The sequence below is a fragment of the Acanthaster planci genome, linkage group LG04, assembly GCF_054643075.1.
Source record: "Acanthaster planci isolate LZ-2023a linkage group LG04, COTS_SCS, whole genome shotgun sequence".
NCBI classification, from domain to species: domain Eukaryota; kingdom Metazoa; phylum Echinodermata; class Asteroidea; order Valvatida; family Acanthasteridae; genus Acanthaster; species Acanthaster planci.
Genome location: NC_141780.1, coordinates 6002152 through 6206897, shown reverse-complemented (window position 1 = coordinate 6206897; position 204746 = coordinate 6002152). Strand labels below are relative to the sequence as shown.

Sequence of the window (204746 nt, the reverse complement as noted above, 5' to 3'; positions counted from 1 at the left end):
GTTTCTTCTTCTTTTGGGCCTAAAGCCCATAGACTTTGCACACGTTTTTCTGTGCAGGACTTTTGCCATTAATCTTTGTCGCACAGCATTCAAAGTTTGCATAGGCATAGTCATTATTGCATAAATGTATGCCGAAGTATAACGACATGATTACGTCATCAAGTGATTTATTATTGATTTTTAAATTTTTTTTTCAACCCATTCACTCTGCACACGTTTTGGAGGCACTATTTTGGTACTTTAGTAATCGTTGATAGTCGTCAAAGTTACAGCAAGCACTAACTATAAAATGAAGATAACACTTAAATATTCACAACATGATGACGTCATCACGGAATTTATTATTAAATTTTGAATATTTAAATTATCCGTTAATTAAATTTATAGAAATCCATATAAGATCAACCGTGGCCTCCCGCAACACACTGTTTGCAGCAAGTGCAAGATAAAATGTGGTCTTGAATTCATCTCGTGTGGGTCAAATCACGCGACCCTTCCTTCCGGTCGAAACCGGAAGTGTTAAATTGTTTAAGACAATGGTAATAGGTATCAAGTTGTTTTCAACGGTGTTAGTCTGTCGGGGTATTGTATTCTTCAAGTCATCTACTGATGACGTCACCTAATTATCGAGCGCCCTCTAGCGAAAGGTTAAAAATTCCGAAAAATGAATTTTGAATAAATGTCTGTGGCGAAGTTTGTTCGAATCGCCTGAAAGTTAATGTAAATGATCATCTTTACCCTGTCAACATGTGTGTAAAATTTGGGGCTGATGACGTCATCAGACCGAAAGTTACAATAAAAAAACTTCTTTTATTCTTCAAAATTCGGTAAAAAATCAACCGTAAGAGATATCAACGTGAATTGCGCATGAGATGACATCTAAAACATAGGAGTCAGCTGTATGAAGTGCATAACTGCATCATTTAAAGCCCTATATCTCCAAAAGTACCTGTCTTAGCGTGTTGAAAGTTAACAGATGTCTGGAGATAGATGCATGATAGACAAAAATTGACCTTAGGGGCTGATGATGTCATCAGTAGAAAAGTCAAGTGACATTAAAGGAACATCTTTTCAAGCCGTATATCTCCTAAAGTGATTGTCCCAGAAGGTTGTAACTTTGAAGATATGCAATCACGACTATTACATTTTCATTAAAAGCCTCGTTATTTTCCCTTTTTTTTCTTTTTCCGCTGTTTTATTCTGAGGGGCACTTTGGTAATTATTTTAAGTCCGATCAATTTCAAACTTGGTATAGTAATTAACCATCATCCGAAAAAGTGCCCGAAAACTTTTTTTTAATCGTAACGACATCAGGGGTCACTTGACCTCAATTCAAAAATTCATTCTTTACAGTCTAATAACTAGTTAACTATTTGACCGATTTAACACAAATTTCGTATGCACATAGTCAGGGGCGTGTTATAGATGAAAATTGATATCTTGATCTCGTGTGACCTCTACTTCCGGTTGACGGGAACTTGTATTTTAACACACAAATCGTCATATCTCATGCACAATACGTTCAATTGCAGGGATATTTGGTTTTTCGTTATACATGCCACTTGGGAAATTTTTGTAATCCAATTCATTACAAAGTTATGATACTCGTTGACAGTCATCAAAAGACAATAAAAAACATTTTGGGAACAGCTATGTGCTTTTTCCAAAACATCACATCTAGTTTAATACTTGGTCTGCTCGAAAATCTTTGAAATCACTTGCGCACGTTTATCTGCATACAATTTGTGCTGGAATTCGGAGGACGCATGTAGGGAAATATGTTGGTGTGTGTGGGGGCTTCCTTAACCCCCCCCCCCCGGTGTGTGTGTGGAGTGTAAATCCCTCATCGCCCCGGGATTTACGCCCATAGTACCTTTCTAAGTGAGCACAGAGCTAGGCTTACCTTTGCCAGAGCCGACCCCAATGACACGAACCACCTCGGCCGTGCTGACGGGCCACCGCACGGCCTTGAGCAGGGACGGCATCTTGGCCCGGATCCAAGCTAAAGTAACTTGCTCTTGGTCACACCTTTCGATGAACGCCTCAAGAGTTTGGACGTAGTAAGTTTCGTCCAACGTCTTCATGGTGGTGACAACCAAAAACAATTATTGATCGGCCCAGGAGTCAGTATGACTAAAAAATAAAGAGAGATAAAAAGCCACAATTTAGATTTGTAAAAATGCCGGTTTTTGTAACTAACAGAGTGGTTTTGTGAGTAACATATTTTTTTTTTAGTTCTTGCCTTGACACCTTAGTACCTTATGCAAATGAGGTTGCGGGGGGTCCGACTCTCCAATATTAGTTTTGAGGCTGGTAAGAGTTACGCAATACTGTCCGTGCAAACGGGTTGCGCTGCTCAACCCACAGGCAAACATCTGCGTGGTCAATAGCACTTGAGGTAAACCACTACCCTCGAGTGGGTTTGAAGAATGATCGAGCACTATTTGCTACAGTAAAACTAACACTGTTCCGTACTGTTATTTACATGCATTAATCTGAGAAAAAGCCGGCTTTTCCGGCTAATCTCACTGCCGGGGGAGGGATTCGGTCCCAATATCATCTCGGCCAAGAGTGCAGCCACGAGGTTTATGCAATCCGGCATGGATTCACTTTGTTATTGTGGCGACCCGCTTGCTATGAACACCTGAATGGGCGTTTCACGGGAACAGTGTGTCTGATACTCGTCGGAACGGTTTTAAAATGATTTCAAGACTTTGCTGGAAATACCTCAGATACATTGAGACAAAATTGGAGGAAACTGTAGGGAGGGGGTGGCAAGAAATATGCCCCGACTCTTTTAGAAGTCAGTGCACAGCATGTCCGAAAGCGCTTTCGTTTATTTGCAGTGTATGCACGAACCGGCTCACTCAAAAAGTGAATTTCATGAGCTTGGAGATTGAATGTTCGAATATTTCATAGTAATAGTCCCCTTGAATGGCTGAGGTAGTCAGGATCACAGAAAAATGATGTATATTCCGAGCGTCCAGGTCACGGAAATGGCCCGCTGTGAAAGCTCCTTAAAGACATGTGTACGTTATCGTCATTGGTCAAATCCCCAAGTGACCTTGCATTTTGACTAATCACGCACCGTAACACTCAGCTCTAGGGCGGTTTGTTTTGTCATGTACCATGCTCCACACACGCTTATAGAGTATTAAGTAAAAGCGGGGGCTCAGTTGCCTGACTGTTAAATAAACTGGTTGCCTGTCCTTACGTAGCAGGAATTAAAACGATGTTTTATGTACATCGCAAAGGCAGGCGTCCCTTTTTGTTTTTTCCAACCATAAAGCAGTTTCAACTGTTGTCTGATTTTCATTTTTGTTGGATTGAAAGTGACAAATAAAAGTGGAAGGGGCCTAACTTTTTTCATGTCGCTTTTATTCTTTGATAAGTTTGTCCAGAAAAGTTTTTATAATATGCCAGTAATACTTTTACTAAAGTCAGAAATGGAAGGGTAGGTGGGTGTAAATTATTCTCAATTTGGGTTTTTCAGTACCAGATTCCTTTTGGTCATTTTCATTAAAATTGTGGATGAAATTGATTAACAATAATAAAAAAGGACATCTCAATGAAAACAAAAGAAATCCATGCATTAATTCCCTGTAGTTCTGGAAAATTGTTTATTTTTTTAAACAACCAGCTGCATTGATCTCTTTAAACGTTAAACAATTGTTTCTTTATTGTTAAATCATATGTAAATATTTGCAAAATGTTTCAAAGACCTGGTATAAAAGACAAAATTTAACAATGGCACAATACGAAATTAAGTATAAAAAGGTAACCATGAAAACTAAAGTATGGAGATGTTTATGTCAGTGGTTCATCTCCATTTTATTTAAAGTACTTCCCTGCTTTTTAAAAAAATGTGCTATGATTTCAAAAACAATAAATTTTGAAATACAAGTCTGGCAAGGTTTAAATTTTATAAGCGCCAAGTCCTACACACTCATTGGAGTTTGGTTTACAGTTTGATGAAATGTCAATTATAGCACACAGTTACTATGATAACAAACATTTGTACATGTGCAGAAATATGTGCGAACACTTGTCTAGCAATAAAGAAAAAGCCTGGATTTTTAGGCAACTAGAGTGGAATGATCAATTACAAAAATGTACATGGAAATAGACCTGAGATATTATTGAAACGTCATGAGGTACTCCCCGGCTTCGTAACAAGCTCTGAGACAAACCAGCCGCTGTCGAAAAACCTGGCAGAGATCTCGTGATGGAATCCCCAAAATTTTCACTCGAAAATACGGCAGATCACTCTGAGTGTTGGGCCTGTAAAAGGGGAAAGAATGACAGAGAAATTGCAAAGAAATGTACCGGTATGTGGACACCTAAATGTATGTATATGTATACAATTTTTTTCAGCCAGAACAAAGAAATTGTGAACTCCAGTTGTGCCATCAAGTGTCGCTGTCACCAAGAGTCAACAAAAACGATACACGTCAACAAAGCATCAAAAGGCAAGATGCGCTCTTAAGCTTATTCAATAGACTGGCATAACTTCAAGCACTTGCAATTACATTGAGCTATAAAAAAGGAGCTACGTGTAGTTATGTAAAAAAAAAGGGAAAATTGCATTCACAATCCCAGACATATAAAAACATTTTCTTTTTGTTCAACAATTCACTTACACAAATTATTAGGTCTAAACTCCCTGTAAAAAGTTTAGAACCAATGATTAAATGCTACTTAATCTTTTTTAACCAACATCCGAAGTCTAATGCACCTTTGATAATTAAATATCATGGGTAGGGAATCTATTGTCGACACCGCGAGTAATCTCGCAGCAATCAAGCTGTCACGGTATGCACATAAAAATCTCCCACGTGATGACATTGGGGTCACTGACATAGCATATTACCGACTGTGACTTTGCAATATTTGGAATCGAAATAAAAATCGCAAACGGAACCTGCAGAGATGAAAATAGTACGGTTCGAAAGCATAACTTTCAGAGAGTCCAGCGAACGACAAATTTTGTCCAAATATTTCCCGAAGTAGTCAAGATCACTCAATATGTTGAGGTCATGTTAAAAAAACTGTGTTTATACATCACTTTACAAGCCTCATTTATAACTTTTCCAACGGTATAATTATTTTAAAAATGGTATTAAACGACGCCTAAAAAAATAAGCTTATACTCACCACTCCATGTTTACTCGCACTGCAGATTCTCGTGAATTCTCGAAGGTCCGAGACCGTCCTACTCGCTGCAAATAAACTTCGCCGTGTGTCTCATTATTGGGCACGCTGCGCGCTGACTGTAAAGGTTTAATCATTGTTGTCAATCAAGAAAGAAAAAGTGACAAAAAAGTGACAAGATAAAAATGTGGTCAATGCTCATTCGTTTTGTAAATGTAAATAAATACCTTTTGTTCAAATCAATATCTCATATTTTTCCGAGGACGGGTAAATTTTTCAATATCCTAAGACGTAAGTTTACTAAGCAAACAATACAGGCCTATGACCTTTCCGGCCAAAGTAGCCAATGTTTAAAACAGCACTATTAATCACTTTACATGAGATTCACTGACACTAAATTCGGCACTTAATTAACTTATTGAAACGTCAAATCAAATTCAGCAAGCATGGAGCGTACAAAAGCTCAAATCCATTCAGTTTCAGCAGGGCAGTTCCACCAAGCATCTTCAGTACTTCCAGTTATTCAATCGTGGGCAATTTTTTGTTTCATTTGTGCAGGAAAATTTGAACTGCACATTATGTGTTTTTAGAAATGGGAATGATTTTTAAAAAATAATTAGTAATGGCGCGAGCATGAAAGATATAGGTACTAAGGAGCAACAGGGAAAAGGTAATATGAACACTTAATTATTAATGACAGTTGAACTTACTGAGTATCAGAACGTAGGAACTCGAGGGCACGATTTATCACCATTACTGACAAATTTAAAAATCCTACATAATAACACAGCATCATAGATCTGATTCACGGCATTGAACTGACCGTATTGTTAATGGTATGCCCATCATATGCGCCCACATGTTATCTCTGCTACAGTAGCACAACCGAACTTTCCTCCATCATGGTATCGTCATTGAGATCAATGCTTTCCTCACGCGCAACGCAGCACGCGCCTTATGTCCGCGTGAATCGCGCGTTTCTCGCTCGTCTCGCGTACGCCCTCGCGCCCGCACATAATGCGTCCATTACTCGTAACGGAAACGGTCGTTTTGCTTCCGACCAAGGACACACTACGAGCATGTTCGTGCATAGTGCACACTTGGCTAAGTCGTATTACTGTATTGTGAAGTTCCACTGCTGCTGTTGCGTTGATACGATGGGAAATCGCGCTGATCTGTGTTTATTAGAGCGACGGTAATAAGGCGCAGTGCTGGCACAATGTTACATTCTTTGAAGTCTGTTGTTCTATTGTTGACACTGATAACAATATCAGTTGTCGTGTCATTGTACCAAGCCCTGTTTACCTTGAACTTGTTCCGTGACCACAGTGAGACCTTCACTTCAAGACAGATAGCCGGGGCTCTGCCAAAGATCTCGGGTAAGTAAATGTCAAAGTGATGTGAAGTGTAGTCTCTTTCTTACCCAAATTGTGTGATTCTGGAAAACCAGTGTTACATGCCAAAGTGGCATTTGGTGAATCAAAACGATACAAATGAAACAGGAAATTCAACACGGTCAGCTTAAACAATATCCCACGTGACCCCCTGTGTTATCTAGGAATAATAATTTATCATTGTTGGGTGGTTGTTATCTTGTGGCCGGTTGGCTGAAGTCTACCCTTTTCTCAGTCATGAATGTATTCGCTGACTTATTATGGGATCCCCTGAACTCTGGTTCAAACAACGGCAGGAGCAATGCATCCTACCAAAAGTATAATGTGAAGCCTATTCTTTATTTAATAATGAAAAGTGTTCATGAATTATTATGAACCAGTGATAATTTCTGGACGGCTTTCATATACTTCGAGGTTAAAATGACAAGAATTACTTCTCTTTAAATAGTTTATCTTTGACGTGAAGTATTTAGACCTACATTCTGTTATTTTTCACCACATTAGGTTTAGGGATTTTAATTTCCCCAAAACTATTCAGGAATCACCGATAAATTTGTCTCAATACTTTCCACAATCCGCCCATTTGACTGCTCTTCCAGAATTCCCTTTAACTAAAAAACCTACCATGAAAATGCTGGCTTTCTTTTTCTATAAGCACGTACACGCCGCACCTGAAACCCCATTAATGTCAAGTTTCCTTCAAACGTCTAGAATGATTTTCCATTACTGTCTACTAGGGTACAGTGTGCATTTCAACTTCTCCCTGCTAACATTCCGACCTCCCTTCTGAAGTTGAAACTTGCACCGGAGGAGAGATTAACATTAATTGCTCAAACTTTTTTTAAGCGTGGTCGTACATAAACAGCTCAAGGCAGGTCGTCAGCATGGGGCCTGTCGATAATTATGGAAATACTATGAAGACCAGCCGGTATATACGCCGACCAAATTCTTGCTTAATTTGAAATGCGTTACGCGAGTGTGCAGCTCAACATTGCACGCTACATGAAAACGAGTGTAAGGACGGCTTCAATATTATTTACGGTGGCGAGTGCAATTCAAAAACAATTATCTGTTCTGTCTAGGATTATGAGTCTGATGTATAAACTTGTGCCGATTATGGGTTGATAAGTTAATTCAACTTGAGAATACTTTAGGAGATTTCTGTCATTTTAATAGTTCGGACATCAGGAACACATATTTCAAAGAAAGCCTGAAGTAATTGAAATTTTGATTTCTTCGGTAATTCATTGCGAAGTACTTGCTCTGTTTCCAAGCTTGTTTGCTTCTACTCGTAGTCAAAAACTTACAAAAGCAAACACACCTGACATATCTCCAAGGCGGTTCACAGCGTTGAATCATTAAATTACAAGAAATTGAAGGAGTTTTATTTCTTATGCCATTTTATTTCTGTATCTTGCTAGTCAAAAACTTGGTGTTGATTTCCTTTTCTCCACGTGACAGGCAAAGGAACACATTCCACAGAACGCCGGCGAGGGGAAAACGGAGAGTTGGAAGCGGTGAGTAAAGTAGTGTTACACAACGAAAAAAGTCAGCGTTATGGCAGCACGTGCTTTATTGAACACACGTACATGTACATGTACATTTGTCGATGAAACACCTCCGGCTCACTACAGCAAAACAGGGCGCCTTTAGAGAAAGGGTTCATTGTGAAAACGCTTCAAAATTTGAGGGTTCTGTGCCTTTTGCCGTGTATGCCCTTGTCAGGTTGCAAATTACATTAAAAACTTAAAAGTGCGGAGTTGGATTGGCACTCTGTGATGTTGGATTAACACCGAGTCTATCTATATACAGAACCAGGGTATATAGGGCCTCTTGCATAAACCGCACACGGTGTTGTATTAACAATGCAATATTTTGCATTATTCAACCTTGGCCCCGTGTGACCGGCTTGATTTACGGTGAATAGAGGAGTGCTCTTAATATATAAGAACAATTTCAAAAACTACACGATGCCTTATTTTATAATCTGATTTTTTTATATAATGAATTAGAAACTCGGAGAAGTTTTGAGGAAAAGCCAATAATGATGACGGAGTGAATACCCCCTAAAGATCGCTATTAGTGTCGCTCTTCAAATTTGCCCGTCTACAGTGATGACGTAAAACCACGTACACGTGGACACACAAACACACACCTACAAATAAGGAGAGGTTGTGTTCCACCATTGATTAATTCCTGAAATCAAATCAATTTTAGCTCTCAAAAAAAAAGAAAAAAAAAAGGGCAATCGAATGGACGGCGATGCCACCTTAATTTGACAGGTCAATATTTTTTGATGTGGGGTAAAACCGCCAAGATAATTAACTTGAAGACATAAAGTTATTTTTATAAAGAATGCAGAAGAGCTTCGGGTATTCCCTGCCCCCGCAACAAAATGTTATCGATCGAAGAATTTCGCCGGTCGCTTCCCAGCTGTTGTTTGTAATGACACTGATCACGCGGACCCTCTTATTTATACGGGCTTATGTCCATCAATTATACCCCCCTCCAATTTGCAATCTATTACTCATGTCGTTGGTTTTGAACAAAAATTCTAATAAGGTGTCTACATATCGACCACGGAGAACTCTCATCTACGCCCAGTCCTGAATAAACAGTCTCGATTCACAAAAATCGTTTAACATTTTAAACTTGGATCTGATGGAATTGACATTCCTGTCGCAATATAAATCCTCAGTGGGTTTGGTCAAGGCTAATTTCTAGGCTTCATCTTTGCCTGCATCCTCGTTTAATTCGCGTTCTCAGATGCTCTAATAGATTCAAACAGAACCATTGACAATAAATATGACAAAAATAGTGATATGAAATTGACCCAGATTATTTTGGTAATTATATATAACCCCAGCCATTCCATCCAATCCAACCCCCCCCCTTTTTTTGAGAAGTACAATTGAATTTATTGTCGAGAGGCTCATCTCTTCACCTCGGTACTTCACTGGATAAAGCTCTCAGGTGGGCAGTTCGACGGGACTTAGAAGGAAATGAGATTACTTGGTTCTGTTCAAATTTCTTTTCGAGCACCTGTTCGGAAGCCAGGCACCACGCCATCAAAAAGAGGGTTACCCCCAAACGTGAACTTTTCTTGGGCAGTAAAACCCCAAACTTTGTCGGTCGTCCAAGGCCAGTGCCTTAAACAAGAGCAGGCAATTGCTGGTGACCTCCCTCGTGTTTCCTTCCATCCCTCCTCCCCCGAGACTTCCCCGCCATAATCTCGGTAGATAACTCTTTTCGGCCTGCTTGCATTCCAGGAGCGATCATTGTCAACTTTAAGGGACAACAGTTGGCGGATTGTTTTCGAACTTTAGTGCGCGTGTGATGTTATCCTTAGATAGGTGAATGAGTTAACATGCTTTAGTAGGGCAAACCTTAACCCCAAACGTAACAGCAAGGAACCTATGGAAGCAATTTTGGACAGGAGATACACACAGTCTATGCAATCCACTTGCCCATCTCTATCGAGCCCCACAGTTGCTCTGACCTTCCAGAAATTATTAGAAACTATACTGCTAAATTACCAACTTCATCAGAACAAATGTGTATAATAAGTAAAACTTTCGCTTTATGACTCCGCAGTGGCCACATGCATATCGTACGGAAGTGATGTCTGTAATTAAATAATCTGCCTTTAGAATAGATTCACGTTGCGACAGCATTTTATGCCGAAAACAGTTCAGCAGTTTGGGAAAGGTGACATTTAGATCACTTAAGCAAGATTTAGAACGTTGCATTGGCAGTGGTAGTCAGTGCAAAACAATCGTGCTCAAGAAATTTGAACAAGATTTTACTTAAACTCCTCAGATTTTGTGAGCGAGACCGTTCCGTTTATCCTCAAAGTTTACAGTGGTGGGCGTAAAGGTTAAGAACTTGCCATGTGTCCCAAAACCCAAGCTTAAAACCACTTTTCAATTCTCAGGTTTGAAAAAAGAGCCATTCCATTAAATCCACGTCTTTCGACGATCCTATTAAGGACTGCACCTGTCCAACCCCAACACCTTCGCCAAACATCGTCCGGTCCGGTGGGCTTGCTATCTTGCAACGAAAAGGGATCGAGGCACAAAAGTATACAGTGCACTTACTGCTTGCAGATATCGATAGCAAAAAAGCATCCTCACTTCACTGCAAACATGGAGCGGCTTACGAACCCCACTGAACACGCACTTTATTTGTAAAGGCCTTGGGCTGTTCCAAGGCCACCTTACTAAACTCTTATCACTTTCAGTATTGTCTCTTCATAGTACCGTAACCGTGTACTCGACTAAGAACTGTTTGCACCCGTTGTAGATATCCGGCAAACATAATGCTGTGACGGGGCACGAAATTGCTGTCGTTTGATGAGTCAAATATGAAAAAGATACATACACAGTACATGTAATGTAATTAGCCAGTCTAATTGGTATAAAGTGGATTTTTAATTTAGGCCTACTGCCAGGTAATGATTTCAAATAGCAGGAAGTGGAAAAAATCATGGATGAATATCAGCGATTCTTAATTGTGAAAGAGGTTTTCATGTTTTAGAGGCAAAGTTTCGAATTCGAGGACTTGATAAAGCATGCAGTTATTATAAAGGTGTTTGTTTCGTTGCATTGGGCGGTGGAGGTAGAAACATAGGCCTACACTTACCGGTAGTGATTGTGCGATTCTGCAGGTGCGGTGTCTAAAAAACACAATCCGTCTAAACAAGGTGAAATGGCTGATGATAGATGTCTTCAGCTCCTCCTAGTAAACAAAAACAACCTCTTCGACCGGTGCACATAGGACTGGGAAGGCGAGGAGTGGCCACATTCAAAGCTCTCCTGGAGGTGCTCTCGTTCCCTGTAGGATTCGGCGGAGTTGTGCCCAATGTATAGCGTACGAAAAGAGTAATATTAGCCCAACGGTATCTTGCATCCCGTAGCCACCCAGGTTCGTTCGGCGTTTGCCCGTATTGTCCGTGCTGGCCGTATGTCTTGAGTTCCACTCGTCCTTTGTGGTCAAAATGCCTGAAAGCGACAACACCGTCAAGTGCGCGCGCCTTTATAGGTTTGAATATCACACTAAGTTCGACGACTGTTGCATGACGAGTCCTTTCAAAGGTCGCGCTACGATTGGGAGCAACTGTTGTGGTAGTCTAATGCATGCGCGGGTCTGGAGCCATTTTTCGGTGGGGTAGACCCTTCGCCTTTCAACTTAAAATAAAATTGAAATTCAGAATCTCGAATCCAATATTTTCCGCTGCTTTTGTTTCCTTTTTGTATGGGGGCTAGACAAGGGGGAGGGCCGTAGGGTTGGTTTTGTCGTTGGATCTTTGGCCAGAGCGTGAAATAGGCTCACAGACTTTGAGTGATTCATTGAATATTGGGAATATTAGACGCAATCAGGCTTCATGCCTAATCGAACGTTCGAATGTATGTTCAAGTTAATTTGTGCACTCCAAAACAGGAGAGATACCTAATACTACATGATCCTCCAAATAATAATAGAAATCCTGAACTATTTCCCTGCATCACACTAATGGCAAATGTGCACTTGAGGTAAATGCATGCAGAAGCTTTTGTCAATCAACAGGGAAATTTCTGCATTAGCTGCCCATACCAATTTGTATTACAGTGGAAGGTATTTTCCTCAGTGGTATTGACAATGTTTATAAAAGTCATGTAAGTAAAAGCGAGGCCTATTTATGAATACATGTATGTTGGATGAGCGTATGTAGAAAGGTTATTAACGTCGCAAAATCGGTATCACGGAAACAGTAATGGTCACGTTACGTATGTCTGCTCCGTCAAATTGAAAAAATCAGTTACATGCAGAAAATGCGAGTCCCAAATTATGAATACCAGTTGGTGATCTTGCGCATAAAGAAAGACAGGTCTTTCTCGAGTTTTTGCATGTTTTTGCATGTTTTTGCATGGCCCCCGGCAGTGAGGGGTAGGGGTATTGTTTTCAAGTAATAAAAAGCTCATTGTGTCAAAACGGCCAATGCCATATTTAAATAAACATTGATGGACGACCATTCACTGTGTGGTACAATTATGGAGCTGCATTGATATTGCCCAACGTGAAATCTGCAAAATATTCAAATGAAATTGTTAGGAATTGTTAGGTTAGAAAGTGTTACCTGAATGCCACATTTTCTTCCTGAAATGACTTAGAACATATCGCCGTGACAATTCTTAGCTGCTTTCAACCTTTTAAAAGGGTCATCGTTTTTGCCTTCTCGCACCAAGGCGAATACCCTACCTACGTAAGCTAAGCTTCAATATGCGCGATGATAGATACTACTGTAATTTGTAATATAAGAAGTTTACGCACATCAGCGCTTCAGTGCAGTATTAGAAGCCATTACTGTGGTAGCATAACGCTCGCAGGCAGGTGGTACGCGTGCGTTAACCGTCTCTTCGACCAACAGGGTGTCGTGACTTGCCAAGTGCACGCGCGCGTCAAGCAGAAGAATGTGCGTGTGAGTGCGGTGCCACCGCAGTTCTGGCGTCTAATGGGATTAGTCTGTGTGCAACATTTCATACTTGGTACATTTAGTCATTAAGTATCTCAGGCAACCTTTTGTGAACTGCCATTCCCTCCTGTGATGTGGACGCTTCAGAAGCCACCTGAAGATTTCGACGCAAATAATACTTTGAAATGACCTTGAAAAGCGGTGACGTCCAAATTTACACAATGTTGGCTTCGACTCTAGAAAGTTGAAAAGCTTCGACATCCCAAAAAAGAGTGTGGTCATGCTGGAATTTTTTTTTTTTTGGGGGGGGGCAGTTTCCGCCAATTGTGCCATTTCAGCTGGCCCTCTTCCCCCGTCTCACCAGAATGTAGCTAGGGTGCAGGCCAACTACGGAGACAATTATGAAGTCTGCATAACGTGGGCCTGATAGGCCTACAATGTGCCTGCTCAACAATGCTTCAATATCTCCACGAAAACAGTGCTTTTAACGTGAAAGGCGTTCTCACAACAGCCGTTTTTTCATTGGTATTGTCTTTCGTTGTTTAGACAATCAATATCAATGTATTGACTGCCCTGATTATTTCGATGACGTCGACCCCAAACAGACGTAATGCCGTTTGGAACGTGCATCGAGTCATGCGCTATGTGGCAGGTCGGCATACTGACGTCTCCGGGCATATTGCGTCATTAGCTCGTTCGTCGTGCGTGGGAAAGTCATTTTTAGCAAAACATACCAGTAGGTCAGCATAGTATGGGTTAAATCCACCTTAAGAACAGAAACAACACCAAAAACAACAGGAAAAGCGAAAACAAAAAGCAGCAACAAAGAAACCACACAGCCTCAATGAAGGATAGCTTCATAAGTTATATCAGCATTTTGTTATGATTAGATGTGTGGCTTCCGACCTCACAATAGAGGGTTTGCATGGATGTCATCTTACAAGCCAGTGCTTTTGTTCCACAGGGTATGCACGAAGAGGGTATCCCTGTGGAACTAAGAAATTACCCTGCAAGATGGCTACTACGCAAAACCTCTACTAAAGAAATGATACAGCTTGCGAAAGACATTGGTTTGATGTATCTTTTCAGACAACAAACTATCGTGATGCCTCCTGGATAGATAACAAGGCAGAAAAGTCTAAATCCTGGCCTGAAGACCGCACTGCACTAGAGTTGGACAGCTATCGGTACCTGCATCATCCAGAGACCGTCAATAGAACCTATGATGTGTGGCAGACTCAGCAGTTACGGAGAAAGGTTCTGCGGGAAACCTGTGACAGCCTACGGGACAAACACCGGCTGAGGAAAGCTGAAGTCCCGCCGAGCCACCTGCTCGTAGACGATCGGCATCGGTTCGTCTTCTGCGAGGTTCGAAAGGTGTCGTCGATCGCCTGGCGCCGCGTCCTTGACGCCCTAGCGTCCGCCTACCCAGCCGGCCATAGCGTGGGTGGGATGGGGTTGCGGCGACTGGGCACGTACTCGGCACACCAGCGGGAACGCCGGCTGAGCGAGTACACCAAGTTTTTGTTCGTTCGGGATCCCATGTTGCGACTGGTGTCAGGATGGCGCGACAAGTTCCTAGTGGGGCCCCAAAGGCACAATTACCAGAGTTCCTGGGGAGCCAAAATAAGGGGTTACTCGAAGCACCGAGCACGCAACAACTCCTCATCAGATTCAGTCCACGGTGCACAGCAACTTGTGCTATCTTCATCAGCAGTTGAGGATCAGTCGGTCAGCTTCACTGAATTCGTCAAGTACTTGACTGCTGGGCCACCCAGGTCCCCCCTAGTGCGAGACATGCACTGGGAAACCTACAACTCCCGATGTCGTCCTTGCCTCGTCCGCTACGATTTCGTTGGGCATTACGAGACCCTGGGCCCCGACGCAGCAGCTATCCTGAACGCCCTCGACGGCCGCCGGCAAGGGAATGGCAACCTCCGTTTTCCAGCCGGCCGTTCGGACTCATTATCGGTCGCTCGGCAGGAGTTCCCAAAACTCGCACCGGAAGACGTCGTAGCATTGGCCAAACTTTACGACGTTGATTATGAGCTTTTTGGGTATTCAATGAGCAGATTTAGGAATTGGTTGCAGAATGCCTCAACGACTAAGTGAGTCTATGAGCTCATTAATTCTCCCCGGTACGCTTCATATTGTATTTGCATGCACGGAATAGACCCAATGACAGATACACGGGAAATAATTGGCCATTTTTTTTTCTGTGACATGTCTGACTACATGTGTGTAGATTGCCTCTTTATACTACTAATTGTACAAGGCGCGTATGGGGTTTTTCTTTCCCAGGAGCAAAATAGAGTACCATTCAGATTAAATTCAGTTACAAAATTCAACTAAGATAACATTAATAAATGATTTTGACACAAATTAGGTTATGCTCTTTGGTCATTTTTTCCATGGTTTTTCGTTTATAATCTATTTCTTTGGGGAGGGGGTTGGCTATCCACTTGGCTAACTTGTATTTGTCTGTTCGAAAATTTCTACAGCTAACAGATTAGTTTTTTTTAATTAAGGATACCAGCGATTCACAATAGTGCGCCTCCAAGAGTTTATAACACGTTGATCAATCACAGTGGGAGGAATCTGTCGGCCCAATGCGCGTTTGGAAAGAGTCGACAAGTTTCGCGCGTTGTGATTGGCCAACATTTATCAGACGATAAACCTCCTTAGTAAAGTGTCCACAGAGTACGCTTTTTAAAATGATAATACATACGACACCTGTATGGCCGGTCGTCGAATTTGAACCGTTCTGCCAGACGAAATATTGTTTGACATTATGGTTTTAAAACTACGTTGAAGTATATGCACACCGGGCGCGCGCGGTATATCCGCGTTGAGCTGAAGCACTCCATCGGTTGAAGTTGAGCCATGTTGGTGGAAGAGTTCACTTTGTTGGTAGCTACGCGACCGTTACGCGTGCATTTCATTGTCGTTTGTGAACCATCCCCACTCGGGACGGATAGAGATGGTCGCAGCTTGTCACATAGTTTTCCAAACATATCTCTGTCATGAACTGAGACAAATGAGTAGATATAACTTAAACAAAATTACTTTAATTTCAAAATAACAGGTAAATTAAATTTAAAAATGACAGAAATTTGGACGAGTCTTTCCACAAATTATGGAACTCAATCAACACAGTTTTGTGAATGGAATTCAACTTAATTTGGATCTAAATTCAGAAAATCCGTAGTTCAGAAGCAGGTTAATTGGTTAGTCTATGAACACAGTCAAGGATTTAACACAACTTTGAGGGAGTCCCTGTCGTTCGTGAAAATCAGAAATATCAAAAGACCAATAATAACGACAATCCAGTTGTGTCGTAATGTTACACATCGTCTTCGAGATATTAAGAGGATATTAGGTTTATCATGTGGTGGTGCACGGGAGCATGCCCATCACTACGGCTTTTGACTGCTAAGCAGGCCTGTCACGAGATGACATGACATGACATGGTATGACATGACATATCAGAGTCTATATTTCATGTGCAAGGCAGTTGAGAACTTTAAAGGAGGTTTAACATGTAGCAGGCCTCAACAGCAGGTCTGTTAATACATGAAAGGGAGTTAGCTATCATTACATATGTTATGAGGTGACACGGCAGTGTCTTTATATATGCCCAAGAATGGGGTCCTTATTCTTGCGTGCGTGGACAGTTGTGAACGTAAAACCAAGGGGTCCAACGTGTAATGTTAAGCAGGTCTGTTAAACGACAGAATGACTTGACTTTACATGGCATTATGGCATGACATGGTCAAGACATAGTCCTTCCCCTTGCGCAAGGACAGCTGTGAACTTCCAAGGAGACACATTGGAGTTAATATCAGTATTGCTAATGCATGACACTCTCAGGATAACTTCATCAGGTCTAGACATACATGCAACCTTGAGGAACCATTCTTCATTGGTATGGGAGGGTATTATGCACTAAATCGTCAAGTTCTCTTGTCACGCACAGGCAAACCTTATATCCATTTCTTTTTGGAGGGACAGGGTTGGAAGTGGGTTCGGAGAAATATTATTTAAACACCTTGCATCCTGAGCAATTAATCTTGGGACATTAGCGATAGTGATGACTTTAAAAGAATTGCGAGTTGCCCGTGGATTTTGTTGCGTTTTAGGGCCTGCAGTGGAGAATGGTCTATGGCTCTGGTTTTGTTTCAGTTGTTTGATAAGCGATAGGTATCAGACAGGTAACAAAACAATAAGTCAAACAGGTGCGAGAACACTGAACTGTGGTATTAAAGGGAAAACGTGTCATGGAACGAATTTTAACTTTTAAAACCGCCTAAGTGCTCGACTCAGTCCGTTGTCAGAGCCAGGTTCTGAACCGATTTTGACTGTACTTGTTTAAAATCGCTCGATCACACTTTTTTCCCTGTCATAAAAGTCTGGAAATGCTTCAGCCCAGAAAAAATTTGGATAAATAATTGAAAACTGCCCAGTAATTTCGTTTCATTTTGCGATTTATTGTGGCTACAGTATATGTGTTCAGCCCCGGGGCTGTTACAGTTTAAACGACGGGCAAACTAGTATCTTAGTGTTTGTGCTTACTTCATCAGCACCGGTTATGCATGGGGAAACTTCATTAAAACTGTCAGTGCAAATTCGTTTATTCATGTAACCCTCCAAAAAGGTTGCTGTGTATGCACCAGACGACTGTTCGACAGTAAGTTATAGCATCCGTGAAAGCGTGTTTCGGAAATCTGTTAAAATGCGCCTTTTTCAATAGCAGTTCCAAGGTACGCCACCTCATTATATCGGTAATTTTCTTCAGCATTAAATACTGCCTACTTCAAGAGACTTTTTAAAGAATTATTTCTTAAAGTAATACCGACAACAGATGCAGCTTTTTATGTCCTATGTCAGGGACCATCATGTTTCATTACTGGAGGGTTTAAACATGTATCTGACTCGGACGTTTTTGTCATCTGAAAAAAACAGTCACCTACTTTACCGTCTACCGTGGAGACCACGTGAAGGTTTCTAGACCAATCAAAATGTTCCAAGGTAAATGTGTCTCAGGTATTCATGAGTTCCTAATAATAAAACCTAGTCTGGTCTTTTTTACCAAATTAGTAAATGATCATTCGAATCCTTAGAACAACTCCATTTTAAAGAACCTCCCAATTACATTGCACTGCACTTCCTGCATCCCCTTAACTTTTGTGTGTTGAACCCATTTGATGCAAACACATAAACGAAATGGGTATGATTCCCGTATGATTATCTCTTTGACGTCTGTTTCAAAACTATCTTCAGCCAATCTTATCGAGTGGCATTCCTTTGCGGTTGTTTCATAACAAACGTTGCAATGTACCTTGGAACCTTAAGATACCAGAGTTCACGGCCATCGCACGACCATGCACTGACGTAGTTGTGTAGATGTGCCACCGCGTGTAAGAGGTCATTTTTGCACACGGCGTAATTATTGTACACGCACGATGGGGACCCTAAATGATTCGAGTATGAGATAACAGATATATTGCTCGGAAAAACCGAGTGGTTATATCGCCGTTTTGTGCGGTTACTTCACAAACCTAGGGGTGAAAATTTGAGCATATACAGTATATTGATGTGGAATGTGCACTGCTCATAGTGCGGGGTTCAAATTAACCATTTTTTCTCAGTCGCATACGTATGCTTTGCGTGAACCAATTCTAATTGTCTCTAATGTACTAAGACCCCACTGCATGTTGTTTATTGGCAGTTATACGCGAGACAGTGGAGCCAAGACGATGCATTTCTTAAAAATCTGTAGGACCATACGCAGTGGGCCGTGGTTTGTTTGTGTTGTTTGCTGCTAATTGTCGTTCATGTTATTTTTTTAGGGGGTTCATAGATTGTACATCTGCACTTTCTCTTTTATTTTGAAACCAGTGAATTATAAATAGAAAAGTCATTTGTCTTTTCTCTTTGAAACATGGCTCGTTAATCAGAGTATTTTAATGCAAAAGTCCGAAAGTTCGACAGTTCGAATTTATAATGCGATTTGTTCAGACGTCCGCGGAATAATTGTCCCATCATGATTCGAGGGTTCATTGATTCATCACTCAAGTTCCAGACGTCCTGGTTTGGCTTTTACTTCCCTTGTTTCACTTGCAGACAACATTGAGCCTTGTTGTCGATGCGGACTGTCGAATCCCATCGTCTTAAGGTTTGGATTATTCAACCATAATTAAATAATCCTACGGTGGGAATAATGACGAAGCAGTGCTTAGAGAACCGATGCTGATGGACCTGCATGACTTGTGTGCGTTATAACTACCGTGACTCTCACAACCAGGTTTGGGTCTTTGGGAGACAAACATGGTGTCATTAAGCCCGCTTTTCGAAATATTGCCTCATGGAGCCTTTTTAAGCCTTGAGAGTAAAGCAATGCTTCGATTTAAGTGAAACGATTGTCGCCCTATTCCGCCAATGTTATGCAGCACAGCCAAGTTCCACTGTTCATGGCAACGGTGATAATTTTTTTAACACATTTCTTATTATATGCATGGATTTATGCGGTATTATTGCAAAAGTGAGAAAAAAATATCAATTCAGTTTCGTGCATTATACTCAAGCACTTTAAAAGGTTCACTTTGGTTCGTTTTTTATAAATTAAATTAATCTTATTAATATGGTTTCCTAATTTCTTCCACCCTACGCGTGACCAGGTGTAAAGCTATCCTTTGTAGTAGAAGACTTATTTTTATCCAGATTTGGAACGTTTCCTTTGAATTCCTGCTGAGGAAAAGAACTGGCAAAATCCAAAGCAGATGTTCCTTACTTAATTCAGAACGGTAAGAATCCTGTGTAGTGACTTGCCTTTTCCTTAGGCCTAATAGCTGAACACACACACACGTAGGGCACGGCCCGGACGATGAACACAAAATTATTTCCCGCTACGCCTGACCTTGAGTCCGGCCCACCGCTAAATATTACTAATTCAATTAACCGTCCATGACGACCACAACAGAACGAAAATGACAGTAGCTTGAGGGGTAGTTAACCTCTACGATGCTGTGGCAGTGTAGCCCCACAAACGCTGACGAGATTGTTGAGCATGACTGAAGTCGACGTGCGCCTCGGTAAAGCATCCGACGCCCAACCGTGGATTCCCCCGTGGGAGCGCTCCGTGGCCCCCCGCCGCTGCTGTGACATCTCGCTAGCAGGTGCCGCTGCTGGCCATCTTTAAGTTGTACTTCATTTGCACCGCAAGTCGTGGATCGGGCTTGGCGTTTGGCATGTGACATAGCCTCAAGGTCTTTGACCTGCACCCTTGCAATTTTTATAATACATATTTTGTGCCTTCATTTTAGGTTTGCATGGATGGCATTGAGGGTTGATTTTGGAAGTAATTTGTATCGCCTAAAAGCGGAATGCAATGTATGTAATGTCAAGACCAACTACCTTGTTAAGGCTTTACTCGTGCAAGGACTCGATGACACACCTTTAATAAGCTTTCCCAGTAAGGAGGCAGAATTCTGATAGCGAGGTATCAGAATAAATACTCCTTTCTTTTAGACGACAAGTGATAAGATGGCCTTCGGTGTGGTTGAGGGTGTACCACAATAGAAAATACAGGCGTGTGGTTTGTAACTCTACCAGCCAAATCTCAAAACATTGACTGGGGGCATGGGCATTCGCAGGGGGCACACCCCCCGCCCTCCCCCGGGTAACTATGCCATTGCTCAAGGTTATGGTCTGTGCAACTTAAGGAGGGTGTGGCTATTGACACTTGCCTTAACAATTTGGCCAGGATCATAGAACATCATTATTCTGATCTACGGTGAGGACCGTTGATCAAGTCTCTGAGAATGTTGAACTCGGGAAATTTCCCCACTTTCCACGCCGTGATCTTGAACACGTCATGCAGTTCTCATTGTACTTATCACCTCTCACAGATTTTATATCACTGTAATAAAAATACGAATAGGCTGGCATTGGAACTATCTGCCAATTCGACGATAAGTAAGTCATGATTAGTTATGATGTGACAGCTTTTATCTTTTCACTGCAGGGCGTGAGACTTCAGGGCTAAGCCTCTGCCTTGGTCTTAAGGCTTGCGGGTCAAAACTTGGCCTTGAGAATCAAAACTTTTGCTCCAACACTTGCTTGTACTCAGACTGGCATATGTGAAATGACATAAAGGGTGACGGATAAAGAAAGTTGGAAAATTCATCTTCCATCTTTTTCCGAGTTAGATTTTGACAATCTGAATTTGCAAGTTTTATGGAAAGGATACATCGATTCGTTAATACAAACCTTCAAAATGCACCTTTCTGTCTCGGTTAACCTTACTTCCAACTTTTGTTTCACCATTTTCAAAGGGTGATTCATTGCCTTTTTTGCTTTCATGCTAACGAGTATTTCCATATTCATGAGCGCAACTGTGATGCTGTGCCGGAAGAAAGCCTCAATGTAGCACGTAAGTGTAAAACAAAGTGACTCATAACAAAATGAGATACGAAGAAGCACATCAACATTGCCCACAACTGAAAATACAACTTAAGGTCTACATGAATTATAACACGACAGAAAAAGTGTTTGTTCAACCATATCTTCATAGAGAAGGAGTTTGATGTAAAGAGATTCTAGTCACAAGACAATGTGTCTGAAGAGCTATACACCACACATCAGATCCAGCGCACGAAATAAAATTGTAATTTAGCATAAGTATTGGGTTCCTGATTCTAGCTTCGGCTGTCATTTTGTATTAATAAAGAAAACGAAAGAAAGCCCCCCCCCAAAAAAAAAACCCCGAAAAATGGCGTTTCATTCACATAATACTAGTAAAAAATCAGATATATAAAGAGAAGGAGTTTGATGTAAAGAGATTCTCGTCACAGGACAATGTGTCTGAAGAGCTATACACCACACATCAGATCCAGCGCACGAAATAAAATTGTAATTTAGCATAAGTATTGGGTTCCTGATTCTAGCTTCGGCTGTCATTTTGTATTAATAAAGAAAACGAAAGAAAGCCCCCCCCAAAAAAACCCAAAAAAATGGCGTTTCATTCACATAATACTAGTAAAAAATCAGACATGTAGACAGGTAAACAGACGTGATCCAGGGACTTGCCCATATTGATGCGCGCTCATTTGAAAATACTAAGGAGCAGTCATGGAGAACATGTTTTTGTGAATGAGTATTTTGCTACGTGATGCACTATAGTAACGTCTCAATCACTCAGTCTTTACACGGAAACATTCTGCGCAGTATAAGGTTGATGGATTTGTTATATGCTTAATATGAACATCGAAAAGTAGTACCTCTGAAATGGCCGAGTGGTTAAGCTCGTTGTGATCAGATCGTAAGATGGTGGGTTCGAATCCCACTGGTGGCCTTTTATTTTCCCAACGCTGGCTGTCAGTCAGTAGCTATAAGAGACTCTAATTCACCCCCGTCAAATACCAACAGTACCTTAGCCTACCGGGTAAGCTCTTCTGCTGGGACTGTCTGCGAAGTCCAGGTGAGCGCCTTAGTACAGGTTCGAGACGTATGGCCGACTCGGCGGCCAGGGCTTAGGGGCCTGTCTCGTTCCTCCCTTGCATGGTCGCTCGAACCCTTTTTGGGTTAAATGGATGGGCAGGGAAGGAAGTGCGGTGGGCCGGGAACCCGAGACCCAGAAGAGTCCTATATGGAAGCCGGTAACTGCGATTCGTAGCGAATTTCAGGAGTCCGTGCGCCTGAATGCTTGGTCAACACCGCATAACTTTTGCATTTTTCCCTCACTACGCCTTTTTTTCCCCTCATCTCCCTGGGCGCAGAACCCACAAGACAATTTTCTAGGATTGAATAGAGTGAGCTAAAGGATTGATGCTGATTTATTTTCATTTATTATCTTAATTTCCTACGTTTCTAGAATTTACAATCAGTAAATCTTTTGGTTTTACCAATTCTCGCTGGAAAAGCTGAAGATAACCTCCGTATATTGGAAAGCACGGCCCACTCAGGTTCCCCCACGGTAACCCACGTTACATTTAATTTTGAAGGATTGATGCTGGTTTAGTTTCATTTTTTATCTTAAATTCCTACGTTTCAAAAATGAAACCGATACCAACTGTATTTGGGTCCATTTCTTCTAAGTGATCTCGATATACATGTAAAAGCTGTGAGGTGTACATTGAATGTTTATCATGGACAATTAAACAGTATCACATCAACGGGTGACACGTCTCAAAGTTGTGCCAGTACTAAAACTAACATACGTGACTTTAAGTACCCCCTCACTGTTGAAGAAGTGACTAGGCAGAGCAGTATTTTCAACGGGGTTTGTGCAAGCGCCTGGCGCATGGGTAAAGACCATGCATGGCCAACCTCGTTCAAACGGGTACGACCTTGCCGTGCCATGTTGGTTCCCACTATGCCTTGCGCGATCTAACCCATGATGTTGTATAATTTAAAAATCCCACTTTTTGGAATATAAAATTTAGGACTTTTTCAGTGTGATTATGCGCAACGCAGATTCACGCGTGCGTGACCATACGTGCAATAGAATACGTGGGCGCGAGCGTGCAGCATTTGAAATACGCACGAGATTGACCTTATGTTTGTGTAGCCAGTCAGCGTAATTTTTGTATGGGCTAATGAACGAACGCACACGGAAACCAGGGAGTCGAGGTTTGTGCAAAATTATGACTAGATCAGTGCGTGCATTTCGCGAAGTTGTCCCCTTTAAATGAAATTTACAGTCCATTGGTAGGAACTCACCGCAAAGGCGCGCAAGTTTATGCGGGTTTTGCGCGGGGGCACGCTAAATAAACCATTTTGTCCTTTTCCAGTAGTATACTTGAATGTGTGGAATGAAAAGGTCTGAATTGCAAAATGTCGTGTTAAGAGAAGAAGCTTAGTGCTGTTAAATCAAGTGAACCACGAGTTTCAAAAAGGGGAAAAATAGAGAAAGTAAAAATGGTAAACAGTAAAACGCAACTTGAACTTGCTGAATTAATGTTGACACCCCACAAATTCCAAAACACGTATTCAGCCAATAATTCCTATCACAAAAACGGATAGCCATGACGAAAATCAATCTTTCAGCCAGTACACCAGTCTGTCAGTCTCTGACATGACATCAAAGATTTAATTTAATATTTATCATTCAAATCTCTGTTCAATCATCAATACAAGTGAGCAGTCATGGTGGAGGCCTGGGTCATTAATATGAAAACAAAAGTTTCAAGTGACGTCCCAGAGCAGTCATGACATACGTGTACTGTGAAATGCATGGATGGTGGATTGTATAACAAATCTTATATCTGAATTAAAAAAAAAAAATTGGTCGTTCAATTTTGGCACTCTGAGTAACTTTAACTTTACTCAGTTCATAATTTTCGCCAATCCTCGACATCTTATTTTCAATAATTTCCTTTAAAATAATACTCCCCTCCGATAAATCCCATGAAATTCACATCCTTGACGTGAAGAAGGTCCAATCTTTTTCACAAAATCGGCTAAATGGAAATACAAGTTGCATGAAAAATCAGCAAGGGGATGTCCAAATGACGCCTGATGCCCGTCAACAGACGGCTCCAGACGTTTCCAGTACTACTACAAAGGACCGTCACTCTGGCAGCCACTTCACAACTTTTTTTTTCAAGGTCGGGTGATGCCAATCTTCCCAACACCGTTCCATTTTAACTTAGGGAGAAAAGCTTTTTAGTTGTCCAAGTTGTTAAAGTAAAATCCAAATGTCTCCTAGTGGAAAGTTGCGATTTTTAAAAAATACTTTAGGCAAAGTCCAAAATCCCGAAAATCTACGAGCAGAAAATGAGAATATGGGGTTGTCCACTTTTGACGCTCCACATACCGTAATTACCTATATCTTATGGAATTTATCCAAAGAAACGAGCTCTAAATTTCAGAAGACAGGCCTACTGTGAAAGTGTACAAATAATGCAGACGTATAAAAGGATTTACAGGTACTACATAATCACACTCAGGGTAAGACCATGGAGCAGGGACACGGAAGGAGTCACAACTCTTGCACTTCAAAGTGCTCGATGATCACCGCCGCCCGCTCAGACGAACAATGGAAAACATTCCAAAGATGCCCAGTTACTGCCCGCACCTTAGCCGGACAATTGTCCCTGGTAACATCCTTGCAATATTATGGTGTTTTGTTGCAATTAACTATGTACAACTGCATCACAGTGACCAGGAAATAGAGAAAAATCTCTAACATTAGATCTGTACTTTTGCCATCGTAATTTTTTTTTTATTTTGGTCTATTATCCATGCAATGCTTGTAATATTTTTGTCTCTCTATAACATCAGTTTTCAAAGCCTGTTTACGAATTTGGCTAAGACTGGCCACCAACATGTTGACCACCACATAACAGTTAATTTCATGGAAAACAAAATGCGCTGTTACATCACAAGGCATGATAATAAAATCTCCTAAAATAACTGTTTTTATCAATACCGTAATAAAAATGATTCAAACAAAACACAAAATCTTATAAACAACTTGGCTATTTATTCCCAAAAATAACCCCAGAAGAAAGCGTTTGATAAGGGCAAAAACTGTACATGAAAACTTAGGGCCCACAGCCTAATATAAGCAACTGCGCAAGCATTAAATTTGGTGGTGTTGTCAGATCACACGAGGCACCAACGATAGCATGAGTATTACATTTCCTATACTTTAGTACACAAAGGTTTAAGGATGTAGATCACCAACGGAAAATTGCGGCGATGAACAATAGGGTACGAAGGAGTCTTATGGTTGCGAAACGGGTGGTACGTAGCAAGCACTCACTACGTTCTGCTGGCTATGGGATATACCGGACATGTCAGAAAGCGGTAATTGGCCAGATGCGATAGCCTGGGTAGTTCAAACTCCTTCTGTGTCCTTCCTCCATGATATATCGCCCTGGAATGTGATCGTTCTGGGCCAGTGAACAGACAGTATCCAAGACAGAGAAATGACAGCTATATCCGCTTTGAGAGGAAACAAGACAGAGCGTGTTTTTCCCACGGCATCGACCATGGCATCGACGGTCCTTTGGTGGGAACTGAAAACATTCCCTCAATTTTTTTTGCGCCTTTGACGCGGGTCGCGCTGAGCACAGCAACCAACTCATTACTTTGAATATTATTTTAGTCTTTGCGTGTGCGATTACACAAGCCCAGTTGGATAACTTCCCACCAGCCTTGGATTGCAAAGGTTCCTTTTAGAGTTCCAGGAGAGCATTTCCAATTAAATCATCATTAAAATTGCCCCTATACTTACGATTCGAAAGTCTGAGAAAGGTTGATAGCTTAGTGGTAACACACAAATGCTCCCTTCCTGCGATTCAGTCCAGTTTTATCTCAGTCTCTTAAGCCGAGTTTTGGGAATAAGTGTATTGGTGACAATCTTTAAAGCGGATACTAAGATAGGAGCATGCATCAGCGAGAGCCCAGAGTCCGAGTTTGGAGTCCCTGGGGAACACTGGTGAGAAACAACCCGCGTTAGAACCGTCGGTACTGAATGTGTTGGAAACTGCCGGTCTAATATTACGTGGGGTATAGCGTAATTCGACGACCAGAATTGGAACCCACTACTGCTGTGGCACAACGCCCGTGGACAGGTGGTACGCGCGTTACATGCCTTTTCAACCAATAGGGTGTCGTGATTTGCTAACTGCGCGCGCGCGTCAAGCTGAGGAATGTGCGTGTGAGTGCGGTGCCACCGCATTATGTCGTCTAATCGAGTTGGTCAAGAGGTCCTGTCACACGAACGATGGAAACACACATTTGCGATATTTGGCGCCGAGTATGAGGACAAGTTGACGCTGTTAAAATGTGATGTGGAGTCCCCTGGAGGCCCATCAAAGCTATGTTGCTGAGCTTGAAAAATTCTTGATAGATCCTAAGTTCCCCTAAACTACCTAGCTCCTAAAGCCTTACGAGACCAGCCTATTTTATATCGCTCTATTTGGAAGGTACTCATTTTTGTTGCAGCTGAATAAATCACAATTTTAAGAACCAGTTTTGATCCGCTCATTATAAGCAGTACATTACACATGAATTTGATGCTCATGTGGGCCATGCATAACACATTTCCCTGTGTACACACTCCCTTAACTAGATTGTCCCATTGGGGTCACAAAGATGAAGCAAGGTCACATTCAATACGCCACATTGTGGTTTATAACTCTCCCAGCCAAATCTCAAAACATTGACTGGACCTGCCTTCCCTGGCCAATGTCTTGTCTTGTGGGCAGTGGCGTAAGTAGGGCTATTATGTCAGAGGGGCACCCGGGGATGCACTAGACTTTTTTCAAGGGAGCACCCAATGAGCTGCATCAGCGGTTATTCGCAGGGGGCACGTTCCCCCCCTCCCCCGGTAAATATGCCACTGCTCATGGGTCGTGATCTGTGCAACCTGAGGAGGGTGTAGCTATTGCCACTTGTCTTAACAATTTTTGCCAGGACTGTATTAAAAACATCATCATTCTGATCTACGGTGTGGACCTGTGATCAGGTCTCTCAGAATACTGCGCTCACGAACGTCATGCAGTACTACAGCACTGCAGTTATCACTGTATTAAAAAATACGAGTAGGCTGGCATTGGAACTATCTGCCAATTCGACGATAATTAAGTCACGATTAGTTATGATGTGACAGCTTTCATCTTTTAGCCTTGAGGGTTAAGCCTTGGCCTTGGTCTTAAGGCTTGTGGGTCAAAGCTTGGCCCTGATAATTAAAAAACCTTTGCTCCAACACTGGCTTCTACTTGGACTGACGTTTGTGAAACGGCATAAAGGATGACGGACAACTAAAGTCGGAAAATTCATTTCCCCTCTTTTTCTGAGTAGGATTTTGGCAGTCTGAATTTGTAAGTTTTCATGGAAAGTATAGATGCAATCGATTTGTTTTAATGCAAACCTTCAAAATGCACCTTTCTGTCTTAGTTATCCTTACTTCCACTTTTTTTTCACTATTTTCAAAGAGTGTGTCATTGCCTTTTGTGCTTTCATACTAACGAGTATTTCCATATTCATGAGCGCAACTGTGATGCTATCCCGGGAAGAAAGCCTCGATGTAACATTTAACTGTAAAACAAAGTGACTGATAAGAAAATGCGAGTATTAACACTAACATTTTGAGCAAAATGAGATTGGAATATCACCTTCACTGAGTATTGGTTATTGACGCCATCTTTTTCAAAAGTTGAAAAATATTTATAATGTCAAATAGTCAATTCGGGGAGGAATCCAGTGAAAGGTTTCAAAATTAAAAACAAAACATTTTGATGTGTCCTCAAGAGGGCGCTCGCACAATATGACGGCGTGCTCATTCCTACATGTGCACTCTCATATACTCGATACATTCAGTACGTGTAAGCTATTTGGGTACCTTTTTGGATCTTATGGCAGACCACTTTAAATTTACATCTTCCAGAAAGAAAAGCTACATGTTACATTGATTTGTACACAAACAACCGCTGGTTTTATATTTTGCTGTTCTCAATGTCATGTTCTTTGGTTATTGATCGTTGATACGTGGCAATAAGCCATTGAGCAACCTTTTCGATAAGCATGTTTTGGGTTCATAGTTCATAACACAACTTCAGAGAAACTTATAAACTTAGTAAAGCGTTCCCGAATGATATCACAGAAACAACGACCTCTGTTGTCCAGAAAAGCATGAGCAATTCAAATGGTTTAAACGTGCGCTTCTAAATGCACTAACTGAAAAAGGATGTAATTTTTTTTACATAATAGACAAGCATAAAGTTGCGCAAAAAGTGTGGTCAAAAAAATTTTATCTTCTAAACGTTGAAATTTCCGCGAATCAAACAGGATTGGTTTCTGCAATGGTCAAAGTATCAGACTTCACGAAGAGGTCGCGTTCTCTAAAGATGTGCATTTCCAATCTGAATCATAATTGTGTTCAGCTCGGATGAGAGGGGATATGGTTAAAAGTCGGATTTGGGTCGGATTCAGATTGCTACTGTAGGTTATCGGGTCAGATCGGACTAATTATCTTATCCATAGTCCGACAAAATCTGACTTTGTTTTCGACACGTTTAAACTCACCGACTTGTCTACCCGGTTTTGTTTGGATCATTTACAAGTTTTTCTCCACTGATCCGGTAAATGAAACCCTGCATCGGTTGACACGCTCCCTTGTATTTATCGTCTTTTACTTCTCTGCAAGAAGAGTGCTTGACAAGATGTTGTCAAAATCCAAAATAATTGTTTATATTCCCAAATATTCCCAATTCCCCAAGTCTGTGCAAGAAACATTTAAAAATTAATTGGTTGATAAAAAAATACCTTTTAGGATTATTCCAAAGGAGTTGTCGTCGTGCCTTAAGGTTTATAAAAGAGAGGGGAAATGAGATTTGTCACGAGCATCGATAGGGCCACATCTCATTTCCTCTTATACTGTTTGATTTTTAATATACAACTTCACGGAAGAGGTCTCTGCTCGCTGATGTGTTTCAATACATTCTGTAATTTTTTATGACCCGCACAGAGGGAATATTTTGGTTGATGGGCAGACTAAAGTATTCAATAAACGTCATTTTCAAAATTCCCCATCCCTTAGGCCTATGCCCTTTCACACATGCCAGTCTGAGTACAAGCCAGTTTTGGAACAAGATTTTGATTCTCAAGGCGAAGACTTTGACCCGCAAGCCTTAAGACCAAGACCAAGGCTTAAACCTCAAGGTCAAGGCCCTGCAGTGTAAAGATAAAAGCTGTCACGTCATAACTAATCATGACATAATTATTGTCGAATTGGCAGATAGTTCCAATGCCAGCCCATTCGTATTTTGATTACAGTGATATAAAATCTGTGAGAGGTGATAAGTACAATGAGAACTGCGTGACGTGTTCAAGATCACGGCGTGGAAAGTGAGGTAATTTCCCGAGCGCAGTATTCTCAGAGACTTCATCACCGGTCCTCACCATAGATTAGAATCATGATGTTCTACGATCCTGGCCGAAATTGTTGGGACACTTATCAATAGACATACATGTGTGGCTACCCTTCCCAGATCCCTCCATCCCCCACTCAACATGTCATTTCATTCCCATCGAGACCCAACACTGAGAGGAGGGCCGGGTCCAATGAGATTTGGCCAGAATTGCTTTAATTGGTTCACGGTTCTGTATGCCGTGCCGTTTGCCTTGTATTTTATGGCATTTTCTGTGGATAAAAATGGCACTTAACAACCGTTAAGTATATACTTTGCAGCCACAACTGTTTTGCAGGAGTGCATCGTAGACGATGCACCATGCCATTTCTGCCCATGTGCAAAATACATGTAATTAGTTACTGTGAAGGTCCCATTTTGCTACTGAAATAACTTACAATACCTTTGAATTTGCCGAGAAATGCAACGGTCATCCACCAAGAACCCTAAAAAAGAAAGGAAGTGAGAAACTCAAGTTCTTTAGCGATGTGGCGCACCGTTGTCATGGCATCCTAAAGGCCTTAAGCATCGCTCGTGAAGCCGTTTTTATTTGAGGACGTGTATCGCTCTGTTCAGCAAAGGAGAGGTAATGCATTTTTTTTCTTTTTGCACAGGGTCACAAAAATGGTATGCATTATCTGTTCAGTGTCCCGAATACTTCAGCTTGTTGGCACTGTTCGTTACGTCAAATGATTTTTGCTTTGTTTGGCGAAGTTATACGGCCACTTCAAAGACGTTGTTTTCATTAGGCCTTTTTCATGCACAGGAACTCGAATTCCGATATTAAATTGGATGCCCACGAGGCACGGATTAATTGTATACAAATGGCAACATTAAGTTTCAGTCGGATCAAAATTAAATGTAACGTGGGTTACCTTGGGGGAAACCTGAATGGGCCGTGCTTTCCAATATACGGAGGTTATCTTCAGCTTTTCCGGCAAGAATGTGGTAAAACCAAAAGCTTTACTGATTGGGATCGGTTTCATTCTCGAAACGTAGGAAATTAAGATCATAAATGAAAATAAATCAGCATCAATCCTTTAGCTCACTCTATTCAATCCCAGAAAATTGTCTTGTGGGTTCTGCGCCCAGGGACATGGGGGGGGGGGAAAGCGTAGTGAGGGAAAAATGCAAAAGTTATGCGGTGTTGACCAAGCATTCAGGCGCACGGACTCCTGAAATTCGCAAGGAATCGCAGTTACCGGCTTCCATATAGGACTCTTCTGGGTCTCGGGTTCCCGGCCCACCGCACTTCCTCCCTGCCCATCCATTTAACCCAAAAGGGTTCGAGCGACCATGCAAGGGAGGAACGAGACAGGCCCCTAAGCCCTGGCCGCCGAGTCGGCCATACGTCTCGAACCTGTACTAAGGCGCTCACCTGGACTTCGCGGACAGTCCCAGCAGAAGAGCTTACCCGGTAGGCTAAGGTACTGTTGGTATTTGACGGGGTGAATTAGAGTCTCTTATAGCTACTTACTGACCCAAGCGTTGGAAAAATAAAAAGCCACCACTGGGATTCGAACCCACCATGTAACGATCTGATAACCGCAAACTTAACCGCTAGGCCATTTCAGAGATGCTACTTTTCGCTGTTCATATTAAGCAGATAACAAAACCATTAACCTTACTGCGCAGAATGTTTCCGTGTAAAGACTGAGTGATTAAGACGTTACTATAGTGCATCACGTAACAAACATACACATCAACACACAAAAATTTTCGTCAATGACAGCTCCTTGGTAGTTTTAAATGAGCGCGCATCAATATGGTCAAGTCACCGGCTCACGTCTGTTGACCTGTCTACATGTCTGATTTCTTTGCTAGTGTTATGTGAATGACACGCCATTTTCCCCTTTTTTGGGGGGGGGGTATTTCTTTCGTTTTCTTTGTCAGCATAAAATGACAGCCGAAGCTTGAATCAGGAACCTAATTCTTCTTCTAAATTACACTGTTATTTTATGCGCTGGATCTAATCTGTGATGTATAGCTCTTCAGATATGGTTGAACAAACACTTTTCCAGTCATGCTTAGTTCATTTTCAACATGTAGACCACAAAGTGTATTTTCAATTATGTGCAATGTTGATTTGATGTGCTTCTTCGTATTATTACTCACATTTTCTTATCAGTCACTTTGTTTTACATTTTAATGCTATGCTTTAATGCATCGAGGCTTTTTTCCCGGGAGAGCATCACAGTTGCGCTCATGAATATGGATATACTCGTTAGAATGAACACAAAAAGGCAATGAAACACTCTTTGAAAATAGTGAAACAAAAGTTGGAAGTGAAGGTAAATGAGACAGAAAGGTGCATTTTGAAGGTTTGTATTAAAACAAATTGATTGCAGCTATCCTCTCCATAAAAAATTTCAAATTCAGTTTGAAAATCTAACTCGAATAAAGATGGAAGATGAATTTCCAAACTTTCATTATCCGTCATCCTTTACTCCATTTCACAAATTTCAGTCTGAGTACAAGCCAATGCTGGAGCAAAGCCTTCGATTCTCAAGGCCAAGCTTTGACCCGCAAGCCTTAAGACCAAGTTCCAAGGCCAGCTTATTCATATTTTTATTACAGTGATATTAAATCTATGAGAGGTGATAAGTACAATGAGAACTGCATGACGTGTTCAAGATCACGGCGTGGAAAGTGGGGTAATTTCCCGAGCGCAGTATTCTCAGAGACTTCATCACCGGTCCACAACATAGATTAGAATCATGATGTTCTACGATCCTGGCCGAAATTGTTGGGACACATATCAATAGACATACATGTGTAGTTACCCTCCCCAGATCCCTCGATCAAACGCTCAAAGTATTTACTTATTTTCGCTTCCAGAATAATTCTGTCGCTTAGTATTGAAAGAGCAGTTGAATTCATCCAATGTGTGCCTGTCTCCGTCCATGGATGAAATTAGATGGGTCCACATATTGGTAGTGTAGGTATTTCGATTCCTCCAGCCCTGGGTTTCTGGACTAGAACGGCAAAGCCGCCATGGCTCGCTGCTTGTTATGAATTTGAAAGAGAAATCCACGTTATACGAATATGGTTACTAAATTAACTCTCGGTAGAGGGGGTGGCCTCTCAAGAAAATACTAACCAAGCTTCATCAAAATTTGTTACAAGATTGGTTGACATACGACTGCAATACAGATGTCCAAGATATTTATCGACCTTAGCAATAAAATCTATTGTACTCTAGGAGAAAAAAAACCTAGGAGTTAGTGCTGCATGTAGGCTGTGTGTTGAAAGGCGCATGTCGTTTTAAAGTAGATCAACAAAGACCACCAACAAGGGAGATACAGGTACAAAGGCTTCACAGTTCTTTACAGGAGAGAGGAATGCCTACAGAACGTGGCTTCAGTACAGTCAGACTAGACCTGGATGATTTTTATAAGCAGTGTATTTGTGAGTTCGATGGATGGTGCACAATTAAAATTCCTTTAAAGTACAGTTCTGCACTTTGTATCCAACCCAATCATGCTATCTTCTACAATTCTACCCCATCATCTACCCCCATCATCCCATATCTACCATGTCTACTTTGACTCCATGCACCCCTAATTCCATCTATCTCCAATCCCACATCGATCTTATCTTTCAGCGTAGATAAGAACACCTTCCCTTGGGTGAGAATAAACAATAAAATACTGGTTGCAGAATTTCGCCTCATGTAAAGACTGCCTGATCTAGGCTACAAAATTAGGTTAGAAGCATATGGTAGCCGCTTGCCAAATTTTAAGTCGGATGGGGGGAGTGAAACATTAACTGCTTCAGGGAAAGACTGATTTGTTGTTGGGACATCGGCACCGGATCATGAATCGTAACACCGGCCGGAAGTGTGGATGCTTCGCAGCATAGATGACTGGACTGATGCAGCCATGCGAGAAAAGAACGAGTGTGCTATAGAGATGGACACGGTGGCTGTTGGTAATCGCTGTGATGGTGATGGGAGTGAAGCAACCCACAAAGGCAATCACTACGACAAGGAGGTTCTTGGTGACTTTCAGCTGGTCGCTCACAGTACGGCTATGTTGGCAGGAGCTCTTGGTGCGTCGAGAAGACACTGCAGGGCTGCTAGAAGCACTGAGTTCGTGATCACCATTACTGTCGAGTCTTGACGCGAACGACGGGTCAATGCTGACTGAAGGATTCCCTGCAGCCGACTGCAGGCAGATACCGGGTTGTCGGCGCACCTTGAAATGCCGTCTGACGTGACGCCAGATAAGACCGTACGAAACAATTATCATGAAGAGAGGTACCGGGTAGAAAAAAGCAATTTGAATCTTTTCGTAATCCTCAGCTCTTAGGTGAGTTTCAACGTCGGCGCATGTGCGGGTATCTGGGTTGAAACCGAGGCCTCCGATACCGCATGCTGGCGGCAATATAATGCAGCACACGGGAACGAGCCAAGAGCTCATGACGAATAGGGCAACCTTCTTTGGTGTGTACAGCCAATGGTAGATTGCCTTGGGTCTGGTGATCAATATGTACCGGTTCAACGCGATATTTGCAAGGGTGAACACGCTGCAGCCTTTGGCGATAAAGACAAGACCAGCCGCTGCCATACACGGGACGTTGGACTGCAGCGGGTAGTCCGACGTTTTACTCACCAGACCCGGCACGCTCCACAGGACAGCAAAACCAGCCAGGCAGTCAGCCACGCTCAGGTTGACCACAAACACGTTGGTAATGTTCTGGAGCTTTTTGGTTCGCGCCACCGCAACCAACACCAGGCTGTTACCCATGATTGTCAGGGCTGCCAAGATTAAGAGCCCGACGGCACAGAAGACCAGCTCTGGGTAGGTGTATAAAGCTTTTGGCAGTTCTGAGGAAGGGTATGGGGTTGTGAGAAGCGCCATTGTTCTTCGAGCTTCTGTTTCTCCGGATTTCCAATGTTATCCTGTTTGCTCAAGGCCAAGGTAGAAATTGCTCTGGATGTTATCACAAATCCGAGTTGACTGTGTCATTCCCCGTCAAAATCAGCACCCAGCACTTGGGAATCAATCCTATTTGAGAAAGCAGCTTTACTATGAATAATCACTGACATTTATTTCACTTTCAATTTAAATTCATTTGAGCTTCCTTCTTTCATTTTTTAAAGCAGTTTATGGAATTGACCCAAGTGTACAGGCATGAAACTGGGAAGTTAAATTGAGAGGAAATTCCCATCCACACTACCAATGTACAGCAGTGTGTTAGAAGTACAAAATGAGGATATTTTCTCAGCCAACTAAAAGATCCAACTCTGAATGAAATTCGTCTTGTAAAAATCGACGTAAAATGGTTCACGGGAACTATATATTTAATACCAAATTTAAGCATTTTGCAAATTTATATTCAACCGGAGCTTTCGTGCACCTGTCATGAAAACGTGAGTATCAGTCCAGCTCTAACGCTTACCGCATACAGGGAAATTTATGTATTTATCACTGACATGAGTGCTAGCTTGTGAGTTGTTACTTTCCGTGTCTTGTATCCGTGAACGCTCGGCCGTCTCTTGAGGCCTCGGTTTGACTTGTCCGGATGGAGTTTTCCTGGCAGCGCCCCGTCCAGCTTGGTCCGTTACGATGCCAGCAGAAATAAGATTTGAAGAAGTTTGGTTGTAGAAATAAATTTAAAAACCACTGGGAAACTTCAACTAGACTCGTGCAAGGCAAAGAAGAATCGCAGATTGAGCATGAGTACATTATCTATACTCCATCCTGTCTCGACTCAGTATTCCAACAGCGCATGCCCAGACTGAAACTTGTCCCAGGTCATTCGGGAACCGTGGCAAGCAGGCGCCAATGTTTGCCCTGTCAGCGCAGCCACACGCGCACTTTGTTCCTGGAAACCTTTTCTTTTTGAACTGGCTCATTACTCTACACATTTAAATACACTTCTACGTAAGGGGGCTGCAGAAGGCTACTTCTTTTTTGGAGCTGAAAAACACGTCTTTCAAAGTCAGACGTTGCACATTTAACTATTAAATATTGTTCAGGTTTTGTTTTTAACCGAGATAGTGTACGATGTCCTGATATAAACCATAATAAACATCTACATTGAAGTTGTTGCTGTGATGAGAATGTTATCTTTGATAATTTGTATAGAGGTGGGTGATGAAATCATTAGAATTTAGGAAGAAAGAAATAATCGCTTTGCGCTAGGCTATATGCAGTTGAACACCGCAGACGCCATGCTAACGCTGCATGCCTGCTGTTCCCTGATGGCCAGTACAGCTTTTAACATAGCGGATAATCGCAAAACAGATTACACAACTCTGATTTATTTTTCCCATGTAAAATCAGCTGCGCGATTAACATGGACACTTGCATTTAGTTTGTGCACGTCCATCTGCAGAAATGGCAATCAACACACCCACACTTACCTTACATACCTATTGTGGACATTCCTTTCTTTTCGTGCAGTTAAGAAAACTCAGTGAAAATACTCGTTTTTCTTGAACTGGGAACACGATTTTCAGCTGGCTTTTTGTACTTTACTTCCTTGACTATTCTTCTTCCTTTTAAAAAAATACTTACGAAACCATACAAATTTGAAGTTTTGAAAGTGATGAGTTGTTGTTTATTCACTTTAATGAGCTGTTCAAATCGTTTTAAATTGTACTGGTAATTGCTGAAAACATCAGTTGTAGTAAAAAAAGTAAAATTTCACACGAAAAGATTCTCAGTTACATAGTTTTTTAACACAATGATGCACATGACTCTAGAAAATGACTCTATTCTTAAAACTACAGTAACTGCTAACTAACAACTCATATGTGGAACTCTCTCGAAGATTACATTTACACTACTTGGCTTTTGGAACATCGACACCAGATCATGGATTGTAACACCGCTTGACGCTTGACTTTATTCGAAATTCTGGGCTTAAAGGCTGACTGCCCGATTGATTAAAGGAGCGGGTATAATTCTACAGTTTGACTGATTCGGAAAAAGATTCGGAACTCCGGGTACCATCGGGCCGAACACCGTCAAAAAGATCGGATGCTTTCGAAATTCGGAAGCTATCTGAATTCGGTGAAATGCGGGTGCGGCACTCGAAACCTTCGGCTGTTTGTTGTCGGGGAAAATGCATTCGAATGTGGAAAACGTTAAGTCTGTCAAATTTCATTCGGATTTCGAAAACATGTTAGGTCTGAAAAAAATTTACTCGAATCTTGAAAAGATATTAGGTCCAAAAAATTTAATTCGTATCTTAAAAACTTGTCAGGTCTGCAAAATTTTATTCGAATCTTAAAAACATATTGGGTCAGAATAATTCATTCGAATCTTAAAAACATGTTAGGTCCGTAAAATTTCATCATAAAAAGATACATCAGCTACGAAAGATTTCATTCAGTTTTGAAAAATTAACTCGAAAATTCAAAGTACGGTCTGTTTAAAAAAAACATTACATTAAATAAATCGATTTTTAAAAAAGCATTACATTTATCGGAAAACATGTTCTGATCTTTTTGACTGTAATTCTGCTCGTAACCCGGCACGCTCCACTCGACAGCGAAACTCGTCAGGCAGTCAGCCACGCTCTGGTTGGCCACAAACACGTTGGTAGCATTCTGGAGTTTTTTGGTCCATGCTACCGCCACACCAGGCTGTTACCCATGATTGTCAGGGCTCCCAAGATGGAGAACCCGACGGCACAGAAGACCAGCTCTGGGTAGGTGTGTAAAGCTTTTTGCAGTTGTGAGGAAGGGTATGAGGTTGTGAGAAGCTCCATTGTTCTCCGAGCTTCTCTTTCTCTGGATTTCCAATGTTATCCTGTTTGCTCAAGGCCAAAGTAGAAATTGCTCTGGATGTTATCACAAACCCGAGTTGACTGTGTCACAACGCGTCAAAATCAAGAACACTGAGCTTACGTTATCAATCCAACATGGGGAAGCAATTTCTTTCTCAACAAAACAATAGCTGATTTTTTTTTCACTTTCAGTGCCTAAAATTATTGTAAACTTCCCGATCTCTAGGTTAAACATTGGAACTTTTAAGACCACTTCTTGGCCTCGATTCAAATACCCATGCATGAAACTAAGAAGCCAAAAATGAGGAAAGTCCCACCTGCACAATACTGCGCGGTGAAGCGCGTTAAAAATACAAAACGAGGAAATCAACTCATCCGGGGAAATTGGTTTTGGTTTATTGGTTTGGATATTGGTGTATTACTTTTGACTTTTTGAAAAATTTATATCCAGTAGGAGCCTTTTCGTGAACTTTCTCCTAAAATTAGCTAGATTAACCTTTTCTCTGATGCTCATCGCACAGGGACGTTTGTGGGTATGGTATGGTTTGTGGTCAATGGTATGAGCGTTAGGATACCAGTTACTCAAGCTGCTTCTAAGATACAAACTTATACGCCTTAATCAAAACAATGTAACACTCTATATAATCAACGACCTTTGCAACGACATTTGTTTACTACACGACTTACTGTTCAAACTTTCAACTTAATAACATAAGGAAATATGTTGCGTGACTCGTAAATCTCCCGCTCAATGACTAAACACAACAATCTGCAGTGCTAACTTCGAGGAGTGCTTAGAGCAGGAACTATTTCAAGAAGAACAGGATACGAGGGAAAGCTAAGACAAAGAAAAAGAAAGTCCAATGCACAGACCACGTTGTGTAATTTTACTTCGTTTGTTTCTTTTGAGCAAACAGTGCACTCATAATCCTATGAAGCACAACACTGCTAATTTTAATCACTTTCAGTTTTCAGTGTTTCTATAAATATATTGAACTATATTAAGTACTTAGCCGCAGCTTACTTTCCTGTTGTCATTCTAGGATCGGTTGTTAAATGCAATACAGCAAAATGTTTTTAATATCTACTTTCTCATTTCGTATTCAACAGTGTGTATTCTCCATATGGAATGCATTTCATTTACTGACAGATTATAACGAAGCCTGATTATCAAACTCAAAATGCTACCAATTCAACAAAGAAAGACAAGAATCACGCATGTCTCTGAATTCCAAAGAGTGAAAATTCAGATCAACAAATTCAACATACACAGCCTCTAATAATATGACCACGAATTCGAGTGAAATTTCGACTCTCCAAAATCGAGATTTCCCTCAAGTTCCCACTGAAAGTGGTATTTTTTTCCAAACTTTGAAAATCTAAATTCAGAGAAATTTCCACGGTAAATATGGTGTAGTCCTTAGCTTCAAACTTTGAAGAAAAAAGAGTTCCTCGTTTCCATGATGTGATATGACATACCTCAACTGGGTTAGTTGTAACTTAGGCCTACAGTGAAATAACGTACGCGTGCAATACTTTATAGTGGTAGCTGTTTACATAAAAATTTGCTCCCAAGAAAAACTATACTCCGTTCCATCAAAGCAATCCTCCAACCAGGATTAGCAACCGTCACTAAAATGGCACAACGCTTGTGAACAGGTGATATACCACGTCACGTGCCTTATCGATAAATAGGATGTCGTGATTTGCCAAAATGCACGCGCGCCTTATAAGTTGAACAATACACACGTGGCGCCACCGCAGCAACGGTGTATACTCGAATGTAGAGTTCCCATTGTTTTAACTTTACCTCTTTTATAGAGGTTGTAATAATTAATTAATTGAGAAGGACAGCAACTCTGAAATTGAGATTTTTTTTTTTCTTAAGGCCTAACAAATACTTATTTCTTGCTTGGACATCAAGACGCGATGTCAATGGCAAGTAGTGTGAAGGGGAAATCATCCTCGCTGGTACTGTTTTTTTCTGGAAGACGGATCACTGCATGCCCTTGTCTTATATTTAACCTACGCGTAATAAAAGTGGCGCGCCTTTAAATGTTGGCCGATAAGAAGATATATAGTCTGAACCAAATACCGGGAACGTTATTGAACCGCTACATATTTGCATTAGGATCGCATTTCAAAATCATCGACGTTTCTTGTGAACTATGATTTGAAGTCGGCCATAATGGTAAAGAATTCTTTATAATTAGAAGCAGCGAAAACGCAACTTTGAAGGTTAGTTATCACCAAAACTTCAGGATACATGTTCACTCTGTCAGCATGAGGTGAATAAAATTGTGGGCGTGCACTGGGCCACAGTCTGTCCTTTTCTGTTAGAGTTGCGGTGGGTCATTATTTCGCTGAGGAAAAATAATGTTATCAATCAATTTTTTTAATGAAAACTCCAAACGCGGGTTTCCGCTCTGAAATGAAGTTGAACTTACTGGCATATAATAAGCAATTCTGTTATTAACATTAATTTCATCGCTTCTGTGTTACTATTTATACTCTTCAATTTCTGTTTAATCCGTGCTGAACAAACGTTTCTTTGCACGGGCTACGGCAACCGGCACCGGTGTGGAGTAGACATTGTTAACTATCGTCGTTTATTGACGACGGTGGCCAACATGAATTTTTACCGAATCATTTAAATTAAGGAGCCATGCAATGTGCGTTTTAGGTTGTTTTTGCAATATTCCTCTGCGTTCAAAGCTGCCTGCCATTTCAAGGTATTGGTGCCCACCTTTTTGTATATATATGCCTGTTTACGAGCGAACGTGTAACTTCATCCAAGGTAAAGACCACAGAGTTCCTGCTGTCTTTGACTAATTAAATTTGGACATTTTTCCGTCATGTTGCATATTTTGTTTACTTTTTATACACGGGAAAACAAAACCGGTAATGTGGATGCGTGAGGACCGAGCCTGTCTCAATGCAGACAATGGTATTTATTAAAGTAATTACAGTTTAAACTTCATTGCTATGAGTTTGCTCCTTACAACATTATTCAAGATAAAAATGTTAATGGCGCAATTATTTCAACAACCAACTGGCTTAGTTCTGCCTGGCCATGGGGTGAGGGTATAAATCAAACGTTTTGGGTGTTTGGTTTTGGATAAGGTGCAGGTTCATACTTCCTGGCGTTCGGAACATAGGCAACGGGTCATGGACCGCAGGGTGGGTTTGAAGTATGGATGCTTGGCGGCGTAGATGAAGGGAGTGATGCAGCCATGGACGAGCAGGATTAGTGCACCGTACAAGTAGTAACGTTTGCTGCCGGTAAACGCCATGATCGCGATAGGGGTGAAGCAAATTATGAACGCAACCACTACGACGAGGAGGTTCTTGGTGATTGCCAGGTGGTCTCTCTTGACGCTGTTCAAATGACGACACCTTTTGGCGCGTCGGGAAGACATCGAAGGGCCGGAAATGCTACTGAAGTCAGGTTCATCAACACCGCCAAGCCTTAATGACGTGGACCACGGGACAGTGCTGACAGCCGACTCTGCCGTTGGCTGTAAGCTGATGCCAGGTTGTTGGCGCTTCTTGAAATGACGTCTGACATGACGCCAGATAAGAGCGTACGAAACAATGATCACAATAAAAGGTACGGGGTAAAACACAGCAGTGCGTATCTTCGTGTACACTGCAGCTTTAGGAAGAGTTGTCAACTGTTGGCAGCCGCGGCTCTCCAGGTCGAAACCGAGGCCCCCGATACCGAATAAAGGTGGGATAACCACAGCGCACATGGGAACGAGCCAGGAGGCTAGGACCATCAGTGCAATCTTCCTGGGTGTGTACAACCTCTGGTAGGTGGTCCTGCGCCGAGTGATCAGTATAAACCGATTCACGGCGATGTTTGCCAGGGTGAACACGCTGCAGCCTGTGGCGATGAACAGAAGACCGGCCGCTGTCACACACGGAATGTCGGATTCCAGCGGGTAGCCTGGCGTTTTGCTCACCAGACCCGGTACGCTCCACAGCATAGCGAAACTCAGCAGGCAGTCAGCCACACTCAGGTTGACCAAGAAGACGTTGGTAACGTTTTGGAGTGTCTTGGTTCGGGCCACAGCAACCAACACCAGGCTGTTACCGACGAGTGTCACCGTGATTAGGATGGAGGCGCCGACGGTTACGAAGACTAACTCGGGGTAGGTGTATAAAGTCTCGGCTACCGACGCAAAAGTTGAGTTCGCCGAAAAAGCCATTGTTCCCCTAGTTTATCTACTTGGTTTCTGACTCAAGTTGTATCTTACAACGTCTTTAAATAAGTGGAACGTGGTTTCATAGATCTATAAAATGATCTCATTGCCGGCCATCAGCACTTGACATGAATAAATCATTCTTCGGGAGAAGGTATCGCTGTAAATTAGTGCATTTCGAAATATCGAGATATATGCACAATTCTTTCACTTTCAACAACTGACATTTATGCAAACAAGTGTGGCTTTTTCCAAACTTCCTTCGCTCCAAAGAAACACGGGTGTAAATCGACTGCAAGAGGGGAATAGAGGGTGTCTATTGCCCCCCCCCCACGTTTCTGAACTGAGGATGTGTGCATTTACGACCTCACCCCCAACACACTCATACTTTGTTTTGCGATTGGAAACCTGAATTGTGGATTTTGGGGTATTTGTAACTTTCCAAACAGAAACCGTTTTTAATAGCAACGAAATCAGACAACAAAGAGGAGAAATTGTAACGTTTTCCTTGTAAAATGTTTGGCTCATTTCGGGCTTTAAAAGGCACGTTAAGTCTTCTCCGGCCTTATTCTTCAAGAACCTAACCGGCATTACAAAGTAGCTTAAATAGTAGAATAAACATATTGTCACATGGTAGTAAAATAAAAAAGAATGACATGTGCATGTCAATGTTAAAATTTTATTCCATCGTTCATCAAACCGCTACGGAGCCTGGAATCAAGCGGCCGGGTGGAGATCTTCAAGAGTACTTACCTAAAGGTATAACGAAATATTTCAATGGGCTTCAAAATTCTAACAACTAATATTGGGGAGACTGATTTATATTATTACCTTGGAAATGTCAAGAAACACTCCATTTTGAAGTCCTTGTTATGCAGGTAAACGTGTGGTTTGCGTCATTGCGCCATCCTTTTCACAAGCATGAACACGAGTATGTCAATACGTGTGAATGGTGCTGTTTCCGTGGTTAGTACCTGCACTAACAAAGGATGGGTACTAGACTTTAGTAGAATTAAACTATAAACTAGTCTTTGACTTACACCTTAATTTGAGCTTTTGCAGTGTTGCTAAAGGGCCGAGGGGCATTCAGAAATAATCCCAAACCGGAATTAATAATTTGTTTCCACCATTTGACATTACTTGTGTGTGCTCAAAATCAGTATGTTCGTTTGGAACCCAGGGGACCAATGAAAAGTATTTCACGTACCGGTATACTCTTGGAATTAATTCCGGTCACGAAGAAATATTTTGAGTTCCCGACGTACTTTCGAACACATGAACATCCACTCTACTCAGTGTCCAATTACACTGTAACGACGTTGGGCATTTTGTTGTTTGTTCTTGTTGTTGTTTTTTTTTTGGCCATACAGATAAGACAACGGCGTTAATTCTCTCCTGATGTGTGAGCAAACGCGTTTCATTTTACCCAACGGGAAAAGCACCTTTACAGTGTACATACGTTCGAACCTGCTGCCCTCAGCAGAAGCTCCTCTTTATGCATTGGTTGGAAAGGGCCATGCTGTTCGGGAGTTTTCATTTTGCTGGTAACTACGCTGGTAGCGACCTGTAACGCGTGCATTTCACAGTCGTTGGTGAACCAGCGAAGTGCAGTTCCGACCAACGGAGCCTCCGTTGCTAAGGAAAAAGCGCCCTCTCTTGGTCCGGCTCGAGGCCCATAATGCTTGGGAATAACAACTTCAGCTATGGAATTAGCCACTTGCACATATGCAGCCACACACCCGTACGCGTGCGTGTTGTTTCTGGCCACAGCCATGCAGTTAATGTCCATAATGCTTAGAAGCATTTTTGTTCAGGCCATTTCGATTGGCGATTTTCTGATAGTGACGCCCTTACTGATCCCGAAATGACTGAAATAACTACGACTTTTTGTAGAAGCATTACTTCTCCTATTGAAGGGTTCTGGAAGTGTGCGGCCAGAACTAGAGGTCAACTTTCTGGCTTCTTTTTCTCTGTCAGCCGTGAGAGTTTATCAGTTAAATAAAATAAATACAAAGAAAAGAATATTGTAAGCGTTCACTTGATTTTTTTTGGGGGGGGGGCACTGGCTCAAATAAAGAACTTGGAATAACTTTTTTCTTGAAAATGTTCTGGAGCAAGTCCTTTAAACGGCCGTACTTTTTTCCGACACTATTAGAAGGAATTTTATGAATTCTTGCTATGGCATACATGACCTGTGACAAAAACCTTTCATTTTGTCAATTCTCGGGTTGGCTTTACCAAAGTGAAGGTTTCCAAGAAGTGTAGAATTTCCAAATATGGAAATTTTATTTGTTCAGAGTGAAATGTGTCTTTTGAAACCTCTTTTCAAAAGCAAACAATCACATGTATTTCGACACATTATTTTCACAGAAAGTTTTGTGTATGCCTGCAGTTAATTTCAGTTCCGGGGTAGTATAAACCAACTTGGGCTTGCAAAAATATGGAACTTGTAGCGGCAGCGCTTGCGCGCCCGCTGGGGGCGGACCCTGACGATCCGGAGGGGGGAGACTGATCTCCCGGTAAGGGATGGATTGGATCAGCTTGTAACACAGGTCGTCAAATAATCACCTCCAATTTATTCGTCAATGGAAAGAAAACCCTATAAATTAATACAAAAAGCACGAACCCTAATTAATTACATAAGTGCTTTAGTTGATTCATGGACAATAATTAAACAACAATGACATCAATTGCAATGGTGTACCGCAATGGCATGAGTGCGTACTGCTTATACATATTACACATAATACATAGAAGCGAATATGCTATTTAAGCTAACAGCACAACCCAAATTTCTATTCACGGTGGCTTTGGGGCTTTATGCAAATGCACTGACCACGTGACGGTACAGCGCGAAGACGATGTACATGTCGAACGTTTATAAGTGACCATAAATGGCAACGTATAATGGATGAAATTACAAAATACCGGCGCTAGGATATGCCAAATACCCCCCAAACCCCGACTCACCCAGACACCACGGGTTGCGAGACCTACAGTGGTCTGCAGGGCCCAGCAACTCCAAGGGAACAGGCTGAAAACTGTCCGAAATGGTCCCGAAATGTTGCGCTGTCTCCACCGAGATGGCCACGGAAAGAAAAAGGACTAGACGTGGTCGAAGGGTCGGTAACGCACACTGGGCAGACCGGCATATCCAAGCGCGGTATAAATAGTAAAAATGTTGACAATGCCCGTAATTACAATAAAAACGAATCCAAGCGTTTTAAAACAGATAATGAAGTCGGTGGAAGGTATTCCGGCTAAATCTTATGTTGTCATGATAGAAATTAAATGGAGCTAATTCCAATAGAGGCGCAAGGCCACGTCAACGTGAAGGGTGAGGGGACCCTCTCAGTTGCTATGCAACAACGTAAACATTGAAAGGATCTTAAAGGCGTATTCCATGTGCATGTAGATTATACATGATAAATATACGGGCAACTCCCCACAAGTTCCCTACTTTGACACCATACGCCCCAGGATGGTGATGTTAACAGCATAACGCCGGGAATAGCCTCACATAATATATCACTGATGTAAGATAAAGTTTGGAGACATAATACCAAAATGGGATTCCCCTATCAAGGGTAAACTTGTCTAAAATGATTTATCCTCAAAAGACACTCATTGGTGATCACTTAACGGCTGTCAATCACTTTTTTTTTTTTTTAGTACAAAAGTATAAAACATGTTAACAACATCCGATAAAAGTGATGCAAAAGAATGCGTGATCATCGGTGAGGCACAGCCTGTCTCTTTTTCAAGAGTGGACACCTTTGATCTTCTTCGATATAGCCTAGCTAAAAATCGTAGTTGCAAGGGAAAAATATATGTATTAGTTCTACAAACTAGTGAAAGCCATAGCGAACAATGGCCGCTCGGAGACCCTTGCAATACTTGTTCATACCCTCTATATTGAGGTGACAACCATCACTCAAATACTTAGGGTAGTTCACACGCTTCTGCGTGAACAGATACACGTTCTGACGTTCCGACCTAAGTCTCCTACTGAAGAGTGAGTTGAACCTTCTCGTTCTATGATTGAAAGTCGTCACCGCGACCTGTCCAGATCTAGTGATTTTAGATCGTTGTATTATAGATAGGAATACCACCTTTCGGGGTGATATCCCTCTACTTTCCAAAAAATCTAGGAACTCAAAACTCTTCCCAACTAGAACCTCTGGCGTAATCTCAGGGAGACAGAGATCATTTGTACCAATATCAAGTACCAAAACGTCAATGGAATTCAACAACCGCATCTTTTGGCAGTAATAATCAACATGATTAAATAGACGGTCATAACTCAAACCTGGATGACCCTCGACAGTCAAGTTAATTTCTGCAGCAAGCCCAAGTAATTCTTCCACGGACTGGTGTTCCTGACGGGCCATTCTATCAAGTCTTTTCACAAAAGAGTGTCCGAACAAATATACATTGAGCGGTTCAGACATTGCAAAGCCGTCGAAAAACAAACGAGGGCAAAATAACAAAGTAACAAGGGTACTTCAGAACTTGGTCTTAGGTGCTTAGTCTAACTCTAAACTACATGTACCAATATATTACATGTATAACAAACTGAATGCAAAAATATACGTACAGGCAAAATACATGTACTTTGGGCATACAATGTGCACCACCTAGATCAAATTACATAATGTACATGATCGAAACAGCACAAGCCCACTACAGCTCGACCAAGCTGACAAGCATGAATAAGGAGGTGGCAAAATGCCACTGTCCTGCTACACACAGGCGACCCCTCCTCTCAGCTTGCTAGAAGGCTTTGCAATGAAACTACAGGAACTAATTTAGGTGACTCCAGTAGGCAGGGTGCTGGATTGGCATTTCTGCCTCAGACGTTCAGAACGTCGCGGTCCAGTCGTTTCTTTGAGCTGGGGAACAGCTTCTTCACCAGAAGGCAACTCCGCAACGGACTTGTCAGCACGATCAGACAACCGCCCTGGAACAGCGATCAGCAGCTCATCCTCAGAGTCACCTGAAGTTGATCCTGTATCAGAATCAGAACAATCTTTTATGGTTGGCAACTTCTGAAATGGATCCCCTGACTGGGTGAGTTCCCCTCTAGGGTCAAGAACCAACATTTTCCGGTTCAGCCATCTTTCCGGACCTCCCAGAGCAGGCCTAACCGCATACAAGTCCTTCGCAGAATTGCGCTTCACGACTATGTACTGTTCCTCACAGAAGTGGTTGCTTAGCTTATGGCGATCTGTGAATGCACACCGCTTCACTAATACCCTGCTCCCAATCGGAAGAGGGCTCGCCTGGGCTAGCTTGTCATAGCGCTGCTTATTAGCCGCTGCTGCGCTGATCATACGATCCTTAACCAACTTGTGCGCACGCTTTAGGAATGTTGCTTGCTGCTGAGCAACATTCTCGCTCCAACTCTTGCCCGTATTGCTAATGAGCTGATCAAGAGGTACGAGAGGTTCCCTACCGAACATTAGTGTATATGGCGCAAAGCCCGTTACACAATGGGGTGTACTGTTGTACATAAAGACAAGGTACGGAAGCAGTTCTGGCCACTTGCTCCTACTGTGACTATCCAGCGACTTTATAAGACCACACAAAGTCTTATTGAACCTTTCGGTCTGCCCATTTCCTTGCGCATGGTAAGGGGACGTTCTGGTCTTCTTGATACCATACAAGTCACAAATCTCCTGTACCAGGTGACTCTCGAAATTCCTCCCTCTATCTGAATGGATTTGTGCAGGGACCCCATAACGTGTGAACCATTCGTCCCGCAGGACTCGAGCAACCGTAGGTGCCGTCTGGTCCTTGCAAGCTACAGCCAACGCAAACTTGGTGAAGGAATCGGTCATCACCAAGACGTCCTCGTAATTACCATGACCGCGGTCAAGCTTTAGGAAATCAATCGCCAACCTCTCGAGTGGGCGAAACGCAAGCAGATGTCTCATCGGTGGACGTACTGTTGGTGTTGGAGCCTTAGAGACTGTGCAGTGATAACAGTTACGGATGTGCTCCCGCACATGGCAACTCATCCCCGGCCAGAAGCAACGCCTTCTAATGAAATTAAGGGTCCTGCCAACCCCTTGGTGGCCCCACTGATCGTGTGACGCCTCAAGAATAACCCTTCGCAACCTCTTTGGAACTAAGAGCTGAGTCACCTGACCAAGTCCGGGGTCCTCAACAGACCTATATAGCACACCCTTACACTCTATCAAGCGTGACCACTCTCGGACCCATCCTTTTACCTCTGCATTAGAGCTATCAGCATCAGCGTGACCTTGCCCAGGGTCCCAGCGGCGATTCCAAAGACCCCACACAACTCCAAGGGCCTCATCTTGTTTCTGCATTGTCGCCAAGTCAGAGTGGGAATATGATGGGAACACCGAAGGTGTCACCAAGGGAGCGTCATCATCAGATGCGCTCACACCTCCTGCACAATCGGAATGGCCTGCTGAGGCAGGCCTCAGCTCTACGGGGACAGAGGTACTTTCCGCTGAAGTTTGAAACACACACGCCGCCCCAACATCAGTCACCTCAGGGGGATTCCGACTGAGTGCATCAGCACATTTATTACTTCGACCTGATCGATATCTTATCTCTAAGTCGAACGGGGCCAACTGAGCAGCCCAACGTTGCTCAGTTGCGCCTAGTTTGGCTGTCTGCAAGTGGGCAACCGGACTGTTATCAGTCAAAACCAGTGTATGCCTACCCCAAAGATACTCTCTGAATTTCTCTGACACAGCCCACTTTAGGGCAAGAAGCTCTAGCTTAAAGCTAGAGAGGTCGGAATAATTTCTTTCCGCTCCCCTGAGCCCTCTGCTGGCATATGCTACGGGGTGAAGACAACCCGAATCGTCGCGTTGGGATAGACATGCCCCGAGTCCCTTAAGGGACGCGTCAACTTCAAGCACAAAGTCCCTGTCAAACTGAGGGTAGGCCAAAACTGGTGTACTGCAAAGCGCGCTCTTCAAGGTCTGAAAGGCTTCATCAGCTTCCTCTGACCAAGGCAGGGTCCCCCTAGAGTTCCCTACTTTTTCTGGGGCCTTGCCGCTCAGTGCATGCAGGGGTGCTGCAATTTTTGCAAACCCCTGCACATAGCGCCTATAGTAGGACGCTAGTCCCACAAATGAACGAAGCTGATCAAGGTTAGTTGGAGTCGGCCAGTCTCTGACTCTCTCGATCTTGGTAGGATCTACAGCAATACCCTGGTCACTGACAATGTGACCAAGGTGGGTAACGGATGTGCGGAACAACTGACATTTAGTGCCTTTTAACTTCAGGCCATGGGTCTCAAGCCTACTGAACACTTTGTCCAACCTCCTTAAATGTTCCTCGAAAGTATCCGAGAAGACGAGCAAATCATCCAAGTACAATACACATTCTGAAAGGTTCATGTCGCCAAAGATCAGCTCCATGATCCTTTGAAAAGTACTTGGACTGTTGCAGAGCCCCTGGGGAAGACGAAGGAATTCGTACAACCCCCAAGGCACTCTAAACGCAGTCTTGGCTACCGAGTCAGGATGCATGGCTACTTGAAAGTAGCCATGCGCCTAGGTCGAGAGAAGAGAACAGCTTGGCCCCTCCGAGTGATTCTAGGGTCTCATCGATCCTAGGTAGCGGAAAAGCGTCCTCTATGCGTTTTAGCATTAAGACACCTATAGTCGACGCACAGTCCCAACTGTCCATCTCTTTTCCTAACCAGCACTATTGGGCTAGCATACGGACTCGCTGATCGCCGGATTATCTTACGGTCAAGCAGATCCTGCAACAATTTCTTCACCTCTGATATCTGACTTGGTATTACTCGGCGGTAAGGCAAGTTAATCAGCCTCTCATCTGAAAGGTGAATCTCATGCGGGGATCAAATTACAGTAGCCGAGATCAAATTGACCCTTTGAGAAAACATTCTGGTGCTTCCGAATCAACTCGGCCGCCGACAGTGCATCTGTGGCATTTAGACTCCTAAGACTAATACCAGGAGGCAACAAGAATTCTGTACCATCATGGAACACAAACAACTCCCCTTGCTGATCACAAGAACCCTGCACACCACCATGCCCAGGGGATTCCGAACCCACCGGCCCAGAACTTTCAGCATCAACATCCGTCACGTCTGGCACACCTGCCACAACATTGTGCACGGACACATGGAAGCAGTTATCAACAGAATCAACCACAACTTGCTCTGTCAAACATAGCATCACTCACAGTCCCTATATTAGTGGAAGGTGGAACTACCAATGGATTGGGGCTTGTATTCGCGACCAACAATGACAAATGAGGTCCATCCACCTGCTGCAGACCCTCAACAATGTGGCACGCACCCTCTAGATCACGTACTCCACAATGAATTTCATCCAAGGATGAACTAATTGGGTAAGGGTTGGACTAACATAAGTCTACCTTGCGGGTCGACTACAGACCCACCTAGTACACAGTGAATTTCTCTCACGGTCCGTGGTTGGATTGTCTCTTCACCACGTGTCAAGACATCAAATATGGTGGTCACAGGTTCCCTTACCCCTCCATCTGCACCAGCAGACGTCATGGATCGGAACCAACGAATGGCCAAATCCCAGTCCGAGTTTGGCCGACAGACCTCCAGAAACTTTGCATTGGATGCGACCTTCCTAAGAATGTTACACCCCAGCAAAACTGGATATTTACTACTCTTGTCCCCAGGATCGGGACAGAGTTTACTACTAGAGACTACAAAACTGGCACAGAACCTCTGGCCTAAAATCTCAACTTGTGTCTCCAAGTAACCCTCAAGTGGTATTTCGAGGTGATTCGCACCCATCAATTTGAAGAACCCACCCACATCATCCACCCACCCGACTACCTTAGCCAAATGGCCATGGTAGAACTGTGATGATATCATCGAAGTCTCGGCTCCAGTGTCCAAAATACACCTTGCCGGAACTCCATTGATCAAAATCACAGCAGTAGGACTGCTGGCAAAAAGCTTACGCCTGTCAGCTTCTACACAAACCCTACTTGTATCAGAAGTAATGGGACTGAATGTGGGCTCTTCATTAACACTTTCCTCCGACGTCTCGCCCTCTACGACGGAGGCGACATGTTTTCCTGAACATGTCTGTCAGATGCTTTTGCCTGGCTACCAGTTTGCTCTTTCTCTGCGCTAGCCTTCAAGTCGTACTCTTTCTTGAAGCACTTTTCAACTGAATGCCCGCTCTTCTTACAATAAGTACACTGCACAGGGGTTTTCCGATTCTTCGGAATTTGTTTCTGGTTTGCTTGGTCAGCAGTACTCTGACAAGCAATTGTGTTTGTCAACTTCTGTATCTGCTTTAAGGTTTCCGATTGCTGCTGCGTGAGGCACTCCACTGCTTCGCGCAGATGCTTCTGGCCCTCGATCAATGCAGTAAGTAACTCGTGATCGCCCCCTATACGCGCAGTCTTCGAAGAAGAGGTCACGGCATCCACATGCGGAGCCGCACCATTCATGTCAGGCACAGAACATGTCGGTGGGCATGTTCTTGCTGGTTCACCATCAACATCGCGCAAGATGTTCAAAGCAAGCTCCCTAAACTTGTAGAAAGGGAGCTCAGGGTTCTCATGTATAAGTCGACGAAGCTCGCGCTTCGTTAACACATCACGCGCACCACGCGTGAGTTGTTCCTTAAGAGCACTTTGTTTGAGTTTACCCAGTGCCTCTTTCTCACTTTGGTCTGTGGAAGCCGCTTCCATGCGGTCATATAGTCGCATGAGTACCCTACTATAGTCCTCCAGGCTCTCTCCCTCTAGTTGATTTCGGGAGTAAAATGTGCAGTTCAGTGACTGCACTGTCTCCTTGGTGCCAAATCTAGACCTAAGAAGAGCCCGAAGTTTGCTAAACTGGTCTTTTTCGGTCTTTGGACAGCAGCGAACTTCTTCTTTTGCGTCACCACCGAGGTGATCTATTGCTACCAACAACTTCTCGTCCTCAGACAAGCCCAATTGACGGGAATAAGTTTCAAGATCGTCAAGCCACTCAGTCAGGGTCGGGTCCCCAGATTTCCTTGGGCGCCCGTTAAATTTCGAGAGCTTAACCGTCGAGGCCCTCTGGTATTTGAGCCCTTTAAAAGCATTGGCCAGAGTTTCTGCCAATGCCTGGTTCGACTTTGTTATTACATCAGCCAAACCCTCAGGTGTCGCCATGGTTCTAGTCTGAAGTCAACTAAAGTCAAAACGTCAGAGTGACAAACAAACCACGTACGGGCCACCAAAAATAACAAGAGAGGCAAAACCTCTTAAAATGCAATCACCAACAGAGCTACGTACTAATACAAGCACTATGGTATCAAAATACATGTGCTGACAAACTGCTGGGCACCCCGGGCAGTTACAAGAAAAATGAGATATACAAGTACTCCAATAAACATGTAACATGTAACAAAAATGACAATTAAATCAGGAAATTGCCTTAAGAACACGCATAGGATTAAAAAAAAAGGCAGGCACTCACATGTGATTACCTTTACAGTAGAAAGTGCATTTAAGCAAAAAGGTGTTATTACACAATAATAATAACAAACTATAACCACAGCGTGTCTTAACAAAAAGCAGTCTCGTCCCTCATCACACGACGGTATCTGGGGTACAGTAACATCAAGCTCCACATTCATCCAATCCTGTCTACGACGCCAAGAACTTGTAGCGGCAGCGCTTGCGCGCCCGCTGGGGGCGGACCCTGACGATCCGGAGGGGGGAGACTGATCTCCCGGTAAGGGATGGATTGGATCAGCTTGTAACACAGGTCGTCAAATAATCACCTCCAATTTATTCGTCAATGGAAAGAAAACCCTATAAATTAATACAAAAAGCACGAACCCTAATTAATTACATAAGTGCTTTAGTTGATTCATGGACAATAATTAAACAACAATGACATCAATTGCAATGGTGTACCGCAATGGCATGAGTGCGTACTGCTTATACATATTACACATAATACATAGAAGCGAATATGCTATTTAAGCTAACAGCACAACCCAAATTTCTATTCACGGTGGCTTTGGGGCTTTATGCAAATGCACTGACCACGTGACGGTACAGCGCGAAGACGATGTACATGTCGAACGTTTATAAGTGACCATAAATGGCAACGTATAATGGATGAAATTACAAAATACCGGCGCTAGGATATGCCAAATACCCCCCAAACCCCGACTCACCCAGACACCACGGGTTGCGAGACCTACAGTGGTCTGCAGGGCCCAGCAACTCCAAGGGAACAGGCTGAAAACTGTCCGAAATGGTCCCGAAATGTTGCGCTGTCTCCACCGAGATGGCCACGGAAAGAAAAAGGACTAGACGTGGTCGAAGGGTCGGTAACGCACACTGGGCAGACCGGCATATCCAAGCGCGGTATAAATAGTAAAAATGTTGACAATGCCCGTAATTACAATAAAAACGAATCCAAGCGTTTTAAAACAGATAATGAAGTCGGTGGAAGGTATTCCGGCTAAATCTTATGTTGTCATGATAGAAATTAAATGGAGCTAATTCCAATAGAGGCGCAAGGCCACGTCAACGTGAAGGGTGAGGGGACCCTCTCAGTTGCTATGCAACAACGTAAACATTGAAAGGATCTTAAAGGCGTATTCCATGTGCATGTAGATTATACATGATAAATATACGGGCAACTCCCCACAGTACGATCTCTTAACATAATTAAGCAACAAGAACCATAGCATCTTCCGCGAACTCAGCTCTTCTGTTGGTTCAGGCCGTATTTTTGAATTTCGGTTTCATTTTTACAAACTGGAAGTTCGGAGAAGGGTACATTTTTAGACAAATTTCATTCGTTGAATGTGAACAATGCTGTTTTGATACCTATTTCAAAACAGATTGATGTTGATTTTAGTTAATAAATGGTAATATAGATCAACTTGGATTTGTAAAAACATGTCGGGTTATTTAAGACTTCTGTAGAGTAGCAGAAAGATCTTCTTATGAGCGTACAGCCGCTGGTAGCTATGCTGCCTCGGGCTTGGTGATCAGTAAGTACGGGTTGCGTGCGATCCTGCATCCTGCGGCGATAAAGACAAGACCAGCCGCTCCCGCGCAAGCGACGTTGGACTGTAGCGGGTACCCTGGCGTTTTGGTCACCAGATCCGGCGCGCTCCAAAGGACAGCGAAACTCGCAAGGCAGTCAGCCACGCTCAGTTTGACCAAGAATACGTTGGTCACATTCTGGAGATTTGCTGCTGCGGCAACCATCACCAGGCTGTTACCCATGATTGTCAGGGCTGCCAAGATGGAGAACCCGACGGCACAGAAGACCAGCTGTGGGTTGGTGCATAAAACCTCTGTTTGTGGGGAAAGGTTTTGAGGTCGTGAAAAGCGCCATTGTTCTTCGAGCTTCTGTTTCTCCGGACTCCAATCGATTATCCTGTTGTACCATTCCTAAATAAAATATAACGGTTTCCTTGAATGATTTGACAAATCAGACATGACTGTGTCACCAAGCGTCAATGTCAACATCGAGTTTCAGTGCACGGAAAAGCAGGTTCTTATTCAATAAACCATAGCTGAAAGTTATTTCTCACTTTCAGTTCATGAAGTAAATTAAACTTCCTGATCTCCAAGTTAAACATTGTAGCTTTGAAAAGCAGTGCTTGGACTCACAGAACGAGGAAATAAACTGATCTGGGGGAAAGTTTCATGTGGTGTATTGCATTTGAATTTTTGGAAAGTTTTCAATCAGCCACAGCTTTTCGTAAACTTTCTCCTGATCATAGCTTGAGTAATTCTCGGTCTAATGCTTGTGGCAATTCGGGAAATGAGTTGGTTTCTCAATGGCATGAGAGTTAGGGTTGCGGGTCACAGATACAATATTATAGGCCCTAATAAAAGAATCAATGCAATGTAACAATCTCTGACACACCGAGCCTTGTAAAGTCATTCCCTTATTATACGCTTTACTGTACAAACAGTCAAATTATGACATACGAAAATAAAATGCTGGGCTCAGACCTCGCGATGACTATAGTGGATTGTCCGGGGGGCAGGGGGCAACTTACTTTATAGATCAGTAAGAAAGAATGTAATCTGTATATTTATGTATTAAATATTTGTATTAAATATTAGCATTAAACTCCAAGAAAAACAACACCAGTAAATAAAAGCAAGGATGTCGGGAGTATAAGTTACTAAAAACAACTCTGGAAATATTCTCGTTAAATCCTAGCATACATGAACTTTCACTCGGACATAAAGATGCGATATCAATAGCAAGTCATGTGATTGGGGTGAACTTAGCATCCTCGTTTATTTTTCCCCCGATAGGAAAAGCACTGTAAAAGTATGCCCTGTCTTGTATTCAGTGGCGTAGCTAGGATTTTACTAGTGGGAGGGGGTCACAAAGGGGGCACCAGCTTCTTATGGGAGCACCAGCTTTCTGTGGGGTGGTTTTTGAGGGGACTAGTGGGCCTTTGGGGTGGCACTAGGAATGAGGGGGCTTGCCCCCAGGCTCCCCCACGGCTACGCCACTGCTATATTACCTATACGCTTGACAAAAGTATTAAACTTGCCTCCAAAGTTGGCCAATATGCACATTCGAACCAAATACGTTTCCTCGGGTAAAGTATTGGACCGCTGAATTTTTACATCTGGGTTGCATTTCAAAAGTCATCGACTTTACGTGTGAAAATGAATGTGGTTTGAAATCAATGATAATGGTAAAAAGCTCTTTATTATGAGAAGCAGCGAAACTAAATTTTAAAGGTGAGTTATCACCAACAATTCTGGAGACATGAAGGACTGGTTATTCCAAGGACCTCAACCATCTTTTCACTTTCAACCCATGTATTTCTTCTGTTGGTTCACGCCGTATTTCTGAATTCCCGGTTTCACTTTCACCAACTTGAAGTTTCGAGAAGGTACATTTTTGAAAGTGAACAATGTTCTTTTAATACCTGTTTCAAAACAGATTGATATGGATTTTAGTTTATGGTAATATAAATCAACTTGGATTCGAAGCAACACGTCAAGTTACTCGAGACGTCTGTAGAATAAGCAACCAACAGAACTTCACTATATCAGCAGCGAGAGCAATGGCATTTCCCACGAACCTAACTCTCGTATCAATGAAGGCTATATACACGTACCCTGAATTGGTGTTCTGTGCCGTTGCCATCTCCATCCTGATTACCGTGACACTTGTCGGTAACAGCCTGGTGTTGGTTGCTGTAGCCCGGTCCAAGGAGCTTCAGAATGCCACCAACGTGTTCGTGGTCAACTTGAGCGTGTCTGACTGCCTGGCGAGTTTCGCTATGCTGTGGAGCGTGCCGGGTCTGGTGAGCAAAACGCCAGGCTACCCGCTGCAGTCCAACGTCCCGTGCGTGGCAGCGGCTGGTCTTGTCTTTATCGCTAATGGATGCAGCGTGTTGACCCTAGTAAACATCGCATTGAACCGGTGCATCCTGATCACCAGGTCCAAGGAAACCTACCAATGGCTGTACACACCTAAGAAGATTGTCATGGTGGTCTTATGCTCTTGGCTCGTCACAGTGTGCGGCTTAATCTTGCCGCCAGTATGTGGTATAGGGGACCTCGGTTTCGACCCAGAGAGCCGCGTTTGTGCCGATGTCGAAACCCATCCTCGAGCAACAGAGTACAAAAAGATTCGATTTGGTATTTTTTACCCGCTACCTTTCATGGCGATCATTGCTTTGTACCTTCTGATTTGGTGCCATGTCAGACGCCATTTCAAAAAGCGCCGACAGTATGACATCTGCATGCAGTCAGTAGGGGACGATGACAGTGGCACTCGAAGCCATATTGTTTCTTTTAGACGAGCCCAAAGCTCTCGGCATCTTAGCCGCGCCAAGAGCGACCAGCTGGCTATTACCAAGAACCTCTTCATCGTAGTGTTTGCCTTCTCGGTTTGCTTCACTCCTATTGCAGTTATGGCGCTTACCACTGGCCGGCGTTATAGCCTCTACGCTGCACTTCTCTGGTATGTCCACAGCTGCATCACTCCAATCATCTATGCCGCTAAGCATCCACACTTCAAGCCGGTATTGCGATCCATGATCCGCTGTCGATGTTCGAACGGCCAAGAAGTGCGAACCTGAACTTTATCCAAAGCAAAGCACCATTTTCCAATCAGGGAGAAAGTGACTTGTTCCAAATGCTCTACCAACATGTACGTTTGAATATACCTTGGAGGAATAAGAACACGACTGACGCAGAGTAAGCTAATAAATAAATCATGATCCGATGTCGAGAAGATTTTCAAGTCCCAACATTCATTACCCGACGCCCCCTGTACGTTTACCTGCTTGTCCACAGTTTAGAGTATAAAAAAGAGACAACAGAAACTTCTGCTGTTTCTAACTGTGACGACATTCACTGACTGCTCGGAAACAAGGTCTCAATACCCTGATCATCCCATGGTAAAATGAACCCATTGCACCACCGGACATCCAACCTTCCCCAACTATTAATTGTTAGAATGTTTGTGCCTCAAATAAGTCAGAGCTGTTTTCAGTGAGAGAAGCGCAAACTTCAGACTTTGGAATCGAAACGGCTGATCGTCATGCCTACAGTACAGCATCCAGCTAAAATACAGTGTGTGCTAGTTGCCCATGTGCACTGATGCATCATCCACCATTTTGGTTCCAACAATAAATTGAGATGCTCATGTCGCAACTCTCTGAACAACAGCTCTGAAATAAATGACACTTGAGAGTGATTCGAATTGGTGGGAAGTGTAGCTTTCGTGTTGAAGTTGTTCCGTTTACACTGAGATTATCATGACCTGGGGACTTTGCATAACACTCCATAGTTTCCATCGTTGCTAAGATATCTCCCTGTCGACTCGGCCCGGCCTCGTAGAGTGTAAAACTCATTGTTTTTTATAACTAGGACCTCCATGATTATTGTTATCGTCAGCTTATTACATATGCTTAAATTACCATATCTCAAATTTTGTTTACACAAGCATCCTGAATGACTTTCGAAACGTACTCAGATGTTAACAAATTTTATATCCAAACTCTGTATTTCCGTGGAAAAGATAGTTGAACACTTTTGTATAATTAGACTCACAGACTAAGTCGGCCTTAGAAATACAAGCCATTAATATACGTCATACTATACGTCATGCACATACGCACGTTTTGCCGATTACGAACACTACATGGGAAACTACACTCAAACTTAGCACCAATATACAAATGGAAGGGTTGGATTCAACGCTCGAGCTTTTAGCGTTATAACCCGTATGTGAGGGATGTCATGCATGTTGTACATATACTTGTGAGTATGCTGGTGTGTAGTAACAGCGCTGTCATGCGGTGGCCGGGGCATTCCTCATGTTTGCCGTCGCCTCCGTTGTTGGCCTGTCTACCACTGAAATTAAATAGGTAAATTTCACTTTTCTTGGGCTTGTAAATTTCTTGTAAATCATCAAATGGGTTTCCAGGGAGTAGAGAAATTGTTAGATATCGTGGGAAGGGTATAAATACATTATTTTATGGGTAAATTGGGCAAATGGTTTTGTTACTTTCGAGCGGTAAAATAATGGCGGCCTTATAGCTGTGTGCTCAGACAAGTCTGGTTTGCATATACATGTATACATAAATATATCTGTATCGACGTCAATGGTGCCGAGACCAAAACTTTGAGTAGGATCTATGGTGGAGTAATTATGTGGGTTATGTAGTTTAGATCATTTGATTGAACGAAGTTACTGGTTTCGCATTACTTGCATGTACATGTACATGCACATGTTGGGCAAATTGTGACGGGCACATGTACTTGACGATTAAGTGACATGTAAATCCCTTGCTTTTTGGAGATGATTATTGCTTTAATTTTGAAATTGTTTGTAATGAATGGACTTCAATTATATTAGATTCTATATCTAGGCTACAAAGTAATAAGAGAGTAATTTTCCCAGTACTTGAGGGATATTGATTTATCATCTTTATTCCAATGTGCATGTAATTTTAGGATTGGATAATGACAATAAGGTGAACTCTTTGTTATTTCCATCAGGAGGAAGTCCACAGTGTGAATTTCAATTTTCTTGGCAATTAATCAATTTGGAAGGATGAATAAATAAACTGTTTTTCCTGACATTTCCAATTTCATCATTTTAGGGTCAAACTGTGCCATTTCAATACATTCAGATTTTACATGTATAATTCCTGCCATTCACCTAGAAGGAACAATTAACTTAAGTTGTGTTTCTTTTTCTTTATATTCCTCATGTTTGCCGTCGCCTCCGCTGTTGGCCAGTCTACTACTGAAATTAAATAGCAATAACACCAGCAGAGATCCGAGCCCAGGGTGTTCTGGTGTGTCTGTTCATGCGCACCCTCCACCAGATAGCGCCCCTCCCACACGTAGGTAACATGGTTTAAGTTACAACGACGTCACACTAACGAACTCGATTAAGAAGTTGCAATGCTCTGTCACCGGCGGGCGTACTGGTTCTCTACACTCACATTCTTGCCCTTTTTTTGCTCGACCGCCTATCCTCCAAAATTTGTTGTTTTCGTATAGCTTTAGACAACGCTTGAGATTCGCCATTCTGTGGAGGGCATAGGATTGAATTCCATAAGTTCTATCAACCCATACCCAAAACTGCCTGATCACTCGTTGTTCTTCAATCCTCAACTTCAATGTTGACCAGGATCATGATCTTCTCGCTGAACCTTCTCGATGTCTGCCTCTCGGCTAGGACTTTCATCACTAAATTTGCCTTCCGATTTGACAAGAAAAAGTGACGCCTTCGAACAAAATTGTAAAACCCAAGAACGTTTGACGTGTTTCTAAAATAAATATATGGTAAACACGTGGAGGTTTTTAACATATAAAGTGTTTATCATCGGGACATTGAACGCCTGTTCATAGCAGCTTAAAACACTAATTTCATTATTTTCCGATAATAAGTGGTTACTTTGAACTGATAATAGACGGATGCACAGTAGATTATCACTTAATAAATACCTCAATCTCCCTATTCAACAACGTGCGACTTTGACCGTGTATTAACATTTGATAATGCCCGCTGAGAAGTGATAATGCCCGCTGCGTTAAGCACGCGTTGGCACCTGGATACAAGACAGTTTAATTGATCGTGATTGGTCAAGAGTCTGTGTGCGCGCGGCTTTGCGCGCGTGCGCAAAGTCCACATAAGGAGATTTTATTGGATAACTTGCATAAGGAATATACTGTGGCGCCGACCGACTTTCCCCAATGTCGCCCCGGCCTCCCGACCAACGCTTCGGTGAGTCCAGACGAGCGGCCATCCAGGTAAACCTAGGTGGTGAGTCCGTTTGGAGTGCCTTATGCCGCCAACACGGGCTATTCAGTCTCTCTTCAGGACGGACACTTCAGGGGCGGACATTAAGGGACTGACCGGACAGACAGATGGAGAAGTAATGGACACTAACACCTTTAATTATCGGCTTTAAATAGCAATCACAAGGTTTTTAATCACTGATCTCTCTTATTGGCAAGAAACTCTCTAATCGAATCACTAATCAAAGGGCGGCACCTTCGTAGAGGGTAAGGGCTTTTCAAGATGTATTTTTGCGTTGGGGAGATGTTAATTATATATAACGGGTTTGCCCTTACCCAACGTATATTAATAAGCACTGTATGCTCAGTGCTTGTCCGAGAGCTTGCGAAAAAACCTCGGTGGTCGGTGGTCGAGTGGTTAAGACATCTGCACTAGTAAGCAGGAGGTCGTGGGTTCGAGTCCCACCCGAGTGAGATAATTAACATCTCCCCAACGCAAAAATACATCTTGAAAATAGTTAGCGGTACCCGCTGCTTCATTTGACTCGGACCGGCCGGCCGACCCCGGCAAGCTCGGTGGTCGAGTGGTTAAGACATCTGCACTAGTAAGCAGGAGGTCGTGGGTTCGAGTCCCACCCGAGTGAGCTTGTGAGGGTTTTTTTTGCAAGCTCTCGGACAAGCACTGAGCATACAGTGCTTATTAATATACGTTGGGTAAGGGCAAACCCGTTATATATAATTAGGGTAAGGGCTGTAAAACACAGCCAGAACTCCTGGCCCACAGCGCAACTACAAGAACTCCCGGGATCCCCAGCCCGCACAAAGACCAAATTCCCCCAGGGAATAACCAACAGGTCCCCAGTGCGTCCCCAGCTTCCGATCCCCTATCGTTCCTACACAGTAGTTCAGCACTTAAGTCCGGTTCGTCTCCGTTCACTCTAAGCGCAGAGCAGCGATCCAGACACACGTCTTTCCTCCACGACGCCCCGCATTCATCTCTTTTGTGCTCATGGGCTGAGTTCGGTCGGCTTGTTCTCATTTGTTCACGAACAGCTCGATTTGTTGTTTGTGGGTCGGCCGCTCGAACGCCGCGAACATATCGCTGGTAGTTAGTGACAAGCAGCATGCAACATGGCGGCATTCGTGTGCATGTAGGCCTACGTTATTTTGGAGTTTGGATAACTGGGCTGAATTCTTTTCTGTTTAAACAGGAACATTCATTTCTGTTGTCTGTGTTATGGAAAACAATTGATGTAAATTTTGCAAAACTTCTTATTGTCTCCGGCTTTGTAAGCCATCTGTATATTTTTTACAGCTTTTCAAAAATCAAAATCTCACGAGTTTTTCTGTGTGTTCCTGTAAACCCTGACGAGGAAGTGGTGTGCGATCGTGTTCCTATAAGAGTGTTCTTGAGTCGTGTTCCCACCGTTCGAAGCCCGAGAGAACAAGAAACCCGTGTTAAGAACAGGCCGCCCGAACTCGACCACATAGTCCACCGACTGGGGGCGCTGCGTAACAGCAACTAGCTCTGCTAACTCTCTGCAGCACGCTTTTGCGCTACAGCACAATAAAATGGACGGGGTGTTTGGGAAAAATGAGAGTAAAATCGTAAGGAAAAATCGTTGAAAATCCATTATATATTGACTCCTTTTGACCTTTTGACTAAAAATGTATTTATGAACGGGAATAAATATTTGTGCCTTGGCGGTCCCTCGCCTGCGGCTCGGGCACTAGTCTTGTCCAGTCTCCTGAGTCAGCATTTATGACCAGTCAAGTGCATATTTATTCCCTTTTTATAACACTAAACATAAACACCGTGTTTAGATAATCCAGTTCGTAAGTGTCCTCGTCATACACGCGGACGCACCGCGATTTGCAGCCTCCAATTGGATGATCGCTGAAGTTGTGCGCTAGCTTCCTGTTCCAGGGTTCTATGTAAACGGCAATCATTGCATATAACTCTATGTGCAGTGCATGTTCAGTGGGCGGGGTTTAAAGTGAAGGGACTTCACACTTACGAACCGGATAGACCTTTTCACTAATAAATTCCTAATTATGCACGCATGCACACGAATGGCCTTGGCGGCAAAAGTGTGAGCGGGCTTTGTTCGTTTTTTTCTTCAGAAAATTCCATTAAATCATTTTTGCTTTTATTCGAATTTAAGTGTAATTTTTAGTGCTCTGTAAAAAGACTTTATAATCGTAATTTTTCCTGTATTAGTGTGGCCCCCTTCCATCATAGGTAGCATAAATTACATTGTTAGTGTTCTTGGAGCCAACCTGTGCATTTGTAAAAACACGTACCGATGTTCAATGTACATGTACAGTACGTACATAGCCTACCTTTGAACTTGGTTAAAGCTTGGAGTACTGCCAAAAGAAATGGTATCCAGTTGTTGTGTTTGGGGTTGCACAAGACAAAGTGCAGATTCTACAGAGAAAGGGATCTGGTTCTTCAGATTTCCTAAGTGCAGAAAGCAGCGAATCGAATGGGTACAGTACATCTACATTGAACATCAGTACGTGTTTACAAAAGTACATTTTTCCACTTCTTCATTTTAATATTTAATTAGCAAATTTGTATTTTAATATTTATGTATGAAATATTAGCATCAAGTTCCTAAGAAAACAACACCATTAAATAAACGCTAGGATTTCGGGACCGTGAATAAGGCTTTTGATTCTTTTTCTTCCGCTTTTGAATTCCCCCACACCAAAAGCTGTATAGGCTACTGGCGGCAATATGATGCAGCACATGGGAACGAGCAAGGACACCAACACCATCAGAAAGATCTTCTTATGAGCGTACAGCCGCTGGTAGCTATGTTGCCTTGGGCTTTGTGATCAGTATGTACCGGTTCAGTGCGATGTTTGCTCCGCTGACCGAGCTGCATCCTGCGGCGATAAAGACATGACCAGGCGCTGCCGCGCAAGCGACGTTGGGCTGTAGCGGGTACCCTGATGTTTTGCTCACCAGATCCGGCGCGCTCCAAAGGACAGCGAAACTCGCAAGGCAGTCAGCCACGCTCAGTTTGGCCACGAACACGTTGGTCACATTCTGTCAGGGCTGCCAAGATGGAGAACCCGACGGCACAGAAGACCAGCTCTGGGTTGGTGCATAAAACCTCTGTTTGTGGGGAAAGGTTTTGAGGTCGTGAAAAGCGCCATTGTTCTTTGAGCTTCTGTTTCTCCGGATTCCAATGGATTATCCTGTTGTACCATTCCTAAATAGAATAGAACGGTTTCCTTGAATGATTTGACAAATCAGACATGACTGTGTCACCAAGCGTCAATGTCAACATTGAGTTTCAGTGCACGGAAAAGCAGGTTCTTATTCAATAAACAATAGCTGAAAGTTATTTCTCACTTTCAGTTCATGACGTACATTAAACTTCCTGATCTCTAAGTTAAACATTGTAGCTTTGAAAAGCAGTGCTTGGACTCACAGAACGAGGAAATAAACTGATCTGGGGGAAAGTTTCATGTGGTGTATTGCATTTGAATTTTTGGAAAGTTTTCAATCAGCCACAGCTTTTCGTAAACTTTCTTCTGATCATAGCTTGAGTAATTCTCGGTTTAATGCTTGTGGCAATGCGGGAAATGAGTTGGTTTCTCAATGGCATGAGAGTTAGGGTTGCGGGTCACAGATACAATATTATAGGCCCTAATAAAAGAATCAATACAATGTAACAATCTCTGACACACCGAGCCTTGTAAAGTCATTCCCTTATTATACGCTTTACTGTACAAACAGTCAAATTATGACATACGAAAATAAAATGCTGGGCTCAAACATCGCGATGACTATAGTGGATTGTCCGGGGGGCAGGGGGCAACTTACTTTATAGATTAGTAAGAAAGAATGTAATCTGTATATTTATGTATTAAATATTTGTATTAAATATTAGCATTAAACTCCAAGAAAAACAACACCAGTAAATAAAAGCAAGGATGTCGGGAGTATAAGTTACTAAAAACAACTCTGGAAATATTCTCGTTAAATCCTAGCATACATGAACTTTCACTCGGACATAAAGATGCGATATCAATAGCAAGTCATGTGATTGGGGTGAACTTAGCATCCTCGTTTGTTTTTCCCCCTATAGGAAAAGCACTGTAAAAGTATGCCCTGTCTTGTATTCAGTGGCGTAGCTAGGATTTTACTAGTGGGAGGGGGTCACAAAGGGGGCACCAGCTTCTTATGGGAGCACCAGCTTTCTGTGGGGTGGTTTTTGAGGGGACTATAGTGGGCCTTTGGGATGGCACTAGGAATGAGGGGGCTTGCCCCCAGGCTCCCCCGCGGCTACGCCACTGCTATTTTACCTATACGCTTGACAAAAGTATTAAACTTGCCTCCAAAGTTGGCCAATATGCACATTCGAACCAAATACGTTTCCTCGGGTAAAGTATTGGACCGCTGAATTTTTACATCTGGGTTGCATTTCAAAAGTCATCGACTTTACGTGTGAAAATATGAATGTGGTTTGAAATCAATGATAATGGTAAAAAGTTCTCTATTATGAGAAGCAACGAAAACAAAATTTTAAAGGTGAGTTATCACCAACAATTCTGGACACATGAATGACAGGTTATTCCAAGGACCTCAACCATCTTTTCACTTTCAAACCATGTATTTCTTCTGTTGGTTCACGCCGTATTTCTGAATTCCCGGTTTCACTTTCACCAACTTGAAGTTTCGAGAAGGTACATTTTTGAAAGTGAACAATATTCTTTTGATACCTGTTTCAAAACAGATTGATATGGATTTTAGTTTATGGTAATATAAATCAGATTGGATTCGAAGAAACATGTCGAGTTACTCGAGACGTCTGTAGAATAAGCAACCAACAGAACTTCACTATATCAGCAGCGAGAGCAATGGCATTTCCCACGAACCTAACTCTCGTATCAATGAAGGCTATATACACGTACCCTGAATTGGTGTTCTGCGCCGTTGCCATCTCCATCCTGATTACCGTGACACTTGTCGGTAACAGCCTGGTGTTGGTTGCTGTAGCCCGGTCCAAGGAGCTTCAGAATGCCACCAACGTGTTCGTGGTCAACTTGAGCGTGTCTGACTGCCTGGCGAGTTTCGCTATGCTGTGGAGCGTGCCGGGTCTGGTGAGCAAAACGCCAGGCTATCCGCTGCAGTCCAACGTCCCGTGCGTGGCAGCGGCTGGTCTTGTCTTTATCGCTAATGGATGCAGCGTGTTGACCCTAGCAAACATCGCATTGAACCGGTGCATCCTGATCACCAGGTCCAAGGAAACCTACCAATGGCTGTACACACCTAAGAAGATTGTCATGATGGTCTTATGCTCTTGGCTCGTCACAGTGTGCGGCTTCATCTTGCCGCCAATATGTAGTATAGGGGACCTCGGTTTCGACCCAGAGAGCCGCATTTGTGCCGATGTCGAAACCCATCCTCGAGCTACAGAGTACAAAAAGATTCGATTTGCTATTTTTTACCCGCTACCTTTCATGGCGATCATTGCTTCGTACCTTCTGATTTGGTGCCATGTCAGACGCCATTTCAAGAAGCGCCGACAGTATGGCATCTGCATGCAGTCAGTAGGGGACGAAGTTACTGTCCCCTCATCTGCGTCAAGACTCGACGATGACAATGCCCCCGATGACAGTGGCACTCAAAGCCATATTGTTTCTTTTAGACGAGCCCAAAGCTCTCGGCATCTTAGCCGCGCCAAGAGCGACCAGCTGGCTATCACCAAGAACCTCTTCATCGTAGTGTTTGCCTTCTCGGTTTGCTTCACTCCTATTGCAGTTATGGCGCTTACCACTAGTCGACGTTATCGCCTCTACGCTGCACTTCTCTGGTATGTCCACAGTTGCATCACTCCAATCATCTACGCCGCTAAGCATCCACACTTCAAGTCGGTATTGCGATCCATGATCCGCTGTCGATGTTCGAACGGCCAAGAAGTGCGAACCTGAACTTTATCCAAAGCAAAGCACCATTTTCCAATCAGGGAGAAAGTGAGTTGTTCCAAATGCTCTACCAACACGTACGTTTGAATATACCTTGGATGAATAAGAACACGACTGACGCAGAGTAAGCTAATAAATAAATCATGATCCGATGTCGAGAAGATTTTCAAGTCCCAACATTCATTACCCGACGCCCCCTGTACGTTTACCTGCTTGTTCACAGTTTAGAGTATAAAAAAGAGACAACAGAAACTTCTGCTGTTTCTAACTGTGACGACATTCACTGACTGCTCGGACACAAGGCCTCAAAACCCTGATCATCCCATGGTAAAATGAACCCATTGCACCACCGGACATCCAACCTTCCGCAACTATTAATTGTTAGAATGTTTGTGCCTCAAATAAGTCAGAGCTGTTTTTAGTGAAAGAAGCGCAAACTTCAGACTTTGGAATCGAAACGGCTGATCGTCATGCCTACAGTACAGCATCCAGCTAAAATATAGTGTGTGCTAGTTGCCCATGTGCACTGATGCATCATCCACCATTTTGGTTCCAACAATAAATTGAAATACTCATGTCGCAACTCTCTGAACAACAGCTCTGAAATAAACGACACCTGAGAGTGATTCGAATTGGTGGGAAGTGTAGCTTTCGTGTTAAAGTTTTCCGTTTACACTGAGATTATCATGACATGGTGACTTTGCATAACACTCCATAGTTTCCACCGTTGCTAAGATATCTCCCTGTCGACTCGGCCCGGCTTCGTAAAGTGTAAAACTCATTGTTTTTTATAACTAGAACTTCCATAATTATTGTTACTTTCAGCTTATTACATATGCTTAAATTATCATATCTCAAATGTTGTTTACACAAGGATCCTGAATGACTTTCAAGACATACTCAGATGTTAACAAATTTTATATCCAGACTCTGTATTTCCGTGGAAAAGATAGTTGAACACTTTTGTATAATTAGACTCACAGACTAAGTCGGCCCTTAGAAATAGAAGCCATTAATATACGTCATACTACACGTCATGCATATACACACATTCTGCTGATTACGAACACTGTATGGTTAACTACACTTCAGCTTTGCACTAATGTACAAATGGAAGGGTTGGATTCAACGCTTGAGCTTTTAGCGTTATAACCCGTAGGTAACATTGTTTAAGTTACAACGACGTCACACTAACGAACTCGATTAAGAAGTTGCAATGCTCTGTCACCGGCGGGCGTACTGGTTCTCTACACTCACATTCACGCGCGCGCTGCGTACAGTGGCGGCACCAGCGGGGAACAACGACGGATTGGGAGCACATCAAATCAAAATTACTCAAAATGTGGGGTTTTTTTATGCGTTGTGATTTGATTTATCATTTCTATTCGTGTTTGAAAGGTTGCACAGGCTTCTTGCTATACTTGAGCAAGTAATGAATGACTTTATGCCATGTTATTTTTGTAACACGAGTGTTGAAACGGCCAATAAGGCGCAGAGTAACTTTGTTGATTTTTTTCATAAATTACCACTAGTTGAGTACAGATATCAAAATAAGAGCAAAAAGTTTAAGAAAGATCACGATTCAACGTAAAGCGAGTTACCGTGGCATTCCCCATACAAAAAGAACTAAGCGACCAATGCGCTGTGGTGTAAGCAGCTTTTGACGAGGGGGGCTGTCAAAAGCTTTACTGATTTGACATCGACACTATTGTCGACATTTTGACACATTGCCTGTTTGTTTTGAGTTTGTTTCCACATTTTCCAACTGAATTTTGTTTAAGCATTCAGTACCAGGGATGTAATCATCACGCCTTTGGAGAAGGGGAAAACTAAAATGGGTAACCCAAACATACAAACGGGGCATATTTTTAGAGAGGATCTCAGTTTTAGAATTAAAAATAACTATTGGGTAAACGAAGATGTAATCAGGAAAAGGAAAATGTACCTCCTTCACATAATTGAGGAGGCGAGTGCGCCACCCCTGGATCTGCTACTGACCATCATTATAATCATGAAAGATTCAAATTCAGTATATTAGCTAATGCTGTGATATTGAGTCAACTTATGGTACATCCAGAAGGCTTCCTCATACGCCACCAAACCGAAAACTATGTGGACCAAGTTTTTAAGGAGCACATTGGTATCACAAAGGATGACTGGTGGCAGATGTAGATTCTGTTTTTGGTGGTCACTCCTGTACCAACTTAGGCTACAGTATGTGTTAACCTCCACTCTGGAGCATACATTGTCAAATTTACATAATTTTGCTCCTACGGAATATAGGCAGTTAGAGTTGCCACTGCATTTTCTGGTGAGAATGTAAGGACCTAATCCTTTGAGTCGATTTTACTGATTTAAGTATAGCATGGTGTACACGTAGATTCTTCGTACAATTACATGACGTTGTGCTCAGTTCAAAAGTATGCTTACGCAGTGCACTGAAGTTCGTTGAAATTGTTGAACCAGACTTGTAGACTATAGTCGATATGCCGGGGAAACAATGTACGCACCTACAGCAGTATAATAATAGGAAATATTCATGGGAAATAAACCAATCAACGACTGGAAGCAAGCATGATTCTATGGGTGGCTACATGTTTATAATTGTGTGTTATCCTTTCCAACAAAGGAAGTGTTCATTGTGCATGGGAAGAGTTTAAGGTATTGTTTCACATTCGCGTGTATTTGTTTTGTAACCGAAAGAGACCAGTAGATTTTGTACAAATACTCGAACTAAATTTCTGTGCTGTTGTTGAAGTGCTTTTGGTTTGTCACTGAGGTTTGTTTACTTGAGTCACTTTTTCTTGTAGTAAACTACACTTCTTTTGCCGGCCCTTCACGAAAGTTTGTAAAAGTTTTATCATTTATTGATGAAAGTTTCCATATTCATGAGCAAAGCAGTGACGTCATTCTACGCGGGTTTACGTGTACTTCACCAATTTTACACACAGTATTAGAGTATCAGTTTTGCACGTTTCACAAATTAAAAGCAAGAATAATAAGGTGCATTTAAACACACGTGATGTCCAGCACGGGCAAACTCACACCACATTTGGATTTACAGTCATGCAAATGTGCGTTTGCTTTTAGCGTAAAAACAGCGCAATGCGTTGAGTTAGAGCGCATTGCGCAGGGTTTGATATGAACCGTGCAATACCGTTACTTGTCATACCTCTGTCTTGGATAATGTCCGTTTATCAGCCCAGAACGATCACATGACATGCAGGGCGACATATCCGCATATCACACACACCGTGAGACACTTTCATTCTACCGATGGTGCGTGCGTGCGCACACACGTACGCGTAAGCGCGCAAAACAGAAGAGCTTCGGGGAGTTTGAGAACGAACATTTGCAATCTTTCAGACGGTTTTGCGTGGTACCCATGATGCGTTTTGTGCATAGACCAGCAGGGAATTCGATCGATGATTGCGCTCGTATAAGAGACTCGTTCTTATCCCCGCATCGTATAAGGTAATACGGAGAACGCTAACTAGACTATATAAATTTACTCACTGGTACCCGCACTGGTTTCACTTTATAGAGTTTACCCATTTGTTTGCAAACAATATCGTTTACGTCTGTTACGTTAATTGTACAGTTTTACAGTAAGCCCACCGTCTTCTGAAATACAGAACTTGTTTCTTTTGATAAATTCCTGAAGACAGAGGTATGACAAAACAATTGTTGACCACTGTGGTGTGGGATATGACGTCTTGAACACCCGAGGGACGGAAAGCGCCCCGAGGCGAATAGTTAAATATCAGTTCTAAGTTGCAACACAACATTTATCTAATCATGATGAATTTGAAAATGCTTACAGTCTGATAGGACGAAGTGTTTAGAAGAGCGTTTCGCGCACTTTTTGCTGTGTTCAAAAATAACCTCCTCAGGAACTGCAAGGAATTTATCCACTCAAGTGGAATTTTCCTCTTGATCAGGACTGGATCGAAACGCAGCGAATGTATTCCTTTTTGCCAATAGTGCTTGAGGACGGTGGTCAAGTTGAGAGGGGAACAGAAACCGTTAGGCTCCCTTCGGCACATGTGTCACTGATGACATGCGGGGCGAAAGTTTGACAGAAATCAATGCGCTGTGGCTTGGCGGCTGGGCAACCGCTCCTGTGAAAACACGGTGATTCAAGTATTTGTTGCAGGGAAGAAGCCTGCGAATCGCCCGCAACATGGATTCCTGATTCACGACAGAGTGACGAATGAAAACAGTAAGCACCGAAGAGAATGGGTCTCACCGTCGTGACTGCTCCTGCTTTTACGAAATGTGACTACTCCCGTATGTGACACCAACGATGATATTGCACTTTTATATGAGCGGTTAGGGCTTTTTGTTCCTTTGTGTTTTTGAAATGCTATACAGCACATTGAGGCCGTATGGCAGGCACCCTTTGTTTTGTAATCAGGCCGTGTAGGTAGGAAAGGGGATCTCGCGTCTCCGTCAGCATGCATTGTCTAGATCGATCGTTGTTGGCTTAAAATATCTAATGGAAGTTGTGTTAAATGTGTCATTTAGAGAAAAGAATGTAGTTTCCTCTGTATTAATTAAAAAAAAAACGGTCTAAATATCACAAAACGGGTCTACGGTAATGGCATTCCACTATGCTCTTTCATTATGCGCGTTTGCAAATTGTGTATGCGCGTTTTCGCACACTTCCGCCCTCTAATGATCTCCATGGGCGATCCTTACAACGGAAGTTCAAAAGTGATAATTAAGGAACTCCCTTTGAATAACTGATTGGATCACTCGAGCAACAGGCTCTGGACTCAAGTTTCAATCATAGCTACTCTTTGGGAAAATTTTATACAGTGACTCCATTTAGTTGAGTGTTATCGGTGGAACATCCGCCCACAGATAAAATGCTCGCGCGTGCCTGTCGCGCCAAGATGAAAAGTCACCACAGAACAATCTTACACGTTTCCCCAGCATCTTATTGGGAGCACCAGCTTTCAGTGTTGTGGCTTTGGGGGAGAAGTTTGATAGCCTTGTTCAATATCCATACATCCGTTAACACTGACCCCAACCCTATCCCCTACCATACTATCTCTAAACCCTAACCCCAAACCCAACCCCAACACAATACCTAACCCTACTATCCCTAGCCCTATCACCAACCCTAACCCTATCCTTCAGTTACTTACCCTAAAACTAACCCCAACCCTATCCTTCACCTTACTATTTCTAACCTTAACCCTAACCTTATTCCTAACTTCAGCCCTATCCCTAACCTCAACCCTATCCCTAACTCTAACCCTAACCCCTACACCTAACACTACTATCCTAACCCTAAACCCCAACCCTAACCCTACTATCTTAACCTTAACCCCAAGCCTAACCCCATCACAATACCTAACCCTACAATCCCTAGCCCTATCACCAACCCTAACCCTATCCTTCAGGCTACTAACCCTAACACTAACCCCAACCCTATCCTTCACCAAACTATCTCTACTATCTCTACTAAGAGTTATGAGTAGAAATCCCAATGACTGATCTTGAGTTTTGCTATGTTTCCACAGAATGTCTTGCGAAGTTTTAAGACCACTTGAAGAAGGTGTTGAATCATGCCGTTTTCATGCACAGCGCTAGCACCTTGGGAAATGGTCAATACTTGTTTTGATTTTTTGGAACCTTTTGAGAAATGGTAGGTACATTTTGGCGGTATTCTATTTGAGTTCGAAAAGGGACACACTTGATTAAGTAACTTGGGCGACTTTTTCCCGTGTCATTTTTGTAACTCGCATACTGATATGAAATTCAGGGCCAACGAGGCACGGATTAACTAGACATAAATGACAACATTAAGTTTCAGTCGGACCAAAATTAAATGTAACGTGGGTTACCTGGGGATAAAAAACTGCATGAACTCTGCGCCGTGATTTAGAGGCGAGAAAAGGGTAAAACCAAAAGCTTTACTGATTTGGCATCCATTGGATTATCTCTCAATCATTTCCTGTTGTTGAAATTTTAACAACTATACGGATTGTCTGTTTGTTTTGCTTTTGTTTTATCAGTTTTGTGCTTGTATTTTTGGGGCAGATCTGTCTAGCCAGTTGGCGTGACGCTAGAAGACTAATCCAATATATAAGTGGGAGAATTTCTGAAAATATCAAATGATTCTGCAGTTGAAAGCAAGCGAAATTTGTAATAAATTTTTTTCCATCAATGAAATAAGGCGGCGAGTGTCGCCAGACTGTGCCACTTCTTGATCTGTTGCTCTCAAACCATCAATAATAAAGATTCACTAGATACGCCATGGCTTTTATATTGAGATCAGTACCGGTATGTAATAATAGACCCGAACACGGTTGAGATTGGTTTTTATTGTCCAACATTTAAGAAATTAAGATCATACATTAAAAAAAATAGGTATCAATCCTTCAGCGCCATATATATTCAACCTAGAAAATTACCTCAGGTTTTTGCCTCGGGGGTTTTGCGCTCAGGGATTTTTTAAAAAATTAGGTGAATGGAAAAATCTAAAAGTTATGCGGTGTTGACCAAGCATTCAGGCGCACGGACTCCTGAAATTCGCAAGGAATCGCAGTTACCGGCTTCCATATAGGACTCTTCTGGGTCTCGGGTTCCCGGCCCACCGCACTTCCTTCCCTGCCCATCCATTTAACCCAAAAAGGGTCGAGCGACCATGCAAGGGAGGAACGAGACAGGCCCCTAAGCCCTGGCCGCCGAGTCAGCCATACGTCTCGAACCTGTACTAAGGCGCTCACCTGGACTTCGCAGACAGTCCCAGCAGAAGAGCTTACCCGGTAGGCTAAGGTACTGTTGGTATTTGACGGGGTGAATTAGAGTCTCTTATACCTACAGCAAGCGTTGGGAAAATAAAAGGCCACCAGTGGGATTCGAACTCACCGTTTAACGATCTGCTTATTGCAAGCGTTAACCACTCGGCCATTTCAGAGATATTAAGTAGATAACAAAATCAATAACCTTACACTGTATGTACAGATGTTTGCTCTGCAAAGAATGAGTGATTATAACGCTACAATGGTGTATCGTGTAGCAAAAATACACAAGGATTCTCATTTTCTGCAAGTAGATTTTCGGCATTTTGGACTTAGTGCATAGCATTTTCAAAAAACGCAATTTTCCGTTAGCAAAAATTTGGCTTTTACTTCAACAACTCTCGTGGCGCTTCAAAAGTGGACAACTAGAAAGTTCAAATTTCCACTAGCAAATTTTATTTCATACTCCGAAAGAGGACAACCCCATTTTCTCATTTTCTGACAATACATTTTAGGGTTTTTTTGAAGTTGCACCATCCATTTTCATAAAACCCAGTTTTCTGCTAGCAGAAATTTGGATTTTACTTTGACGACGGCGGGGTGGTCCAAAACTGGACAAGTTGAAAACTGCTCCCCACATTCAGAATGGAACGGTCTTGGGAAGGTGGGCAGCCGACATTAACGGTACGGTTTGACGGATGGCGTCACAGCTTGGAAAAAAAGTGGATGATTCCTATTGAGAATCATGCAAATAGAAAAGGGACCACCCAAAGCCTGACAGTCCTTTAAGGAACCGCAAACTCCCGACTTCCCAGCGCACCGTGTAATTAGAATGACGGTGGCGACTTGCCGTCGGACAGTTCCATTTTTAATAACTGAGCGCATGGTGATATGTCTCTCCTAAACGCTGCTAGCTGTAATAAACCATTGTATTCATGTCCAGTAGTATAAGTGAATTTGTTGTGGAACGATAAAAGGTTGGAATTGAAAAAGGTCATGTCTAGAGAAGAAGCTAAGTGCTGTTTTTAAATTAATCAAGTGAACCAAGAGTTTAAGGGGAAAATATAGAAGGTAAGACGGTAAACATTAAAATGCAACTTGAACTTGCTGAATTAATTTTGACACCCCACTAATCCCAAAACACGTATTCAGCCAATAATTCCAATCACAAAAAAGCATAGCACGACGAAAATAAATCTTTCAGCCAGTACACTAGTTCGTCACTGATATGACATCAAAGATTAATAGACCTATTTATCATTCAAATCTTTGTTCAAGTCATCAAATACAAGTGAGCAGTCATGGTGGAGGCCTGGGTCATTAATATGAAGACAAATGATTCAAAGTGACAATGTGAAGAGATATTAACGCAATGAAAACACAAAGTTTCAAGTGACATCCCAGAGCAGTCATCAGGTATACGTGCACTGTGAAAGGCGTGGATGGTGGATTGTAAACAAATCTTATATCTGAATATAACAAAATTTGGTTGTTCAATTTTGGCACTCCGAGTAACTTCCACTATAATCAGTTCATAAATGAACTACAGAAATACATTTACAACCATTTGGTGGAATGCACCCTGCATAGTATCATGTGAACAACAGGCCATCTTTTCCGGGGGAGGGTGAATCAGGAACCCAATAGTTCTGCTGAATAACATGTTATGCTCTGAGATGGATATGACGTGGTTTGGTTCTTCAGATACCCTGCGCTGTGAAGCGAGCATCTTCACAGCAAATTCCTTATGTACTTGAAAAGTGAGCACTATTTCTATCCTTTTTATAATTTATTTTTCATTTAGTTGTTGTATTTTCAGTTGTGTCAAATGTTGATGTGAATACACAGCAAAAACTATCCCTTTCTCCAACACTAACCCCAACACTAACCACTATACCTAACCCTACTATCCCGAACCCAACCCCCAACCCTATCCCTCACCATACGATCTCTAACCCTATACCTAACCCTATATCCCTAACTTTAAGTTAGCAGGCCTTCCCCGCATAGACATAAGCACGGGCACGTATGAACCCGGATAATCCTGGCCAAAATTGTAGGAACACATACACTAGCCACACCCTCCCAAGGTTGCACAGACCATGACCCATGAGACACAACATTGACCGGAAATGGGGGTGGGAGGTTCGGTCAATGTTTTAAATTTGGCTGGGATAGTTAAAATTTAATCCACGGCTTTGAATAGACACCCGTTTATTCTCGGGCTTGTATTCATAATTGTGCATGAATAACCCCCTATACGCTGGTTATGAGTAGAAATCCCAATGACTGATCTTGAGTTTTGCTCTGTTTCCACGGACGTTCTTGCAAAGTTTTACGACCACTTCAGAGACGGTGTTGAATCAGGCCGTTTTCATGCACAGCACCTTGGGAAATGGTCAATACTTGCATTTGATTTGTTGGAACCTATTGAGAAATGGCAGGTACATTTTGGCGGTATTCTATTTTAATACGAAAAGGGGCATACTTGATTAAGAAGTTGCAATGATCTGTCACCGGCGGGCATACTGGTTCTCTACACTCACATTCACGCGCGCGCTGCGTACAGTGGCGGCACCAGCGGGGAACAACGACGGATTGGGGGAACATAAAATCAAAATTACTCAGAATGTGGGTTTTTTATGTGTTGTGCTTTGATTTGGCACTGAGGTTTACTCACTCGAGTCACTTTCTCCTGCAGTTAAATAAACTTGCTTTGCCGGCCATTCACGAAAGTCTTTCAGTCTTTGAGCCGGCCAGTCTTTAAGGTTGTGTCAAGGCATCTTTAAAAGAATTTTGTGTAGATGAAAGTTTCCATATTATGAAATAAACATGCATTTGATAGGAGAGGAATATAAATACATGGAACTGTAAAAATCCGCTACAGCATTGAACAAAATGTATAAACGGCTGCATGCACAGTACAAGTACAATAAAAAAAATTGGCGTGTCCTGTCTCTAGTTTTACAAGCATGGAAGATCAAAGTTTGATACCAGTATAAGTTTTGCACGTTTCACAAATTAATTAAAAGCACGAATAATAAATAACTCACAACTAACACTACTGCACACTGGCATCCGTTAAATGGTTTAGCCTTCCGGGTTCCATATGCATTTCGTGCGGTGGTAACATATGCAGCATACGTGTATTTATGATATCGAGATAATGTGTCCTTTCCCTGATTTGGGGGAGCCTTTTTGCACACAGTTTCTGCTCACCCTGTAACTAATCAAATACAAAAACGGCTCTCCGGCTTAATTTGGGGAGCATTATGAAAGTCAATACTGACACATTTTCAGGCGAAAATCTACCTTTACTTTGCACAATGCCTGCCCCTACTACACGTATAGACAGAGTATTGCACGCATTATTACACAATTCTCCAAACCAGAAATAAATCAAACCTTTAAAATGTGCAGTAAATGGAAAGAAGTCTCGCATCAAGTCCACCATACTCAAGTGAATTAGCAAAAACCACGTGTAGGATCAACAGGGCGAAAGCACAAGAACGAATTAACACTATCGCACTGGACACTTTTTAGGGATTTAATGTTACTGTGCGTCACCCTTGATGACCTTCATTATTATTTTAAAGTACGGAGTCCCATGTGTAACAATCCTAGAGGGATGAATTCTACATCTGTGGTACAGTCTGAGGCCAGTTTAATCTCCTTCAGCCCTGTTCCAAGGGTATCACCGGATATATGTTTGTTTCCTTTAAACCCTTGTATCTAGGAAATCTCTGGCAATATGGACATGCTGAAGGATTCAGGACCAGCAAAACTGTAGTGTTCTTTATTCATTAACAAACAAGCACACAATGGTGGACAGTGACACCGCCCGAGATAAACTGAAGCTCTTCCAACAATTGCAGTCAAAAATACATCAAGTACGGAAGAGGCCATTGCGCTTTGCATTTTAAGATGAATTTAAGCAGAAGGCAACCCAACAATACAACCAAAATCAAGCACGACAAATACGTATACTATTAAGTATCACACGAGTGCTCGTGGAACAAGGAATAAAGTAGGCCTAGTGCGTCTGTGTCCCGTATACCCCGTGGCCAAAGGCCGAGTGGTATACAGGACACAGATGCAGCCACGTGGTAAACGGGACACAGATGCACTGCATTATTTCGTGTTCCACGAGTGCAAGCGTTATAACAAATTTATCTTCAAGCAAACTTGACACGCAGTAAAGAAAGTTAAGAGGCCTATGCGCGCTGTAAATAAAAAAGAGGTCACAAGATATCATACGGCGCACAGCAAAAAACAGTAACACCGATGTACCACAATTCGGCAATTTTATCTAGGGAGCATTCGAATTATCTGTGTTTCAACTTATTTCAATAACAACAATAACAGCAGGGCTTACACTAAGAAAGGAAATTGTTGGCATTGTACGTGCATTTAAACATGCAAGGAGCAGCATGGACAATCACGCCACTTTTGAATTTACAGTCAAGCAGACGTGCATTTGCTTTTTGCGTAAAAATAGCACAATGCGTTGAATTAGAACAACGCATTGCACAGGGTTTGCAATACCGTTATATATCACACTGTCTGTTGCCATGGATAGACCAATCAGAACTGAGAATTCAAGTTTGCCTGAAGATAAATGTATATATCGATTGTGGGTAATCATGCATACACGTTCATCAAGGACTACGCGACAGACAATCAAAGCTATAACAGCATATTAATTTAAGACTTGCAAAGGAGACAGGCTATACTGTGTGAGTTAGGGTTGTACTGAATGTCAACACAAGAGGATCGTTACTAATATCTGGCCTGACAACAAGCCACAGAAAGTCCCCACCGTCCCTGTCACACTCTAGATCTGAAGGCTGCCAGATGTGGCAGAGGGAAAGCTTCTTCATCCTTTTCTGTTGGACAGAAAGAGAGCAGAGAGTGGGAGTGAACGGCAGCAGAGGAATGACAGCCATGGCGACAGTTATCAAGGAAAGCTCTCGCAAGATGAGAACATTCTCTCCAATGCACTAGTTAACTGATGAGAACTGGATTCTTGGCCCTTCAGGGTCCATTTACACAGGTGAGTGGTCGCACAGGTCCATCTGGTGAAACTATCTATCGCAGCGGTTTCCTGCTGAGTGTTACACTGAAAGACGGCGCCGTTGGCCGTAGGATAATCAACCGCTGCACTTAGAAACATGGGTACGTTTTCAAAGGAGCTGCACTGATACTTCACATTCTGGCCAATCAGCAGTCTCGTTCTGTGTGATGTCACACACTAGCAAGGACACGGAGCGAGAGTGGGCGTCCCTTTGCCCTACCTTGGAATCCTCCCTTGTGGCACCACTTACGTCATGATTCCAGCTGGTTTGTCCGTGTGTGTACATATCACCTAGCATAACACGCTCACTTTACGGCATTCCATAACTACTCGTAGACGCAGATGAGCCCAAACGGAAGATAAGTACATGAATCCATGTGCCGTGCAGAGAATCTTCTCAAAAAGCAACCAATCCGACTCCTGTTGCTTTGCACAAGAAGGGTGCTTAATATAAGAACTCACAAGTAGTCCAAAGCAGGTGACATGGCGTCCATCCATTGGTTTGTGCACAAATGGCACAGGGTTTGCATGCAACTTATTTTCATCTGAATGTGTAACAAACCTGAACCTTCTTCACACAGACGAAAGCTCAAAGCAGTAATCCGCCCCGACGGGAAGCACCCCTTCAACGGCAAAAGAGAGATGAGGTTGGTGGGAATTATTTCATGTGGGCACCGGCGCATGCGGGGACCATAAATTCCGACAGAAATTTGCTGCCCCTGCTTAGCAGCGTGTTCCGTGGCAACCAAGCATTTAACCGTGGGCGAACGCAGCGTGTTCCCAACAAAGTGCAATCTTTGCCATGCAAGAACACGCCATCTCTTGTTCCGGCACGGATCTGATTGTGTTCACCCATCTGTCATATCCCTCTTTGTTGAACGTTTTGAAATTTCTTTGACAGAGACTCCACTGAGACAAAAATTACAAAACCTCAAAGTGCTTCCTCCTCTTGTTCGAGCTAAGGCACTTCAATTTTTTTTCTTTTCAGAATGTGATGGTGAAGTTAAACTTGCACTCCTTGCGGATGTCCATGAGTATCTGCTTGTCGGGTTTGCTCTCGGCCTCCTCCTCCTTGGCAATCTTCTCCAGGCTCCTCTTCAGGTCGGCCAACCGGTGCTTGTTCTCCCAGTAGACCGCCATCTTCAGGATGCTGTGGATTAGGGACAGGTACTCCGTCCTTAGCTGTGGGATTGAAAGAAAAGAAAATCCAAGAAAAACAAAAGGTTAGGATTTCAGGAACATCAATGGGGCAATGCGGACATCTGGGAGTTTCACAAAAATACGGGTAGCAACTACACCTCGGCCGGTGAAAACAACTTCACCGAGCGCGCGCGTACGTTCAGATCAAAGAAAAGATTGTATAACTCGATCCTCAGACTGGCTGGCGCGTGCGTCACCAAGGTCGCTGTTTTCACCAGTGCAATACCTGTCATTTTGCGAGAATCCCGGATGTCCGCGCTGCCCCATACTGCCGACTGGCTCCCTGGTTGTTTAACCATGTTCTCTTACAGTACATGTAATTTTGGGCCAGTCAGCTAAACATGCCAGTACCCTCCAGACAACATTACTTTGGATGCCACGCCTTACCAGCGAAGACTCCAAATGGAGTGAACTGCAGGGTGCTGTTTGTACATCACATAATTCATTGGGCATTCCTTGGAGTGTGTACACTGACCTCCACTGTAGAAGCCGTATTCACAGCAAGGCACGGGGTAGTTAAGCCAAGTTAATATTGATGTGATTTGGAAGACATGAACAGAGTCAGGGTTGAGGCCAGTTGATACTTAGGGGCAAATTTGAGGTCACGAAAACAATCGCAGCCAAATTCGCACAAATTTAAATGTGTTCAACCATGTCAACTTTTGTGAATTCCCAGCACAAATATTTGATCAAATGTCATAATTTTGTATTTGTGTTCACTTGTGAGCCAAGTATGAAAAAGGCCTTTAAAAAGAATGTCTCAACTCAATCTTTTTATTCGAGTAAATACATTCTGAGTACAACACATTTGAGTGCTGTTGTTAACAAGTGTTGCATCTTTGCTTGTGAAGTTGTCAACAGCACGGACAACAGAAAGTGGTGTCCCCATGATTGTGGAGGGAACTGAGCATGGGCAGATTGTGAAAATGTGCGGAAATGCACCATCAACGTTTAGCATTTCAGGGTTGACGGAGTAATTATGCACCAGTCCACGATTCAGTGGCCAAAAAACCTTTGTAATGAGCTGTAACTTTACATCCTGTAATGAATATCAAGTTCTACCTTGTCACCCGGGCTCCTGTCCGTCAACTGCCTGACGATGATGTCGATCAGGACGTTCATGTCGTTGGTGTAGAACAGCGAGGACGTGTCAGCGCTGGCAAAGATGTCGCAGAGGAACTTGAGTAGTGAGTTGGGTGGCTTGGGGTCATACTCAAACATCCGCACAGGGTCAACTGGCAAAGAGCACAATGCCAATGCATGCTTTTTTCTTTATAAGTAATGTTTTTATTAGTTCAACAATGCAATTTCTTTACTAATGAATAAAAAATATGACCTGCGTTCAACTCAATTTGAATTAAATAGATTTTTGTGCTCATGTCTGTGGAAACTTCCTACGACAATAAATGATGTGCAAAATGTTGAGGAGCAAAACTACGGCTAAGCAAAGAGATGTAAAGACTTCTGGGAAAAAAGGGCTTGAGAGGGCACTATCACTCTGACGCAAGGGAGTGAAATACTTTGGTATTCATCATTAATTAGTTTAACTTCAGTTTAGTTGATTTTTTTCCTTTTGTTTGCTCGACCGCCTATCCTCCAAAGTTTGTTGTTTTCGCGTAACTTTAGACAACGCTTGAGATTCGCCATTCTGTGGAGGGCATAGGATTGATTTCCGTAAGTTTTATTAACCCATACCCAAAACTGCCTGATCACTCGTTGTTCTTCAATCCTCACCTTCCCTGTTGACTAGGATCATGATCTTCTCGCTGAACCTTCTCGATGTCTGCCTCTCGGCTAGGACTTTCATCACCAAATTTGCCTTGCGATCTGACAAGATGAAAGTATTGCTTTCAAACAACCCAAGTTCATTTGAAATTGCCGCATAGGCTCAACAGATTCAATGAATGGGTGGCTCCCTGCTTTGAGTAGAAATTGTGAACAATTTGGCCCAGACCATACAATGTGAGCAGTTTGCCCAAGTGGAGGACGGACACAGTGTATGGTTGCATTGATTCACATAGCCGATTGTGAATTCAAGCGGGGTACCTCTGACTGATATCAGTTTAACCCACACTCTCCAGGGTGGGTGAAAAATTATCTTATAATCGGAGGTTTAAGGATTACTTTGGTAACATTCACAAACCCACACTTTCTTAGCTTCATGATGGCCAAATTCAGGCACGTCCATGGGCTCTCATGAAAACTTAGCAGGAAATCTGATCAGATTTTAACATACATGTATTTGTGCACTGCCAATTGTGTTGAGCTACATGTAATAGGGTGGACTTTCGCCATGACAAGTCCATCACAAGTCCCTTCAAGCTATTCACGAGTCCACCACAAGTCTTCAGTCTTAAGTCACAAGCTATTCAAATAGACTATTATAAAAGACAAAAAGCATTCCTGTGTCATTCTTTGTCCTGTTGCATTTGCACTTGCGAAAGGGCTTGTGACTGGACTTGTGAAAGGTTCGACTACATATACATGCCTAGAGAGCACAAGCATCCCTCCAAAGTGTCTCTCAGTAACAACTGTGCACTCTACGTTAACAAACCATGGATGTCGTGACCAAATGGCTTATACACAGTGTCTGTTAGGCAATGGAGAAGTCCTGAAGGATTTCAAGCCTTAGCAACTTGGCTGGTGCTATCAAGGGGCTAGAAAAACTTCTAGAGAAAAAGATTCGGAGGAGTAGCTGACCTGTAAAGTGGAGATTGAAGGCTAGCACGAGATTAACAAACAGGTCTGGCACCTGTTCCGATTCGTCTTCGGGTGGTGGGTCCTCGATGTTGTTGAGTAAGTAGCTGACAAATTCCTCATTCAGCTGATCTAGATCGATTTCACAACAAAGAGGTGATACATGTAGATGCTTTTAAATAGTCCATCCTGACAATTCAGACAAAATACCACAGTAACAGGCCAGACATTCAATTATCCAAATACACGATTGCGTGGAAAACCTAATATTAAAATTGGGAATTATTCAATTTCATTAAGCCTTGAAATGATACCATCTAAATTCATTCCAATTTGCATCCTTAAGCTATAAAAATAGCAGCAATTGTCCATTGGGTCAAGAGCAAACGAACATTTTCACACATGCACCGATGTCTGAAACAAACCCTACAAATTTTTGTAAGACAGGAACAATCGGAAGAGAGATCCAAGCATCTGCCCACAATTCCGGAGTTCAAGTCTACGAAAGCCCACCATATGCTGCTGAATGGGATTTTCCAGTACTGTGGAAAATAATCTCAAAAACTACTTTTTGTTGAGTGTACAATTCAAGACATGGTCATCGTTTGTTTCTCATCTTCTTACTGCCTCAAGGACACCAACAGAGATTTCTTTTGAAGTCACGTATCTCTGCCGTACACTAACACAGTAACCAACACTGCCTCAAGGACACCAACAGAGATTTCTTTTGAAGTCACCTATCTCTGCCGTACACTAACACAGTAACCAACACTGCCTCAAGGACACCAACAGAGATTTCTTTTGAAGTCACCTTTCTCTGCCGTACGCTAACACAGTAACCAACACTGCCTAAAGGACATCAACTGAGATTTCTTTTGAAGTCACCTTTCTCTGCCGTACGCTAACACAGTAACCAACACTGCCTCAAGGACATCAACTGAGATTTCTTTTGAAGTCACCTATCTCTGCCGTACACTAACACAGTAACCAACACTGCCTCAAGGACATCAACTGAGATTTCTTTTGAAGTCGCCTTTCTCTGCCGTACGCTAACACAGTAACCAACACTGCCTCAAGGACATCAATTGAGATTTCTTTTGAAGTCACCTATCTCTGCCGTACACTAACACAGTAACCAACACTGCCTCAAGGACATCAACTGAGATTTCTTTTGAAGTCACCTTTCTCTGCCGTACGCTAACACAGTAACCAACACTGCCTAAAGGACATCAACTGAGATTTCTTTTGAAGTCGCCTTTCTCTGCCGTACGCTAACACAGTAACCAACACTGCCTCAAGGACATCAACTGAGATTTCTTTTGAAGTCGCCTTTCTCTGCCGTACGCTAACACAGTGACCAACACTGCCTCAAGGACAAACACGTTCAATTTCGGTTCACACTTGGTGTGAAAGGAAACATAAATGCAAAATTGTCAGAAAAAATACTGGTAATGTGATTTTGCAGATGTCTTGTGTCATCAAATTTGTTCCCCTTTGGCAATCGCCTGAAGTTTGAATCCGCAAGCTGTACCTGTGTTGACAATCCAGCCCTGGTCTCGTCTGATAAGGTGTATCTATAGCCTAACCCAATGAGATGCCATAACTACAGGGCACTGCACTCAGACATACATTCTTCGGCACGACACACGTGTGCATTTGGTTAGTCGCGACGCCCTATTGGTGAAAGAGGCATATAACATGCACATACCATCTATCCGCGAGTGTTGTGCCAAATGGCTTCTAATGTCGATTGCAAAATCACAGTACTTGGCCCCTGTTCCACAAAGTCCCCCCACCCACTCACCGTAGTGCGTGTAGGGCAGCGGCATCCCACTGGACAGCAGCATGGTGGCCACCAGGGAGGAGAAGTAGACCTTCTGCAGGCAGTTGGCGTCCGCCTGCATGTCGCGGGCGATCTCCACCAGGAGCACCGAGCTGAGCAGCTGGCCGAGGATGGCCGACTCCAGGCCGCACAGCACGCCGAACGTCTTGAGGAGGAGGAGGCGAAGGGAGGTGCGATGCTCCTGGTGGACGATAAAGCAGAATCATTTAGAACTGCTCAACCCCTTCAAGGGTTCGAATTTGTCACTGGATCACCAGTCCAGCAGTTCATAATAGTTAGAAGAGGCTCATTACCACAGAAACGGCCAAAGGGGTGTTTCATAAAACACAGGGTAAACTGATGAACAAAGTCTTCGGGAAAATATAAATTTCCAAATTAGTTTCACTTTTTCCCCCAAGGCCTTTGGCTCGGTCCATTAGGACAACTTTTTATTTATCAGTTGGATTACACACTGCAAATAATGCAGTTTTAGTGGGGAAAAAGTGACAAAACTGACATTATTTTATTCCTGACAGTGCGTTTTAGTGTTTTGAAAAACAAAAAAAGGGACTAAATTTAATTCATTTCACCTATCACCCTAGATATTTCATTGTTGGAGAAAAATGGAACTGAAAAGTTTTATCTAAAGTTTTTTCCATCCTCCGACCCTGCAAAATTTCAAGCTATGTCCGTAATCTAACAAATAAAAAAAGTGCCGACCTCATCACACCCTAGATAAAGCTTTAAATGTACAAGATTTGACAAGTCCAACCGAAATTCTACTTCCTTCTAAAAAGACTGAACCAATTCTCACAGGAGTACAATTTCTTACCATTTGGTAATACGAGACGAGTGAGTTGATGATCTCATAGTTGTCTTTCTGTATGACTGCTTTGCACACATCCGGGTTTGCGTCGCTCTGAAAGATCAGAACAGATATCAACATGGCTTATCCTTTTGGCATGCAACTCAAACCCAGACAGTGAAACATCAAGTGAGCAAATGACTGGTTTTAAGGTGCACTGGTGCAGGTGTGTTTGACAAGACGCCACATTATATCCTTTGACGAATTTTGGAATTATACTTGAAGACTATGGACCTGAGACTCAGGACTTGACTAGGAAAAAACATGACGGTGACCTGAATTGAAAAAATAAGCCGTGATTTGGCTTGATTTGTTGGAAAATAACTTAGTTACAGCACTGGTGGAATGGTTATGTTTGTTACCAAGATTGCGATAAGCTCCTCCAGATATTCAGTGATGACGGCCTCGTCTTCGTGCAGGGCCCAACTCCTCTGTTGAGAGTCGTTCTTGCAGTCCGTCAGCTCTGCAAAAATGACCTCTAACCTCTCCTTGTCCTTGCTGCCCTCCAGGGTCACCCTGCCGTCAGAGACCGAAGAATTCTGCTCAAGGAAGAGACAAAAAATTAATGCATAACGGCGTCGTTGAATGTGACCCCGCCCAGCCAAAGGAGTCGGAAGTCAGTGGAGCCACTTTTTAGTTTGAGGGCCTTGAAACATTGTTAACTATAATTCAGTGGCAACCCTGACTATCTTTCCCAAACAAAAATATCCCTTTTCTTCAGAATGGAAAAGAAAGTGATGTATCAAAAACTGAGAGCAAGTTTAGCCTTGAGAAGGCATAATTACTGAAAACACAGTCTGCTTTTGAGATCCAATCACAAACAGGGTTGTAGCTACGCTGGCCAGCATCGGCTGGTGCTAGCCACCACTCAACATTGCCGGCTGGCACTAGGAATGAAAATGAAGCTTGCCAACCAGCACAAATTAAAATGTATAACACATTATTGCAATTTTTTAGCGTTGACAGAGGAAATGGTCTGTTTTGATTTTTTTTTAAATTGTCAAAAACAGCCAGCACTAAAAATTTCCTACAGTAGCTACAACCCTTCAGTGTCTTTCACGAGCGTCTTGGTCTTGTAAATCCTCCTGAAAAGAACATGATTGCTTGATGTACCCTTTACAGGAAGTAACCTTATTAACCTTAGCTCCAATGTGGGAAATACATTGCACATACCTGCAGCGTTCACATATCCGCGCTTTTAACAACAACTTGTTGCCATCTTAGTGTAGGCAAATAAGAATTGTTTGGTGACTTCAAAGCACTGACGTTCTGTCAGATCTCTGTCACAGTTTGGAGGTACTTAGTGGTGGAGGCCCTAAGATTTAAAGGAAAATGAATCGTGATCCTTGGCAGTAAAATCTAACAATTGCACTTACTGACATCTGCTGTAGAGACTGCAGGAGCTCATCCATTGGCCCAGCGATGGAGGGGACAGCATCTCTCACACGACTAAACACGGCGCTGAGCGCCATGGTGCATTTTGTAAAGCTAAGACCAGTCTCAACGCGCACGACCTCCACCAACTCCTCTCCGAGTTTGTCGGGCACCGGCGAAGACGGACTCCGCACCGGGGAAGACACTTTGATGGCCGAGCCCACTGTCTCCTCATGTTTCGTGTGCCCCCGTTCGCTGTCGCTGCTGTCAGATGCAGGCAACGAGACTCGGCCATTTGGTGGGGCCGTCTGGGAGGGGCCTGTGGCCGGCGGGCTTGTGGATGCTGGTCTGGCGTCGCCGGCTCGCATGGGCGGGGGAGGGGCCGACCGATGCTTCCCTGAGGATCGGGACGTAGAACGAGTTGGCGGTTGCTTTTTGGCCGAGCTGTCGGCGGACTTGGTCTGCCAGGTGTTTAATACTGTCTGTCGATGCTCAATGAGTTTTCTTTCATCATAACAAAAACCAAGAGGAAATATTTTATGTGCATAAAATAAAGCAAAGGATAAATGTCCAATTTTGTCATCTTTTCATAATTTTATCCTGAAAAAGTCGGGGGCCGTTCATTTTCTCCAATATTGCACTACATCAAGATTTTCAAATGAAGCCTTGTGGTCATTTTGACCACTCTCCTTAAATGCCATTTTACCAAGACGAGTCAGCCAGAAATGCTAACTTTCCCCAATAACATATGCTCAGTGCACTCAATGCCAAAATAAGTGACAGACAATAAATTAAAGACCACAGAAAGAGAACCCTACGTCCAATTAGATTAAATCTTTAAAGATATACTCATGACGAATGTCTTTACACACATGTTAAGCTCTAATAAGGTAAGCCACGGAACAGCCGAGCTCTTTTAGGATCGAGGGAGAAAAGGATTGTAGTGGTTTTCAATTCTTCCAAAGGAAACCAACACAGGCTCTTTCAGACAGCTTAAAGGAATGATTTTCACATATCCTTAGCTCATCTAAAATGTAGCTCAAGTTTTGCCAAAACCCTCTCCAGCTTGGAACAGTGCCAGACAATGATATTGCCAGCTGATCATGCTGATACGAAGGATCTAAGAATGTTTAATGGATATAACTCAGGCCAGCTTGGCAACTCTGATAATACTTCTGATTCCTTTCCAAATGTTCCAAGGTTGGGACCTTTGTCTTAAGGCAAAGCGCTGATGTAGCTTACTGTAATGTCTTTCTCTGTTCAGATGTGAACGTTCCCCCCTTCTCGGTTCCAGACAGGTGGATGAACTCGATGGCTCTGTCGATGGAGGATATGACATCGTCCAGTTTCTGGGAAAATTAAAATGACAAGAAACAAATGTCAAAATGGCAGGATGTCCAAAACAGGTGTTAACCTCAAGGTTTTCCAGACATTTATACTCACCTGTGAATGCCTACACCCAGTTAACATATCTGAACTACAACATTTAGGCATCAACTCTGTCTGACTTTGCTTCCCCAACAGATGTTACATGCTAATCCTCCAGCTGTAGTTGGTTCAACAGTGAGTGGAAATGATAGTATCACTAAAACCCAGTAAAGTTTTCAGTACTTACCATTAGCCCTAAAACCCCAGGCCCTTTTTGCTAGGGACCCTCCTCAATCCTCCAGAATCCTCCAATAAATTGGGGGGGGGGTTAAAAATTGGATTTTCCCTCAATCCTCTGAAATCTTTCAAAATTTATTGAACATGTTACTTGGAGGCGTGCCTACTGCCTCAGTCCTTCAAAATCCTCTGGCAAATTCCTGTCATTATGTTGAGGCATTGGGAATGGCATTCTTGAGCAGTACGGTTGATTTAAAAGAAATATCGGGCTGAATTTTATGCACGACTAAGCAAAAACAACACAAGGTCTAACCCACGACTTTCATGCATGGCATCCTTTGCAATAAGCACTTTTGCCATTCACCCTCAATCCTCCAAAATCCTCCAAAACCGCCCAAAGGATTTTGGAGGAATGAGGAGGGTTAGGGTAGCCAGTGCAGTGAATTTCTACGGTCTGTAAGTGCATACGGCTACATCAGGATTTGCCAATGTTTCTTTCAGGACAGAATGACAGTGACGAGTGACTTTAATTTTTCCAGGCAATCAAAGCGACAGAGAGAAATGTACGCTGTTTGCACAAAAGTCGGTTCTTAACAAGCACCCTAAAGTATGGTACAATGCTAACATTTGAAATTTTGTATTTCGTACAGAGCACGAACCTTTCAAATCGGTTTTGATGGTACCCCTTACATATCTTAAACATTGGGCAGACAGAATTGGGAATTCTTCAATATTTCTTCAAAACTTGCTTTTGCACGTAATAAGAAGGTGTTCTGTACTTACATCGCCTCTGACTTCCTCAATGTAATTGGCCGGCACAAAGCCCACATGTCCTTGGACATCTGCCACTTGCCACCAGTGGGGGTCAACACTGCTGTCCAGCAACGTGAATCTGTCCCCCTCTTCAAAGCACAGTGCGTTTGGTTCGCTGGAACGGTACTTGTACAGCGCCCTGTAGCTCATGACTGCTCTGGATCTGTGCGGGACTCAAATAGCCACATGCAAGAATGTATCCAAACTGAAAACGAAAGGAAAGAAGGGAGGTGTGTTTGGAGAAAATGAGGGCAGCCCTTCTTCGCACGACCCTGTTCTGCCCCAACTACATACAATACATGTAGAGTACCGAAGCGTGAGGCCATACTTGGCTATGAAGCGAAGTGTATATATGAATGGAGAACATGCATGTTGGTTCACGCACGGTCTCTCGCTTACTGCCTTCTGCACTTCATTGTGTCCGTGTTGTATTCACTCGGAGACTCTATAGAGTACCAAAGTCATAAAAGTGAATACGTCACAATCACATGCATGTGGGCAAAAGGCATTAGTGTGAGAACCAACGTGTCAACCTACATGTGCGTATACTCCATTCATCTGCATTGCATTCCTTTATGCTTTTACACAGTCAGATCATGTCTATTGATCCTGATGCCTACATGTACCTCTCAATCCTTTGGACATGTTGGAGGAATTACCGGTCTCAGTCTTTACTTCTGCGAGAAGTTCTCTTTTTAAAAAAAACTCTAGCAAACCTGGGAATTCAACAGAAATGGTGATTGGCTGATGGAACAAAGACTGAGAGATTGTGCCCCAGGATCTACCAATTGCATAAAATCCAGCGATTAGTTGAGTAGATCGACAAATCCCATCTGACATGCGTAGCAGCATTAACAGATCAAAGATCTGTTTGCTCTCGCTGCCAGTGTCACATATGCTGGGGTAAAAATGACAACTTACAGTACATGTAGTCTGGAAAACCCGGCTTTGCACGCCATAACTCATGACATGAGGATATTCTCATCACAAGACTGATGCATCTTCTGACATGTTCGAAGTTCTCATCGACATGAAAACTGATCAACATGACCACTGATGATCAATGCCACTGCCGCATATCATGCCATATGTTCACCATGATAGTCTAGGTTTTCTAGCCAAACTTACGATACGTCCTGACACTGACAATGACCAAAATACAGTGTTGTGAGCATACAATAATTCTCCCCGGCACAGATGAAACAATCAGTACATAAGCGCAGACCTAGACTAGTCATGCCAGCAAACAAATGCATGAAATGGGGATTGTTGCCCAATGAAATTAAAAACAGTCTCAGTGTTTTGAATTGGCATCAAGTTTTATCAACACTAGATAATCTTTTGGCGTTAATTCTAATTTACCTTCCTTATAAAGGGATGGGGATACACACTTGCTTCCTTGTAAGTTGTCCCTGAGCCAACGCCAAGTTGAAAAGATAACGGGAGGTGACAAGTTCACCACCCAGCCCAGGACCATCGAACGTGACTGGTGATATGATGTGGAGCATATCATCTGAGCTGATCATGTCACCCATAATTAATCTAGCTCGGCCAATGATAATGAAGTGAGCCCTCTCGTGGTAGTTTTGAGACGTTCACCCATTCTACGAGAACGTGCTTGTGCACATTGTACTGCTGAGCATTTTTCCCTTTTCAAGAGTGAGATAAAGATTTAGTTTAGTACGCAGCTAGCGCAAGTGACCACAGCGAGTTCCATCTGATAGTTGGTGGTGGGCGCTGTCACTGGCTGTGGGTGCGTCTGAAACTGTTGGCAGAACTAGAAACACATTTAAGGGTGTCTTTCATGAGCCTCCGTCACTTCCTCAGCCATTTCCACTCTGGACAATTCCCAATTTGGCATGTGACAGCTTTTTGAGAATCTGCAATGTAAACTTGTTCCAAGTCCAAACAGCAACGGAAGTACTACGATCATTTCCCCTTTTCAAAAGTTAGATTTGGAAGTAAAGTACCTGCCAAAAAAAAAAAAAAAAAAAAAAAAAAGGGAAAAGAAATGTAAACTCTAGTCTTGCACAGCCCCTACAATGGCCTCCATTTGTATTTAAACGGACCTCATGTGTAGTTTGCCACCCTGCAACTCGATGCATTTGGTTTTGGCGTTGATTCAACATCACCGGCTTCACAGAACAAACCGGCGACGAAAAGATTTTCAAGGGGGGTGAGACTGTCAGGCATCACCTAGACTGATCCATAAAGCCGAACCTGCCAAAAGTGCCCCATAGTCAAAAAGGGGGGAGGGGGATGCGGAAGTCCCCTTCCCTCCTTACGCAGGAAAAAGTGTGATATACATACTACTTCAAATCGCCGTGGAGTTGGATACAAACCATGTTTCTAATGGCTTCCTTGATGATCCAAAAATTCAGTTTTCCCGCCCGAGGCAAAGCTGTAACTTTATTACATCACTCGAAGTAGTCAATGTTTGTATCGTAATTATTTACAACAAGTTTGCAATAACTCCAATCAACACCCTTATTGCTCAACTTGAAGACTATTTTAGGGGGAAAACACCTCAGGCTAATAACACAACTGTTTGGTAGAGTTGTACGACACAGCAAATGTCACATAACCCCCCCGTCCCGGTCCTCACACCGATTATCAGAGTTTATGTAGTTAGGGGCCGTCCATAAAGTACGTACGCAGGAAGGGGGAGGGGCGGGTACCCTTACATCATGATACGTACGGGGGGGTTCAAGCCAATGCGTACAGTACACAAACCGAAAATTTGCTCTTAATGAATCTTCATCATATCAATACACTTTCTCGTACAAACAAATACCAGATTCTGCTTTTGTGAGTTTTTTCAGTGTGTGTCGGGGGGACCTGGAATTTGTAGGGGGAGAGACGTGCCCCCGGGCCCCCGTGACTGCGCCACTGGAGGGGGTTGGAGCCACTGCGTACGCCATAAGGGTCTGAATAGTCCGACATTTCCGACGTATGTACGTACTTTATGGACGGCCCCTTATGGTGCATCACACACAAGGGGCGACTTGTAAAAGTTTACTCAAAACGGGCGAGGTTCCTGATTCGATCAGATTCTTAGTTGGGTTTTCCCCTTGCATAACAGACAACACAAAGGACATCGATGTGCGCGTTGTGTCCGGCTGACGACGGAATCGGAATTGAAAGCGTTTAATTTGTCATGTTCGCGGCTGATTTGTGACCTTTCGTTTACGTAAATCGCCGCCTCAGAACTCAACTAGAGATGACTGGGCTTCATGTGACTGCTTGAAACAGCACATACCAAGTTCCTGTTTCTGAGGAATTTCGGGTAGGTAGGGCCTACATATAAGTCAAAGGGACGGATTATTTTTACATGTTTTAATTTCCATTTTAAATTTTAACATGAACACCCTGAACACTGGCATAACTGATCAATATGAATGACCGTGTAGTGTCATGACTGTTATTGTTAACAGCACTTCCAGTGACTGAACTGGAAGCTACATACTAAAACGTAGGCCTTGGCCTACTACATGTACATGGAGCAGAGTAGTCTTGACTGTCAGTATCCTTTCCAATGTAGGCCTAGGCCTACATTCTCGCGGTCGGAGGTTCCATTTAATGATTTATTGCACCTGTGGTTTTTTTTATTCCATGATTCTATAATTGCACTCACGTCTGGGTAAAGCACAAAGGGGCAACTCTCCATTCACTTTGTACAGGAATTTGCATGATTTCTTCTTTTCTTGCAGCAACATGATGAAAATGACTGAACCTTTTCGGTACAGTGTGGGATATGCATGTATTCACAGCACATAGTACATAATAATGTTATGCGGTCATGCTATTTAGCGTCAACAAGCGTCCACACACACAAGTAATGTCAACAACTTGAAAATAGGGTCGTACCCTCTACAAATTTTTAAGTGGTTTTATTATATTTTAGAGACTTTAACACTTGCCACTGTATACAGGTTGGTATAAGAGAAACTTCAAATTTGCTTCCAAATTCCAGCAGGAAAACAAAAATTTTTCGTGATTGTATAGGGGCCACCATCTTTCTTTTCTCTGCCGTCCATGCAAAAACAAGATGGCAGCCGGTCGGACTATACAAACAGGCCTGACTTTGCCACTCAAATTTCAACACTCAAATATCTTTTGAGATTGATACTTGTACAATACATGTACATATAGTTTAATATTTAGGATCCTTATTAACATTTTAGATAAAAATCTTTGCATAAATATGCTTGAATAACTTGTTGACGCTTGTTGATGCTAAATAGCATGACCCATGTTATGCATACATTAGGCTGAATCCATAATGTTGCTCATCTAAATTTTAAAGTGATTTTGCTGTAGTCAGGAAAGTGTATGCTACGCTGTCATCACTAACAGTTAATAGCTGATCATCAGCAGATCATCACGCATGATCAAGATCACTGAACTTGTTTACATCTACATCATCGGCCTTACAAAGTACCATGCTCACAGGGACAGACATGACCAAGAGGTGACCAATTAACCAATGACACAAGAGGTCGTATCCAAGACTGGAACCCAGTTGTACGTATATGTAAATTTGGAAAGAGTTCTACATGTATATTATACAATCATGTATTGACAACACTTGATGCCCCTGTGCACAAACCTATGAGACTTGTCTGAAAAAACCAAAGTGTTTTCAAAGTAAATGCTTAGGAATTTTTTCTTTGCTAAATTTCACTTTTTACTTGGGACATGATATCACTTTCTGATGGCTGTTGTAACATTTTAAAGGAAAAGTGGTGGTGTCCGCATATGGAACTCTTACCAAAAATTTTCCTTTGTACACTGGGTTTGTGGTTAAGTCCTTTGAACATGTTTAAGCAAGACTAGATAAGACATGCAAGATCAGGCCATCTCAACATTTGCCCTCCCAAGAACTCTGCTGTGTCATGTCCAATTTGTTTAAAATTTGGTACATTCAAAAATACATTTCTTTGTAATTCATACCCGGTGCGTTTATGTTTTTTTTGTTAGAGTTATTTAAAGTTGAAGGCCACATGTGTGCCGTCCTTTGCATGGAGTATGCCTGTGGAAAAGTTTACATTTTTTGGACTGACCTGTCTCTGAAAAATGAGTGGTGCGCGAGAAGGGTTCATTCGATTTTTACAGACTTGGTGTAAAAATGACCACAAAGGTCTACTGAAAAAACTCCTAAAGGCTTGGCACATGGGAAAATGCACCGCAGCGGGTCATTCCACCCCCTGGTGACTGATTGTGAATTTGTGTAAGATGGATTTCAGACCGGGTGCAATTTTGGAAATTTTACCTCAAGATATTCTTCCCGAATCACAAATCACAAAAAGAAAATGAGCTACCCTGCTTTGTATTTAATTTATAAAAAAAACAATGATTGTGAAACTTATTTTGGAGGAAACAAATTCCAAAATGACCGTGATGGGTCTTGCCCAAGTCTCTGGGTCTGCAGGTGCGTCAGTTGTGAATTTAGCAAAACCAATGGCAGCGAAGTGATTTCCAAAAAAAAAAAGCCATCACCCCCAAGTCGAAAAAGTAGGAGCCAAAATACACATTTCATTCAATTTGTGTCCACAGTATAGACCCCTGTAGATTGGGGCTCCCCACAGTGCTGTAGAACTTTGATTGAGATTGAAGCAAGACTAGACACAAGACTATTCATAAGACCAGTCGCAAGGCCGTTCACAAGATCAGTCCCAAGTACATGTACATGTGCTTGTTAGAGGATGGACATTGACAAATGAATCCTTTTGTTGTAGTTCTTCAGAATAGCTTGTGACTGTAATGTGGTGGTTGTAACAGACATGCACACTCTCATACCACTCACAAAAACAGCCAACACACCACTAGCAAATAATACGATCGCTCAGTACAGTACGTGAACACGTATAACACTATACATGTACATTACCCATTGTTTTTGCCCATGAAAGTAATAAGCCACTTGCGAGTTAAATTTGAATAAAATCTGGTACACTGTGTTATCTGATTGTACAGAAACGTAACAATTTGAATTTCCCAGACTAAAGACACTGTTGCTATGCCTCGTGATTCGGGGCAAGCTTTTGCATAGCGACCACTATCTCTGGAATGGACTGGCTCCTTTGTGCCGTTCTTATCCATTGAGAACAGTGTATTGTTGCGAGGCGTCTCTTATGTAACTAAGCAAAAGCTTGCCCCGAATCACAAGGTATAGCAACAGTGGTTTTAGTATGGAGAAGTCAAGTTGTTATGTACACGTGAATTTAAAGAACTCAGTGTACCAGATTTTATTCAAATTTAACTTGCAAATGACTTATTGATAAGGTCACTCAAAGACTACTAGATGTACATGTATATACACACGTACACGTACATGTATGTGTAGCATTTTTCCTTCAGCCATCCCTGTACAGTGGACCAGTATTTCTGTGCTCCCTTTTTTCCCCTTTGTTCCCCCTTCTCTCCGGAGGAAGGTGTGGCTGCCTTTTGATGTGTTTGTGGGAGATTTCCTGGAATATGGGAGGCCATGGCTGTACTGTAGGCCTGAGTCCGGAATTAGATGCCCATGAGTGGTTGGTTAAGCCAGTATTTCCTTGCATACATGTACATATGTACAGCACAGTTTACCTATTTTGACTGGTTGACTCTAAACTTCTTGGGGGGGAGGATTTGGGGAAAATGTGAAATTGGAAGTAAAGAAAAAAGAATGTGTTTCTTGTACAGGCATGACAGGTACACGTGTACTGATAGTTTGAATGTGGTACAAAACAGTTCCACAAACTTGCATGCATGCATCTGGTACCCTTTGAAATGATGTTCACTCCTTATCATATTGCATGTATGCAACTGGTACCCTTTGAAGTGGTGTTCATTCCTTATCATGTTGCATGCATGCAACTGGTATCCTCTGAAGTGGTGTTCATTCCTTGTGATGTTGCATGCATGCAACTGGTACCCTCTGAAGTGGTGTTCATTCCTTGTGATGTTGCATGCATGCAGCTTGTACCCATTGAAGTGGTGTTCAGTCCTTGTGATGCAAATGCCTTTGAAACTCTCTCGGTGTAATTTTTAATCAGTTAACAACATGCAGCCGCACATGACCCACCCCCCCAAAAAATCCCCCCCCCCCAATTCTTAACCACATGTAAATGTATGTTCAGTTACATTCTGTTTCCAGAAGCCATGTAATTAAAGTAGTGGTACATTACGTACATACACGTACATGGTCTTGGTTGCTCAGTATATTAGATGTGCATTCATGTACGTACATATTACTAGTACATGTACATGTAGTCTGACTTTGCACTGCATTTTTCTCTAAACCCTTCTCTGTTGGGAGGGGCTTGTGTTTTCCCCTTCAGATTTTGACTGATCTTTGAAATTGAATACATGTACATGTACGTGTACTGCAGTTCAAATTATACGTACATGTCGCGATGCATGGGTGCACGCTGCACATGTACACTGTACTATATACCGTGCAATAAAACTTGATTGATTATTACAGTGTGCAGTCAAATTCACAGTGAAGTGTACTGGGTACTTACAAACATGTACATGTATAACATGCATGTATGCACCGGGCATTGTATGCTTGGATGGCAGTGTAATTATGGTACGTGTGCATTGGTTGAGAGCGACCATACATGTACATGTAAGTCTTTTAAATGCATATATCCTGTAATGTACCTGACAATGGTTGACCCAGTACAACGCCCAGGTCCAGGTATCCATGCTTATGGTGCTCACATGAAGAGTTACGACTGAGAACCAGATATGAAGCCATTCATTCTCGCGTATTTTCTGGCAAGAAAGGAAAGGCTTGCTATAATCAAAGTTTTTTTTTTTTCACGGTTGTAAACCTTACATGTACACGTGTACATTGTTCACTACTAAGATGTGGAATCGCTTTGTGTCATGGAAGGGAAGGGGAGGAGAGGGGGGGCTAGGGGATGGGAGGAGGTAAAAGACCCGCTATCCCACCTCACCGCTGCAGTTTGCTGTTGTTAATTTCACCAATACTGAATGAGCACATTTTCTAAGCACGGTCTGTCACAAAGATAAATTGTCCAGGTGGCATGCTGCATCTGAAATGTAACAAGAAATGATGTGCATGTATGCTTATGAATCACCTAGCAAACTCACTGACGTCAGAGTACCGATACATATATGCGTATGTATGTACATGTATTGAGAAGCATATGTACAGTGTACCAGGTACATGTAAGTCCTGTTACGGGTAATTCCCAAAGGATGTTACTGCTCGTGAAAAAAGAGTGATACTGCTATGCATGCTTTCATTTTCGTCGTGGCCAGGAAAATGTATAGTACATTTACTGTACATGTGAAGTGTAAGTTAATGGGCTCATTTTAATAGCACTACTTACATGTAATGTAGCAGCAGTGTTTGTGCTTATTAACATCCGCAGAGAACAACAAAAGCAGCTTAAAGGAGCAGTGCAGTGAATTTTTCACTTTTGTGCATGTTTTAAAGTCTTCTTTTAACAGGGTATGAAAAGAGTTTGCAATCCTTTTGGAGTTACATGTACATGTACATGTACGTGAACTGTAAAGTGCACATTTTAATTAGACATTCAGAATTGAAAATTGACCAAGCTTTCTTCCGACAAATGAGGGTGCTGTCGTGTTAGTGTGATGTAATTCCAGGAAGACACTCTTCAGTTTGAGTGGTTTCGTGTTCAAATTTTGAACCCCAAATGTGATCCTTGAAAACATCTCTGAGAGAAGTTTGCTGACAGGCTCGTTTCCATGTACACTGTGCAACTGGTAATAATTTGCATACACGTACAGTGTACTGTACATGTGCACATGCAATTGTACACATGTATCAGCTCAAATCCCTCTGTGAGCATTTGTTGCTTTTATATGCAGTTGCTTGTTCAAACGTGTCAAGATGCATTGTGTGACCTTTTACGTTCCTCCTACCGTGCTAATTCAAAAAGCACCAGCCAGCCAGTGGCTAATATTTCAGTGTGCGTGCAGGCTTCAGCATGTTCAGTGAAGAAAGAGAGCCCATCCACAGCTCTGCGGCATTGTAACCGGGAGGTTTAATGTTCATCACTTCCAGGAGTGAAATAAAATGACAAGGTTGTGAGATAAACATCATCATGATAGACAGCAATGTACATGTACGAGATACTTTACAAAGGTACAGTGTATAATGCGCCTGTTCATATGATGTCCAAGCACATGTACATGTACGTACATGTTTATGTACACAATCACGATGGTGCACTGTAATAAAATTTTTTAACAAAAACCTTTTTTTGTTTATTTATATCCGATCATCCAACAGCGTATTTAGCACCAATTACTGGATGATAAAGAGTCAGTGAAGAAATGTTCAGTTTTTAGAGGTGGGAGGAAAACCCCGGATACATGTTTTGGGGAAACCCACACACTCGGGTAGGGACTGAAAACCCAATCCACATGTGGACCCAATCCCCCTGAGGTGGAAGACGAGGAAAGAAACACTACATATACGCCAACTTGACTCCCCAAATTCCCACAAAAATATGTTCATACATGTGCATTACACAATGTACATTATATAAGTACCGCGCCCGTCTTGTGTTATTTTTTTCACGTCCTTCCCGCCTACATGTACCTTATTCCCTACCCTTACATTCCTGCACCAGCACCGACAGAAAGGGATGCACGACATCAGTAACTTTGACAAGGAATTCACTCACGAGGAACCCACGCTGACCCCGAACAAGAAACTCTTCATCATGAATCTAGACCAGACTGAGTTCGACGACTTCACTTGCACTAACCCCAACTTCGTCACATGTTAAGTCAAGATTTGTACAGTATGTGTACATGTTCTGAAGGCCAAAGATGCTCTTGCACAAGTGCGTAGTAATGAGTTTATTCATGTGCATGTGTGTACATGTAAATGTGAACCCATGGACGAATAACAGGTGCACATTATGTATACATGTACATTTGAGGGGGTCTTAAGTGAGGTCCACACAAGGTTTCCCCCTCTAAAGAAAGGTAGCTTTACCACTCTGATCTGTACTGTGGCTTTACCACTCTGTACGGGTACTTAAGAACTTGTTAACACGATATATGGCTGTGTAAAGTGTAACTACATGTACATGTACTATCTGTAAGGACGGTCGACAGGTTAAACCACCACACATACATGTACATGCATACTCCCAACCACGTCAGGTGTACATGTACTCTACGTTTACAAGCATGTATGCAGATCCTCCCTTTGTTTTGTACACACACATCTAAGTTGGCAAATATGGCAAAGGGCTGGGATTTGAACCACTTGACCAAGTGTTGTACATGTACCGGTACTGTTCACTACATGTACCTGTTGTAATATTATTCATTAGTGGATTTCCTGAGTGCTGCAAAATGTTGCGGGAAAGCAATATTGTACACATTTTGTTTGAAGTACTCTACTGGACATGTGCAAGTACATGTAGTTGGCATGGTACACATGTATCTGTGACCAGGGGCTTTTTATCATAAGTTGGCTAGTACATCATACATGTACATGTACACATGTGCAGCAGTGCTGGTGCCTGTCTCTTTTCATTTTGGAAACAATTTCCCAATTAATTTTGTTCAATTCACATTGTGTAGGGCCCACCTTTTTACCTTTCAAATTATAGCATTTGGGATTTACATTGTACATGTACATATACACGTGGAAAGGCTTTAATGCAACATGAATATATTCAAATGCTTTTTGCCTTGGCAGTAGTTACCGGTATGTGAGGATTTTTTTTTTTGTACATGTGCTAGATACACGTAAATATTCATTGTATGTCATATCCCACTGAATTACCGGTACATGTAGGGTAAAGGGGGGGGTGTTCGACCGCATCAGAAAAGCAAGAAGTTCGACCAGCTGTGTAGTTTTTGAATGCAGTTGGTCGAATTTTCCTCCTGGTCAAAATTCCCGCACATACATGTACATGTACATGTACACTATACAGTGTGTTCATTTTATAATACTAAGCAGTTAACATGTACATGTATATTATGCAAGTCATTAACCCTGTCAGTGTATCTGTACATTTACATGTGCACTGCATGATGTATACACGTCTACATGTACATAGGGTACTGTTGGTTACATAAGTCTAAATTTGCCTACCTGTATATATGTTCATTTTATGTAACACTGCTTGCATTGAGTAAATAGGGTAGCTTGTCATAAATTAATGTACACATACATGTACATGTATGTGATGTGCAAGGTGGCTAGTACGAATATCAGATCACTGATCAGCTGATTGCAATCTGGATCTGCGTGCAACAAACAGGCCGTACATGTACAAGTTCACATGCAAGGATTTAAGTGTAACACTCAGCTTGAGGCAGTTTACTCACGTAAAAATGGATGTGTACATGTACACGTACATGTACACGGGATAACATTCGCAGAACATCCATATACACGTACCGGATGGACCAATCGCTGGTCCGGAAGATACTGTAAAGCTTCAAGCAGATCTCAACACACTCACTGCATGGCAAAACAAATGGCAAAAAATGGAACTCAACGCCCAGAAATGTCACATGCTCAGAATTTCACAAGCTAGATCTCCACTCAAGTACAGCACTCTTATACAGGTTAATCGATATTCAATTACAAGAAACCACAAACCACACCTACATGTACCTGGGTGTCAACATCACACCGGACCTTACATGGAACTCACACATTAAGAGAGTAACAGCCGAAGCTAATAGAACTTTGGGTTTTCTACGTCGCAAATTGTACTCATCCTCCAAAAATATCAAGGACATAGCGTAGAAGACACTTGTATGACCAGTACTCGACTACTGCTCTTCCGTATGGAACCCACACACAAAACTTCTCATCGACAAGATTGAAGCAGTTCAAAATAGAGCAGCCCGCTTCGTCACAGGCTCATACAGCAGAAGGAGCAGTGTCACTGCCATGACACAGGAAATCCAGTGGGAGGACCTAGTTATAAGATGAAAAGTAGCGAGGCTCATCAACTTCCATCACGCACTAAGGGGGTCACCTTGCTGTTCCAGTGAGAAACATCCTGCGTCCGGTCCAAAGACCCACCAGACATACTTCACCAACCACAAATAATTTCATACTGATTGCAGCAAACAAGAACTGCTACAAGTGCTCTTTTCTCCCACACACGCTAGTAGACTGGAACTCTTTGCCCAAAAAGATCACAACAATCCCGGACAAAAAAAGTTGCCAAAATGCCCTCAATACACACTTCAATATCACCCGAAAGGTGGAGCAACAACGTAAGTAACTATATCACAGATCCATGCGCGCAACCAATCCTGCCCATGTGACCCCTGAAAAGGGGTTTTGGCACAGTATCTATCAAGACAAAACCCTTCCTTTACTTCAAATGTTTAGGTTTTCTGAACACGGTGCCTTTTTTACCCCCAACAGATCTGATTCTAAAGGAGGGAGGATCCACACAAGATGGATTCGGAAGTCATCAGCGATGGCAACGATTCCTCCAACTCCAATGACTTCCTTCCGGAAGGCATTGGCAGCGACGTCTCTCTCTCTCCTGCCTCTGGCTCAAGCAGTTTGCCCGACTTCAATTTTGATGACAGCAACTCCACCCCAGGTACATATGTGTACTTGTACATGTATAAGAGTAAAAGGTGCATATGCATGTGCATGTACATGTATGTACATGTACAGTGTGTGGAATTTTAATATGAGACAGATCTTCATAGTACCTGTACATGCACATTGTACTTTTATATACCAAACGTGTTCTTGTGATGCCTCTTGGCAAGTCAACATGGTCAAGACTGCTCCCAGACTCAGTAAAGCAGCTTTCACTGATTCAAAAGCCGTCAAAGAACTCTGTCAAAATGCCAAGTCGTATTCAGGTTTTGCTCCCTTTTTTTTTGTATTGATTACGTGTCTTCGAGGGAGAAAAAAATTATGGGAAATTTTTTCGGCAAGAAATTGCCTCTGGTTTGTGGCCATGCGTTAGTGTAAATCGTAACGTGTTGACCAAACTTTGGAATTCTTTGGAAAAAAGTCCTGAAAAAACTATTGTCGATGGTGCACGCAGTCAGTCTCAGTAATGTCCTTTCCGATTTGCCAGATGATGATGATAGCAATGACCAGATGTCAACAGACAGTGGCAGTGGGGACAAAGACGAAGATGGCAATGACAATAATGGCACTGGTGATGGTGTCACTGAGGACAGCACCACTGTGAAGGCTGGGAGTACACCCCCGCTAGCTGAGGGTGCAGAGGGCGACGCCAACCTCACCCTGTCCTTCCTGAGTGTGCCTGATGACATCAAGGTCGGTCCTAAACCCTTCACTCTTCAGAATTCCATACCAAGAGTTTGCAGGAATGAGGAAGTGTAATCCAGCCACGTTTGCTTTACGGGGGGAGTTTGTGCCCCTTGAAAATTTAAGCTCAGAGAATATGTCACAGGTTTACTGCACGGTGGAGAATCGAAGGGACCAAGTGAGGTTCCAAACATGGTACCAAGTAAGTTCTTGGCAAGGTTCCCAGGTTTCAAGCAAGGTTCCAAGCAAGGTTCCAAGCAAGGTTCCAAGCTGCATGCAATTTCCAAGCAAGATTCTCAGCAGAGTTCCAAACGAGGTTCTAAGCAACATTCTAGGCAGGGTTCTGAGGGAGGTTCTAAACAAGTTGCCAAGCAGGATTCCTGGCAAGGTTCCAAGCAAGGCTCCAGGTATAGGTGCCAAGCATGATACCAATCTAGGTTCCGAGCATGTTGCCTAACCAGACATACTTTGGGGGTAGGAATTTAAATTGTAAGGCACCAAACCAGATGAGTTTTTTTCCTTTTCATTTAGCCTGCTGGGCCACAGCCGAAAGGGAAGAGGAAAAATGTGCCCAGGGACAAGAGCAAACTCCCAGCAGGGCCAAAGAGGAAGAGACGGAAGAGAGGGCAAGCGGAAGGCGAGGAAGGGAGCAATGGAGGAGACGAGGCAGAAGCGACGGAGGAGAAGCAGAAAAGAAAGAGCAAACCATTTCACCGGAGGAGAAATATTAAGTACGTGTGCTGTGGCATTTCAAGCAAAATACCATGTTTGCATGTCCTCTGTGCATCAGACATCATGCATGGGATTTTCGTAGACAGTACCGGAGAACTTGATATCAGGCTCATTTTTTGAGAAGTAACTTGACAATTCCCAAACTCTTGAATTGTAACGTTTCAGAGGCTCTTGCTGGCCACTCCAACTTCTGTGTGAACTCTTTCCATCTGCCTTTGTAGACTGCACTGAAAACATGCAAATTTGGTTGCCGTTGCTCTCAGTGACTTATGCAGTGGGCAAATGCCAGCTTGTTGGCTTTATGTAGCCACGGTTTGGGACATGCAAAGCATGCATACACATATGCGATTTACATACACATAAGAGCTAAGTGATGCATCTGCTGACTCATGTAAACCAAGGCTCAGTGGCTCTTAGCTGCTTGTCTGAAAGTACTGCTCGGTAAAATAGTCTTGCTTAGCCGAATTTCAGCTGGCTAACGGTCGTAAACAGTGTAAGAGGCACACGATTTGGCTGGTACCTTGTTGATTTGTGCTTAGGGAACTCGCATTCTTTAGAGCTCCTTGGCTCTCAGCTTAAGGAATTGTGTTTAAATTCTCACAAGGTAATCCATTTTGGTATTTGCAGGAAATTTTTGACACATGGGGAGCTGACGGCAGACACATTGACAGCCCAGCAAGAAGAGGAAGAGAGACGTAAACGACTGGAGGAACAGAAAAATGCTGCAGCTCTGAACGGAGGTATGATGGCACTTAGAGCGGTTATTTCTTGTTTGCCAGAGAGAAGAAAGCTCATCTCATTATGAATTGTTACATGATGGAAGCACTCAAATTTCCCAAGCCAAGAAACAAATGGACTTAACTTTTGCAACATACTTGCAAGAATTTCTGAGGGTATTTCTTGCTTGCCAGAGAGAAGAAAGTTCATCTCATTATGAATTGTTACGTGATGGAAGCACTCAAATTTCCCAAGCCAAGAAACAAATGGACTTAACTTTTGCAACATACTTGTAAGAATTTCTGAGGGTATTTATTGCTTGAAACTGTTTTTCCGCTGAATGCATGTAGTCAGCAATACTTTCTTCAGTGATGTAGTCGAATCCATCGCATGTCTGTTCACAAGTCCCATCAGAAGATGAGTCACAAATAACAGGCTCGACATGACAGGAATGCTTTTGCCACAATGAAAGTGAGTAGCTTGTGGCTTGGCTTAGGATTGGATGACTCGTTGTGGACGTGTGATGGATTTGCAGGGACTTGTGATAGGCCACATCGCTGGCCTTCTGCTCAGCAGCCTGGTGAAGTTGATGTTGTAACAATAATGCTGACTGCCATTTTATAAAATGCTGTTGTACTTCGCAGCATTCGCAATTCCCCCGGAGCTGATGGAGATCTTGAGCCCACAACCGGCCCTGGACGGCAGTGAGGCGGTGCCCGCACCAGTGGGAGAAGCCAAGGCAGCCGCCGATGTCAGAGCGACATCGACCACGGCTGCACCGGTGGCTGACCAGAGTGAGGAGGAGTGCATCATCTTAGGAAGCAGTAGCGAGGGAGAGGAGGAGTTGGCTAGGAAGAAGCCCGGACTGAGCTGCGACGTAGCGGCACAGAAAAAGGGTGAGAGACACCCTCAACTTGTGATCTTGAGGGTCCTTGAACCTTTCATCCTTCAATCTGCTATTCTTGTTCCATTTCTTGATTCAGAATTTTGTATTGGATTTGTTTGGGCTTCATGCCTTCAGATGGGAAATTCAAACACACCCAGATGTTAAATGGAGTTATTTTCGTGACTCGGGAAGAAACAAACTGGGAAGTCTCAGATTCAGAATCATGGTGGTATTCTCTACATAGAAAATTTTGTCCTGACTGTTCTGATTTTGAGAATGAGAAAGGCGGCACTCTTGTAAGGACCTTATTGACAAATTCTAAGTACTGTTCAGCTACGTCGGGGCAGCACGTGCATCATTTCCCACAGGCACACTAACTCTGGGCTGGTAGCTATTGGTTTGTCGGACAGACTTTGATATATAATCATTTGGCTGCTTATCACCACTGAAGAGGTACATGTACCTAGCTTGTCTTTGGACATTTGTTAAGGCTATCCACCTTGGAGCAGAAGCACCTCCTCACCAGTTGAAAAGAGCCTTGTTGGTCGGGAGTGTTCATTTTGCTGGTAGGGCTGTGCCCTTAATGCGTACATTTCATAGTCATTTATGAACTAGTGAAATGCAAAGGGACCTCCGTTGCCGGGGAAATTGCACCCTCTCCTGGTCCAGCTCAGGACTCATTATTGAAGTAATTTTGAACAAGGTTGCGTAGCACAAAGATAAAAATTGGGCCCACTTTTGGTAGCCTTAGTGTATGTACAGATGGATAGATGTGGTCAGCTGAGCTTGGGTCTTGGGATTTGGGGCAAAAGTTACAGGATGGCCCTCCTATGAATCGCCTTTCTCCTCTGTGTAGACGTGATTGAGATTTCCAGCGATGACGATGCGGTGACCATTTTGAGCGATGACGACGAGGCCGAGGAGGGGGAGGAGATGGAAGAGGTGGGCGGGATGCACACCGATGATGCCCTGAACCAGCCGGACATCTTCGGCCGGGTGCTAGTCAACGTCAACAGGCCGCAGGATGAGGAGGAGATCTTCCTGCCACCGCAGATTGCCAAAAACATCAAGCCCCATCAGGTGGGTTAGAGTAAACGGGGGGACAACTTACGGTAAAGGGAGCAGTGAGCCAGCTTGGTACTTCAACAGCACGTGCCCAGTGTGTGTGCAAGATCAACTATTATGCGATTATAATGCTGAAGGATGTTACGAAAAGTAAAGATATTTGCTGCAAAGTTATGTAGCAAATGCAAAATAAAAATTCAATTCGGAAATGTTGCGGTACCTGTGGCCCTGAGCGCCCGTGATACTGTCTGAGAACACACACTCAGCTACAGCTGTGCACATGCCGATGCCTGACACATTTAGCTCCTCTTCATTTATTAATTTTTTTTTAATCTTGTTTCAGATTGGAGGCCTCCGTTTCCTGTACGACAACCTGGTGGAGACCCTGGCCAGGTTCCGCACGACCCCGGGCTTTGGCTGCATCCTGGCCCACAGCATGGGCCTGGGCAAGACGCTCCAGATGATCGCCTTCATCGACGTCTTCCTGCGACACACCGAGGCCAAGACGGTGAGTGGTGACAGGACGGCCCCCTGTGAAGGGCTCCTAAAGGAATGATGCCGTGTCTGATGCGTTGGCCACGTTCAGAGCTTTCCACGATGACAGCACTGTCAACTTTGTTTAAGACCAGAATCTCCAAAAAACGTAGGACCAACAGACAATGAGACTGTGACCAATGACAGACGAGTAACCTTATCATTGCTGCAAAGAGAACTTTGTAACATTCACTCAGCTTGCCTAACTGCCTTTGTGAGGATTCCTTAGGCTGCGTTCAATCTACACTTCAGGCTAAGGCTTTGATATTGTTACTGTGGACAGTCTGCTTCAAAGAGCTTTAGCCATTTACAGAATAGAGCCATGTGGGCTCAGCCTGATGCTCGTATGCTTAGTAGCTTAGTACTTCCAGACATTGAAATTGTGCACAGGCCTACTACTTTGGGAACTGGATGTAAACACTTCCATCTCTTGGTACAGTATACAAGATGTATTGTGCGTCGGGAAAATGTTAATTTTAATGACAGGTTTTGCCCCTACACCGATGTATATTTATAACACTGGATACTCAGTGTTTGTACGAGAGCTTGCAAAACAATTGACAAACTTAAGTGAGTGGGACTCGAACCCACAATCTCCCGCTCACTAGTGCAGGCGCCTTAATAAGCACTCGACCACCGAGCTTAGCAGGGTCGGCTGATCTTAACTGATCAAAAACATGTTCTGTGCAGTGCTCCTACATTACCAACGTCTCCATCTCTTTGCAGGTTTTGTGTATTGTTCCCATCAACACAATACAAAACTGGGTGGCAGAATTCGACATGTGGTTGCCAGAACGCCATTCCAATGGTGTGGCAGTGGAAGATGAGATGAAGAGCAAGAAGAGAGGTTCCGTCCGGAGGTCCAAAGCGGACGAGGGCGCTTCAAACAGTGGCTTGAAATTGCCACAAGATGCCGAATTGGGCGAGAGCATGCCCTGGCCAGGGGATGGCAACAGTCGGGGAGACCCATCGACTCCACCGGACAAGTTGCTGGAGAATGAAGACGCTTTGTCCTGCAATGGTCAAGCGTCATCATCGTCCACATCAAAATCTTCCCCACCAGTTGATGGGGACGAGATAACAGAGGACACCATGTACAGACAGTTTTCGCTGTATCTCATGAACGACAGCTATCGAACGATGAACGCACGACACCAAATCATTAGTGAGTCATGCATTGCCTCCCACAAATTTGACCAAGATCTGATGTTGAGACGTTTGCGCTATGAAATCCTCACAGCAACTGTTGCAAGACTAGTGGCTTAACTTAAAGAGTCTGACAACCCAGCATGTGACAGCCCATGTGACCTTGAAATACGGCAGCTGAAAAACTGACGGCGTGTCTGATTTTTTTTCCAGATCGGAAAAATTCCCGCGTACTGCGTCTTTCATCTCTTTTTTTTTTGTATTCGTATTGATCACAGCCAACTGGTACAAGACAGGCGGCGTGCTCCTGATGGGCTACGAGATGTACCGTCTCCTCAGTCTCCGTGGCGCCTCAACCTTAAGCTCCTCCTCCTTCTCAAAGCACCTGGCCAGCAAGAAGAAGCCGAGCAAGCGGAAGAAGAAGCAGGCCACAGCAGCCGGCAACGGCGAACCCGAGATCATCGACCTGGAGGAGGAGGACAGGAACCTGCTGATGGCGGAGGGCTTACACCGGGCACTCTGCCGGCCAGGACCCGACCTGGTGGTGTGCGACGAGGGGCACCGGATCAAGAACATCCACGCAGGAATCTCCCAGGCACTCAAGAACATCCGAACCAGGTACGGGATGATGCCTGTGTGGTGCGAGAATGTCTTCTATTGGGTTATGCCTACGAGATCTGTGCCTAATACCTGAAAGCAGCTGCGTGCGATTGTAATGTGTTGTATGTGGCATGCACTACGTGGGCACAAGTCTTACAGTCCTGATTACAAACAATGGCATTTCTTCAGTCGACCCGAATTTTAACCCTTGTGTTCAGTTTCGATGTCGATTTACAATATTCCTGAAACACCTCCACGACTTCATTGTAAATTTCCCCTCTTGAAGTTAAAAATGGCATTATGTGTTCTTTGCTTTCTATTTAGGAAGAAATGGTACGCGAAATATGAGTTTTTTCACCCAAACGGTTAGAAATGGATTTGTGTCCCTGTTGTGTGCAAAACCAATTCCTCTTGTGTGTCATGTGCCGTAAACAAATCTGCCCCTCACTGCAGGCGACGAGTGGTCCTGACCGGGTACCCGCTGCAGAACAACCTACAGGAGTACTGGTGCATGGTGGACTTTGTGCGGCCAAACTTCCTGGGAACGCGACACGAGTTTGCCAACCTGTTCGAGAGGCCCATCCAGAACGGCCAGTGCATAGACAGCACGTTCAAGGTGAGCGATAGCCGGCTTGGCTCGCATCCGGAATGCGGACTGAGAGTCAGCGTGCTTCCCAACAGTGTGGTTGTGATTATAAGAACCACGCATACTCACAAAAGAGACAGTCCACATGGTGTCTCCTCAAACCACCTATCTATTGTAGATCCACCATGCAAGCTTTCAAGCATTATTTCACCAAGGATGTAGTCGTACACAGTCCGTTACCCTGATTGGTTCTTGTTAGAATTGGGGCAAGCGATGACCCCAAAGGTCTGAAGGTTATGCTCACCTGCCTTCCAACCAATTGATTGATTTAATCCCATGTCTGTTATGTAGGGGAAGTAATGCCCGTAGGTGTGTACTTGAGCCCTTTTTCAATCATCAAGACTCCTGAAATGCATTGTGGTACATGTGTCAGGAATCAATCCTTTGTGGCAGTGAGTTTAATGAGTTCTCAGAGTGACTCACTTGTAGAATATGATTCTACACGCAGCCAACGGGTATGCAAGAAATGAGGGCATATTTCTGAAAGAACTTGGACTTCAAGCCCAAGTCCCCCTTTTCCCCAATGCTGGACTATCGCACAGAACCTTTTTGTCCAGACACTTAAATTTCTCTTCATCATCATGAAATGGGACTCGGACCACAAAATATTGTCGCAAAGGTCTCGTTTCTGCCGTGACTCCTTAATGTCCTTGCCTCGAAGAAGTTACTTGAATGTGTGCCTGTACATGAACCGTTCCTTGTGTTCTGCGCAGGATGTCCAACTGATGCGTTTCCGAGCCCACGTCCTGTACAGCCTCCTGGAGGGTTTCGTCCAGCGCCGCGGCTTTTCCGTCCTGCACAGCACCCTCCCGCCCAAGAACGAGACCGTGCTACTGGTCAGGCTGACGCCCTTCCAGCGCGGCCTGTACATCAAGTTCATGCAGTCCTTCACCGAGATGGGGGCCGGGGGATGGTGCTCAGCCAACCCACTCAAGGCGTTCTCCGTCGGATGTAAGGTGCGTACCTCCTCTTTGACATGAAGCTCAGTGATTGCCTTCTTTTTCCATGACGGTTCAGGGGGCAGATTGCAGTAACTGGTCTTGAAACGCTCTTTACGTGTTTGCCGCTCTCAAAAGGTTTGCTGTTAGTTGGTCTGTAAGTTTAGACCGTTGCAGTGAAGTGGTCCAAGTGTTAAGCCGGTCTTAAAATATTTTTCGCCAGCTTTGGGCTTGCACAAAATGTTTTCAGTTAGTCTTTTGGATACTGAGTAATTTGTTGCCTGGATGGAAGTTAAATAGTGTAAAAAAACTGCAGTAACAGAGGATATTTTAGAATACAAGGAGTCCTTATGAAAAATATAACAACATAAAGTTGTGTGATGAATACAAATTTCCATGGCATGTATTTTGGACAGTGTCGAGGCAAATAACATTTGTCGGCTAGACAGTCAGTATGGCAAAAATACGATTTTTGAAAATTTCCTTACTTTAGGCATGAAAGAAATACCTTATTGAAACAGAATTCTGCTGTTTATGAAAATGGATTTTTGGGCCAATACATTTAAAGCTCAAACTCATGTTTAAAATACATGTTATCTTTTTCAAAAAAGACTTTTTGTGAAATTTTTCACCAAGGACCGCTTAGGACCAACATGACGGATGCATTGCACTTTATTGATACGCCGGTCCATGTAAGGCAACCTGTAAAAGCTAGTGAGCACAATGTAGTTTACGTGCACAGTAAATTCGTAAATCGTACTGAACTCGGTAGCAGGCTAAATAAAGACCAGCTTATTGCAGTGGGCTCAGTTTGTTGTCTTATCCAAGAAGGGTAAAGAGAGATAGGTAGCTATAAGCCGACTGCTTATAGCCCGCCCTTGAAGACCCTGTCATTGCAGTCTGCTGCGGGATGGCTCTTCGGTTGTTCCCTGCTGTCTTCACCGAGCGTTGGCTTTCTTTGCCATGTCATTTTTACGCTTGCCTGGCCTAAAGGTGGGTCTCTAGGCCAAAGCTGTCCTGAACTTTCCACAGTTTTGATTCAGGAACTCTGTAATCCTCCTCCAGATTTGGAATCATCCGGACATCCTCTGCGATGTCTTGCAGAAGCGAGATGAAATGGCTGACCTGGACACTGACTTAGATCTCCCCGAAACATCCTCCAGGTAGGGAGATGAACTGGTCCCAGGACGAATTCAACAAGTTTACCTGGCCGAAAGCTCACCGTCACCGTGTTTTTTCAGTTGTTTAAAGATGTGCTTGTGTAATTGTGTGTTTCAATATTCATTCATGTTCACAATTTGTCCTCAAAAGTTTTACGGAAAATGGGCGTGCAGATGTCTGCTGCATCTCTTTCCACACTTTGCATATTACACAAGTGACTCCTACAGATTACAACATGCATTGGCATTTTGTAGTGCCGCACATTGCCTGCGCCATATTTCAAAGATACACTTCTCAAAACAAGTTAAGGACCACTTTTTATTTTGTGTATACTTTTTAGATGACATATTTACTACTGAAACTTTGCATTTGATGTTCTGACACATTTTTAAAATTTTTTATTCCAATGAGAACACCGTCTAGGCAAACAAAAAATGAAAGAACTGGACCCACTCATTGCTTGGAAAAAAATTACAAGTTAAGAAAAAATGGTCGGTGACTTTTTTGAGTAGGGTATTTGGATCAACCATCACTCAAGTCCAGAACATTCGCACATTGCACTCACACGCACCGGTTGGCACTGGATACAGTTATAATTTTCCTATAAAGATGCGTCCAATAAGAGAGTAATGCAGCTGCAACAATGACTATAGGTAATGCCCTTGGCAATTTGTTGCTAATTTCCTTCCTTTCAAGTAGCCAATCACGTGTTATCTCACAGTAAATCAGATGATGTTTTTTGAAGCTTAATAGTTCAGCATATTTCAATTGAAATTTCTTTGATCTTTGGATAATTGCACGGAGCCGTTGCTTTTCTAGCTCCTTTCTTTTCTTACAGCAGGTGTTCCAAGAAAGGTAAGAAGGACAGTTCCAAGACAGGCAAGAGAACCGCCACAAAGGCTCCTTGTGAAGCCAAGAAGGAGGAACCCTGTCTGACTGCGGAGCCAGCCGTTGAGCAGTCGTACCAGGAGAAAGTCAACCAGATCATCTCGTTTGAGTGGGTGAGTTTAAAAGCCTGTTTTGCACCAGACTCCATTCCCAGGTTTCCACGTAGAGACAACATCGGTTGCAAAAATAAGTCCACACTCACGAATGCTCCTGAGTTATGGCAGAAACCTTTCAGCTATTGCTTAGGATAGTGATTGGCAGGCCCCTTTTGTTTGAAGTAGGTGGCAGAATGCTTTCAACATCAACAAGGCCTTTCTGTGCATACCCTGATTGTACATTGATTGAGCTCTGACTTTGCTGTCAGCATCTAGACACAAGTCTTGGAGGGATATGGCGCATTGGTGTTAACACAACCCCCTTCAACCGCGATGATCTGCATTAATCACCCGCACACGTATTCCTGTCGCCCCCATTTAAACGTTCTTCGTCTGTCTGCCAGGCACGGGACATAATGAAGAACTACCAGCCAAACAAGCTGTGCAACGGCGGGAAGATGGTGCTGCTCTTTGAGATCCTGGAGGGCTGCATCAAGCTGGGTGACCGGCTATTGGTCTTCAGCCAGAGCCTGAGCACGCTGTCGCTAATCGAGCAGTTCCTGGCCGAGAGGACCATGCCCACTCCGCCCGATCCCCCGCCCGACCACGACGGAAAGTGGGTCCGCAACAAGACCTACTTCCGTAAGTGGTTAAAACTGTTTGACAATGGGAGTGATCCTGAATTCCCCCCCCCCACACACACACATGCGTACATGAATGTTTATTTTCTTGCAAATAGCGGATGTCTCATTGGTCTCTTTTTGTTTTGACGTCAAAACTGTTTTTGAAAGGCTCCCGCAAGATTTTCACATAATTGTCTCATCGGGGAGCCTAATGTAGCAGGGGTCCTGTTGTCCACTGTTGTTTGGTGTCCCTGATAGAATGCAGAAACAAACTCGTACTGCTTCCCTAGGCACGGGGGCAACGTAGATGTTGAAACATAGACGGTTAGGGGACCAAAAAAGTTACGGGGACAAAGTTTTGTCCCCACAACTCAGTTCTGACTTTCCCAAGGAAAGAAAGTGTCCCCGTAATGCGGTAACAAAACAGCCTTGTCACACAAACCCTACTGAATGGCAAAGCATATTTGAAAGTGGGAAGTCTTCTCGGTTCAACAAGATCCAAGAGTTGAACAGTCCCCAAATTAAACACTCTCTGAGTTCCAAACCTGCCCGCCACCAAAGGAGCCAATGAGGGCATTATCCACTGGGACTGAATGCTTCTGTTTCAAGACTTCGAGTTTCTTTAGCTGCTGTTGTTGACCGCCGAATTCAACAAGGCTCCCACTGATTTGCAGGCCTAATGAACCTTTTGAGATGCATATCTGCTTCAAAATTGTTATCACTAGCATTTGATTGGTTGATTTTCTGCCAGGCCTGGATGGCAGCACACCAGCATCTGACCGTGAGAAGATGATCAATCAATTCAACGATGACAACAACAGACATGTTTGGCTCTTCCTGCTGTCAACAAGGTGAGGTTGTTTTTAGCAACTCCCTTTGTGACGTCTTGTCTTCAGCGTCACACGAATGAACCACAATGTGCCATGCGAGCCATTAAATCAGTCCCAAGTTATCAAGGCCACTGAAAAATCTTGCACATTGCAAATCGGTAGGAACTTTCTACTTGTTAACCCACATTGGGCCTACTTTCGTCAGGAGGCCAAGTGGAGAGAAACATCAGTACAAAGAGGTCAGTTTAATCTTTCTTATGCAAACTGAAACAAAGTTACTGAAAAAACCACTTGCTGAACCCCGTTTCGAGCACCATGGGTTTATATGTAGAGCCGGGGTGCCCGAAATGGGACAAAAGCGCTAGTCCATGTGATAAAAGACCTGCTGCTGGGAATTGCCACCATTTTTCGGCTTGCATTTTTCGAAGGTAATCCATCACTGTTTTTAAACAGTATACCACTGTTTTGGGCATAGTGTGCCCACGGATTAGCACAGCAGACAAAATTGTTCCAGGGCCCCATTGATGAGTGACACAGCACCACTGCGTGCTTATCCAGCCGCGTTTGAAAAGACGCCATTCACATTCACTGGAGACAAAGGAAATTATGCAACACCTCACAATTCTGGACTCTCTTTATAGGGCGGCAGGCCTGTCTGAAATACTCAGGAGTCAATGAAGGTTGCCTGTCAGCTTAGAGTAGCCATCAAACAGTCATTCGTGTGGGTGTAAATGTCCATTAAATGAAATGATGAATTTTTGTGAAGAATTTTAAAAACTAACAATCTTGAAAGTCTCCCATATTGTGCACTGCATTTTCAAAAGCGCCCAGCAGCAAGTGGTTAAGGGATTCAGTTGCACTGACATGATGGGAAAGCTGCTGGTTTACTGACTGAGTGTCGTATCATAATGAATTTTGTGCAGAATAAAATTAAGAAGTCTTGAAGGGTTTTGGCTTTTTTGCTCAGCTTCATACCTGACATTTTTCAGCCAAGTCTCAGCCAGTCTTGACCGGTGACAAACAAACCTTCCCAGACGTGGCGTAACAAAGGTGCATGTTGTTTCCCTTGCAGGGCCGGCTGCCTCGGGATCAACCTGATCGGCGCCAACCGCGTCATCGTCATGGACGCCTCCTGGAACCCCTGCCACGACGCCCAGGCGGTGTGCCGCGTCTACCGCTACGGCCAGACAAAGCAGTGCCATGTCTACCGCATGGTGACCGACAACACGCTGGAGAAGAAGATCTACGATCGGCAGATCAGCAAGAAGGGCATGTCAGGTACGATTGGCCAGTTTGTTATTCCGAGTCTGGTGTCCAGACTCTGGCACCCATAGAAAAGCCATATCCAATGTGATACTCTGGTGGTAGACTTAAATTGCACAGCACTGCATGAGGAACTGATAGTGGGCGTCATCTTGTTTAAACTTCTCTTCTGTTCGGTCAGCCACTCGTGAACTTGACAACAGTTCTGTTTTAATTAAAGAGAATCTTTGTTGAACCGGTTGAATTCTTAGTCCAGCATCTGGGCAGCTGGTTGATACTTTATCATTTGTGGAAATTATGTGGTTTTAATTTTTAATAAATCACGTTTTTTGGTTAGCCAGCCGCACTTTTGCTCTTTGTTTTGGTGTTATTTTTGTCCTCAGGGATTTTCAACAGTAATCATTTTATCTTTTTTAATTTAACAGTTCTAATCCTTGAATTTTAATACGATTTCACACACAGCCTAGGGGTTAGGGTTAAGGTCTGAATATTTTTTTGTGTATTTTTGAGTAACCGAAGATTGTATTACTTAATGTTCTAAAATCCAATATCGTGTCATGAATTCAGGATCCAAACTGATGAGTGCAAAGGTGTCCATCGTTTCCCTCAGTTATCATTTTTTAACTTGACACGGTCACCAGTAAATTTACATTAAACGCTCCTCTTCTGCAGGAGAAACTCCTGAAATTTTTTGCCTATGAACATTTCAGACCGTGTAGTGGACGAGCTGAACCCCGAGATGAACCTCACCAAGAAGGAGGTAGAGTCACTGCTGGAGTTTGACGCCGACGCTGACGACACCCCCTACGAAGACTTCAGCAACGTGGCCTCCAAGTACGGGGACCGCATGCTGGCCAACATTTGCAACGAGTACAGCAATTTCCTCAGCAAGGTGAACACCTGTTCAGTCAACACTTTGTGTGCATTGGGATGTATTTGAGAATTTAAGAAGAATTTATAGTTTTGCCAGAGTCAGCAGTTTGGAAAGGCGTAAATTGACCTTATCCGTAAATTGGCCATATTGAATTGAAAGTGGGATTATTTATTTCTGTTTTGGTTGCCTAAGAATAAAAATGAACGCAGTTAAATGAAACTTTATTGCATATTATTAGTTTCATAAACTTTCAAAAAAATGAAAGTGAGGCATGGAACCCCAAACACTCTGGCACCACTCCAGTTAACAGATTACAGTGAATAAGATTCAGGGAACTTGATCAAAAATGGCTTCCTTGCGAGGTCTATACCCTTCGAGTTTGTTTATCCAGAAATAACTTTACAAGAGGTTTCTCAAGGTGCATTTTGGACCTTGCTTGGAAGAGGAACAAGACACATCATTAGGCATTTGGATGCCCTGTTTGGAAGTGGAACATCCTCTTGAGAACTGGGACTTCCTCTGGAATTGGGATACCCTGTGCAGAATTGAGAAAGGATGTTGGGAATTGTGACTTTCTGTTCAGAATGAAGGTGCCCTCTGGGGAATAAGATGCCCTGTGGAGTTGTTGGAAAGTATGGTCCACCGCACAGAGTCTGTTGCTCAACCAGTCTCCCAGTATGCTTTTAGCAGTAACCATATCTCTGTTTTGACTGGTTTAACTTGAAATACGGTACATTGAGCTCTGTGTGAGGGAAGCACCCTTTTTTCATAGTTGTGAGGTCATACACGCATCATTACACCCAGTTTTAGGGTGACCAAAAACATTGTGGGGACAGCAGACAGTTCCCTTATCTCACCTAACTGTAGAAAATGTCCCCATGATGCACTGAGGTTCTGCCCAGAACGTTGATCACTGATCCTGTCCATCCCAGGCGCCCTTCTCCACCGAGTCGCTCATCTGGGATCGGAAGGACAAGAAGCTGACCCGTGCCGAGAAGCGCATGGCCAAGAAGGGCTACGAGGAGGAGAAGAGGCTGAGGGTATCCTACTCCCGCCCCTCCTACACCGCCTTCTATCCCAAGGATGGCAGCGCGTCAAATAGCAGTGTCTCGTCTAGAGGGGGCAGTGTCGTCCAGTCGACTTACAGGTGAGCGTCATTTCAGTGAAACCCCAAAAAGAGCAGGAATCCTTCCTTCTCTTCTCGACATTTTATCCAGTATCGGCCCAGTACATCACGTTCTTCGTGCACAGAGAGTTAAGGAGCTTTTTCTTGTTGACATTTAGATAGCAATTTGTGAAAATTGAAAGTGGCGTTCTCGCGCAACCTGTATTTTTCCAAGATGGCTCAGCCAAAATCCACTCTTTTTCTATGGCGTATTCAATGCACAAGGGCTGAAAGGTTTGAGGTCATAAACTTAGAATGACCTCAACAAAAGTCTGTGTCATGCTGAATCGAAACTTCACATTTGTTCTGATGATGAGTCATGTACATGTACACGCATGTGTAGTTTCACAACGATCGGACACTTAAGAGCTGAGTTCTAAGGGGAATCTGCCCCCCCGCCAACCATAACATAATCAATCTTTTTTTCCCCTGACTTCACTCAGTTTGGCCGGCCGGGGCCCACCCCAGTTCTTCAGCCGACCCATCACCGGCATCCACCCCATGCAGTCCACGCCGGTCCCGCGGTTCCACCCAGGCTTAATCCCATCCAGCCACCAGCAGAGGCTTGCCGAACTGCAGCAGGCTGGAGTCTCCATGCAGAAGATCGTGGCTACAACTGGTATGGTCGCACCTCTGTCACGGGCAGATTTTTTTTTACTTCTGCCCTCGAAGCGTCCTCATCAGAAAGAGTCCTACCATTTTCCGTGTGATCAATATTTGGGGCCCACTTGATATTTGCACATACGACATGTCAATTTTGAGGGACTATGGCTGGCAATCACACACAGATAAATTGGGAATTGCTGACAGCCTTTTGGTAGCAGCTTCCATAAGTCAAGTGTTATGTTTAGCCGTAGCCACTGGGATACTCCTTTTATTTACAACAGTTTACTTGTCATGGGCCTGTGTTTGTGATTCTAAAGACGATCTGCACCTGCAAGAGAGGGTTCTCTTTTGAAACTTACTTGCAAAACCCGTTTCAACAAGTCTTCAAGTGGGCCTCCCTCATACCTTGGACCTTACACAGAAAGATGATCAGAGCCTCACACTGCTGCTTCATAGATCTCTCAAAGTCGTGATGTCGGTCAATTCCAACTTGCCCAAGGATTCATTCGGCAATCTAATTTCAGTCCCTTGGAAAGAGTCACAAAAAGTACTTTTTTCTCACCTCCTTCTTACTGTAGCTTCCGATATACACCATTGGAGTACATGGATTGTGCCAGAGATCAACACTTTACACTACTTCTTTTCCCCTTTAAGTATGGCAAACGAGCAAGGAAATGTTTGGATTAGACCCCCGAGGGTGTGTGTAAAATCATAATAAAATTGGAGGGTTTGGGAGTGTTAGAGTTAGTTGTCAGATGTTGTCGGGTACAGAAACACCACTTGGTGGTCACTGCAACAACAGTTGAGACACTGTGTCTGTTTTGACCATTTGAAATTGGAGTTTGGTGCCTGGATTGATGAAACTTTGCTATTGGAGGATTTGATTTTTAGAGATAGGCCTGTCCCAATTGCTTGGCTGTGGTAGTGGCCGTAGCCAATTCCCATGGGAGTCATGTGTAATTTCAAGCCATAGCTAAGTATTTCGGGCGCGGCCATATTTTCAATCCATTACACGGGATAATTAATGCTGACATTGATTTCTTATTCTTTTATTTTGGCATATGGCAGATATCGTCTTGCCTGGTGTCAACACTCACACTCCCAGTCCTGTCATCAAAGCTGGCCAGACAGTCACCTTCATCAAGACCCAAAAAGGCTTGTACCTGCGCACCACCGATGGGCGGATCCTGGCCGTGCGAGGGCCCAGTGGGGCCCAAACCGGCAAGGCGCTGCCAGGCATGCCCACCTTTGGACAGTATGCTGCGGTGGCGTTGGGAAAGAATGAGTCCAACTGGGGCGGCACCAACAGCATGGGAGGAATGCCGAGTGGCGGTGGCAGCGGTGGGATCAGCGACACACTACCCGTCTCTGCAGAATCCGGCGACGATAAACTGTCACAGGAGGGAGACAGTTCCAATGCAAACAAACCAAGCTTACAGCATCAGATAGACAAGAATGACTGTGCTGACTTTGGGGACATTCCACAGCAGATACAGTTTACCTCCCCCAGCAGTGCTTTAGGCCCAGCCCATCAGCTGGGATATCCCCAAAGCCTGCAGTCTCTGAACAGCTTGGCCTTGGGAGAGGTTCCACAGAACGCTCCCCAGGGGTCATCATCGCCGAGAGATTCTAGACCCCGTCCCACCAGTCTTAGTACCAGCTCATCATTGGTCAACATACCTACGACAGCATCCGTTCTGTCCTCAACTGGCCGACTTGCATCCGTTATGCCTGCCAACAGCAGACTGCTGCCACCGCAAAATACTCCACTGGTGGCCGGCACAGTGCCGTACGCAGCCATAGGCATGCTCGGCCCCCGGCTGCCTGCTTCCATGTCTGTACCACCGTCTGTCACGACGCCCGTCACACCATCTCCCGCCCTTTTGTTGCCAAAGCAGTCCACACGTACGGATGCCAACATTCCATTGACTTTGAATAACCTACTCGACAGCGAGCCGGTCAGGAATGCCGGCAGAGTAGACGTGCCAGCCAGCAGTCGAGCCGCGGAGGAAAGTGCAATTGTGACTGTGGAGTCCGACTGACGAGTGGAATTTCAAGAGGCTCAGACGAGTGTCAATCTTAGGTCCACTTCTGTTGAACAAGTACGAATCACTGAACAGGAATCAGCGGATTCTGAGGTTTGACTACGTGGAACAGCACATCCGCTGATTGCATACGGGCTCAGTATCTGACACCAGACAAAGGATAAGTTGGCAGTTTTTTGATTACTGAGACCAAGTTTGTGCAGTACTCCACTTGTCCAGCCTCAACATCTGAATCAGCAGCCCTTGCATGTGTACCGGAGGCTCTCCATTCTCACCACCGACAAGCACCTGTGACTGGCATTGCGTCCTCCGCATTGGGGGTGCGCGGACCCAATACATCCGCTCAGTGTCCAGCCGACAACCAGATGAAGTAGTACTAACGTGCCCAGACTTAATACATTTGACATTCTGGAGCATTTTCATGCACTTCAGTGTTGCCGAAGAGTTCATTTTAAAAAAAAATAATCCTTGCAGAGGGATTTCTGTGAAGAATTGTGCAGCAAAAAGTAATTATTTGTGGGGGTTGTTCTGGTGATACACGTGTACTTAATTAAGTCAAGGAAGACCGAGGAAGAGGTACAAGAAGTTAAAGACCCAGACCGGGAGGAATCTACTTCAGTTGAAAATTGGAATTATCTCTGCAAGATTACCATAAAGCTGTGAGACATTTTTGATGTGGTTTTAATTTTTTTTTAGTGCAGACGTTGACTTCTTTCTCAGTGAGATGGATTGTTGGCAAGCCATAGCCTAGGGTCATATTTCTTACATCGGAGAGCAGGTCTCATCTGCGTAAAATGTCTCTGGTACTGCCAGTGACCCAGAACTTCACAGATGTGATCTTCACATGCGGACAAAACAGTTGAACTTGGAAGTCATCTTTATCCTTATAACGGCTTGCAACCAGGCATGAAGTTCCACTCTCTCAGCTCCTGGGCAAAAACAGCCGACAGAATTGAACCATAGAGGTGGTGCACTTTCACAAGTGAACAGCAACTTTCCTATGAACGACAGTTGTATCAGCTTCAATCAGCTTACACCAAGCCACTCTAAATAATGAGTAGAAACAAACAACCGACATGCTATGATGTAGGCACTGAAGAATGCCTGTACCAACACTGAGCTGGACCAAATAGCTAGGCAAATACGTGTGCCATGCCAAAAAGCAGCAGAGAACCAGTTGCAAGGAATATAGTATACTGTGCATGGCACTGTGGTTGGTTACCTGTTTTCGTTCAGCACACATGAAACTGGGCTGAGGGATGTTCTGTTATGCAAGACAAAAAATATTATTGTGCGCATTCAGTCGAAAACTGGTCACACATCACCAGTGTTGACATGCTCATGAACTAGAGGGATGTGATTATTCTCCTAGCTCTCACAGGTACTCCACACAGTGCTACCTTGCACGTACTGGCGCCGTAGTTCTGGGGCTACGTCTGCATGTATTGAATGACATATTCATTAAAGGGGACAGATTTTTGTCCCTGCAACATGGTCCCAACTTTATTAACCAAAGAAACTGATCCCCTCAGGGCAAGGACAGCTAGGCTGCAGGGCCCCAGCACCAGTTTCCTTGTCACAAATGCTTCGATTGCAATGCACATCACAGGAATGCCATGGAGCGTGGATACTGTAAAATTTTTCCTTTATAAACGCATTGCTAATAACAAGCTTGAATGAGATGGAATTATGGCTTGATCAGTTGAAAGTAAAAATGATTAATTTATTTGCAATGTTAATATATGTCCACTGAACCCTGAAGGCATTTTTTTCTTTTAAAAAAGTAACAACACAATTTTTGTAATCCAAAGAATACGCTAAGTTCTGCCTTCACAAGTCTAGATATATATGTATTTCTTTCAAAGATGGTGCCCGCTTTCATGCACACTTTGTGCAAGATCTCCAGACTAGTTTGTTTATATCCAAACTTTGAAATAGCTCTTATTTATTTGTAAATCTTCAGTGGTTAATACATGTTTTATGTAGTTGTAACATTTAGGGAGGGTTGCAAGTGAATTTCTGTTGAATTGGAACGGATGGGAATGTGCTGTGGGGTCAAGAGTATGGAGTGTATAAAAATGACCAGTTTCTCACGTAAGATCTTCTGTCACAATGAGGTCAGAGTGGACTGCTTTTGTTTGATTGCGTCATGTGGCAACCTACAGCAGGGCTCAAAATTAACGGGCGAGGTAGCTAAAATGTGCCCATTTGTCTCAGAAATGCGCCCGTAAATCATAAAGACGGGCGCAGGTGCTTACGCCCATTTGATTTCATTATTGTAGTGAAAAATACATGTACCTGAACATTTTCACTGTTTATTTCTACTTTTTGTCATGAAAAATACCTGAACTTTTTGACTTCACTTTGGATCAGCCTTGTCACGGAACCATAACACGGCACATTTTTTTTTCGACGTCACCGAGCGCACGCCGCAGTCTTACATGAATGTACAGACACATACCCGCGGCCAGTGTCACAATCTCGCTGAATAGTCAGCACAGTGGCCGTGTCTGAAACAATACGGCTGGAATTTATGCACGATTGTTTTAAAACTGGCCGCAACCATAACCTCCTAGACTCTTGCGTAAATTCAAGCCAAACGAGCGGATTCAGCTTAGACTTCAGTTTCTCTGGTTCCAGTCAGAGGAGAACATGTGGTTTTGAATGCTCCAAAATAGCTGGAACCAGTGAATTAAGTCTCAGCCTAATCCACTCATCTCGAAAATGCTCAATTGCTGTCCCTTTTTACATGGACGTTTGTGTGCATATGCACGTTATAAAGGCCCAGCACCTGACTGTTGGCATCGCTTAGCACGAAAGCAACAGCAAGGACTAGGGTCTTTTTTTTGTTTTCTTGAACATATGTCTTTAATATTGTATGGGAGCTACTTGCTCCCGTAAACTGACAAATTCAGCTGTCTAAAGGAAGCAAATACTTGTTCCCGTGATGATTAGCCCAATTTCGAGCCCAGTACAGGTATATATCATTTTGAAGTCATTTATGAGTTGCTCATCTTCTGTGCTACATGCATATGTAAGAAACATGGTGGATTTTGTTTTTTTTTCCACCCATGTTCAATTGGGTTTTACGTAGAAGAAAATGCTCATTTCCCTGTGCCCAAAACCATTTCTTGCCAGTAGCTGCAATACAAATCTTTACATCACAGAGCATCCCCCCCCCAACCACCACCTCGCATTGCCACATTTTCATACATTTACTGTGGTATCGTTACACCCCTGACAAGATGTCATCTTTCAGAAAATAGAGCAAGGAATCACTTTTATACTGAAATTTCCATACTGTGTATATATCGTGATGATTAATACCATGAAGTCCAATGAGGAGGGCAACCTTGCATTTTTTCAAGGTTTCTCATTGACTTGCTTCAAACCACCCCGTACTCCAGAATTGTTCTGGGAGGGGAACCCGTTTTTTGCCCATCCGTGAAATCACAGCATAAATGTATGTCATCTTATTATACTAAACAAAACATTGACTGCCCGGCAGCGTGACTGCAGCGTGTCAGTTGGCAGATCTTAAAAACAATTTCTTGAATTAAAATCATTGGAACGGGAAAAAAACTCAGTCTATATAATCTTGGGTTTTTGTGTACGGTTTATAGTATCTGGCTTTGCTTAAGAAATCTCCAACAAGTCAAATCCATGTCACATTTTATACTTGATTTTATTAAAAAAAAAACATAACCACATAAAACAAACGTGAAAACTGAAGTTCATTCTACACACAACTTGAAGCATGCGTGTACTTCAACCATTCTTGCTTTTGTACTTCGTATCAGTGTTACACGAATAAACATGTAAATCTTTTCCGGAAACTGTGATTGGATGATTTCAGTCATTATTTGATAACTGTACAATGCTCAAATAAAAAAAAAAATCAACTTTTATTAATCATGATTTATACAACATAACACCCTTGTTTTCAAGAGAGTTCACCTTCAAATTGTGGTAGATTTTCCAAACTTTGACTTCGTAAATGTCCCTCGAGTTAAGACCATCCAGCTAAAATGACTCAAGCTTCAATCTAGAAATGTTGTCTGTGGTTTGGACGAGGTTGAGGTTTTTATTCACGGCTAATACAAAAAAATATTGAAGGAGATCAGGGCACACGTTCAAAAAAATGAATGACATCCGAGGATGTCCAGCTGAATCCGGTGGTTAGGGTTAGGCTGTCGCTGGACATCGCCTATGACCCTCTCCCATCAATGGCAGAATGTACTAATTTGCAGGTGGCATATACTGCAAGCCAGTTCGAAGAAAACCAAGCCATGCTTTGGGCCATCGACAATGTCCAGTGACAATGTTGCCAGATTCGTCTTGTGACATTTTTGCTTGACATTTCAGGTTTGTGTAAACAGGAAAACTTCCCACGCATGTATGGTGCCAACAGGCTATCTACAATATGAAAGAAATAACTCAAATAAGGTTTCTCCCACAGAAATTGATTCCCTGAAAGAGAAAGAATAAATGCATCAAATGTTTGGGAGGGAAAAAACAAAGAAACCACAGCGTGTACTAATCTGTCTGCAAAGATAGAGAAGGAACTTCTCCAGGGTTGTTTTGGAGCTTTGCCGACAATCAACGGGATGTCGACGGCTGGTCGGGTCGGCACAGGGACTGAGGTCTCAACGCCCGGGCCCGATTCACTTCATGTACTTGTCTCCGCCTTCAGCCAGGATCTTGGCCGAGGACTTGGCGTCGTAGAACAACCCACTGATCTCCTCAATCTCCTCCGTGCCGATGGTCTCCTTGCCGTTGATGCGGGCTAGGATGCTGCAGGGCGTTAGCAGCTGGGCAGCATATCTAAGACAGATATGTCAACTTCAATTTCAACCAAGCATTTCAAATGATTTAAACTGAATAAGGGCCGTGAGCTTTGGAAGCATCTTGGAAGAACTGATGAACTTTATATCGATTGGAACAATTTGCTAATCTTAAAACGGTTTCGTTGAGCTAAAATTCACTGGTGTCTTGCATGCAGTAAATCTCTAAAGTCAATCCATACATATTAGATCACAAACCGAACACAAATTTTCACCACCAATGCTTTTTTTAAGACCAATATGCCCACATTTATCCCTGGCAAAAGAGAATGAGACATTTTCTTCACCCAACTTCAAATTTCATTTTGATAAGTTTATAAAACCTGCTTCCGTGGATATAGCTGTTTTAATGTACATAATGTTGACTAATGCACAATAATTACCCACACACAATTGTGCAGTAATTCATGATTCTCTCTAATTCTTTCAAATCACAAACCCGTGATTTTTCCCAAGTATTTCAAATCTCTTCAACAGTGGGAGTTTGCACCAAGCCCACAAGACAGTCCAGGAATTTTGAGCAACTAAACTGTACCTTAACGTCGTCCGGGTGCCAATTTCTGCCAACTTTTTGAGGGATTCGTCTTCGATGAGAAGGCTCTCTGTCTCGGCTCTGATCTTCAAGATCTGTAGAAAAACAACGGCCCTGTTCAATAGCTGACTCAGAACAAGAATACGAAGAGTGGACAGGCTTGTGTGGACAACATGGGACAGGAGAGAAAGAGATCCAGACCGAACACAATTATAATATAATATGGTGATCCATTTTCGTCATTTTTATATGTACAAAGCTACTTTTTTCTAGGAAAAGTGTACAAAGTTAAAAAAAAGAGATTTGTTACCGTTCTTTTTCATATTTTCAACAAATGCGTACTTATTCCCTCCCCGGCATACAATTTGTGCGCTAGTGAAAAAACAACAAAAATAAATGACCATTCAATATCTGGACCTCAGCAAACACTCCCAAAGCAGTCTATTCATAGGAGTGTGCATGCTGAAACATTCTACATGTGTTGTGGGTGTCGATGCAGTCTGGTACCCAACCACTTCCGAGCCTGGTATTATAGTGGCATACCTGCATCATTTCTTCCTGGGAGTACGGCAGGGTCCGGATGATCATGACTCTGTCCAGCAAGTCCAAGGGGATGCCGTGGGGGGCCACCACGTCCTCTGTACCCCTGAGAAGACAAGAGCGGGCGGAGCTTGTGAGTTGATTCAGAACTCCCTCCCTATACACTTAATATTGATTTTTGAAGCTTTTCATGGTGAAGGTGGCAAAAAAGAAAAGATTTACAGGAGCCTCTTTACTGCCTCAAACCTTCACTTTCTTGGCGCTGGATCTTTGTGAGGTCTGGGTACGGGCAGTGTTGCAATTGGGTCATTCTAAGCTCATCTTTGTTAGATGCAATTGAATTGTGATGGAGTGGACTGCAATGTGAGTGGGTCACGTTGTAGACTGATCCTGACGCTAGAGTTGGGTGGCACACGTGTCTCAGGTATGCATGAAATGCCTCTGTGAGCATCAGGGTATTGTGACTCGACAGACTGTGTGTGCCTCATAAATTGAGCAGCACCTGCAGCGTGAGGTGGTGCCGCTGCAGTCACAGCATCGACAGAAAAGGCTCTAAAGTAATTCTGAAATAAGTCTGGACTTTTTTTTAATATTTAAACGACATATCTGCACTAGGTCAAAAGCCGGCTTTTGGACGCTTCCAGAAATCACTCTGGTAGTGCAACAGATTTGAATTCCGGAGATGAAGGAATAATGTGATCCTGTTTGGTTTACCTGATGGTGCATTTGCCTCTGTTGGTGGCAAAGATTACGATGGGGGAGAGGGAAGACTCCAGAGCCCTGTGCAAGTAGGTGAACGTCTCGATGTCCAACATGTGAACCTCGTCCACGAAGAGCACGCCCGGGACCAGCTCAGCCACACCCTGTGGGGAAAAGGAATTTGCTCAAACACAAAAGTCTCAAATGGAGATTCAACCCTGTGAAGTGGTGTACCTAATGGATTAAAACCCTTCTATGGTTGCAGTAATGACCGTCAAAAATTCAACTCAGGCCAGTCCTGTAAAGTCAGATCACGGTACTGTGACTGGTCGGGTTCAACTCAACAGAGAAAGTCAGGCGATTGGACAAGGCTGGCTCATCCAACAACAAACAGTCTACGCACGGCTACATCAAGTTACACCGACAGTCAGAGCCAGTCAGTGTTACTTCACGCAGGCAGGGGACACAAAATTGCTCAAAATAGTCACTTGAGTGAGTTTCACTCTTGGGAGAAGCTTGTGCTTGAATGCCCATTTACGCAGGGGGGTTCACATCCATTTTCACCGTGCAAAGCCCTCGTCCCAAAATCTATGCCTTACATCCACTCCACCAGCTGAGTGAAAGCAGGTGTGATGACCAGTGATGAGACCAATTCTCATCAGAATGTTCCAAAGTCAGCCAGACAGGACCATGCACTGCAAACTGGCACACACTTCATCAGAAACATTTAGACTGTCCTTAGTCGTGCCGTAAACCTTGCTCAAATTGAGACTTTGAATTTTACCTGCACACCTGTAAATCGTGTCGGTCATCATGATTCAGGACAGACACGATGGATTGTATTTTCAATCCAAATTCCTCCCCTCCCCCCAAAAAAACAACCTGCCCTCACTGGCCTGTGTCAAGAAAGCAGTCAGCAGAAGAAACAACAGCAGCTATGTTTTTCCCCGACTACCTCCAGGGAGTCTCACCTGGTCGATGTACTTGTTGACAACCTTGTTGATCTCCTTCCTCAGCTTGTCGGTGATCTCTGTCTTCTTGGGCTTCATCAGCTGTCCCATCATGGACATGATGTCCTGCCCGCCCTGAGAATAAAGCCAGACGTATACAAAAAGTAACAAAGGACAACGGATGGAGCTGAGGCCTACCTGAATTGCAATGCTTAACACGGCCACATCTTCATTTGGCGTTAAAAAGATTTTAGCAGGAGAGTTTACTTGCAAGTCTGTACACATTTACAAGGCAAACTGTAGATTTTTTGGCACCAAACAATTGAAAGAAACGGTTAGGCCTTCTATCCAGTTAACTTCTCTCTCCAAGACAAGTGTGACAGCTTGCAACACTGAGGTATAAAGCTCTCAGGCCAGCAGAGCAAATATTTGAATTCAGTGGTACAGACATCTACTCTCCCACTTCGCAGAAGCTCAACCGCAGCCAATATAACGTCCATTTTGCTTCACATGTGCGTACACCTAACTGATGAATGGGCCAGGTTTCAACAGACATTTGCATGTCACTCGCCTGCTGGCCCAATTGTAAATCTGGAAAGGCCTTACTCGCAAAGACCTCTTTTCTTTTACCTGCGGTCTGGCATTGGCAACATCCAGGTCGTGTAAGGTCACGTCCTGGATAATTTCTTTCTTCTTGTGGACGTCTCCCTTGGGCAGGGGTACGTACTCCTCCGCCTCCAGATCAAACTCTGTGGCATATGTGTCAGACCGCCCTTGTCTCTGGAGATCGCAAATGATGGATGAGGGATGGACAAATTAACACTTGTTCTTTTGGAATAATAAACAGTTAGTCGAAAAGCAATATCGTCCTCTAAATTGAGTGCACAGAAGCCGATTTCATGAACTTTAAGCACTGAGATAACTCAATTTTCTCCTGCACAGGTTGCACAACAAACCATACCATGTCGCGAAAGTTATGCACTGTGTAAGTTTGTGACCTGAGCAGTAAGTTATGGCGCAAGTCACACAATCACTCGAGGCAGTGCAAGTTGTTCTGAACCAATCAGAAGTGGAGGATTTTACAAGCTGATCAAGTTTGTTGCAAGGGAAATCAGCAGTCGGGCAGAGCGAGGATTTGGCAGACTGGACCAACCTTGACGGCGCCGCTGTTGGCCTCGATGTAGATGACATCCCCCACCTCCACCTTCTCCTTCTGCAAACTCTCGTAGATGGAAGGGTCCAGCTTAAGCTGCTTGGTGCCCTTGGCCGTTTTCAGGCCGATGATGACGTGGCTGACCGTCTTCCCGTAGCCTGGAAAAAGTGAGCCGGATTCAGGGTTTGAAGAGAGGTGAGCGCTGTTTGTGCCGACTGGGGACCAAACATTATACCAGTCCATTGGCTAGAGGCCAGCCAAAATGAATGCAGACCACTCAAACACATTGTCTGCTCCCACAAAAGTCATCCGAACTTGGCCCCTAAATTAAGAAATGTTTGTGCCAATTCAAAGGAAAGTATTGGACACGCGAGGTACAGAGGAGATACGCTGCCTCCCAACTAAGGTTTCCCCCCAAGTGTTAAGTTGAAAACAGCATGTATGAAAATGCAGAAAAATGAAGGGAGGGCCAGGCAAGATATTGACCACCCGGATTTGACCACACTGGTCTGGTTGGCTGTGACGTGGTTCAGGTCTTGATAACCAGCAACATCCTGGACGTGGCCAACTAAGGTAGGCTAGCCTTGAGCGATGCAAATGCTGAGCGTCCTCTTTATCTTCAAGTGTATGTCTGAAACTATTCTGTCGTATGTTGTTTTGTCATAGCGCCTCTAAGATTGGGCTTGTCCGCCACAACTGGGCCCACCAGCGAACACTGCACAACTGACATCGTCGGACACGACGGTCTGCCGAACAACAAATGCTACACCATCCTTATGATGAGCAGACCGAACCCTCGACTATGGAAAAGCGCTCTCAAATTTAAGACAAGATTCGGTTTTTGCCTAAACTTCGACACACTTCGCAGTGTGTCCAAATGTGTACGGTTAAAACCTATGGCTCTAACAGCATTTAGCAACAGTGGACGTGATCAGTTCTCATACTCTACCTCCCATTGGGTTCTCTGTCTCGCACGGCGTCAGTTCTGTCACTTCTCCTTCGTACACTTCCTTCACCTCTTTAATCCTAAGACCTGTTTACGGACAAACAAGGCATTTCATTTACATACCAAAATCAACTCCCTTTTGGTGATGCCAGTGAGAAATCAAAAGGGTTGCTCAACTCCAGTCAACTCTCCTTATGACAAAGTTGCAGGGACCAGACAAATTACTTTGTTATAACCAGGACTTTGTTATCAAAAGGGGTGAGGGAAAAAAAAGAAAAAGACGAGAATGAAGAAATTGGGAGTTGCAAATTTCACTCTCTATTACATTATTTTGTTATGACTCTGACAACACATCTTGGTTTACAATTATTACTAATTAAATTCCAGGTCAACAGAAGGGAGACAGTTTTTGTGAATTCATACTTTTCTCGCTCAGGAAATGTGTTCAAACTTAAGGCATAGAACAAGATGACTTTGAAAATCTTGATCAAGTCAACATACATGTACATGTATTCTGTAACATCACTGTCAGAGAAGCACATTTGAAAACCAAAGCTACACGGTGGACCCCAAGTACAAGTACTTCTTCTATAAGCACTGCACAAAACCTTTAGAAATTTAAACGTGTTATTCCTCGAACACTTTTAAAAGGTCCATTCACTTGTGACAGAATCTGAAAAGCTGCAGTAACATGTATACATGTACATCACGAGTCCAATTAACTAAACTTAAAAAAAGCACATTTTTGTGCATTTTAATTAAGGAATGAACTTGAAAGCTCATCTTTGGCAATGCACGCTTGCTTATTTTAGAGCCCCGACTGCGGTGCAGCGCCTTACCGATGGCCCGTCGGAAATTCTCCATCAGCACCTCTGTCTTCTTGATCTCGGTAGAGAACACCTCGCTGCCCACCATGGGACAAAACGGGACCTTGCTGCCCAGCTCCTGGGCTATGGCAAGGGCCAGGGCTGTCTTTCCAGTGCCCGGGGGACCGGCCAACAGGACGGCACGGCCTGCCATCTTCTTGGACTTGATCAACTCCACAATGACTCCTGCCGCCTGGAATACGGGGATGGAATCGGATACAGACTCCAGCTTAGATCTGATGAAAAGGAGTCCATGTGCACTTCCAGGACAGGAGAGTTTGATGAGAATTATGCCAATGTACTCTGTATGTACATGTAACTCAACCACACCAAGCGAGTCACATGACACCATGACTGTTTCTGTCACATACCAAACAATGCCAAACTCGGTAGCAATACAGGTATATAGGTATATATAGCATGTATATTGACACAAAGTGCTCGGATTGCTCTATTCGAAACTAGCACACCTTTTTGGGATCTCATCAAAGAGACATGTCCATGTACGACAGGACACTGCATACAATTCTCAAGTGTAATCTTTACATTGTATGTACAATGACACTAGCAAAGTTGCATATAGGTGGGCAATTTCTACAATCTCGCAGTCTACAGTGTACACACAGCACATATCACGCATCCAGATGATTTAGGCTTAGGTTGCGCAGTGAAAACAAAATGAGAAGTAAGCTTGGCCACTGGCCGGCCCGACACATGGGCAATGTGATAAACATCAACGGAATGAACGGTGTGATCGTCGTCAGGTACATGTACATTAGACATGTTAGAAAAGAGAGAGACTGTTAAATAAAAATGTAAGATTTTAATAAACAAAATACTTGTTCTCAAGGTCTGAAACTGTGTAACACCGTTTTCAAGAGCCATACAATGCAGGTACCTCAAGAGTGCTCTGACAAGAACATTTAATTGAAAAAGCGGAGTTTGCATTACAGGATCACCACTGCAAAAACTGGATGCAAAAACACACAGGCCTTGCATTACATGTACTTAGGATCCCTTGTGAACAACCATATCTAAATAGTATTGGTGCACCCAGGTTCATCACAACTCAGACACTCTTAGAAAAGTCCTCTTTATTCAAAGACAAAATCAGTCCCCTGAACAACTGAAAGAGAGATTATCTCCCAAAATTTGTTTCAAGAGGGCAAGGGGACCCTACAATTGCCCCCAGGATCCTTTTAATGCATAATTGGATTCAGCAGTAACATGTACAATCAGGTTGGGGACCAAACAATAATCTTCATTTCCCCAAAGAGTTTTAAGTAAGATAGCTCACATCCCTTTGTTTTGAGTACCAGAAAGAAAAGGACCAAAACCATTCTGTTTTCTAAAAAAAAGGTGCGAATATTTCCTGATCAGTATCTGAGAGTCACGCAGTTCACATGTGTACTTGCGAAGACGAGCCATGACTAAATCGTTGACTACGGCTGCAATCGATACACAAAACATGGAAATTTGCTACAGCCACTTTCCGTACGTGTGTGTGCAATTCTTAGCCGCACTGGTTGAAATGGCTGCAGTGCGCTGGGGGTCACACTGACGAATCACAGGGCTCCTCATTATTTATGCCCAAATGGAAGGAAGACAAGCAACAGATGTTGGGTGCGCAAAGCCGCTCAACAGGAAGTGTTCACTGTGCGACAGCCCACTCACGTGCACTAGTACCCAACGGCTGTTGCTTGTCGGACCCCACAGTTCTGGGGGTGATACATGTCGTGACATACACACCGTTTCTGCTCTACATGTACTGTAGTATACATGTAGATTGACATGAGTGCCCAACTTAAAGGCAAGGAATTGTTACTTTCCAATCTCAGGGGCACCGAAAAACTTCCCTTAGTTTCGAGAAAAGCGTGCTGAAATATCGGACAAAGGCTGTAATATGTTTTTTATTGACCTTCAACGTGCCAGGTTATGGAGAGACTTAGAGCAGCTCTCCTACCATGCCTACACTGCCCACTGTGATGACAGCCACGCTTGCCAACCAGTGGTAGTACTATGTACATGCACCTGTCTAATTTGCATATTTCACAGGAAAGGTCCATTAGTGTCACCCCACCAGCGTGTAGAGAAGGCAGTGTAGCCAAAACAGCAAATTACTGTAGGTGACGAGCACATGGCTAAATCAAATTACTGTCAAGTTAATTACAATAATATTAAAAATAAGCTCTGAGCAACCTCTAATTCTGTTAAGGTACGAGTTGTCTCGTACACGAAGGTACAACTTGTCTTTACTGGAGGTACGATTTGTCCAAGGTACAAGGAGTTGACCTGTTCCCCATAGCACATATATGATGTATGATGCATGCCCTAGCTACACAACGTTTGCTTTATGGTCAACTCGGTCCTCGGCGTAGGCCTTAATTAATTATCTACGACATTGTCTTGGGACAGATATAACTTGGGACGGAGTTAACTTGGGACCGAGTTGACTCGGACCGAGTTTGTTACGGACCGAGTTGACCGGTACCCTATTGGGGCTTACCTCGCGAGCGCGTTCTTGACCAACTAAACCTGCAGCTGCTGTTATGGCATTTCCAGTATCATCTAATCCAAGCCCTTTAACGTGGCTGTGACTAGCTATTCTTTGGGTTTTAGTTGTGCTTTTAACTTCTTCGATTTTCATGCTGTTTGTTGTAAATTCCGACACAAATTAAATTCGAAATCAACACTGCAGCAGACGATTCCCGCGTGTCAACCGTGGTCGCTCGTGCCGTGCTGAAGTTTCGATGGTACTCAGCGAAATTGCTTTGCTTTGAATGTTTGTTTCGGCGTTGAATTACCAGTGAAAGAAATATAGAAGTAGTTTGTCTGGTAGCCTGTTCAACTTTATGATTTAGCGTAACAAACTAACATTTACCAGACTTTCAATAAAATCTAAGAAGTTGTAAAGTTTACATATCGTCAACAAAATTAAGATATACGTTATTAAAAGATATATAAAATATCATTAGATATTTAAGATATTTTTTATATTTATTTCAACAAAATCATTTCAATAAACTGTACAGTAATATGGTATTGAAAAAATATATTGAGAGTGGTTTGAATAAAAATCAGTAGGTTTTGGAACTACTATTTTGATTGGTTGTTTATCTGCCAAACTCTGATGTACAGCCAATAACTGTGAAGTTGATAAAAGCTTACGGCCTGACTCCTTGGAAACTGCCTATGCTGCATTAATTAATATATAGTACATGTACGCGCACCTAGTACCTAGGAGCTTGGCGTTGATATGGTCTTTAATCGTGGAGACTAGTTAAACTTCATTGGGCCTTTGATTGCCTGCCGCTACTGTGTTTTTTTATTTTTTTATTTTTAGTAAGTTTGCTAAAATATTGATCCCATATACACAAATCGGAAAGAGTTCCACTTCACTTAACATCCTGTGCACAAACTGTAGGCCAAAGTTTCTTCTTGCTAGGCCTAGTATTCATTCCAGTGAGTCATCTCCGTTCATTTTTTTATATCGAAATATTCATAGGCCTATGTTGTAATGTATTTTATTTTTTATATATCCTTACTTGTATTTATTTATGTACATGTATTTACTTTACTTTCACCTTGATGAGGAGCAGCAGGTCTTCTCATTTTAAGTACTGTTTCAGCCTCCTGTTTGCCAATTATCCTTCATGTCCTTCAGACTTTCATTACAATCCTTCATGTCCTTCAGACTTTCATTACAAATTTATTGTAGGCCTACCCTTAGCTGAGGCCTACTGTTTCTTACACATGTATTATTTTGTATTTCAACTGTTTGTTATGTCCTTATTTATCGTGTCATTCTCATTAATTGCTTATTTAACTTATTTAATTTCATATTTAATTGCTTACATTATCTTTGTTCATTTTCAGTAATTCCTTTTCTTTTATATTTAAATATTTTAAGTTCTAACTTTTGGCTTCAAATACTTTTAGGGGCCTATATATTAGTATTTTTATTTAAATTTATTTACTCTATACACAACTTGATGTGGAGTGGCAGGTCTTTGGCCACAGTGATTGTTATCGCTTTTGCCTCTCCAACATGTGTCCAGTGCCCATCTTGTATGTGATGAAAAAGAATTGGCATGAATAATCAATAATAATAATGTTCTTGCAATAATAATAGCATGTCTAGCCTTAGTAAAAATTAAAGTAGGGCCTACTAACATGACTAGGCACAGGGTGACTTGGTTTTTCCCCCTATTAAATCCTGGAAATTGAACTTTTCTGGACATGTTTTTGCTTTCTGACAGCTGACACTGACAGGTCACTGTAGGGAATAATTACTGGCGTCCGTATATTAAACTCTTCCCTGGAACTCTTCCCCATAAATTTTATATAGGCCGGGGGAGGGGAGGCTAGGTCTAATTCTCAATTGGCGAAATACAAATAGCCTAATTGTGGTAGGTCTATTATCTTTGTCATGCTCGTGTTCCATTCCATGCTTTTCCTGCTTTAGGCTTAGCATGATTAATGTTATCCTGATTTCAAGGCAGTAGCCTTAAAAGGCAGGTTGTTGTAGGTTGCACAAACCTAACCATTTTGGCATTGTGAGGCTTGTCCCCGGCTATGTCTTAGACTGGTATAACATTAGTAGTTAGTAGTAACCTATGAAATGTTTGTGGAGATGGAGACAATCCCCTCCTGGAGACATCCTAACCTGCTAACATTAGCACATCCCAGCGTGTTTTTGTTATTGAGGTTTGACCTGTAATCAGGTTGGCCTAGGTTATCTTGACCTTTTTCATTGGTTAATTTGCAAACAGGCCCCCAACACACAGGGTACCATCAACGTACTTGCACCAACCCATCCAAAGCACGCTAGCATCCCCAAACCTGAGGAAGCAGTGTTTCAGATGTGAAACAGGGCTTTTTTTGTCCAACATTTCGTTTACCAGAAATGAGCATGAGCCAAGACAGCAGCAGTGACGATGAGAGGTACCAGCCCGCTATCGCCCCACTGGCCCCCAAGGTCATCCTGCAGGAGGAGAGCCAGGTGGAGGTGTCAGCAAGCCCCGCCTTCCAGTGTCTAGATGAGGTACAGTCTCCAAGAGCAGACACGTTGGATTACTTGAAATTGTACACAGTTTAAATATGTGATAGCGTGTGTATGCATTAATGTAATAAATTGGGTTGACAGTGCAGATGGTTCATGTATCTGTCAGCATTGAATCATGTCATCTAAAAAAGACAGACCTATTTGTCATTTTGTGTGTCCTGCAGTCTGCAAAAGTAACTTTAGTAATCTTTACAAAGCTGTTATTTCACAGTCGATATCTTCCTAGCAATCACAAACCCTTTCACTTCTGTGAAGTTGCTTGCATACTTTATCATTTCATTTTGTTCATTTCTCAGTTGAAACAGACAAAAAATGCCATACAATGCAATGTACGAGCTAGAACAAAACAAACTTTGGTAACATCCCTGAGGCTGACGGGCTGCCAAAAAGTGAACTAAATCATCTAGTGGCTCCCCTTAATGTTATCAATAACATACAAACACATATCAAAACACGCACATGCACAATATACTTTGTTCATAGTTATTGTTGGTTGTCGTTTTTAATCCTAAACATTTAATTTGTCCCTTTTTGTGTTGTGGTTGTAAGGATGGTGTTCTGGTCTCAGAAGTTAGTATTGATGGAAATCCTAAATTAAAATCCCGTAATACACAAAATTTGAGTACATGTGTAATGTGTACATGTAACTTTCAGTACTGACACTTTACCGTGACAATTTTGGTTAGAACTGTTTTGTCACGTTTTGCACTGTAGCAACAAGTGTTTCTGAGTGCTCACATTTAATATGTATTATCCGTTTCATGCTGACTTCTGTCTTTACTTTCAGCTCTTCCAACACGGTAAGCTGACAGGAACTAAGGTGGCACAGCTCAAAGCCAAGTACACAGAGCTACACAGAACACTGGCTAGGTATGGTATTTTAGGTACAACTGAACAACTTCTGAACAATATTATATATTTGCAATGCATGAAGATGCGTCATCCCCGGCACTGAGGGTCTGGAACCCGTTTTCTATCAGGACATATGTATAGCCTTTGGTAGCCATCTCACAAGCATGGTCTATTACATAATGATGAAAGTGTGTTGGGTGTTAATTGTGAAAGAAAGCGTGCAAATTCAGTTTCACAAGGAGCCAAAACAGGAGATTGCGGGCTCGTTGTATTAAGTATTGAAGTAACCTTTCCAGCTCCTCCTCAATCGGTAATCAGGAAGTTTCAGAAGATATACTGCAGGATTGAATCATAACATCTGAAGCCTCTAAAATCCGCAACTGTGCAGGAAACCAATGGCGCACTCCACGCATTCTTTGTACTTTGTCCTTTGCAGCAGCAGTAAGCTGCATGCAAAGTCTATGCATGTAGTGGTAGCTACATGTAGATAGGCTTTACTTTCCTCTACCTTGGTGGATTCTAGGGGATCTTGGAAGGTGCTTGTAAGGATGAAAAAGTTACGGCACAAACCACTTCACCAAGAATCAGAGATGCCTCTCGAAGACTGTGCTATTGGATTCCTGCACATTGGTCATGTTTTCCAAGTGTTTGATATCTCAGAATTTAACCAAATGTCAGGATTTTTGACCCGAAACTTGTGGAATTTTAAAGGTTTAATCCGTCAGGAAAAGCACTTTGTACAAACTCTTAAGTACATGATTTATTTTCGCTTAATCATTGCCATTTGGGGAATACTCATCCCTCAGCAAGAAAAAGCTATGAAAGGACAAAATAATTGAACTGTCATGCTTACAACCCCAGTGCTGTATTATTCGTGGATTTCTCTTCATCACCTACACGTAATCTGACTCCTGACCTTTGAGGACTCAGGTATCCATTCAAGAGAGTGCACAGGATTTTTATTGCAAAACATCCAACAATCTCCAATCTCCCAGGACCAGAGATTCAGAGACTTCCCTCCTCCAAGAGGCCAAGAAGTGCACGGTGGTGCTAGAGAAGCAGCGGGGGGAGCTGGAGAAGGCCGATAACTTCCCTGAGAGCTCCAACACTGAAGTGACCAAGCTGCGCACGCAGCTGCTCAAGCACACCAACGAGATTGATCAGTCTTCCGAGAGAAACTACCAGAATGATTTCAAGACAGAAAGGTATGGCCACCAATTTGTTTTTTTGAAGTGCCATCTGTCCCTTGGGAATTGCAGACACCTGTCCTTATTTTCTCACTATAGAGAACGAACGTCAAGGTGTAGTTCATTTCAACATTCCATTTGGAGATTCTGGCATGGTTACTAGCTTCCTGTGTTTTGATTTATCACGACAATCAAACTTGACGGATTTCTTTTGATACTCTATAATTTAATTTCATTGGCATTAACTGTAGGTGGTGATCCTAGTCCTTACAAATACTTTTGACCATTTCCACTCGGCGTATTTTCATTTTTCAGTTTGGTTATGTCATTGTGACACCTGAAGATTATGGTTTTTTCCAAATTGGCATTGTGAGGAATTGTTTCTGTTAAAATCTAAATGAAAACAGTGGTTGATGCAATGTTGTATGTTCAGAATGTTGGATATGCAAACCGCCTAATGCAAGGGCAAGAATAGCTAGTGTAATGCACGGTTCTCAAGCTCTTTGAAAATTGTGGTGTTCCTACCCCACTATAAGTCTCGCTTCCCTGTTTAATCTTTCATGGCCAGTATTTTTCCAGTCATCCATTTCAGAAAATACCTCAGTAAAAAGACGTTGGTTAATGATCTGGTTCCTTACTGAGTTTTGCTTAGAGTATAAATTTGCATAGCGATTTCATTTCTGGGCATGCCCTATGGAATTAGGTGCACTTTTTAAGTTCGACAACCTTCAACTCTACATCCCACACATAAGAGCTCTCATGTAGTATACTGCCTTCCGTCCACCTCTCCCCCTCCGCACCCCCCCCCAGCTTACAGGAGGAGAAGCGCATGCTGGAGCGGGAGTACAGCCGGCTGCCCAAGAAAGAAGAGATCGACAAGCAGACCAAGGAGCTGACCAAGCAGACAGAGGAGCTGCGGCTGGAGATCGGCCAGCGCCAGCTGGAGGCCAAGAACCTGCGGGAGGAGCTGGCCGCCCGGGAGCGAGCGGTGGAGCTGGAGCGCAAGGAGGTGGAACAGGAACTGGAGGAGCAGGAGCGGCTGAAGGAGGACCTGGTGCAGGTGCACTCACTGCCGGGCCAGCTGCTCAAGGATATGGACAAGCTCAACAAGCAGAAGAAGTGAGTTGCGGCCGGTTTGGTTATTTCAACACTGAGTTGTTGACTTGAATTGCTGGCTCAGACTCGAGTCTGTTTCTAGAGTGGTAATCTTTCTGACTTCGGACTTGACGTTACTTGGGAACAGAATGACATGACATGACATGACTTGCCAGGTGAGTTGCTCAAGGGTATGGACAAGCTCATCAAGCAGAAGTAAGGCCTGTGGCTTGTTATCTGTACCCCACCTTGGTGATCTTTTTATTCCACTTTAAAAACTGTAAAATAACCAACCCAGAAAGAGGACTCAAACTCCTGAAAATAGTCACTGGTGTAAAAACTGGCAAGTTGTTTTGAATTATTGGGCTATCGTTTTCACAGTGCAGTTTGCATGAATTTCCGTCGAACATTGCACCTGTTGCATCGCGCACGTGTACATGCTGTAATCAGTAGTTAATCGGTTTCAAAGGTTGAGCAGTCGTTTTACTAAGAAGACAGGCTGCCCTACAAAACGTTTCCAACTTTTTCATAACTATGCATTTCAAATGTTGGTCAGGTGACTGTATTCACAATGTACAGTCATGTACATGTAGACTGACATGGCATCTTACACTTGTATATGTACTGTACCAGCACCATTCTCAAATCTGCTATTTGTGGCTGCGACTCCGGCTTTTGCCTTTGATACACTGCCGTGCCTATCCCTAATCAAAACAACTTTGGGCCAAGCCTCTGAATTGTTATCTTCCTCGCCTCATCGCCACCTTGTAGTGAAGTGGACAAGAAGCGGGCAGAGGTGGACGAGACCTGCCGCGACTACACCAGCGAGCTGCAGCGGCTGCTGGCCCGCCAGCAGCAGCTGACCGACGACAAGTTCCAGCTGGAGCGGGAGAAGCAGAAGAGCCAGGGTGCCCTGGAAGAGCTGCAGATGAAGTTTGACCAGCGCATGAAGGACTTTGAGTACGAGAGGGAGAAGGAAGCCGTGTACATGGGCGACAGGTGAGTAGGGGACTTCCGGGTCAGTGAAGCTCTAGTAGTTCTTCCTGTCTTCAACAAAGAAACCATGTCCAAGTTAAGTCATCAAGAGCTACTCGGATACCTGTATTTCCCTAGGTAGAGGTATATTAGAACATTGCTATCCTGGCCTATACCAACATAACTGTTATCTCCTTAAACTTGTTTGCATGTACATCATACCATTATGAGTATTTCTCTGAAATCGTTGTTGCATGACATGCTGACCATCTCAATGTTGGTAGAACACTCACACTTAAAGACATGTTCTCGTATGCACAGTTCTTTTGCCTACTTTCACTACTAATTTGAGGATTACTTCTGACGATCTGACAATCTCAAGGTATCATCATGTGGTCCTCAACGTCACCGAGCTTACAGCAGATAAGATACAGGCATGCAACTTTTCCTCTGATCAGCCGATTTCCTCATTTTCCACTTCACTCTTAAGCCATTGAAAATTGAAAAACATGATACAAATTCTTGTAATGATTGGAATTTTCTTCTTTTTGTCAAAGTCCAAGTTGCATGCCAGAATATAATTGAGGTCAGTCCCTCTGATAAATTGCACTTGCCTCAGTCGTTTGTTTTTGAACAATTCACTTGATAGAGCAACACTCGATCTGGGACTGCGTCACGTGCAGATGGAGAAGAAGAACCAGCACGACATCTACGCCCGGAAGCTGAGAGAGAAGGAGCGAGACTCACGCAACCAGAAGAAGACGGAGCTCCAGCTGAAGGTGGCCAACGAAGGCCTGGCCCACACACAGGTGCGTACCACCGCAGTCGCGAAGTGCTGTCACACAGAGGACAAGGCCTGGTGGTGACTTGCTGTATCTCACGTGTCACCGCAGGCATGGGTGTTCGTACCGTTGAATGTTTCAAGGAGGTATTTAATGATAGTGCAAGATGTGTTGTTGCGTTACATTCATGCGAGAAAAGAGCTGTACACTTGTTGGCATGTAGTACGTTATCGTCATTGAAAATAAAACCAAACACTTGATTATTTTAAAGCTAAACATAACTTGTCAGCCTTTAATGTTCCCTGCCTGTCAAGCAGGGGGGGAAATACAATTGATACATTTTTACTTCAACATTTGGCATTGTGACACGTGCACGTAACTCAGACTGTTTGTATGTTCACATGTTGCACCTTCATTTGGTCAAGTTGCAGTTATTAACATTTAATGTACGTATTTGCCATCTTGCAGTCTGTGTTTGACAAGGTGAAATCTCAGGCTGATGGTGGTCCCAAAGACGACGGCTCGTTACTGGAGAAACGCAAGGAGCTGCAGAGAGAGGTGGAGCAGACCAAACGCATGCTGGGGAATCAGGTATCGGCCGTCAAACGTGTCATATATGATTACAAAACTCTCAAGATGTCCTTAGAAGACATGGGATATCTTGATTAACCACCAGTTGCCCTGCGGTGTGATACTTAGGATAATTTTGTCACTCATTCATTAAACATAGATGTCAAAAGAAGTGACCATTTCGACGGAATGTTAGGGTTTATTGAATGCACATCCTTGCTGTCATCTGTTTGAGCTCACTGACAACTGCAGAACCTGTCAAAGGTTATTTTATTGTGTGAGAACTCTCCATCATCCTGTCAGAATTCATTGGAACTGCAAAAGCTTCAGTTTTCATGATGAAAACTTCCCATCAATATTCACCAACAGCTTTTGGGTTGGTCATAGTTTCACGTTTTCATGACAACTCGCGTATCTATCCATCCATCAGAATTCCCTGACAGCCGTGGAGCAGGTCAAAGTGGAGCAGAGCATCGCCGAGGAGGAGCGGCTGCTGTACGAGCAGAGCGACCTGCGCATCGAAGTGGTGGAGCTGACCCGGCTGGCCGCCATCAAGGGCGACGAGCGGGAGCAGAAGGCCCGGGACTTCATGCGGGCCGAGCTGCGCTACCACCGGGCGCTGGACGACCTCAAGGCCAAGGACCTGGCCATCGTGGACAACAAGAAGAAGTACCAGGAGATGATGATAAGGTGAGGGACACGGAGGCCGTGAAGGGTAGCAGCGTAAAGCTGATTGCTAATAGATTATCGGCTGTAACTAGAAGCACCCCCTCGCGGGAAAAGAATAAGACAGACAGGTGGGAAATATTTCATCTTGGCTTGAGGCACGCATATGGAGAAATGCATTCCAACAGAACGTGGTCACTCATGGTTGGCGCATTCCGCACCAAACGTGTGTGGATCTGTGAAGACAGGCGGTCTTTCCCCACAAGTGGGATGTCACTGAATATGAATGTTTAGAGAGTGAATTTGACTGAGACTGGAGTGAAACACTAGGGCAGGTTTGTTTTTTTGGCGGGGGGTAGAAAAGAAACCAAGGCCATTGATTGATTGATAGGTGTTAGCTGACTCTATCATGTCAGGTAGATTCTTACAGATTACTCACAACCAGGCAGTCAGAGTTCAGACGTCTTGCACAATTAATCCCGTAACCTGCAACAGGATCATAATTGTTCATTTTGCCAATGTCTATAAACAAATGAAGGTATTGTTCGTCATCGGAAAGTTTTTCCCTAGGATTCTGTTTCTTCCAAACTCCCAGTTTTCAAATATCCTATATGTCGTAATGATTTCCGATTTTTCAGGTTGCGTGATTTTGCCAAGATGTACGACGTGATCAAGAACGAGCGCAACAAGTGCGTCAACCTGATCCAGGCCAGCACCCAGAAGGCGGCCGAGATGAGGGAGAAGATTAAAATCCTCCAAAATGAGATCGAGATCCTCAGGACATCTTGCCAAACCAAAGAAAGGTACATTTCAAAATATGCTCTGCTCAAGACATTTTTAGTCGATGCAATTTTTGTGACAAATTTCGAAGTGTATTTGAATCTGTATCTGTAATTTTTGTAAACATACAGAATTCCAGTAAAAAAACATAGACAGACAGACAGCCCGACAGACAGACAGACAGGAATTGAAAACAGTAATTGTAGCAAACAAATTCTGAAGGATTTCTGAAAAGAAGAAATGATATGAGAAATATAGACTCAAACTTTAACTTCTGCGCACTTTGTATTGACATTTAAATTTGGGAAATTTTGAAAGCCATCAAAGTTCGTAAAGCTATTCGCGTAAAAAGTCTCACAGTCATGATAATTTTGCTGAATACTTGAATAAGTTTATTTCACAAACACAAAAGAATGACAAAATGATCAGTAAGGTGCCCCAGGATCGGAACTACTTACAATTTTTCAAATATGAAATAACTTTTCCAGAAGACAGTAGCATCACTTTGCCACTTACTCTCGGAAAGGTCTTTCTACAAGCCAGTACTAAAATGTTGCAACATATTCTTCCTTGACTTGTTTTTCCACCGATCAAAACTTTCCCCAATCTCTCCTCACTTCTCTATTGCTCATAGGCAACTGCAGAAGGCGCGACTGAAGCACGTCAACGCCGTGGTGCTGCGGGACCAGCTGCGCAACGAGCTGGCCAAGCAGCAGCGAGCCGAGGAGGAGATGCGGGAAAAGCGGGAGCAGCAGCGGCTGGACATCGCCAAGCTCAACCTGATGATCAACCAGGCCGAGGAGCAGATGGTGAAGCTGCGCAAGCGCTACGAGACGGCAGTGCAGCACCGCAATGACAGGTGGGTCACCACGGGCCCCTCCTGCATGGGAGATTGTTACAAATCCCCTGATGTGAAGTACACATCGCTTGTGTTTGCATACTGGTTTTCACATGTGACTGGCAGAGGGGTATGCACCACCATTTTTCGATGGAATGTGCACAAATCGGTACTACCTCTGCATGATATGAACACACCTGAATATAAATGCACAACAGAAGTGGTATTAGGGTGTCTATCATTACAGCTGTGCTGAGGGCTTTGGAAGTCGCAGTCAGTTCTGTGTAGGAGAATATAGATAGTGCCCTGTTGCCTACTTGTGAGAAATTCACATCTTATGTGCACTAGGTTGCACACGTGATTGTTAAAGGTTAGTGCATCACCAGCTTTCCGTGGAATGTGCAAAAATGTGCACATCTTTGCATAAGAGAAATACACCTGAGTGTCAGTGCACTACGGTAATGCTGCTAAAGGTGTCGGTTATTGGAGCTACATTGTACCCAATCACTCACTGTTTTGTTTGCTGATCATACTTTATTATATCAACCAATACATTCCCAGACAGACGAAGTAATTCTCCAAGATGACATTGGCAGAATTGATAAATGCTTTGTGAGTAACCGCATGCGACTCAATACTAGTAAAACAAAGGTTATGTGAGTTACTTGGTCCAAAAACACTCTCAAAGTATACATTAAATGATTCTCAGCTTGAGGTTGTTCATAAGATGACATGCCTTGGTGTTGTTCTAAATGACAAAATAACCCGGGATGATCATGTCCACTATGTTACCAAGAAAGCTAATAAATTACTGGGTTTTATACCTAGTGTTGCCAGGGACATATTTCCAGATGTTGTTCTCTCCCTGTGTAAATTTCTTGTTTTGCCAGTTCTAGAATATGGTCTGCCTATTTGGCACCTCTATAGTAACCACCTTTGAGAGAAGATTGAAAAGATCCAACGTACTGCCACTCGCATGATCCTGAGACAAAGGAAAAGGGAAATGAGTTATAATGATTGACTGAAAATCCTTAATGTGTCCACTCTGGCATGTAGGAGGAAATTTCTTTTCATCTCATTTATTGTCAAAGCGCTTTATGGTGTAATTAATGGCGAAGTAGTTGTCCGTATGCTATGATCAATTGTCAGAAAGTTTGTGACGTCAAGTTCAAACACCTCAGGGCTCGGACCCAAAAACTCCACTACTCACTAGTTAACGTCTTTCCCCGTTACAGGGAAGAACTCCCAGAGAGTCTTAGAACTGGGGTGGTTGAGCTACCTCTGAAATGTTGTCTCAACTTACTCAAGACAGAATTATATGATATCGATATGATTCCAAAAATCTAGCTTTATTTCCTTCTTATAACCCATTTTTAATTTTACCTAATGTTTTATTCATTCTTGCTAACTCATTTTTTTCTATTCTGATCTTAGCCTATAAATATTTAATTTATTTTATTCTGTTTCATTTTTACCTAATTTATTTAGTCTTGATGGTTTTACTTTATTCATTTTATTTCTGCTACTTCTTATTTATTGTTTATTTACTTATTTATTTCCGGGAATGATTAAACCTTTTTTAACATTTACATGTTGATTTATATATATATTTTACGTGTGTTGTTTATGGTCAGTAGTATCGGAAATGGAGGCCCTTTGGCCACAGTTATTAGGTTAACTTTTTCATCTCCTGACATTTGTTGCTGGCCTTGTGTATCTTACATGTATGTGTACTGTCCGTATGGTGCTGTGTACTTGTGAAGAATGCCAAATAAATAATAATAATAATAATAATAATGTTCACATTCAAGACCACAGAGCATCCGGTTCATAAGTGTGACCTCACTTCAGTTTAAACCACACCCACTGCACATGCACTGCTCATAGAGTTGCATGCATTGATCACCGTTTACATGGAACCATGGAATTGGAAGTTAATGCGCCACTTCAGCGATCGTCCAATGGGAGCCTGCAAATTGTGGCACGTCTGCCTTTGTGACAAACTCACTGACGAACCGGACAGCATAACCATTCCAAAGTGAACCATTATTTTGGTTACGATTGTTACAAATATCTGTGAGGGTTTTAGATTAGTAGTAACAGCAAATTTGACGATTCCCTCTTTGGCCCCCTTTCTTGAATTTAGGAATAGACAGAATATACACCTGTTAACCTTAAACTTTTCAAGTGTCTGTTCTTTTGGTCTTTGAATACCGGAATAAGGAGTCAAAAATTGTATTCGAATTTTTTTTACTCCACTCAGGGGCGTGCAGCTGATCGAGAGAAACGAGGAGGTCTGCATCTTCTACGAGAAGGTGAACATCCAGGAGGACATGATCCGCAAGGGGGACGTGGAGCTGCAGATGCGGGAGGAGGAAATCCGCTTTCTGAAGATGCAAGTCGGCGAGGAGAAGAGGACCATCGGCCTGAAGCGCCAGACCCTGCCCAACAAGAGGGCGCTGGAGCAGGAGCTGGTCACCCTGCAGATACAGGTGGGTAATTGACCTATCACAGTAGAATCGCGTCAACACAGCTCGTGAAATGTTGTCATTTTACCTGATAAACAAAGAGGCGGGATGCGCCAAAATCTGAGATGAACAAAAGTCATCGTACAAATTCCATAGGGTTGTCTAAGGGATGTGGCTAACTTGTAAATGACAATGGGCCAGTTAAGTAGGGCAACAGATTGAAAGGGATATATCCACTATGACTCGTATCATAATCTTGTGCTCTTTCTTTCTTGGAAGCGGCCCCTCTGTCATAGAGATACTGTTCTGAAATTTAGGCTTTTCAAGGATCAAATAAAACTTTGTGGGTGCCATGGTAACAGACTGACAACCTCGCAACCTCCCTTTCTAAGGTATCATTTGGATTAAGGGAGCAAATAAAAAAATAGTCACATAGTATTTCCATTTATAAATACCGTTGTATTCAGAGTCAAAAGGAGTTAACATACTGTAAATTTCCAAGGATTTTGTTGAAGAATTTTACTTTTATTTTCCCAAAAACCCCGTCCACTTAATGGTATATTCCTTGTTTAGTCCAGACGAATCTCCTTATATGGACTTGGCATCTGCGTGGCACGTTGCACGCAGACTCTTGACCAATAGGGATGGATTAAGCTGTCTCGTATCCAGGTACCAGGGCATTTTTTATGCAGCGGGCATTATCAAGTGTTAATACATTGTCACGTTGCACGTTGTTGAATAGGGAAACTGTCTAGGGTATTTAGGAATGAATTATATTGTGAAGATAATGCCTTATTGTCTGTCAGTGTTGGTTGTTTTTCAGCATCACTGTCTTCACAGCAGTGCCCAACGTAATCATTTTCTGTGAAAAACAAAGTTTAAAATATCGGATGAACTTTGTCACAGAATTGCCCATGTGCTTGAACAAGATGTGGGCAATGTTATCATGTGCACTCACGCCTTCTGCCAATGTCGGTGATCAAGTCACTGCGTCACTGTTAGCCCATCTCCCTATGAGGGTACTCCACAAGTACTTTCATTTTCCTCTGAAGTGCCTGTTGGTGTTGTAGTCAGGTCCTTTTCCAAATCCCTAAGAAAACCCAAATATGATGTAAGACATTGGGAATTGGGCCAAAGCTCCAAGGTAGTGTTTGGTTCAGGTCCTCCGCTGGGTCGCGGTCCCTTAAAAGGGGAAATTTCTGTGCAAATCCCAGTTCCAAGGAGAGCAATCGGTCAATAATGATTGAAGTACTTACCCGCTTGCGGAGCACATGCAAACAAGCAGTTATACATGCGTAATATTGGCATTTGGTTCATTTGTTTTTGCTATGCAGCTGTCACAGTGCCAGGACCGCATGGGAGAGCTGGAAAAGGAACTGGAGAATCCATACGATGAGAATCGGGTACGATTCCTGGAAGGGAATGACCTGAGCCCAGCAGAACTCAACAAGAAGATTGAGCAGGTTGGTGCACAAAGCCTTGTTAGCCTAGGAAATAAGCAACAGGAGTCTTTAGACTGAAGTACTTAGTTCTAGTTACAAGGCAAGTTCAGTCAGCGACAATTTGTCAACCACAGGGGTGCTTGATATATGTTTAGTGCATAGGTTACCAGTCAACATCGACCACTGGTTGACAATTTGTCGCTGATCAAACTTGGCCAATGTTGTCAAGTCCTCTACATATTTTCAGTAGTTAGCCACTCTCAAGTCGAAACACAAGGCAGCTTCTGAGATGTGGCATAGGCAGTTTTCACAGAGAACCACTTGCTTGTCTTCTCATGAGTCGAAGACACAAACAGCTTGGAGTAGGGTGGAGGGTCTCATCGGAGTCCCAAGCCCTTGTGGCACTGGAAAGCCAGTTGTGGACCCTGACTTTAAAGTGTTCTCACTGTGGCTATGTTTTGTAGCTGGAGGTGCGCCTGGCTGAAAAAGAGGAGCAACTTCTTGAGAAGGATCTGGTGTACGAACAGGTCCAGAGGCTGGCCGAGAACGTCCGGAACAAAGTGGACAGCGGCAAGGAAGACACTCTGCAACTGGCTAAAAAGGTAGTGTGCCTAGCCAAACGATGGTAGGGAACCAGGCAAGTTGGTTGTATGAAAGTTTGGAAGGAAGGTAGGAGAAAAAAAGAATGACTTTTGTAAAGCAGGGCTTGTCTGTATCTTACTTACATGTAGTCACACTCCAAGAGGTCATAAATATTGGTCCATTTGTCCCAATGTTCATGCACATCCCTCAGTGTGCTGATTTTATTCAGTTCGCTCTCAGATTCAAAATATGCATTCTCCCAATCTTCCTCTGTGCCCCTCCCAGGTCAACGAGGTCCAGTCCAAGATCAAAGACGTGACCCGCAAGATGATGGCCGCCGTCTCGGAGCTGTCCATGCGGCAGGCCGAGGCCCTGGGTCTGCAGCAGCAGGTGCGGCAGCAGGAGGCGGAGCTGGACCAGGCCTACCTGCGCATGGAGCAAGGCGAGGCGCCCTCGGAGGAGGCGGCCCGCAGCTGGGAGCGCATGGTGCGGGACGAGAGCCGGCGTAACGAGGATGCCACCCGGCGCAGGATGGTACGTGTGGCGGTCAGACTGGGATAGATTTAGGCGCACTGTCCCAATGTTCCGGGTTTCCCGCATTGACTAGGTCACCAGGGTTCAATTTCACACAGAAAACACTACAATTGAGGGTTTCTTTCAGATGGAAAAACCCATCAATTCTGAGAAAATCTTAGAAACTCTTAGAAACCCAAGATGGGTTGAAAGTTCCATAGCTTCTTGCTAATATGAGGCCAGACAAGCTCTTAGGAGGAAGAGCATTTTCTGAGACAATGAACCCCGTGGATTCCTAGACTAAAAAAGAAATCTACCTGTGGTATAGATTTGCAAGGAAGGTTATTTTCAAACTTACGCTGCTCTGTTATATTTTTGTTTTGACAAACAAATTACGACACACCTGACAAACTTTCTTCCAATCATTTTGTGTCATTTCACTGTTTATGAGTAATATCCACCATCTTTTCCAAGCGTTATTGAAAGCCATTTCAGAACAACAAGTTACTGCCCATGAAACAGCAGTGTAGACCTCACAGTAGAAGAAGGTCATCCCATTCCAAAATTGACCCTTAAGTAAGAAAGCAGTCCCTGCACCTTTTGAAATGTTGAGTGAAATCCCTCACATAGAGAGCAATTCAGACTTTGTGTTGACACATCTCTCAGTTTGGCACCCTGATGGAAACAGACATACATGGATGAGAAATATAAGGCGTTCCTGTTCATTTCCGCTTGCAAACCTCAACTGGAAGTGACTCTGGTGACGTGACTCCGTTTCACGGAGCAGGTCACACGTGGTATGTTTGTGTGGTTCGCACAGCGACGGAACAAGAAGGGGTGTGCAAGCGTGTGCGATATACCTCACAGAGTTTAGACCCTGCATGTTGCCGGCAGTCAGCAGTCATCCATTGTCAGTGCTTTCAGGAAACTGTGGATCAACCCGGTCGGGGCCAGTGTTGGTTAATTTTGTTTTATTTGTTTTGGGGGCTTTTTTTTTTTCACCACGCCAACACGTCCCAGAATTTCACCGTGTCCAGAAGACGCTGCTGCCAGTGTTGCGATTAGTTACTTCAATCAAATAAGATTTGAAAGTTCACGCATGCAATAGTCGCTGGGACGATACCTGTTTGAGCTGTAACAACTTGCTCTCAGAGGAACATACGGGGGGGGAGGGGAAGATGGCCCATTAACATTTGCTTTCAACAATTATCTCCCCCCCCCATGATCCCACAGGCAGAAGAGGAAGAGGAGCAGTACATTACGGCGGGCGGCACCACCACCACGGCCGAGCCCCGCCCCAACGCCTACATCCCCGAGGACGACAGCGAGCTGCCTGTGCCCAGGCCCTACGGCGCCCATGCCCCCTTCAAGCCCCAGGAGGCAGGGGCCAACATGAGGCACATCCGCAAGCCCACCGTCAAACCCATCGAGATCTGATGGAATGGAGCAGAAAGTCCACTCTGCATTGTACACATATACTTATAATAGAAGCTACCATGAGTCTGGGCCATAGATCCCTAAAATTAAGTTTCCGCCCTCCCACACCCCACCCAACCCCCTTTGATTTGTTGTTAAAAGATTACTAACACAATGAATACCCTCCTCATAAGAAGTTAGGAAAGATGATGTACATATTTGGAATAGAATGTCAAGAACGATGGTGACCTTCCTTAAAATAGACTAAGCCCGGCGCCCTTCACAAATCTTCTGTTAAAAACTGCACCTAGCCTTGCGATAGAACAAAATGTTTTGCTCAGTTGATTAAAGTTTGTAAGTGTAAAGTTTACATCTTGTTAAATGCGCGAGCTCACCTGACTGCACAAGTCAAAGGACCAAGAACACCTGGGAAGGAGGTGTTCTTGGTACTTTGACTTGTGAAGTCCCTTCAAGGTTTGCCAAAGACAGGCTTGATTCTGTTGATTTATTTTTTCCAGCAGGATTTTAAAAAAATGAGAATGGATTATCCCTAAGTGATGTAAATTCTTCCTTCAGGGTCTGATTTTACTTTGAAGTCTGAAAGAGTTGTGATCCATCTTGCTAAGGGTGGATGGGGGGGGTAATAAGTGGCCACACCTCCCCCCCCCAAAAAAAAACCGAAGCCAAATTTTTCTTGGGGGGATATTCTGAAAGACAAATTTGTTGGTGTTTCATTTCCCTTCCATCAGAAGTGTGTAAAAAGCCCCAAAATGTCTCATTACCCCAAGAAAGGCCAGGTTGCATGACGGTTACAAAAGATTACATGAAAGCAATTCCAAATCCCCCCCCCCGCCCCACCGGTAGACGTTGCCAGCAGGAATGCCAGGTGAAACATCGCTAGATTTGCCAATTTGTTCTTACACCAAGTACATAACATTGGTCTGTTAGTGTAATAATATCTTCATTGAAGCATCTTCAACACGGAACAGATTGAGGCAAAATGCTTTAATGGCATCTCCATCACAGAAGTATCCAAGCACTACGCGGTTTTTACACGGTGGCCGTTGGGTTGTGAGATCATTTAATCTCGGCCACCATAAGTACCCGTCTATATTCCTGGGTGGCAAAAAGCAGTAAAGTGTCTAACCCAGGAACAAAAGCATCATGGTACCTGTGTAGGGTTCGAACCTTTATACCATCACACTGGAGTGATGCACCCACAACACTCTACCCCATCTCATTCTCTGAAGTTGTGAAACTTTCAAGGCATACACTGCACAAGGACCACGGGGGTGGAGCGGAAAAAAAAACTTTTTTTCTGCGGAAAAGGCTCAGTAAATTTTTTCAAGACAATATTTTCAGTTGGTGGAGGGTATATTGTTGCCAGTCCTAGCTGTGAAGCTTTTGATTTCTAAATCGAAATAAACTTCCAAAAAAGATTGGTCAAATGCCGCTGAGACGGGCAAATCGCTTCCTCTGCCCCCGCCATGCTTGCGTTTTCAGTCCGTCCATATTTAGTGTTGAAAAGCACAGATAAAAAGCTATTATACAGAGCCATTGTCTCGTGGCAGCCGCTTCGCTTAAAACCCAACATAGTGCTTTCCGCCATTAAAGGGGGCCATCGGGAAAGATTAGAAGGTCGATCGAATGTGAGAATTTGTAATTACGTGTGTGGTTTTGAAAACTGGTTTATATAGCAATTTAAAATGTACATATAAAATTCCGCTTTAACATTTATATTTTATTCGAAAAAGCCATTGCCGATTCCGTCCAGTGCACTGGTGGTTACGTACTAGTATTAATTGAAAAAGTTAAAATCAACTTAAAATTTACGTGTACAATCTGCGACGAAGACGTGAATAGTTTTTCCAATATGAAACTGACGGCAGAAATAAACCAGCGTGTTAGCAAATGCATGCGTTGAAAAATATTTGTTTGACGTTGTTTTGATTTTGTTCTGTTTTTTAACCAGATTTCCTGGCAATTTTTATCCTTTTCAGTTTGAAATGGGGTCCGCTGAAGATTGAGCGGTGTATTTCAAACTATACGTCGTCGTGATGCCAATTTGGAGACACTGGTTTGTTACCGTAGCGACTGCTCGACAGTATTCGTCAAGCGAACCAGCCAAGTCTTTGTCACCAGAGACGTGGGAGATTGTTTGGGTGAGAAAGCGCGGCAAATTACCGTTGAATACAATGGCGCAATTATCATCAACGTCCCTAAATGAACCGTTCAATAAAACGTGGGACAAAAACAAACGCTGCTTTTTTGATGGTGTTTGTAACGAGGCTTATGTTTTTTCTTCTTGTCGGACCGGGTTTTGTCCTCACACTATAGGCCAGATTCAGCTGTTACATTTCTAGGCAGCACGTTGACTGCTTCCAATAGACCACATTGGTGGGGTACTCAATTTCAGCCTGTACATTTGAGACCCGTAATGGGACGGTACCATTTGATATTGGGGGTCGGAATGAAATCCTAGAATCAAGTCTCTATGTTTTCAAATGAATATAATATTATTACGTTGAGGAATCGGACTGAAATTGGGTCCCCGCGAATACAGTCTGTTCGGTTCGATGCTTTGGAAACTTATACACTCCATCGTTCAGGTCTACAGTAACAAACTGGAACGTTTTCATGGCTTTAAGTAATCGTGACTTAAAATGAAAAGGCTTTACACTGAAATGATACCGTGCACGATATGGGGCCGATGGGTACCCCCCCCCCACATGTCCAATCCCTATACACACTCTAGACTATTAATTGTTACCTAACACCCCCCCCCCCGAAGTCTGTAAAGATTCCTGAGATTCCGATCAAGCAATGACCAACACAAAGGCGGGGGGATCTCTCCGCCCAAGATTTTGCATCATATGACTGAAATACTGCTCAGTCACTTTTCGTCGTCAGGTGACATGCAACAAAGCGTCATGTTTACTTGAAGTGCAACTTGGCTGGTTTGTTGATAAGTGGGTTCGTTTGTCTAGTGGCTGTGGTGAACTGCATAGCGTGCCACAGAGTAGAAAAGACCAATGTGAATGTTTCTGGGTTCTTTATGTTTTTGTATTTATTCCTTTGAAAATCTTTTTTGAAATCATTAATTCTTTTTTTGTGTGTTTCAACCATCTAAGGTATTTTTAATCGGGCAAGTAAGCAAGCGTTTTGCTCAGTTAAAAAAAACAAACAGTTTTTTGCGTCGTTTAGATTCAGTTATAATATTGTAGTGTTAGAGGTAATAATCGAGTTTGGAAATACTTTGACACACATTATGTCAGTGCTTTTGTCATTAATTTTTCATCGTCCCGGTTTTGATTTACAATCCACAATGCTGTCCCGACTTTGCTTGCCGTCCATATTTGATGTTGGCACTCTGGCTGGTTGTTGTTAATATGACATTTCAGGCCTTACCATAATGTGTGCTGAAGCCTAGCGCCTCAAGATTAGGCCTGCTATGAATTTATAGACGTGTTCTTTGTCAAAAGGTGCTTTTCTCAAAATGGCCTTTGAAAACCCTAATTGTGCCAAAAATGGCGTCACATGCAAGAAAGATCTGGTGATGTTGACAAAGTGACGTCATATTCCTTCGGGTCAGTAACTATAACTAAGTTGCACGTGCGTTCATTTCTCGATTAGTAGGTCGGTTTGCAGAATCGATCGTTATGTTCCGATTTATCTTCAATATGCTAACATTGTGGCCTTTGCCTAAATAGTGGGGAGTGATAGGTGGACCAAAAGTGGCCCAAATTTGTGTCCAAATTTGGGATGATGGGGGATGGGGAAAAGTGGGGACGACTTGCCCGGCCATGGAAATTTGAAATGGGAGGGGGGTGACACCACATGACTCTACATAGAGGTCGATGTTCGCGATATTGATGTACATCTGTAATTTGTATTCAGAATGACATATTTATGGCTTTAAGAAAATCATTTTTCATTTTTTTGTGTGATACCGAACCCATTTTATCCAGCGGATGGAAGTTTGTAAAATTCTTCACAATCCACTTCATTTTGCTCACCACAAAAAGTGGCGGGGATGATTCAATAGCCCCCCTCAAAAAGTGTGGGGGATATGTACCCCACTTCCTGGGATTTACGCCCATGTCACTGAGCCAGACCCACTTTGGGCACAGTTTGATTTGTGTCCATAGAGGGTTGCGCGCCGGTGGCTCTGCAAATTACTTCAGTCGGTTCCGTTCTACTATAACTATAAAGAAATTAACATTTCTGACTCTTTCCACACCGTGGGAAGACACGGGGGGGATTTTAATAGGACTATGAACACCTTAGAAAAGGTGTGATTTGCAATCAAATACATAAATACACATTTATACATTCAAAAATGAGGAAGCAAGTACAATAACCAACCAAACAGCCCGACGGACTGCTTACCCTCCCGTTTGCCCGCCTGCCCTGTTGACCACCCAACAGACAGAAGAAAACAAGCAAGCAATGACCCTCACTGAAACCAGTCATCGATTCGGGGTAATTTAGGGGGAAAACTGAGAGGGGATTGCCGTCGATACTGTTACATGGGAAAAAATCCTCATAAATATATAAACAATTCTTAACCGTTCCGAAACCAATTCCTTTTGAAATATTAAACTTTAAAGGTGATGTATATTCAGAGAAGGGCGCCTTATTTATTGTGAATGAAAAAAAAGTTTTATTTACAGCTGACTTTTGTTTGTAAATTTATGCAGCAACTATCGATAAAAATGCTGCGCTCGTTTCACATGACAGCGAAGGGAGGTATGAGAACACATGACAAATGTTTGACTGTCTTTATTCTCTGTGACGTTGTGGTATCTATAACTTCAACAACAGTGCCTGAACGGGTCTGAATATATTTGCTGTGACCATGCTTAATCAATAAGAGGCTACTGCAGGAGACTATTCGCGCGTGAATCTCCGAGGAACGATGGTAACAGAGAGTTTTTTGTCCATAGTGTTATCATTCTTAATCGAAGATATATGCACAAGAGCAAACAGTGTTTGTTTCCCCTTTGGGCCTTCAGTGTTATGCAAGCAAAATATTATCAAATACGATAACTTTAATGCAACATTGCAAAGTGTCACAGTGTGCTCACTTTACGGCCACTGCAACTAGAAAGACTGGATGTATGCCAGAAAATGATCGTAACCAAACCCAATCTAAACTATTCACAATATTTGATATGAATTTATTTACAAAATTTCTCGGTTCTATAGTACAAAATATACACCATTACGTATTTACAATCAGATGTCTCTCAAGTGAGTGTAGCTGCAACTCAGAATTAAATTAAACTTATCAAATGAATGTCGATTCACACCCGCATGAAAATCAGCATTTGCAATTTAAGTATTTACAGGTAAGTACAGGTATGTGTGAATTAAAATTTTGAATTCACTGTAAATTTACAAACTAGTGCATCAAAGAGATACACTTGACAGTTTCCAATTTCTGTAATATAATGCTGTAAAATTTCAGCTCTGAAAAGCACCTCAAAATAAAAAAATCTTGAAAGGTCGAATGCCCTGCTTTGAGAAATACTTTTTGTTGCCACGTTTGCGGAAGCAGTTAACGCTTCGGTTTGATTCCAAGACAGAGCATGTAAAAATACGACCAGGCCGGTGGCAAGGGATCTCCGTCTCCTTTAGCCACGGGGAAATTGACCAGTATATAAAATAATCTACTTTGCCCTTACCATCTCGTAACAAATTTTGATCAATACATTTCTGATTTGATTTAAACGCTAAGACTTTGCCAGGCTTCAAAGTGGATTTCAAATGTACTTTAATTGCAGACAATGCGAATTTCTGCAACGTCACCAAATACATATCATAAAACCATGGAAACAACCTTGGAAGCTTCCAGTAATGACCAAAGTCAAGCACTCCACAGACAGGAGCCTGAAGCGTGTCAGGCTTTCCAAGCCGGTACTCGTCCTTGGGGGAAACTGGATGAAAATAATAACATCTTCAACCAACGGTTCGTTCTCATTACTGCCTGGACACCTCTCTATATTAAGAGATAGACGGCATACCTTGCTATCATATTGTCTTACTGTGCGCTTGGTGTCAGTAATTCTAGGGAAGTGGAGAACATTTGAAGAAAGGAGGGAGTAGGTAAGTAAATTGCAACTCTAAACAATCATTGCTCAGTCAAACGGATTGGAGGCCAACACCAGCTCTTATAACTGGTTTTTAGCGTTTGTCGAGGTTACTCCGTAGATAAGTTAGATATAAATTATCATACCCAAACTCTATTGGTTACTCCCAGCTGTGTCGAGGAAAAACTGAGATGCCAAATTATCCGTTGAATGGCATATTTATGGCTGTTTAAATGTTTTTCCTTTATTGAATGATAGTGAATGCATTTTAGTCGTCGGGAAGTCTAAACTCAAGTATTTTTAACAACCCGCTTTAATTTCTTGCTCACGATCTATGCTCAGCCTTAGAGGCCAACACCAGCTCTTAAATAGTTTTCAGCGTTTGTCGAGGTTACTCCCAGCTCTGTCGAGGAAAATAACCGAGGTGTCGAATTATCTTTTGAAAATGCAAGTTTCATTTTCAGTTATCCCATTTCTAAAATTTTCTTACAATTGCGCAATTCAACCGATTTATTCAAAACGACTTTTACTCTTCAAAATGTGGACAAATTACTGTACAATAGCTTCACCCCTACTTCATGACTGAAAATGATTTGGGGAGTGAAATTGCCCTCCAAAGTAATAAGGTCGACTTATTTCAAGAAACAGGTGATCCAATCAACTGCACTGTTCTATGGAATTTTACATATTTCATATAATTATTTCGAACTGTTGTATTCATTCAGCGCTTTTACTGTGTCAATCTGTTTAAAAGATTTCACAACAGAGTTGAAATAGATGGAAATCTTTTACCCGAGAGAACGGGGTTGGGACGAGGCGGTAAGGCATACCGTCCAATATCAGGAAAGTTGTGGTCATTGGTGGGTGTGGCCATGCCATCCCGGCCCCCAAAGAGGTTTGGATCTCGTTTTTAAAGCGTGCCATGGTTTTCTTTGTACTGTGTAGTTTCTCTTCCTTTCCAAAGCCTGTGCTTAAAGCCCTGCAAGGTTCCCCTTATTACAGAGCAATTGCCCCCTCCCTTAGAAACGTGGTTTTGAATCCTACCTTGACAGTTAATCGTGTCTCGGAGAGGGGAAATCTTGTTTGTGAAAAATATTTTCCATTTTCAGGTCTAATTTAATTCATTTGTGGTGCCTTTCATTATTCATGAGATTCTTCAAAGGCTGCATTAGCGTATGTTGAGTCCCAGCGTCATGGAAATAAGCAGTGCGTTTGAAATCTAAAACGAGCTATCATGACCTAAGACGAATGGTTTGAAATGCTCCTATTCGCATTTATGTTTTTCGAAAATGGCCCCACACCATTTCGGGTTTTCCTTTGAAATGTCAGCCTCAGTGGCGTATTCAGCGGGGGGAGGGCCACGGGAACTCCCCCGACGGATTTAAAAAAAAAGAATTTTTTTTCAACTGAGATTACTTCATATGTCAGTAGGAAAGAAACTATATCGGTAAATTTGTCTACAAATAAATGGCCTATTTTTTTCTCCCCCATTATCATGTTGAATGAGCTCGAAAGTGCATTTGCATTTTGAATCCCCCCCAAAAAAAACCAAAAGCTTAATACACTACTGGGAAGCTTGCATGATAATTTAATTACGTTCGTTACAAAACATATGACTGATCTAATAAAATATAAGTTTTGCGTACCAGTTTTTTCCTAGAAATGTTTCGGTGGGTAACGACTTTGCACTGCCATTACATACTAAGGAATGTATGAAAATTTGATATGAAACTGTGGTCAATTTGAATTTACAAACATAAGTATTATTAAATGAACCTAGTCACAATGTTGGCAAATTCGCCCTCATCATCCGACAGTTTCAGACGATGGCATGCAGTCCTTTCTGTGCCTCTATTGATTGGCTGATGCCTATTTCCAAGGCAACACGAGGCCATTCTTGTAAATAATGGATGTCAAGCCATAATGGATGTCAAGCCTGCAGTAATTGGGTTCCTAATTCTGACCAGTCTCGCACGACGGCCTGGGCTTCCTTGGTCAAGTCAGTCTTTTATTGCAGTTCACGCATTATTGACTTGGGAGCAGAATTAACAACGCTTGCAGCGGAGCACATCATAAAATTTCCAGCTTTTGGTACCGAGAATAGCGCTGTGCTGTTCCAAAATAGTCCGAGCAAGGCTCCTTCCCATCTTTTCAGTGCATATTTTAGTGATGAAGAATAAATTTCTATACCTGCCTGAAGTGCTAAAGCATTATTGCTTTTAGCTGTCTTTTGTGTTTTGGCATTTTCTGCCTGTTAAGTCTGTCTTGTGCAGGTCTAATTGCCTTCATGTGTTTTTGGCGTTGTTTTAATAGGCCCAGGTTGGATCAGCGACATTTTCGTGTCCTACAGGTCGATTTTGCTTGGCGGCATAGGTTACCTGGGAGCCTGGGTCCGACCAATGGTCGACAACTGCTGATCCGCACTTTTGTCGACTTCTCTCGCGCTGCTGTAAGCATGATGAGGTGCAGTTTGGTTCTGCTCGGCTTAGAACAAATACTCTCCTGTGTATCGTTAAGAAGCAAAGTTTTCAAAGCTCTGGTTCATATGTTATTTATAATCCTTTATATTCTACATCCCTGATACAGCCTTAGATCCATTTCAAAAGGGTTCTTAGTAATGAAGCACTATCATACCACATGCAGGGGTTGTAATCGAGTCCGAAAGTCCGTGCTAGTCCATCACAAGACTTACATCGTCATTCAATCCTGAGTTAAGTCTAAAGCTATTGGAAATCAACCGTGACAAAAGCATTATTGCATCATTGTTCATCCATGTGACTGGTCTTTAGACTGGATAATCCCAGCAGTGGCGATCTTTAGGTCTGGTGTCTAGAGGGGCAAAATGATTTTTTTTTCCGGAATACGACCTTCCATTTTTTTTATAGTCCACCAAAGAACCCTCATCCATTCCCAAGAAGAAAGATGACCGTCGCTTTCAGTTCTTAACCTCAACCTTGGGTGGAGATCCCGGGGTGGGGTGTGGGGGTTACCAATATAATCAGACCCCCCTACATTTACGTCACTGACTATATGTGCACCCGTAGCCTGCACCACGGACTCCGTACCTGCCGGCGTCACGATCTCACTTGGGATGAACGCTGTACTGAGCTATCTCTCCCCCCACATGCGACAAGAAATATCCGCCCATGCCCCAACCAAGACAACATGTCTTCCAGGCAACTCGTTCCCCCGCCACCCTCGCTGGATATACGCCACGAGCTCTGTAGTCTTGCAAAGAAACTTTTAACACCACCTTACCTTTGCATTTCTTTGCTGTCACAGATTCCAGACGAGTCGCAGAAATACCTAATTCGGATGAACCATGAAAGCGAAGTGGGACACAGTTGTCAACACCGCGATTGTAGTCACGTGGATAGGTACGTGTACCCATTAGATGAAGTCACTACACATCGGGCAGACGGCAAATTTTTGTGATCGTTCATCCTTTGGCATCTAAATGTAGAACAAGCATCGATTCCAGATGAATCTATTCGAGGATTGTCTTGATCTCACTGAAGTCAATTTTCAGTCCCTTCAAAAACATAAACCTGATTTCAACATTTTCTAAAACCATCAAAATACCAATAATGTGTAAATTATTTAATAATGCCAACAAATCCGGGAACCCCTAAATCAAGTGTGATGAGAAAGTAAAAACTCAACAACCATGCGTGGTAATAACACAAGCTACAACTGTTCAAGTTTAATAGATTTAAGGATGAAGGTTATGCGGTGCGAACATAATTTTGGCTTTGGTGAGCGGTGGAATCGAAGCATTCAAACATACCATTAACTCTACCAAACAACGGCGAGCTGGATCTATTTACAACCGATTTATCTTTCTTTCAAACAGGCTTTGTTAAAGCTACGTCACCCTGTTACCTCTCAACGGAGCAAGACGCAGTCTCTGGCGGGAGGATTCGATTCGTCGTGTCGCAGGGCGATCCCTGTACCTGCGCTGCGCTCCGGCTGGGCGGCCATGACACTCACCCACGGCCGGGACGGGACCCCACGGTGTACATCGACAGTCTGTCGGCTCTCAGTGTCGACGGAATCCGCAGGTCGATGAGATGCACGCTTGAACCCAGTGCCGCACCAGGAGATGGTGGGGATACAGGTGTGTACTTGTTCGGACCGCTATGAAAAATTAAGCTACACCTTGATTGTTTTCTCATTAATGTTCTGATCGCCAAGTTTTAACAGCCACGGTTAAGCCAAAGAACGACTGTATAGTACAGAGTGCAAACAAGGAAAATATAGGTCTCACGACTTTGTATTTTTTATTTTTCTTTCATTCCTGATAACACAAAGTTCCTGGTATGTTTAACAGGACAATTTGTAAAAGTCTGACAGATCTATAGTCATTAATTGATTTGAATGTATATCTGCGTACACACATCACCTGCTCCCATTAGAGGTATTAAAATGAGGAATAAGACTGGCCATAGTCGAGGAAGAGATGACTGAAGTATTTCCGTTTCCTGAACCAAATGGCTGCATGCTTCTCTACGCACATCCACGCACACACACGTTACGGCCTCAGGTTGCCCCCATGCCTGTAATGGATAGGACTGTATACAAAGAACTTGCCTAAGGCCTTAGTGTGTTCGAATTCAGTGGTATTTTTTATGTAGCCTTTCAAACGTGCCTTTTTTGTTTTTTACCTACTTTCATTTAGTGTTAGATAAGTATCATAAAATGCCAGCAATGGTTAAATATGCTTCTGTAAGTGGCCTTAACTATAAGGGTCCATTTATTTATATGGGCGTTGACTGGATGCAGTGGCAAGAAATGATATATGCGGGGTGATATTTTCCATTTAAACAGAAAGCGGAAACCGCTCAGGATGCCAATTACCTACTCCCCATACAAACAACAGCGCCCGCAGGACGAATTGAAGGCACTACGATGCGCGCAATATCAGGGTGCAGACCACTAATTCAAGTGAGAATTTCTGACCAGCTCATTAGCATTAAAAGTGCCTCCCCCACAGTATCTTTTGAAAAAGGAGATTGTTTGGCCCCCAAAATTGTGAGATTATGTAAATCGTTGCCAGGATCAACTCCCTGGGTCGTTGAGCTTTCATATGAGGGCAGAAGGGATGAAAACTACGGTTGAAAAATGGTCCTAAGTGTCCGAGAAAGTTGAGGGTTGCCACTTGAAAAATGGCTGCAATCAGACTGCGGAAAAATCACTTTTGGGGGGGTGATTTTGTTTTGTGGGAATAATTAAAAATGTAATTGGTTAACCCACAAAAAATTGAAAAGAAATTGAAAGATAAGTGACCAGACAAGAATTTCATTTGTGTTTCAGAAATCTCAGGGATGTTGGCGTGCATGCTATTGGGCCCTGAACGGGGCTGATTTTACACTGTTTTCAATGGGGCTTGAATTAGTGGACTGGACCCATCATGCCAGTAAGTTCGTGGCGTCATACCTAAGAGACCGCCGACTGGCAGCAGATTCTTTGGCTGCTCTGAGTGTGAACATACGGAAGCGTATATGGGCCATTTTTCGAGATACTATCTAGTCGCGGCGACTTACTATCTCGTCGCGGCGAGTTAGCTAAAACTAGTTCAACTCGCTGCATCTTAAGACCCAGTCTGGATACCAGACCCAAATGATTCCGACTACTCGTCTAATCAAGGGTCCTGTATCACCCAATGTCCACGTGACCAACACTCCTCCAGATTTCCGGGAATAGTCGAACTATTCCGAACTTATCCTGTCCATATTCAGTTTAAAGTCAATACTTTCAAAATTGTAAAAATTGTTACAAAGGTTAAAATGAATAAAATTGGTGGTCAAATGAGTAAAGGGAGAAGATAAAGACCATTCGGATGGTATCGGTAATGTTCGGGCATTTCCGGCCGCGTCTGTACCGAGACTTTTGTGAACTGTCTAGGTTATATCGGTCGGAGTACTCCCCAATTGCAAAGCAGAACTAGGGAAGGAAAGATTGGAACATGTTTTGATAAATGGAAAGCAGTTTTTTTTAATTGAACGTGTTTTAAAGCGAATGTCATTTTTAAAAAATCGTATTTTAGAAATTTGGAGTAGCTTTTTCAAAAGCAGAACGAAATTTTAAGGATCTAATACATTTTCTAGATTGGAATGAAGTTCTAAAGAGTGAATGAATTTTCACTGACGCAGCTTATTTTCAAGATTCCAAGGAATTTCAAAGACCGTCAACTTTTACAAAGCCTAAATTTTTCAAGATTGGAACGAATGATTAAAGCCCACACTTATTTTCTGATCAAATAAAATATTTTGTACAGAATAGACAACGTATTTTGGAAATGCATGGGAACACTTTTTAAAAGTAAAGCAACTATTCGGTGCACGCATTTTACTCAAAATCTCATGCCATCCTAAATGAGAGAGCATCCAAATTAACATAAATCCAAACAAATAAGCAACCACTTATAAAAGCAACTTGTGAAAACTTTGTTAAATCAATCAAGGAAAATTATGCTTCCCTTTTTCAACAAATATGCTCAAGTCACTTTGAGGCTTTCGCAGAATACCGTCTAAATGATCGAATACTTTTTATACGCGGCTTTGGATGCGTTCTCAATTTGGATGCTTTCTTAATTCGGATAAAGTGAGAATTCCGTAAACACATAAGCCGTCACGATGTAAAAAAATGTTTAAATTTCAACACAAATGTTTACATTGTAAAGTTTTTGTTCTCTTTTTAAAGAATTTTGAACTTTAGGATTCATTCAATCCTAGAGATTACGTTGCGTAGGCCTATATAAAATTCATTCGCTCTTTTAAAAATTCACTCGATTCGGAATCTAAAATAAGAAATAACATCTATAAGATTTTGTTCAGTTTTGAGAAATATATACTAAACGCCGCAGCGACATAGTAACTCGTCGCAGCGAAATAATATCTCGAAAAGGAAATTTATGCAAGTGGCCCTTATACACTTCCGTATGAACATTTCCGCGAGATGAAATAGTGTTCTGTATTCGTGCGGAATGGCGATTTCAAAACCTCAGCTATATGTGAAAGATATCGCGATGAGATAGCACATTCTATTACGGAGGCGTATTGCTGCTAACGCAAAAAAATATATCTCGTAAAAACGACCTATTCTCTCGTTTAAACGACTTTAACTCGTGTAAACGACATTCATGCAACTAAACGAGATAACTAAGTCGTTTAAACGAGATAAAATATTTTTTCCGCGTTGGTCGCGACACGCTTCTGTATTCTATTAGTGGACTCGTTAAGTGTGACGTCACAGGTTGAGTGGTTTGGTTGAGAGCTTCGTCGTCGTACGCGTACTTTGGATGACATATAGCACTGTTGTTATTTTTGGAGACTCCTCATGCCGTTTTTGTGATATAAATTATTCCACTTTCTGTAATGGCATACTAAACTCGCTTACCTGTAAATGGGCCCTAAGTGCCTTTTCACAGCTCGAGGGATATTTGGCAAATTCTGGATGGTATATTGAGGTCCCTCGGACTTGGTTTATTTATATCTCTACCGGACTTCCGGCCCGGGTTGTTTGGAACGATATTTGTTTCCTTTGCAGTATCACAGGCTAGCTCAAGATCATTTACAAAGTCTCACTTATTAAAACAAAAGTGTCAGTATTTTCAATATTATTGAAAAATAATAAAAATTTTGCCCGGCATTCCAGTTTTTCACTGTAAAACTTTTAGTATGAGTTCATTGTGGTAACTTTTTTAGGGTCTACCTATTCCTGCCACGGAAGTGGTACTACTCACAGGACTACTCACCTAAACAGGTCGGCCTTTGGAACCAACGCATTGGCCTTAACCATGGGTCTCTGTAGAAGTAATACACTGGTTTTGGCAAATATTGGTTCTAACGACCAACTTCTTTCTTGTTTTTTTCAAAGAGGATGTTACCTTTATTGTTAATTATAAGCCGCGTGCATTTTCTACAGTGTGTATTTTGTATCCGCTGTCTGCCACTATTAAACAGGGCAGGCAAATTGTTCGTCTGTGTGGACACTTCAAATTACAGGTGCTGCAGGTACGTCGCCAGGAGTCACCACAGCTGCCCGAGTGTCCACAGCAGTGCTCAAAACAACAGGCCTAAGGTCGACTCCAGAGGTGACGACAACTGACTCGGAGTCGACTCCCGGTTCTACCACGACGGCGTCACAGCCAGCGGCAGATTGCCAGGAGGTGTTGGATGCCGGTCATACAACCAGCGGTGTGTATACCATTCAACATGAAGGTCAAAACATGCAAGTCTACTGCAGTATGGAGTCGGGACGCGGTTACATAGTAAGTTCATCGAGTACATGTATTTTTCAATTCTTTAACCACCTTAACGAAGTCCGTTATACCCACCCCTTTCAAAAGGGGAGTAAAAAGACCCAGAATTTAGCCCCAACCTTCAGAAAAGGGTTTTGCTTCCTTCCAAAAAACTTTGCCTCCGTCCAAAACTTTCGATTCTGGATCTGCTCTTGGGCACCGTTGACAAGTGTGCAAAGAGATCAGTGAGTGTTTCGCGCAAATTCTTTGCAAACGTGCGCATTATTTGGTTATGCTAGCAATCAAATTGGTATGTTTACAGAGCTGCAAACTGACGGAAAACACCTTTGAATCTGAGAATGCTCTTTTAGAATGAAGACACCCCCCTCTCTTTCTCTATCTGGAGGTCATCATTCAAACTTGCTTCGCTGACAGAGGCGACCAGTTTTAATCGTCTTCCTCGCGTTTGGCAGGACACTTTCTTACTTTGGCTGCAGCTTTTATTTTGTATGTAAGAGTATCAGTCAACTATTTGGCGACCATTGTAAACTTTGACAGAGAATGGCTAGAACTTGGAGGACAGCTCTTCTCACCCTTTCCCTTGGTCCTCCAAGCCCATCTTCGGCCACATATCCGCCCGGTCGCCTTAATATCCCCATCTGGCACTTAAAATCCTTGTGGTATTCTGCTGGCTTTCCCAGGTGTTGCAACGGCGCGTCGACGGCTCCATCAGTTTCCACCGCAACTGGCAGGAATACGCAGACGGTTTCGGCGATCTGACCAGGGAGTTCTGGCTGGGCAACGAGAAGCTGCGGACTCTGACGGAGCCCGCCTCCGAGTCTTGGGAGCTAGTGGTCACGCTGACCTCCTTCGACAACCAAGAGGCGCGGGTGCACTACGGTGGGTTCAGTATAACCGGAGCCACATACGACCTGGACGCCAGCGACTTCGACTCCGGAGCTGGGCAGGCGGGTGAGTAAAGACGGTGTCGGTCGCCCTTTTGCTGGCTTGATGCAACAACGATACTGACGACTAGAGTGGCAACCACAACAGCTGCGGCATCCTAGCAAAAGTAGACTTTTGGACCAGCAACCTTGGGTGGCAACAGAAAAAGAAAGATTGTGCTAACTCAGGCGAAAAAAACACACCCTATCAGCCTCGAGCTGAAGTGCACCCCCAAGCGGCAAAATAAAGAGAGATGGTTGGAAGTTTTCCAAGCAGTTTCTTGCTTGCGTTCTGCGTGTACGCGCGCCCTCTTTTGTTCCATCGGAGCGCATGGGATAAAAATGGTTTCCCATGAACTTACAGTATATTCAAAGGGGTTTATAGACTAAACTTGAAATATAAGTTGCATTTTAACACTAACTTTCTCGCTGCCCTGTTTGCAGTTACTTTTGCCTTTTTCTGCGAGGCCATGCTTAAAGCATTCACAAGTGGCATTTTTAATTTGAACGAGAACTAAATGGCAATGTTGAAGTCCATCACAGTGATACGCGTGGTCTAGTGAAAGGACTTGTCGTGGGCTCGAGAGGGACTATTTAATCCTCCTGCCAAAGCAATACAACACAAGAAAGAACCAGCACCCAAACTTGACAAGAATTATCAGATGACTAAAAGCCTACAAACAGACATGGGCCACGATCACAAGCGAAAACTTCTTTTGCAACCCAGACAACATAACGGTCCTTCTTTCCATCGTAGGAGACTCTCTCACAGCCTTGCATTTGAGATCGTTCACAACGAGCAACCAGGACAACGACAACTCGGGAGGCCTGAACTGCGGCCAGGTGTTCCGCTCGGGCTGGTGGTTCAAAAAATGCAACCGGGTCGACAGCAACTTGAACGGCGTCTACCACAGTAGCCCAGTCGTTGATGACTACCAGGGGATACAGTGGGTGTCCTGGAAGGGAAGACGGTACTCTCTGAAGGGGTGTGAAATGAAGATGAGACGTAATGTCGTTGCTACCCAGTAGTAGTTAACAGCACATTACAAGCGCCCTCAAGATGCTCTCGAAAGAATTTCCCCGCCACTAAATTTCAGTTCATTAATGCAGCAACCTAATCAGAGCAGATTCCAAGCATGAGTCCAGGCCCATAGACGGACCTTTCCTTTTTCCACGTCAAATTTGCCGTTTTTGCCAGTTGGTGCATGGCTAGCAAAATGGGTCCTGAGTTTGACCAAGAGAGGGCGCAATTTCCTGCCAACGAAGGCTCCTTCGGCCCCTTGGTGGAAAGTACACATCGTTGGTTTACGAACGACAAAGAAACGCTAGCGTTGCAGTCTTATCGCTGCCAACAAAATGAACACTCCCCGTCAATCGATGAGGGGGTGCTTCTGCTCAGGCAGATTGTGGCCTGTCGTCACAAAGTGTTCGAAAATAAACGAATGAATACAGTTCAAGCTTTTGTCGCCCACTCCAAAATTTTAATGTTTGCACACAAAAGAAAGGTCTGTAGGATTCGGATTTCAATGTTGCAGAAAGAAAGAAACCATGCTAAGCCCGCGCAGGATGATGATAAAATTTGTAGGCCCTACTCAAAGAAAACGGCTCTCATCTAATGTGCTTATAATACACAGAATGGGAAGTGTAGCGCTCCCTCTTGTGGCTAGGAGTTCACAGGAAAAAGATCGGATTTTAAAGACCCAGAAATCTCCAAAATCGGCATCCTAAACATGGAACCGAAACGATCAAGTCGTGGTTAAAAAAAATGGACTCCCATAGGAATAATTCAATCCTCTCAAAAAGGCTATGGTTTCTTTTTTCACACGCAAAAATAAAGTGAGACGTCTATTCCATCAGGACAAGCAACGTACTTAGACGCAATATTGACTTATGAACAATTAGTGATACTTTCCCAAGCTTTTGGAATTTCAAGATACCGCTGTTGGTAGACTTAATTGCGTGTAGTAGTGATTTAGCAATGAACGTGGAATTAAACTTATTCATACCAAGTGTTTGGACTTTTAAAAAAAAAACTTTGAACGTAAGATTTAAATAACAGTGCCTAATAATCATTTAACTTTCTCGTGCCACTGTAAATTTTCTGTGGAGAAATTATCTCGAATAATAAGGCTGGTTTATTCTGCAGCAGATCGTGAAAGCGAAGCAGATTTGACGATAACTGCCTGTACATTGCAAAAAATACCAGGAGTCCGTTCGCCTAAATGCTTGGTCGGTACCACATAACTTGTAATTTTGTTTTCTCTCCAGGATCCACTTTCTGTTTACTTGAGGGAAAGAAATAAAGGATTTCGTTGTCAAAATTGTACATGTATACGGTACGGTTAATTTATTTGAAACAGCTAAAAAGTATTGCTCCCATAGGCCTGTAGAGCAATTTTACACTACTGCCATATCCATTTTATTTTTGACTGCACTTTGTCAGTAAGAAGAAGAGTTTAACACTGGGAGAAGGGTGTTTGACACTGGGAAGAAGGATCGTATTATTATACAGTCATCTGAACGCCTTTTCATTGTCCATGCAATTACGAATAGCGTAACATTGCATGATGTGTCTGTTTTCATGGCCGAGTGAAAGCGCTAGCATTTCGGAAAAAGTACTACATGTACCTCTAAATTTCATTTTAAAGAGAGTGGGATTTTTTTTTTCCTTTTGTGGCCCTGATTTTTTCCAAAAGGGAGTGATCTCCAAAAAGTACCTCGTGTTCACATGCACGCCATCACGAACCGGGTAAAGGAAAAGAAAGTCGCTCGATATAGAATATAGCCTTTGGAAGCTCCTATTATGTTTCACAATGAACCAAACCATATGAGTTATTGCATGTTTAACAGCAGGCGAAGCAATTGGAGTGCGCACATGTGGGCCCATTCATCTTTTCGCCCCGTATTATGTACACCCGTGGCATGAATGTAGAACCTTTGTTATGTTGTAACATTTTGCCATGGAGACAGTCCTGCCTGGTTCATCTGTATGCAAGGCCGAAATGAAAATTTAACGGCCAGACTCATTCAACAGGTCCAGTGATATGTGTTAAAATGCTTTTTTGTTCTTCCGGCTGAAATCACTGGTCTATGTGCTGGCAGGCCTTTGTCGCCCATTATTTTTTAGGGGCTCATCGTTGAATTTGACCGCCAAAATATCATTGGCTCAGACGGACTGTATCGGCTGTCTCCCTTCTCTCTGCGTACCGCGCTCCTACAACGTCCATCCGAATCGGTAAGTTAACGTCGGATTATGTGAAGGCTGCTGAAAACTATCCCCTTTTATTCTCTTAGGTCGCTTTGTAGTATTAACACAAATAAGGAACAAACTGAAAAGTTTCAGAATGGCCATTTAAAACAATATAGAAAGTGAATGCTAAATCACAATAGAGGAAACTCAAACTTTACCTAAAAACCGCTCTTTCTGCTCTCAATTCATCTCGTTAATCTAACAATCTGGGGAGAAGTTTGGAAGTTAGAATTTCAGCGTGCATGTTCGTACCAATCCTATGGCTATTTCTGTGACATGACAATTTCGGAAAGAGTCCGAAATGCAACTTTTCATTCCAGATCCTGAAAGTTGATCCCTGATGGCGCGCTTCCGGAACCCTTGGATAGGAAACAGAATGTGTAAAATTTTTAGAATTAAGAATAGTAATAAGAACCCTGTTGTCCCTAGCCGAATTTTTTAATCCTTTGAACTAGAATGTTCTACGTCCCGTAACCCAGTACATGTATATGGTTTTGGCTCTGGCTGATTTTTTTTTTAAATCTTTACGTCGTTACTGTGTTTTACGTCGTTGCTGTGGGAAGTTACCTTGGATTTTGTACGGAACGACACCATAAAAATAAACACCAAACCACAATTTATTGTTGCGTAAGTTTATGGCAATAAAGCCAGTGAACAATCTTTTCTCAGAAATGTTTTCACACAGTAAATTTCGAGATCACAATTTAAACATAAAAACATGCAAACTGAGCAGTGTCTTCCTGGGCTTACATCACGGCAAAAACCGCCCTCACTTGTCCGTATGTGCTTGGTCAATTTTGGAGGTTTCAGAAATGCACTTTTCAGTTCTCGTCACCTAAAAACGGTTCCATGCAGTCTTCATACATTGAAGAAGAGTAGAAATTCATCGCACGGTTCCGCTATTACCCAACTGCGATATAATGATGTTTGTAGGCCTATATTGGCTAAAACTCAATCATTAATGACCCATGGTTATTGGCCTTTCGGTGGACGGATAAGAAGCGTTTTGTGTAAAGATGGTTGTCAGGGTAACGAGACATCGTTGAATATCATTATCGACTCACAGCATCGCAGCGACAAGTGTGAGATTAATGACATAATCATAACTACGCAAGCTATCATTACTATGCTATACTATACTGCGTACCATAATCAGTGCAGTCCGAGTTTTTAGAGCATTCTTTTCAAACGCGCATTGGGTCGACAAATTTCGCGCACTGTGATTGGCCAACGCGTTGCACACTCCTGGGGGCGCACTATTGTGAAGCGCCCGTATTCTATAGAGCCTCATGTTTTGGCCTCGGGAAGGAATTGTTTGCTGAAATAGTAATAGTGTATTCAGTGTGTATGTACTTGAGTATACTATTCCTATGTTCTGCATTAAGTTTAAGACTGTTATGTTCTAGTAAAAATTCAGTCCTTTGGTTAAATTACACTAAACCATACCAAATCTACATCCCGCATAGCCATCAATTAGGGACAGAAATTCAAATTAAGTTGCAAAACGAAACCAACTAAATAACACTGAGGTGAAATGATCATCGACACTGGTCTACTACTAGCCGATTCATTCCCTGGCATTTCGGATGAGCACATGAACTCCGTTTCTTTCAAAAGGACTTTGATCCACCTTGGTCGGAAGGTTTTTACAGTAGTACCTAATCTGCATAATAAATTGCTTTAAACGTGAACACCGGCCCTATGCAAACACATTGGGCGAGTAAATCAGAGTTGCTTTTATTCACCGATTTGTATATTCTGCCCATGTAACATGTTTGCCCGTTGTTGACTGTTGATTGTTTACGAATTTGAACCTTCTTGCTCAAAAATAAAGTAAAGTAAAAGAAATAAAGTAAAAGCAAAGAAAGCACAGCTCCAGGGACATGAATAACTTGAGAACAGGTCAACCAGAAGTTAGATGTGAATCACTCTGTTCCTTGCCCTATGGAATCACTGGTGCCCTGTTTTACGTAGTGTGTGCCACTGTACAGGTAATTACGCCCATGCCAGCATGAGAATCTTTGAAATCAAAAGGGGCGCCCTGCGACAAAAAGCGGTGTGACGACAGGTCCATGGACTTGGGTAAGATTTGGGAGTTGCATTGAATTGCGTTACGCTGCATTGATTGTAACTGATACGGCAAAGCAGAAAGCGTGGAGAGAAACGTCGTTATTCTAAGGAGGTTGGCCCAGATTTTCTCCTGAAAACTAACTGGGTTTGTTGAAAGTCTGAAATTGCTTCAATTTCCATCAACTTTGTATTTTTTAATTGAATCGTTTGGTGCTTATATCTTTTAGAGGCTTAGCTGACGTGATGTCTGTGGAGCCCACCAAGATGTTATCTGCACTGGGAGTAATTATCATCGCTGCTGGTAAGTACCGGTACGCCTTTGATCACACGCATTAATTTTGTGAAAATGTAACGGGTTGACGTATTCTATTCCAAGCGTACTCTCACGTGCTGCGAACATTTTCTTGGATTTAAGACTACTCCTCATGGCTGTAAGTGGCGTTTACCATTCCTGTTATGTGCCCAGGACTACAAACTCGTGATACCAATGAAGCTAATAATATGTTTTTGTTTTGTTTCATTCTGAAAAAAATCTGGGTAGAGGAATTAGGCACCACCTTGCTTTACTGTTGCTGGTATAGGATTCCGCAAAAGCGCTGTGGACGCTGTGGGTCGCAAACCTGTATAAAAAAGGCAGAGAGATGGAGTTATAGTTTTAGTGGTGGGACGAAAGCCCCAAATGAATGTCCTGGGTGAAACCTACAATCCTGGCTAAATCCCGTTGGGCCCTGGCCCCCTCTCAATGTTAGGTGTCGATGCGTGACCTGCGCTCCAGCTCGAGATGACAACATTGAGCGGGGATTGGGGGACCTGGGGAGGGTAACTACACGTGTATGTCAATTGATATGTGTCCCGATAATTTTGGCCAGGATTCTAGAACACCATCATTCTGATCTATGGTGTGGAATGGGGATCAAGACTCTGAGAATACAGCGCTCGGGAATCGAACTGATGTTATGCTGATTAGAATTTCTCACTTTCCACGCCCTCTTCTTATCTTGAACACACGTTATGCAAGGCCGTTGTACTTATGTCATTACAGATTTTATATTACTGTAGTAAAATAACGAATAGGCTAGCATTGGAAATATCTGCCAATTCGACGATACTTAAGTCATTATCCGTTATAACGTGACAGCTTTTATCTTTACACTGCAGGCAGGGCCTTGACCTTAAGGTTTAAGCCTTGGCCTGAAGGTTTGTGGGTCAGAGTCTTGACCTTGAGAATCAAAACCTTTGCTCGAACCATAGAGCTACATGCTCTATGCTCGAACACTGGCTTGTACTCAGATTGACATATATGAAATGGCATAAAGGATGACGTAATCATATGATAAAACAAAAAGTGTGAATATTCACGGACAACCCAAATTCCATCTTCATCCGATTTACATCTTGACACTGTGAATTTGCAAGTTTTTTATTGAAAGGATAGCTGCAATCATTTATTGCCTTTTTGCGTTTTCATGCTAACAAGTATATCCATATTTGTGACGCAACTGTGACGCTATCCCGGGAAGAAAGCCTCAATGTAACACTGAACGGTAAAAAAGTGACTGATGAGAAAATGCAAGTACTAAATACAAAGAACACACTGATGTATTCACATCAACGTTTCAAACAACTGAAAATGCGACAACTCTAGGTCTACCATAGAGAAAAGGAATGATAATATTACAGGAAAAGTTCTTGTCTAACCACATGTTTACAGAGAAGGAATTTGCTGTAAAGAGGTTCTCTTTACTGGACAATGTGTCTGAAGAGCTATAGGCCAACACCACCCATCAGATCTGCCACAAAACACATTGTTATTTAGCAGAACTATTGGGTTCCTGATTCGGCTGTCATTTTATGCTTGTATAGGAAACGAGAGAAAATGTTCCCTGGCAGAAATGGCTTGTCATTCACATCAAACTACGAAAGAGTTTGGATATGTAGACAGGTGTATTGACGTTGTCCGGGGTCTTGCCCATACTGATGCGCGTTTATTTAAAAATAGTAAAGAGAAGCTGTTGGGGAGAACATTTAATGTTGATGACCATTGTGTGTGTGCGAATGTGTATTTTTGCTACGTGATGCACTATTTTAACGTTTTAATTAACCATTTAGTCTTTACACAGCAACATTCTGTGCAGTAAGGTTAATGATTATGTTATCTGGGACATGAACACCAAAGCACTATCTCTGAAATGGCCAAGCGGTTAAGCTCGCGGTTATCAGATCGTTAGACGGTGGGTTCGAATCCCAGTGGTGGCTTTTTATTTTCCCAACGCTTGCTGTCAGTCAGTAGCTATAAGAGACTCTAATTCACCCCGTCAAATACCAACAGTACCTTAGCCTACCGGGTAAGCTCTTCTGCTGGGACTGTCCGTGAAGTCCAGGTGAGCGCCTTAGTACAGGTTCGAGACGTATGGCCGACTCGGCGGCCAGGGCTTAGGGGCCTGTCTCGTTCCTCCCTTGCATGGTCGCTCGAACCCTTTTGGGGTTAAATGGATGGGCAGGGAGGAAGTACGGTGGGCCGGGAACCCCGAGACCCAGAAGAGTCCTATATGGAAGCCGGTAACTGCGATTCCTTGCGAATTTCAGGAGTCCGTGCGCCTGAATGCTTGGTCAACACCGCATAACTTTTGGGTTTTTTTCCTCACCACGTTTTTTTTTCTTCATTTTCCTGAGTGCAGAACCCACAAGGCAATTTTCTTGGTTTTAATACAGTGAGCAAAGAATGGATGCTGATTTATTTTCCTTCATAATCTTGATATCCTAAATTTTCGACAATGAAACTGATCCCAACCGGGTCGGGTCCATTTCTTCTCAGTGATCTCAGTATAAAAGCTGTGAGGTGTACAGTGAATGTTTATTATTGATGATTCAACAGTAACAGATCCAAGAGTGGCACGGTCGGGCGGCAATCCCCTCCCTATTTCATTGATGGAAATACATTTTCATATGTTATAACAACAAATTTCGTTTGCTTTCAACTACAGAATAATTTAATATTTTCAAAGAGAAATTCTCACAAAAGATACACCCCACATCCTCTTGGGTCACCCCAACGCTGCAACAAATGCGTTGCAATCGCCGCTTTTTTGTGAATGGTTGATCCATCACTGGCCAGACCGGTCTGCCCGAAAGACCCAAGCAGGAAAATGATGACATAGACTCATAAGAAACGAACAAGCCTTAGTTGCTGGAATCTCAACAACAGAAAATAACACCGAGAATTCAATGGATGTAAAATCAGTCAAACATTTGGTATCACCCCCTTGTCGCCCCAAAAGGTGCTAAGCCCGATCAGTTTCCCCCCACGGTAACCCATGTTAGATTTAATTTTGATCTGACTGAAACTTAATGTTGTCATTTTAGTTAATCCGTACCTCGTTGGCCATAAGTTTAATATGGGAATGCGGAATTACAAAAATGTCACGGCAAAAAGTAATTATTACATAGTCAGGTTGGCCCCTTTTGGAAATCAAGAGAGAATACTGCCGAGATGTACCTGTCATTTCTCAAAAGTTTCTAAAAACAGATACAAGTACTAATCATTTAACATTTCCCTAGTTGCTATGCATGAAAACGGCATAATGGACACTGTAAGTTTTTTTTATACTAAAATGGGCGCTTCACATTAACAAAACACCTCCATTTTGCACAGTTATGGGCAGAAATGACATGGTATATCGTCTACGATGCGCTCCTGCAAAACATTCGTGACTGTACACGCACAAAACAAAATGGATTAATTATCTTGCTTTTTCTTGTACAATTTGCCCGAAATATACACGCGCCAAACGGGAATCGAAACCATGCCACAGAGACAAAAGGCGAGGGAAACACCAATACGCCAACACAATTATAGACAACAAACCACTGATTTCCCCGATCAAAGCTTAGTATTGCAAAAACAAGGCATGCATTATGTATTACTAAAATACTCATCTATTGTAGTCGAAAGTTTATTATGCTTGCTTCTGTGAAGTATTTAATTCCACTTCTTACTAATTTATCTTTTCCTGAAAACAACTTTGCTTTTGTAGCTGATCAATCCAAAGAAATCTCTACATAACTGTGCCTTCTTTATAAAATGGACGTGGTTACTGAAGGAAAGCTAAAGGAAAGGAAAAAAATCTTGCTAAGAATAATAAGAATTGATCAACTTTCTTGATCGGAGTATTTAAAAATGTTCAAACACAAAGGCACATGTCGGCGTTGTATTCACTGAGAAGTGATTTTCAAGGTCACTTGATAATGATAGCTTTATAACTTTGACCAAATCATCACTGACACCTGAACTAACACTTGATGCCATTTGAAAAATCTCACAACATGTATATGTATTGAACAGCGTAATATTAATTTTGGCTATCACGAATTGCATCCGAGTGGAGCGTTTGCGCACTCATATTTTCGGTTTTCGTTCACGACGTCAGACCTCTCCCCCTGAAATTCCCATGTTAAAAGGTTTTTATTTAGTCTTTTGCCAAGACGACCCATGTTTAATCTTCTTCCCCGTGGACACGTTAGAATAGTAATACAACGTCACATATTGACTAAAGGAAACAGACTATTCTTCTTCTAGCGTCAGTTTGGTTATATTGGTTTGAATCGCGGAAAAGCAAGATGGCTCCCCGGTGATAAAAGTCTGTACCCAAGAAGGATAACAGAGGGAACATTGGTATCAACTCCTTTGAAGTGTTTTCTCCGTAAGGCACGTACCTTGCAAGTCCACACCTATAAAATCAAATTAAACCTACCTTTCATTTTACAAAATTGAAGCATTGTAATCAACTCTTGCAGTTAATCTACAAAATTGTTCTTATTTAAACAGTGACCGACTGAAGAGCAGATTTTGGACCATATTTTCGGGGGAACTTTTACGGACGGGGAGCCTACAAAAATTGGAATTCCTTATGTAATTTTTAAGGCCTTTCCTTACTTGAGTTTATTTTATTGAGGATTGAGATTTATACGTTCATTATAGGAAGAATGAAAATAATTACCTTCTGGCTTTGCATTTCAAACAAACAGGGAGAGGGGCATATCCCCACGACTCTCCATGGATTCAGCCAATTGAAGTAAATTTTGTGAAATGCTATTTCTCAGTGGGCTCGTTGCGCGCTACAGATCCATTCAATCCATTCAACAATGTATTTTCAATTTTTTTTGGCTCATGGCGTTGATGTCAGGAAGCAGCTAAGTTAGTTATGAAATTATAATTGATTGCTGATAATGTAAAAAAGAGAGAGAAAGAATAAAAGACGATATTTAATGGCTTTGTTCCTTTGTGTGCATATCGGCGTCAATGAATTATAAATGACAGCCCATCATTTCGCAGGTATTATAAAATATGACGAAACACTCAATTTACTGTTTTGACAGAAAAAAAACCAGCAATGGCACCTGACAAACACATTGGTATGGTTAAGGTTTTATGCTGTGAAAGGGTGACAAAGGATGTGTACAAAATTGAAAGTCACTGCCTTTTTCAAATTTTGAGCTTTTGGAAATGTCAGGTTTTTTTTTTCAAGTTTAATACACGTCGTAAAGGAAGAAAAGTGAAAGGATGCTTTGTTGCCATTTTTTATGAATGAGTAACATATTATGTTGAATACTGCATGTAATATTGGTATTTCTGCCATTGAATGTGGTGGGATTTCAGTTCATTTTAATAAGACAAAATTTTTACTTTCCTTACTTATTTTCTTTCTCACTGAGTGTTCTGCCATTTTTGACTTGCAAGTCGTATATTTATAAACACTGCACACCCATTGAAGTCCTGGGGCTTTTGAAAAAAATCAATTGCTTAGCTTTTCCATCAGAAAAACTTACCGTGTTTATATACCGACTAATTGACAAAGTAGATTGCTCAGTTCAACAGATAAACATTATCGAGAAGTTTTTTAAACGTAGCCATGAATCAGTAACGTTCTACCCATGCTCAAGGAGGTGCTTGTTGGTGTTGGCATTATTGACGTTGCTGTCATTGTTGTCTGTTGTTTGTTGTTAATGTATTGCGACATGAACCCACATTATAGCTGTACTTATATCGTTCCCTAGAGAAGCTATGGTCTTAATTGTGCTGCAAGTTGCTCTAGGAATTTTAATGTATGCATGCAACTGTGTGATTAAGAAACAATTCTCCATTTAGTCTAGCCGTTTGCTGATGTTCGAAGGCCAAATTTGGTTCACGTTTATTTAGAGCCCGGTATAAACGGCAAAACACACAAGACTGTAATAAATTGTGTATCTTTTTAAATATAAACAGACTGGTCTTTTTCATACAATTTCACAATCAAGGGAAATCCAAGGGGGGGCGGACTCCGCCCCCCTTCCCACTCGTTTCTTTTAGGTTTTAATGGCATGAGTCCGATGAAGTTTCGTTCCTCTTCTCCATAAACACTACAAATAGCATGGTCATCACAAATTTTCTTTAAAATGTATGTTTGGGTGGGTTATACCTGTTTGTTCCCTTTTTTTAAACGTAGCAACAACCTCGGTTTCTGCAAGAGTCTGTGTTCTCGGTACGGAGCCCGACCCTGGTGACGGCGGCAGGGTCAAATTCGTCATTCCGCCGGGGGATCCGTGTACCTGCGCCGAGGTCAGACTGGGTGGTCACAATACCTACGCTCCGCCGAGACCGCGAGGAACGGTCTATGTCGGCATAGGCGACCTGCAAAAGATCTCTGCAGACGGACTGCGTGAGCATTTCCATTGCACTACGAACAAACCAGAGAGAACTTCGACTTCAAATCCGCGAGGTGAGGTCTGCAGAGGGACACTTTAGAATTCAGGGGCGTGTCCTTGGAGCTGAAATTTTGTTGAGGGGACAAAACTTACTGAGAGTGCTCACGTGACCCTTCCTATGTTGCGCCTGATGAAGCAGCGGTACGCACATCGTAATGGCAGGATCCAGTCACATTCTAGAGGAAAGCTCACTGTGCTAAATATTTTTTAGATTAGAAAATGTATTGCTTTTATAACCTCTCATTATCTCCGTCGTCTGAGGCCAACTCTTGCAATTTTTATATAAGAGCCAGTTTCCTCGCATCAGAAAAGGTGATTTTTAACGTCTTACATATCACTCGCTCAAGAGATATTTCGGAGACATTTCATAACATTTTGCAGATGCAAGGTGTCACTTTCAAGTAAAAAAGCGTTCACATCACGGTCAGTGAATTAGCAGTTTTCCTTTTCAAACTATATCTGGCGGCAAGATGTCAGCCTCGTGGCTAAAATTGACCTGTATCCGAGAAAGCCTTTAGGGCGATATTTCGCTTCATTGCAAGCCTGAACTCGTTTATTTATACGAAAGACTGATCTTATGAGTTTTGTCAACAAAGCTCAGAGAGCATAGGCACATCTGAACTATTCTGTTACTTTTTCCTTCACAGAATCGACGTTACAGGTAAGCACAAGGGTTCCTAAATCGACGCCTAAAGTGACCACGGGTGAAAAAGGATTGACAACTAAAGTCACCACCCGTGCGCGGGAGTCGACTTCTGAAGTCACCACTTTAATCACAGAAGCAGATTCGACACTTTTCGTATCGACTCTCCACGAAACAACGAAGGCGCCAGAGCTGACGGAGCCTGCGGCAAATTGTCAGGAGATCTTGGATGCTGGTATAAGCACTAGCGATGTATACACCATTCAGCATAACGGTGAGACCATGCAGGTCTACTGCAGTATGGAGTCTGATGCCGGCTATATAGTGAGTGTCTTTCCCTTACTGAAATAATTACACAATGTTCTGTCATTTATTGGGCAGACAATAATAAGGGGCCGAATTTCCATTGAAGAAAGAATCACTGTAAACCAGTTTTAAAAGGGAAAAACTTTGACGTATGCCTTAATAACACTTTGTTTTATTTGTTTGGTTTTCTCGTTGTTGGGGGTAAATTCAGATGCCTTCTCTGACAGAGATTTTTTTAAATCTCCACCCCCCTCAAAAAAATTAATAATAAATTGAAAAAGCATTGACCACTGTAGGAGGGAATCGGTTGATTCTGAGTCAAGACGTGCCACCTTTTACCTTTTCCACCTAGTTCAAATGTGGATGCATCTAGCCATGGTTATTTGGTTCCTCGACACCATCCAATAAACTTCACTTTGAGTCAGGTGAACGGTTTTCATCCAAACGTTTTGAATGAATGGTAAAATACGGCAGTGTGTTTCCCAAAACGCAGGAGGAGCACCTGCAACCTTGTTAACGGTGAACAATATTTAAAAATTCTATATTTTGAAGCTTGCTGGTTGTTTTACACTTTGTTTACGGAGGGCAAGAACACAATTACGCGTCTTCCCTCACTGAGTCAGAATTTACTAAAAAGAAAGACCTTGTTCATTTAAATGCAAAACGTAGTGGCAGAAGGCAAAAGTAAAGCGAAAATTTTGCAAGGCTGTGATCCATTTATTCCAGAAAATGCGAATTTTTTTCCCTGTTTCTGACAACGAATTCGACAAACAACGAGGCTAAACTTATAAGCCCTTCGCAAACTATCAAACTGAACCTACTGTGACGATTTAATGATCAGCATTCGCATCTCAAAGCACAAAAAAGTATCCACGACTTTTTTGCAACTCTTCCGCACTCGCAGGTGTTTCAACGACGCATCAACGGTTCCGTTAGCTTCAACCGCACTTGGCAGGAGTACGCCGAGGGTTTCGGCGATCTGACCGGGGAGTTCTGGCTGGGCAACGAGAAGCTGTATGATCTGACTCGTACTGGCAAATGGGAGCTGGTCATTACTCTGAGGGCGTTCGATGGACAGAATGCCACGGTTCGTTATGAGGACTTTAGAATAGAGTCAGAGAATAAACAGTACAAGCTTGATTTCCACGGTTTCCATAAAGTTGCAGGACATGCAGGTATGTAACAGCTCCCTTAAGAAGTGCACCATATGATGCAACCTTCCCTTTAGCCCATTTTTCTTCTACAACGACCTCATAATTACGCCTGGTCTAACTACACTGCTTTCTTAAAAAATTCTCCAAACTACACGGACAGTTAAAGTTAGAATGTTCGGGCTGTAACATGGTATTTACCCAGACTACCCCCTCCCCCATTGAATTGAGGTTTCGAAGTGTGAACATTTTGTAAGCAGCTGTATATTTCATTTAAAGGTTTAATTGCAATATAAACTACTTACCAAAATCAGCAAAGGAATTAATAATGAGGCTGTACTCAAGTGACAAACGTGCTTCATAGCGCGCGTCGGCACTTGAATGTTTGCGTACAAACCTTAGCCAAACTTTAGCTTGCGTTTTCCATGCGTGCATTATCAATTTCTACCTCTTTTAAAATAACTGAACTCAACAGTATTACTTATTACATTTTGGACGCTGTGAACCTAATTTTCCTGATATTTACCCAATCGCACGAATGATGCCTCGCTACCTTTGCTCTTCACCAGCTTCATTTTTCACGCGAACACAAATAACAAAAATAAAAGCTGCTAAAAGAACACTTAAGGCTAGTCCATACACGATTACCCTCCGCTGTTTGTAATCCAGGCTTTTAATCCGAAATGACACTGTGTGAAACTTGCCGTCAATACGAAACGATTGGCAGCTGTCTCAAGTAATAGATTCAGCAGCATTAAGCCGCCTTTCCAGATGCACGTAACACTTGCGCCAACACAACGTCCACGGGTGTTGCAGTGGAGGCGATTTTTTGAACGCATCGTAGGCTACCCAACAAAGTACATATACGGAAAGCCGCCTTTACGCAGGGTGACGGGCTAAAAGAAAGGAGAAAAGCCGGTTCCGCCGTCTTGCGTAGCGTAATGGGTAAAGGAAAGAAACAGTATGGAGGATATCCATGACTCGAATCTCAGAGGCCAAGTTTTCCCAGATTCTTACATGACAACGGCATATTTATGGTTTTTTTATTGTCTCCTTGTTTGAGTGCTATTGAATACCCCAAGTCTGAACATTCTTCTCATTCCGCCTTAATTTCTTTTGCGTCAAAAACTGAGATTGTGAAATGCCCTTTCAAAGTGTCAAAGTGCAAGACCAAAGCGATCCGATAGCAACGTTCCAAAAATCAGGCAAACTCAACTATTGACGATATAATGCTCAACATGATCTACTCAGCTATTAAATTAATATCCAACATTGCAGGAGGATTATTTGTAAAGTGGAGTGGAAGCAGAAATTCACAGCGAACGTTATCATGCCTATTACCCTGCATTTTCCACGTTGGGTATAAACATCCAAATTTACCATAGTACAAACAAGGTTGGGTATGCCGGGACAGTGGCTCTTTTGCAGTGGTTTATACACTTACAAGTATTGCACAATTCTTTCTCGTGGAGAAAAATCCACAGTGATTGCCCCTATATGCTTTCCAAAGGTAGACGTCAGAGATAAAGTTGCACAACCGAGGGTGCGATTATGGGAAACCCAGTTGAAAGTATACAAAATTAAGCCTTTTGGCCGAATGGACGTCAGTCCTGATTTAAATTTACAAATACATGTACACGTGGTTTAATACTCAGTTACAATATAAGGTGAACAGATCGTACAAGGCAATATTGCAGCAATGGAAATGGAAGTCTCTGGTTTCTGGTTAGGGACTGGCTTCAAAAGTGGTGCGGCGACTCGGGGAGACCAACTTTTTTTCTAGAAATGAAGTACGCTTGTTTATATACATGTGCACGTTTAGTAACTTACCACCGCTACTAACACTGAAATAGAATGGCCCTCTCACTATTTACTGTTTAGAAGCGTTTTCAGCTTGTGGGTGCACATAAGGACATAAGACCACCTCGTTTGTCTGGTTCCCACGTGTAAAAAGAGTGCCCGACTAAATGTATGGGGCCTAGAGGGACTCCTTTACTCAACCGCACCCCATCTTGAATGCGTTAATGCGTTAAAATTACGCAAAAGCAGGATTCCAGTCGATCAAGCAGGTTTGGCAACTTTTAGACATCTTATTATACCAAATAAAAACTTTTTTGGTTTGCAGACGCGCAGGTCTAGGCGACGCGCACACTGAGCAGAAACCGGAGGCTTTTTTGGCCTTTATGGATGTAAATAAACGCTTTTAAAAGTAACTAGTGAGGGGGGTCAGTCTATTTCAGTGTTGGCGGCGAAACGTGCGTACAAGCACATGTGCTTGTGCATCATTTCAAATGGGAAATATTAAAATTAAATAAATAAACAAAAAATAAATAAAAGGGGCTGGCTCCCTTTTTGGAGCCAGCCCCTGACCAGAGACTTTTTGGTCTAAAATAGACTCCTCTAACAGGTAGATACATAACACACATTTTTATGCCCCCGTTAGCAGGTGCTATACGAAATTTCACAGTTTGCCTGACACTGACATTTAAAGATGCAGGTAATTCGGCGGTCCCGCTTTTGAGACTTTGCAAATGGTCTACACTGCCTTTAAGCAGGAGGAGAGACAAAACTTGTGGCAATGAAGAGAAAATACCGGTCTTGATTTCATGGGTTTTCCCCCATAAAACGGGACTTTATTAAAAACCTGATGATGCTTTCCCTCTTGTAGGTGATTCACTCCACGGCGACCAAAAATTCTCGACTAAGGACCGCGACAACGATGACTCTGAAAGTAAAAACTGCGCTGCAATGTTCCAGGGGGGCTGGTGGTACAAGAAATGTAAAGACAACAATATCGAGAGCAACTTGAACGGCTTGTACCACAGCAGCCCAAATGTCAGTGACTACCAGGGGATACAGTGGGTCTCCTGGAAAGGGGAAAGTTACTCTCTGAAAGGGTGTGAAATGAAGATGAGATGTAGGCCTTAAAACGGTGGTGGAAATGGTGGGAGTGGTGGACGTGGTATGGGTGGTGAAAGTAGCTCAACCTCAAATGAGCTACAGCCCGTTGGACATTAGAATACATGTCCAAAAGAAATGAAAAATTCCAATTAAGAGGAAATGAACTGCAGCCAATAATGTCATGGTTTCCCGTAACATGTACTTCACCGTCATTACGAATGTAAAAAGCAAGTTAATCAAATTTTTGGCAAGCGGTTCACGTGCCTATAATTTCCCGTGCATTTATGGAAAATTGTGGGCATCCATGGCAGCCTGCAGGTATTTCGCGTGAAATGATGAGATTTTAATTTCTAAATAGTGGGGCTTTATATTGATTGTCTGACAAGTAGCCAGAGTCCTGACTACTTGTTGCAAAATAAGAATGTTCCGTGTAGGTTCCAGCACAAAATGGCCGTTTATTGAAACACTGGTAAGATAATGGTCAAGTTAGAAAGACCTCTGCAATATCATAGTTTTCAAAGTCCCACATAAATTTTCAATTACATTTTGCTGTCCTAGTTTTGTGTCTTTTGTTGTCCCAAATTTTACTCCAATAAAATTACAAGTCCTGCAAAATATGGAATTAATGTGTTTCCTGAAGAAAATATTACTATACCAGTCAGAGAATAATCTCCACAGTTCACATACACAAACATTAATTCAGTATTCTTACTATTTATACTTTACTTTATGTTACCATATTAACCAATTTTATCCCTGAGGTTGTGACTGTCTAGCCTGACCAAGAACAGTCACTATCATCTCAATCACGTGGTCCCAGTAAGTTGCTTTATTACATGCGCAAAAATTCTCATAATTAACGTAGAATACGTTTATTAAGAATGACTACAAAATGGGAAGAGAGTTCAAGTAAAATGAGCTGGAATAATCAGTCATGTTGCTCGCACTGCCTGACGCTTTTATTTTCTGAGCTAAATGACAGGCTGTCCTTGTAATGTTCTTAATTATGAACTCATGTTCCTAAGTCTCATCTGTATGGTTTGTAGCTAGTAACGTGTTAGAGATGTGCGAGTGCAGATTTCGTATTTCCTTTGCAGGGTATGGGCGTTCTCTCCCCCTCCTTGCATGATTGTATTTCAAGCTGCAGCGACATGGGTCTGCCTGCAGCTGAGCAAGTTACGCAGTTGGGCAGACATACATCCTGTGTGTACAATGAAATGTTTTCCCTTATTTGCCAGGCTTTCTTTTTCTTCGACAACACCTTTTTTTTAATTTTTGCGTAGGAGCCAAAGGGGGGACAGCCACCCTGACCCAAATCAGCTCCTGAGTTAAGCCTTTATCAGTCTAATTTCAACTTGGTGTTACTATGTAGTGGATGGAATAGAATGTTATTAAGTTGTATACTTGATTGAAATGTTTGTGCAATCTATGAAATGTTAACTACTTTCTATCTTTTGTGATAATGTCAGACGTACGTTACTGAAATCAACCGTATTTTGGGGTATTTTTAGATATCAAGTAACTTTCTAAATACCCATTTCCATGAGCGTAATCCCGGGTGGAGCAAAAACTCAAGGGGGGTTGGGGAGAATTTTTCAGATTTCCAAAGACTAAAATGCATTCCATAACACTTTAAAAAGGGGGATTTAAAAAGCCTTTTGAATGTGCTATTCCTAATACATTTTACTGATGAATATCCGTATCATGAACACCGACCTCTAGATAGAGTCAAATGGTGTCAACCTCACCCCATTTTTCATATTTTAATGGACGGGAAAGTCACCCTCCCCACCTTTCCATATCCCCAATCCTCCGTCAAATTTCCTGCAGAAATTTATGCAACTGCACGCTTCATGTTAGAAAAGTTGATTTCATGGGCAAGATTACTTATTCTCAGTCTTTATTTACTTAAAGGACAGGAAAGACCGAAACTCAATTGAAATTCACATTGGTAGTAATAACTTGTTCCTTCCAGTATTAAGATGCCTTGCAAAGAATCATTTCATTGTGCAAAAATACAAAATGCGCTTGATACGCCGGATACCGTCGCGGATGCCTTGGCTTATTGTTAGTAATTCCCCATTGGTAACGTGTTAAGGTATGGTAAAATCTGAAGAATTGTCTTTCATAGTATTTTTAACTTTGTGCCGATGGTCAAGCATAAAACGTCAATAACTGGAATTATAACTTGGATTTATCAGTACACGTTGTTTTAAATTGTATGACTGAAGTTTTCTGGTAAGAAAATGATTGGAACAGAAATTTTTATAACCAATTAATATACGTTTCCGAAATTACAGAGTATTGAAACATTTACCTGGCCTTATTCTTTTTTCTTGGGAATTTTCTGATGTTAGTTACTTAACATTTCCGTCACAAAAAGATGCACATGACGTAGTGGCTATATAGCAAGTTGGAAAACGCCGCACAATAGCTTAGACACGTATAATGGATGCTCGAGGCCTCTTAAATTACAAACGCACTAAAAACAAATTTTTCGTCTGTGTTAGTCTCCTTGTAGTAAAGTATAGATTGCCTGTTATAATTATCAATTCATATCTTGTTCAAGTTTTGAAATTGAATGTGAGAAAATGTTATATATAAATTTTCTTGATTTGTTAGGTTGTCGATAAAATTTGTTGTACCTAAAAACATTTTTTCGAGCAAAATTCACCAATTTTACAAGTTGCACGTAATAAACTCAAACAGAAACAGGTATAACCTATAGATTTGTTATTTTCTGAATTGTTTCGAAACTTTAACTTGTTTGAGAGTCAGATAAATTCTATAAACCAAACCTGGTTTTGTATTTCTACTGTATCATTACATATTTTTGGTATCATAAGCATAAAACTGAAATTGCTTAGCATATATAGTTAACACTGCTTAGGAATAACATAGCTTTTGACATTTCGATTTATCACGTTTATAACTGAGTATTTGCCAGACGGATTGATTTAGGTCGGAAATTTTCTGATCTCATTTGTTGACAGTTGCTTGCAATGCGAGTTGTAAATGAAGGTCATATCGTGGTTGTTTAACAAGCTGAAAAATGATCACTTATTTTCCCAAAACATGAATACTTATGAGATCATTAATGCACTTTGCTTGCCAACCTAGTTGGACGAAAGCTTGTTTTTCTTAATTTGTGAAAATGAAAGCCGAATATCATTACTCCGCTATTTTTTCTACTTTGGAAGAGTCATCTACGTCCATGGAGACTAGGAGAGTTCTGCTGTACAGAGTGGTTTAAGAGAATGTGCTCACAATATTTAGGTAAAGCATCGACGCAGTAGTTGTTCTGTGGTGTCACTATGGAGACGTGAAGAATATGTAGTGTACCTTTGTCAATTATTTATGAATAGTTTGTTTATTTGTACTTAGAAAATGTGAGTAGTATTTTGCCTGAAATTCATTAATATTAATTCATATGTATAGTAGTAACGATTTTCGCTTTTAATTATACGCCTTTATAGTCGTAGGTATGAGTCCCGCGTACAAAGAGACAGAACTTACAAGCTGTTATTTTCCTGCATTTGACAAAGTTTTTTATGAGTTTTGGGAGTAAACATTGTAACCAGGCTTAGATCCTTCAACCCTCAACATTTTCTGCGATTTTTTTCCGCGCTAAACAGGAGTGTTTCATGTGGTGTCCCTTAAAATAAATGGTTTACTAAATTGCGGGTGGCTACATTCAGAGCTGAGCGAATACAGGGTGCAGTTTTATGACTATTTTGCAGGTGTCTTTGGGGAAAGGCGAATTAAAAAAAATTGTGGCTAACCCCCATAAAATTGAAACGAAAAGTGACCTTCTTGCCATAATCTTGAATTTTCGGTGAAGAAACGGAGGTTAACCTCTTCACGAGAGACAATAGGCGGCGCTACTTTCGTCTGATTTTGCACTGTTTCTATGGTCCCGTATTTGATGTAGAGCAACTTACAATTGCGTCAGAATTGCGTTAACATAGCTTTGATATATTGTCCAATCGTATGGTAGATACATGGTAGAAGAACTAACGCAGCATGCGCACAATTACTGAGCAACATACATGGGAATCATTGTGTAAAGCTACCAGACCGAGGCTCTGCATGCCTAGGGTGGCAGCGTGCAAAGGGCGAATAGGTAGCAGGTCTTGTTTCTGTTGTTCTTTTTCATGCATTCTTTCTCACTTTGCGTTTTCGCTAAGAGTATACTGTTGAAGAACAGTGTTTTGGTTTGGTTTAGTTTTTTTTCATCAAATGTAATTAGAAAGAGCGTTGCGACCAATTATCAGCATTGTCTCCAGGAAATAAATAACATCAGCCACAACGTCAGCCACAACAATGTTTTAGCCTTTCTTGCTCAAATTTGGATTTTTCTAATAATCATTTCTAAATCCAGTATAAGATACCACACATCAATCATTATTACGTGCTTGCTAATATTACATGCCGATCTGATGAGAAATTATGTGCGTGGCCATACAGAGTGGAAGAAAAGACATGGCCACAATGATAATAGCGTCTGTATAATGTTTTATTCAGAAACGTGGACTAAGATCATTGAAAGTGTGGTGCTGACGAAGCTATCGAGGAAGGTCAACAGCAACTTGAGTAGCCACAGTAGCCCAGACGTTGGTGACTACTGTATCTAGGGGATACAGTGGGTGTCCTGGAAAGGAAGTCGGTACTCTCTGAAGGGGTGTGAAATGAAGATGAGACGCAGTGCCGTTACCGCCCAGTCGTAGTAAACAGTGCATTACAAGCGCCACCAAGGTGCTCTCGAACGCATTTCCCCGCCACTAAATTTCAGTTCATTAATGCAACTACCAAATCAGAGTAGATTCCGAGCATGAGTCCAGGCCCATTGACGGACCTTTCCTTTTGCCACGTCAAATTTGCCATTTTTGCCAGGTGGTGCATGGTTAGCAAATGGGTCCTGAGCTGGACCAAGAGAGGGCGCAATTTCCTAGCAACGGGGGCTCTTTTGTGGAAAGAGCATATCGTCGGTTCACGAACGACTACGAAAAGCAAGCGTTGCAGTCGCATCGCTGCCAACAAAACGAACACTCCCCACCAAAATGGCTCTTTTTTATCAATGAGGGGGTACTTCTGCTCAAGGCAGATTGTGGCCTGTCGTCAGAGCAGAAACTAAAGAGTATTTCACAAAGTATTCGAAAATGAACGGATGAATTCATTGCAGCTTTTGTCTTCTACTCAAAATCTTTTGCCTAAAACATGGAACCGAACGATCACGCCGTAGTTGGAAAAAAGTAAACTCCCATAGGAATAACCTAATCCTCTCAAAAAGGCTATGATTTCTTTTTCATACAAAATCAATCATCAGGACAAACAATGTACTGATACAGATTATTGCAGTGATGTATGAACAATTAGAGATATTTTCCCAAGCTATTGGAATTTCAAGATTCCGCCCTTTGTAGATTGGAATTTCAAGATTCCGCCCTTTGTAGATTTAATGGCGTGTAGTAGTTTGCCCGTTTAGCTTGGGTTTTCAATCTTTGAAGCTTTTCGATACCGCGTTTTGATGTACTTTGTTTGTGGTCAACTATTTTGTTTACAGTTGGGCTGCATTACCTTAGTAATAAGGACAAAGTGGCTAAAATCAATAGTTTTAGAGATGCATCGTTCACGCAATCAGGAACGGCCTTTAGTCTGCGGGGTTCTAAAGATGTAAAAGCCGTTATTGCATTGGATTTTTTAACACAAACTTCAAATTGCACCTTCGTGTCTTAGTTAATCTTCATTTTCAATTTTTGTTTTACTATTTCAAAGGATGTTTTGCTATGGTTTTGCTTTTATGATAATATGTCCAATTCATAGCAAATGTATGACGACATCCAAAAGAGACAACTTGATTATTACATTGTCCTGTACACAACAAAATTCTGAACTAGATTTTTATTTTGCTAATTCATTATTGTGCACACCAATAAGCAAGCAGCTTTTCTTTTAAGTAAATAATTCACCGTGACTAACACTTTTAACTTGAAAACTCTACCAAATCCGGAAATTAAAGACTAAGCTATGTATGTCATATAACTTTAGTAAACAACTAATGTAATTCAGAAGTCTTACTCAATCTTAGTGTTCTAAAGCGTGAACCTATATGGGTATTTATATCCACTTAAATTGGCTTCATGTCTTACAAAATATACACAGTTCCACTACCTACATGCAAATCTAACGTTAAACACTATACTAAATTTCGTCCTTAAATCTCAAGAAATCCTTTAAATGACGAGTCAAATGAATGCTTACTTCTTTGGCAAAACTACTCTCGGTAACTGTCTAACGTTGGTCTCGTAAAAACTGGTGAAAACTGTATCAAATTTTGGGGTGCAGACCACTAATTCAAGTGAGAATTTCTGACCAGCTCATTAGCATTAAAAGTGCCCCCTTCTACAGTATCTTTTGAAAAAGGAGATTGTTTGGCCCCCAGAATGGTGAGCTTGTGTAAATCGTCGCCAGGATCAACTCCCTGGGTCTTTGAGCTTTCATATGAGGGCAGAAGGGCTGAAAACTACGGTTGAAAAATGGTGCTAAGTGCCCGAGAAAGTTAAGGGTTGCCACTTGAAAAATGGCTGCAATCAGACTTCGGAAAAATCACTTTGGGGGGGTGATTTTGTTTTGTGGGAATAATTAAAAATGTAATTGGTTAACCCACAAAAAATTGAAAAGAAATTGAAAGATAAGTGACGAGACAAGAATTTCATTTGTGTTTCAGAAATCTCAGGGATGTTGGCGTGCATGCTATTGGGCCCTGAACGGTGCTGATTTTACACTGTTTTCAATGGGGCTTGAATTAGTGGACTGGACCCTTCGGACAAAACTCTTTCAAGAGAAAAATAGGAAAAGATGTCTGACAAACATGGCCTGGTAACAAAGCTCCAAACTATTGAGGGCGCTGTTCAGAGTTGTGGCCTGGCTTACTGGAACAATGTCAATCCGAAATTTGAGGTGAATCACTGGTGCCCTGTTTTATGCAGTGTGTGCAACTGTACAGGTAATTATGCGCCTGCCCAGCTGGTAACATGGGATACTATTGTTCACTTTTTTTTCCCGACAAAATCGTAAAGAATGTCCCTTTCCTTTGCCGTTTATGGTCCACAGATGCAGACAGGGTCGGTGGCATTACAAACGAAGGTTATTGTCTTTGCGTTTAAGCCAAAACTGGGTTTGGTCAAAAATGAGAACCATGACAATAAAAAGGGGTGCCCTTTGACAAGAAGAGTGACAACAGGTCCATGGACTTGGGTCAGATTTGGGGGTGACAATTTCTTCTTCCTGTCACGCTGCATTGAATGTAACTGATGATGTAAATGGCAAAGCAGAAAGTGCGGAGAGAAACATCGTTATTCTGAGGAGGTTGGCCCAGACTTTCTCGTGAAAACTAACTGGGTTTGTTGAAAGGCTGATATTGCTGCAGTTTCCATCAACTTTGTATTTGTTAACTTAAGGCTTAAGGCTTAACTGACGTGATGGTTGTGGAACTTACGAAGATGTTATTTGCACTGGGAGTGATTATCATCGCTGCTGGTAAGTACGCCTTTGATCACACGTATTAATTTTGTGAAAATCGAACAGGTTGACGTCTTCTATTCCAAGCGTACTCTCACGTGCTGCGTACATGGATTTAAGACTTTTCCTCATGGCTGTAAGTGGCGTTTACCATTCCTGTTATGTGCCCAGAACTACAAACTCGTGATACCGATGGAGCTAACAATATGGTTTTGTTTTGTTTCATTCTGAAAAAAATCTGGGTAGAGGAATTTGGCACCACCTTGCTTTACTGTTGCTGGTATAGGATTCTGCAAAAACGCTGTGGACGCTGTAGGTCGCAAACCTGTATAAAAAAGGCAGAGAGATGGAGTTATAGTTTTAGTGGTGGGACGAAAGCCCCAAATGAATATCCTGGGTGAAACCTACAATCCTGGCTAAATCCCGTTGGGCCCTGGCCCCCTCTCAATGTTAGGTGTCGATGCGCGACCTGCGCTCCAGCTCGAGATGACAACATTGAGCGGGGATTGGGGGACCTGGGGAGGGTAACTACACGTGTATGTCAATTGATATGTGTCCCGATAATTTTGGTCAGGATTCTAGAACACCATCATTCTGATCTATGGTGTGGAATGGGGATCAAGACTCTGAGAATACAGCGCTCGGGAATCGAACTGATGTTATGCTGATTAGAATTATCTCGATTTCCACGCCCTGATTTTATCTTGAGCACTCGTACTTATATCACCTATCAAATTATTAATAAAATAACGGATGGGCTAACATTAGAAATATCTGCCTATTCGACGTCAATTAAGTCATTGTTTATTTCGTTATGACGTGACAGCTTTTATCTTTACACTGACTTTGAGGGTTAAGCCTTGACCTTGGTCTTAATGTTTGCGAGTCAAGGTCTTGGCCTTGAGAATCAAACCTTTGCTCTAACACTGGCTTGTACTCAGACTGACATTTGTGAAATGGCATATGACGTAATCATATGATACGCCTATATAAAAAGTGTGAATATTCACTGACAACCCAAATTCCATCTTCATCTGATTTACATCTTGACACTCTGAATTTGCAAGTTTTTATCGAAAGGATAGCTGCAATCATTCATTGCTTTTTTGCAATTTCATGCTAACGAGTATATCCATATTTATGACGCAACTGTGACGTTATCCCGGGAAGAAAGCCTCACTGTAACACTGAACGTTAAAAAAGTGACTGATGAGAAAATGCAAGTATTACTACGAAGAACAAGGTGATGTATTCACATCTACATATCTCACATCTGAAAATACGACAACTTAAGGTCTACAACATTGAAAATGAATTATAATATGATTGATATGATGACAGGAAAAGTACTTATCTAACCACATCTTTACAAAGTAGAAATTAGCTGTAAAGAGGTTCTCTTTACTGGACAATGTGTCTGAAGAGCTATAGGCCTACACCACGCATCAGATCTACCACAAAACACATTGTTATTTAGCAGAACTATTGGGTTCCTGATTCGGCTGTCATTTTATGCTTGTATAGGAAACGAGAGAAAATGCCCCCTCCCCGGCAAAAATGGCTTGTCATTCACACCAAACTACGAAAGAGTTTGGATATGCAGACTGGTGTACTGACGTTGCCCAGGGGTCTTGCCCATACTGATGCGCGTTTATTTAAAACTGATGCGCGTTCATTACTAAAAATAGTAAAAAGAAGCTGTTGGGGAGAACATTTAATGTTGATGACCATTGTGCGTGTGCGAATGTGTATTTTTGCTACGTGATGCACTGTTGTAACGTTAAATCGCTTAGTCTTTACACAGCAACATTCCATGCAATAAGGTTAATGATTATGTTATCACCTTAATATGAACAGCTACAAACAAGATCTCTGAAATGGCCGAGTGGTTAAGCTCGCGGTCATCAGATCGTTAAACGGTGGGTTCGAATCCCCCCCGTGCCGGGCTTTTTATTTTTCCAACACTTGCTGTCAGTCAGTAGCTATAAGAGACTCTAATTCACCCCGTCAAATACCAACAGTACCTTAGCCTACCGGGTAAGCTCTTCTGCTGGGACTGTCCGCGAAGTCCAGGTGAGCGCCTTAGTACAGGTTCGAGACGTACGGCCGACTCGGCGGCCAGGGCTTAGGGGCCTGTCTCGTTCCTCCCTTGCATGGTCGCTCGAACCCTTTTTGGGGTTAAATGGATGGGCAGGGAAGGAAGTGCGGTGGGCCGGGAACCCGAGACCCAGAAGAGTCCTATATGGAAGCCGGTAACTGCGATTCCTTGCGAATTTCAGGAGTCCGTGCGCCTGAATGCTTGGTCAACACCGCATAACTTTTGGATTTTTTTCCCTCTGAGTCACCATTTTTTTTAATTTCCCTGGGCGCAGAACAAACAAGGCAATTTTCTAGGTTTGAATGCAATTAGTTGAAGGATTGTTGCTGATTTGTTTTCACTGGTACTTTTAATTTCCTAAATTTTCGACAATAAAACTGATCCCAACCGGGTCGGATCCATTTCTTCTCAGTGATCTCAGTATAAAAGCTGTGAGGTGTGTAGTGAATGTTTATGTATGAACAGTGACAGATCCAGGAATGTCACCAGTCGGGCGGCACTCGTCTCCCTTTTTTATTGATAGAAATACATTTTCATTTGTTATAACAACAAATTTAGTTTACTTGCAACTACAGAATAATTAGATATTTTCAAAGAGAAATTCTTACAAACGATACATCCCATATCTTCGTAGGTCACCCCAACGCTACAACAAATGTGTTGCAACTGCCGTTTTGCACAGTTATGGGCAGAAATGACATGGTATATCTTCAACGACGCACTCCTGCAAAACAGTTGGACAAAATGGATAATTATCTTGCTTTTCTGGTACAATTGGCCCGAAATATACACGCGCCATACGGCACAATGTTGTGTCTATGCGCGCGGTCTGCGCTCCGGCCAGACATGACAACACTGACCGGGGGAATGGAGGTGGGGCTGGAAAGCGTATGGCTATTGCAACAATTTTGTCTAGGATGGTAGGTAGGGCCTCAAAATGTAATCTGCATGTAAACCGAGTGGGGAATTGAAACCATACCGCAGAGACAACAGGCAAGGGAAACACCAATACGCCAAAATAAGTATAGACAACAAACTAATAATTTCCCTGATCAAAGCTTTAAACAAGGCACGCATTATGTATTACTCAAATACTCAGCTTTGTAGTCGAAAGTTTATTATGCTTGCTTCTGTGAAGTATTTAATTTCACGTCCTAGTAATTTATCTTTTCCTGAAAACAACTCTGCTTTTCTAGCTGATCAATCCGAAGAGATCTCTACATAACTGTGCCTTCTTTATAAAATGGACGTGGTTACTGAAGGAAAGCTAAAGGAAAGGAAAAAATTCTTGCTAAGAATAATAAGAATTGATCAACTTTCTTGATCGGAGTATTTACAAATGTTCAAACACAAAGGCACATGTCGGCGTTGCATTCACTGAGAAGTGATTTTCAAGGTCACTTGATAATGATAGCTTTATAACTTTGACCAAATCATCACTGACACCTGAACTAACACTTGATGACATTTGAAAAATTTCACACTATGTGTTGAACCGTGTATATTAACTTTGGCTCTCACGAATTGCATCCGAGTAGTGTGTTTGCGCATTCGATCTTTCTTTTTCGTTCACGACGTCAGACCTCTCTTATTCCTCGTGTTAAAAGGTTTTTATTTAGTCTTTTACCAAGACGACCCATGTTTATCTTCTTCCCCATGGACACGTTAGAATAGTAATTCAACGTCAGATACTGACTAAAGGAAACTGACTATTCTTCTTTTAGTCTCAGTTTGGTTATATTGTTTTAATCGCAGAAAAGCAAGATGGCTGCCCGGTGATAAAAGTCTGTCCCAACAAGGATAACAGAGGGAACATTGGTATCAACTCCTTTGAAGTGTTTTTTTTCGCCGCAAGGCACTACCTTGCACGTCCACACCCATAGATTCAAATTAAACCTTTCATTTTACAAAATTGAAGCATTGTAATCAACTCTTGCAGTTAATCTACCAAAATGTTCTTATTTAAACAGTGACAGAGCAGATTTTGGACCATTATTTTCGGGGGAACTTTTACAGACGCGGAGTCTACAAAAATTGGAATTCCTTATGTAATTGTTAAGGCGTTTCCTTACAGGGGTTTGTTTTATTGAGGGTTTAGATTTACACTTTCTGTATAGGAAAAATGAAATAATTGCCTTCTCGCTTTGCATTTCAAACCTACCCCCATGACTCTCTATGGATGCAATTTCTCAGAGGGTTCGTTGTGCGCTGCAGATCCATTCCTGCATAAAAATGCCAGCAACATATTTTCATTCTTTATTTGCTCATGGCTTTGCTGCCATGAAGAAGCTAAGTTAATTATGAAATCATCAATGACAATGTAGACAATGTAAAAAAGAAAGAAAGATATTTAATGGGTTTGTTCCTTTGTGTGCATATCTGGCGTTAATGAGTTATAAATGACAGCCCATCATTTAGCACGTACCATAAAATATAACGAAACACTCAATTTACTTTTTGTCAGAAAAACCCCCACCTATGACACAGACAAACACATTGGTATGGTTGAAAGTTTTATGCTGTGAAAGGGTGACAAAGGATGCGCGCAAAATTGAAAGTCACTACCTTTTCAAATTGCGATTCAGTAACGTTCTACCCATGCTCGAGGAGATGCTTCTTCTTGTTGGCATTAAATACGTTGATGTCGTTGTTTTGGTCGTCGTTGTCGTCGTTGTTGTTATCGATGTTGTCTGTTGTTTGTTGTTAATTTTTCGCGACATGAACCTACATTAAAGCTGTACTTATAATAATTACCGAAAATGGCTCACTTGGAAGACATTCCCATAAGAACGTGCACAAATTTTACTGTCCCATAATTAAATATTCCCTAATCTCATCTGAACCAAAATTTGTATGTTTTCAATTTAGACTCTAATCCAAATTCGGCCTCCTTCTGGTAGCCGGGGCATTAGGGAGACATTGAAATTTCTCCCTAATAACCGATGTCTCCATAAAGTCGAAAAATTTACCACAAAATATCTCCCTAATGACCCATTTGTAAGAATATCGTTCCATATAGAAGCTATAGTCTTAATTGTGCTGCAAGTCGCGCTAGGAAATTTAATGTATGCATGCTGCTGTGTGAAACAGTTCTCCATTTAGTCTAGCCGTTTGCTGATGTTGGAAGGCCAAATTTAGTTCACGGTAATTTAGAGCCCGGCATAAACGGCAGAGCGCACGAGGCTGTCGTAAATTATGGATCTTTTTAAATGTAAAAAGACCGGTCTTTTTTATACAATCTCATAACCAAGGGGAATCAAAGGTGGGGCGGATTCCGCCCTCCCCCTTCGTTTCTTTTAGGTTTTAATGGCATGAGTCCGATGAAGTTTCGTTCCTCTTCTCCATAAACACTACAAATAACATGGTCATCACAAATTTTCTTTAAAATGTATGTTTGGGTGGGTTACACCTGTTTGTTCCCTTTTTTAAACGTAGCAACAACCTCAGTTTCTGCAAAAGTCTGTGTTCTCGGTACGGAGCCCGACCCAGGTGACGGCGGCAGGGTCAAATTCGTCATTCCGCCGGGGGATCCGTGTACCTGCGCCGAGGTCAGACTGGGTGGTCACAATACCTACGCTCCGCCGAGACCGCGAGGAACGGTTTATGTCGGCATAGGCGACCTGCAAAAGATATCTGCAGACGGACTGCGTGAGCATTTCCATTGCACTACGAACAAACCGGAGAGAACTTCGACTTCAAATCCGCGGGGTGAGGTCTGTAGACGAATACTTAAGAATTCAGGGGTGTGTCCTTTGAGGTGAAATGTCGTTGAGGGAGCAAAACTTACTGAGAGCGCTCACATAAATCCTCCCACTGTTGTGAATGATGAAGCACCGGTAAGCCCATCGTCTCTTAGGAATGCTCTCGCGTAGCGTAATGGCAGGATCCAATCACATTCTAGAGAAAAGCTCACTGTGCTAAATATTTCGGAATTGTTTAGGAAATGTATTGCTTTTATAACCCTTCATTATCTCCGTCGTCTGAGGCCAACTCTTGCAATTTTTGTATAAGAGCCAGTTTCCTCGCATCAGAAAGAGTGATTTTTATCCTCTTACATATCACTCGCTCAAGAAATATTTCGGGAACATTTCATAACATTTTCCAGATGCAAGGTGTCATTTCCAAGTTTTCATTTTCCTCACTAATTCAAATCACGGTCAGTGATTGAGCAGTTTTCCTTTTCAAACTACATCTGGCAGCAAGATGTCAGCCTCGTGGCTAAAATTGGCCTATATCTCAAAAGCCTTTAGGCCGATATTTCGCCCCGGCTTCATTGCGAGCCTGAACTCGTTTACTTATACGAAAGACTGATTTTATGAATTTTGTCAACAAAGCTCAGAGAGCATAGGCACAGAGAGCACTTCTCTATTTACCTTTTCCTTCACAGAATCGACGCCTAAAGTGACCACAGGTGAAAAAGGATTGACAACTAAAGTCACCACCCGTGCGCAGGGGTCGACTTCTGAAGTCGCTACCATAATCACAGAAGCAGATTCGACACATGTCGTATCGACTCTCCACGAGACAACAATGGCGCCAGAGCTGACGGAGCCTGCGGCAAATTGTCAGGAGATCTTGGATGCTGGTATAAGCACTAGCGGTGTATACACCATTCAGCATGACGGTGAGACCATGCAGGTCTACTGCAGTATGGAGTCTGATGCCGGCTATATAGTGAGTGTTTTTTCCCTGACTGAAATAGTTACATAATGTTCTGTCATTTTTGGGCAGAAAATAATCAAGGGGCCGAATTTCCATTTAAGAAAGATTTACTATAAACAAGTTTTAGAAGGGAACAAGTTTTAAAGTATGCCTTAACAACGCTTTGTTTTATTTGTTTGGTTTTCTCGTTGTTGGGGGTAAATTCAGTTTTCTTCTGTGACAGAGATTTTTAAAATCCCCCCCAACAAAAAATATATCTCTGTAATAAGTGTCAAAATGACAATAAAGTGAAAAAGCGTTGACCACTGTAGGAGGGAATCTGTTGATTCTGAGTCAAGACATGCCACCTTTTCCACCTAGTTCAAATGTGGATGCATCTAGCCATGGTTATTTGGTTCCTCGACACCATCCAATAAACTTCACTTTGAGTCAGGTGAACGGCTTTCATCCAAACGTTTTGAATGAATGGTGAAATACTGCAGTGTGTTTCCCAAAACGCAGGAGGATCACCTACAACCTTGTTAACTGTGAACAATATTTAAAAATTCTATATTTTGAAGCTTGCTGGTTGTTTTACACTTTGTTTATGAAGGGCAAGAACAAAAATATGCGTCTTCCCTCACTGAGTCAGAATTTACTAAAAAGAAAGACCTTGTTCATTTAAATGCAAAACTTAGTGGCAGAAGGCAAAAGTAAAGCGAAAATTTTGCAAGGCTGTAATCCATTCATTCCTGAAACTGCGCATTTTTCTCCCTGTAGGAGAAATGCTTTAAGAGTATCGATCGGTTTCTGACAACGAATTCGATAAACAACGAGGCTAAACTTTAAGCCCTTTGCAGCCTATCAAACTGAACCTTCTGTGACAATTTGATGATCAGCTTTCCCATCTCAACGCATCAAAAAAGTATTCATGACTTTGTCACAACTCTTCAGCACTGTCGTGCAACTCCTCTTCTCGCAGGTGTTTCAACGACGCATAAACGGCTCCGTTAGCTTCGACCGCACTTGGCAGGAGTACGCCGAGGGTTTCGGCTATCTGACCGGGGAGTTCTGGCTGAGCAACGAGAGGCTGCATGATCTGACTCGTACTGGCAGATGTGAGCTAATCGTTACTCTGAGGGCGTTCGATGGACAGAATGCCACGGTTCGTTATGAGGACTTCAGAATAGAGTCAGAGAATAAACAGTACAAGCTTGATGTCCACGGTTTCCATACAGTTGCAGGACATGCAGGTATGTAACAGCTCCCTTAAGAAGTGCACCATATGATGCAACCTTCCCTTTAGCTCATTTTTCTTCTACAACGATCTCATAATTACGCCTGGTCTAACTACACTGCTTTCTTAAAAAATTCTCCAAACTACACGGACAGTTAAAGTTAGACTGTTCGGGCTGTGACATGGTATTTACCCAGACTACCCCCTCCCCCCCATAAAAATGAATCGAGGTTTCGAAGTGTGAACAGTTTGTAACCAGCTGCATATTTCATTTAAAGTTTTAATTGCAATATAAACTACTTACGAAAATCAGCAAACGAATTAATAATGAAGCTATATTAAAGTGCCAAACGTGCTTCATAGCGCGCGTTGGCACTTGAATGTTTGCGTACAAAGTTTAACCCAACTTCAGCTTGCGTTTTCCGTGCGTGCATTATCAATTTCTACCTCTTTTAAAATAACTGAACTCAACAGTGTTACTAATTACATTTTGCACCACGTGAACCTAATTTTCCTGATATTTACCCAATCGCACGAACGATGCCTCGCTACCTTTGCTCTTCACCAGCTTCATTTTTCACGCTAACACAAATAACAAAAATAAAAGCTGCTAAAAGAACACTTAAGGCTAGTCCATACACGAGTACCCTCCGCTGTTTGTAATCCAGGCTTTTACTCCGAAATGACAGTGTGAAACTTGCCGTCAATACGAAACAATTGGCAGCTGCCTCAAGTAACAGATTCAACAGCATTAAGCCGCCTTTCCAGATGAGCCCAACACTTGCGCCAACACAACGTCCACGTGTGTTGCAGTGGAGTCGATTTTTGTGTCCGTGAAAGTGAAACACATGAACGCATCGTAGGCTACCCAACAAAGTACATATACGGAAGGCCGCCTTCACGCAGGGTGACGGGCATAAAAGAATGGACAAAAGCCGGTTCCGCCGTCTTGCGTAGCGTAATGGGTAAAGGAAAGAAACAGTATGGAGGATATCCATGACTCGAATCTCAAAGGCCAAGTTTTCCCAGATTCTCACATGACAACGGCATATTTATGGGTTTTTTTATTGTCTCCTTGTTTGAGTGCTATTGAATACCCCAAGTCTGAAAATTCTTCTCATCGCCTTAATTTCTTTTGTGTCAAAAACGGAGATTGTGAAATGCCCTTTCAAAGTGTCAAAGTGCAAGACCAAAGCGATCCGATAGCAACGTTCCAAAAATCAGGCAAACTCAACTATTGACGATAAAATGCTCAACATGATCTACCCAGCTATTAAATTAATATCCAACATTGCAGGAGGATTATTTGTAAAGTGGAGTGGAAGCAGAAATTCACAGCGAACGTTATCATGCCTATTACCCTGCATTTTCCAAGTTGGATATATACACCCAAATTTACCATAGCACAAACAAGGTTGGGTATGCCGGGACAGTGGCTCTTTTGCAGTGGTTTATGCACTTACAGGTATTGCACAATTCTTTCTCGTGGAGAAAAATCCACAGTGATTGCCCCTATATGCTTTCCAAAGGTAGACGTCAGAGATAAAGTTGCACAACCGAGGGTGTGATTATGGGAAACCCAGTTGAAAGTATACAAAATTAAGCCTTTTGGCCGAATGGACGTCAGTCCTGATTTAAATTTACAAAGAGTGCCCGACTAAATGTATGGGGCCTAGAGGGACTCCTTTACTCAACCGCACCCCATCTTGAATGCGTTAATGCGTTAAAATTACGCAAAAGCAGGATTCCAGTCGATCAAGCAGGTTTGGCAACTTGTAGACATCTTATTATACCAAATAAAAACTTTTTTGGTTTGCAGACGCGCAGGTCTAGGCGACGCGCACACTGAGCAGAAACCGGAGGCTTTTTTGGCCTTTATGGATGTAAATAAACGCTTTTAAAAGTAACTAGTGAGGGGGATCAGTCTATTTCAGTGTTGGCGGCGAAACGTGCGTACAAGCACATGTGCTTGTGCATCATTTCAAATGGGAAATATTAAAATTAAATAAATAAACAAAAAATAAATAAGCCCCTGACCAGAGACTTTTTGGTCTAAAATAGACTCCTCCAACAGGTAGATACATAACACACATTTTTATGCCCCCGTTAGCAGGTGCTATACGAAATTTCACAGGTTGCCCGACACTGACATTTAAAGATGCAGGTAATCCGGCGGTCCCGCTTTTGAGATTGTGCAAATGGTCTACACTGCCTTTAAGCAGGAGGAGAGACAAAATTTGTGGCAATGAAGAGAAAATACCGGTCTTGATTTCATGGGTTTTCCCCATAAACTGGGACTTTATTAAAAACTGGATGACTCTTTGTCTCTTGTAGGTGATTCACTCCTCAACGGGCAGGAATTCTCGACTATGGACTGCGACAACGATGAATCTGGAAGTAGAAACTGCGCTGCAATGTTCCATGGGGGCTGGTGGTACAAGAAATGTAATGGCAACAAAACCGGGAGCAACTTGAACGGCTTGTACCACAGCAGCCCAAATGTCAGTGACTACCAGGGGATACAGCGGGTCTCCTTGAAAGGGGAAAGTTACTCTCTGAAAGGGTGTGAAATGAAGATAAGATGTGGGCCTTAAAACGGTGGTGGAAATGGCGGGAGTGGTGGACGTGGTATGGGTGGTGAAAGTAGTCAAACCTCAAATGAGCTACAGCCCGTTGGACATTAGAATACATGTCCAAAAGTAATGAAAAATTCCTATTAAGAGGAAATTAACTGCAGCCAATAATGTCATGGTTTCCCGTAACATGTACTTCACCGTCATTACGAATGTAAAAAGCAAGTTAATTAAATTTTTGGCAAGCGGTTCACGTGCCTATAATTTCCCGTGCATTTATGGAAAATTGTGGGCATCCATGGCAGCCTGCAGGTATTTCGCGTGAAATGATGAGATTTTGATTTCTAAATAGTGGGGCTTTATATTGATTGTCTGGCAAGTAGCCAGAGTCCTGACTACTTGTTGCAAAATAAGAATGTTCCGTGTAGGTTCCAGCACAAAATGGCCGTTTATTGAAAAAACTGGTAAGATAATGGTCAAGTTAGAAAGACCTCTGCAATATCATAGTTTTCAAAGTCCCACATAAATTTTCAATTACATTTTGCTGCCTAGTTATGTGTCTTTTGTTGTCCCAAATTTTACTCCAATAAAATTACAAGTCCTGCAAAATATGGAATTAATGTGTTTCCTCAAGAAAATATTAATATACCAGTCAGAGAATAATCTCCACAGTTCACATACACAAACATTAATTCAGTATTCTTACTATTTATACTTTACTTTATGTTACCATATTAACCAATTTTATCCCAGAGGTTGTGACTATCTAGCCTGACCAAGAACAGTCACCATCATCTCAACCACGTGGTCCCAGTAAGTTGCTTTATCACATGCGCAAAAATTCTCATAATTAACGTAGAATAAGTTTATTAAGAATGACTACAAAATGGGGAGAGAGTTCAAGTAAAATGAGCTGGAATAATCAGTCATGTTGCTCGCACTGCCTGACGCTTTTATTTTCTAAGCTGAATGACAGGCTGTTCTTGTAACGTTCTTAATTATGAACTCATGTTCCTAAGTCTCATCTGTATGGTTTGTAGCTGGTAACGTGTTAGAGATGTGCGAGTGCAGATTTCGTATTTCCTTTGCCGGGTATGGGCGTTCTCTCCCCCTCCTTGCATGATTGTATTTTAAGCTGCAGCGACATGGGTCTGCCTGCAGCTGAGCAAGTTACGCAGTTGGGCAGACATACATCCTGTGTGTACAATGAAATGTTTTCCCTTATTTGCCAGGCTTTCTTTTTCTTCGACAACTCCTTTTTTTTAATTTTTGCGTTGGAGCCAAAGGGGGGACAGCCACCCTGACCCAAATCAGCTCCTGAGTTAAGCCTTTATCAGTCTAATTTCAACTTGGTGTTACCATGTAGTGGATGGAATAGAATGTTATTAAGTTGTATACTTGATTGAAATGTTTGTGCAATCTATGAAATGTTAACTACTTTCTATCTTTTGTGATACTGTCAGACGTACGTTACTGAAATCAACAGTATTTTGGGGTATTTTTCATCAAGTAACTTTCTAAATACCCATTTCCATGAGCGTAATCCCGGGTGGAGCAAAAACTCAAAGGGGGTTGGGGAGAATTTTTCAGTCTTCCAAAGACTAAAATGCATTCCGTAACACTTTAAAAAGGGGGATTTAAAAGGCCTTTTGAATATGCTATTCCTAATACATTTTACAGATGAATATCCGTATCATGAACACCGACCTCTAGATAGAGTCAAATGGTGTCAACCTCACCCCATTTTTCATATTTTAATGGACGGGAAAGTCACCCCCCCCCACCTTTCCATATCCCCAATCCTCCGTCAAATTTCCTGCAGAAATTTATGCAACTGCACACTTCATGTTAGAAAAGTTGATTTCATGGGCAAGATTACTTATTCTCAGTCTTTATTTACTTAAAGGACAGGAAAGACCGAAACTCAATTGAAATTCACATTGGTAGTAATAACTTATTCCTTCCAGTATTAAGATGCCTTGCAAAGAATCATTTCATTGTGCAAAAATACAAAATGCGCTTGATACGCCGGATACCGTCGTGGATGCCTTGGCTTGTTGTTAGTAATTCCCTTTGGTAACGTGTTAAGGTATGGTGAAATCTGAAGAATTGTGTTTCATAGCATTTTTAACTTTGTGCCGATGGTCAAGCATAAAACGTCAATAACTGGAATTCTAACTTGGATTTATCAGTACACGTTGTTTTAAATTGTATGACTGAAGTTTTCTGGTAAGAAAATGATTGGACAGAAATTTGTATAACCAATTAATATACGTTTCCGACATTACAGAGTATTGAAACATTTACTTGGCCTTATTCTTTTTTCTTGGGAATTTTCTGATGTTAGTTACTTAACATTTCCGTCACAAAAAGATGCACATGACGTAGTGGCTATATAGCAAGTTGGAAAACGCCGCACAATAGCTTAGACACGTATAATGGATGCTCGAGGCCTCTTAAATTATAAACGCACTAAAAACAAATTTTTCGTCTGTGTTAGTCTCCTTGTAGTAAAGTATAGATTACCTGTTATAATTATCAATTCGTATCTTGTTCAAGTTTTGAAATTGAATGTGAGAAAATGTTGTATATTAATTTTCTTGGTTTGTTAAAAACATTTTTTCGAGCAAAATTCACCAATTTTACAAGTTGCACGTAATAAACTCAAACAGAAACAGGTATAAACCTATAGATTTGTTATTTTCTGAATTGTTCGAAACTATAACTTGTTTGAGAGTCAGATAAATTCTATAAACCAAACCTGTTTTTGTATTTCTACTGTATCATTACATATTTTTGGTATCATAAGCATAAAACTGAAATTGCTTAGCATATATAGTTAACACTGCTTAGGAATAACATAGCTTTTGACATTTCGATTTATCACGTTTATAACTGAGTATTTGCCAGACGGATTGATTTAGGTCGGAAATTTTCTGATCTCATTTGTTGACAGTTGCTTGCAATTCGAGTTGTAAATGAAGGTCATATCGTGGTTGTTTAACAAGCTGAAAAAATGATCACTTATTTTCCCAAAACATGAATACTTATGAGATCATTAATGCACTTTGCTTGCCAACCTAGTTGGACGAAAGCTTGTTTTTCTTAATTTGTGAAAATGAAAGCCGAATATCATTACTCCGCTATTTTTTCTACTTTGGAAGAGTCATCTACGTCCATGGAGACTAGGAGAGTTCTGCTGTACAGAGTGGTTTAAGAGAATGTGCTCACAATATTTAGGTAAAGCATCGACGCCGTAGTTGTTCTGTGGTGTCACTATGGAGACGTGAAGAATATGTAGTGTACCTTTGTCAATTATTTATGAATAGTTTGTTTATTTGTACTTAGAAAATTTGAGTGGTATTTTTGCCTGAAATTCATTAATATAAATGTATATGTATAGTAATAACGATTGTCGCTTTTAATTACACGCCTTTATAGTCGTAGGTATTGTTGTAATAAACGTTTGCGCCCATGTCACGAACTACACGTTCTGCCCGCCTGCTAAATAAAATCATGTGCAAACATGGCGGCCCGCATGGCGAACCCCAATCGGTGAGTTCACCCCTTTGTGTCGCATTTCTAGTCAACCTAAACCCAACTTTATTACAGGTATGAGTCCCGCGTACAAAGAGACAGAAATTACAAGCTGTTATTTTCCTGCATTTGACAAAGTTTTTATGAGTTTTGGGAGTAAACATTGTAACCAGGCTTGGATCCTTCAACCCTCAACATTTTCTGCAATTTCTTTCGCGCTAAACAAGAGTGTTTCATGTGGTGTCCCTTAAAATAAATGGTTTACTAAATTGTGGGTGGCTACATTCAGAGCTGAGCGAATACAGGGTGTAGTTTTATTACTATTTTGCAGGTGTCTTCGGGGAAAGGCAAATTAAAACAAAAATTGAAACTTGAAACGAAAAGTGACCTTCTTGCCATAATCTTGAATTTCCGGTGAAGAAACGGAGGTTAACCTCTTCACGAGAGACAATCGGCGGCGTTGCTTTCGTCTGATTTTGCACTGTTTCTATGGTCCCGTATTTGATGTAGAGCAACCTACAATTGTGTCAGAATTGCGTTAACATAGCTTTGATATATTGTCCAATCGTATGGTAGATACATGGTAGAAGAACTAACGCAGCATGCGCACAATTACTGAGCAACATACATGGGAATCATTGTGTAAAGCTGCCAGACCGAGGCTCTGCATGCCTAGGGTGGCAGCGTGCAAAGGGCGAATAGGTAGCAGGTCTTGTTTCTGTTGTTCTTTTTCATGCATTCTTTCTCACTTTGCGTTTTCGCTAAGAGTATACTGTTGAAGAACAGTGTTTTGGTTTGGTTTAGTTTTTTTTCATCAAATGTAATTAGAAAGAGCGTTGCGACCAATTATCAGCATTGTCTCCAGGAAATAAATAACATCAGCCACAACGTCAGCCACAACAATGTTTTAGCCTTTCTTGCTCAAATTTGGATTTTTCTAATAATCATTTCTAAATCCAGTATAAGATACCACACATCAATCATTATTACGTGCTTGCTAATATGACATGCCGATCTGATGAGAAATTATGTGCGTGGCCATACAGAGTGGAAGAAAAGACATGGCCACAATGATAATAGCGTCTGTATAATGTTTTATTCAGAAACGTGAGTGGACTAAGATCATTGAAAGTGTGGTGCTGACGAAGCTATTAACGAGGAAGGTCAACAGCAACTTGAGTAGCCACAGTAGCCCAGACGTTGGTGACTACTGTATCTAGGAGATACAGTGGGTGTCCTGGAAAGGAAGTCGGTACTCTCTGAAGGGGTGTGAAATGAAGATGAGACGCAGTGCCGTTACCGCCCAGTAGTAGTAAACAGTGTATCACAAGTGCCCTCAAGGTGCTCTCGAACGCATTTCCCCCGCCACTAAATTTCAGTTCATTAATGCAACTACCAAATCAGAGTAGTTTCCGAGCATGAGTCCAGGCACATTGACAGACCTTTCCTTTTGCCACGTCAAATTTGCCATTTTTGCCAGGTGGTGCATGATTAGCAAATGGGTCCTGAGCTGGACCAAGAGAGGGCGCAATTTCCTAGCAACGGAGGCTCTTTTGTGGAGAGAGCATATCGTTGGTTCACGAACGACTACGAAAAGCAAGCGTTGCACTCGCATCGCTGCCAACAAAACGAACACTCCCCACCAAAATGGCTCTTTTTTATCAATGAGGGGGTACTTCTGCTCAAGGCAGATTGTGGCCTGTCGTCAGAGCAGAAACTAAAGAGTATTTCACAAAGTATTCGAAAATGAACGGATGAATTCATTGCAGCTTTTGTCGTCTACTCAAAATCTTTTGCCTAAAACATGGAACCGAACGATCACGCCGTAGTTTGAAAAAACTAAACTCCCATAGGAATAACTTAATCCTCTCAAAAAGGCTATGATTTCTTTTTCATACAAAATCAATCATCAGGACAAACAATGTACTGAGACGGATAATTGCAGTGATGTCTGAACAATTAGAGATATTTTCCCAAGCTATTGGAATTTCAAGATTCTGCCGTTTGTAGATTTAATGGCATGTAGTAATGATTTAGCAATGAACGTGGAATTAAACTCATACATTAAAACTTAAAATATCAAGTGTTTTCAATGTTACAACCCTTAAAGAAAAACTTAAAAGACAGGTCGTGATTTTTCTGTAGAGAAATCGATTCGAATATTGTCAAGGCCGATTCATAGTACGGCCGAAAGTAAAAGCGAAGCGAATTTGACGATAAGTGAGAATCGTTGGAAATTTCAAGAGTCCGTGCGACTGATTGCTTAGTCAACACTACCTAACTTTAGTTTCTGTCCAGGACCCACTTTCTGCTTACTTTTTGAAAAGAAATAATGGATTTCGTTGTGAGCATTTTATATACGGTAAGGTTAAATTATTGTAAACACCTATTGTTATCACAGGCCTATAGAACATGTATAAAATTTATACAGTACGTGCAAATGTACTTTATTTCTGACTGCACTTTGTCAGTAAGAGGAAGAGTTTAACACTGGGAGAAGGGTGTTTAAAGACTGGGAAGAAGGATCGTAATATCTTTCAGTTAACAGTAATCTGAGCATGTTTTCAATTATACAATTATAAATAGCATGACATTGCACGACATATCCCTGGTCATGGTCGAGTGAAAGTGCTAGCATTTCAGAAACGGCGTACCTCTTAATTTCACAAGAACGCCATTGCTAACCACTAA

At 42.5% G+C, this 204746-nt stretch overlaps 12 protein-coding genes and 1 long non-coding RNA gene across 20 annotated transcripts; 8 read left to right on the top strand and 5 right to left on the bottom strand.

Annotated features, from left to right (window-relative positions):
• Positions 1–6146: 6146 nt before the first annotated feature.
• Positions 6147–15378, top strand: LOC110973736 (carbohydrate sulfotransferase 11-like). Its single transcript, XM_022224788.2, has 3 exons — positions 6147–6530; positions 8007–8062; positions 14086–15378. Exons 1-3 carry the CDS (start codon positions 6371–6373, stop codon positions 15106–15108), a joined length of 1239 nt encoding a protein of 412 aa, XP_022080480.2. The 5' UTR covers positions 6147–6370; the 3' UTR covers positions 15109–15378.
• An 18299-nt stretch (positions 15379–33677) lies between these two features.
• Positions 33678–34885, bottom strand: LOC110974199 (5-hydroxytryptamine receptor 2B-like). The gene has a single exon (XM_022225658.2). The coding sequence runs from the start codon at positions 34775–34777 to the stop codon at positions 33689–33691; it is 1089 nt and encodes a 362-aa protein (XP_022081350.2). The 5' UTR covers positions 34778–34885; the 3' UTR covers positions 33678–33688.
• A 5901-nt stretch (positions 34886–40786) lies between these two features.
• On the bottom strand, positions 40787–41866 carry LOC110974200 (G protein-coupled receptor moody-like). The gene has a single exon (XM_022225659.2). It carries the CDS (start codon positions 41864–41866, stop codon positions 40787–40789), a length of 1080 nt encoding a protein of 359 aa, XP_022081351.2.
• A 2443-nt stretch (positions 41867–44309) lies between these two features.
• LOC147799330 (uncharacterized) lies at positions 44310–53507 on the bottom strand. Of its 3 annotated transcripts, XR_015424970.1 has the most exons (3): positions 53026–53507; positions 44831–46868; positions 44310–44459 (listed from the first exon to the last, which is right to left on the bottom strand). XR_015424970.1 is itself a non-coding variant. In XM_087135281.1 (2 exons), exon 2 carries the CDS (start codon positions 52007–52009, stop codon positions 50912–50914), a length of 1098 nt encoding a protein of 365 aa, XP_086991407.1. In that variant the 5' UTR covers positions 52010–52654; positions 53026–53507; the 3' UTR covers positions 50677–50911. The 3 variants fall into 3 exon arrangements, 1 of the variants encoding a protein (XP_086991407.1); XR_015424969.1 differs by lacking the exon at positions 44310–44459 and having other exon boundaries at positions 44474–46868; XM_087135281.1 differs by lacking the exons at positions 44310–44459; positions 44831–46868 and adding an exon at positions 50677–52654.
• A 2434-nt stretch (positions 53508–55941) lies between these two features.
• On the top strand, positions 55942–56931 carry LOC147799329 (alpha-1B adrenergic receptor-like). The gene has a single exon (XM_087135437.1). It carries the CDS (start codon positions 55942–55944, stop codon positions 56929–56931), a length of 990 nt encoding a protein of 329 aa, XP_086991563.1.
• A 7985-nt stretch (positions 56932–64916) lies between these two features.
• LOC110974201 (melatonin receptor type 1B-B-like) lies at positions 64917–67363 on the top strand. The gene has a single exon (XM_087135282.1). The coding sequence runs from the start codon at positions 64988–64990 to the stop codon at positions 66059–66061; it is 1074 nt and encodes a 357-aa protein (XP_086991408.1). The 5' UTR covers positions 64917–64987; the 3' UTR covers positions 66062–67363.
• A 9028-nt stretch (positions 67364–76391) lies between these two features.
• LOC110974258 (NCK-interacting protein with SH3 domain-like) lies at positions 76392–89811 on the bottom strand. 5 transcript variants are annotated; one of them, XM_022225770.2, is made up of 11 exons: positions 89623–89811; positions 88231–88465; positions 87085–87191; positions 85845–86346; positions 84831–85007; positions 84436–84522; positions 83586–83805; positions 81785–81913; positions 80819–80911; positions 80147–80319; positions 76392–79066 (listed from the first exon to the last, which is right to left on the bottom strand). In XM_022225770.2, the coding sequence occupies exons 2-11, from the start codon at positions 88408–88410 to the stop codon at positions 78869–78871; spliced, it is 1866 nt and encodes a 621-aa protein (XP_022081462.2). In that variant the 5' UTR covers positions 88411–88465; positions 89623–89811; the 3' UTR covers positions 76392–78868. The 5 variants fall into 5 exon arrangements, with proteins under 5 accessions (XP_022081462.2, XP_022081465.2, XP_086991406.1 ...); XM_022225773.2 differs by having other exon boundaries at positions 88231–88423; XM_087135280.1 differs by having other exon boundaries at positions 89652–89810.
• LOC147799328 (uncharacterized) lies at positions 78444–80518 on the top strand. Its single transcript, XR_015424971.1, has 2 exons — positions 78444–78531; positions 78873–80518. It is a non-coding gene; the product is annotated as an uncharacterized LOC147799328 (long non-coding RNA).
• Positions 89812–91349: 1538 nt separating the features above from the next.
• Positions 91350–122183, top strand: LOC110974165 (helicase ARIP4-like). Its single transcript, XM_022225589.2, has 21 exons — positions 91350–91546; positions 100661–100844; positions 101337–101542; positions 102065–102264; positions 102893–103005; positions 103627–103878; positions 104725–104948; positions 105277–105441; positions 106194–106632; positions 106892–107231; positions 107667–107829; positions 108573–108815; positions 109863–109960; positions 110797–110959; positions 111346–111583; positions 112316–112415; positions 113467–113672; positions 114368–114549; positions 115464–115678; positions 116140–116315; positions 117371–122183. The coding sequence occupies exons 2-21, from the start codon at positions 100694–100696 to the stop codon at positions 118342–118344; spliced, it is 4848 nt and encodes a 1615-aa protein (XP_022081281.2). The 5' UTR covers positions 91350–91546; positions 100661–100693; the 3' UTR covers positions 118345–122183.
• Positions 122008–131638, bottom strand: ruvbl1 (RuvB like AAA ATPase 1). The gene is made up of 10 exons (XM_022225590.2): positions 131384–131638; positions 128851–129070; positions 128015–128098; positions 127066–127223; positions 126543–126692; positions 125934–126047; positions 124978–125126; positions 124267–124369; positions 123727–123818; positions 122008–123171 (listed from the first exon to the last, which is right to left on the bottom strand). Exons 1-10 carry the CDS (start codon positions 131522–131524, stop codon positions 123012–123014), a joined length of 1371 nt encoding a protein of 456 aa, XP_022081282.1. The 5' UTR covers positions 131525–131638; the 3' UTR covers positions 122008–123011.
• A 456-nt stretch (positions 131639–132094) lies between these two features.
• On the top strand, positions 132095–150038 carry ccdc146 (coiled-coil domain containing 146). Of its 2 annotated transcripts, none has more exons than XM_022225826.2 (16): positions 132095–132219; positions 133782–133921; positions 134730–134812; positions 135790–135999; positions 136792–137100; positions 137848–138075; positions 138701–138860; positions 139302–139424; positions 139834–140093; positions 140708–140872; positions 141484–141708; positions 143951–144179; positions 145490–145618; positions 146062–146199; positions 146465–146713; positions 147926–150038. In XM_022225826.2, the coding sequence occupies exons 2-16, from the start codon at positions 133784–133786 to the stop codon at positions 148127–148129; spliced, it is 2850 nt and encodes a 949-aa protein (XP_022081518.2). In that variant the 5' UTR covers positions 132095–132219; positions 133782–133783; the 3' UTR covers positions 148130–150038. The 2 variants fall into 2 exon arrangements, with proteins under 2 accessions (XP_022081518.2, XP_086992266.1); XM_087136140.1 differs by having other exon boundaries at positions 132123–132339.
• Positions 150039–153984: 3946 nt separating this feature from the next.
• LOC110974279 (uncharacterized) lies at positions 153985–184740 on the top strand. Its single transcript, XM_087135436.1, has 13 exons — positions 153985–154216; positions 157483–157577; positions 158054–158317; positions 162207–162472; positions 163144–163414; positions 164144–164414; positions 164585–164676; positions 166438–166621; positions 168934–169007; positions 175189–175461; positions 176095–176414; positions 177301–177571; positions 180216–184740. The coding sequence occupies exons 2-13, from the start codon at positions 157523–157525 to the stop codon at positions 180473–180475; spliced, it is 2601 nt and encodes an 866-aa protein (XP_086991562.1). The 5' UTR covers positions 153985–154216; positions 157483–157522; the 3' UTR covers positions 180476–184740.
• A 2818-nt stretch (positions 184741–187558) lies between these two features.
• Positions 187559–202411, top strand: LOC110990740 (ficolin-2-like). The gene is made up of 5 exons (XM_087135435.1): positions 187559–187987; positions 193503–193775; positions 194455–194741; positions 195691–195961; positions 198280–202411. Exons 1-5 carry the CDS (start codon positions 187930–187932, stop codon positions 198537–198539), a joined length of 1149 nt encoding a protein of 382 aa, XP_086991561.1. The 5' UTR covers positions 187559–187929; the 3' UTR covers positions 198540–202411.
• Positions 202412–204746: the final 2335 nt, after the last annotated feature.

Coding starts and splice junctions, on each gene's coding strand:
- LOC110973736 (XM_022224788.2), top strand. CDS start 6,371: ATGTTACATTCTTTGAAGTCTGTTGTTCTATTGTTGACACTGATAACA. Junction 6,531..8,006: donor GGCTCTGCCAAAGATCTCGG/GTAAGTAAATGT, acceptor TCCACGTGACAG/GCAAAGGAACACATTCCACA. Junction 8,063..14,085: donor AAAACGGAGAGTTGGAAGCG/GTGAGTAAAGTA, acceptor GTATCTTTTCAG/ACAACAAACTATCGTGATGC.
- LOC110974199 (XM_022225658.2), bottom strand. CDS start 34,777: ATGGCGCTTCTCACAACCCCATACCCTTCCTCAGAACTGCCAAAAGCT.
- LOC110974200 (XM_022225659.2), bottom strand. CDS start 41,866: ATGGCTTTTTCGGCGAACTCAACTTTTGCGTCGGTAGCCGAGACTTTA.
- LOC147799330 (XM_087135281.1), bottom strand. CDS start 52,009: ATGGCGACACCTGAGGGTTTGGCTGATGTAATAACAAAGTCGAACCAG.
- LOC147799329 (XM_087135437.1), top strand. CDS start 55,942: ATGAAGGCTATATACACGTACCCTGAATTGGTGTTCTGTGCCGTTGCC.
- LOC110974201 (XM_087135282.1), top strand. CDS start 64,988: ATGGCATTTCCCACGAACCTAACTCTCGTATCAATGAAGGCTATATAC.
- LOC110974258 (XM_022225770.2), bottom strand. CDS start 88,410: ATGAGCTACAGGGCGCTGTACAAGTACCGTTCCAGCGAACCAAACGCA. Junction 83,806..84,435: donor TCGTCTCGTATTACCAAATG/GTAAGAAATTGT, acceptor ATCGTCCACCAG/GAGCATCGCACCTCCCTTCG. Junction 81,914..83,585: donor GCTGCCCTACACGCACTACG/GTGAGTGGGTGG, acceptor AAATCGATCTAG/ATCAGCTGAATGAGGAATTT.
- LOC110974165 (XM_022225589.2), top strand. CDS start 100,694: ATGGATTCGGAAGTCATCAGCGATGGCAACGATTCCTCCAACTCCAAT. Junction 105,442..106,193: donor GACACACCGAGGCCAAGACG/GTGAGTGGTGAC, acceptor ATCTCTTTGCAG/GTTTTGTGTATTGTTCCCAT. Junction 115,679..116,139: donor GTCGTCCAGTCGACTTACAG/GTGAGCGTCATT, acceptor GACTTCACTCAG/TTTGGCCGGCCGGGGCCCAC.
- ruvbl1 (XM_022225590.2), bottom strand. CDS start 131,524: ATGAAAATCGAAGAAGTTAAAAGCACAACTAAAACCCAAAGAATAGCT. Junction 126,693..127,065: donor CCAACAGCGGCGCCGTCAAG/GTTGGTCCAGTC, acceptor TGCGATCTCCAG/AGACAAGGGCGGTCTGACAC. Junction 123,172..123,726: donor GGCACCCGGACGACGTTAAG/GTACAGTTTAGT, acceptor TATCTGTCTTAG/ATATGCTGCCCAGCTGCTAA.
- ccdc146 (XM_022225826.2), top strand. CDS start 133,784: ATGAGCATGAGCCAAGACAGCAGCAGTGACGATGAGAGGTACCAGCCC. Junction 133,922..134,729: donor CCTTCCAGTGTCTAGATGAG/GTACAGTCTCCA, acceptor CTTTACTTTCAG/CTCTTCCAACACGGTAAGCT. Junction 137,101..137,847: donor AAGCTCAACAAGCAGAAGAA/GTGAGTTGCGGC, acceptor GCCACCTTGTAG/TGAAGTGGACAAGAAGCGGG.
- LOC110974279 (XM_087135436.1), top strand. CDS start 157,523: ATGAAAGCGAAGTGGGACACAGTTGTCAACACCGCGATTGTAGTCACG. Junction 162,473..163,143: donor AGTCGGGACGCGGTTACATA/GTAAGTTCATCG, acceptor TGGCTTTCCCAG/GTGTTGCAACGGCGCGTCGA. Junction 166,622..168,933: donor TACAACGTCCATCCGAATCG/GTAAGTTAACGT, acceptor TATATCTTTTAG/AGGCTTAGCTGACGTGATGT.
- LOC110990740 (XM_087135435.1), top strand. CDS start 187,930: ATGGTTGTGGAACTTACGAAGATGTTATTTGCACTGGGAGTGATTATC. Junction 193,776..194,454: donor TTCGACTTCAAATCCGCGGG/GTGAGGTCTGTA, acceptor TTTCCTTCACAG/AATCGACGCCTAAAGTGACC. Junction 195,962..198,279: donor TACAGTTGCAGGACATGCAG/GTATGTAACAGC, acceptor TGTCTCTTGTAG/GTGATTCACTCCTCAACGGG.